Here is a 247,359-nt window from a genome sequence, read left to right on the forward strand (position 1 = left end):
AGTTTATGTATAAGTGAGTGAATAAATGATAGACGGACTGGAGGACAACTTTATGGGTAGTTAAACTGTTGAACGATATGTGTCGTTTTAACATGTGTTATTCGTAAAATGGAGGTAACCTTCCATAATTTGGATTCTCAAAACATGTGTTTATTTTGGTTGTTTATAGAAGCAATATTGAGCAGTACAAGTCACTAAATTAAGAATATCGCGTCTTCCTAGTTTCTGCCAATTTTAGAATTTCTTTGTGTTTTCATCGGGCCTAAATGTTCATACTAGTGACCTTTTTTGTTGGTCTAACTTGCAAATTCGCATAGGAATACGTAGTTATTGTGCGACAGCCTTAAGTGGTCTTTGATTGAAAGTTTGATTGTAATTGCTTCTTGTTCATAAAGTTCGATTTTACGTTTTAATCAGTTTTATTGGGACCAGTGAAACAGTCCCCCAGCGACACAGATATATGTCTGCAGACTTACAACGCTAGGATCTGACTTTCGATACCCGTAGCAAGCAGAGCACGGATAGCCCATTGTGTAGCTTTATGCTTAATTATAAATAAATATTCGTATTCAACCAGTAATTAACCTGCATTACTCTAAGGTCAAGTTTAGACAGTTTACTATAGTCAGTTAGAAATCAGCAAAAAAAAGTGACCTCAGTAGGATAATTTCTTGTGTTTTTTTTGTAAATTCTAGTTTCCATGACAATATTATGAGCATTCTGTGTATCATTTTTGCTTTTCTCACCAGAAAGTCGTCTCCCAACTAAATTATCAGAAATATCTTGTTGTTGTGTAGCTAACATCCCGGTAGGAATTCATTAATAAACAATAATACCACATTGGAGGCTAGAAAGTATTTCTGGTGGCATTGGCGGAATTTTATTATGTGAGTGAGAACTGACTTTTCAAAAACATTAGATGATATATCCTGTGTATTTCTTCTTCCCCTTAATTAAGGTATATCTTCAATATAGCTACAGACACGTTTGTTGCGGAAGGACAGATCCAGAAGGATTTTGTTCATGATCTGAAGAACTAAATCTGGTGAGGTAGACTTATCAGCTACACAGCGTGGAATATTCTTTTACATTGGGATGAATATTTGAAGGAGTAATTATCTCACTACATGTAGTAAGAGACCATCAGAGATTCCAGGAGCTCCTAACAAATTTGTTGGACCAGAATCAGTGCTTAGTTACGGAGTCCTAGGTGAAGAGAATTGTTTGCAGGCACCACAGTTCTATCTCTGTACAGAATGCAATGAAATAATTATAAAAGGTATGGAGAAAGAAAGACCCACATTTAATAACAGGAAATAAAACGACATGTCTCCGGATGGCCATCTTAACCGGCTGGAATGGTTGAGCGTCGCTGGTTCAGTTTGATGTGTCAAAAGTTACTGTAGAAGAAATCAAGAGGGTTTTGGCTGTGTGTGTTCCCACTGTCACCCTGCCTTTTAAATCCTCAATGTCTTGTTAAGATGACTGTTTTTTTCTTTGGTTTGGTTTGTTTTGAATTTCGCGCAAAGCTACCCGAGGGCTATTTGCGCTAGCCGTTCATAATTTAGCAGTGTAAGACTAGAGGGAAGACAGTTAGTCATTACCACCCACCGACAACTCTTAGACTACTCTTTTACCAATGAATAGTAGGATTGACTGTTACATTATAACGCCCCCATGGCTTAAAGGGCGAGCATGTATGGTGTGATGGGGATTGGAACCCGCAACCCTCGGATTACGAATCGAGTGCCTTAACCACCTGATCACGCTGGGCCTAAGATGGCTGTAAAGAATGTCAAGTACATGCTTACCAACTTTGTTAGGTTGGAGAGATAAAGTGAACCTAATGACCTTTTGGTAAGATATGGCTGATTAAGTTTACAGAACACCAGTCCCTGTTGTTCCCATAGTGAAATGTTACAATTCATTGTGACTGATATATACTGCTAACAGTAACTCTGCACTAACAAAAACTCATAACTATAGAATGGTGTTGAGGAATGCCAAATCAACCGTGAGTAATGGATGTGGTTACAGAACATTCCTGCTGCATGGCAGTCACTCAGGTCTCAGTAGATAATATGTTATTTTATCTTCCAACAGGTCAATATACTAATTTACAAGATTCAGGAACCCCATGGCAAATGGATACGAGTTACACAAGTGGCCATGTTGAAACAACACATTACTGAACAACTACCAATTTTCTTGCTAAATACACGAGAAGCAGTGAAGAAAGACAGAAAAAAAGCCATCTCTGCCAGCACAGCATGTCGGAACACGTCCTGACCATTAGCAGCAGCACAGCATGTCGGAACACGTCCTGACCATTAGCAGCAGCACAGCATGTCGGAACACGTCCTGACCATTAGCAGCAGCACAGCATGTCGGAACACGTCCTGACCATTAGCAGCAGCACAGCATGTCGGAACACGTCCTGACCATTAGCAGCAGCACAGCATGTCGGAACACGTCCTGACCATTAGCACCAGCACAACATTCTATGTGTTTCCAACGAACTAGCCAAAGATATATAAATATTCCCAAGTAAAATATGATAATCATGAACAAAATGCCACAATGTACAAATCTCTCATCTCTCAACAGCTGGAGTCAGTAGATAAAGTAGAAACGGCAGTTGCAAACCAGTATCTGAGGTCATAAGCTTCAACCCTATGTGTTGGTTTGTCAGATGTTACCTATTCTAGTTTCTAAACTTGCTATTGACTTTGGTTGATATTATACTTTTCTTTATGTACATATAAACTAGCATAATTTAAATTAATTTTGCATCATCTATTTTCATCATGCATTATTCCAGTTAACGCTGCGTCCAATCACTAAAATACAACCTATTTACTAACAGTATATAATTCTAATAATATACTCTTGTTGTAGCTACTTCTCTTCCATAAAGTAAATGTTCCTATGTTTGCAGAATATGTTACGTCCTTATGAATATAATTAAATTTACCACTTTCCTTTCCACAATTATTTAATTTTAACCTATTATTATATTTAAGATTAGCGTATAAAAATATTACAAATCATATTTACTTTCATGTTAAAATCCTCATTAATATTATATTTAATTGACTATTTTTTTATATTCATTGATATCAAGCAATGTGTTCATGTTGTACCTGCAAGTTCGTTTGAATTCTGAGTTAACGAATACGATAATATATTTGTAGTACCTGTAGTCGCATTCCCAAATCTATTAACTAAGGGCTACAAATACGATAATATGTTTGTACTACCTGCAATCGCATTCCCAAATCTATTATTCTTCATATACTGACATTATTGGTGTATAGCCCGAGAGAGGACGTGTAGTCACAAGTTAATTAATTAGAGTATACAGTCCAGGTAAACCTCATTTAATTACAGAGTAAAAAACTTTCACAACTTAAGAAATGGGGGGGGGGGAGAAGACCAGAGTCGTCTTCATAGTCAGAAGGTGGAGTGAATTTTTGTCATTCCGCTCGTCCATCCTTCTTCTTGGAACTTAAGAATCTGGCTCCCATTCTGCGAAGGATTTTTCACAGGTTTGAATAGACTGCCCTATTTGTGCAGTTCTCAGCTACCACGTCAGTGTAGTGGCTTTGTTACCAAACTAACTTTTTCTATCAGCCTGAATTTGCCAAAAGTATTTGTTTGGTGTCTTAAAACACTTTACGAAATACTAGGAAAACAGCTTTGTACTTTTCCCGGATAAAGGTGTATCAGGTATTAATAAACTACCAATTTCTGGAAGCAAAATAATGGAAATCCTTCTAGAAAAATCATATCAAGAAAACTAGTTTGTGTTTGTTGACCTTTAGTTTCACGAACAAACATTTGTTTAAAAGAAACTTGCACATTATTTACATAACCATTCTCAGTTTCTTATCAGTGTTTCACCAGCGATAACGTGTCCCCTCAGTGATACAGCGATATGGCTGCTGACTTACAACGCTAGAATCGGAGTTTCGATACCCGTGATGGGGAGAGCACAGATAGCCCATTATATAGCTTTGCTCTTAACTTCAAAACTAACAAACAACGACAAGTGAAGCTTTTAAAATGGAATGGTTAATAATAGATTTTAACTGTAGCAAGATTTAGAGTGTATATGCATGCTTTCTTATAGCAAAGCCACATCGGGCTATCTGCTGTGTCCACCGAGGGAAACTGTACTCCCGTGACTTAGAACAAAATTTCAGGGATTTTGTTTTTGTTCTTTATGCTCAGGATATTTTGGAGAAATATATCAAGTTTTGAAGCTAACTAGAAATTACGCTTTCCAGATTGCGCTTCAAATGCTACATTTAAAATACATAACATAAATTAACTATTTTGTTACCAACAAGTATTTTGCCATTTTTATTTCAATCAAGCACAACGGTCAAAGTCTTTTAATCGGTCCACTATTTTTTATTTCTAGTAGGAATATGCTTTTTTAATGTTAATTATTATACTCTGATTAATAATTGTTATTTAGTGTTGGTGTATGAAAAAAAATACGATACTTTTAATACATAATGTATCAGTTGATTATAGTTCTCTAAATATTCATGGATGATGTGCATTGTGTAATACTGAGTTTATCCAATTAAAAACGTTATTTGTTTGGAGTTTTTCATATTATAATCTAAACTATCTATATCTCGATTATAAGTTGCTGTCACTATTTTGATAATTTCTTACATTACCCTTTACTAAACGTTTTACAGTTTATTTATCCAATAAGCTTGAAGCAAATGAAAATGTTGCTATTAATTAAGCTAAAGGAAGAAATATATATATTTTTAATTCTAAGTCTATTTTTATATCGTAACCTCTTGTGTATTTTTTTTTTCAGAGTACGAATTAATCTCCGCTTTCACTAGATGATTAAAAGTCATCAAAAATTGAGTTATATTAGAGATTTCAGTGATCAAATCTCACATATTCTTTTCAGGCATGTTTTATTTGTTTACTTTTCAAAAAGTCGAGGGTGCAGTACTGCGCATCGGAGGGTTCATAGTACGTGTTCCTTACCACCAAAGAACAACCATTGTTTGGACTGTGGGTTGGTCATACGAATGACGGTTAAATCCCGTTATTCAGTATCTCAAGAGCTGGCGGTGGGTTCATTTGCTGTGTTTTTAGAACGAAACTATTTTTTTTTAATTTCGCGCAAAGCTACACGGGGGCTATCTGCGCTAGCCGTCCCTAATTTAGTAGTGTAAGACTAGAGGGAAGGTAGCTACTCATCACCACCTACCGCCAACTCTTGGGCTACTCTTTTACCAACGAATATTGGGATTAACCGTCACAGTATAACGTCTCCACGGCTGAAAGGGCGAGCATGTTTGGTGTGACGGCGATTCGAACTCGCGACCCTCAGATTACGAGTCGAGCGTCCTAACCACCTGGCCATGCCGGGCCTAGTGCAATACATCATAACTGGTTATTTACTCTCTGTTTATCGTGTAAAATCGAGATCCAGTTTTAAAATCTTAGGTTTGGAAACTCAACTCTGAACAATCGAGGTACTAGCGTTCCTTTTTCTGTCATTTGAACATCAGAGACAGGGCTAAAGTAGACAGCTCTTGTGTAGGTAGCCCTTATGCAAGATTCTGAACAATCTCATCATATGAAGAAAGTTTTAATTGTCTTTTACAAGTACTGGAATCCAGTTTTTTTCGCTGATGGTATAAACTAATTGAATATAGGTCATAGGTACGAGCACTGTGAACAAGAAATACACGTTATATTAAATACACAGTCACATAACTTAGACTTTGTACTATCACCTTTAAAAATAACTATTCTCTTTAACCATCCACAAGACACCTGTCACAGTTTCCGAACAATACATAGATTAGGAACATGGACTTTTTGGTTTTGTCCCTAGTTGTTAGCGTTACACACTTGCATGATAAATACTTTTAAAAAAATATGTTCGTAAGATATGTTTGTTTTTGCATTTCGTGTAAAGCTACACGATGGCTATCTGCGCTAGCAGTCCCTAATTTAGCAGCGTAAAACTAGTGAGAAGGCAGCTAGTCATCAACACTCACCACCAACTCTTGGGCTACTCTTTTACCAACTAATAGCGGGATTGACCATCACATTATAACGTCTCCACGGCTGAAAGGGTGAGCATGTTTGGTGTGACGGCGATTCGAAACTGTGACCTTCAGATTACGAGTCGAGTGCCTTAACCACCTGACCATGCCAGGCCTGGCAAAATATTATTAAAGTTTCTTTTTTGTGATTAAGGTGTTGAATATGAAAACGCGTGACGTCTCTAAGCACATTTTAACACGTTGATAATGACTGTCAATATTTGAATTAAATGTTTTATAACAACTTATTTTGATTGTATATCACATTTTCAGATTGTATATCACATTTGTTTGCTGTTAAGCACAATGTTACACAATGGGTTGTTTGTTATATACCCATCACAGGTATATAAAAACCAGGTTTTTAGTATTGCAGGCTATCAGACTGACCAATGAAGCACTGAGGGGGTAGATGGTTGAGATGGTTGAAAGGTGTTATTTGTTCTCTCACTTTCTATTGTTTTAACATGCGTAATACCAACATCAGAGAATTCTTTGAACTAATCATTTTATATATTTATTTAGAAACTGAACAGTTGAATTTTGTAGCAAAGCAGCGCTACGTAAAGCAGTACGAATTCGACAGTGAGACTAAAGTTAATTTCGAATTTATAGAAATGTGTTGCGAAAAGTGCTCTTTAATGTGAAGCATGATCCATGTATTTCATAACAGTATTTTTCACTTTCTACTTCAAAATGCATCTATGTAATAAGATTCAATATTTGTTTGTGCGTCACGTAAAGCAGATCACTTTAGAAGTCAGTAAACCGACTTCCAAATGATATTAAATCATTAGAGTCCCGTGGTAGGGACTTTTTCACATCACCATTTGGAGGATCCGAGAAGTTTCCGAAAACTCTTTTTTTTCACCATCTTCTGAATAATAGAAAACGAATCGTCTCGACCTGGAAGTTCGCACAAAGGTAAACCTCTTCACCTAACCCCTCAGGGGAATCCGGTATTTTGCGAAAGCACTTTTAGAGGGATTCCCCCAAGGCGAACCCTAAATAGACATTGGCTTACATAATAGCGCGTAAATAAGTAGGCCTACTAATTACCGTTCGTAACTTAGTTTAAGAAATTCAACTTGTATTATGGAGGCAATGATCGTTAAACTTAAAATGTGTAGAAGAGTGAATCAAACATTAAGTTTGCATTATACTGACCCTGTAAATGTGGGCCACAGGTCAACAGGTTCACTAGTAATATAATAGCATATACTTTCTGTTATTTCGAATTTTGTATGAAAACAGCTCAAACACTTGAAAAAAAAATGCAACGAGTAAAGTAATAACGATTATGAAGTAAAAATCTCGTGAAATTTAACAAGATAATTTTTTTCGTTCAGAAATCTCCAGCTAATAAATACTGAACATATTAAGAGCATAATAAATAAACTTGGTAGTCCAGAAATTGTTTGATTTCGAAGGCTAAGTTCAGTCAACACTTTGATAAACGTGTGTTATTGTGTTATATCAGTTTCGGAGAATTCCATTTCTCATCAGCACCTTTAAACACAAGTTAACCGAAGAGAGATAAGCTGTACCTATATCATAGTGAAAAGAGTCAAATATATCGCTGGTGTTAACATGCTTTATCTTCAATATGACGAAAAAAGCTTTGCACCAGTGTTCTTTCAAAACGCTTAAGTGCAGGAACTACCAGCCATTAATACATGGATACCACATGACTGTAACATGTAGATATTCAATGTTTTGTACACTATACAATCGATGTCTTTAGGGAGTTAACCCGTTTCTTTTGTATGAAGTGAAGAGGGAAAACAAACAAATACACACAATATCAAACTTTATTACCCGCAATCCTAGAATAATTACTTTAAAAGACACGAAGGATTTCTTCAGTCGATGGTTTAGATTTGCATGTTTTATTTGGAAAGGATACATTTCTACTCGTATTTTTTTTTCGCGATGTATTTGGTTATACTTTAATCTAGGTATATATTTGTCCATTTTTATGCACTATATAGAGATTAACTTAGTTACACAGAAACTATAAGTGCTCACTATATTTTCAAACAAGTCTCCTTGGCAATTTCCAGCAGCAGTTTAACATAATCTCGAACTAATGTGATCAAATAGTCAATAGTATATCATTTAGTAAATCAAATAGTATATCATCATAAACCACATCAACCAGCTACTAGCTATGCTTATTAGCATTACAACTTGGAAAGTTAGCTATCATATCAAGTAATCATTTCCCTATAGTTAAATATAATAAAATCAAGCAACTAGGTAATTAAAACAACAACAAATAAGATACTGGAAACATTATTTACTCAAACTACAAATCAATATTTTGATTCCACATAATGTAATTCTAGGTGACACTAAGTAACCAAAATAAGGGTTTGCAGTTTGAGTAAACTCCCAGTAGCACAGCGGTTTTTCTGTGGACTTATTACGTTAGAAATCGGGCATCGATACCCCTGGTGGACAGAACACAGGTAGTCCATTGTATAGCTTTGTGCTTAATTGCAAACAACAAAGACAATAGTTTCAGTAAATAATGTCTAAAGACAGCATCTCTGACCTTGTTTTTTTACGATCTCTATTTGCAGTTTTTTAAATTTCCAATTATTTTGTTTATCTTGTAGAACGCCCCCCAGTGGCTCAGCGCTATGTCTGTGGACTTACAACTCTAAAAACCGGGTTTTGATAGCCGTGGTGGGCAGAGCACAAATAGCCCATTGTGTAGCTTTGTGCTTAATTCAAAACAACAACAATAGTGTTGTAGAACAAATAACGCAAGTACTTATGATAGGCAATGAAAGAGTTAAAACGTTTACTGGATACAATAAGAACGAAATTAGTAGTCAAGATGTTCTAATTAATAAGTGAGATAAAAACTAAACGTATAATAAAATTTTCAAAAAATAACTAAAAACGCAAGTTTATTGGCTAGCTTAGTAAATACAATATAACTCCACGGTCAGGCGGTTAGGGCGCTCGACTCGCAAAATGCGGGTCATGAGCTGAAATCCCGTCCTACGAAAAATGATCGTCTTTAGAGGCGTTATATGTTACTGTCAATCTCACTGTTCGTTGATAAAAAAGTATCTCGAGAACTGGCGGTGGGTGTTCATGACTAGCTTCTTTCCTTTAGTCTTACACTGCTAAATTATAAATGGCTAGAGCAGATAGCCCTTGTGTAACTCTGAGCGAAATTCATAACAAACAAACAGACTACAATTCATCCTCATACTCGCCAGGGCCCGGCATAGCCAGGTGGTTGAGGCACTCGACTCGTAATCTGAGGGTCGCTGGTTCGAATCCTCATCACACCAAACATGCTGGCCCTTTCAACCATGGGGGCGTTATCATGTGACGACCAATCCCGCTATCCGTTGGTAAAAGAGTAGTCCAAGAGTTGGCGGTGGGTTGTGAAGACTAGCTGCCTTACCTCTAGTCTTACCATGGTAAATTAGGGACGACTAGCGCAGATAGCTCGTGTAGTTTTGCGCAAAATTAAAAAAACAAACAAATATGCTCGCTAAAAACAAAACCGGAATCAACCACATACATTCACAGCTTGGCTGCACGTACTCCGAGGTCTTGATAATTATATTATCTTTCCTTCTTGCTATGGCAAGTATGCGTGTATCAAAAGGACGAATAATTGCTTCTTACAAGTATCCCACATCATGGTTGAATAATTCTTGATTAATGAAGCCTTAAAATCTGCAGCCCAAAAGAAAGCTTTGAATATACCTGTAACAGAAACTCATGTTTCCATGGTGAAAACTTAAAAAGTAACGTCTTTTATGTAAGTTTGACATTTTAACGTTAGGGTAGCGAAGTCATGTTGTACATTATGTTGACTTTATGTCTTCCATGCTCAAAGAAGGGAGACGAAAAATATTAACGGACATTTTGCATAGAAAATGAAAATATGTCAATTGGGAAACCAATATACGAAAAAGAAATAAACGCAGGGGGGCTTCTACGGATCTTAGAAAAATATATATAAGGGGTGTTGTGAGGATGTAACCTCTGAGTTTTGTGCTTTAGTGATCCTGAACTTTATGAAAATAACGTTTAGTGGGTGATTTGTGATACGTCAAAACCACACAGTGGGTTATCCGAGCTCTCACCACCACGGGGAATCGAATCACGTATTTTGGGATTGGGAACCTGTAAACTTATGGCTGGCCCACCGGGAAACAGAAGTTTTTATCTTCTTTGATGTTTAAATGTTATTTTATTATTATTTGCAGCATTGAAGTATACGCTGATGGTGAGCACAGCATCTCTGTTGCGGGTCACTATTGTTGCTATAATTCAAATAATAGATGAGAAACAAAATAATATATACCTAGAACACCGTGTGCTTCTTGTCATTTTGCTGCAGTCACACCTGAGATGTTTTAAAATATTACAAAGTATGGCGAATTAGATAATTCACGAGCTCTCCCAACAGGGTGCAATCATTACCATCGACAGTCACGTGGCTTGTGTGGCTCATTGGTGATCTGGAGGTTCAAGGCACGATTTCAGTAAATTTATCAGAGTATTCAGCCTGATATATTCGACCAAGGTTCGAGACTGGGATATGAAGTGTCTCAGATTACTGCAGCTACTAGGCAGTTCTTTGAAACTCTTGTACTTTGGTGCTGCATGAGATGAACTACACAGAATTTCTGAGGTTAATATATTTGGAATACGATTCTTCACTTAGTGGTGTGTATATCTAACAGACTCAAGTGGTAATGCCATGAGCTATGTTTATCTTCCTTTTTAAGTGTTTTTATTGTTTTTTTTGTGAAAGCGTTCTGTAACTTAAAAATGTGTAACATTAACATGTAAAGCGCTTTTCTCTACCAATTTCAATTAAACTAGCGCCCTCTTAGTATTACGCATGTCTTTCTCACCAGTGACTCTTATTAACCTGCATTCAACCAATCACAAACACCAACTGCAGAGCGATATTTGAAGCGATTAACAACAAATCACAAACACCAACTGCAGAGCGACATTTGACGTGATTAACAACAAACCACAAACACCAACTGCAGAGCGACACTTGAAGTAATTAAACAAATTCCAAACCAGCTGTTCTTTTTCCATTTTAAGAAATAAGATAAGTTTTGTTCAAAGATATAAAGTTATTTGTTGACACCTCTAGACCTATGTCTCATGATTAACATTTAAATTCTGTGTCACGGGGTTAGAAATGTCTGCTGAATTATTTAGTTAAAAAAAAAGGAATCTCTCGGTTTGGAACGTCCCACTTCAGCAGATATCTTATACTGAACTAGTTTGTTTGTTTGTAATTAAGCACAAAGCCACACAATGAGCTATCTGTGTTATGCCTATCACAGGTATCGAAACCCGGTTTCTAGCGGTATAAGACACATCGCCCTTCCAGGAAGGTGACACAACTAGTTTTCTTGGAAGATTTAAATTCACGTTTACATATTTTTATCTAATAAAAGTAAATTTGCGAGACCTAATGTCATTTACACACTCACACACACATATAATCTATCATAAGTGAAATACGGTTTTTATTGAGCCTCAAAGTACAACTTAAAACTATTAGTGGAAAATCTATAAATCTGTTTTTCCTGATTCCTGAGATTTACATTTGATATAAAAGTGAAGAGAAAACTCACATAATAAAGTAGCATAATACAAAGTTTTAAAATCAGTTTGATTAAATACAATTAAAGTATGTTAGCAGCTGAGAGAGAAATTATTTTAATTATTCCTGCTGGAGGATTTGCTTACAATTACAACCAACATTTTGTATGTGATAAACAATTCGGTATTCATAGCGTAACATGATAAATATCCAGCAGAGATTTTTTTTTCCATGGTCTAACATAAATAAAAAAATCCAGTAAATATTTCTCACACCGTAACATGAATAAAAATTCAGCAAATATTTCCCATACCGTAACATGAATAAAAATTCAGCAAATATTTCCCATACCGTAACATGAATAAAAATTCACTAAATATTTCCCATACCGTAACATGAATAAAAATTCAGCAAATATTTCCCATACCGTAACATGAATACAAATTCACTAAATATTTCCCATACCGTAACATGAATAAAAATTCAGCAAATATTACCCATACCGTAACATGAATAAAAATTCAGCAAATATTTTCCATACCGTAACATGAATAAAAATTCACTAAATATTTCCCACACCATAACATGAATAAAAATTCAGTAGATATTTCCCATGGTGTATCATAAATGAAACTTCAGTAACAAGTTTTCATTCCGTAAAATGAATAAAAATTTCGTAGAGGTTTTTCAGCATTTACAAGACAATACTTTAACTTATCCCTTCATATATTTTCATAGGCAAACTGTAGAAGTGTTTTATCTACTTTCGTATTCCTTTCTACCACCGGTTGTATCACTCACCTGACAACAAAAACCAGTTGTTTCAAACATTCGCGAATTACTTGAGCTGTGCAGCATACAAGAGTGAAGTGCCTGCGCTGATGAGCGGAAAGCTAAGGCCTACTTCTGCCGTTTTACGGCAATTAACCGACGAGAAGTGCTTTACTGGTATTCAAATTACTTTCCATCGAGTAAAGAGCAACGTTTTGTTTGTAGTCAAGTTCAAAGGGCTATCTTTGCTCTGCCCACGACGGGTATTAGAACCCGGTTTCTGGCGGTGTAAGTCATCAGACAGATCGCTGTTCCACTTGGAAGTAAAGAAAGAAAAAGTTAGATAACTTACAAAATATTGATTTAATTATTTATGGAATGGCAACTTTATTAAATGCAAATCGTTAACCAACTATAGGGCCCGGCATGGCCAAGCGCGTTAAGGCGTGCGACTCGTAATTTGAGGGTCGCGGGTTCGCATCCGCGTCGCGCCAAACATGCTCGCCCTCCCAGCCGTGGGGGCGTTATAATATTAGGTCAATCCCACTATTCGTTGGTAAAAGAGTATCTCAAGAGTTGGTGGTGGGTGGTTATGACTAGCTGCCTTCCCTCTAGTCTTACACTGCAAAATTAGGGACGGCTAGCGCAGATAGCCCTCGAGTAGCTTTGCGTGAAATTCAAAAACGAACACAAACTATAGAACGAAATTCACTTACAAACTATGAAACTCATCAGCTATTTAGGTTAAATCTTGCCTGAGTGGTCTTGATCAACGACAACAAAAACGTGAAGTATCATCTTCTCGAATGTTCGTTTCTCAGTAGCTCAGCATGGCCAGGTGGTTAAGGTGCTCGACTCGGTATCCGAGGGTCACGGGTTCGAATCCCCGTCACACCAAACATGCTCGCCCTTTCAGCCGTGGGGTCGTTATAATGTCACGGTCAATCCCACTATCGGTTGGTAAAAGAGAAGCCCAAGAGTTGGCGGTGGGTAATGATGACTGGCTGCCGTCCCTCTAGTCTTACACTGCTAAATAAGGGACGGTTAGCCCTCGTGCAACTTTGCGCAAATTTCAAAACAAGCCAAACAATCGTTTCTCAGCAGCCAAAAGTGACAAAATGAAGCAGGTGACTTTGAAACATTTCATTAAGTACATATTTAAGTTGTTAACATTTCACTTCTGTCTATTTAATTTTGATATCAGTAATTTTGATATAAGAAACTTTCTTATAACGTATGTATACATGCTGCTAAAATATTAATTAAATATCACTAATATTCATTTACATTTTATTTCAGGGTGAAATAACAACTCTAAACATGTAACTATTGTTATTCGCGACGAAACAAATGCTGTAATTCTAATACCACAAACGGAAATGTTGTCGTTGAGGGATGGGTGTGTGTTTCCTTATAGCAAAACCATATCGTGCTATCTTCTGTGTCCACCGAGGGGAATCGAACCGCTGATTTTAGCGTTTTGTAACCATAGATTTACTGCTGTACCAGCGGAGAATTCTCTGAGGAAGATAAGTAACCGTAAAACACATTTATATATTTTATTAGCAGCGTAAAGTAAGAAGAACAAGTTCAAACTTTTAGCTCATAGCTGAGTCGTCTTTTAGCCGATTTAAGATCTAATTACAGTTGGACTCATGAGGCCAGACACTTTTGATTGGTGTATATGACCACACCCGAAGTCTCATAAATTCATTTACTCTAATCACGGCTAAAAGAATTTCAATTTGATAGTAGGGTAGTAGAGGCTGTCATGAGTAAAAAAATCGAATCGGGTGTACTAGCGCCCCACGCTGGTGCACAAAAAATATGATTAATAAAACAGAAAAATAAGAGCGTGTGTTTTTTCTTGTAGCAAAGCCACATCGAGCTATCTGCTTTGCCCATCAGGAAATCGAACCCTTGATTTAGCACCGTAAATCTAACGACTTACCGCTGTCCCAGCGGAAAACAAAAAAAAAAAGGAGAAAAGGTCATAGATTAATTTACTCTAAACTTGCCTAAAAAAAAATTCAAGTGTTGCGGCTATCGAGGATTCCCTCTTGTATATTGTAAAAGTTAACAAGTAAATATTTGTTACCTTGTTACAAGCTCAAAAACTGCTTGTTATTCTTGTTCTAAATATTTCACGAATTTTATAATCGTTTTGGTATTCTTTGCCTTAGCTCAAAGAAAAGTTATTAAACACGATCCAACTTTCATAAATTCTTACATAATTCACGGTTCCGTTTCCATTTCAAGTTTTAAACAAATAAACTCTTGGACAAGAACTGCAGAATATAAACAAATTTTCCACCTACGCTCTCCTACACATCCTGTTCAAGAAGGCTAAGTATTGAGTTGCCTAAAGTTGAAGGTTCACGAAAATAGCTTAATCTATAGAATCAACTCTTTTAAAACCATGGAATTCACGCAGTGGGATTGTGACCTTCCCCATTAAAATTAGAGTATAAAAAAACAGTAATTTAACATCCGATGATGCAAATAATATAACCGTAATTTTCTCTTTATAATCCAAAGTTCATGCTCGCAAGTGAATAACAACATGCACAGTTTCCACTTAAGGGAAGAAAGAAAAACACCTCCAGTGAATCGTCTTATCTATCAGCAGTCAGCACAGAATGATAAACAGATAACAAGGAAAGAAAGAACAGCAAACGTGCCACTCTTTATTCTACCTGTTTTTTCAATACCACCTCGTGCACACTGTATTGCACCAAGTGAAAGAGAATTAGGTCAGCTTACGCTTTCCTTCACACGAAGGTGCAGCACTGGTATTTAGCAGTTTAAACATTTAGATGTGGAGCAGAGCTGGGGTCGAGAGGTCAAAGTTTAGAGATCACATTCTGGTGGCAAAAAGACTCTTCTATTTCTACAATGTTTCTCAGGGTTAACAAATATGTGAATATGTTAACACGAGAAAGCTGGAAAATCATATGACATCACATAATTCGATGCAACGTTTTTAAACAACTAATTTAGAATTTCCAAGACCAGGACAAAGCGTGATCTTAATTATGATTCAGTTTTTCAATTCAGGACCTACTTGTGAGCTTCCTCCTTGTGTTGTTATTGTACTAAAGAATTTCAAGATGTGCATGCGTATACATATACACATACATATATTATTGTATAAAATCGACTAACAAGTCTCAATAATTTTTATATTTCTGGTCACATTTATTTATTCGTATGTAAATAAAACTATCAGTTAACATACAAGTTAATCAAGTGAATTATGCCTAACACACTAACTTTAAATACGTGACTGTTTGTAATTAAGCCCAAGCTGCACAATGGGCCACTGGGTGTGACACATACATGGATAAAGTGTCTTATTTCAGGATCATTGTCTTTGAAAGTTCTTATTTAAGAAACTATGGTTTGTTCTTCACTTCGCGCAAACATATACGACCCATTTTTAATTTAACAGTGATACACCAGAGGGCAGGTAACCAATGATCAACGCCCACAGCTAACACTTGGTATATTATTTTACCAAAGAATAGTGAGATTGACTGTCACACTATAACGTCCTCACGGCTGCAAAGATAAGTATATTTGGGTGGAAAAGGACTCGAAACCCTGACCCGCAGATTGCGAGTCAAGTGTTCTAACTACGTGGCTCTGCCTGACCCTTTCAATTAATTAAATATGACACTACCAACTATAGAAAGGGCACTACGTTATGACATAGCTCAAGATTTCTGCCAACGTTCCGTCCTTGACAAGTGAATAAAATATATAGGTGGATACATTCGAGATGCAGTTACTTAGATGAAGCCTCGCCCGTTTAGTGGAAAAGTGCATTCGTACTCCGAAATTTATTTTAATGTTTTTAGAATAGTACTGACCTCAATTTTTTTTTTGTGAATGAAGACATTTTGTTTACGTTTAACAACCACGAAATGGAAACAGAGCTGATACTTTGTTAAATATTGTTTATTTGTTTGTTTTTAATTTTGCACAAAACTAATCTAGGGCTGTCTGCGATATCTGTCTGTAATTTAGCAGTATAGCACGAGAGGGAAGGCAGCTAGTCATCAATCCCACTGTTCGTTGGTAAAAGAATATCCCAAGAACTAGCGGTGGGTGTTGATGACTAGCTGCCTTCCCTCTCGTGCTATACTGCTAAATTACAGACAGATATCGCATGTTTGGTGTGAATGAGATTCAAACCCGCAACCCTCAGATTACGAGTCGACTGCCCTAACCATCTGGCCAGTTTGGTAATGATGAAACTTCTATCAAGAGATAGTGCTAGCAGCAGGAAATACAAAATATAATAATATCTGGATAAACTTGAAGTTTCACTTGTCTGTGTTATATCGACATCTGTATATTAATGTGCCAAACCATCATCATCGATGAATGGGCTGAAATTGGACAAAACCATTCCCCTGTTTCTTGCCCTCTAGAAAATGGTGTTTGAACATTGGGGTCTTAGTAATCTGTTAATTAGTGTAGATTGTTTAATAGATTGCTTTATTCTGTATGCGAAGTATTTTGATCCATATATCTGAAAAGAAAGGACAGAGGAATGTTTAGCTTTATTTGATATCAGTATCAAAACTTTATATATTTTTAGAATGTCACTTGCAGTCAAGACCGATTCTGGTCATAGGAAGTGATATGTCCATCTAGTGATCTTTCTACCTATTTTAGTATGTTTTTTTTCACTGAAATAAGTCATGATTACCTGGACTTCGTTTTATCAAAGCTTTAACAAATACTTTAAAAGAACTAGATGAACTTGCTGATAATACATGTATAATTTGATATAACAGGAGAAACAGAAGTATTTGAAATGTACCCTACAATAACCGTTTGAAAATACAAAATCACTTTCCATGTCAACAGCAGTCTCTTTATCAAGACTTAGAAGCGGGACGTGTCACCATTTATACAATCGTTTAAGAGACGAGTTTGAAAGACTTGTAGGTCGCCTGTTTTTGGTTTTTTTCTCTTTGGGACTACAGAAAGCAATGTCAATTATACAATATTGTGGCCTTCAAATCTTAATTCACACTTCTTTTCGTTTGTTCTTGTTTAACCATGGGGACACGACAGATCGGTCCAGTACTCATAAACAGAATAGCGAGAAGGACATATCGATTATGTGTGTTATTCAGCTTAATTGATCAAACCACATCAGGAAACCTTATTTCATTGTCCAACAGGGGGATGAATAGAATAATTTTCTTATTGTCTTGGCAATTTCTCAAACGAAATAACGTAATTTGTGTTAAAGATGAAAAAGAAAACGTATTCCAGGGCCCGGCATGGCCAGGTGGGTTAAGGTAATTGACTCGTAATTTGAGAATCGCGGGTTCGAATCCCCGTCGCACCAAACATGTTCACCCTTTCAGCCGTGGGGGCGTTATATACGTGACGGTCAATCCCACTATTTGTTGGTAAAAGAGTAGCTCAAGAGTTGGCTGTGGGTGGTGATAACTAGGTGTCTTCCCTCTAGTCTTACACTACCAAATTACGGACGGCTAGCGCAGATAGCCCTCGCATAGCTTTGCGCGAAATTAAAAAACGAACGTAGACCAGATCATCCGTGTACGATTTTCGTAGAAACTCGTGCCAGAAATACACCATAAAAATATTACTTGTGGTAGTACGCCACATTCCCATGAACTTAAAACTATTAAGTAAAACTTAGTCTTTAGCAACATTCTAACTTTACTATTACAATTTTCTAAACATCATTACTTCTATTCTATAATAATGTACTAAACAGTTGCTTCCCCCATCACTGACCCAAATGAGAGTATTCATGTCTTATAAAATGCTAAGTTTTAAGGTTCAGTACTCGCACTTAGTACCGCACAGATATCCCATTTTGCGCTTAGATACAGCAAAATCGAAAGCAATATTAAATGGAAGTTTATATTTAGGGTGTCCTATAAATAAAATAAAGTTATAATTTTATATTTATCCGCATATTCCTTTTCCCCTTTCTGGAAAATGGCAAGTTTATTGACTCTCTACCCTAAAATTCGGGGTTGACTATCCACATAGTGGACATAGCAGATAGTTCAATGTGGCTTTGATCTAAACAAACAGATATATTCGTATAAGTATTCAAAAGTATGAATTAACGGAAGTTCATATCACTTAGAAACCTGGAATGAAGAAACCAAAAGGCATATTTCAAATATACAACACATAAACACCCACATGAGCATTATAAGGAATGTGTTATTTCTATATAATTAATCTCAACTTGTAAAACTATTTACGTATGTTAATGCGTTGGTGTGTCGCAGCAAATCGAGGTCGTGTTGTCACGGGTGATGAGCTTAGCACATATATATCTGGTCCACAGGGAATTCCAAACAATGTATCTAGGAATATAATGGTTGAAAAGTACGTCACGCCCGTTTCTAATGAAGTTTGATTCTCTTGCAAAATAACAGAAGAAATGCACAGAAACGTCCTTCTATAAACACTTGAATAACGTTACTACTGCAGATATTTTCAAACTTTTTGTCCAGGAAGAAACCTTTATTCAAAAATTAAGTTCCAAAGTCTCAATCAAATGCTGGCGACGTAATTCAAAAGAACTTTTTTGTGTCTGTGTAAAAACTCGTAAACTTTATGTGAAGAAACATTGATGAAAACCGTAGAGATCACTTGCTGTTGACCAAAGACCTTTCCAACATGATGCAAAAACTGAAAAGAACGTTCTTTATTGGACTTTATGGATGCTAAAAGTTTCTTGTGTAATCAAAATTTAAATTTCATAAACTTCTAAGTGAAGCCACAGTAAAATCCAATTACTATCGGGAGAAGGTATTGGCATAATTTATGCCAGATGAAACTTCTGTAGAGTATAGCCATAAGGCTAATGCCCCAGTAGTACATCAGTATATCTGCGCACTCACAACGGTAAAAACCAGGTTCGATAACCGTGGTGGGCAGAGCACAGAAATTCCACTGTGTAGTTTTGTGCTTAATTCAAAATAAACGAACGAACATACGACAAATAATATACAGTTAACATAAATGAAATCGTGTTCATGTTTAACTATTTTCCGATATACTGGTTAAATCTCTTCACTTCGCAACCATGTGCTTCTGTGTATTTGGTGCTATCGCTGTTGCTATAGTCTCGAAATATAGGTCTTGAAGACCTCGAAGGGTCAGGTTCTTAGTGACCTCTTGATGCTCTTCGCGTTCTTTGAAACCGAGTTATGCCCCAAGTGTAGAGTGTAACAAGATCTGCGAACCAAGACTGATAGAGACTTATTGCAATCTAGATTATGGTGTCGGCCAATAGTGAGTAACCATGGCCACCAGTACGATTACGATAACCAATGGAAGAAGCAATTCCAAAAGCAGCACGAGACCCATGACATCATTCTTGTATACCGAGGTATTAGTTGGCAGCAGTGCTTGTTGACAACCTTTCCAACCATTACTATATAGAACGAGTAACATAGAGAATGCTACATAAAGATGTCATTATAACTTGAATAATAAGGACATATCAAGTACACACGAAGACAATGTCAATATTATTAAATAAAGTATAGAACTGTGACCAACTGAAAGAGTATTTACCGAATATAAAAATGTTAGTCACCTGGGCCTTTTGGCTTCGACACTTATTTTTACTGTAGTCAGCCCCTGCTCTCTCTCAGTAGCTTAGCGGTACGTTCCAAGACTTCTAAAGTTACAAACGGGGCATCGCGCAGATATGCCATTGTGTAGCATAACAACAAACAATGTTAACTCGCCATAATGATGGAAAAATAATCTTTCGAAAATGATTGTGGCGTATTATTATTTGTAAATGTCCTACTTGAGTCATCTCACGTACTTGTTTGTTGAGTGCAAAGTCACATGGGGTATGTGTTGTGTCCACAGTGTAAAATCAAACCCAGGATTTTAGAGTTGTAAGTCCATAGACTCACTGTTAACACGCTGGGAAGCCACCAAATATAATAAACAAAGAATGAAAAAAAACAACATTTAAGATGTTAGCTTTGAATGAAGGAATAAAAATAATTAAAATGATGAAGAAAAAGCTAAGTATTGTACAGTGACATGGTAATCGTTAAAGTATTGTATAGTGACATGGTAATCGTTAAAGTATTGTATAGTGACATGGTAATCGTTAAGGTATTGTATAGTGACATGGTAATCGTTAAAGTATTGTATAGTGACATAGTAATCGTTAAAGTATTGTATAGTGACATGGTAATCGTTAAAGTATTGTATAGTGACATGGTAATCGTTAAAGTATTGTATAGTGACATGGTAATCGTTAAGGTATTGTATAGTGACATGGTAATCGTTAAAGTATTGTATAGTGACATGGTAATCGTTAAAGTATTGTACAGTGACATGGTAATCGTTAAAGTATTGTATAGTGACATGGTAATCGTTAAAGTATTGTATAGTGACATAGTAATCGTTAAAGTATTGTATAGTGACATGGTAATCGTTAAAGTATTGTATAGTGACATAGTAATCGTTAAAGTATTGTATAGTGACATGGTAATCGTTAAAGTATTGTATAGTGACATAGTAATCGTTAAAGTATTGTATAGTGACATAGTAATCGTTAAAGTATTGTATAGTGACATGGTAATCGTTAAGGTATTGTATAGTGACATGGTAATCGTTAAAGTATTGTATAGTGACATGGTAATCGTTAAAGTATTGTATAGTGACATGGTAATCGTTAAAGTATTGTATAGTGACATGGTAATCGTTAAAGTATTGTATAGTGACATGGTAATCGTTAAAGTATTGTATAGTGACATAGTAATCGTTAAAGTATTGTACAGTGACATGGTAATCGTTAAAGTATTGTATAGTGACATGGTAATCGTTAAAGTATTGTATAGTGACATGGTAATCGTTAAAGTATTGTATAGTGACATGGTAATCGTTAAAGTATTGTATAGTGACATAGTAATCGTTAAAGTATTGTATAGTGACATGGTAATCGTTAAAGTATTGTATAGTGACATAGTAATCGTTAAAGTATTGTATAGTGACATAGTAATCGTTAAAGTATTGTATAGTGACATGGTAATCGTTAAGGTATTGTATAGTGACATGGTAATCGTTAAAGTATTGTATAGTGACATGGTAATCGTTAAAGTATTGTATAGTGACATGGTAATCGTTAAAAGTATTGTATAGTGACATGGTAATCGTTAAAGTATTGTATAGTGACATGGTAATCGTTAAAGTATTGTACAGTGACATGGTAATCGTTAAAGTATTGTATAGTGACATGGTAATCGTTAAAGTATTGTATAGTGACATAGTAATCGTTAAAGTATTGTATAGTGACATGGTAATCGTTAAAGTATTGTATAGTGACATGGTAATCGTTAAAGTATTGTATAGTGACATGGTAATCGTTAAAGTATTGTATAGTGACATGGTAATCGTTAAAGTATTGTATAGTGACATGGTAATCGTTAAAGTATTGTACAGTGACATAGTAATCGTTAAAGTATTGTATAGTGACATGGTAATCGTTAAAGTATTGTATAGTGACATAGTAATCGTTAAAGTATTGTATAGTGACATAGTAATCGTTAAAGTATTGTATAGTGACATAGTAATCGTTAAAGTATTGTAGAGTGACATAGTAATCGTTAAAGTATTGTATAGTGACATAGTAATCGTTAAAGTATTGTATAGTGACATAGTAATCGTTAAAGTATTGTATAGTGACATAGTAATCGTTAAAGTATTGTATAGTGACATAGTAATCGTTAAAGTATTGTATAGTGACATAGTAATCGTTAAGGTATTGTATAGTGACATAGTAATTGTTAAAGTATTGTATAGTGACATAGTAATCGTTAAGGTATTGTACAGTGACATAGTAATCGTTAAAGTATTGTATAGTGACATCGTAATCGTTAAAGTATTGTATAGTGACATAGTAATCGTTAAAGTATTGTATAGTGACATAGTAATCGTTAAAGTATTGTATAGTGACATCGTAATCGTTAAAGTATTGTATAGTGACATAGTAATCGTTAAGGTATTGTATAGTGACATAGTAATTGTTAAAGTATTGTATAGTGACATAGTAATCGTTAAGGTATTGTACAGTGACATAGTAATCGTTAAAGTATTGTATAGTGACATAGTAATCGTTAAAGTATTGTATAGTGACATGGTAATCGTTAAAGTATTGTATAGTGACATCGTAATCGTTAAAGTATTGTATAGTGACATAGTAATCGTTAAAGTATTGTATAGTGACATAGTAATCGTTAAAGTATTGTATAGTGACATGGTAATCGTTAAAGTATTGTATAGTGACATCGTAATCGTTAAAGTATTGTATAGTGACATAGTAATCGTTAAGGTATTGTATAGTGACATAGTAATTGTTAAAGTATTGTATAGTGACATAGTAATCGTTAAGGTATTGTACAGTGACATAGTAATCGTTAAAGTATTGTATAGTGACATCGTAATCGTTAAAGTATTGTATAGTGACATAGTAATCGTTAAAGTATTGTATAGTGACATAGTAATCGTTAAAGTATTGTATAGTGACATCGTAATCGTTAAAGTATTGTATAGTGACATAGTAATCGTTAAGGTATTGTATAGTGACATAGTAATTGTTAAAGTATTGTATAGTGACATAGTAATCGTTAAGGTATTGTACAGTGACATAGTAATCGTTAAAGTATTGTATAGTGACATAGTAATCGTTAAAGTATTGTATAGTGACATGGTAATCGTTAAAGTATTGTATAGTGACATAGTAATCGTTAAAGTATTGTATAGTGACATAGTAATCGTTAAGGTATTGTATAGTGACATAGTAATTGTTAAAGTATTGTATAGTGACATAGTAATCGTTAAGGTATTGTACAGTGACATAGTAATCGTTAAAGTATTGTATAGTGACATAGTAATCGTTAAAGTATTGTATAGTGACATAGTAATCGTTAAAGTATTGTATAGTGACATGGTAATCGTTAAAGTATTGTATAGTGGCATAGTAATCGTTAAAGTATTGTATAGTGACATAGTAATCGTTAAAGTATTGTATAGTGACATAGTAATCGTTAAGGTATTGTACAGTGACATAGTAATCGTTAAAGTATTGTATAGTGACATAGTAATCGTTAAAGTATTGTATAGTGACATAGTAATCGTTAAAGTATTGTATAGTGACATAGTAATCGTTAAAGTATTGTATAGTGACATAGTAATCGTTAAAGTATTGTATAGTGACATAGTAATCGTTAAAGTATTGTATAGTGACATAGTAATCGTTAAAGATTTTGTAAAAATATTTGCACTCATATATTATGCTTCATTATATAATAACTACCTTCCAGTGGTTTCACTTTATCACTGAGTTGTTACAAAATGTAATATTAGGTAAAATCTCTTACCAGTTAATATATCTTACTTTTATTTTTCATATACACATATCATTTAGGACTATGCAAGCGCTCAATACTTCTAAATCAGATGCTACGTATTGCTAAAACTAAATGATTGCTTGCTCAGAACTTAAGTGCCTTTCACAACTAAACTCTGGCTGTTTATAATCTCCTGAGTTAACTGTTAGAGCTCACTCAAACTGACTAGCACACGTTCTGTCACTCTCCCTCAGGATCTGGTGTCAGGCACTGTGCACCCATTCCGGCTTAAGTGCGGGTACCAGAGATTCACATTAGTGAAATTTTGGTAATACGTCAGGTGACTATTACGAAACACAAATATTATCAAAAAGCTCTCAACACAATAAATTTTACTATTATAAAGTGTGTTTAAAGCGTAAACATTTCTAAAAGATATATTATTCACACAATGTACGACAGTTCCTCTTTTATTTAGTTATTCCGGTTCGAAGGATAGGAGGTACGTAAAATATTACATTATTTTTGTATTTGTTTTTGAATTTCGCGCAAAGCTACACGAGGGCTATCTGCGCTAGCCGTCCCTAATTTAGCAGCGTAAGACTAAAGGGAAGGCAGCTAGTCATCAACACCCATCGCCAACACTTGGGATACTCATTTACCAACGAATAGTGGGATTGACCGTCACATATAACACCCCTCAAGGCTTAAAGGGTACGCATGTTTGGTGTGACAGATATTCGAACCAACGACCCTCGGATTACGAGTCGAGCACCTTAACCACCAGGCCATGATGGGCCTGAAATATCACATAAACAAAAGCTCTTAATATTTTATTGCATTTAGAAACACAAGATTAATAATACATCCGTTTTAAAACTTGTTTCATGTTAATAATTTGAATAAGGTACCCAGTTGTTGACATTCTCCATTTTGTTGCTGCTTAATCTTCAAGAGGTTGGGTAATACATGAATATTAAGTTTAGTACTAATGTAAGCAGTCTCGAACAGTTAGTGCTGCATGTATTTTATATACCTACAATACAAAAATAGCTTTACCCTGATGGTAACGTCATACATCTGTCAAATTTTGGAAGAGGTGCGACACTTTCAGGCAGGCAGTATCACCGCCAAAATAAAGATGATTGGGGTTGTTCATCAAAATGGTACTTTAAATGTCTCCTCAATAGGTCATCAGAGCTTTACAAAACTATGCAGTGTTTTCATTTATAACAATATCTATGTAATGACTGAGTCACATGCTCTGGAAATGGCTGTAAATATTACAAAAAAAACATTTGAATTTCTAGTTCAACTTTGTTTTTTCTTCCTTTTTATTACTTAATAACTGATAAATCAAAACCAATTTTACTGAGGTGACATAGTTCCAACCGGAGTATCCGTTTTTATAAATATTATAAACTAATGGCGATAGAAAACAATCATAGTTTTAGTTTAAACGAGGTTATTATTCCTCCTTGAAGTTAGCTTTTTTACGTACATTTGTTGTTGTTTAAAAAAGTTTATTGAGTACACGGCGAAGTAGAAATTACCAGCCAATAATAAGTAAATAATAGATATTACAGTTCAACCCAAGCTCTAAAATATAACTTTCCTGTGTCTCTTGAAAGACTGTATTAAAAAAACAAGCAAACAACTAAAAATAGACTTAAAAAATGAATACAGGGAAAGCTAATTGAAGTCCTCCACAAACAATGCTAAGAAGTTAGTAGGGACGACAGTTGCATTATTCCTCCATATTAACACAAGCAAGAACTGACATATAGCAACGTATACAACTAACTATTCAATCACAACTGAGTTTAATTTATCACATTTTTGTACGTTAGCTTTCCACAACATTGTGTACCTGTACTATTATGTTGGGATCACGCAAATTACATCCTTACAATATTGTTTATGAAGGACTGATACTACACATCCTTACAATATTGTTTATGAAGGTCTAATACTATACATCTTTACAATATTGTTTATGAAGGACTAATACTAAACATCCTTACAATATTGTTTATGAAGGACTAATACTATACATCTTTACAATATTGTTTATGAAGAACTGATACTACACATCCTAACAATATTGTTTATGAAGGACTAATACTATATATCTTTACAATATTGTCTATGAAGGTCTGATACTACACATCCTTACAATATTGTTTATGAAGGACTAATACTATATATCTTTACAATATTGTCTATGAAGGTCTGATACTACACATCCTTACAATATTGTTTATGAAGGTCTGATACTACACATCCTTACAATATTGTTTATGAAGGACTAATACTATATATCTTTACAATATTGTCTATGAAGGTCTGATACTACACATCCTTACAATATTGTTTATGAAGGTCTGATACTACACATCCTTACAATATTGTTTATGAAGGACTAATACTATATATCTTTACAATATTGTCTATGAAGGTCTGATACTACACATCCTTACAATATTGTTTATGAAGGACTAATACTATATATCTTTACAATATTGTCTATGAAGGTCTGATACTACACATCCTTACAATATTGTTTATGAAGGTCTGATACTACACATCCTTACAATATTGTTTATGAAGGTCTGATACTACACATCCTTACAATATTGTTTATGAAGGTCTGATACTACACATCCTTACAATATTGTTTATGAAGGTCTGATACTACACATCCTTACAATATTGTTTATGAAGGACTAATACTATACATCTTTACAATATTGTTTATGAAGGACTAATACTATATATCTTTACAATATTGTCTATGAAGGTCTGATACTACACATCCTTACAATATTGTTTATGAAGGACTAATACTATATATCTTTACAATATTGTCTATGAAGGTCTGATACTACACATCCTTACAATATTGTTTATGAAGGTCTGATACTACACATCCTTACAATATTGTTTATGAAGGACTAATACTATACACCTTTACAATATTGTCTATGAAGGTCTAATACTACACATCCATAATATTATTTTCCTTTTTTGAAAATTGTTTTATTTATTTATAAAATTTAGCACAAAACCGCTGCTCGTTATTTTCCATCTGACATCGTAAATTGATTCTTGTAGCATTCTAGAAAGACATTATTAGCTTCTAGAAGATAATTCAGGTTAACTCAGTCAGGGTGGAAATCGAATTATATTTCTCACCAAGGAAAGAATTTCTTTATGCATGTTACACAAAGTTACACACTGGCATATCTAAGTTATGCTTTTTGCGGATATCGAGCCACAATTTTTAGCGTTTTAAGCACTAAAGCTGATCGTTAAACTACCAACGACTAGAGTTCAAATAATATTTTATTCCTAATGTGAATTATGTAATACTCAGATGTGATGCTCAGGATGACATTTTCCTGGTCATAGTTATAATATATCGTATTTTACACCATGCAATAACATTCTGCTGTATTGTAATCGATTTTATTTTGTAAATACAACATGCATAATATTTTTCTTCACTTCATAAATAATCAACTTAAATTCGAAATTTTATCAGCGCTTAAATATCTTTTTATAAATTTTATGAAATCGAATTCAAAGAATGATAATTAACATATTAAAATAAAAGCGTACGTTATTGTAACTGTATTTCGTATTTGCTGCCTTGTCTACAAATATTTTTTGAGATTTTGTTTTACTTTCTGTTAAGGAAATAACATCAAATTGTGTCTCTTTGCATATTGAACAAGAGGGAATTCTCTATAGTCGCGATGGCCCGGCATGGCCAAGCGCGTTAAGACGTGCGACTCGTAATCCGAGGTTCGCGGGTTCGCGGATCCCTGTCGCGCCAAACATGCTCACCCTTTCAGCCGTGGGGGCGTTATAATGTGTTCGGTCAATCCCACTATTCGTTGGTAAAAGAGTAGCCCAAGAGTTGGCGGTGGGTGGTGATGACTAGCTGCCTTCCCTCTAGTCTTACACTGCAAAATTAGGGACGGCTAGCACAGATAGCCCTCGAGTAGCTTTGTGCAAAATTCAAAAAACCAAAAAAACAATATAGTCGCGACTGCAGTTAAATCTCAAATTGGTCAAGAGATGGGGCTATGAACTAAAGCTCAACTTGTCTTTTTTTTTTTTTTAATTGGTTTGGTTTGTATTTCGCGCAAAGCTACTCGAGGGCTATCTGCGCTAGCCGTCCCTAATTTAGCAGTATAAGACTAGAGGGAAGGCAGCCAGTCATCACCACCCACCGCCAACTCTTGGGCTACTCTTTTACCAACGAATAGTGGGATTGACTGTCACATTATAACATTCTCACGACTGACAGGGCAAGCATAGTTGGTGCGACGGGCATTCGAACCCGCCACCCTCACTTAACTTAAAGAAAACAGAAAACTCAGAACCATTTTATGAGCCGATATGCTGCTGTTAAATATTGTCAACCGTCATCGATGACAATTAAATTAGTTTGAATTCTTTAAATATTATTCATGAGTTGTTAGGAAACTAAATTTCAGTATTTTTGTCAATATATTTTCATTTAATTTTTTCACCGGTTTAAAAAAACAACAAAAAGGCGTAGTAGACCGTGTTTGGCGTGACGTTAGGGCACTCAACTTGCAATCTAAAATTCCTGAGTTCGAATCCAGTAACCGAACATGCTCTTACTTTCAGCCGTGTGATCGTTATAAACTATGGTTAATCCCACTAATATTTGGTAAAAGAGTAGTCTGGCATGGCCAGGTGGGTTAAAGCGTTCGACTCGTAATCCGAGGGTCGCGGGTTCGAATCCCGGTCTCACCAAACTGCTCGCCCTTTCAGCCGTGAGGGCGTTATAAGGTAATGGTCAATCCCACTATTCGTTGGTAAAAGAGTAGCCCAAGAGTTGGCGGTGGGTGGTGATGACTAGCTGCCTTCCCTCTAGTCTTACACTGTTAAATTAGGGACGGCTAGCGCAGTTAACCCTCGAGTAGCTTTGCGCGAAATTAAAAAACAAACAAAAAAAACATAAAAGAATTAGCAATAGGTGGCGTTGACTAGCTACCTCCCTCTAGTTTATTATTTATAAACAAGGGACTGCTAACGCAGATATCTTTCGAGTAGCTTTGCGCAGATTTTCAAAAACAAACAATGTCTTAACATTTCTTTGAAATAAATTTTCTTGATAAACCTAAAAATAAAAATTAGTTCTAACAATTGACGGAAGATAATTTTTATCAAATTTCAATACAATGCTAGTTCACCAAATTAACACGCTTGTTAAGGTCTCTATTGTCCTGAAGTGATCTATTTTGGAAGTACTGATAAACCCCGACCTATTGTTTTACTTGGTACGACAAACATCAACCTTGGCCTTATTTTCACTTTCGACACAAAATTATAACGCGTCATTTTCCAATGCATGATTTGACAATTACACAGTTAATATGCCACGTACTGGAACTTACCTGCATACGAAGTTTATTCCTTTATCCGCCATGAAGAGCCAGTTAGAATTGTTGGATCTATAGAACAATATCAAAATGAAAAAAGCAAAGCGGATGTTTTCTGCTCACTGTGTAATCTTCCTGAATATCGTGTTGTTAGATTATTGTGTTTATCCAATTAAGTCTTTTCGACAAAATCCTGTTTGACCATTACGTGTATTTTAACAAGGACGAAAAATTTAACTAAGCTATTAGTTGAAAACTACAAGTCCCTAGCCTTAATATAGCCTAAAACCCCCTAAATGTTTAATTTAAAATATGAAACAGTAGTACTTAAACGATTTTTCAGGCCCAGTATGACCAGATGGTTGAGTTGTTAATTACCGATGTCTTAAAATGGTTAATATAAATTCATTAATGTAACGTCACAAAAGAATGACTTCTGTATGAGTCGCCAGGTGGTTAAGGCACTCGACCCGTAATCTGAGAGTCGCGGTTTCGAATCTCCGACACATCAAACGTGCTCGTCCTTTCATCTGTGGGGCGTTATAATATTACGGTGAATCCTACTATTCGTTGGTAAAAGAGTAGCCCACGAGTTGGCGGTGGATGGTGATGACTATCTGCCTTTTTTCTAGTCTTACACTGCTAAATTAGGGACGGCTAGCGCAGACAGCTCTCGTGTAGCTCTGCGCGAAATTCAAACCAAACCAAAGATCTCTTTTTATGCATAAGTTCTTTCACTTGTGTCCTCTAGCGAGAATTTTAATCATACTTTGATGTATGATTACCTCAAAATCACCAAGTGCGTGATTACGTACACCAACACTTATTATTCGTCACTAAATTTGAAAGTTTCTTTATGTGTTTCTAATCATTTAGTTATTGAATCTGTATACCTGCTAGTAGATCTAGGATATTTGGATTCATGTATCATTTTAACAGCTTCCTAATAACTTAGCGATAAATCATCTTTATATCTGAGTTCCATTTTATTTTCGCTTTTTATTATTGTCTATAATGTTAACTTAACAATTTTATATAGTTAATTATAATTTGTAATTGCTAGTCAGTTCAGTGAACTAGTTGTTTCTGAATTCGTTGCATTTTTATCATTTATTTTGTTGTACTTATGTGTAACTCAATTTAGGACCCGGTATGATCAAATGGTTAAGGCACTGAACTCGCAATTCGAGGGTCGGAGGTTCAAATCCCCCTAACAGCAAACATGCTTGCCCTTTCAGGTGTGGGGGCGTTATAATGTGACGGTCAATTCAGTGATAAAAGGGTACCCCAAGAGTTGGCGGTGAGTGGAGATGATTAGCTGTCTTCCCGTTAGTCTTACACTGTTAAATTAGGGATGGCTAGCGCAGATAGTCTTCGTGTAGTCTTTCGTGAAATTCAAAACAAACAAATAAAATCATTTTATATGATTTAGTTTCTTTTAATTTTGATTGGTTAAATTTATTTTATTTAGCTTGTTGTTGAAGCTTATATATTTGAAATAAAATTAGACATTATTCTCTAAGTGTAACTGTCGTTGTACTATGCACATTATAAAATAAAGTGAATAAAAAACGTTAAAATCTTGTTAGCTAATTCCGATTTGTCATTTGAAAGCCCTCTGGTGAGGAAAAGGTAAATGTTTCACCTTTCCATTCCATAATTTGTAAATAATTTATTTTAATTAGATATATTGTGTTAAAAATAATAATTTTTGTTGAGGTATTCTACACGTATTTAGTGACATCCTTGTAAATTGTCTGTGAAAATGTCGTAACCTTCAACTAATCCTCCAAGTGTGAGTTCATGTCGGTTTTAATAGTCGTTACAAACCTTTACAAGCTAGCATGAACTTGGGTTTACGTCACTGGCATATATGTAATGTTAATAGCTATAATCGTTGGCATTGGTAATTATAATTAACGATGGTGGAATACTTATGCCTGCATGAAAATTTGTTGTAACATGATTCTGATTAAAGTCGTCGTCTTGAATAGTCATACGTCTGACCTGCTTCAAAAAACCAGCTGCAGTCAGTACTGAAATTAGAAGCAGGTCAATATAAATAAAGGCACTAGAACTATTCATTGGATGAATAAATATTTGGTTTTATTTGTATGTTTTTGTGCTTTTTTTTTCCCTATTGTTGTGTTTGTTCGAAATCTGCTGAATAACTGATATCAATGATACCACTCAGCTTCGTGATTTTCTTTCTTGTAGAAGTCGGTTGAAGGATAAATGAAAACAAGTAAACATCTTTAATTAAATGGAAACAAATACTCTTTAACAATTTTACTTCCTGTAGAAATAACATTTAGATTGAAAAGGAACAATTGTTACTAGTCTTAGAGCAAAGCTAGGCTGAGCTATCTGTTATATTCACAGTAAACAATCGAACTCCGGATTTCAGCGTTATAAATCCATAAACTTACCTCTGGGACAGCGGTACAAACAGAAACGAACAGTCTCAATAATCGTATTACGTGTAGAAACGTAGCTCAGATTAAACAGAAAAGACTAGCTTCAACAAACTTACTTCTTGTGTAAATATCCTTTCGATTAAAGACAAACAAATAGCCTCAAAAACCGTGTTACGTGTAGAAATATCTTTTAGATTAAGCAGAAACGAGCAATTATATTTCGCATGATTTGAACACCTGGCAAGACGTGATGAAGGTCAGTTATGTCTGTCATAAAACAATAACATTAGTCGTACTGCAATTTTCAACATAAAGTTTGTTCCGTTTGCGTGTTTGTTTTTTGCAGAATGAAATCACATTGAGCTACCTACATGTATCTGATGTGTGTACCGTTGGGATTCGAATCCTAGATGTTAGCGTTGTATGCCCATAAACTTACTGCTCTCCCACCACGAGATTTTCAACATAAGTAATGTAGTGGCTGAAAAATAAAACATAATTTTACTTATTACAGAAAACCAATAATAATAACAATGTTACTTATCACAGAACTATCTTCCTGGTTCAACAGCAACTATCAGCAAAGATCATCTCTTTCTTGTAGAAACATATTAAATGAAAACAAAAACATTTTCAGCAAACTCCGTTCTTGTAAAACATTTATGGATTAAATAGAAACTAATAACCTTCACATTATATACTTTTTATATAGAAATGTGCCTTAATTAAAAACGAATATTCTCGACAGGTATAGCTTTTTTTATAGGAATATTTTTGGAAAAAAAACAAACACACAGTTTAAACAATCTTACACCTTGTACATAGAAAGATGTTTTAGGTTAAACATAAACAATCTTACACCTTGTACATAGAAAGGTGTTTTAGGTTAAACATAAACAATCTTACACCTTGTGCATAGGAAGATGTTTCAGGTTAAACATAAACAATCTAAACAATTTTACACCTTGTACATAGGAAAATATTTTAGGTTAAACATAAATAGTCTAAACAATCTTACACTTTGTCCATAGGAATATGTTTTAGGTTAAACATAAACAGTCTAAACAATCTTACACCTTGTACATAGGAAGATGTTTTATGTTAAACGTAAACAGGCTAAACAATCCTAATTTTTCTCAAACATTTTTCAGTTATTTATTAAAAGCATGCGTTTACCATAAAATAATTTTTTATCGAATTTTCTTCTTTTCCACTGATTTTAATAAATCAATCAAAATGAACTTAAATGTTCACACTGATAATTGAGGTAAGTGATAACTAAGCGTTTATACTGAGTTATCTACGTAGTTGTCTACATGCTAAAAGAAATGTAGTTTAAACTAAAAAAAAGGTTTTTCTTTACTTTAGAAAATCGCCGTTTACAAGCAAACTTTTTAAAGAGCATTATATTGCGAGCAATAAATGCTTAAGAACAGTTCTTTATAGAGTAAGTCTTCAGATAAGTTTGTAGCTTGAAGCACTATCCATGCAAATGTCATTATGAATAGCGTTTATGCATTCACTGCAAAAGTTAATAGCCTAATAAAAGTAAATATTTCATGAATTAGTCGTTTGAATATGAATACGAGCTGATACATAAATTTAAATTTGACAATTAGGAACGCTGGAAATTATCGCATAACATTCAGTTCTTCACGCATTTATAGAGAGAAAAAAGAACTGAAGTCAAACATACATACTTCCAACAGAGGTCAGCAGAATGTCAAGAGTGGTGGGCAAGTATTCTGAGTTCCGGACGTCATGACCTCCAAGACATTTCACCCTCTTGGTGCATCCCTAATGTTGGGGTTCTTCAGTTCTCTATTAATAAACTGATTTCGTTTTCACCGTATGCGTGACACGGATCGCTGTAGCTTAGGGCGAGGTGTTCTCAACAAGAAGAGTGCCCTTTACCGTAGATCCGTCCCCTTTGCCCCATAAGCCTTATTCGTGATGTCCTGCCTAGTGGAGACGGCCTTGTATAAACGCTTAAGTTCTTGCAAATTTTAAAACTGGGGCCTGTGCTTCAGGTCAAACAGGCCTATCTTGAATTAAAACGAGATAAAATCTTATAGTAGTCTGAGTTAAATGTTAAGTTGTCCTTCAACTATAACGGTAAGAAGAAGACAAAAAAAAAAGGAAGAGATTCTTTCATCGAATGTATACAGCAACTAACTTGATTTAAGAGACATATTTCCTATAAAACTCAATGGTGTTAACAGTTCTACAGCATGGAAATAATTTATACCAAGAGAATAAAGGCCTCTCCATGGTCATTAAGAAATGATGAACTGCAAAACTAGACAAGATTTACAAAAGACTTAGAAAACAAATCAATAAATATGTCGTTTACAAACGCAGTTAAGAGACTATTATTTTCGCAGAATCATCGTACGGTGATCTTCCTCCGTGTTCGAATAACAGCTAACTCGTAACTGAATAATTAATCAGTTAACTTAAAATTTACGAACTTAAGAATAGAGAAATTCAAAAATCTAACACTGAAGCAGGGCAGCATCTCCGCGTCATTGTATAAGGTGTCAGAAAAGCCTAAAACAATAGGTGGTTTTCTGGCTTTTCTTAGTATCTGATGCGTCACTGATTTTGGTTCTCTTGAAGTATAAGAAGGGCAAGTTAATCCTGCCGTTAATCCAAACTTATTTCAAATTACAAGAACAGAATGAAGAAACCATTCTATAAAATTATATGGTTCCAAACCTTTCGGACACCCTATGTATTTCTCAACCCCACCACCACCCCGTTGTGGAGCTTCGCGCTTAACAACAAATAAAATATTATCCAATCAGTTTCTCTGATTTCCTTACCCGCTTTTCCTGAAACTTCTGCGTGAATTTATTTCATAATTTTTTTTCTTTTTTCCCGCCCCTTTTTTGTTTTAGAAAAGGAGATATTTAGAATCGATTTGATGTTATTCGTTTCCAAGTGGCGCTATCTCTTTGTATGTTTGTTTATTTTGGTATTATGCACGAAGTAACACAAATAATACAGTTTTATATGTTCTTCCATATAAGTTTTACCAGCGGGAAAATATATTTCCTCCAACAATATTTTATCATATAAACATTGTTTGAAGTATAATACACTTCATATAATAATATGGCGAGTATTGAATTTTGTATTATTTGTAATTTTTTAAGATTAGTTCTCTCTCTGTCTGTGTTCTCCCCTGCACATGTTGTTGTTTACAGAACAATGTTATTTTGTTCACTACAAGATGATTAGAGCTAATTACACACATTTGTTGCGACCCCATTTCAAAGCCATCTACGCTAGTCATTTCTAATTTTGAGTGATGGTCATTAATGGAAGGAAGCTACTTACCACCACCCACCGCCATCTCTTCAGCTCATTTTTGTAGTTAAACACAAAGCTACACAAGGGGCTATCTGTGCTCTGCCCACCGCGGTATCGAAACCCGGTTTCTAGCAGTATACCACTGCGCCACAGAAAGAGTGGGAAGTTTCTGTGTTTTCTGTCTCCTTTTATTATTGTTTAAATTTCCAGTCCTAACAAAACGCTCTGATGTTTAATAACGTTCTAAACGTGAATTGTTCGAGCAACATACAATCAAAACGGAGCTTTTTTCACATTATATAATATAGTTCTCGTTTATCACCAGTTAACCCTTTTTTGATTACTTTTAATCATATCACAAAATGCAAGTCTTTGAACGATGTTAAAGTTTCACTACATTTAACTCAATTGGTTCAATTGGTATTTTATAAGAGGTTTGAAAAATAAATAAACTTATGTTAGTATTGACTCCTGACAAAAACATGTACTAGTGAATCAATCGTACCCAACCTTTATTTAGTGATGCTTAGTAGTATAAGTAGATAAACGTATGCTATTATTAGCTGCTGATCAAATCAATCTATTATTTTATGTTCTTGTCGTAATGAGACAGTTTTTAGATATAACGTATTGAAACACAAGAGGAATACCAACTTTTCTGTAATTTATGGTTCTCGTAACTTTTCAACTGCAGTTTTGACTGAAATATCGTCAACTTTAGCTATCTTTGCATTAATATCTGACAAATTCTGGTATTGAACCCTTCTAGTTTTAAATCGAAATAGATATATTTAGAAGAATATGTGAGGGGATGAAAATAGATGCAGTCAACATGAGTGTTTCATTGTTGGAATCAGATTTAGGCCTAGTACTGTGTGTGTATAGGAAGAAATATCATAAATCTTACATTAGGTGTGGAGTTTGGTCCAACCGCCAGTTGTGTGGGTTCTGTCATGACGAAGGTAAAAAACAACAACAGCACCAGTTTCGATTTACTGCCGCATCAAATGGGTGTGCAATATTTTCATCTCACAATGAAGATAAGGAAAAAAATAAATAAATGATGATAACGAAAATGCGAAAACACTTCTCATACACTGCTGGACAGAATCTTAAGGCCAATGAACATAAAGAAAAAATATGCATTTTGCGTTGTTAGACTCAACCACGTATTTGAGTAGAGCTCTGAAAGATGAAAATAAGAAAAGTGAAAATAAAAATAAAAACCTTTTTTAGCATTTAATAGGGAAAATGTGAACACATGAAATTAGCCTAAATACTAGCTAATCAAAAGTTTAAGACCATACTGAAATGAAGCGTTAATCTGTAAACACGTAACAAAATTTAGTCATTTGTGTTCAAGCATTAGTGTTGTCAACATCTCCCACTGGCATCTTCTGTGTTACATTGGGTAAAAAACATGGCAAAGGCTAAGACATTGACAGAGTTTGAACGTGGCAGATTTGTTGAGCTGCAAAATCAAGGTCTCTCTCAACATGCCATTGCTAGTGAGATTAGGCATAATAAAACTGCTGTTGAAATTTTGTTCCGATCCTCAGGATCTTTAAGAAATTTCAAGTGGTCATCCCAAGAAAATTTACCGCCATTGAGCAGGAAGATTCAACAGGTTGTCCTGCAAGACACCAGCTGATTGTCGAACCAGATTAAGGCACTTATGGACGCAGAATGCAGCTCAAGAACAATAAGACGGCATCTACGAGAGAAAGGCTTTAAAAACCGTAAACATCTTTAAAGGCCATGCCTCCTTCCACACAACGAAACACCTCGGTTAAACTTTTCTTAGAAGCACCAAACATGGGATGTAGAAAAGTGGAAGGTTTTTTCTCTGATGAGAAAAAGTTAACCTGGATGATCCACATGGCTTCCAACGTTAATGGAACGATAAGGATATCCCACTGGAGACCTTTTATACATGACACAGTGGAGGAGATTTCATCATGATCTGGGGTGCTTTCTCCTTCCATGGAACAATGGAGCTTCATGTCATACAGGGGCGTCAAACAGCAGCTGACTACATTGGCATGTTGGAGAGAGCATCTTTATTGACTGAAGGCCCTCGCTTGTGTGGAAATGATTGGATCTTTCAGCAGGACAACGCTGTAATCCACAATGCCCGCAGGAAAAAGGACTTTTCAGTGATTATTTTGGACCATCCAGCATGTTCGCCCGAATTGAACCCTATTGAAAATGTTTGGGGGTGGATGGCAAGGGAAGTCTATAGAAATGGAAATCAATTCCAAACAGTGCATGATCTTCGTAAAGCCATCTTCAACACTTGGAATAACATTCCAGCCAGCCTTCTGCAAACGCTTATATCAACCATGCCAAAGTGAATGTTTGTTATTCGAAATGACGGCCGTGCAACTCACTACTAAGACCTCTGGTTGGGCATTTCCTACCCTGTTTAGGACTTCTTTTTGGTATGGTCTTAAAATTTTGACCATTTAGGCTAGTTTCATAGTGTTCACATTTTTCCTATTACATGCTAAAAAAGTTTTTTACTTTTATTTTTTTTTCCTTTTCATCTTTCGAAGCTCTACTGAAATAAGTGGTTGAGTCTAATAACGCAAAATGCATATTTTTTTCTTTATGTTCATTGGCCTTATGATTTTGACCAGCAGAGTATATACGGTTTATGTTGGTAGCTATGAAGTCTTGTCTTTGTTTAACACGAAACTGCACAATGAGCAGGGATAGAGACCTGTATTTTAAAGCAGTAAACAAACATGAAGAAACCCCCAAAAGATGTTTGCTATCTTTGTAAAATGAGAAAAGGATAAAGATATAAAAGATGAAAAATATGATCAAAATTATTTTCAATTTATTATAAGTTGATCTAAACAATTGAATAATCTGAGATCTAAAGAAATTTTACCATTAGAACCTACTTACCGTGTTTCAGCTGCTGAGCCCCGTCTGCAGCTTAATTTGTTTGGTATAATTATTAATCTCCCGCATAATCGTCTGTTCAATATTATTTAATAAATGTTTATTGTCTGCTGGAATATCTAATTAAATTTCAATATCTTTATCAGTTTAGAATGTTCTAGAATATTTAACCCTGCTATTACAAAATGACACTAATAACCAGCAGCGAATGTATCTTAGCAATGTCAGGGCATGGTTTAAATGTCAATCCTTTCAGTTACAATTGATTCTCCAGTGACATTATATTTAAACTAAGGCGGGGGGGGAGGAGAGATTGTATTTATTAGTCTGAATATTGATAGAAATATTTGTTGTTTGATTTTAAATTTCAGAAGCACAACATGTTTCTGTTTCGTTTTGTTTATAGAAATCGCCATAAAAGAAACAGAACAACAAAAACTGGTAGCATTACTCATAAACACGTTCTTTCTTAAGAGCAACAACATTTTTTTTAAAAAAAGGAATAAAATATCTTTGTCATTTGTATCAGTCAACTAGACATTAATTGTTCTACACTTCACTTTGTTGGTTTTTTTTTACTTTCATTGGACATATTAGTAATTAAGTTTTGTTCATATCCTCCGGAAACAGCAATATTTATGAAGTAATGAACCAAATGACTGCAGATATATTAATAGATGGTTCTGAAGTAATAAGCCAAATAACTGCAGATATATTAACAGATGGTTCTGAAGTAATGAACCAAATAACTGCAGATATATTAATAGATGGTTCTGAAGTAATAAACTAAGTAATGAGCCAAATAATTTCAGATATATCAGCAGATAGTTCTCAAGTATTGAGCCAAGTAACTGCAGATATATTAATAGATGGTTCTGAAGTAATGAATCAAATGACTGCGGATATATTAATAGATGGTTCTCTGTTAACAATACCATGCTGTTTCTTGATATCAGGCAAAATATGTGTTGTTTTAAAATGGAATAAATTTAAGCCAGCTTATAAGCAGTTAAATAAGCTTTGAAGTCAATTCAACAATGATAAGATAAGATTGAAGTCCACTACACAGGGAGTATTTTTTTCTATTCATTGTTTATGTAAGCTTGTTAATAATGGCCAAATAAACCGATTTATTTCAATTAGAATAAAAACAAAAGATGAAAGCTACATTGTGGGAGGAAATATTGGAAAATCAGCTTTAGCGTTAAATGTTCAGGTAACCAATACCTGAATCTCTGTTAACTTACATCACTAGAAATCGGGCTTCGCTAACCGTGGTGGGCAGAACACAAATAGCCCACTGTGTAGCTTTGTGCTTAACTTCAAACAAATAAACAAAAGCTTTCGTCTTTATTGATTGAGTTGGTGTGTGTCGGGGTGACATCCTTACCCTCCTGCAAACTAAACTCTACAGAACTTAAATTATTCCATCAACATAACACAACTAAATCAACTGAAAGCAGAGAAAATATGGCCAATAATGAAACATTATTTGTAGTTATTTCTATTTCAAAGTGTTTTGTTTTCAACTTAGTTCTTACAATCTAGTGCTCTTAATGAACTTTGACCTTTCGGGAGCCATTTTGGACCGGTACGTATAAGGCAGTTTCACACTGTCTCTTTATAACGACAAGCTTTGAGTGTTAAAACTAATCGTGTTTGTTTTGTTTCATTATTATATCAATGTGATAGTAATGTTGTTCATTTCACATACTTTCCGCTCCTACTTTAAATGAATAGTAAAACTGTCGTATGCTCATATCAAACACGGTATGGCCGGGTAATTAGTGACGCTCGGTTCGCAGTCTGAGAGTAGCGTGTTCCAATCATGGCCCCAACAAAAATGTTCCTCCTTTCAATCTTGGAGGTGTTATAATGTTACCATCAATCACACTATTCGTTGGTAAAAGAGTAGCTCAATAGTTCGCTTAGATGATTATGACTAGCTGCCCTCCCTCTAGTCTTTCACTGCTAAGTTAGGGACGGGTAGCTCAGATAGCCCACGTGTAGCTTTGCGCGAAATTCGTACCTACCCATTATGTTTTCCTTCTCTAGTTAACGTGACATGATTTACTTCATAATATTGAGTATTTATTTATTTCTAAATATTTTAACTTAAATAATTACGAACTCGTCATATTTTTATAGCAACAGCTGTAGAAGAAAGAATTGCAGCATCTGGTAACAACACTAACAAATCTTACCAAAAAACTTTCTTGACATTAAGCCCAGCATGGCCAAGCGTGTTAAGGCGTGCGACTCGTAATCTGAGGGTCGCAGGTTCGAATCCCTGTCGCACCAAACATGCTCGTCCTTTCAGCCGTGAGGGCATTATAAAGTGACGGTCAATCCCACTATTCGTTGGTAAAAGAGTAGCCCAAGAGTTGGCGGTGGGTGGTGATGACTAGCGGCCTTCCCTCTAGTCTTACACTGCTAAATTAGGGACGGCTAGCACAGATAACCCTCGAGTAGCTCTGTGCGAAATTCAAAAAACAAACAAATTCTTGACATTTTATGTACTTATATTGCCATCTGTTGAGTTTTAGTAAAATTAATGGAATAAATTTATTTAAAACACGCCGTTAAAGCTTTTGGTTTAATTTGTTTTGAATTTCGTGCACAACTACACGAGAGCTAATCGTCCCTAATTTAGCAATGTAAGACTAGAGGGTTTGGTTTGTTTTGAAATTCTCGCAAAGCTAAACAAAGGCTATCTGCGCTAGCCGTCCCTAATTTAAGCAGTGTAAGACTAGAGAGAAAACGGCTATTCATCACCACCCACCGCTAACTCTTTTACCAACGAATAGAAGAATTGACCGTCACATTATAACGCCCAAACGGCTGAAAGGGCGAGCATGTTTGATGTGATTTGAACCCGTGACTCTCAGATTATTAAAACATTTAAAAATTTCAAATATTGAAATAAAGAAGTTTCCATAAAATGTTAAAAATACTTATCGCTATTTGTAAAAACAGTAAAAATTTATTATTTTTCGTCCTTTAATCAAGATAGATAGACGGGTCTCACAAACTGTGTGTAAGGGGTGGATAACAGCGTCCGGCACGTTTAGTTCAGAGGCCAGGTAGTAACTTATTAGATATTCCATACCTGTAGTTAAGGACACGTGAAGACGTCTTGGCTTCTCCGTTGTAGAAAAGTGTAACAAGATAATCTTCCCCCTGCTTCGCACAAATAAAAAGACAGAAGGGAGGCCAGGAGGATGAGGGAGGTGGAGTGAAACATTGAACATCTGATGTAGTTCATGACAGCAAAGGCGTACAAGATATATTCTACGACTGATATGTCGTGGCAGTTCAGGTTTGATGTTTATATATATCAAGAATGAGAAGGAAAGAATATTCACAGCGAGAGATGTTTTCATGTGTATTGAAGAGAATGAAACCAAGATGCTACGTTCAAGACCATATGAACCACATGTTTCATAAATCAATATCATTAAGTCGGTTCTTGTGTAGCATCAGATAAGAAAAGAGATGCATTTCACTTGTTATTTGCGGTTTTCGACAAAACTTGTGCCATTTCATCTGATACATAAAATATTAATGGTGCTGTTCACCGCTGGTACAGCGGTAATACTACGAACTTACAACGCAAAAATCAGCGGCTCGATTTCCCTCGGTGGACTCAGAAGATAGTTATAAGAAAATGTCCGATAAGAAAATCATACATACACACACATTAATAGTGCAAGTGTGCAACATTAAATGGTCATTCCTAAACTTGTGCATCTATGAGCAACTAGCATACAAAACACACAGAGCAAAGTACTAGTTATACTTTAATATATTTAAAGACGGACCGCCATCCTGTTTGGAAAGCGATAAATCTGTAGACATAGATTGTTAAAATCCGGGACTCGATTACTCGCAGTGGACACAACAGATAACCCAATGGGGTTTTCCTCTAAAAGAAGCAAAGAAATGTAGTATTGTATTTTTATTTATATTTATTTTGAAAAATGATACTTACCTGTTAAGTTGTTAATCACTGATGTCCTAAAATGGTTAATACAAATTCATTAATGTAATATCACAAAACAATGACTCGTGTATGAGTCGCCAGGTGGTTAAGGCACTCGACGCTTAATCTGAATGTCTCGGGTTCGCATCCCTGTCATACCAAACATACTCGCCTTTTCAGCCGTTGGGTGTTGTAATGTGACGATCAATCCAACTATTCTTTGGTAAAAGAGTAGCCGAAGAGTTAGCGGTAGGTGGTGTTGGCTAGCTGCCTTTCCTTTAGACGAGTGCTATCTGCGCTAGCCGTCCCTAATTTAGCAGTGTAAGACTAGAGGAAAGACAGCTAGTCATCATCACCCACCGCTAAATCTTGGGCTACTTTTACCACCGAATAGTGGGATTGACCATCACGTTATAACGCCCTCACGGCTGAAAGGTCGAGCATGTTTAGTGTGATAGGGATTCGAACCCGCGACCCTCAAATTACCAATCGAGTGCCGTAACCACGTGGCCATGCTGGGCACACAGACACAATGTATCCATACTACACCACATATGGCAATCAGTTCGAAACTTCTCTTGTTTGTCTTTTTTTACTCATTTGTTTATCAATTCAAGCTTCTGTTTGGAAAAAAAGAGACATTATCGTTTCTGCTCAGGTGAAGACAAGAAGAAAAAAGCCCCCCAGTGGTACAGTGGTATGTCTGCGGACTTATACACTAAAAACTGGGTTTCGATACCCGTGGTGGGCAGAGCACAGATAGCCCATTGTGTAGCTTTGTGCTTAATTCAAAACAAACAAACAAGAAAAAAAAATCGTGATATATATCCAATTAACAGACAATCGTATAAAAAAATAAAAGTGAAACTAAAGAAATGAAGTAAACTTAAAATTAGGTTTCAGAATAAAATATAACATGGCAAGAAGAAAATCAGCCTATTTATTTTTTAATTATACAAAATTGCTAATAATCATAGTTTGTTGTAAATTACATATGTTAAGAAAGATTGAAATATTTTTGCAATCCATATTTCTCCTTTTTCTGTCTATTTTTCACTCTCGTAGTCCATTTTCATACTTTCATTTTCCTATGTTTTCCTTCAGTATTGTCATTTTATTTTATTTTCTGTCATTTCTTTTCTATTTTTGCTCGTTACTCCCTTTACATTAAAGACCCTAGGTGGTGTCAATCCTAAAAATGGATGCCTTGTTACTAAATTAATGTATGCTTCTTCAAAAAAAAGTTATACTTTAATAGTTGAAATATACCGACTTGGGAACGTATAGACAGCAACATTAAAGTCGTACTATAATTTACAGTTAGTGTCCCACCTAACGCGTGTATAAAATAGTAAGATATAAACTTTCCCTAACTATTATTGAAGACAAGTAACAGTGAAGTTAATAAATAACTGGACGCAAAATGGCGTTTTTTTTGTTTTTCCAAAACCAGAAACAGCGGGTGGACGGCGCTCAATCTTTAAAAAGTGAGTAGGTGTCGCTCACTCTCGAGTTCAACGGTAGTAAAATTATTAATTAGTAAAAAAAAAACTGTATTATTTCGTTACGAACTAGTAGAATTGTTTAAAATAGACATGAAAATCTGATAAAGTTTATTAACAGTTTAAAATATGATAATTTAAAAGTAATAACTTATTTATGATTTTAATTTATTTTCACCGTCAAATATCAAAGTAGTAAAAGTAATAAAATCCATATATTTGTTTTCAGATCATCGTAATTCAAAAGTTTACAAAATAAACAAATTATTTATCTGCATAACATGGCAACGGGTTTCATCTTTGGGCTCTGTTTGTGTGTTTGAACTAATCTCAATAAGTAGTGCTTAGTTATAAACTTTGACTTTACCGTTGTGGGTTAAGGCTTTCGACTCGTAATCTGAGGGTCGCGAATTCGAATTCCTATCACACCATACATGCTCGCCTTTTCATCCGTGGGGGTGTTACACAGTGAAGGTCAATCCCTCTATTCGTTGGTAAAAGAGTAGCCCAAGAGTTGGCGGTGGGTGGTGATGACTAGCTGCCTTCATTCTAGTCTTACATTGCTCAATTAGGGACGGCTAGCGCAGATAGACCTTGAGTAGCTTTGGGCGATATTCAAAACAAACAAACAAACTTTATCATTCTTTTTGTTGTACACAAGCATAAAGTCACTGAGCTAGCTTTGACTGGGGACTAGTAAGTATCAAAGGTCTTTTATCCAAAAAAAACAACGTTTGTACCACCCACTAGTTATCATTTGTAACGCCCTCCCTTCATGATTCAATATTCGAAAACATACCAATAATTGCGTCTTCAGAAAGAGGCATATCGTGAGGTTTCCAGAGTCAAAGATCAACACACGAAACGTGAGACTGATCGATTGCTATTGAAAAAAGAAGGAGTTGAATCCGGCTTAGACGAAGCGTGTGAAAGGTTATTGATAAAAGATTAATTAGAAACTCGTGGAATTGATATGTGAAAATGTGTAAATGATTGTATCTTGATGGGAACGAAATGACTGGTTACTAGGATCTTCCTCGTCACGTGCCGGGTTATTAATTGTGAATATCCTTCAGCCCTAATAGGTGAGACTGAAGTTGAAGACATACCTTTCATGTCAATAAGCTACAGCACAATATTAGTTCGATAACTACATAAAACATATAATAAACTCAATAACGTTGAATGGATAATCCTTGATAGTAATTTGATATTTAATGTTGTTTGGTGATGTGCTTTTACTTCACAGTTTCATTCTGAAGATAACTAGGAAATGACTTCATCAATAAAGTGACATCTAGAGGATGGATGATAAACTATAATATTATGCACTTATATTAACAAATATCTAAAGGTTTGTTTTTATTCAGAACAAAACCACATTGGGCCATTTGCTGTGTCTTCCGCGGGAAACAAACTCCGGATTTTAGCGTTGTAAATCTGTAGAATTACCACTATACTAATGGGCGACAATTTATATAAATGTGCCAGAGTATAATATGATATATGGCGAACAATATTTGAAGTGTAAAGAAGGCTAAGAAATTTGATTTCTTAAGTAATGATACTTACTGCTTGGGAAACGCTATGCATGAAGGCCTGAATATAAAAAAAAGGTAAAAACGACCCGCACAAAAATAGTTTGTTTTGAATTTCGCGCAAAGCTACACGAGAGAAAACTGCGATAGCCGTCCCTAATGACCAAGCGTGTTAAGGCGTTCGACTCGTAATCCGAGGGTCGCGGGTTCGAATCCCGGTCGCACCAAACATGCTCGCCCTTTCAGCCGTGGGGCGTTATAATGTGACGGTCAATCCCACTATTCGTTGGTAAAAGAGCAGCCCAAGAGTTGGCGGTGGGTGGTGATGACTAGCCGCCTTCCCTCTAGTCTTACACTGCTAAATTAGGGACGGCTAGCGCAGATAGCCCTCGAGTAGCTTTGGGCGAAATTCAAAAAACACTTAAAATATATATCTTGAATACTTATTAAGAACTAAATAATAAAACTCAAACGATTTATGATAAAACTCTTTTTATCTAAAGACGTCACTCGATCTGAATTTCTTATATTTGAATTTCGCGCAAAATTGTTTTGTTTTAGAACTGACCGTCACATTATAACGCCCCCATGGCTAAAAGGGCGAGCATGTTTGGTGTCACGGGGATTCGAACCCGTGACTCTTGTATTAGGAGTCGAACGCCTTACCCACCTGGCCATATCCGGCCAGCAGCGAAGAACAAAAGCGAAGGCAGCTAGTCATCACTACCTATCGTTTGGACTATTCTTTCAGTCACGAATAGTGGGATTGACCGTCAAATTATTACGCTCCCACAGCTGAAAGGAAGAGCGTGTATGGTATGGGAATTCAAACCCTCGACCCTCAGTCCGATTGTACAAAAATCAGCAGTCCGGTAGCATATTTTGTTAACCCGCTCTTTGAGGTTTGCGATAGTTGAATAAATGTGTCGTGGAAGTAGTGTGTGTATGCGTGACTTGTGTCACTTTTCCAGGTGGAGATTCTGATTGATTATGTTGCATACCATTGAGTATGCTTGGACTGTTTTTCACATCGATCTTTGCGTTCACACCGATTCTCAACTGTTAAAAGACACTGTGCTTTGTTTACCACATTGAGATACGACTTCATGTTGGTCTCTTTCTGGATGGCCCTGGTATTGTAAGCTCTTCATATTCCTTTGTACTCCAAAATATTTTAACACACGTTTATGACCGAATTTTTTGTATAATTTGCATCGAAAAGAGCTTTATAAACCCTTCCCAAAAGAGATATATATTTTCCGTAGCTTCGCACTACATACAAAACGCTAAACAATGTTACAATGTAGTTGTTATACATTCCGTTCCACTGCAACTTTAAATTTGCTGTAGTTGACATATTATCGCGTGACTTGTTAATTTGGACATATATATAAAATCATCTTAATATAATTTACTCAACCTTATGTCTACTAAAGAAAACAGAACATTTGTCCAGCAAAATTCTCAACCTCCATAAACTCAACTTAGATAATTTGTTACACTTAGCCAGTGTTTAGTAACTTAGAAAATTTTCGCAAGTGTTATTCTACATTTAAATATTTTGACAAATGCTATTTAGTATGCGAAAATACGTGGTTCTAGTTTATTCAGAAAACAATAGTAATATATGTAGTCTTAAGCTTCGGAAGATAAATTACACTTTCTTGGCCACCTGGAAGCTGTGTGACACATGTATTGTGTTGAATACAGATAAAGTTCTACTGTTTTAGTGATTCAATAAAAAACGCATATTTTAGTATGTTTGAAAGAAGAAAATAAATATTGTGTCAAAACAGTCAAGAATTTGAAGCAGTTACGTTATATACTCTCAGCAGTTATGTTTACAAAATTATCCGTGTGATAGTGAAAACACTGAAAACACTTAATGAAGCCGAAAATCACGAAATATTTTTTGTTGTTGTCTTTTACCAGAAGATGGCAGTTTTGCTTGCCAACCAAACATCAACAAAATGTCAGTCGTGTGCAACACATTCGCGTAGTAAACAAACGAACACCGCAATCTGTGTTCTTTTTGCCGTGTTTAGAAAAACAACAGATGATTCAATATAAGAATTGTTATTTTTAATGTCAAGATTAATACTGTTTTGTCCAAGTAGTATCTAGCTGTAATATCGTATATTTCTCTAATTACAGTGTCAGTAAACAGCTATTAGAAATAGAATTAACGTACCATCTAAACCGCACTTATAATTCAAGTTAATAACATGTAGCCCGTTCCCCAGTGGTACAGCGATATCGTTGAGAACCTACAATGCTAGAATCTGGGTTTCGATACTTGTCGTGCTTTGTGCTTAATTGCAAAAGGATAACAGGTAAATTATACTATTTACACCAGAAATTTCCAGATTTGAATACTGTTAACGTTACTCGTGTTTTAAATAAGCACGAGACGTACGAAACATCGTTCCAGTCTGCTTCTATTAATCGAAATGAGCAACTACATATCAACACGAACTACTCATAAATAAAAATGAGCAACTATATATCAACACGAACTGCTCAAAAATAAAACTGAGCAACTATATATCAAATCGAACTACTCATAAATAAAACTGAGCAACTATATATCAAATCGAACTACTCATAAATAAAACTGAGCAACTATATATCAAATCGAACTACTCATAAATAAAACTGAGCAACTATATATCAACACGAACTACTCATAAATAAAACTAAGCAGCTATATATCAACACAAACTAATCATAAATAAAACTGAGCAGCTATATATCAACATGAACTACTCATAAATAAAAATGAGCAGCTATATATCAACACGAACTGCTCATAAATAAAAATGAGCAACTATATATCAACACCAACTACTTATAAATAAAAATGAGCAACTATATATCAACATGAACTGCTCATAAATAAAATTGAGCAACTATATATCAACACGAACTACTCATAAATAAAAATAAGCAACTATATATCAACACGAACTACTCATAAATAAAAATGAGCAACTATATATCAACACGAACTACTCATAAATAAAAATGAGCAGCTATATCAACACGAACTGCTCATAAATAAAACTGAGCAACTATATATCAAATCGAACTACTCATAAATAAAACTGAGCAACTATATATCAAATCGAACTACTCATAAATAAAACTGAGCAACTATATATCAACACGAACTACTCATAAATAAAACTAAGCAGCTATATATCAACACGAACTAATCATAAATAAAACTGAGCAGCTATATATCAACACGAACTACTGATAAATAAAAATGAGCAGCTATATATCAACACGAACTGCTCATAAATAAAAATGAGCAACTATATATCAACACGAACTACTGATAAATAAAAATGAGCAGCTATATATCAACACCAACTACTTATAAATAAAAATGAGCAACTATATATCAACATGAACTGCTCATAAATAAAATTGAGCAACTATATATCAACACGAACTACTCATAAATAAAAATAAGCAACTATATATCAACACGAACTACTCATAAATAAAATTGAGCAACTATATATCAACACAAACTACTCATAAATAAAACTGAGCAACTATATATCAACACGAACTACTCATAAATACAAATTAGCAACTATATATCAAAACGAACTACTCAGAAATAAAACTGAGCAACTATATATCAACACGAACTACTCATAAATACAAATTAGCAACTATATATCAAATCGAACTACTCAGAAATAAAAATGAGCAGCTATATATCAACACGAACTGCTCATAAATAAAAATGAGCAACTATATATTAACACGAACTACTGATAAATAAAAATGAGCAGCTATATATCAACACCAACTACTTATAAATAAAAATGAGCAACTATATATCAACATGAACTGCTCATAAATAAAATTGAGCAACTATATATCAACACGAACTACTCATAAATAAAAATAAGCAGCTATATATCAACACCAACTACTCATAAATAAAAATGAGCAGCTATATATCAACAAGAACTACTCATAAATAAAATTGAGCAACTATATATCAACACGAACTACTCATAAATAAAACTGAGCAGCTATATATCAACACGAACAACTCATAAATAAAAATGAGCAGGTATATATCAACACGAACAACTCATAAATAAAAATGAGCAGGTATATATCAACACGAACAACTCATAAATAAAAATGAGCAGGTATATATCAACACGAACTGCTCATAAATAAAAATGAACAACTATATATCAACACAAACTACTCATAAATAAAAATAAGCAACTATATATCAACACGAACTACTCATAAATAAAAATTAGCAACTATATATCAAAACGAACTACTCAAAAATAAAACTGAGCAACAATATATCAAATCGAACTACTCAGAAATAAAAATGAGCAAATATAAATGAACACGAACTGCTCAGAAATAAAAATGAGCAATTATATATCAACACGAACTGCTCATAAATAAAAATGAGCAACTATATATCAACACGAACTACTGATAAATAAAAATGAGCAGCTATATATCAACACCAACTACTTATAAATAAAAATGAGCAACTATATATCAACATGAACTGCTCATAAATAAAATTGAGCAACTATATATCAACACAAACTACTCATAAATAAAAATAAGCAACTATATATCAAAACGAACTACTCAGAAATAAAACTGAGCAACAATATATCAAATCGAACTACTCAGAAATAAAAATGAGCAAATATAAATGAACACGAACTGCTCAGAAATAAAAATGAGCAATTATATATCAACACGAACTACTCGTAAATGATAATAAGCAACTATAAATCAACATGAACTACTCATAAATAACAGTATGCAGCTGTAAATCAACATGAACTACTCATAAATAAAAGTGAGCAAACATAAATCAAAATTAACTGTATATGTGTATCATATTTCAATACGTTTGTTAACAAACTACGTATTTTCTCAGTCCGTAAACCACTTCCGTCACAAACATGAAACTTGTGATAAACGATCAGCGACTATGTTGTGTCAGAGTACAATTTATTTGAGTCATTAAATGCTTTACTGAGCTGTATATGAAAGACTTGTATGTAAATAATCAGAACTTTAATTTGATTTGTACTTGGACTACTTATATTTTATCATTGTTCTCTTTTAGATACTTTCTCCGACTTTATTTAGATTTATATTTTTATCAGTCGTGTCTTAATTTCTCTCTTATGTTAGATTTTTGAACATTTCTTTAAATTTACATTATGGTTTGAGACAACATCTTGTTTAGTTCTAAACAAGGAACTACCGTGTCAAATATGGTTATATAACTTATAAATATTCAACTTCACAAAGGTGTTGAGAATTTTGTCAAGAAAATAACTGTAAAAAATTTATTAATACATACACGGTCTCTAAAATTTAAAAAAAGTTTAAAAAAGACACTAAAATATTAAATTAATGTACGTTCATTTAATACGGAAATTCTATATGGATAGAGAAATCCACTGAGTATTACTCTATCTATTCATGTTGCAAAAAATAATATAGAGGATGTTAGAAAGGCAATAAAATCTGTTTAAAATTAAAATAATGCGCGATAAAAACAGCAAAATATTTTATTTATCCTAATGAACACAATGTGGCCAGGTGGTTTGGGCAGTCACTAGTAATCTGAGGGTCGCGGATTCGAATTCCTATCACACCATACATGCTCGCCTTTTCACCCGTGGGGGTGTTATAATGTGAAGGTCAATCCCTCTATTCGTTGGTAAAAGTGTAGCCCAAGAGTTTGCGGTGGGTAGCGATGACTAGCCGCCTTCTCTCTAGTCTTACACTAATAAGACAGCGAGCAGTTAGTCCTCGTGCAGCTCTGCGCGAAATTTACAAACAAACATTAACACGAAGGTTCTAATTACTGGCATTAGCTAATTTTATATTTAAATAACTTAGCCATGAAAGGTGTTTCTGGATACGTTGTTCGTCTTACAGTTTCTTAAATATTTCTATTACAAAAAAGGTGTTCAAAACTTTAATAACTATGCTTTTTTTAAACACAGAATTAAAAAGTTATGTCAGTGAAAACGAATGATCAAAGTTATTCTTTCGAAATATGTTCCCCTGGCGGGATAGGGGTAAGTCTTCCACTCTCCGCGAGTTCGATTCCATTTGGTGGACACAGCAGATAGCTCAATGCGGCTTTGTTGTAAAGAAAAACATACGCACTTTCAAAACACACAAAAGTTCTTAGAAAATTGATAAATAAATTGTACTACTAATAAAAAATATATATAGATATCAGTTTAATATCCTTAATAATTGATATGTCACACGTTATAGGAATCACGTTGTTGACTACATGCTGAAGGGATTCAACTTGACATCCGCGTTACATTACAAAGATTATGCTAACTTAGACAGATTGGTAAAAACAACAAACAACTTGTTATCCGCTATCAGATCTTGATACCCCGTACTTTACAAAACCGTACAACGAGTGTTAACATAATATAACCGGATATAAGAACTAAACGACAATGATCGCAATTATTTGAAGAAATTATACGTAAGATGCACAGTTTTCAATGTATTTAATTTGTGTCGTGATCAGCCATTTCCAACAATTTACTGTGTACTTTCCTCAGTTAATGTTACACGAGTGATGCCGATTGATTGTACGAACTACAATCCCTCTATTCGTTGGTAAAAGAGTAGCCCAAGAGTTTGCGGTGGGTAGCGATGACTAGCCGCCTTCTCTCTAGTCTTACACTAATAAGACAGCGAGCAGTTAGTCCTCGTGCAGCTCTGCGCGAAATTTACAAACAAACATTAACACGAAGGTTCTAATTACTGGCATTAGCTAATTTTATATTTAAATAACTTAGCCATGAAAGGTGTTTCTGGATACGTTGTTCGTCTTACAGTTTCTTAAATATTTCTATTACAAAAAAGGTGTTCAAAACTTTAATAACTATGCTTTTTTTAAACACAGAATTAAAAAGTTATGTCAGTGAAAACGAATGATCAAAGTTATTCTTTCGAAATATGTTCCCCTGGCGGGATAGGGGTAAGTCTTCCACTCTCCGCGAGTTCGATTCCATTTGGTGGACACAGCAGATAGCTCAATGCGGCTTTGTTGTAAAGAAAAACATACGCACTTTCAAAACACACAAAAGTTCTTAGAAAATTGATAAATAAATTGTACTACTAATAAAAAATATATATAGATATCAGTTTAATATCCTTAATAATTGATATGTCACACGTTATAGGAATCACGTTGTTGACTACATGCTGAAGGGATTCAACTTGACATCCGCGTTACATTACAAAGATTATGCTAACTTAGACAGATTGGTAAAAACAACAAACAACTTGTTATCCGCTATCAGATCTTGATACCCCGTACTTTACAAAACCGTACAACGAGTGTTAACATAATATAACCGGATATAAGAACTAAACGACAATGATCGCAATTATTTGAAGAAATTATACGTAAGATGCACAGTTTTCAATGTATTTAATTTGTGTCGTGATCAGCCATTTCCAACAATTTACTGTGTACTTTCCTCAGTTAATGTTACACGAGTGATGCCGATTGATTGTACGAACTACAATCCCTCTATTCGTTGGTAAAAGAGTAGCCCAAGAGTTTGCGGTGGGTAGCGATGACTAGCCGCCTTCTCTCTAGTCTTACACTAATAAGACAGCGAGCAGTTAGTCCTCGTGCAGCTCTGCGCGAAATTTACAAACAAACATTAACACGAAGGTTCTAATTACTGGCATTAGCTAATTTTATATTTAAATAACTTAGCCATGAAAGGTGTTTCTGGATACGTTGTTCGTCTTACAGTTTCTTAAATATTTCTATTACAAAAAAGGTGTTGAAAATTTTAATAACTATGCTTTTTTTAAACACAGAATTAAAAAGTTATGTCAGTGAAAACGAATGATTAAAGTTATTCTTTCGAAATATGTTCCTCTGGTGGGATAGGGGTAAGTCTTCCACTATCCGCGAGTTCGATTTCATTTGGTGGACACAGCAGATAGCTCAATGCGGCTTTGTTGTAAAGAAAAACATACGCACTTTCAAAACACACAAAAGTTCTTAGAAAATTGATAAATAAATTGTACTACTAATAAAAAATATATATAGATATCAGTTTAATATCCTTAATAATTGATATGTCACACGTTGTTGACTACATGCTGAAGGGATCCAACTTGACATCTGCGTTACGTTACAAAGATTATGCTAACTTAGACAGATTGGTAAAAACAACAAACAACTTGTTATCCGCCATCAGATCTTGATACCCCGTACTTTACAAAACCGTACAACGAGTGTTAACATAATATAACCAGATATAAGAACTAAACGACAATTATCACAATTATTTGAAGAAATTATACGTAAGATGCACAGTTTTCAATGTATTTAATTTGTGTCGTGATCAGCCATTTCCAACAATTTACTGTGTACTTTCCTCAGTTAATGTTACACGAGTGATGCCGATTGATTGTACGAACTACATTCAGATCTCGTACTGTCTCAACTAATAACAATGATAGTAATAGATATGGTAATGAAAGCCATGAATATATTTTTGTTTTTATATGGAAGAGCTTATAAGCTCAATGTTTATTGCCAGAGCACTTAATACTTTTTCATAATTATTATTTTCTGCGAAAATTATAAGAACGAGAAACATTTAAGCAAGATCAAACTTTTTTCAACGCCACAAAGAAAACATCCACTACAAAGCTGGAATAACTGTTTCTGTGTAACTGGGAAGATCACTGGCAGTAAGTGTTCTTAAGCCTCGCATGAAGGACTTGTTTGAATATACAATAAAAAAAAACATTCAAGGCCTAAAGACTACAGCAATATGTTTTTTTCTGACAACATATCCTTGCACTGCAAGCTTAAGTTCACGGCTAGTTTATACTTTCGGTCATTTATATTTAAAAAAGAATAATAACTTATTACCCAAGTTTTAAGGTTCTCTCGTCTCTAATTAAGCTGTCATCTTAAGCTTTTAATTGCTAATACCCAGGAAGAAAGTGCTAAATTTAAAGATCGTAAATTATATTTATTATAATAATCATGCTTTTCCACAGTGGGATGGATCTTTTTCCAGTAATCCTCTTTAATTTTCGAACAATCCGCCTTGGGGCGCTGTTGCAATTTTTATCCATCACTTCTTATGTCGTGGAATTTTTCATTAACGCACTGCATCTGTACAGTTCTCTAATAGCGTTTATTATTACTGTCGTTTCTAGCATTGATGTAACCTAGTCTGTAACTATTGTTTTTTTTTATTCTGAATGTATAGCATACTTGTCATTTTTTTATTATTACCCACAAACCGTTAGATTTAAACACGATTAAAACATCGCAAAATTAAAAATAAAATAGATTATTAAATTACCTAACTATGCATTTCTTTTACATAACTAAGAAGCTCTCCACTAGTCTAGCGTTAAGTCTACGGATTTACAACGTTATAATCAGGGACTCGATTCCCCTCGGTTGGCTCCGCACATAGCCCGATGTGGTTTTGCTATAATAAAACACACGCACACGCATAGCTAAGAAAGTAAAGGTTAGTTTATGCATATTCCAGTTGTTTTAATGACGACTGATTTGTGTACATTCAATATCTTTTGTTGAGTAGTAAACAAAAAGTGAGTCTTATGACCACATGGCAAAAATTGCAAAACAATAATGTTATTTCTTTAGAAGATCTAGGCCTATAATTATTGCGTTTATCTTTTTGTAACTTATATAAAATTTATAGAGCATATAAGAATCATTTAAAATAGTGTTTTTTTTATAAATCTAGGGTAATAAAATATGGCACACAGAAGTTGACGTTTTGTGGTAAAAAACTGGCGAAAATGGTGCTATACTAGTTAAAACAAAAAACTCGTAAATAGTAATAATTATAGCTTCAAAAAGAAATATTTCCGCTCTTAAAATTTGTTGACTAGTACGTAAATAGAGATTTTAGAGGTTTGATTCAAAATAACAGCCGAGCGTTCTGACTAAAACATACAATCCAATTTTTAATGAAAAATATATTTCAATTAAATAAACGTAACGAGCAGATTTTAATTACATTTTTTCACGAACATTCTCAAAAGTCTTGTCTTTCCAAATAATTGGAGAATAATGTATTATTTGATAGATTTTCTCCACAACAAGCAATTGCCGTCCATTCTACAAAGTTTCACCATGGATAATAATGATTTAGGCATCTCTTTTCCCATACCCCCCCTCCCAAGTACACGAAACAGGGCATGACAGATAGAGTTCACGACCACATATAACCCTCTCTCTTAGCTTCAAGAACTAGTTTCATGAAAGCATCTCTAAAGACCTGTTTTCCGATACAAACTCCACGTCGCACTCAATATTCCAATGCAAAGTTTTAACAAGTTTGTGACCGAGCTGGAAGTGAAAAAACACAACAAAAACTTAGCCGAATTTAAATATCTTATTTTCCCCATTTTGGTCTTATCCTCTTTTCATATCCCTCTTCTGTATGTCCTGGTTTGAAAAAGGTTAACAAGTTGTTCACAGGAGTTCTCTATCTGTGCTGAGCTCCGACGGTTTATATAAGTTTGATGTTCAAAAGGTTAGAGTCCATATATTTGTCATGTTACTTAAACACCTGCAGTTATTAATCATACTTTCAGTAAACACGATCGTTCAAAACTGGTTAGTGAATGGATAATATTCAGACAACAACTTACGATCTTTGAAATTGAACTTTAATAACAAGTAAAGTTTATTGGTTTCAAAGTTTAGCGAAGCAAATAAAGTTGTTCCGAAGTCATTGAAGGTATTAACGTGAAAACTTACAACAAATAATAAAATGAAAGACTATACACAGATGTCTTCCTTTCTCTTCTTTAGCCCTTAAATTATCGATTTGTTTATATACTGTTCACTACACAACGAATCGTATTCAGTGGTTATATATTTTTGCCTGTTGTATCTCCTTTTACAAATAAATGACTGAACAACAGAGATAAGTTACTCATTCTTATTGTAAAATAGGTGGGAGCCCCTGACACCAAATGCCACAACGGTATGCGGACTTACGACGCTAGAAACAGAATTTAGTCGAATAGCACAGATATCTCATTGTGTAGTTTTGTGCTTGACTTCAAACACACAAAATCGTCTGCTTGTTTAAAGGGAAAAGATATATATAAAATAAAAAGAAACACAAACCAAAATTTCGCTGCTATATATTAATTTGTACTGAAGTTTGAGAATTGTAGCACAATAATGTCTTTTATGAATATTTTTAAACAATTTTAACTGAGATTTGCTGTCCACAGCTGCTAGGTTAAAGCCGTTGGGATTGGGACACTTAGAAAATCTGAAATAAGTGGATGACGTAATAGTTGAAGAGGCTGTACGCCATATTAAAATGGATTGGATCCGTTATAGTTTAAGAATAATAAGTATTTATAAAAAGTAACAAAATCTTTGTTATTTTTGTCTTGTTCTTCTTTCAAAGTATCAAAACTGTGTTTAAGGTTTTAATCAAGATCAAAATAATATTCATTCATTTGAGAAAATAATTTTATTGTATATATATAAAACGGGCCCGGCATGGCCGGGTGGATTAAGGCGTTCGACTTCTAATCTGAGGGGCGCGGGTTCGAATCCCCGTCGCACCAAACATGCTTGCCCCTTCAGCCTTTGGGCGTTATAATGTGACGTTCAATCCCACTATTCGTTGTTAAAAGAGTAACCCAAGTGGGTGGTAATGACTAACTGTCTTTCCCCTAGTCTTGCATTGCTAAATTCAGGACGGCTAGCGCAGATAGCCCTTGTGTAGATTTGCGCGAAATTCAAGACAAATAAACATAAATTAACAAAAACCAAAATGCCCTGTCGCTTGCTTTCTCGATACTGAAAAGCCATTCGACACTATATGGCATAACGGTCTCCGGTTCCGAATGCAAGAAATGGGACTACCGCGGGGAACTATTCGCTGGCTGTCAAACTTTTTGGAAAACAGATCATGTAGAATAAATATTTAAGGGATATTCTCTGAGAGTCTCACTCCAGAAACTGGTGTCCCTCAAGGAGAGGTAGTTAGCCCTATCCTATTCATCATGTACGTGAACAATATGTCTCTAAAAGATTCAAATAGTGGATACCCATCACAGTTCGCAGACGATGTAGCAATCTGGAAAAGTGCACCAACACCAGCAATAGCAGTCACAAACATACAATCACAATTAAATAGAATAAACGAACATTGTCAAAATATAGAATCAAAATAAACACAACTAGTAATATTCACTAAGTTAACTAAACATAAAAAGCACAACAACAGATATATATGAATGGTGAACTACTCCTGATTGGTACATCAGCAAAGTTTTAAACTATTGCGTTTGACTCAAAACTTTCGTGGGTAAACCACATAAATAATATTAGAACAAAATTTGACGAAGAACAAACTATGCTGGGAGTTTAACTTTTGTCTGTTTGTTTTGGAATTTCGCACAAAGCTACTCGAGGGCTATCTGCGCGAGCCGTCCCTAATTTAGCAGTGTAAGACCAGAGGGAAGGCAGCTAGTCATCACCACCCACCGCCAACTCTTGGGCTACTCTTTTACCAACGAATAGTGGGATTGACCGTCACATTATAACGCCCCCACGGCTGAAAGGCCGAGCATGTTTGACGCGACTCGGGCGCGAACCCGCGACCCTCAGATTACGAAGCGCACGCCTTAACGCGCTAGGGCATGCCGGGAGTTTAACTGACAAAAACAGTGGAGCTACGGCAGACAACATCATAAAAATATATAAAACATACATTAGACCTGTCATTGACTATGCAGCCCCTGTATGGATAAATGTAAGCAAAAAATTACTTCAAACAATTCAAAATACATTACTTACAACAACTTATAAAGTTCTCAGAACAACATCATCTGAATTTATGCATAAATACGCACACATAAAAATAATAGCAGATAGACTCCTACATTGTACAATAAACTAATTTGACAAAAATTGGAGAAAAAATGAACTCGTAAGCGAATTCGACAGGTATTGTTTTCATGATGATGATAGACCTAAACACCTTTCCCCAGTGAATATATAATATACTTTACAAATAAAAATAAATAAATAAATAAAACGCCACCTATTAACTAGACTCCACATTGGTTTAGAGATTAATTACAAAACATTGAACGGGTTTTTTATGTAAACGTTTTCTAATTAATATCTGACTGATGAAAGTGCAAACAATTTATGGAACTATAAGAGAAATGTTTTATTTGCACCAAGTGTATGTGTAGATAATAAATGGACATTGCCCTGAAAGAGGCCTGAGTAAGTGCGGGCTACTCTGACCCTCGTGTACCATATATAAATACGTTTGGCAGTTGTAAAACCACAATTTGAAGGAATGAAGAAGAGGTTAACGAAACCTGACCCTCCTGGGTAGATAAACATTAATACCCAAATACCCATACAGAGAGAGAGAGCGAAAAACAAAATGAAGTAAAAGTGGAATGTATGTTTGTTTGTGTGTGTGTGTGTGAAATAAACAATAAATTGTCGTTATATTTAACTTTTCTGTTGTTAAAAATGTTAATAAAAACATTAGTGATATTTGTTTAAAATATTTTATACATACAAAACATCAAGTTCTAATAAAGGAACTAGTCATATAATGATATATTACAGAAAAAAATAAAATTTATACTTAAAGGTAGATAGCCTCGACAAAGATGTAACGTAAAACTGAGTAAGTTTAATTTTTTTATTGGAACTGGAACCTGTAATAACGCTAATATAAAGAAAATTTTGCCATGAGTACGTTATAAGAGTAACAATCAAATATCACTTTTCGATGAGACAAGAACAACTCATGACAACTGTCATTTTTTTTTCTCTTATTGATATGATATAGTGGTATCTTGTTTTATGTTACTTTGGTCTATGGCCAAATCCTTAGGACACTCGACTCGTAATCTTTGAGCCATGGGTCCGAATCCCAGTCCTACCAAATATCCTCATATTTACAGCCGTAGAGCATTATACTGAAACAGTAAATTCCACTATTAGTTGGTAATAAAAGTAGTCCAAGAGTTCGCGTTAGATAGTTAAACTTTAATATTTTCAGAGATCAAATTGCAAAAAGCATTTGTTTTGAATTTCGCGCAAAAGCACACGAGGGCTATCTGCTCTAGCCTTCACTAATTTCGTAGAGTAATACTAGGGGAAAGCAACTAGTCGTCACCACTCACCCCCAATTCTTAGGCTACTATTTTACCAACGAATAGTGGGATTGATCGTTACATATTAACGCCTCTAAGGCTGAGAGGGCAAGTATGTTTGATGTGACTGAGATTCGAACCCGTGACCCTCGAATTATGAGTCAAGTTCCCTGGCAGAGAAAATGTCAAAAAAACCAACAAATTCTGTTTCATTAAAGTAAATTATACATTTTATAATTATATGTATCTGTTATATGGTTTATATGATTACTGCAATTTTCTTTTCTTTATATATGTAGATATATATGTATATATATATAGAGAGTGTGTGTGTATCTAACTGAAGACAACAATTTTTGATAAAGAGACTTTGGAAAATAATAGTAATTATAGTTATTTATCATGGTTAATTCGTTTAAATGTGTAAATGAAAATTGTGTTGACGTAAAAATAAAACTTGAAGTATTCGAAGAAAAAGGTTTATAACGAAAAAACCATTCAGTTGTTTGTTAATTTTGATAAATGTTGGTGAAATTTATCAATATATTAATAAATCGCCTGGTTTTCATACGCGTCTTTCAAAACGGTTAATTTCTTTTCATTGAAATAATTGATGTTTGAAATATTATCTTCCTTTACTGCTAAAGCTTCTTTTATTAATAATTAGCAAGACAATTATGAAAAGAAAAAACAAACAAATGGCATGTTCACCAGTAATTTGTCTCAACTAAATTGCAGGCTTTGTCATATGAATTCAGCATTTGGATGTAAACAAGTACTACGAAAAAAAACAACAAAAGCAAAAGAGTTCAGTGAGACGAACATTCTCATTGAAGCTGTTATTTAGATCTCGCTGATAAAAAGAAATGTTATTAATGATCTATCTAAAATTAACTGCTTTTCTATTCAACAGGTGGTGCTTAAATTTAATAATTACAAGTTACTTATAAATAAACTTTGATAGATTTACTGTCATATGTTAATTTTAATGTCGATGTTTGCTGCAGTTAACTACATATTTAGAAATGAATCTGACTTATACTTTTAAATGTATATTGAGAAATTCTCGCCTATTTGCTAAATTTGTAGAAGATTCTCGAGTATAAGAGTCAATAATGTATGTTTTACGAAAGCACTAGCGTACCGTCATTACTGTTGGGCCAGCTGAAATTTCTAGAAATTCATCTAATGCTTATAAACCAACGCGATGCACCAAGAGACAGTATATACTGTTGGTTTGGTACAGCTAATGTGCAATAAACCTCGAAAGCTATAATTGTGATTAATGCGTATTACTTGGGAACTTCAGAGATTTGACAAAGAACATTACAAATCGTTTAACTTCAGCGGATTAACATCTGACATTAGTATTTTTACAAAGACATTATGTAACTCAACTGAATAGTGCCAGTATCAACTCAGATTTAATTTGCTCATTGTAAACCCTCTATAGGATATCAAGAAATTTCCAGATCAGATAGAGGACTTAGTACTGTGTATCAATTTGTAAAATAGAAATAATTATTTGTGGGGGTCATTGCATCATTTAAAAATGACTCCAGCAGCCTCTTTCTTAGCGCAATTTCTGAATTGGCTGGATGAGTGTTTGGGGCCATTATCTTCTTGGTAGTAGAATTCTTTATCAATTATACGCAAACCACCGGGTATACCATGACGGATAGATATCTGATAGTGCTTGCACTGGTCTATTATATCAGCTATTTTTCAAATATCTTCTGTCGCCTCAGAAGAAGAACACTCCCAAGCCGTAACAGAGTCTCCCCTAAGCTACATCGTAGGTGCTATGAAATTAGGGTATCTTTCACCTTACTTCCGCCGGAAGTACAACTTACGCTTTGGGCCAAATATTTTAAACTTGGAGTCATCCATCCACAACACCGTTTTCCAATGATCAAAAGCCCAGTTTTTGAACCTTTTACCAAATTTCAGTCTCTTGACAATATTTGGAGATTGAAGTAAAGCTGTTTTTTAACTGCTACATGACTAAATCTTCAATTCTGGTTGATTTTTCTCAGTACTGTGGATCTGGTCGTTTGGTCGCTTATCTCATACTTGAGATCAGTGGAAGTCTTTCTTCTATCCCGAAGGCTGTATAAACAAAGATATTTAACATTAGTTTGTTTTGAATTTCGCGCAAAGCTACTCGAGGGCTATCTGCGCTAGCCGTCCCTAATTTAGCAGTGTAAGACTAGAGGGAAGGCAGCTAGTCATCACCACCCATCGCCAACTCTTGGGCTACTCTTTTACCAACGAATAGTAAGATTGGCCGTCACATTATAATGCCCCCACGGCTGAAAGGGTGAGCATGTTTGGTGCGACCGGGATTCGAACCCGCGACTCTCGGATTACGAGTCGAACGCCTTAACACGCTTAGCCATGCCGGGCCATTTTATCATCAGTATCACTGAGTTTCGGTGTTCTATTTCTTCCTTTCCTATTTTCAAATTTACCTGTCTCGATCTAAGGCGTAGTTTAGTGTTTTGGAAACATATCAAGTCTGCAGCAGTTTCTCAGAGACTTCAACCAGCATCATGTAAAGCTTTTATGCGAACTCTCTCCTCTTCTGACAATTCTCTAAGCATTTCTGGCTGTGGCACGACAACAAAGCTTAATATATAGTGATAATCAATGTTTTTATCAAGTTTTATTTGTGGAGTGCTATTAAACTGATTTCTTCTAGCATACAGCGGTACCATATTCTTGTTTCTTTCTACATAGTTAAGACACTACAGTTATTTGAGACCCTAAATCTGATCAGTTTCTTTATTAAAGCAGTACCTTTACGACATGTCATTTGAGCAACTATATGGAAATTCTAAAGAATAATAACCATTTTCACATTGCTTCATTCAGTTGTCAGTAAAGATCCGTGAAACATTACCAAAGTGTTGAAATTGCGAACTATAATGAAATTGGAAAATTAGCCCTATAAAATGGAAAATAAAATACAACATATTCTCTTTTCCTAACACTTTTTCACAGCACTATAATAATTTCCAACATTGCATCAAATATTACACTACAATTGTACCAGAGTTATTGTATATTGTACATTGTTTTTCTTGACCAACGTATATAACAAAGCTTTGGAAATGAGTTTGAAATTTAGTATAACAAGTAAGTTCTTGATGACTTTCTACACTATGAACGGTTTCTAGAGTTTGCAAACAAGACATTTGGTATAAACGCAAAGAAAACTTCAGTAATATCAGAACCATAAGTTTGTTTACTAACTTTTAAATATAAATAATTAAAATTTGTCTGTTTAAAAAACGCTAACTAAAATAACAGCATCGTTACTATTAAATCGAATAGGATATAATATAATTATTCTGACTAAAACGGAATATTTAAGTAAAGTTGATAATTTCTGCATTGGTGCAATTAAACTTGTAAAACTTTATCAAAATTCCACTTACGTTGGAGAAGTAAATTTGAATATATATATATATATATATGGGGTAAATTTAAGGAAAAATAATGCATTAACCATCAGAGAGTTAACCAAGCATCCTCTGGGAGCGTCCTGAATTCCATGAGAAGAATGCCCTTCAGACTTATAGTTTCAAATATTAGAAGTTATAGTCATACTTTATCATGTTTGAAGTTGAATCTTTGACGAATTATGCCGTAAGAGAATATAGTTTGAAAGACATTTTTGAGTTTCTTATGAAATTCAAAACTTAAAATTCGATGGTAAGATTTATTACGTTAATACTGAATAATTGTAAACTAACATTCCTTCGGAAGCAACAATACATCTATATGCAGAATTAATTGTTAAGGACAATTCAAATGAGTTATGCATTCCAAAATCTGTACTTTTGAAGTTAATGAATTTTATGATTAGAAAATTTTACTTACTGTTAATGTTGATCGTTAGGGGTGTCTTTCATTTTCACAAAGAATGTTTGTTGAATGATTGTCCACACTATTTTAAACCATTATTTTATTGAAAGTACGTAAATGATTATTTTACTATTTTTAAGGTCCTAAATTATGTTCGTCAGTTTTGAACTATTTAAATAGCGAACAGAAAAAAAAAATTAAACGTACTCTGGAACTTACCTAGTAAGACCATAAACTTGTATCTTTGGGTGCATTAATGCATAATCGTGATGGGAACTTTAAGTGTGTAGTTTACCATAAGAAAACATTTAATGCCCTTATTTTAACTTTGATAAAAACTATTTGTGATTAAACAACATTTTTCTTCATCATGCGCACAAAACCTCGATTACTTATGAATGTTTTCACAGAGAACTTTGGAACATAAGAAATTTTCTTATGCTCGAATCTGTGTAACTGTGACAGCAATGATTATACTTCTTTTGTATAGACCTTCACTTTTGCAAGTTTTGCATTAATATGTTTTTGCGGCTTCTTCTTCCTATATATTTGCTCTACCATTTTGATACATATTAATATTTTATTAACTTCCAAATTCAAATTCAAATTTCCGGTTATTTGAAATAGTAATACGTTAACGTATGTAACATAATACATCGAGGGCTCGTGTCAGAAATCTGAATTAGAGACAAAATTCGAAATAAGTTAATTTTTAAATCATATTACTATTTATATATATCAGTGCTAACAATATTTGGTAATGTCTGATCATTAAAGTTTTTCTTCAATCACGCTTCCTCGAACAAGTAAAAAATATAACAATAATGAATTGCTTGAAATTGCCAAAATTTTAGAATTAGAGATTAAAAATCATTGAGAAAATGAGCTAAAAAGTGTATTTTTGAAATAATAGTCGATGATGATTTGTTAACTGAGGAAATAGAGAAATAATTTGGTGTCTCCACAAGCCAATCAGAGTTCAGTGATAAAGATAAGTTAGAAATCCCATAAAAACTCAAATAAATCGAGCTTGAACAAGCCCATTTTCAAGCCAAAATAAGATAAAGAGCAAGCCCGCAAGGAAGACCAGAAAAAGGAAGCTCATATTGATGCCAAGAAAGAGTAAGCCCGTGTTAAAGCCCAGAAAGGGCAAGCCGTATTGAAACCGAAAATGAGATAATGCTGAAATAAATGGGAATTAGACTGAACCCTGATCGAACAATGCAAAATGACAAGTTTGAACTCAATCAATCAAAAGAAAGTTGAAACACTCGAGAAATCAGCTACTCTTTTAAGTGATTACACTCTAACAAATAAAACCACTTTTCATAGAAAAAACTGTTACCACCTCAGCAAAAAACAGTTTTTGGCCAATTCACCAAAGTTGAGAATTCATCTAAAAATACAGCTCCTATGGCTCGATATCTTCAGACAGTTATGGTAACACTTTGTCAAAACCACTAAAGTCCGTTTGTTATTTTTGTAAAAAGCCTGGTCATGTTGTGTCCAATTGTTGGAATTTGAAAAAAAAAAAGGAGAAAACACCCAGTGCTTTTGTGTTCACATATGGACGTAGTTTTACCACATCACCAAATGTTGTTGATTTGGCCACCGATAAAAATGTTGATGTAGTTAGGAAGGAATTTAGATAGATCTGTTGTGTCTGTTGCTTCTGTATCTTTGACAAACGACATTGCTAATCTCATACCCATAGGCGTTTTACGTGATACTGTTATAATTGTGGTTAACGTCTATTAATCTGAAAACTGCAGAATCTGACCAGGAACGTTTATAGATTTCGAACATTACAAACCACTGAACTTCAGTAAATTACTTCGGACGTTAGTATTTCTAAGAAGACATTAAATATCTTCCAAAATTAAGGAGTTAACTTCTGAGCGGTGTGAGATCAATCATGTCTAACTAGCTTAAGCAAGGTGCAACAGTATAAACTCAGAATTCATTTGCTCTTCTGGAACTTGAATATTGAATAAAATATTTAGTTCAGGACCGGATGTAAAACCCAGTATCGTTTGTGAGTTTGTAAACTCTTGTATATAAACCATCATTTGTAATAACTATTAGTAATAACCGTTATTCTAAATTATATTGGTTTTATGTTTGTATATTAAAATATGTTTGTGTTAAAAAAGAAAGTTGTGTGTATGAATCTTGTTCGCAAATAACATAAATGTGATACATATTAACGTTTTATTAACTTCTAAATTAAAATTAAAATTTCCGATTTTTGATATAGTAATACGTTAACGTACCTAACGTAATAAGTTGGAGACTCGTCAGAAATAAAGTATAATACGTAACAATCGAGATATGTATGTAAACTTTTGATCAAAGTAGACAGAAGAATGAGCTTCCGTATTTTAGTGAAGTCAATCATAAGATTCATCGTAAAGATAATACACGAATAAAATTGTAAAAGTCTATTTTAAGTTTACCGCTTTCTTCAATCGTTAAAATAACGCTTCGTCTCACTTCAGAGGTATGGAGTAATTTATTTATAAATTACCTCTTTCAGTTGCACTTTATATATATTAAAGGTAGAGAATATATATTTTTCAAGTTACAACTCTTTCGATTGAGAGTTAGGTTTCTTCTGTTGTGTTTTGTCAATAAATACCAGTATTAGTATGTAATCAGTATTAAATTTGGATTAAGTTTCGATAGAAAGGTTTGAATATTGAGTTTTAGATTAAGTTTAAGTAGAAAGGTTTGAATATTGAGTTTTACACTACGTTTATGTATGAACATAATCATATTAGGCTTATCTACTAAAATACACAACACTGCTCTGCGCTGTTGCTAAGTTCAAGTTAGTATCAGACGAGTAGGCCTACTGTATGCTGCATATATCACGATTACTGATCATGTGGTTATGTAACATAAACTAATTGCTTATCAACATGAAGGAAATAATTATTAATTAGTAATCGCTATTTATTTAGTAGGTCTTCTTTCTTCAAGGCCGTTACCTTAGCTTCTAAAAACTATATAATATTTTACTTTCTGTATTATGGCTGCACGTAGGCTTAACATCATCCTCTATTAATTTAGAACCAATTTGCATCCAAGCATCGTGACAACTTCACCGTATTGAAACATACAAAAAAAAACTCGTTTAGAAAACAAAACAGACCGCCCAACAAATTATAGTAAATGTCACTGATTAGATCACGACTATTTATCTAAAAGTAAAAAAAGATCATCTGCGTTTTAAAGTTAGTACAGCATACTCAGCCCTCGCAAATAGACAATGGTACATTATCATAATAAACATTAACAGACTCAAGGCCTTTCACATTAGACGATTACGAATAACTTTAATTAGGCCGCAATAATTCTAAATACGTCCAAAAGTAAATTTAATTTAGATCGTGACCCAAGCCATCCCAACAGTTTTTGTACTGCAACAAAAATATGTTCATTTCTTTACATTTTATGTAAGTATAAGTGTCGTAAAATTCTGGCCCATCGTCACTAACAGTTTCATGTAGGTAGGTGTTCAACGAAATTGTGTTTCTTACGAATTTCGCGCAAAGCTACTCAAGGGCTATCTGCGCTAGCCGTCCCTAATTTAGCAGTGTCAGACTAGAGGGAAGGCAACTAGTCATCACCTTTTGGGCTACTCTTTTAGCAGACGTATTCGTGGGATTGAGCGAAACATTATAACGTCCCCACGGCTGAAAGGGTGAGCATGTTTGGTGCGACGGAGATTCGAACCTGCGACTTAACCTACCTGGCCATGCCGGGCCACGAAAGTGTAAAGAGACATTGCTTGTGACTTTCGTACATACTGTAAAGCTTGTTAGAAATAACTTTATTTTATCATATATAGAAACAGTATGATGTCAATTAATATTAGCCATTTTGAATATATGTATTTTCTTAAATTTCGAAAATATAACTTAATATAATCTTCAAACAAACGATTGAATAATCGACATTTAATCATTATTTCACACAGTTATTTTTTAGAATATTTTACGTTAAGGAGTGTGTGTTTGTCTTATAGCAAAGCCACATCGGGCCATCTGCTGAGCCCACCGAAGGGAATCGAATCCTGATTTTAGCGTTGTAAATCCAGAGACTTGCGTTAAGGAAAGATCGTGAACGTGATTGTAGTCTGAAGGCCACCGGTATGGGTGTCAGTTAAAATAGAGTTGTTTTTTGTTTGTTTGGAATTAAGCACAAAGCTACACAAGTTGATAGCTTTGCTGTGCCCACCACAGGTATCGTAACTCGGTTTCTAGAATCTGAGTCTGGAGACATACGGTTGTGCCACTGAGGGTCTAATATAAAGTATAGAAAATCGTTTCAACCTTCTTAGGACATCTTCAGGTCAACAAAGAGAGTTAGCAACTGACCGTTGTTGGGCGATTGTCTTTAGGACGAGAATGTGAACGAGTACGAGATTGTAGGGGGCGTTGCAGTTAGATGTTAGGTTATTGATTAATATAGACATAAAGACGTTCCTTTGTATTTTTACTTCAAGTGGATATTTCGTCATCATAATTACTTTACCACGTGAATGTTATTGCTTTACTTGTGCTATCAGAAATTTGGAAGGTAAAATCCAATGCTTTGAAAGTAATTTTTTTTTATATCTATATCTGCTAAGTTCGTCTCCGTTTCATGCCTAATTGTAACTTGAATTATTACTTTATAAATACAACGCTGTTTACTGTCATATATATCTTTCTGTTGGCGGTGAGAAATATCTATCAAATATTGTTAAAAAGAACAATATTATTTTGCGTGACGTTCGAAATTAACCGAAGTGAAAATAAAGTCTTTATAGAACAACTTACATATCAGTTTCACACGCGATTTTTTTTTACACTTTTAACTGTGACTGTCTCTAATGGAATTGTTTTAACATATCCCGTAAGGCCCTGGATTTCGGGGTGGCAACCCTTATTTTTCAGCTGTAGTGTTCGTTATAAACGTGAAAGTCAGTTTATTAGCGTAGACAGGAAAGAACTGCTGATTGGTTGCCTTCCATTTGATCACAAGTTTAAAATAAGGGATGACGGCAAGTAACATTTTTGAAAATTTATTATTAAGATATGGGTTAGTTTACACATTGCTTCCTGGTTTAGGTTCAAAGCTATCAAATGTTTTTGTTGTTGTTATTTTATTTACGAGATATATTATAGAAAAATGGGATCCTTTGACCTGTTGTCACGAGACCACGCTCTGCACTTTGGAGCCGTGGGTGTTTCATGAGAGTGACAGTTAAAACCCACATAATAAATATATTCTGAAATATCTTTCTATGCTGCCATCTTTCGTCAGTTGGGATAAACTCAACATGTTATTAACAATACTGGGAAATTTAAAGAAGGTTATCTGTAAATGATACACTGTAATAATTATAAAAGTATTTTCATTCAAATACCAAGTGTTATGAACGAAAAGGAAGACATGTGGAAGGGATGTACATCTAATGTCAGTTTTTGTTTGTCGTATTTGAAAGTCACACTTGGCTGTCTGTTATGTTCATCACGAGGAATGTGACGCCGAATTTTATCATTGTAAGTCCGTAAACTTACTGCTGTCCCACGGGGGGATCCTCATGTCGTACTTCGTCAAGTTGTATGATTATCCAGTCTGTTATTTCTATTTTATATATATTAATTATATTTTGTCTATATGTTTTCACACATACGTGTTTTAAGTTTTAAAACTAGTTAAGTCGTATTAATAATTTGTTTATTTTGAATTTCGCGTAAAGCTAGCCCTCCTTAATTTAAGAGTGTAAGACTACACTACACTATTACGAATAGTAGGGTTGACCGTCTCATTATAACGCCCCCACGGCTGAAATAGCGAGCATGTTTGGTGTGACGGGGATTCAAACCCGTGACCCTCAGAGTACGAGTCCAGTGCCTTAACCACCTGACCATGCCGGGGTATATTAAGAATTACAAAGATCAACTTGTCTTCTTACAATTTAAACTTTGAGGTGTTTTAGCCATACAAATATGAGAACGTTTTCCGATTGTTAATTATTATCGTACCTAGATTTTTTAAACTAAATCAAAAATAACAAAAAGTTATAGTTATGAAACAAGGACCAGTTCAGATTTACATATATCACTGCTTAAAAACTTGATGGATCAGCACTCGACATGTAGGAGTGGAAATACGAAGTGAAATATCTAATGACATGAGAAGGTCTTGAGTTATGTAAAGTTATGATTGTTTGTTTGTTTTGAATTTCGCGCAAAGCTACTCGAGGGCTATCTGCACTAGCCGTCCCTAATTTAGCAGTGTAAGACTAGAGGGAACGCAGCTATTCATCACCTTCCATCGCCAACTCTTGGGCTACTCTTTTACCAACGAATAGTGGGATTGACCGTCACATAATAATGCCCCGACAGCTGAAAGGGCGAGCATGTTTGGTGCGACCGGGATTCAAACCCGCGACCCTCGGATTATAAGTCGAACGCCTTAACACACTTGGCCATGCCGGGCCTATAAAGTTATGAAGTGGGGCTCAGTTTTACAGCTTTGAAAAGCGGGACGTGGGAGTCCGACAGAATATATTATTTCAGTTATTCGACGACGTCACAATGTATGCTGACACTGTAAAGTGACTCGAGTGTAAACGAACGACGCGTCGTGAATCAGGCCTACAATGAAATAGACCTGCATAAATGATATTAATTTGTAAGATATTGTGATAACTTGTTGTTAAACTTTACATATGTACTTGAACATTCTATAACAGGTATGTTTTTATAACAACTTTTGACAAAACGAACGTCGTTCCGGCTCGCCTGCCTTTAACTCAAGTCCTGTATGTAAGAGATAAAAATGAAATAAAGAAATGTGATACTTTAAAAATTATATACGAGATGCTTAGATATACATTCAAAATTATAACAAAAATCTTATTTTACACAAAATTAATTAGTAATCAGTGATGATGAGAAAACCCACTTGTAGAGAAAAATATATATGTAGAAACGGCTCGTTTAGGTTGAGAAAAATTTTTATGTAGAGGAGCGAACAACGTTTCGACCTCCTTCGGTCATCGTCAGGTTCACAAAGAAAAAAAAAGTGAACCTGACGATGACCGGAGAAGGTCGAAACGTTGTTTGCTTCTCTACATAAAACAATTTTCTCAAACCAAATCAGCTGTTTTTACATATATAAAATTAATTAGTAGTATTGATAATGGAAAGTCACTTGTCAGTTTATATGCTTCTCAATAGTGGTGTTCCAAGGGATACAGTCTCTATAACTAACTGCAGAGATGCCAACCATTACGATTTGAGCGTAATCATTACGATTTTGGTGTATACATTACGACTATACGCTCATACAGACAAATATTACGACTTGTTGCAACTCCCAAATTATTATATATTATATCGGTCTATACAATAAAGTGATAAGTTGTTCCCCCAGGGCTTGAAAGGAGTGAAAAGAAATTTTTAGGGAGATACAAATAAATTTTGATAATAAATAAAAGACATAGTCCAAATGGCTACTTGCGATAATCACGTTTGTGCTTGAAATAACAAAAAATATTTGTATCTCCGACGTCTACCAATGGTTTGAGTGCGGTGCTTCTTCATACTGGGTACGTGGGGAATCCGTAGTTACGTCATCAGTGCTTGTCAGCCAATCAGCGCTAGCGTAGATGGGTATTTCTCGTTTTCTAAGCGGCATGGAAACACCAATGCGATCGTTCACAAAGTGGAAAAAAAAGAGGCCGCGTTCACCAGATTGTCTTGTTTCTGGAAAATCTAAAAGGACTAAAACTGTGAATCAAAACTTTAGGAAAGAGTATAGTGCAAAATATCCGGTAATTGCATCAAAAGTCAATGACAGTCAATGCGTTTTGTACAGTTTGTCACATCGATTTTCCTGTGGCGCATGGCGGGATAAACGATTGTTCCAGACATACAAAATCGGCATCTCACCAACAAAAGGCTGAGGCGAAGACAAAAACGATGCAGATAACGACATTTACGAGTAAGAATTCAGAACATGAAACCATAAATGCAGAAGTTGTGTTCATGCAATTCTTCATTGCTCATAATTTACCCCTAACTGTAGCCGATCATGCAGGACATCTATTCAGAAAAATATTCCTAGACTCTGATATAGCGAAAACATATGGCTGTGCTAGAACCAAAATTACAGCCATTGTACAAGAGTTGGGTTGTGAAGATGACAAAATGATTTCAAGCATTCTTACTGACAGTGTTTACAGTTTAGTCACAGATGGATCCGCAGACATGGATGACTCAAAACTGTATCCAGTGGTTGTACGATATCTTGACCCTTTGCTTGGAAAAATTGTTTGTTCTCTTTTGACAATGGTGGAATGGAAAGAAGCTTCAACGGGAGAGAATATTTTCAAGCTTTTGGACCATGAACTGACAAAAAGGAAAATTACATGGGAAAACTGTCTTAGTTTTTCTTCAGACAATGCCTCAGTTATGTCTGGTATAGGTAAAGGTGTTATGGGACACATCTCAAGACAACAGCCTAGCATTTACTTCTTAGGCTGTGTCTCTCACCTCATGAATATTGCTGCCCAAAAAGCTTCCAGAGAACTGCCCTGCCCAGTTTCTGATATACTGTGCTAGCAGAAAACAACATTTCAAAGAGTTTCAAGGATTGTATGACAAATATTTGTTTTGAATTTCGCGCAAAGCTACTCGAGGGCTATTTGTATTTTGTTTGAGTTTATTTGTATTTCGTTGCAAATGATTTTTTTTTTAATATTAATATGGGAAGAGCATAACAAGTTCACTGTGAAGCCTTGTGATTAATAATAAACAAACATTTTAATAATAACCTAAATTTGCATTGTTACTTCAAAGAAAATGTGTATCAGATGATGCACTGTTTTTATAAGTAGTTGAAATAGCATAAGTCAGATAATTTAATTGCGATCTTTCGTTTCATCAAGGTTTAAAAGTGTTATCTAACGAGTGTGGTACGCTTGTGTTTGTTTGTTTATAATTAAGCAAAGAACTGCGCAATGAGCTATCTGTGCTCTGCCCTCCACAGGTGTAGAAACCCGATTTCTAACGGAATGAGTCCGCAGACAGTCCGCAGAACTAGCTGTGCCACTGGAGGGGCTTTCTAACGGAATGAGTCCGCAGAACTAGCTGTGCCACTATGGCTGAGACAAATGTAATTACAGTGGTTTGGTAAAGTAGGGATAAAATGTTAAATAACTGTTTATTTGAAGTTAAGCAGATAGCAACACAATGGGATGTTTGTGCTCTGCCCACCAGCGGTATTTTAAGTCGCTCAGTTTTTGTAGTTTTGACTTTTTTGTTTCAATACTTTTCGTAATGTAAAACTTTTTATATAAATAAATCAAGCTAGGTTTGCTATATGTATTGATTCCAGCTTGGCTTTGTACATTTAATTTATTTTTATTATATTTGTATAAATAGCGTCCAACAACCATTATGTTTGTCGTATCCTAGCCCGCTTGTTAACTGTTTATTTGTTTGTTTTGAATTTCGTGTAAAGCTACGCGAGGGTTATCTGCGCTTTCATTAATAAATTATTGAAATTGTTTAATTAAAGAGAATTGAAAAATTGGTTGAAACTAGCAGTCTTAAAATATTTGGAACTTGTGCTTATAAATATGAATTTGATTTTTTTTCAGAAAACACTTGATGAACATAGTATATTCACTGTGAATGTACCATATTTATCAAGCAATTGTGCTGAAGTAGAAATGATTAGGGTAAAGACCTTAGGTCGGATCATGTCTATTTGTAATACCATTTTGACAGACAGAGCCAAGTGTGTGGCATGTAACTTATTAATCTCTTCGTCTTACGTGAAAAATCGTCACATCGAATAAGAAAGAAAAATAAATACTTGATTCTGACCTTTGATTATGTTTCGATAAAGCTACTGCTATTTTCTGTATTATTGTTTTGTTTTTTGAATTTCGCGCAAAGCTACTCGAGGGCTATCTGTGCTAGCCGTCCCTAATTTAGCAGTGTAAGACTAGAGGGAAGGCAGCAAGTCATCACCACCCACCACCAACTCTTGGGCTACTCGTTTACCAATGAATAGTGGGATTGACTGTCACATTATAACGCCCAGACGGCTGAAAGGGTGAACATGTTTGGTATGACTGGGATTCGAATCCGTGTCCTCGGATTACGAGTCGAACGCCTTAACACACTTGGCCATGGCGGGCCCTTTTTGTATTATAAATGAGTTCATAATGTTACGTATTATAATTTATCTCAGACGAGTCTCCAGTTTATTATGTTACGTATTACTGGTTAAAATAACCGGAATTTTAATTTGAACTTAGTAGTTAATTAAGAGTTAATATATATTAAACTTATGTTATTTGCCAACAAGATTGATACACACAAAATTTTCTTTCTTAACACTAATATATTTTAATATACAAACAACAACACAATTTATAATAACGGTTTATATACAAGTTTTATAAACTTGCAAACAATACTGACTCTTGTATCTGGTCTGGAACTCAATATTTTCTCGACGGTTCACGAGGAGCGAATTCTGTATTAATATTGTTACATACTGTTAAGGAAAATTACTGTAGTGCTGGTAGATTCAATTTCACATAAAAACAGTGCAATAGGTTTTGCTGATTTATCAGCTTTATCAAAGTGGACATGTGACTTTATGGGAGGGGTTAATAATGATAAGGTGCACATTAAAGGTAGTTAGTGTTTCTAAGTGAGTCACGATCGGGTGCACATTAAAGGTAGTTAGTGTTTCTAAGTGAGTCACAGAACTCAAAGTCCTGCCATGAAAACGATATCCATACATACTGTATGTCTGGGGCGCCGACTCGTATTCTGAGGAGCGCGGGCTCGAATCCCCGTTACACCAAACACGTTCGCCTTTTCAGCTATGAGGGCGTTATAATTTTTATGGTCAATCCCACTGTTCGGTGGTACAAGAGTAGCTGAAGAGTTAACCGTGGGTGATGATGACTAGCTGCCTTCCCTCCAGTCTTACACTGGTAAATTACGGATGGCTAGCGCAGATAGCTCTGTGCGAAATTCAAAACAAACAAACAAGCCTACCAGGTGCTTGTTCTGTTCGAACAACCCAAACGTGGATTAGTTATAACATTATTTTAACTCTACTATCAAGTTATTACCAACACACGTTATTTAATTCTATTGATGGTATAAACCTTGTTTTACTGCATGAATCTAAAATAAAATGTTTTTGGATCTCTTGTTGACAGCTGAAGTTTTATTTATTTTTTAATATACTTCACACAGAGCTGTTGGAAGTTGTTGAAGTCTCATTTCTGTTGAATAGCTCAGTCAACTAGGAAACATACTGAGTGTCTTGCATTTGCAAGCCTCCAAACTTGCCTTCTATCAATTACCAGTGTTTGTCAACCACAATTTTATCAATATGTCAGACTATTTCCTTTTCATTTGCCGTTACTGATACTTAAAAATAACCAATCGACAAAATTGCCTATGATAACAAGGCTTCTACCAGATAGACATTGGAGATCTGCCCCTTTTTAAGTGAATTACAGGAAGAAGAAATATCAACTGTTCCAAAACATTCTAGTTTGGGGTCTTTTTTATTATTCGTTGGATCTTTTGTATGTGATACCGTGTGCTAACTCTTTTACCAGAATTGTCCCTGTTTAAAAATAGAGCTGATTATTATTTTTATCCATTTATAGGGTTTGTGCAGTCATCAAGATCTTTTATAATCAACCTATTTCGATATGTTAAAATGAATGGAATCTTCTGAATGTGTGTCTGGAAAGGTCCAGTGTACGGAACAATAATTTGATATTTTTATTACAAATGCACTTTCATACTTTGTTCTTTAACATTTTAGTCTAATTTTGAGTAATAAGGTATTTATCAGATTAAATAATTTGATATTTATATTTATGTTGATTTTGTTTGTTTATTTGTTAATAAACACAAAGCTACATAACGGTCTGTCTGTGGCGTGTCCATCACAAGTATCGAAACTCGGTTTCCGGAGGTGTGAGTCCGCTGAGCCTCTGAGAGACACACAGATTGAACTAAAGAAATCATGAACCGTTCTAACTAACCTTTATTGCCCTACTCGTGTAATGTCATGTCACTGACTTGAGATTTCTGTTTTGCAGTGTAATGTTTTTATATCAGGGTGAAAATAATATTCTTAACAAGGAATTTGTTGGTAATGCTTAATACAAATATAAATACATACATTTTTTCCATTCTGTATTTTCGTACAATTTTCTGTCTTTTTCTTTCGTGTATGTTTACATGCTTTATTAGATATTTATAAAAATTTACATAATTATTTTAATACGATTATGGATAGAATATCTTATGTCAAGTATCGTCAACTCCTTACGGATGTTCAAATGCGCTGCTTGGCGGATTTTATTCGAGAACGTGAAGATAAACATCAGGGTTCATATATTATTATGTATGAAGGAGCAAATACCGTACATCCTTCCGTACAATTTTGACAGCATCAACACAGGAGGGCGCTCCTATTTAGGTGTACACTATGGCATTCAGTTCATCTAAAAAACGTTTCCTATGTACGCCCACACCTCTAGTTTCGAACGTAACATTTAATTATCTTCACCGTTTGTGGCTTCGACTGATGAGTCCGTGAAATCGGCTTACTACATAGTTAAAATGCGTTATGAAGTGTAGGTTGAATTTTTAACAGGCGGCTAACCTTTCTCGTGCTTACTCATTTCCTAAAAGCACGAGCCACTCGACCTACAGGAAGACTAAACGGAATAACCTTAATTAATGTAACAAAGATCACGTGTTTTTAATTTACTGGAACAAAATGTAAGTATTTTAAGTGTTGTCGTACTTACAGATTTGGGGAACTGTTTTAGTTGAGTCAGAGCAGAAATTACTCTTTGATTTCAGATTTCCATCATACTTACGTTCTACTTTGATATTGGAATATTTTAATTCTGAGCTACTGGATTATTTATAGGTTGATGTAATGCATGTTTTTCAGCTGTAATATTAAAATGTTTTACTTCTAAATTACTGAATTATTTACAAAGGTTGAACATCATACATGTTTTTCAGCTGTGATATTAAACAATTCTGAGTACTACAATCGGCAACTAGCACCAGATAAAGTTTACTTCAAGCTTTTAGAATATAAATTTATTAAATGTATCAATATTTAAAGAAACATTTTTACTTCTACTTACTTGTTCACAAATTTCTGCTTGCAAAATTTATGTCATTAAAAGAAAATTGTACTTATGTATTTATTAGTGGCTCGGATGAGCTTACTTTTGTTCACAAAGTAGTTCAATATTTGGAGTTATGGTTGTTACCTACAAGCGCAAATCATTTTTAATATTTAACCTGTTTCTAAATTTGGTCTTTGTAGCTGTATACAGTGAAAATATTTGCTCACAAAGATATGTTGTTGGAAAACGTATCAACATTTTCAAAGCTCTGTTACTTATTTTAGGGTATTTCATGGCCATTTGAATCGAAAAGTTTGTAATTTCTTCCTGCTGAAATTTTGTTTTCAGGGTGTAATCAGTTGAAATTTCTATAAGCTGTTCTTTCTATTTCAAAGGAAAATCGTTGGTATTTGCAGAATCAACAAAGGGATTTTGAATCCATAGTAATTTTTTCTAAGTGAGGAGGGAAATACTCTCCAATAGTTCTAAACAAATCAGATATCTGCTGCAAGACTGAAACTTTTGCATCTTCATTTAAGAAAATTACATTTATAAGTAAAAAAAAACACTGAAACTTTCGAAGCAATCAAGTTCTTCCACAAGTATACATTCATCCTAAAGTTTTTGCTTATGTTGAAACATTTCCAATTCACTTTGAGCTTTGAAGTACGTTACCCTGCATTGTAACATGCACTTCATTTAGATAGGCAAATATGTCAGAAAAGTAAGTCACTTTTCTCTCGTACAGCATTTGTCCCTTAAATTTTATGCAAGATCAAAATGGTATTCAGAATGAAAGAAACCTATCTTCTCACGCAGTTCGTAAAACCGACCAAGCACTTTTCCCCGAGAAAGCCATCGGGCTTTAGTATGAAGCAGCAAATTTTTATGCAAACTTCCGATGTCCTCACACAGTAAACTGAAGATCCTCGCGTTGAGTGGTCTTGATTTTATAAAATTAACTATTTTTATGACATCACCCAACACCTTTTTTAACTCTTCTGACATTCGTTTCATTGCAAATGCATGACGATGAAGACAGCAGTGGGTACTCTCGATGTCCGGATTTTTCTTTTTTATGCGTGTTACTGCACCTGAAAATTTTCCAATTATAGCTGCAGCCCCATCAGTGCAAATACTTGAGCAAAGCTGCCATTGGATCGCGTGTTCTCCCATAAATAAATCGATCAATTTAAATATTTCTTTCGCCTGTTGTTTGAATAGGCAAAAGTTTGCAAATCAGCATGTCTTCTTCAAAACTAGCTTCGTGAATATAGCGAACAAACGCAAGCGACATCGCATAACCTGAGACATCTGTTGATTCATCCATCTGAAGTGAAAAAGTTGTACTCCCTTTAACTCGCCTTATTAAATCCGTTAAGCGACTTACTGACATTTCCTTGATTCTTCGAGAAACCGAGTTGTCAGAAAAAAGCACAGAGTTAATGCTTTAAAGAAATTGCTCATCAATAGTGCAATCTACCAAATCCTTTGCGTATGGTTTTATCAAATCTTCTGCAACTATATGAGCTTCACTTGCTTTTGCAATACGGTAACTAACACAATGTGAAGCAATAAGAGCACCTTTGTTGTCCTGATGGACAAACAAACGAAATGTATACTGTACCTTTTTTGCATTTAATTGCAAATATATCTTTTGAACTATTTGGAAATTAGATTTTTTAATTGGGCGTGTTTTGTTTCTAGATGCCGTTTTAACTTTGTTGGATGCAAACTACTGTTACTCGTCACTGTTCCAAATTCAACACACAATCCACTTTATCCATCTTCAGTACCTGTCCATGTAAAACCATATTTAATAAAACGTTCATCATACTTTCTCTTCTTTTTTGTTTCAGTACTTCTTGTATCATCCTACGTCGAAGTGCTTGCAAACGACGATAACACCGATGAATTTGTATTAGGCCTAGGCCTAGGAAGATTTTTACTCGTATCAGATTTATTACCAATATTCAGCCACTTATCCATATTAAAGGTGACAACTAATTATTAATTTGTCTAAAAACGTATTCTTATATCTTTGGCACTTCAAAAGTATTTTCACGGGCACAAAATAGCTTCTTAATAAAAACTCGTTCAAGAACTTGAGTTTTATCATCGCGCAATGACATGACCTAATATTAGTGTTGTCATAATGAAGTCAGAAATAAAGATTTGTAGAAAATAGGCTAAGCCGCTAGAATAATATATTTTTATAAAGGGAAAGGGAAACCTATTATTTTTACAATTTTTTAATATTTTTAACAGAAAGTTTTAAGCCATATAACAAAATATTAATCCAGATCTGACATGCGTCGAAATCTCGAACGAAATGAAACAAAATGAAACATGACGTTATGCGGGCGTATGACGTCATAGAGCTCATTAATACCAAAGTTTGCCTAATTAAAATGGCCCGGCATGGCCAAGTGGTTAAGGCACTCTACACGTAATCCGAGGGTCGTGGATTCGAGTCCCTGTCACGCCAAACATGCTCGCCCTTTCAGCCGTGAGGGCATTATAAAGTTACGGTCAGTCCCACTATTCGTTGTTAAAAGAGTAGCCCAAGAGTTGGCGGTGGGTGGTGGTGACTATCCGCCTTCCCTCTAGTCTTACACTGCTAAATAAGCGACGGTTAGCGCACATAGCCCTTGTGTAGCTTTGCGCGAAATTCAAAACGAACCAAACCAAGCCTAATTAAACTACAACTAATCTAACCTACCCTAACCTAACAGTTACCAATTATAATTGTTATAAATATAATTATACTTCATATAAATGTACTTTGAAATTGAAACAATTGATGCTGCATCTAATTACATCACAATGTTTCAAATGTTGACAAGTTTCAGCTATGACGTCATGTTTCATTTCGTTCGAGATTTAGCCGCTAATTCAGATCTGACTTTTATAAGACAGTTGACATCACAACCCATGGTTGACCGATGTTTCATACCAAAATTCTTAGGCTATTTTGCATCTCCAGTGACGCATGCGATCTTGAGATGGTGCCATATCTACTAGCAATCAGTGGAACCACTGTCGGAATTAATTCATATTGTATTAACATTTTCACCGCGAGAACTTCCCCTTAGTTAAATAAAATCGTCTGGCGTTAGGCAGAATAAAATATTAAAATGTTCAACACGCAATAAACGTGTTATATTAAAGATATATTTTACTTTTTTGTACAGCGTATTCTGATTCAATTTTATAGTTTTAGGAAAAAATATCAACATTCTAAAATTTCCTCGCGGAGCTCCAGATAACTATGGTAGATCCCTAGGTCTTCGGTTTGAAAAACCATGCACTGAACAGTCTTTTATATCGTGACAAGTTCAACAAATACAAACGAGTTGTCAAAGTAATTCAAGTAGCTGAGTATCACTGTGATACTACATGTTTTGCTTTTGTTATTTGCTTTAAAAAAAAACCTATCGTGGGCCATCTGCTGTGTCCATCTCGAGCTGATGCTGGAGCTACATTAGATTAGGTAACAAAGAATGCTTATACTTAGGCACTGTTTTAACACTCGTTTTATACAAACAGTTTTATGTACTATAATAAGTTAATGCATTTCTCTGGTGAAATTAAAAAGGTTTTAACCTGAAAATTTGTTGTAAAAGAACCAAGACGATTTTCCAAGAAAACAAAACATTAAAATTCGTAGAAGTCACCAGTTTGTGTTTGAATTATTGACCAACGGAGGAAAACAGTCTCTCTTTAGAATTGCTGTTTCATTTGCCATTTCGAGTTACGTAATTATCATATATTAGGTTCACTCTCTCTCTCTCATACTTATGTGGGTATTAGGGTTTATATACCCAGGAGGGTTAGGTTTAGTCGACCTCTTCTTTCTTCCTATATTAGGTTCTTAAAAATTGTTTGTTTTGAATTTCGCGCAAAGCTACACGAGGGCTATCTGCGCTAACCGTCCATAATTTAGCACTGTTAGACTAGAAGGAAAGCAGCTAGTCAAGCTGGTTATCACCACCCACTGCCAACTCTTGGACTGTTTTACTAACGAATAGTGGTATTGACCGTTGCATTATAACGTCTTTACGGTTGAAAGAGCGAGAATGTTTGGTGTGACGGGAATTCCAACCCGCAACCCTCGGATTACGAGTCGAACGCCTTTATCGCCTGGTCATGCCGGGCCACGCAAAGTAATACACACACGTAATGCAATGGAGGAAAATGTAATTGTTGATGAAGATTCAGTGTATATCGCTTTTTAACGTTCTTTCTTACTGTCTTAATCTATTAGTTTATAATTTATTAATTTTAAAATTTATCTTCTAGTCTTAATAGCATGTATAGTGTTATCTCTAAGCGTGGTCGGGCTCAGTATGTAGATATAGGTCGGGAAATAATTAAACTTTTACATATACAAACATGTTTATGGTGTTAAAAGTATTATTTTCAATCTTAGATTTATTTTTATTAGTTTGTGATCTGTGTAAGATGTTGAAATGGCATGAAATTTTTGCACTATAATAAATACATTGAGTGATTGAAAAGAAAGTTAAAACTTCAAAATAAAATTATAAACCACAAAGTGTCCCCAGAAGGTCAACAGTACGTTTACGTAGATGTAACGGTCTAGTATAGGGTTCAATTTTCACTGCAGTTGGCCCCCTAGTGGCACAGTAGTAAATGCGGACTTACACCGCTAGAAGCCGGGTTTCAATATTCGTGGTGAGACTCATGCACAACAGCAAACAAACAAACCCCATCTAGTGGGCAGAGCCAGACAGCCTGTTTATTATGTGGCTTTGTGCAGGAATTTACAAACTCGCATTTGCTCAAGCCAGCCATCTGTATTCTAAAACTGAAATTATAAATAATAGCTTCCATGAGTGTTCAAGTGCACAAATTAATATTCCAAAAGTACGAAAATTTTATTAGATACAATGAATATTTTTAAATATACATATATACTTCTAATTATATAAGGAGACAAATTGGCTTTTGATATAAAATTACTTTAAGGATGATTAACGATAACTATTTTGAGCGCCAGAAAACAAAAACCTATAAATATTTCACAATTATATCATATAGAATGCCACTTGTGTATAATTTATTCAAATTATTTTTAACTTATCTAATTTATTCCTCATGGATGCTTCGGCGGATCTGGCGAGAAAGAGTAAATTAAACCCACACCTGACAGATTATATTCAGATTGGAATAATCCTTTCTCAACCAGAGTCTACCATTAACACGAATCATATTTCTCTTGACGACAAGTAATATAAAAATAATAATAATCTCTTATTTACTAATAGATTTAGTGAAGCAATTTAAGAATTTTTAAACACAAAATGAATATGCAAAGCATTCTTTGAAATATGATTTTCAAGTAATATTTTTTACTAAAGATTTATTAACCTTTTTTATATTTCCTCCAAAACTATATAGTATATCATATGACATAAATTAATAATCATTTACATGATTAACCGAAATTTGTTTTTCTTAACGTAAAATTGCTATTTAAAGTCTTGTAAATTTCAGAAATATTAAAACATTGTATCATAGAGATTATTTCTCCTTTTTATAGTAACAAATCACTTCAGGATTAAATAAGTAATTTGTTATTAAAGGAATGATAAGTATTTATTAAAACTTGATAAAAATGAAGGTCTCTTGTTCTTTATGGAACTTTGTGCAAAACTCTCTCTTTCTCTGGTTATTTGGGAATATATATTTGTATATCCAACAGGGTCAGATACACTAGACTTCGTCCTCCTTCCATTACTTTGTTTGAATGGACTTATTAATACATTTAGAGTAAATACTTAGGGCTGGGTTAATAACATATCTTTAAATCTGGTCCTTTTCAGGACATTGTCCATATATATTGCTTTTCTTTTTTTTTTTTTTGTTAAGTCTAGAACGTAGGTGGCCTGTTTTATTTTAGCACTATTTTATTATTATTATTTTAAATTTGATTTTATCTTAAAGATCTGATGTACAAGTTTAGCGGGGAGAGGTGTTTAGGTCTCTCTTCATCATGTATGCAATATCTGTCTAGTTTGCATAACAACTCATTTTTTCGCCAATTTTTATCAAAATATTTTATTGTACTATGTAAAAGTCTATCTGGTATTTGAGTATTTGTGCAAAAGGAAGGGCATCAGACCATAAACGTTGGTTAAAAACAACAACATTAATCGTCTAATATGTCACTATAAAAGTTACGTAAAATCATTAATATGTTTGCAATATTTCAATGAATTTAAGCGTAATTACTATATATTCAGTTAACAAATATTAGAACGTCTGACAAAAATACAATATATGTATAAGAATAATTTTAAAATACAAATACAACTGCTTAGTATTTTTTATTGTTTATGTGATAAATTTCTCGTAGTTTCCTTTTTATGAAGAAATTCCAAAGATAGTTTGATTTTACAAATAGTATTGATATTTTTATTTTGAAGTTGTGATGCTGAGATTACATTCAACAAATGCTGAATTTCCTGATTATTTTACAATATTGCTTAGATTTGTCAGATTATTATTGCTCTTGTATTTTTATTTGTGGTGCACTTAAAATAAAACCAACGTGACTGCGAAAAACATTAAACAGACAAATTATTGAGTGTTTCACTTTATCCATGACTTTAATATGTTACATATCTCATATATTTAAAATTTTAAATTAATTAAAGATGTAACATATTGAAGTGATAATTTCAAATTATTAAGTGCAGTATATTTTCTACACGTTGTTCCAGATATCTAAGCTAAATACAAAGTGGTTCAAAATTGTCACATGTTTGGCTTTAGATTCTAAATTAGTCACCATTAACATGTATTTGAGATTTAACAAGTGCGTTTTTCATGCATGTACGTAAAGGTATATAAAGCATTTTCTTTCGAAACAAAAAAATAATCCAGTACGACTAATTTAGTATGATGTCGCCATTAAGTGAACAGGAGGCCCGGCATGGCCTAGCGCGTTAAGGCGTGCGCTTCGTAATCTGAGGGTCGCGGGTTCGCGCCCGAGTCGCACCAAACACGCTCGCGCTTTCACCCGGGGGGCGTTATAATTTGACGGTCAATCCCACTATTCGTTGGTAAAAGAGTAGCCCAGAGTTAGGGGTAGGTGGTGATGACTAGCTGCCTTCCCCTCTAGTCTTACACTGCTAATTAGGGACGGCTCGAGCAGATAGACATCGAGTAGCTTTGCGCGAAATTCAAAACAAACAAACAACAATGGTTTATGTGTAATTTTATGCGTAAATCTGGGAGAGTTTTGGGAAAGAGTGGCCTTGAAATTATACGAGTGTTTCCTTTTTGTTTCTTTACATTTTATTTTATAATCAAACTGACATTTTAATTATTAAGCTAATAATAAGTAGAAGATATAAGGTTTATCAATGTGTTTATCATAAATACATTTTATAAAAACCAATAATAGTTGTCTATATAAAATACGGAATCAGAAAGTAGAGATATGAATTATACAGGTCTGCAAATGTAAACTCCAGAAAAATAGTTTTGATTTTAATAACTGACATTCTATAATTCAACTACGCAGTTATAGAAAATAATACTCAATTTTTTTTCTATCACGTAAGGACTCTTGACAAATCGTAAAGTAAAAAATTCATACTAGATCAAATTTATAATAAATTTACCACAAATATAGCAGAATATGTTTGGGTCATTTACACAGTCTCTTGTTACAATAACGAGGAATAAATTATATTGAAAAGAAAAAATAATCTCAAAGTGCATGTACAAACAAATACTACCCAGAAATGACACGTCATGCGGCCTGTTAACCGTTTACATTCTAGCGGTGTATTTCTCGTGGGTTCTAGAACGATAGATAAGACTCTCACGCCGCAATTGGTCCAAAGAAATCTATAGTTAGTTCTTTTCGACAATTTTAATATAAAATGTGACTCGACTTCAACGAAAATGATTCGCTTATGTAAAAGTATGATACATACGTGATGAAGAAATATTCATTTTCGGATTCAGCGTACAGGAATTATTGTAGAACATGTAAACTTCCAAGACAATAAAACCATCACAGGTTCGTGTTATCACAAACTTTCAAGTACAACAATTTTTATTTTCAGAAGCTATACATTAGGTGTACAAACGAACAAGAAAACTAAGATTCTTGTAACCGAGACCCGGCATGACCAGGTGGTAAAAGCACTCGACTCGTAATCTGAGGGTCGCGGGTTCGAATACCCGTCACACCGAACATGCTCGCTCTTTCAGCCGTGGGGGCGTTATAATGTGACGGTCAATCCCACTATTCGTTGGTAAAAGAGTAGCTCAAGAGTTGGCGGTGGGTGGTGATGACTAGCGGCCTTCCCTCTAATCTTACACTGCTAAATTAGGGACGGCTAGCGCAGATAGCCCTCGTGTAGCTTTGCGCGAAATTCAAAATAAACCAAACCTTTTAATCGAAGATTGTCAAATAACGTTTTACTTAATCAATGTGTAGTTTAATTTTTTCTTCTGTTTAGCACGTTACATTGTCTGTGCAACTTACTTGATATTATCACAACACAAGTAAGAATGAAATTATTAAAAGTCACATGAAATGGGAAATGAATGCAGAGATGCCAACCATTACGATTTGAGCGTAATCATTACGATTTTGGTGTATACATTACCACTATACACTCATACAGACAAATATTACGACTTGTTGCAACTCCCAAAGTATTATATATTGTACAGGCCTATGCAATAAAGTGATAAATTGTTCCCCAGGGCTTGAAAGGAGTGAAAAGAAAATTTCTGGTGAGATACAAATAAATTTTGACAATAAATAAAAGACATAGTCCAAATGGCTACTTGCGATGATCATGTTTGTGCTTGAAATATTAAAAAATATTTGTATCTCCGACGTCTACCAATACTTTGAGTGCGGTGCTTCTTCATACTGTGTACGTGGGGGAATCCGTAGTTACGTCATGAGTGCTTGTCAGTCAATCAGCGCTTGCGTAGATGGGTATTTCTCGTTTTCTAAGCGGCATGGAAACACCAATGCGATCGTTCACAAAGTGGAAAAAAAAAGAGGCCGCGTTCACCAGATTGTCTTGTTTCTGGCAAATCTAAAAGGACTTAAACTGTGAATCAAAAATTTAGGAAAGAGTATAGTGCAAAGTATCCGGTCATTGCATCAAAAGTCAGTGACAGTCATGCGTTTTGTACAGTTTGTCACATCGATTTTCCTGTGGCGCATGGCGGGATAAACGATTGTTCCAGACATACAAATCTCACCAACAAAAAAGGCTGAGGCGAAGACAAAAACAGTGCAGATAACGACATTTACGAGTAAGAATTCAGAATATGAAAAAGAATTTCAAAATAATTTTTTTAAATTTATTTATTAAATACACAAAACACACTCATAAATGAGCAATCTTTAACAGTAATAAATAATAATAGTTATAATAATAATATAATAATAAATAGCTTAGAGACATTGGTCAGGCCTTGTAGCCGCAAATGATGAAGGGCTCTGTCTACAATCATTACGCTGAAATAGTTGGCATCTCTGAGAATGTTATAATTATTACTTATCTTTGCAAACTATTTTGTTTTCTGAAATTATAGATTACTTTATGAGACATATTTTAAAAAGTTCAAGTTCCAGGATTTAGAATAGTTTTTTTTTCTTTTTAGTACAGATCTCACACAATTTGCTGTCTGTCCACCCCAGAGAATCGAACCTCGGACTTTGGTATTGTATTTCTGGAACTTATTGCTGAGTAATTGGAGGACATATTAAACAGAACAATGAGACTCGATACAGATTGCAAAACAAAATACACAGTCTGTTTTTATGCGATGAAATACAGACACAGTGTGTGTACTTACTGTTCGTATTTATATCGAACTCTTGTTTTCACTGTTTTGGAAATCATGCTTCAGACTTTAACTTGTATCATACTCTTTAAATGCATGGTCTCTTAATTGGCAAGAAACCTCACATTTACTGACAGCAACGTGTACAATATGACTGGTTATTCTCATTACAATATAGATTTGGCAGTAACCTTTATGTATGTCATCTGAGCAATCGCTGAGGGATATCGCTGTCCACATTCTTATACAGTGTTGTATTAAGCGCCGTTCTCCCTCAGGCGGCAATAGGTGCTATTTACTTCGAGAAAACTAAAGAAAGAAAGGTAAACTGAAATAAGATCAAGTTAACGGTTTTCTTGACCATGTATTATATGAAATCTGCACATTATACGAATCAAGATTAAATTCAGACTAAATATCTAGTATTACAAGAAATGCAAAGTACATTCAAATACCATTAAACATTAACACCTAGTGCTATCTGTTTATCATCTATTCAGATAGCATAGCCTCATTATTAGTAGGCCATAGTTATTTTAAATGTATATATATAGCGAAAATGAAAAAGTAAACCCGTTTTTGATTCTTACTGTGAATGAAGAAATGAATAAAAATGCTTGGAAATTTTATATTTTATTAATCATAAAAAGGGAAAAGCTATATAAAAAATAACACTTGTTAAATGTGGTATTTTTAACGTAGTCTAAATGATGCTTTACGCAATACATGGACAAAGTGGGTAGATGAGAAACTTTAAAGGTTGAGAATGAGCTAACCCTAATTTATACCTGCTGACTAGAGAAAGAAAAACAGTCAGCGGCTACTCCCAATTATGCTCATATTCTAAACTAAGTAACCGAATTAACTATTATAATTCAAGTGCCTATATAAGTGAAGGTAAAGTGATTCAACAGGATACCTTAGCTTGAACCTTTGATCTGGGGCGAACCAGTATTACCATATTTTTAAATCTTGAAATTATTTTATTTGTTTATTGATAATAAATCTCCCATTCATACGTATTTGAGCATGATTTGTTACATAATAATGATTAGGCCGCCAGTTGTACTGTTCTGTATGGGATAAGAGGGCATTCAAAAGCAGTGACTTTTGAGTGTAAAATGTTTCAAGAATCTTGAATTACCCGGTAGATGTGCATTATTAAAAGTGTAAGTCAAGTTTGTTCTAGTATATCCAACCAGAAATTATAAATATGCGATAGTGTTGGAGAGTAAAAAAGGCACAGTATTTCAGAACAGAAAGCTGGTTTCAGTTTTTAGTGTCATGCTACTTTGTACAAATAAGTTGAGTTTTATTCACGTTGCATAGTACAATTAGTGTTGCTGTAAACTTAAGCCTTCAAGGTACAACAATGTTATGCTTTTGGTGATGTTAAAGCAGGAAATAATATAGTTTGTTGTTGTTAGCTGACTGGGAGTAAGTTATTTTCATCTGATAATTTATCTAAAGGAACTTACCAAAAGAAAAAAAAACAACGTTACAACATGTTTAGAAAACAAATACATGAACTTATAACGTTACTTTTTGCCTTTTATGCGCATTTTTATACTGAAAGAAACGCTAATTAAACTTGTCACTTTACGATATAACTTACGTAATCACCAATAATTTGGCAAGGTGTCCACTTGAAAGTAATAGACCATGCTACCTAAGGCTTAAAAAAAGGCAAAATGTATTTCCTTCTCTTAACAAAAAATATACGTCAATGTTCGTTGCAATGTTATAAAGGTCATACTCTTCATTTGCTGTATGAGGTGCACTTGTTACTTTTGTTATAAGCTGTATTTTTGTTTTAATTACGAGGTTCACTTGAGGGCGTATGAGGTTAAGATCGAAAAGCTTAATAATATAGTCCTAGAAAGGTTTTAAAAATAGACATAAAATTTTCTAGTAAATTGGAATAGTTTATTATAAGTATGGGTTAAGTAAAGTATAAATAAAAGACAGAATGATAGAATGAATCCGTCAGACAATCGTGTTTTTTTAAGTTAGCAGTAAATCATTCAGAGTTTTGTTTTGAGTTACTGGATTAATTTGCTGTGTTTATATTTGTTTTTTTTTTTTACTGTACCAGATTCAGCATAGCTGTAAATGTGGCCTACAAGGTACCACAGTGTCTAAGCTTATGGAAATGTTAAATAGGAATAAACTAATTTGTTATTACATAGACTAGATGTCGAATTGTTATCAGAAGATAATTTAAAATAACCCACCAACGAAAGATCAATGCTAGAACGTTGGTTTCAGAAGTGGGATTGCTTCAATGAAAGTTAAATGTAACTTTGATTGTCTTGCAGTTAGATTTCATTTGTTAAAGATAATGAGCACGAGATAAAAGTGAAATGTTACATGAAGTGATGAAATTGTAAGACAAGATTAAACGGAAGAAGGTATAGAATTAGAAAAAAAAAACATAAATGAAGATTAAAAGAAATTGCAGAAAAATTAAAAGAAGACCAGGAGGATAGAAATAGAAAAATGAAACAGATCAAGAAAAATTTACAGAAAATTAAAAGATGACTAAAAGGTAAGAGACGGGAGTTTAAAAACGGAGTTAAAAGGAAAATGAATATAAAAACTAAAAATGAATTTAAAACAATAACAAGTGTGATTAAATAAAACATCGATGAAAGGGGCCATACAAAACGGTTACAATAATACAGAATGGTTACAATAATACAGAATGGTTACAATAAAACAGAATGGTTACAATCATACTGAACGGTTACAATAATACAGAATGGTTACAATCATACAGAACGGTTACAATAATACAGAATGGTTACAATAAAACAGAATGGTTACAATCATACTGAACGGTTACAATCATGCAGAACGGTTGCAATCAAACAGAATGGTTACAATCATACTTAACGGTTACAATAATAAGTTTGAAGAAATGCTATGAAAATTATAGAAATTCAGCTAAGTTATAATGACAAGAAATACAAAAGATATTGTTCAAGTTAAAAGTGAAATAAATAAAGATATCAACAACATAGAAAGGAGCATCACTGAGGTAGAAAACAGTTTCAGTAACAAAATAAAAAATGAATTTTTAAGTGCAAAGATTAAACCAGCCATATCTTTTTCTGCATCGCTGAATAGATCCAACCCAAATTATCAACAACTACAAAATATAAGATAGGATAATTTATTTGTTCTACATCTATTACCACTACTGCTGTTACTGAGGGACCTTCTTTTACTACTCCAGTCATGATACTGTCATATTCAAGATCAGAATTTAGCTAGACAGTTAAATATCAACTAATCGAGAAACCTATTGACAATGATGGAAAGACATCAATACCAGGTTCAGTTTGAAATCATTTCCGGAGTGGACAACAAGCTACTTATCTTGCTGTTCATTAACATTAAGTAACCTCCTATCTCAGAGCTGTAAAAGCTAATAAGTCTTGATAGCATCCTCATCCAACAGGTTTGGAGTGTTGCACTTGAAAAATATGTCCAGAGCAAAGTTATGGAACAGAGTATGAAGGAAAGACGATGTCTTAGCTGAATTTATAGAAGATTTAGAAAGACTATATTATTTTCCCAGAACTCTTCATGAAATTATGGACTTCTTGACACGTGACCAAATTATAGATGCCATCGCAGACGATGATATGAGAATCACTCTGAAGTAATGTAGATCTTTTTCTTTAAAGGAGACTCTGCAGTTGACAGTGGAGCTAGAATCCATTAAGGTTGTATGTAGATAAACAACTAAAAAACAAGCATCTGCAAGTTATTGGATCATCAAATTGAATAGTACTGAAACAACAACTCACATTGTTGATAGTCTAAAGAACTGAAAATATTAGATAAACAACTAGTTATGTAAAATGGAGAATATAAACCACAAGACAATAGAAATTTCAAGTGCAACTTGAAAGGACAAATTGCCAGGAAGCATAGAAAACAACTGTAAGGAATAAGCGCTCCAAAAAGATACCAGAAAGAAGGAATTGTTATAAAGGGGGGAAACTTGAACATTACAGTTGAAAATGTGAGAAATCAGCACTTGTTAAGACATCAAGAAGACAATACCCTGAGGATGAGTCTTTAAACCAATCACATCAAAATTGTAAGCACTAGTTAACCAGATAGTCGGAAACAAGAATTAGCTGGACTGATGAGACAAACCTCAATCTGTTCCAAATGAGATAATAAATTTGGTTTGAATTACGCGCAAGGCTGCAAGAGGGCTATCTGCGCTGGTTGTCCCTAATTTAGCAGTGTAATACTAGAGGCAAGGCAGCTAGTCATCACCACCCACTGCCAACTCTTGGGTTACTCTTTTACCAACGAATAGTGGGACTGACCGTAACAGTATAACGTTCTCACGGCTAAAATGGCGAGATAATAGGTTCACTATTTATAGAAACCAGTCCTGGAGTTTATTAATGGGAAGACCTGCATTATGTTGATCAACTGGTTCTATGACTACAATAATTTGATCTGATTGGTAATGAAAGGTAAGAAAAACCCTCTAGATATGAACAAATGAGGGGAGTAGCGTAAACAGCAAATGGACATACGATTCCAGGGGAAGGAAAGTAAGAAGTTACCCTTACTATATGAAACCTCTCAATTTCTTATAATGTTAAGGTAATTAACCGTGAAAAGGAGTGAAATTTTTGAGGTCACTTTATATTGAGAGAAGAATGAAAGATTAAGCTGACTTCACATAAGTTCACAGTCTATAACCAGGTAATCCCTTTGCACTGCATCACAATTTCTACACCAGACATTGAACTTCTTTTGTGGAAAAAGGAGAAGAATTATCATACCTCTACAAGTGAAGTTCTTGTACCAAGACCTGTTAAAAACAAATACGTGTTAACAACTGGGATATTATAGAATTTGTTACGTATTATTATTTATTTCTGACAAGTGTCCGATTTATTATGTTACATGTGTTACGTATTACTAGTTTAAATAACCGGAATTTTAATTTGAACTTGGAGTTAATTAAATGTTAATGTGTATTTAATGTATGTTATTTGCCAACAAGATCGATACACATTTTTTTCTTCTAACAAAAATATATTTTGATATACAAAAAAGTAATAATAACACAATTTATAACTACGGTAATTATTAGTAGTTACTAGAAATAATGATTGTTATAGAACAGTTTTATAAAATTACAGACAATACTAAGCCTTATATCTGATCTAGAACTGAAAATTTTGTTGACGATCTGGGTCCACGACAAGCATATTAATTCTAAGTTGATATTGTCACACCTCGCTTAAGCTAGCTGATTCAGTTGGCCTAACGCCGCTTATAAGCCGACTTTTATCGATTAATATATTTAAAAATAATAACGTCGAAAGTAATTTACTGAAGTTAAAGGTTTGTAATGTTCGAAATCTATAAATATTCCTGGTCCAATTATGTAGTTTTTCTGATTAGTAGACGTTAATCAAAATTATAGCTTCTAAGGCCTAGAAAGCACTGCCCATAGTTGTCCAATAATAATAATACTCTTCCGTCTCTCGGTTAGCCGTTTTTTTTTTATAGGAATCACTCGAGTTTGTAGAAATTTCAACAATGTTCTAATGCATTTTCATAAAACAAGTATTGTTAATTCTTACTATCAAGAATTTTCTTCAAATTTCGAAGACATGCGGGAATTGCGAAATACACAGTCAATAGTATACGTCACATGCAAAAATAAAACTATAATGAAACAAGCGTAGATACTAAAATAAAAGTACAACGGTACATTTGTTACATCTTCCTCCTTAGAGAATTTAAAATTGTCTAACGCCAATTTTTTAACTAAGATATTACATACTCATATATACATACTGATAAAAATTTATCAAATACAATACATTGTCAAATAATTGTACAATTCCAAAAATCAGGACAATATATAACACAATTAATACAAATAAACTTATGATACTAAAATTACACAGCACATCAAAGTGGTTTGGTGGTGTTTTATAGCGAAAAGCAACTAGGCTATCTGCGCCATTAAAGTGCTTAAACACAAATGTTATTCTTTTGGCTTAACACAATCAATAATCACACAAGTGACGTGTTCTTTGAAAGGTGGGATATGTTTCAAAGAAGTAAGAAGAATTTTCTTATTCGGTTTTCTAGCCAGTTGACGTGTATTATAAAATTGAAAATCATCTTGTATAATTTTTTGGCCAAAAGAAATGTATCAGAATTTTGTCATATATGTTGTTAACATCTAGGTTACCTCCCACGGGAAGTTCACTGCAACATTCAATATTACCGATCGAAATGCTTTTGGAACAATGATTTGATAAATTATAATCCCTTCCTCTGAAGCTGGTACAATTTGTGGTGTCCATTTTCTTAAGAGCTCAACATTTTTGAAAAAGTAACCAATTGGAACTTTCTCCAGTTCATCGTCTGGGAGTGCATATTTAAATAGTGATGGGTCCTGCGGATCCTTTTCTTCTTCATGGATGTATTTACTTCTAGCAAATGGGACTTTACCAATAGAACTAGATCCCTTACGTACTTTATTGTTACTCAGCAATGAATTGTCAGTAGGATAATTATTCACAAGATCCTCGTTGGATACGAAAAATGTCTGAGACAAATCTTTTATATCGTCATCTGAAGAAATATCTAATTTCTTTTTGGCTTAATTTCTTAGCCTGAGCTCGAGTCACAGCACACGAGGGAAACACGTCTGGATTCTTCTCAACAACATCATTCTCAGATGAAACAGTGATTGGCTCACAAATATTTTGGGTTCGAGAACAACCCCCCAGCCAACTCGTTTCCAAACAATAATGATGCGCTCTTCATTGCCAGATTAGGTTTTACTCCAACCACAACTGGTCCCGAAACTAGGTCTGATGCTAAATAAACGTAATGAAGAGAAACATTAATTAATCCACCCTCAATACCCTGAGCAATAACAGAATAAACAGTGGCAGAAATCGAATCTAAAGGCAGTATACCTTCGAATAACAATGACTGAGCTGCCCTAGTATCACCTGAACTACACCTGGGTGTGGGATTAGCAGCGTCAGTTGTCAAAGACACAGAACCAACAGATAAAAAGGTCTAAATTTCTCCCTAACTATATCGGCCTTTTAATCAGTGGCCAGATCAACAACATCGGATTACCTGATGAAACTATGTCCGTATGTGGATACAAACGCACTAGGTCTTGCCTCCTTTTTTCAGACTCTAAAGATCAGTCACAACATGACCAGGTTTTTTACAAAAAATAATAGACAGGCTTTGATAGTTTTGATAAAGTTTTACCATGACTGCCTGAAGATTACGACCAATAAGAGATGGATTTTTAGAAGAGTCCTCAACTTTAGTCTATTGTAGAGATACTTATTGTTTTGTTTCTTAAATGGCAAGAATTTACTTTTATGAAAAGTGGTTTTATGTGTTAAAGTGTAATCATCAGATAGAGAAGCTGGTTCATGTAACGTTTCAACTTTCTTTTCATCCAAATAAGTTTTGAGGTATTCACTTGTACAACGTTTGAATTAATCAATTAAACTTAATTGTCTTAGTTTCTCGAAACTGTTGCCAGTATGCATAGAATTATACCATCGATCAAAATAAACCTTTTTTTTTAGTGGGCGAATTTCATATAAGTTTAGCTATCTTGCTTACAATAACCTCGAAACTTTTGTCAATAAGCCTCTGGTAATAACTTGTATGCTTTGAGGATAGCTCTTTAACCTTGTCATAATTGATGCAATCTTCTAAAGAGAGCGCATCATAAGCTTCTCGTGTTTTACCAGTTAGAACACATTGTAACAATAATAATTTTAATTTGAACTTCGTAGTTAATTGAATGTCGATATGTATTAAACTTACGTTATTTACCAACAAGATTTATATACCCAATTTTCCTGTCCTCCGCTGCTACAGCAGTAAATCTATGGATTTACAGCACTACAATTAGGGGTTTGATTCCCCTCGAGGTCTAGAAAGCACTGCTTGTAGCTGTCCAATACTAATACTCTTCTGTCTCTATGTTAGCCACTTTTTATAGGAATCACATGAGTTTGTATAAATTTCAACAATGTTCTAGCGCGTTTTCGTAAAATAAGTATTGTTAATTCTTGCTATCAAGAATTTTCTACAAGTTTCGAGGACATTGCGGGAGTTCCACAATACACAGTCAATAATATACGTCACGTGCAAAAAATAAAACTATGACGAAATAATCATAAGTACCAAAATAAATGTACAAAAGTAAATCTGTTACAAATCATGCACTCTAATGTCTTGAATGATTATTAGTTAGGATAATTTATGTAGATCTGAAGAATAAAAATGTCATTTTAGGGTTATGAACACAACAAACCATATGAGGCTATATTGGTAATACTTCCACATTAAAGAACATTAAGGGTTGTCAACTTTGAGTAAAGACGTAGAAAGTCTGGTGTCGAATCCTTATGTACGAACAACTTACCAGAACGCTTACAAGAGGTGAAAGACTAGAGATGTTGAGGTCTTGCAACTAATTAATATTTATGACTAAATAATTTGTTATTTAAATATAAATACACTTTCTTGTGGCTTAGGCTAAACAAATATAATATATCAGAAGATTGATATTGGAGATGTGTAGCTCAATACATCAGTTAGCCAGATGACTTCCATTTGTAAAAGAGGCTGAGGCTTTCAAATATATCGAAGCTATGTAGGATGTATGATAGAGCCGAGTACTGTTTCATGTACAACACTTATTGTAGTTGGGAAGAAAATGATAATCTACGTAATTCTGCATGGACTACCAAAAGATAAATGAAGGTCACAGCCCAGGATTGACTCTAATTTGAATGCTCTACCTGCCTTGAAATTGTTTTCAACTTTAGATCTTAAAAGTAAATATTGGTAAATGCAAGTTAACAGAGCAAGCAGGTAAAACAGTCTTTACTGAAGAAAATGGATTGCGGTATTTTGCTGTCTTACCACTTATACTTCTGCAACATTTCAGTTATTAGTGAAGTTTACTCTGCATGAATTACTTTGATGAAATGATTGCATATAGAAAGACTTTTAATTATGTGCATGATGAGCTAAGGAAAATTCCAGAAACTAAATCATAAGTGAATTACTTCATCAACAGCTGAGGCACATAGTAAATCGAAAATGAATGGATAAATATCCATTAAAAACTAACTGGCCAGAATAAGCTAACATCCTCTACACAATTTACTTGAAAATGAAAAATTATTTAGCTGCTAGTTGTGAATATACATTTAACAAACTAAAAAGAAATTGAAGAATACTCTTGTATTAGCATACCCAACTCACGAAGGTACACTCATTTAAGGTATGGATACCAGTAATATTGTAGTGGAGGCAGTTTTATCATAAGTACAACGTGGAAATGAGCATGTGCTTACCTGCTGTACCAAGGCAATGAATGGAAAGAGGTGTTGTAGAATTCGGAAGGAGTTACAAGTAGTTTTTAACCTGAAGTCGTTTTCATCATTATCTATACAAATAAAAGTTTAAATTTTGGAAAGATAATGCACCACTGAAGTGGTAGGTTAATATCCTTAATACAGAAGACTAAATTTCAAGACGGCTTTAGAAACTTCAGGAGTACAACTTTAACTTGTGCATTGACACAGATGGAACCATGGAAATGCTAAAACATTGTCCTGAACATCATGTGCTTAAAAATTAGTCTAAACACTGTGAAAAGAGAAAATCATGAGATAGTGTAGATGACCAAACTAAAATTAAATAGAGTATAGTTCAAGATGTGATTCATAAACTTTGAGGAGGAATTAATGTAGCCCAACACTTAATTGAAAGTTGTTTAGGCTAAAAATAAAAGTTTAAAACCAATCATTCCGTAGATCAAAAATAGTGCAGAAAACCCTCATGAGAAACAAACACTCCATACAGCTCTAAAACGAAAATGTATTGGACGTAATGGGATTCATTATGCTTGAATGAGGCCTTATGTTGTCATGAGACGATACCAATTGACAGAAACAACGACTATGGATAATACTTCCATGACTTTTTTATATTCTAAAGTACTCCATCATATCTACAAGTTTCAAATAGCTGAATACATAATTATTAATAAAATATTGTAATATACAAGATAATATTTGTACTGGGATGAATTCCAAGAGTCTGCAGAGAATTGGTATAAAACATGTGAACTCTACTATTCTAGAAGCAAAAATTCTAGCAAGGAAATTCTTCAACTAGCTTGTTTCAAACGCGTGAGGAACTTCATTTAGATCATGAAAGGAATCTTGAATCAGACTTGTTCACATAAATGTGTCAGATCCTTGGGGTAAAGAAAAGACCAGGAAACAGCCCTTCATCCATGTTTTGATTGCATAGTGGAGAGATACAACTGCATACTGTTAAATCATTTACCCACATATGTAGATAAACTTCAGAAAACATGAAATGAAGATCTTCCACTGTTATCATAATACAGTAAATTAAGCTACAGACAACATACCATCATTGATGATGTTTGAGGGAGAACTTAAAGTACCATTGGGCCTTCTGTACTTTTTTTTTTTATTTGGAGAATGGTCTCTCAGCAGAATCTTACAAAGAAAGATTTGAAAAGATTAAGAAAGACCATTGATGTCTTACATTACTTTATTTGAAAAAGATTAAAATCATGAAATGATAAAATGAAAGTAAATATGATTCTAATGCTGATAGTATTGGATTCCATCAATGTTACATGATATGACTGAAGATCACTGACAGAAGAAAGAATAAACTCCAAAGTTGCAAAAGTGTTGGGAGGGGCATATGTTGTATTGAGAAATATTAATGGTATAGTTTACAGAATACAGGAAGATAAGAACTCCAACCTAAAGTTAATCTATGGTGATTACCTTTGGAAATGCACCAGTGAGAAAACGGTCAATTGAGTAACTCCAGAGAAGAACTTGTCAGCAGAAACTCAGTCTATGGTTTGTTTGTTTGGAATTGAGTACAAAGCTACCCAGTGAGCTATCCGTGTTCTGCCCACCACGGGTATCGAAACCCAGTTTCTAGCGGTGTGAGTCCACAAATATACTGCCGTGTCACTGGGAGACAATTGAACCTATAGAGGTTACCAACATTTGGTGAGTGAACATTTTAGTGTAGTGTTTTAGTATTATACAAATGATTCACATTGCAGGAAGAAGGCGTGTAGTGTTATAAGATATAAAATGTAGTTCAGTAATGTAGACCTAGAAAGTTCTAAGAATGTTGACGCCCGATTTCTTAAAGTAAATTCGATAAGTAGATTGTACGAGCTCAGATACGCATTGTAGAAGATAGTGTTGCTTCTCGTTAGTAGAATCAATCAGTCAAAGTCTTTTTGTTTCAGCTAGGGGCTAACCAATCGCTGGAGCAATCAACTGCGAAACTGTACAATTAAGTTTATTTTTATTTACAGCCTTGTACGCTGTAAACGTACTAACCTAGTCAACAAAGTACCACAATTTTTAGGCTTGTAACAAACAAATTACAACATTGAAATATATATATATATAGCTTTCAATACAGACCCCTTCTTGGACTTAGAAGTCCCTTGAACAACCCTAATACAGAAAAATAAAACTACGCTAAATTATCAGTCACCAAGTCTTTCTTAGTGTTTTTTCTTCTGAGGTCCTCTGTACATGGAGAGAATAACATCTTGTCCCTCGTTGTCACTGGCGATCCTGTCGCTGGGGAAGTTTTCCTGTTTTACTCGTAAAATAAACCCACTGACAGCTCCAACCTTGAAGAATATATGAGAATTATCTCGATTAGAACTTTGGGCTCCTCGATAAGTCGAGTTTCTAATGATAAGTTCTTCTTTGAAGTTACGAAGTTGGTTTTTCTCTCACTGGTACATTTCCAAAAACAGTCATGTTTGATGATGTTAAGTTTAAATTACCTATCTTTTAGGATTATGTACACTACATAATTGATTTTATTCAGTACAGCATATGCTCTTTCCCAGCCCTTCATGTCCTTTCTTGTGGCAGAGATTGTACACATTGTCACCACAAAGGGATCCAGTCTTACCAGCAATAGCAGCATAGCAACGTTTCATTCTATCACTAGCTGAGTTAAATCTTTTTTTTTTATGTAGAGTTATGTGTGTAAACGGTAGTTTTCCTTAATCCTCTACATAAACTGTGTAAGTCTTTTCTGATTGACTGTTCTCTTGATAAGATTGCAAAAAGTTCAGTCTCCGGTGCCGTAGCTTTTATGTAGTGCAGAGGGATTTCCTGATCATACTCTATGAAGTTAACTGAAGCCAGCCTAACCAATGAAATGAAATAAAATCAGTTCCCAATATACATCCTTCCTAAATGTGACTTACCTACACATCATGAAGTATAGAGAAGTTTCCTACAGTAAATCTAGCTTCTAACTTTCCTCTTGCTAGAACCTTATATCCACTTGCTGTTTACATCACTCCCTTTTTTCTTTACATCTGGAGGCAGTTTTCTATCTTTCATTACCCAAGTTAGGTCAAACAGTTGTAGTCTTAGAACCAGTACCAAATAACTTACTACAATAATTTTCTTCATAGACTCATGGATTAATGGACTGATTTCTTCAACAATGATTTTTTTTCATTTGGAGTACATAAAGTATTCTGAGTTGAATAATGTTCCATAAGACCAGCTAATTTATGTTTCCTGATATCTGGTTAGATCTTTGTTGTTCTGTCGACTTGGTTTGGTTTAAAAACTCATCAACAGGATATTATCTCTGGTGTTTTAAAAACTGCTAAATTCTCACAGTATTAATTGCAATGACTAGGTTCTCCATGTATATCACAATTCCCTCTTTTTGATATCTTTTGGGAAAAGTCCTTACTCCGTAGAAACCTTTGTACACAATTCCTAGCAATATGTCATTTCAAGTCCACTTCAATCTATTGTTTTATTCCATTCTCTGTGTAACTAGTTCCCTATCTAATTCTTTTAAGCTATCATCATTCTGTGTTTATTTTCAATAATATTTAATTTGCTAATCCCATAGCTTACAGAGTATGACCTTTGTTGTTTATTTCCGACCTTAGTGAAGTGTAATTCCATTACCAACTTCGTAGTTTCCTTTAAAGAGATACATTTACTCTACTTCAGCCTAATTCTCATATATTTTTTCTGTTAAAATGTAAAAACGTTTGTCAAATGCCAAGGAATCTCCTGTCTTATCAAGAGCATCAGAATATGAGAGATGGGCAAACCTTTCTAAATATTTGCAACTTAAGCTAAGGTCTTTTCTTTCCTTTTTGCCCTGTTCCAGAACTCTCTGCTTAATATTTTTCTAGTGTTACACTCCAAACTTGTTAAACAAGGAAGTTATTAATCCTTAGCAGTTGTTAAGTCTCTTAAGTATGAAGGTTTTTAATGTTGTCAATGCTGTTACTTTTAAACAGGATGGCATGTGGATGACTTATTCATTATTCCATCTATTCACTATTGAAATGATTTTGAGGTAAGCCTGATATAACTCGTCAGGTATCTTCCCATCATAGACTTTTAGTTTCTTGACTGGACAATATTAAATTGACCAGTTAAATTCATGAATTGGTTTTAATAATATCATGGCTGGAGTAATCTAGGAAGATCCTTCAGTAATAGATGTCAGATTAGTGGTAGTAATAAATGTAGGCCAAGTTATTTCACATCTTTAAGTAGATGGGGTTTTAGGTTGGAATGTTTGAACTTATCTAGAAAGAAGTGTGACTGGTTTAGGCTTTCTATTTATTCTATCATCCATGTTCTTTTTTCGTCAATTGTATATTCCTTGACTTCATTCTTGATTTTTTATATTAATTTGTACTTCACTGAGGTTATTCTGCATTTAATCAAATTTGTTGTTGTCGTCCCTTTGCATGTTCCCTACAGCATCATCTGTCTTCTCTTCAATCAGATTTATTTTTACTTTAACTTTTCATTAAATAGTTGGTCGCTTTTTAACTCCTCTTTTAAATTATTTCATGTTCTTCTAATTTTATATCCCACTTTTCTTATTCTTTTTTAAATTTTTTTTTCTATCTTCTTTAAATGTTATTTCTATTTTTTGTTCTTTTTGTTTGCGTTATTTTATCACATCTACTAGATTTTCTTTTTCACTCTGTGGCATTGTAATTGTCTTTCAAGTTAAAGTTCAATTTCAAATATTCGAAACTTTATTTTATATTCAACAAATAAAAATAATGTCCCATTCTGACGGCAATGTTTTAACACCTTCTCATTGGTATGTTAAGCTATCCGGTAAAAAATAAATGTCCAGTCAATTTAATGAGACAATACCAGTTTATTTCCTCTTTAAACGTTTCTGCTAGCTTAAACCGCTTTTAAGCTATCCTAATTTTGCATGCTACCTTATCAAATGATGTTATGTATTTTTAATACTAGCGGAACAAGGTGGTTAGGACACTCGACTAGCAATCTGAGGGTCGCGAATTCCCGTCTTACCAAACATGCTCGCTCTTTCAGCCGTGGGGACGTTATAATGTTACAATCAATCCCTCTGTTTGTTGATAAAAGAGCAGCACAAGAGTTGACTGTTGGTTGGTGATGATGACTATCTGCCTTCCCTCTAATCTTAAATTGCGAAATTAAGGACGGTTAGTGCAAATAGCTTTCATGTAGGTTTGCGCGAAATTCAAATCAAACCAAACAGTAGTAGGACTAATCTTCAATAAATCCACTTACTTTTACCAAATTGTGCGCAATAACTTATTTTAAAACGAATACTTACTAAAAGAGCATTTTACCACAATTAACTCTCTGCTTCCTAGAACGTCGTGTTTACAATCTAAAATCGAAAATGCTGGATCAGAACTTAACCTAAAGCTAGAAGGTTGTAGTAGCGTGCCCTCTAGCTAAAAGCAGAATACAGTTTTATAAAATTATTTATATACCACCTGAAGTACCCGTCCATTAGACGGAAGTTATGTAAATGTATGGTTAATAAAAGGTTATCTTAGGACATAAAAAGTTATTTTCCTTAGATGTAACTGTAAAAAAACGTCTCAAAACATTACAAAATTGAAAATATGAAACCGTAAATTTGCATGTATCTCCACATAGTACCAACAAACCTTCATGCAAATTAGGTGAAGATCCATACATAAAACATAAGGTTGTGGAAGAAAACGCAAAAAAAAAGGCTGTAAGACCCACAAAACTGAAAATGTATGTACATTCCCATGGAACCAATGAGTCTTCATAGCAATTTTTATGAAGATCCATCCACACCCTGCGAAATGGCCCAATATGGCCATGTGGTTGGGGCGCTAGATTCACTATCTGAAGGTGGTGGATTCGAATCCCCGTCACACAAAACATGCTCTTTCAGCCGTAGGGGCGTTATAAAATTAGAGTCATTCCCACTATTCATTGGTAAACGAGTAGCCTAAGAGTTGGAGTTGGATGGTGATGACTAACTGTCTTCTGTCTAGTTTTATACTGTTAAATTATGGACGGCTAGCGCAGATAACCCTTGTGCAGCTTTTCGCTAAATTCAAAAACAAATCAAAACCCTGCGATAGTCACATGGACAGACAACAGAAAATAGTATTATATTTTTATAGATATTTAGCTTATAGCAATATGTAAAACGCTGAAGAAAACTAATGATATGTTGTTTTGCTTTGCGTAAATCACGAAAAAAAAATACAAAAATTTAAAATTATATTCTCATTAAGTTGACCACCTGGAAGTTTAGATCTTGATTTTAATGGAAGAGGGCGTGATTCCGTTTATTCTTTGGGCTTAGAATAAGAGTAAGAAAAATTGTACACGTGGTAAATCAATATAATGTCTTGAAGCATTGCGACATCGTATTTTATTGCAGTCAATTTACTCTGAACGTTGTTAACTTCAGAAATGATCTTGTCACTGAAAATTACATTTAACATACGAATTTATTTTCGTTAGTTGCAATAAGAAAGGTTTTTGATAATATAGGTTTTACAAAATAAAAAATTATAATATTAATGAAAGGTAGTATGGGGTAGGGGGCGACATAAAGCTATCATGTAGCCGGTTGTACTACTATTAGATGTAAGCGATAGTAGTACTAGTCGTGTTTCGTGAGGGTTGTTCACGTCCATGCAGCAGAATAAAATTACTAGTGAATTTAGTCAATAGTTATATGATTCGTCGTATCTAGGTAAATTTATTTCTTTTAAGTTAAAGGCCTATTATTATGTTTAAAACTGACTTTCAATTAGTTCATTGTAGAAAGGTGGAAAAGTTTGAGGCTTAGCCATATAAATTAAAATAATCGAGAGTTATGTGTTCTAAGACTAATATAGTTATCTTTGGCTTAGCACTACTTGTATTAATGTAAAACTGCAAGTGTTACATCATGAGATCAGGAAAGGCCTTTCTAGTGTAAGGTTATTATGATGTACGTATAGCTAAGCCTAAGTGCTAGGAGGTATTAGGTGTAATGTTTAACTTTTAATCTTCAGATTATTTTCAGTTGTAATCTGAATATACCATTAATACATTTTCTATTTCTTACTACTGATTTAATTTTATAGTTTAATTTATAGTTGTCTAGGCTAAAAGTAAAACATAGTAAACGTTAGCATACACTTATACATTACACTGGAGTTTAAAATGAAACCGACAATTTCCTCAAACTTTTGAAGATAGGGAATAGTGTAAGGACAGCTTTGAAGGATATTAAACTATGTTGCCTTACTTATATGTTATACTATACATTGTGTACTAGTACAAATATGTCTATTTAGCACTAATACTACTGAGTACCAGTGCAGTCTGTAGTATGGAAGTACTGTAATATGCAATACAGTATTTGGCATGACATTATTATAGTATAGCCTATTGATATATTACTTAGCAAAAAAATGTTACATTCACATTTCATTTCAGTGCATGTTAGCAAAAGACAGTAGACATTTTCTTCAACACATTAAAAGATTCTCTTTTAAATAAGGTAAATATTAAGCTATAGATATTGATAGTGTTAAGTATGGCAAATTTAACCATAATTAACTGAAGCAAAAAAAAAACAAAAGTTAGTGTCAATTTACCAACATTTTAGTCCATACATAAAAAAGGCTTAACTGATGTTGAGGTTATGAAAAGTGATCTTGCAGATTTTGTACATGTTAACATTTTGGTATTATTGTAGAAATTCTGTATTTAAAGAAATACTATTGTAATAAAATATTAACTTAATACTAATTTGTTTTTCAGTGCCAACTATTTTCTTGTAACATCCTTGTATTTAATTTGGTTTCTTAATTTATTATGCTTAACTATGTTTTTGCTTGTGCATTTTCTGTTGGGTAAGTGTTAAATTGGTTAGCTAACACTAGTATATTAAGTGGGCTAGCTCATTTAACCCTTTTGCTGTGTACTGTGTATGATACAAGTTTATTTACACATTTGTACATGTTAAGTATTTCCACTATAAGTTTGATACAGCATGTGCATCTTTACAAAATTTGGTAGACTTTTTAGTAAAGATTACAAGTTTTTCATATACAAAAAATCAGATTTTAATGAAATATCTTGACTATAGATTTGTGAAAATAGTGTTTTATTACTAGTCTGAGTGCAAAGTGATGTTATGTTATGAATAAGAAAAAGAATTGCCCCAAAAATCTATGTAGTCTATAAAACCTGTTAAGTTTTCAACCTTTGTTTTCTGTAAGACTTATTTTATTTTCTATACTCTGTGATGCTATATATTTAGTTTTTATTATTTTGATCTTCCTGTTCCGAGCTAACATTACGTATCTTGTGCTGATGTGGTGCACAAACATTTGTTACGTGTGCAATAATATAAAACTAGCCTTTAGTCTTCCTTGTCTTGGCTTTGTTTTGGTGGACTAGTATTTTGTAATAGTCACATTTCAATTATTATGCATTATATATGTATATAAATAATATTTATAAATTAAACTTTTTCTTAAAATATAAAACAAATCTAGAAGTAAAGCAAACAATTCACTTCTTTCCATGAACTTTGAATTTGATTAAGCCTTTTAAAATTTTGCATAGAGGATATCATTTTGGGGATATATATATACACAGTTGAATAACCAAAAAATCATAAACTACTGATACAATAAATTCCACTAATTTATTTAGCTTAATAACTAAGATGTATTTAGATTTTTAAAAAAATTAGACAGCAGACAAACTTTCATGATATCTTTGTTCAAAAGAATGTTGTTAGCTATTTTACATATTATAATGGCTGAAAAATTACTAGGGGGACATTCTAAGCTTTCATTTGGTTATTCATGTGGTATAATGAAGTAAGTGTACACAAGGCATTTTCAAAAATGGAAATAGGTTTACAGAGCTACCATGTTTGATTCAGAACATAAGCCATATCTCAGCAAAATAAAAAGATGGTCTTATTTTATATTCTAGTTTGATAATATTAGTAATTTCATGTCCTAAGTTTTATGAAACTTTATCCTTGGTATTTTGATATCACAAACATCTAATTTTAACCAGTGCTGCATTTGACATACCACGTGGCTCACTAAAATGTATAGTTTAATATTTATTTTTAAATTAACTCATATAATGAAGTTTGAATTATAATCTACAGTTTGTTTTGTGTTGGTAAAAGAGTAAAAGTGAGTGGTGATGACTAGCTGTCTTCCACACTACTAAATCAGGGACAGCAAGCACAGATAACCCTCGAGTAGCTTTGAATGAAATTCAAAACAAACCAAACTTATTAACATAAATTCATAAAATAGTTCAATAGCGTTTTGAATGAAAGTCAACAAGTGTGATGACATGGCTTTTGACCCATTGAAAGAGCATTAATGTATGTAAATTATGGTGATTTTTATGTTGTGAACTTAGTGTGATATGGAGAAAGCCTTGCCTTGCCTTTAGTTTTTGAATATATCTTTAAGAAGTTAGTATTTATTTAAATGAGGAAAAAGGTGTGTATTTGGTATATATGGATATTTAGAGTATTTAATGAAGTTTTACATAAAAGGCTTGTTAAAAGTTCACTTACTGGATAGAAAAATGGCTGGGTGGGAAAAGCAGAGGGTTTTTATAAATGGAGTGCATTCATTCTAGATTGTCTTATGTATAGTACCTTAGGACTCCGTATTAGGATGACCTTTGGAATGGCCAGTAAATTTGCACATGATATTAAGGTCTTGAGTGTTGCTGGTTTTGAGATGAAGGATGGTGTTTTATAAAAGGATATAAATCATTTAATGAATAGGACAAATAAATAACAGAATATTTTTTTATAATATTTGCATGTAGGTTATGATTTGAAGTATAATTTTGGTAGGAATAACATTAATGGTATAATAAATGAAAAGGACTGAGTTGTGCTTAATGAGGTTAGTACTTACAGAAATGTTGAGTACAAAAGAAAGATTATAAATTCAATGTATTTGTCACATTTAAAGAACTTTAGGGCTTCATATGGCTTCACATTATATGACTCTCTGAAATGAGTTGTATAACAAATAGCCCTTGTTGGACTTCGTGGTCATAACAGTTAAACTATTGGCAAGTATCTCAATTTAAAAAAATTAAATATTAGGGATGTTCAAAGATTGAGCATTCTTTCTTCTTACTCAAGGATTTGAAACTGATATGGTGTTGGTTGTGGAATTTACAAGCTAAAGTGAATATAATGTACAATATGCATTTGGCTGAGCACTAAACACAAATGAATGGGCAATCTTGGACACATGGGCAGCTTATTGAAGTCTTCACCTTTTATCGGTTACAAATATAGTACCCCTCGGTGTGGATTCCTGTTTGTGGTGAAGGGACCTCCCAGGGAAGGTTCTGTTCTTTCAGTTTACCTCCTCTGGGATCTAAACATCCACCCACGTGTTTGCTGTGAGTGGCAACCTGTGAAGGGGAGGAGAGGATCCTGGTGGTTGAGGGGTCCAACCCCAACACACCACTTTGGCCTTGAATTCCTGTAGACAGTCGGCCTTTGGGTGGCCCCCCTTGGGTCAATTGGCTGGTCCACTTGGGCTAGAGTCAACCAAGTACCAGTGTTGGAAGTTCTCAATGAGTGTTGTGGACATTGTGTCTGATGCTGGTGTTTGGGTATAGTGCTCACAAAACCCTGGCTTTGCTGCAGTGACATTGTAGTGCATCCCCTTGTAGGGCTCCATAGTGGGTGGGGTCAGTGGGTACCAAAATTTTCCTTTTTACCTATGGATCCTCCAATAAAAAATTTAAATAAAATAGTGAAAAAACAGTCAATAGGTAAACGGCCATGTCTTGAAGACTCTGAGCAGCAATCTTCAACACCTGTACCCCATTTTCTTATAGTACATTCTATTTCAGAAAAACCTTTAGGGCAAATTACCCCCTTTTTTATTCAGAAGGGATTAGAGGGACTTGCTGGCTCTCCAAAGTCAGTAAAGAAGCTTCGATCTGGAGACATATTGGTTGAAACATCCACATCCCAACACAGTGAACTCCTCTTGAATTCAAAGGCAATAGGGGATGTACCTATTAAGGTTACCCCTCATGCTACCTTGAATTCATCACAAGGAGTTATTGTTGAGAGGGACTTGAAGAACGTCCCTGACTTAGAGATTCTTGCTGGTCTCTCCACTCAAGGAGTTTCTGCAGTGATGTGCATCTTCACTCGCAAAGATGGAGTTACACTGCCGACAGATATCCTCGTTTTGACATTTACATCACCACGTGCACCTGCCACCATCACAGCAGGTTATCTAATTTGCAGGGTATGGCCGTACATTCCAAACCCTCTTCGATGTTTCCAATGTCAGAGGTTTGGCCACTCAAAGACGTTCTGTCGTGGTTCCCTGACATATGCTTGTTGTGGTAGCAAGGACCATGATGCATCACACGGACCCACATTGTGTCAACTGCAATGGTTTCCACCCTTCCTACTTTCGTTCTTGCCCAAAATGGTTGGAGGAAAAAGAGGTGCAGCAATTGAAAATGATCCATAACATTAGTTATCCTGAGGCTCGGAAATTGCTGTCCACTACTCAAGCACTTCGTTCCACAACTACAGTGGGAGTGCAGACAGATCTCTCTGTACCTCCAAGAGAATCATTTTCAAAACAAATGAAAAGCCTTTTGACCTTCACGGTTAAAAAGGTTGATGAATCGACTTCTACACCCATCTCTGTTCCTCCCATACAATCCAACAAATCTCAAGATTCACATCCTTTGGTTTCAAATACAGGCATTTCTTCTGATACATCTTTTTCTCCAACCCCATGATGCAAAACAATAATTCGTTCACATCATCAGTCACTGGAATCCCCTTCCAACAACAAAGACCTGCCCAATCGACCAAGGGCAGGATCCATGGAGGTTGATACACCTCCTCCGAATAAGGACAGTAAGAAAAAAGATGTGGTCGTAAACAAAAGGGTTCTCCAGCCACTTCGCCAACCCGTCATTAAAAATGGCCACCTTGATACAATGGAACTGTCGAGGTTTACGTTCTAATCTGGATGATATCAAAACACTGATTGCTTCCTACCATCCTGTATGTTTTTCCTTACAAGAAACATTTCTAAAACCTGCTGATACAGTCACCATTCGGCAGTTTTCTCTGTACAGAAATGACAGGCTGTGTGATGGACGAGTACATGGAGGGGTCCCACTATTGGTTGATCAGCATGTGCCCACTCTGTCTTTATCGTTCAACACATCCTTGGAGGCCGTAGCCATCCGTGTTTCCTTGGGTCATACTATCACTGTTTGTTCTCTCTACCTGTTCCCTGGAGAGACATATGATCAATCAGACCTTGATGCTCTTGTTAAACAGTTGCTGTCTCCATTTCTAAACCTGGGGGACTTTAATGGACATCATCCCCTCTGGGAAGTGCTGTTATTGATAGGAGGGGTCCCTCTGTAGAGCATATGCTCTCTGATCACAATCTTTCTCTTTTTAATACTGGTTCTTTTACTTATTTTCATGCACCTCGTCAGTCCATTACCACTATTGATCTCTCGGTTTGCTCCCCTCATTATTTTCCCATTTCTCATGGAGAGTTGACACTAATCCACCAGGCAGTGATCATTTTCCTATACTTTTGAGAGAGACTGGCCATGGTCGATGCTACCCTACCCGTATGCCCCAGTGGAAGCTGGATCAGGCAGACTGGTCCACTTTCACTGCTCTCGCAGAACTTGATCCTGCCATCGTGAATCAGCCATCAATGGACGACTGTGTGGCAGCAGTAACTGACTGTATTATACAAGCAGCTGCTCAGTGTATTCCTAAAACCTCGACACATTTTCCATGATATCCTTGTCCGTGGTGGAATCCTGCTTGCCACTTGGCATGGAAGGTTCAAAAACAGGCCTGGGATACTTTCTGTAGATATCCCACAATTTCAAACCGCATTGCTTTCCAACGGGCCTGTGCACATGCTAGGTGGGTAAGATGTCAAAGCCAGAAGGAATCTTGGATTAAGTTCACAACAAGCATATCTTTGAAAGGTCAGTGGACACTACAATTCTGTCCCCTTCTCCATCTTCCTCTTTGGCCAAGAGGTAGCTAATGTCCAGAGCATCACCAATACTCTAGGTCAGGGGTGTGCAACATTTTTCGTCGGTGGGCCATATAACCAACTTCATCAATCAAGCGGGGCCACTTAAAAAACAAGCTTATTCGTGTACATGCACAATAAATTAAAAAAAATTCTCAAAATGCAAGCAATAATATTTTATATTTTTGCATGAGTGATCATTTTAGTGCGACACTTGAAATTTAGAGTCCTTGCAGAGCTTGTCAATATCAGCTTTGACAGAAGTGGTTGCCACTCTTAACTGACTGGTCAAATGTTCATCAGTCAGCTGACTTCTACATTTGGTTTTGATGAGCTTCATTTTGGAGAAAAATTGCTCACAGCAGTAGGTGCTACCAAAAAGGGAGGCAATTCTTTGTGCATGACGGACAAATTGGGAAACTTTTCACGCATTACACAGAGTTTGTAAAAGTCTAGCAAACTGTTTTCAGAGAATTTCCTTTTAGTGTCCATGTCAGCCTGCAGTTCAATGAGTTCCATTTGGCAATCATCAGGACTGTCTTCCACTGCCAAATCAAAAGGTTGAGCAAACAATTTCAATCTAATTTCAGTTTGTCTGAAATCTGGAAATCTGTTTGCAAACTCATCACGCAGCTTTTGTACACTGGTTCCATATTTGGTGCAATCCAGATTAGGAAATTCCAGTTTCCTGGTTGCAAGACATGTAAAATGGGTCAATATGGCTCTTCTCAACTGAACCTGGAAAAGTTCTAATTTCTTCTCAAAAGCACAAATATGCTCAAACAACTTATTCACAAGTTGACTTTTCCCTTGTAGTTTTAAGTTTAAATCAGACAGATGCTGTGTAATGTCTGTGAGGAATGCTAAGTCATTCAGCCAGTTCTCATTGCTCAAGAAGTCCACATTCTGACGCTTGCTCTCCATGAAGAACTTAATCTCTCCTCGCAGATTCCAGAATCTCTTCAAAGTAGCAGCTCTACTAAGCCAACGCATGCAGCAGAGAAGTACAAAACATCTGAATACTCACTGTCCAGCTCATCTAAAAAAGTTTTAAATTGTTGATGATTTAATCCTCGTGTTCGAATATAATTTACGCATTGGACGACATTTTTCATGACTTCTGCAAAATCCAGAACTTTGGTGCACAAGCTCTCTTGGTGAATAATGCAATGGCTTACAACTACGTCTTGTGCTCCAATTGCAGTTAGAAATTTCTTGGTGAATCCATTTGTCCTACCTGTCATGGAAGGAGCACCATCTATTGTAACACCACATAATTTATAAGGATTCAGTTCAAACTTTTCTACAACCTTAAGCACTTGTTCACAAATATCCTGTCCTGTGGTTGTGGAGGAAAGGCTTGCCATATCTAAAAACTCTTGAAAACATCAAAGCCTGCAGTAACAGCTCTGATGAAAATGACAAGTTGGGATGTGTCATTGATATCAGTGCTTTCATCCAAAGCCAGACTGAAAGCTTCACACAATTCAATCTCTCTTTCAAAGTTTCTTTGATGTCCTCTGAAAGATCTTTTGTCCCATGAGACAGTAAAGCGGGAAAGGCTAGTTTGCTCCACCAAATATTTTTTCTCTGGACATGCATATTCTGTGAATATTGTTAAACAATTTTAATAAATTCTCCATCACTGAAAGGCTTTCCCTTTTCTGCCATACATTCTCAAAGCTTAAAACTCAGTTTTGTCACCAGTTCTGAATTTTTCTTGAAAGTGGTAAAACACCTTGTTGCTTTTCAATGGATGTTTTAAATGTTCAATTTTGTCCTTTCGTGCCTGACCAACAATTTCATCAAACTGGGAGGAGTGCTTAGTTGCGTAATGTCGCTTAATATTGTACTCTTTCATGACTGCAATTGTAGTTTGACAGACGAGGCAGACAACACCTTGATTATGTGGGACAACAAGATATTTTGTGCACCATTCACTGTTGAATAACCTTCCCTCATCATCAATTTTTCGTTTCTTAACTGCTGACATTTTACTAGCCCTGAAATCAAAACAAAAATTATTCTCACGAAAATAGCAAAGTAGAAAAAACATAGAATTTATTTACACATGGAACCTCTTATGGACAGAAACACATGTTTCTAAATTGGCATCCCGATCATAGCCTTCCGGTACTTAAATTAATTGAGAATAGCAAAATACAGTGTGACCTCGCCTATTCGCGGTTCGCCATTCAGCGGCCCCGCATATTCGCTGGTTATGTGCGAACTGCGTTTTGTAGGTCACAGAGACTGAAAGGGCTTTTCGAGGAGATTTCTGTTGTATTTACTCAATCAAGCCGTTTTTATCAATTGTCGCTTTCACCAAACAAGAATGGACTGCTATTGGCTGACTGCCTCAGCTTCCCCAACAACGCAAACGGCAAAGCACAGCCCGGTAACGACGGTACAATTTAGTGAAATACATAACAGTATGCAATATTGCTACATTATTACTGCATCAATGAGTATAAGTATCATTAGTGTTTGGGAAGCATTTCATATAGTATATAATCGCATACATATACGTTTTAAAACTGCGTCCAATATTCGCGGTTTTTCGCTATTCGGGAGGGTAAAGAACGTAACCCCGCGAATAACGAGGTCACACTGTACATAGAATCAGATGCATCTGAAAGCAAAAATTTTAATAAATTCAGTAAAGTCACAACAATATGCTAAATAATAATCAATTTACCTTCAATCTCTTGTAGTAACTGTAAAAGGTAATAAAATTTTCACCAATAATGAATGACGGACAGCAGAGGTTAGGGAAAATTGTCGCCAGCGGGCGAAGTCGAGGTTCAGGACATGACGTTGAGTCGTAGACAATAGTGCTAGTGCACATCACCTATTCATGCCCTAAGGAGGCCGACCAATCGAATTCGGCCTGCTCCTCTCTAGCAAAGATAATTTTAGAAGTTTGTCGAGTCGAAGCCTGGGAATCCCGTAGGATCGATGCTTTTAAAAATATTCCATTTGCGTTAGATTACAGATCAGGCCACATGGTTAGATTACAACAACTAGGGCCACACTAAATGGCTTGGCGGGCCGGGTTGTGGCCCGCGGGCCGCCTGTTGCACACCCCTGCTCTAGGTGAAAGCTTTTGCCGGGTATCTAGCACTTCTGCTTGTTCCTCCACCTTCTTGGCCATCATGACTCGGGCAAAGTGTTCACCTTTTTCCTTTCGAACTGACTGTCTTTTTTACTATAATTGTCCCTTTACACTGGTGGAACTGAAAATGGCCCTTCATCGGTCTGGAAGTACATCTGTTGGACCTGATGATGTACACTATGACATACTGCACCATCTATCTCCTGCTTCTCTTGATATTCTTCTACTTATTTTTAACCAGATCTGGCAGGAATGTTTTTGCTGATGCCTGGTGCCAGTCTATTATCTTACCCTTCTCTAAATCTGGGAAAGATCCCAAGATTCCTTCACACTACCGTCCAATTGCTTTGACGAGCTGTCTCTGTAAGACTTTAGAGAGGATGGTTAATGCTTGTCTTGTTTGGTTCCTCGAATCAAACAACCTCCTCTCGCTCATCCACTGTGGGTTCAAACAACAGCATTCCACCACGAACCACCTAATTCAACTTGAAACATCAATCAGAGAAGCCTTTCTCAAATGCCAACATCTTGTATCAATATTCTTTGACATTGAGAAGGCTTATGACACAACATGGAGGTATGGCATTTTGCAAGATCTCCATATATATGGGTTACGTGGCCATTTACATATGTTTATTAAAAAATTTTTAATGGGCAGGAGATTCCAAGTTCGTGTGGGTTCGACACTTTCCCATTCTTTTGTACAGGAACTTGGAGTCCCTCAGGGCTGTGTTTTGAGTGTCATACTTTTCAGTATAAAGATAATGCCATCACTGAACAACTTCCTCTCACTATTGCGAATGGGCCGTATGTTGACGACTTTCACATCTCATGTCAGTCGTCGAACATGAGATATATTGAGCGACAACTACAAACTGCCCTCAATAGTGTACTGAAGTGGACTATGGCAAATGGCTTTAATTTCTCCCTCTAAAACCGTTTGCATGCACTTTTGCCGCCAACGGGGTATTCACCCTGATCCTGAACTTCATGTCGGTGAAGTTTCGCTGCCAGTGGTCCTTGAGACCAAGTTCTTGGGGCTTATTTTTGACTGTAAGCTAACCTTTATACCACACTTAAAGCAGCTACAGGTCAAATGCACAAGAGCACTGAACATCCTCCATGTCCTCTCTACTACCAGTTGAGGAGCAGATTGATGTTCTATGTTAAAGGTATATCGAGCTCTTATTTGATCAAAACTGTACTATGGATCAATGGTTTATGGCTCTGCCAGACCCTCGGCCTTAAAGATGCTGGACCCCATTCATCACCAAGGACTTCGACTCTGCACCTCTCCAGTTCAAAGCTTATACATTTAATCCTTCTCTGCATCTTTGCCGTTTGCAACTATCTTTACTATATTATTCAATATAGTATATATGCTTACCAAAGCATCCCACCTGGGGATGTGTTTTCCTTCCTCAGTGGGCCGTACTTTTTCAGAACAGACGATCTGCCATTGCTCCGTTTGGCCTTCGCATCCAGGCGCAATTGGATGAATTGGGTCTGTCCTTGAATAACATTGCAGATTCCACAGGTCAGCCCATCCCACCATTACAGTCCCCAAATGTGACCTTTCTTTCAGTCATCTGAAAAAGGCAGATACTCCTGATTGGAAGTACAATCTTTTATTTACTGAACATCTTTCGTACACCCTTTGTATTCCAATTTATATGGATGGTTCAAAATCATATGACTCTGTGGGCTCCACGGTTTGTTGGGGTTTGGTGGTTGCGTGCAGAATCCCCTCTACAGCTTCTATCTTCACTGCTGAACTGTACGCTATATCTCTTACCCTGGATCATATTGAAGCTGAGCAGTACTCCGACTGCATTATTTATACTGACTCCCTTAGTTCTCTGCTGGCCTTGAAATCCCTTCACGTTGGCTCACACCCTGTTCTCGCTGATGTTCAAAATCAACCTGCCCATTTCTCGTTAACATCAACTTCTATCCAGTTTTCCTGGATACCAGGCCACGTTGGTATTCTCGGGAATGTGCTTGCAGACGTGGCGGCTAAATCTATCTGCTCTGGCACTATCACCACTGTGCCTATTCCGTACATGGACTATGGTCCTGTATTCAAGACTTGGCTCCATGCCAGCTGGCAATCCACTTGGAGTGAGCAACGTGACAACAAGCTTTTTTAAATTAAACCCTATATTGGGCTTTGGCCATCTAGCTTCCGTAAGGTTCGGAAGGAGGAAGTTGTTCTAACTAGACTACGCATTAGTCACAGTTTTTTAATTCATCGTTTTCTTTTATCTGGAACTGATGCACCAGTGAGTAGTTTGTGTAACACTCAAATCACTGTAAGCTACATTTTACTTTCTTGCCATCATTACGACTCTCAACGACAGCACTATTTTAAACATGTTCTGTTCCAGGGTTTCTCTGTGACATTGGACAATGTTATTGGTGATGGTGACACTGTCCACCTTGATAAAGTTTTCAGGTTTTTAATGGGCATTAATTTTTTTAACCTCATTTAAATTTTGTTATTTATTCATTACACCTTTTTAATTGTGGTTCCCTTTTCAGTCTCAATCTCTCTAGTTCAATTTGACATTGTAAGATGGCCAGAACATTAAATAACTCCACACCAGGACTGGAAAGGCCAACTTCAGGAATTTAACGCCACTGTTTGAACTACCTGTTAGTCCTCCTGGCGGGTTGTTATTACACTTTTACTGCATGTCATTTCACACTTTTATTACTTTACCTTTTAGCACTGGCCATAATGACACACAGCTCGGAACCAGGACTGGAAAGACCAACTTCAGGTGACTGATGGTTCTTGTACTTGTTAGTTTTCCTGGCGGGTATGATCATTACCATTCTGCTACAGGAAGTCCTTTACAACTTTGTAGACTGGATGTCAACATTGGTTTTATGCCATTTTATGTTTTGTTTATACCTTTGTTTCCTGTTGCAAATTTTACTACATTTACTTAACTTTTACCTTTTTACAGGACATTTGGCTAATTTTTATTACAATTTTGCTATGTGTCTTTTAACACTTTTCTTCTTTTACCTTTCGATAATGGCTGTTATGAAAACATAACCACGGAACCAGGACTGGAAAGGCCAACTTCAGGTGACTGACGATGGTTCTTGTACTTGCCTGTTAGTCTTCCTGGCAGGTTATAATCATTACCATTTTGCTAGAGAAAGTCCTTTACAACTTCTTTTACTCTGCTTTCTCTCTTAACATTGTAGACAAGGTGTCAACATTGATTTTATACTTTTTCTGTTTTTCAATAATGTTTTGTTTTACCTTCATTCCCTTTTATGTATTTTACTGCATTTAATTTATTTTTACCTTTTTACTGGACATTTGGCACAGATAGCCTAGCTGCTTTGTGCCAAAAAACACTGAATCAATCAATCAACAAATATAGTAGCAAACAATGTATGACATCTGTGATGTTCAGTGGAAGGAATAATGTTTGACCACTACTTTATTTTTGATACTTCTGTTAAAAATAAATCTTTTATTTATGTAAGTGTGCAAAGCTCCTGGGAAGTTGCAACATTTTAGAGGGCAGCAGAAAGTATTAAAATAATGTGGACTGGATAAGTGACATGCAGCACGGGGGTAACAAAAAAATTCACGTAAACAGGTGTACTAGTAATTTGAGTTCCTAATTTGTATGGAACTATAGGTTTCCTTGAACCTTTAAAGGTAGGGTATCCCTAGTGTAAGAATAGCTGTGAAGGACATTAGATTACATTGCCTTATCTTTGTTATATTATACACTGTAGTAGTAATACGAATAGTTCAGCTTGATAACATGTAAGTTTCAAGCTCTATGGGAAGTTGCAGTGTTTTAAAAGGTAGTGGAAGGTGTTGAAATAAATACTATGGACTGGATAAGTGACAGGCAGCATAGGAGCAATAAAAACTGTCATGAAGCCAGGTGTACTAGTAATTTGAGTTCCTGATTAGTACAAAACTGCAATTTCTTTACTATTTTAAAGGTAAGAACAGCTGTGAAGGATAAATTGTTGCCTTATTATTATTATATACTGTTGTACCAGTAGTGGTAGTACAAATAGTTTAGCTTGATGTAAGTGTGAAACTCCACAGATAGTTGCAATGCATTAGAGGGTAAAAGAAAATAATGAAATAATTGTTCATAACAGCACATGAAGTATGAATTTTAGGTATTTTGTTTTGCTGCTTCAGTTGTGATTTGTTTTGAAATACATATTTGAAAATTATGTAAATATGTTTTTTTACTACCTTCTCAGTGGAAAATTTGGAAAATAAATTGAAATTTGTTTTATAATTCAACATTGTAATCATTTTCTAAGTATAAGTCAGGGTGTTTAACTGCTTGGAGCTTGAGGCCAAGTTGTCAGTTGGTTTCAAAGCATTGGTGTCAAATGTTAAGAGAAGTTTGTACTTGATCATGTCATGAACTTAAAACAACTCTTGTCTCTTAACCCCTTGAAGTGGTGAGGGGATCTTCCAGAGAATATTCTGTACTTTCAATTTACCTTCTCATTGAGCAGTTACAATCTTTTTTTTTTTAAACCTGGAGGATTTTAATGGTTCTTTTAGTTATTTTCATGCACCTAGTTTGTCTTTTATTGCTATTAATCCCTCCATCTGTTCACCTTCACTTTTCTTTTATGTTTTTGGAGAGTTGACAGTAACCCATGGGGCAGTGATCATTTTGAGAGACTAGCCATGGTTGATGCCACTCAATCTGCATGTGTTGGTGATATCCCACATTTAAACTGCATTGCTTTTCACTGGGCTCGTGCACATGCTTGGCAGGTCAGATGGAATCTTGGATTAAATACATATCTAGCATCTATTCTGCCACCAGTTCAAAAGTCATATGAGACAAGATTCAAAATGTAAGTGGACAGTATACTTCTGCCCCTTTTAGTTTTGCTCTCTGATGGCCATTGAAGTTGCTGATGCTCAGAGCATTGCTAATACTCTTGGCAAAAAACTTCTCTTTGGTGAAGATTCCTGTACGTGGTGAGGGGACCTCCGAAGGAAGGTTCTGTTCTTTCAGTTTACCTTCTCTGGGATCTAAACATCCACCCACATGTTTGCCATGTGTGGCAACCTGTGAAGGGGAGGAGAGGATCCTGGTGGTTGAGGGGTCCAACCCTAACACACCACTTTGATCTTGAATTCCTATAGACAGGTGGCCTTGGGTCAATCGGCTGGTCCACTTGGGCTAGAGTCAACCAAGTGACAGTGTTGGATGTTTTCAACGGGTGTCATGGGTATTGTATCAGATCCTGGTGTTTGTGTATAGTATTCGCAAAATCCTGGCATTTCTGCAGTGTCCTTGCTTGACCTTGTAGTGCATCCCCTCATAGGACTCCAAAATTTCCTTTTTTTTTTTATAAATCCCTAAATAAAAACTTTAAAATAGTGAAAAAAAGCAGTCCATAGGTAAACATCCATGTCTAGAAGATTCTGAGCAGAAATCTTCAACATCCATAGCACTTGTTGTAACTCATTTTCTTATTCTACATTCTCTTTTAAGATTTTAAGACAAACCTATCAGGCAGTTGTCTTCCTTTTTCATTCAGAAGGGTCTAGAATGACTTTCTGGTTCTCCAAAGTCAGTAAAGAAGTTTCAGTCTGGTGACATAGTGGTGGAAACATTCACATCTCAACACAGTGAGTTCCTCATGCATTCAAAGGCAATTGGGGATATACTTATTGACGTTACACCTCATGCTACTTTGAATACATCACGAGGAGTTATTGTTGAGAGGGATTTGAAGAACATCCCCAGGTCAGATTCTTGCTGGTTTATCCACTCAAGCAGTTTCTGCAGTGAGGCATATCTCCACTTGCAAAGATGGAATTACGATGCTGACCAGTATGCCCATTTTGACATTTACATCACCATGTCCACCTGTAACCCATCAAGGCAGGTTATCTTAATTGCAGGGTATGGCCATACATTCCAAACCCTAAGATGTTTCCAGTGTCAGCAGTTCGGTCACTCGAAGACATCATTTCATGGTTTCTTGACATGTGCTCATTGTGGTGGGAAGTACCTCAATGCCTATGAGTGTGAAATTTGCTCTCGCCCATCCCAATTTCCTTTTTGCCCTAAATGGTTGGAAGAAAAAGAGGTACAGCATTTGAAAATGATTTATAACATTACTTATCCTGAGGCTTGAAAGTTGCTGTCCACCATTTCATTGGATGTATGCTGCTGCTGCACTTGGTTCCACTACTACAGTGGGAGTACAGATGAATCTTTCTGTGCCTCCAAAAGAATCATTCTCAAAACAAACAAGTCTTTTGACCTCTATGGTTAAAAACTTGAATCAACTTTAACTCCCATCTCTGTCCCTTACATACATTCCAAAAATCCCAAAATCCACTTCCTTCAGTTTTGGGTACTGACATTTCATCGTATACATCTTCTCCCACTCCAATATGCAAAACAGTCATTTGTTCACATCTTCATTTACTGGAATCCTCTTCCAACAGCAAAGACCTGCCCAATTGACCCAGGGCATGATCCATGGAGGTCAATAGACCTCTATCGAATAAAGACAGTAAAAAAAACCAAAAAACGTCATAAACAGAAGGGTTCTCCACCCACTTTGCCTACACATAAATAAAAATGGCCACCTTGATACAATGCAACTGTTGAGGTTTACATTGTAATCTGGATGACATTAAAACACTGATTGCTTCCTACCATCCTGTATGTCTTTCCTTACAGGAAACATTTTGAAACCTGCCAATACAATCACCTTTCAGTGGGTTTCTTTGTACAGAAATGACTGGCTGTGTGATGGATTTGTGCATGGAGGGGTGACACTGTTGGTTGATCAGCATGTATCCACCCTGTCTTTGCTACTCGGCACACCCTTGGAGGCCGTAGCCATCAATGTTTCCTTGGGTTGTACCATTGATGTTTGTTCTCTCTACCTGTTGCCTGGAGAGACACATTATCAATCAAATCTTGTTGTTTTCATTGAACATTTACTGTTTCCCTTTTTAATTCTGCAGAATTGTAATGGATATCATTCTCTCTGGGGGGGGGTACTGATATTGATGGGAAGGGTTGCTCAGTATAGTGTATGCTCTCAGATTGCAACCTTTCTCTTTTTAATACTGATTCTTATACTTTTCATGCACCTAGTCAGTCTTTTACTGTTATTTATCTCTCAATTTGCTCCCCTTCACTATTCTTCCACTTTTCATGGAAGGTTGACAATAATTCATGAGGCAGTGATCTTTTTTCTATAATTTTGAGAAACTGTTCATGGTCGATGCCACCTGACTCGCGTGCCCCAGTGTAAGCTGGATCGTGCAAACTGGCTCTCTTTCAATGCTCTTGCAGAACTTGATCCTGCCATTGTGTGTGAGCCATCAATATACAACTGTGTGGCAACAGTAACTGAATGTATTATGCATGCAGTTGCTCAATGTATTTTAAAAAACCTTGACACATTTCCCACAATATCCTCATCTGTGGTGGAATCCTGCCTGCTACATGGCACGGAAGGCTCATAAATGGTCCTGGGATACGTTTTGTAGGTATCCCACACTCTAGAACATCATTGCTTTTCAGCAGACCCATACACGTGCTTGGTGGGTAAGAGGTCAAAGCCAAAAGGAATCTTGGATTTAAGTTCACAACTAGCATATCTTCTACCACCAGTTCCAAAGTCATATGGGAAAAGATTCGAAAGGTCAGTGTGCAATATAATTCTTTTCCCTCTTGATCTTGCTCTCTGATGGCCAGGAAGTAGCTGATACCTGGAGCATTGCAGATACTCTAGGTGAAAGCTTCTGCCAGGTATCTGGCACTTCTGCCTCTTCCTCCACTTTCTTATCCATCACAAAGTGTGCAGAGGGATCACCCTTTTCCTTTTGAGCTGATTATCTCTACGATTATCATCATCCCTTTACACTGGTGGAACTCAAACTGGCCCTTCATCAGTCTGGCAGTATATCGGTTGGACCTGATGATGTATGCTATGGAGTGCTGTGCCATCTATCTCCTGCTTCTCTTGCTATTTGTCTGATTGTTTTTAACTGGATCTGGCAGGAGAATGTTTTTCCTGATGCCTGAAGCCAGCCTATTGTTCTACCTTTCTCTAAGCCTGGGAAAGATGCCAAGATTCCTTCAAACTACTGTCCAATTGCTTTGAGCTGTCTCTGTAAGACCTTAGAGACAATGGTTAATGCTCATCTCATTTGGTTCCTCAAATCAAATAATCTCCTCTCAACCACCCAGTGTGGGTTCTGACAGCACTCCACCAGGGACCATCTGATTTGATGTGAAACATCAATCAGAGAAGCCTTTCTCAAATGACATCTTGTATCAATATTCTTTGACATTGAGAAGGCTTATGATACAACATGGAGGTATGGAATTTTGTGAGACCTCCATATATATGGGTTATGTGGCCATTTGTCCATTTTTATTAACTTTTTAATGCACAGGAGATTCCAAGTTCATGTGGGTTTTATTTGACACTCCCATTTTTTTCTACAGGAACTTGGAGTCCCTCAGGGCTGTGTTTTGAGTATCAAACTTCTCAGTATAAAGATTAATGCCATCACTGAACAACTCTCTCTCACTGTTGCAAATAGGCTCTGTGTTGACGACTTTCACCTTTCGTGTCAGTTGTCAAACATGAGGTATATTGTGGGGCAGCTATAGACTGCCCTCAATTGTTTACTGAAGTGGACCACAGCAAATGGCTTTCACTTCTCTCTCTCTTTCTCTAAAACTGTTTGCATGCACTTTTTCCATCAATGGGGTATTCATCCTGATCCTGAACTCCATATTGGTGAAATTGTGCTGCCTGTGATTCCTGAGACAAAGTTCTTTGGGCTTATCTTTGCCTGTAAGCTGACCTTTGTACCATACATCAAGCAGCTACGGATTAAATGTACAAGAGCATTAAACATCCTCTGTGTCCTCTTTTCCACCACTTGGGGAGAAGATCGATGTTTTATGCTAAAGATATATTATGTTCTTATTCGATCGAAACTGGTCTATGGGTCTGCCAGAACCTCAGTCTTAAAGATGCTGGACCCCATTCATCATCAAGGACTTTGGCTCTGCACTGAGGCTTTCTGCACTTCCCCAGTTCAGAGCTTATACATAGTCTCATGAACCTTCTTTGCACCTCTGCTGTTTGCAGCTGTCTTTACTTTATACTTTGAAACTTTGTTCCCTACAAGCATACCCCCTGGGGTTGCGTTTTCCTTCCTCAGTGGGCCATACTTTTTGAAAATGGCCATAACGTCAAGTAACTCAGAACCAGGACTGGAAAGGCCAGCATCAGGTAACTGACAGTGGTTTTTGTACTTACGTGTTAGTCTTCCTGGTGAGTTATGATAATTACAGTTATGCTGCAGAAAGTCTTTTACACCTTGTATTACCTTTGTTTTTCTCTTAACATTGTAGACAAGATGTAAACATTGGTTTTATGCTGTTTTTTTAACTTTGTTTTGTTTTACCTTTATTTACTTTTATGAATTTTACAAAATTTAATTTTAACTTTTTACAGGATGTTTGGCACAGATAGCCTAGCTGCTTTGTGGTATAAAACACCAAATCAACCTACCAATACTCTTGGCAAAAACTTCTCATGAATGCTGCTTCATTCCCCATTTTCTTGGACATAGTTGTCACCTCTTTCTTTTCTGGTTGATTGTCTCCATAACTATAATTTCCCCATTATGCTGGTGGAACTCAAATGTGCTTTTCATCAATCTGGCAGTACATCAGTTGGACCTGAAGATATTCATTATGAAATGCTGCACCATCATCTCTCTCTCTCTTGCTATTCTTCTGCTATTCTTTTTAACTGGATCTGGCAGGAGAATGTTTTTCCTAATGCTTAGCACCATGCTATTGTCCTCTCTTAAAAAACATGGGAAGGATCCTAAAATTCCTTCAAACTACTATCCAGTTGCTTTGAGCTGTCAAAAATCTTTCAGAGAATGGTTAATTCTGGTCTTATTTGGCTCCTCAAATCAAATAATATCCTCTTACCCACCCAGTCTGAATTTTGATGACAGCAGTCCACCTTGGAGCACCTGATTCGACTTAAAATGTCAATCAGGGAAACCTCTTTCCAGTGACATCTTTCTGTATCTTTTTTAACCTTGAGAAAGTTTGATACTACATTGAGATATGACATCCTGTGAGACCACTCATGGGTTGCATGATCATTTGCCCATTTTTTATTAAACATTTTTTAGTGGACTGATGATTCCAAGTCCATGTGGGTTTGATACTTTCCTCTTCTTTTGCTACAGGAACTTGAGTTCCTCAGGGCTGTGTCTTGAGTGTTGCACAATTTATTATAAATATTGATGCTGTCAGTGAACAATTCTTCCTCCTGTTTCAAACAGTATGTCAGTGACTTTCAAATCTTGTGTCGTTTGTTGAGCATGAGGTTTATTGAATGGTGGCTAAGGCTGCCCTCAATCATTTATTGAAGTGGACCATAGCAAACAGTTTTTACCTTTTTCTTGCTCTTAAACCATTTGCATACACTTCTGCCAATGGGGTATTCACCCTGATCCCAAGCTCTGTTTCTTAGAAGTTGAGCTTTCCAGGGCACCTGAGGTAAAGTTTTAGGGGTTTGTCTTTAGTCATAAGCTGACATTTATTCCAGACATCAAGCAGCTATGCATCAAGTGTATGAGGGCACTGAACATCCTTCATGTCCTCTCTTCCACCTCTTGGGGAGCAGATCATTGTTCTGTGCTAAAAAATCTATTGTGCCTTCATGCAATTGAAACTGGACTATGGATACTTGGTCTATGGCCATGCAAGGACCTTGGGCTTGAAGATGTTGGACACTGTTCACCATAAGGGGCTTTAGCTCTACACAGGGGCCTTTTGCATTCCTTCAGTCCAGAGTTTGTACACTGAGTACATGAACCTCCTTTACACCTCTGCTGTTTGCAACTGTCTTTACTGTATGCTTCAAAACTTTGATCCTTACCACAGCATCCCACTTGGGGATGTTTTCCTTTCTCAGTGGTTCATGCTTTTTTAGAATAGACAGTCTGTCATTGTTCCTTTTGGCCTTCATGTCCAGACACAGTTAAATGAATTCGATCTCTCCATAGATAACATTGCTGTATTGACTGGTCACCTCATTCCACCATGACTTAACACCAACCCTAAATGTGTCCTTTCTTTGAGTCATCTGAAGAAGGTGGATACTCTTTATTGGAAGTACTGCCTTCTATTTGCCAAATGTCTTTTGAACCATCCTTACATTTCCATTTATATGGATGGTTTGAAATGAAATGACTCTTTGGGCTCTGCCATGGCTTGTTGTGGTACAGTGGTTGCACACAGAATCCCCTCTACAGTTTGTGTTCACTGCTGAATTGTATGCTGCTTCTATTATTGTGGATCACGTAGAAGCTATGTAGTATGTGGACTGCACTATTTATACCAACTTGCTTAGCTCTCTACTGGTCCTGGAATTGCTACATGTTAGTTCTCACCTTGTTCTCATCAATGTTTAAAACCAACAGATTCATTTCTCTATCTACTTCTATCCATTTCCTCTGGATACCAGGACATGTCGGTATTTGCAGGAATGAACTCTCTGATATTGCAGGTAAGTCTGTCTGTCTTGGTGGTATCAGACCATGCTTGTCCCAAACATTGTTTATGGTCTTGTATTCGAGGCTTGGCTCTGCACCAGTTGGCAGTTGAGATGGAGTGAGCAGTGGGATAACAAGCTATCCCAGATCAAACCTTCTAATGCTCTTTGGCCATCTTGCTTCTGTAAGGATCATGTTGTCCTAGCTAGGCTATGTGTTGGTCACGGTTTTTTAATTCATAGTTTTCTTTATATGGGACTAATACACCAATGTGTGGGCTGTGTGACACTCAAACATAATAGCTCTTGTTTTATTGTCATGCCATTTTTATTACCATGAACAGTGACACGATTTGAGATATATAAGTTTCACCCTTGACGTTGGTTCAATGATATTTTGTTTTACCTTCATTTTCTTTTATGTATTTTACTACATTTAATTTATTTTTACCTTTTTACTGGACGTTTGGTTCAGATAACCTAGCTGCTTTGTGCCATAAAACGTTAATGGTGACAATTTCCATCTCGCTTGTTTTTAAATTTTTAAGGGCAATTAGACTTTGTTTTAACATATTCCTTTTTACATATTTTAATAATTTTACTTTTTTACCAGTTGTTTTGTGCAGGTAGCCTTGTTGCTTTGTGGCAGTAAATGCCAAAAAACCAACCAACCCAACCTCTTAACATTCTTAGATTAGCACAGTTTTGCACACTGCTAGAATTTATGGTATATTTGAAAACCTATATTGTGTCTCCAAGAAAATTAACTTTGCAGCTGGAGTAGTAGAATTAGCATCATACATATTGAAAATACTATGGTGATAATTGGTAATTTAAATTAATGTTTTTGAAGAGAAGTATTTTTACATTTTTATTTTATCACTTTCATCTTGTTCATATAAAATTGAATACAAAGGTTTTATGTTACGACAAAACATTGCTGTAGTAGGCCTGTAGAACAATTGTATTTAAGAGAATCCAATTAGGTAAAAATAATAGGAAAATGTTGAGTAATAACTTTCCTTTTAATCTTGCTTAATTTATAAAAGGTCTGACAATTTTAAGTTTTGTTTTAATGTTTCAATTTGTCACTTCCATATATGAAATACTGAACTGCCTAGTATGACTATTTTTACAAAATCACATGCAACAACTTTTCTCAATATTGACTCATTTAACACACCAGTGTATGACATTGTAACTGAGCAGTTATGGGAATGTTAGTTAATCATTCAGTAGCCATATTTATCAGTTACATTCAATTACTTGGTTAGTACATTGATCAGGAAACTACTATACATACAAGTAAAAAAAAAAATAATAATAGTCAGCAGTTCAATAAAAACGTTTGGCAGTGGGTACTTCAAGTCTCATATTTCCTCTAGTCAGAAGTTCAAAGTTTGTGACACTAGAAGATAACCTAAGCACATTTTCTGTGAGAAAGATAAGGCAAATAAGTTTGGTTGCAACATTTCAGTTATTTGATTAGTTCAATCATTTTTCTCTCTATGTACATAAATAGAGGTTATTGTGAACGTCATGACTTTTGCAAGAGACTGAATTTTAAAATTTAAGCTACTTTACTATCAATTTGTCACAAAACTTGTTTTCAAAATGTTTATTGTTTCACTATTTAATACAAGTTTTGATTTCTTGTGAAACAAATACTTCAGCCTCAGTCTTCTGAAAATCACGTCTCTGAAATGAATTCTCCATAGTAGATTTTATTTTTTGTTATATGGGTTTTGTAATGCCCACCAGTTAAATACATTTAAGTATAGAAATTGACAGGCCAGAATTTTAAAAGAACCTCTCAGCATTATTTTCTGAGTTATGTCCACCTAGTGGCACAGCAGAACATTTGTGGATTTACACCACTACAAACCAGGTTTCCATACAGATATTGGGCAGTGCACAGATAGCCAGTTATGTAGCTTTGTGCATAATTCCAAACAAACAAGTTCTGATTAAGCACAATAAGTTTGTTACACCTACAACAGAAACTTCATAACTCTGTGCTTATTTATCATTCATACATGTTTACAATAATTTTGTGAACTATATAATTATGAAAGGTTTATCTATTTTTATAAAAGGATTCATTTGCTAAGCATATTTTGAATGACTTAAGTCTTTGCCCCAGTTAATAATTACATTTTTTAGATGTTTATATAAGTGAGCTAGAAAGCCTGGTATGTTCGTAGTTTTTTTAGGTAATTTCTTTTGCTGCTTCACTTATTTGTTTTAAAATAGTTAAGTTCGGTGTTAGATAACCAATCTTGGTGAAAATTTTAGTGTTAATGAAAAGGCCTCACTCTTGAATGTGTGTTTTTATTGTTTAACTACATAAATTGAAGATAAAAAGTTCGTAGCTCAGATTAACAAAAGACTTTTTACCTGGAAGAACAAATCAGGAACATACCAAGATGTGTGATGTGGCCTGAAACTGTTGATTTTAATATTTCTGCAGTTCCACTCACTTTGTGAATAATTTTTGTTCATGGTGGTTAGATGCAGTTCAGAAAGCTTTAAAACAATAAAATGAAAACACTGAAGTTGCTATGACCCTGAAGCTGTTTATGATGAATAATTTTTTGTTCCAATATATATTTCTGGAGAGAAAAAGGTGTAATTTAGATTTGGTACATTTTGTGGTGGTAATGAGGCTGGTCAAATAGTCTGTTTAATGTTACCGTAGAGAAAGTAGTAGTATATAGTTTTAATGAACAAATATTTCTGGTGTTCATTTAAGAAGTTAGAGGTTTATGCAAATGATATTTGAAATTTAAGATGAACAACTCTTTTTATTTCTTAAAAGAAAGTCACTTTGCATTCACTCTGATTAAAATAAAATCATAGATAAATCATTATTAGAAAATAAGACATTTTGCATGTGTATAATCTGTTTATAATGTTTACGAAAAATGTACATAATCTTGTAAAAAATACTAAGTCAATTTAGAATTATATTAAACAAGAATTCTTCAGTGTGAACTACTTTTGGTTGACCAACTCTTTGCACATGGGATTAATTTCAGGAAGAATGAAAAACATTGGTTTTAGTTAGGTGGTTATTTTTCAGGATTATTGATATAATTGGGATTTCAATCAGTTGATTGTTGAAATAATGAAACAGCAGAATTGATTAAACAGTTTATTCATAATTTTGAGTAATTTATGTAAATTTTCCTCAAGTAATAAGCTAAAATTGCCCAGTGCTATATGATATGCTAAAAGAATAAAAATTAAATGCATGATTCATTGTAAAATGTTGTAAGATGAGCTTAAAGTTGGTAGTTTAATAGAAAGGACACACTAATAATTTGAACTGAGCCTAATATAGTGAAAAAAATGCTTATGAATACTTTGACATTTTATGCATTTAACTTAGTGATCAGTTCAATACAGATTTGAGGAAAAAATTGTGTTGTTGGTCAGAGAAAGTTTGACAATCCCCAGATTGATTAGCATTGAATTTACTTATGGCTCACTTGCATACTAATGTACCATTTTAGTATTTGAGTAATATATCAGTGAGATTCTCAGAGAAACTTTTACAAGTTTCAGAAAATTTCTGATGATAAACTAGGAGATGTTTTTGTCCGACTTTGTAATAAAATTACAAAAGTTCTGCACGGGGAATATTGCTACTGCTGTAAAGGAATGAAGTGTGTGCAAAGTGGTCATAAACTTGTTTTTCTTCAAAATTTGAAATTGCTGAAAGTTGGCCCTAAAATATCTTTGCATCACAATATTCACTAGGCTTTTAGACTTATGAATATTCACAACTGAATCCTTCACTTTTTCCATATTACTACATACCAGGCACATACGTAGCTTTAGATGTCTGTTAGTATGATTCTAATTGTGTTTACCTTTATAAAAATAAGTGTTACCAACTTAAGCTCTATGAGTGTATGCTCATGATAAAATTCATTGGGAACTTGCTTGTTTTTATACAGGGAAAGTAAGCAATGCAAACTGAAGTACATTGATGTTTTGGTTTCACGAGAAAATACATCAGTATTCCTCTGTTCTAGAAAACAAACTAAACAGGTGTTATCTTTACAAAGGTTTTACAAATGATCATTGGATTTTTTTTTGTCTTGTACTGTTAATATGGTAAAATATTTTGTTTTAAGAAGCTAAGGTATAAAATTTGTGTTAGCATATTTAGGTCATCAGTGCTTTTTCCCAGAATAATACAGATTTGTTGCCTAAGTTTAAAGGTTATTCTTGTGTTAGTTTTGCATCAATAAAGGTATGTGTGAGCATTGCTACAATTGTTGAGAGTTCATTGACTTAGGTAAAATGTACTTTTAATTTGTTTCACTTTGACATTTGCTTTAGGTATCTAGATGAATTGACAAAAGTTTTTATTACTATATATTCTTTGTATTGAAACTTGGCAAAGTTGTGTATTTAATACTAGATCATACATTTTATTGAAGTTTACATATAATTATATTGTTCCAGTACAGTATATATTAATAAATACAATTTCTCAAATTTACACCAGATCTGAAAGACGAAATATCTTAACTTTACAAGTAACCGATAGGATTGTAGTTTGAAGGTTATGTCTTAACCAATAGCTAAAGAGAAGCAGTATTGATGACAAATATCCTTGGTATTTTGTATTACAGAACTATAAGTATCTTTTTTTTATTGTTTAATGAAATAAAGTAAATGGTAAACCTGATAGTTCACCCTCCCACTTTCTAAAGGAATTCTGAATCTGCAGTGATGCATGTAAATGACTTAAAAAGCTGTTTAATATGCTACTCTTCTGTTGCACTAAACATATTCTTTGATTCACTTAATTTTTGCTCTAATACCAACTTCTAGTTAATGCAATCTGTGTGTGTACTTAAAACAAGGCTGAAAACCAACAAGTGTTGCTAATTAAACAGGTGTATTCCTGCTTATATTTAGTTTTTAGCTTGAATCATATTGATCAGTATATTGACTCCTCTTTTTTTCTAGTTGTATTATCAAACTACATTTATTCTCATTGCATATTTTGTAATTACTGTTTACATTTTCTGAACCTTCCATGGTGTTGGCTGAATCTGCATCTAGCAGCCTTTGCAAAACCAGTGATGAATTTAGATGGAAGGTGTCCAGCTTCTTAAATTTGGTCTGCAAGTATATATCTCAATGTCATTAGAAAATGAAAGCTTTTAGCAGTGATGGGTACATATCTTTATTCAAGATTTTTGCATTCCACTTACCACTCATTTTTCAGTTATCCACGACCTTTTTCAAGGTCTCTAAAATCCAACTTTAGGAGTTGCATTGAGTGGCAAACAAAGGAGGATATTCTGATTATCAAGCCTCAAAGTAATTTTTGTGAAGTTGTTACATATGTTAAAGTAACCAAATGCTGCAAATGGCAGTATATTGTCTACAATAACTTTTTTTTTCTCCCTGGCACTACTTTCACATGAGATATAACAAACTTTGGGACCAGTATGTGAAACAAGCATCAAACCAGCCACTGACTCCCATTATATTGGGTTCCTCTAAGTTCTCCCTCAGTTCTCCATGTTTTCTACTTTATAAATCATGTAACTTATCATTTCACCTGCTTCAGATCTACAGTACATCACTGAAATGGATGGTTTAGAACTGTCAATTCTTTCAGCATATTTTACTTTCAATTTTTATCAAAGTCATCACACAGCTTTGTTTCATTAATTGAAGGTGTTTTGTGGGAGCACTTGCTGACTGCCATCCTTTATTGTCTTTTCTTGGTGTTTAAACTATTTCCTGAATTTTTCAGCAGTAGTGTGTGCCAATTATCTTTTAATGTTCTGACATATCCTACATGCAATTTCATTTTTATACCTGTCCATGAAAAACATTGCTCATTCAGGTGATGGGAAGTTGTTGCTTTATAATATGACCCTGTGCAGAACTTTAGATAATTCTTTGCCAGAATACTTCTATCAAATGTGTCAAATGGTAACTGCCAATATACCATAACTTTTATATGATCTAGAAAAGAAAAAGAAAAAAATTCTCCAATTTAGTGAGGACTTGAACGTCCTGCTCATTCCTCCATATATTTTGTTCAGCTTGTGACTTAACATTCAAAGGGAAATCTTGCAGTCTCTTGTAATAATGAGAGATCACAATTTATAGTGTCTGGCCACTTTTGAGAGATGTAATTTGTGTTGCTGAAAGTATATGATTACTGGTATGAAGCATATAAAGGTAGGTAACATCAAATTTAAAGTAACACCATATGAGGCATCCCTAAATATACAAAATTATAAAGTTTAGTTAACTGAACCTCAAACAATGTTACATAATAGTTTGTTGTTACTTTATAAACTGTTAAAATTAATGCCAGATAACCTATTTTCTACATCTAGTTCACACAATTCACTGCAGTATATAGTCATCCAACAAGCATGTTCAGTTTTCTCTCAATTTATAGGTGCATAGTATATTTTCCATTTCAGATAAATTTGGTGCCACACTTTCTTTTGATTGCCATGAAACCTGTGGTTGTGTTCATGATATCACATTTCAAAATTTACTGCTAATCAAATTTCTTTCTTTGAAATATTTTATCAAAATTCATTTATGAAATAATAAATATTTTAAGGCAATAAAAATTGTTTTAATACACTGGTTGGTTAAAATGATCAAAATATGTTTCACAAAATGTGTTCAAAGTAATGCCAGAAAATGATGGGTACCATTTAAGGTAGTCCACAACAAATCTTTTTGCATGATCATTTTAAAATACTATTCTGATCACCTACTGGTCTTTATATTAAGTGAAAGGCCATTTTATCACAAAAGTGGTACCCTAATTTTTTTTTTTTTTGGCAAGCTTATTGGACATCAAAGAACTAAAACTATTTTTCAGTTCTTTACAAAAAAAAATGTTACAAGTATTTCATTATATTAAAAAAGTGACAAATTTCTCTTAAATATGATTTTAACCTTTTTGTAGTTTTGACATCTGAAACTTATCTTCTTTGGATCGTCAACCCACATAAAGAAATTTTGTGCACTTATGCTGCATTTCCTCTGGTTATAAAAACAATTTAACCTATTATTTTGAACATTAAATAAAATATGGGTATTTTGCTGGGAAGCAATATCTATTGCACTGGCTTGCAATTCATTTTGTTTTGTCACCTAAAAAATAAAATAGTATTTACCAAGGTAGTAATATAGGGATGAGAGAATATGAAATATTTATGAATACTATTACATTTCTTTTAGACAGTAATCTTATAGTAGCACTTGGCTAAATACTACTTTGTAAACATTGTAATTAAAATTTAGTTTGGTAATAAAAATTTGTACAAAAAATCAAGTTTGAAAATTGTTTATAAAAAAAAAAATTTGTGAATTTATCAAACTGACAATTTTTAATACAAAATGAATTAAATTATTTTTCTGAACTCTAGTAATGTCTGTGTGAATGGAATTCTTGATAGTATTTATTTTGCAGTTTGTCACAAAATATGAGTTGTAAACTGGATAAGGTCAACTTATTCGAATGTTTGTTTGTCAGACATTTTGATACTTACAATTGCTTCACCTCTATAAAGCTAGTTCTTGCAACTTCATTGTGTTTTGCAGTATTTCATAACAAAGAGAAAAATGTACCCTAAGGTATATTAGTTCAATTTTTCATTAAGATCTATGTATATTTATCATATTGTGGGAAGTTTTAACTAGAAATATTTTGGCACATATCTGATTGCTGTTATGTCATGATCTTTACTAACATTAATATTTAAATTTAAGTACAAATGCTTTTTACAGCTGTAAATTTTATCTTGGTGTACTAAAATTTGTTTATTGACGTTTCTTCACCAGCTAGACACTCCAGCAACTCCATGACATCTGACTTTGGTGACAACAGAGAAGTGACTGTGGAGTTGAACAACACTGTAAGTGTATATTAACTTTTTGTGGGTTTTAAAGTACGTACATAAACATAAAAGCACTCATCCATTTGTAGGCTTAACACCAATGATATCAGGTGTAATGCTGGTTTTATCTGGAACTTTGGAATGAAGCCAGTAATCTCTCAGAATAAATATTAAAGTGAAAAATATCTTAAATGAGGATGAAGTTTAATAGCTTATTTAAAAGTACAAAATGTGCTACAATAATGAAAACTAGATTTATTGAGTATGATACTTACTAAGAGTAGCTGTGTATAGAGTTTATTATGGTTTATGTTGTGTATTTTAAAAATTTTCTCAAAGGAGTTAAATGGTGCAAGATGTACGTGTTTGTGGTGTTCTTTTATTGCTCACAGATGTGAAAATGACAAATATCTCAACACTACTAAATATCAACAAAATTCTTAGAGCATTTTGAATTAATAAACTTGACCCCTTTTTACATAAAACTTGATACAAAATCAGAAAATATGATCAGAGCAGAATATTTGCCTCCATGTTGGAACACAATCTTCCTGTGGCAATTTTGGAACATTCTTGAAAAATTACCAAAATGTTTGATTTAGAGATTGCTAAAAGATACAGAAGCTCTGAAAAAACCTCTGAGGTAGTTGGAGAAATGGCCAGCAGGGCTGTTAAGTTATAATTTTAATTACTGAGGATTAAATGAAGCAATTAATTGAGACTTCATTTAGATTTACATTTTTTGCAATTCTCCTATTGTCCCAGTATGAATAACTCTTTACAAAACTTAATATTGGCTGGTTTGATTTTATTCACCAAGTTTTTATATATCTAATTTGTACTAAAATTTTATTTACAAATTTTGATTTAGGGTTGGTTTCATGTGTTCCAAACAATTTCCATAATTGTGTACGTGTTTAATACAGAACTCGTAGCTCATTTTAGGAAAATCATAATTTTGAACAAAATGCTAATTCAAACCATGTACTTTCAGTAGAAATGTAGTTTAATTGGTTTCAGCTAATTGTTGTTTCTCAACCTTACTTTCATGCTATGGTGTAATTTTTTATATTTTATAAAACCTCAAGGCTAGTGATCTAAATGTGAAAATGTTTTTTCAATTATATAAGCTGATGCAGCTTTCAATTTCAGTGAAAGTTTTTGCATTGAAACAAAGTGAACTTCCACCAGTTTTAGTATTAATTTCTTTTGAAGTCTTACTTTAACATGTACTTTGTATGAATTACAATGTTGCAGTTTCAGATAAAGAATGAGATGTATGCATTTAGATCATTTTCCCGATGACTATTTTGTTCCCCTGAGAAGTCTATTAGATGTTTGCATGAAGCCTTATTGGTCTAGGTAACTGATTAGATGGGCAAAGAAAATCATTGAAAATAAACAAAAATATATTTATATAGTAATGGTCATAAATACTGAAATTGAATCTTTTTTCAACTGAAAAAAATTTACATGTTAAAAAATGTAACTTGCAAGAATTCTTGAAGAAAAAATATTACAATGAAATCTGTTTGTATTTTCAAAGCTGTTATTTCATACAAGTATTAAAATGAGTTATTTACAGAAACTATATAATCTGTATAAATTATTTTCAGTTACTATTTTATCTAGTCTTATTTTTTTAACTGCATGTTTCAATTTATTAATGAGAACTTTATCATTATATTTTCATGAGCAACAATTTTACAAAGTATCAACCTTTAACAGTTATTTATTTGTTTAATATAATTTGAAGCATGCATGATCAAAATAATACAAGATAACTAGCATTTTGCCTCATGAAACATTGTTAGGTGATGAATTTCATTGCAAAATATCTTTAATGTAAATGTACCTTTCATATCCCTGCTTTTGAATTTTATGAAGATTAATCATGGAGTTTTCCCTTCAAAACTATTTCTAGTAGTGAATTGGGAATTATGTAATTTGAGTTCATATTAACTTGTTAACTTTGTTGCCTACAGAATGTTTTTTGAAAAATGTTTTTATTTTATAGGTAATATTAATGTATCAAAAGAACAAAATTTATGATTTAAAAAGAGGTTTCTTGTACTATCACTGAAATTTTAGATGAAGTTCAATAATGTCAACATTACTGTGAAGCACAGAAAAGTGAATAACTTAGTCTTTATTTAGTTTAGTTAATTTGAAAATCATGATTTTATTAAGCTAAATATTAATAGGTTTCTGTCCAAAACATAATTGAAATGTGTAGTGTATAAGTTAATCTATGATAATACTATTAAGAGCTATTAAACATTAAGAAGGGGATTTGAGATGGTGAATGTAAACAAAATGCAGTTACTATTTTCCTAGTGTATTTTAATTAAATGTTTAGGTATCTGTGTTTTAGAAATAAGAACTAAAGTCTAACTGGTAAGGGAATATGCTGTAAAAAGGAAATGTATATTAACTCTTTCATGACAAGCTCAGTATAATATATGCAAGTGTGTCTACATGTCTGCATATGATTACAAGTATTTTGTAAAAAAAAAAAAATCAAGGTTTGTGATGAACTATTTTTTACAAGAGATTTGTTTGTGAAAATTGTTTTGTTACTAGTTTGAGTGCAAAGTGATTTCATGTTATGATTAAAAAAAACTATTTTTCCTCCCAAAAATCTCAAATGTTTGTTTTCAGTGAGACTGTTTTGTTATTTTCTATACTCTAAGATCTGTCACTTAACCAATCTCATAACCATCAAAAAGAAATTAGGAAAGAAATGTAAATTATGCTTTGTTGTACTAAAAATCATTACATATTATAACATGAAAATACAAATGTTTAGTCTAAGTAGCTTAAGTCTCAATGATATAGACCTTTCACACGTCTAGCTAACAAAACTAGCATTGGTGTGGTGCACATGCTCTCATTTATCCAACAATATAAAATTGACCTTTCGTCTTCCCTATCTTGGCTGTGTTTTAGTGGACTAGAATTTTTAATATTGTCAATTTCAGTTATTATACATCATATTTATGTATATAAATTATTACTGTTTAAAAATAAATTATTAAATTTGTTTTTCTTAAAATTTAGAATGATAATCACAAAGTAAAGCAGACAATTATCCTTTCTTATTACAACCTTTATACTGATGTTGCTGGACATAGGTTGCTATTTTGTATGTTTATAAATAATCCAGTAAAAAATGCCAGAATTATTTCAGAATTTTTTTGAGATGACTTGTACTAGAAGAGACATGGCATGTGAGTTGCAGTTTACAGTACAATTCATTAAAGCAAGAACTGACTTGCATTTCAATTTTAGCCCATGTGTATGTATGTAGTATAAATGTATGTAATCCCTTAGAAACTGAGAAACCAGCATATAGGGGTGGAGAGAAATTTTAAGATGCATAATTCTGGTAAAATATATTTATATATATTGAGAATTTATTGAAATACTTCCTTTTGAAGTTACAAAATTAAAACTTGTTTAGTATTGCAAATGGCCCTGGACCAGCTAAGGAGAATTTACTTTTTTCCTGGCTCCTTGCTTTCCAAGGTTGGCCTTGACAGAAGACAATTTTGATCAATCACCTCCAGCCCCTTTTATTTAGACGGTTAATTGAATCTGTGAGGTTTTAAGGTTTTCCATTGTTGCATTTGAGTCTAGTTCTTGATATTGCTGCTCATGGCATATGATATGCCACTCATATGATGAAATAGCTATGCCTTGTCTTCCATATATGCACACACTCAGTGCTGGCCAAAATCTTCAGGCCAATGAACATAAAGAAAACATATGCATTTTGCATTGTTACACTCAACCACTTATTTCAGTAGAGCTTCAAAAAATGAAAATAAGAGAAGGGCAAATAAAAATAAAACACTTTTTCAGCATTTAATAAGGAAAATTTGAACACTGAAATTATCCTAAATACTAGCTGGTTAAAAGTTTAAGACCATACTGAAACGAAGCGTTAATCGGTAAACATGTAACAAACTTTAGTAATTTTTTGTTCAAGCATTAGCATTGTCGACATCTCCTATTGGCACCTTCTGTGTTACATTGAGTAAAAACATGGCAAAGGCTAAAACATTGACAGAGTTTGAACGTGGCAGAATTGTTGAGCTGCAAAAACAAGGTCTCTCTCAACATGCCATTGCTAGTGAGATTAGGCATAATAAAACTGCTGTTGAAATTCTTGTTCCGTATCCCTCAGGATCTTTTAAGAAATTTGCAAGTGGTCACCCCATGAAAATATTACCGCCATTGAGCAGGAGGATTCAACAGGTTGTCCTGCAAGACACCAGCTGATTGTCGAACCAAATTAAGGCCCTTATGGATGCAGAATGCAGCTCAAGAACAATAAGACGGCATCTACGAGAGAAAGGCTTTAAAAACCGTAAACATCTTTAAAGGCCATGCCTCCTTCCACACAACGAAACAGCTCGGTTATACTTTGCTTAGAAGCACCAAACATGGGATGTAGAAAAGTGGAAGGTTTTTTTTCTCTGAGAGAAAAAGATAACCTGGATGATCCACATGGCTTCCAACGTTAATGGCACAATAAGGATATCCCACTGGAGACCTTTTCTACATGACACAATGGAGGAGGTTCCATCATGATCTGGGGTGCTTTCTCCTATGAAACAATGGAGCTTTAGATTATACAGGGGTGTCAAACAGCAGCTGGCTTCATTGGCATGTTGGAGAGACCATCCTTATTGACTGAAGGCCCTCACTTGTGTGGAAATGACTGGATCTCTCAGCAGGACAATGCTGCAATACATAATGCCCACAGGACAAAGGGCTTTTTCATGACAAATAACGTGATTCTTTTGGGACCATTTAGCGTGTTTGCCGGAACTGAATCCCCATTGAAAATGTTTGGGAATGGATGGTAAGGAAGTCTGTAGACATGGACGTCAATTCCAAACAGTGTGTGATCTTTGTGAAGCCATCTTCACCACTTGGAATAACATTCCAGCCAGCCTTCTGCAAATGCTTACATCAACCATGCCAAAGCGAATGTTTGTTATTTGCAATGACGGCCGTACAACTCGCTACTGAGACCTCTGGTTGGGCATTTCCTACCCTGTTAGGACTTCTTTTTGGTATGGTCTTAAACTTTTGACCAGCTAGTATTTAGGCTAATTTCATAGTGTTCACATTTTCCCTATTAAATGCTAAAAAAGTTTATTTTTATTTTCCCTTTTATTTTCATCTTTCGAAGCTCTACTCAAATAAGTGGTTGAGTCTAACAAGGCAAAATGCATATTTTTTCTTTATGTTCATTGGTTTTAAGAGTTTGGCCATCAGTGTGTGTGTGTGTTTGTATATAAACAGCATGCCTTGGATTATCACCACCAAGAAGGGGGTTATGTTAAGATTCCCAGTGGTGGGATGTCCTATTGGACCTGTGGGGTTCTAGATTGGAACGTGTGATCACTTTAAACAGATTATGATTCCTTGGAGTTTAGGAGTTCCAAGGTATTTAGATGGAAGATGAGGCTACCATCCACATCATTGTTTTTGAACTCAATGTACACTGGGTGATGTCTCTCTTTCTTGAATAGAAAAATTGTCATGATACATTTTGGCAATTCCACGGTGATATCTCATTCATCAAAGGGGCACACATTTTCAATCTTTATTTTCTTGCTGTGAATATTTTCTACAGGAGTCATTCTCATTTTACCAATCTTTCAGCATGAATGTAGTTATGGATCATTTTTCTCATCCTAACCAGATTTTTCTGATAGAATGGATGTTACATCACAAGTTTTTAAGTGACTTTGCTCTCATTTCAGGTTTCCAATGATTGGTGCTTTTGCAACTCATTGGAATTCTTAACTGCAATTACTTTGGTCTAATACTTCATCCTTAGGTGTTGGCAGAAGGTGTATTCAGGCAAAAAACATGCTTGTTCTGGATGTAGTGTGGTTCCCTTGCTTGTGTACTACTCTTATCTTGGTCACACCCCTGTCCTGTGCAGAAAATGCTTGCACTCTTGTCTCCACCTACTCGTTGTTGGATTCTATATATTGTTTAAGCAGAGAAAAGTGTTACTGGAAATACATTTTTCAGTTTAGGAAAATGTTAACTTTTATCTTATAAATAGTTAAACACTTCGAACTTCAAGCTATCTGATAAGTTTGTATGCAGGTAGATAAACTACTGTTGGTTCTTTGTCATGTTTGAATGTTTTTGAACTCAGTTTTGTACAATTTTATATATTTATATAAATATAAACATTTCCACCTGTTCTTCATGGGCTTTGCGTTTACTTTGGAGAAAATCAAATTTCTACATTTTATTAATACCATATAGAGTGAAACAGGATACAAGTAATTCAAGTTGCTGTTAATAGCACATTAAGTATAGAAAAAATGAATCAAAAACTAAGATTACTGGTTATGAAATTACAACATATTTACGAAGAGTGTTATAGATATTATTTGTTGAACATTGCTGTGTTGTAATTATTGGTTTCAACTACAATTTGCAGGTGAAGCAGTGCTTTTAATTTTTGATTAGTAACCAGATATGCAAGAGTTCAGTTCGTTGGCCCAACCTCATATTGGAGAAAGAATTTTAATTATAACTTCAAATCTGCTGTGCGTATGTCTTGTGTGAAATATGGCAAGGTCTGATTTAAAATAGAAGTTTGTTGTACATAAACAGTCATTTGTTACAAATGTATTTGTACTCGAGATACATCTAAATTGAACATCTCTTGGACTTTTAAGTCAAAGTGCAAGGTTATGTTCATGTGAAGAATAAAAAGCACTTTTATACACTTTGCATTAGCATGACCTCTGGAACCTCTGAAATACATCTACAGATTTTTGCTCAGTATATTGTGAAGTAACACTGATGTAAATATACATAGTATCTTACAGAATGTCATCTGTGCACATAGGACTAACTTGGTTTTTTATTATTATTTATTACAGGTTAAACCTGATGACCCCAGTCTAAACCCTCATGCAGAAATCTTTTCTAGTAACACATTAGAGACCAATTCTGTTAATTCCTCTACAGCTAAAGGATTTAATAATGGAAATTGTAAAGGTAAGGGAAGCTTGTGATGGACTTCTTTATTAGAAGCCTAGTGGTTTGAAGAACCAGAAAAAAGTTAAGATAATGTACAATCCAACAGTTTTTATTTGTATATTTATTGTTGCATTTTGTTTCCCAATATTTTTTAAACCAAATTATGGTACTTTTGAGGCTGGTTGTTCTGTTTTTTTTTTAGAAATATTTAATTACATTTGTGGTTTTTAACAGTTACTAGCAGGTGAAATATCTTAGTAAGGAGAGTACATTATAGTTTCCTGTTAAGTTCTGCACAAAACTGAAATGTAAGTGTGCCAAATGAAGTTTTAAGAAGCATTTGTAATTATTAATATTCATTGTGCAGATATAAAATAATTCCCACATCAGTTCAGAAATACTTGAATTATACAGTAATAAATACTCTTAATTTCCATGATGTGAATGTAAATTGAATTTAACAATAATTTAAAACAAACTTGTATTTTTGATTCTACAAATACAAACTATTCATACATTAAAGCATTGCCTGTAGATAATGTCTAAATATATCTTTCATTGTATCAAATTCTGAGGAAATAATTAAAAACTCTGAAACACCATTTGACTCAGAGTGGCTCTTAGTTTTGATTTTCATATTGGAAATCTGTTAGCAACTGTGGGATTGGTGAACGTAGTTAGAAGTTCCCAAAGGTATGCATGTTTACCTACATCTGTTGCAATTTTTTTTTTTTTTTTGCACATTATATCAACAACTTTAAAGGCAGTTATTAATTTTTGAACAACTCAATCTGAAGCTTCATCTAATTGTTTCTATCATAGGAATCTGACTTGAAGCAGAAGTTACTTTTTCAACATTTAAGTAGATCATTATTTTTCCTTATCCCTCAAATGTCTAATATTAGAAAAAGCTTGGAATTCTTTGAGATTGATAGTTCAAATAAATTCTCATTTATAAATATTCTTAATCTATTGTTGGACTAGATATTCCTTCTTATAGTAAATTTTGGGTCTTTTTATGGTTTTAGATTCATTTCTTTCGGTGATATTAAGGTTGATGTAAATCAACTGTTATGGTATTCTTTTAGGATTGTGACTTGCTGTTCTGTGTGAAGACCTGAGAACAAAAACTTGTTTATGATGCTTCTTAGAATTAACAGCACCTATGTAAAGATGCACATGAGCAAACAAAAGAAAAACAATGGTCTCTTGTTCTTCTGTGGAAAACCTTATTTTCCAGATAGTAGTACATTATAACATGTAGTTTCAAACAGCACCTATTCTGAGATGTATCTCTTCAGGGCGAATTGACTGTAAGTTGCTTTTAAGAATGTCTTTCCCATGACTACTGTGTCTTAAGAAACAGTCCAATATACAACCACATTTTAAAATGCATCTTTGATAGACCTGATAGTCTTGTCGACCTTGTTTGACATGTACTCGCAACCTACATAGTTTAAATGCTTCATGAGACGTGTGTGTAAATAGTTTTATTTTCATGCATTTGTTTTATCAGTAACATACAGTGTTGAAAATAACTAGAAATACTGTGAGAATAAAGATAGAAAATTACCATTAGAACTAAAGAAGGTTGGTATGGGTATTAAAACTTTAAAATAAAGCAATGTTTCAACTTTCTTAGGTCATCTTCAGGTTAACAAGGCACATCTTAGGGACAAGAGTATGAATGGGTACAAGATTGTAAGGGGCATTGCAGATGGATGTCAGGTTATTGATTAGTATAGGTATAAAGATGTTCCTTTATATTGGTTTAAATTTGGTTTTAGTTGCTGTATAAGCAGGGCTTCTTTGATTTTTCCTTTGTTTATATTTGTTTCTCTACTTAGTATCGAGGTGTTTTCTATGGTTCCATTGTATTTAGTTGAGTTGCAGTGTTCAAAAACGTGTGAGGGTGTTTTTTAGTGTTTTTTGAATCTAGTTTCCATTTTTCTGCTTGTTTCTCCAATGTAGAAGTTGAGACAGTTGTTGCATTGTATTTTATGAATTATGTTGGTGTTGTGTTTGTCAATATAGTTTCTACATGGTATGAATTTCAGTTTTGTACCTGGTTTATGAATGACTTTAGTGTTTGCTGGAATGTAGTGTTTTCCAGATGTTAGTTATTTCATTGCTAATATTAGGAATACATGGTAAAAAACAGTGTAAGGTTTTATAGTTTATTGTTTGTTGTTGACTGTTGTTGGTCTAGGTGTTGAGTGTATGTAATTTTTTGAAGCAAATTTGTTGATAGTGTTTTACCTGGTTGATTTCATCCTTAATTTTATCAGGTATGAATAGTTTTGTGGTTGTGCATATTTAGTTTCTTAATGAGTTTTTTCTTTCACATGTTTAATTCTAGGGAATGTATAATTCTGTGTTGTAGGTGATTTTTCTGTGGATTTCTGTTTTGTGTATCAGTCCTTGTAATCTTGAGATTGAGAAATGTTATTTGGTTAGTCTTATGTTCATAGGTGAACTTAATATTACAGTGTATGAAGTTAACTTGTTTGAAAAGAAGTGTGTTCTGTAGATGTGAATCCAGCAATTGATTAATAACCAGAGAAAACATACTAGGTAGGGACAAAAATGCAAAATAAAAGATTACAAGTAATTTGTATGCAAAAATCAAATTTGTTAATGAAATATTTTACTAAAGATTTGTTGATGAAAATGTTGAGTGTATCATTACTAGTCTGAGTGCAGTGATTTTGTTGTGATTAAAAAATGATTCTTCATCCTACAAAATCTTTCTATACTCTTAACTATGTGGGGCCTGTCACTTGACCACCCAAATAACCATAACAAAAAAAGAATATAAATTATGCTTTTTTCATGCTAGAATGACTACATATAGCACAAAGATATAAATTTTTGTCTAAGTCGCTTAAGTCTCATGACTGTATATTTGTATATATTTTTATTATATTGACCTTTCACTGATGTGTTGCATGTGCACTTGGGTCACATACCCAGTAATATAAAACTGACATTTAGTCTCCCTGTTATTTAGTGGACTAGTATTTTGTAATAGTCTCATTTCAGTTATTATACACTGTACATGTATGTAGATAATTACTATTTAGGAATAAATTATTAAACTTTTCTTAAAATATAGAATAATAAATCAAGAAGTAAAGCAAACAATTATTTCTCACTGAGACCTTTGAACTCAGTTGCTGCTGGGCATAGGTTGCTAAGCCTTTTAAAATTTTGCATAAGGAGGGCATCAAACTTTTTTAGATTTTATAATACAATTGAATAACCAAAAAATCCGTAAATAACTACACTGATACCATAGGATTTCATTTAATTTACTAAGCTTAACAACCAAGATGTATTTGTTTCAAAACAAATTTGAAACTTTGAGCAGACTAAAGACACAACCTACCTTGTTGAAAATCTGGTATGAAAAAATGTGAAATTTTTTCACACATTGATATAGGTGAAAACCACTAGGGGATATTCTAATATGTTGATTGGTTATTCACATCATGTAATGAAGAGTATATGAGGGACCGTTTCTGAAAATGGAAAGAGGTGAATGGTCCCATTGGGTTTGATTCAGTTCATTAGCCATACCTCAGTAAAATAAATTGGTTTTTATTTTATATTCTGGCTTGTTATATATTAATTTGAGTTAATAATTTGTACAAAACTATAGATTTAGTATGTTGACATCCCTTCTAATTTTAAACAATGCTGCATTCAACATACTCTGTGGCTCACTAAAATCTATATTTGGGTGTTTTTTGAATATTTGCTTTTAAATTATGAAATTAACTCGTATAATATTAAAGTTTGAATTATAACACTATGTAACACATTTTGTTCCTGGATAGTATGTGTTATTTCTTAATTGCTTATGTTTTTAAAGTATAGAAAATGGCTATTCCCTTCAAACCTTACTTTTGTGACCTGGGTAATGAAGTTCAGAAATTAGCCTATTTTCTATGTAAAAACAGGCAAATTTGCACATTATTTTCATAATGTCTGAATAAAACAACATATGAATCAAGATTTACATGTATTTATACTAAAGTTATACAAAAATAAACAAATGTTTAAAAGTGAGTAGTTTTCGATTTTTACAACTGTAATGTAAATCACTTTCTTGTATCAGCCCCCAAATATAGTCTCCCATCATGTTTTTTTTGCATGCTCCTAGGTCACAAAAGCAAAGTATGAAGAGAAAAATAGGTCTTTTCCATTTACTTTAGGCATAAGCAATTGGAAAATAACACTTTCTGTCAAGGAACAAGAAAAAGTAATTTTGTTATATAGTGTAATCTACAACTTGATTCCAAACTTGTTGACAAATTTGTAAAATAGTGGTTCAATAAAATGTTTAATGCAAGTTAACAAACATGATGTCATGGTCTTTGACTCCATGACCCATCACAGGGGGGTTAATCAAAGTTTTAATACCCATGATAGTCATCTTTAGAATACATTTTTACTTCAGGTGGGTTTGTCTTCATGAATTATTTCACTATGGTGATTATTCAAGATAAGTCCATACTGTTTCTTTGTGTGTTATGTATCTGTTGAAAACTCCATTACACTTGAACCTACTTACATAACCCCATTGTCAACCATACATGCTTGTGCAATTCTAACAAAAATAAGAAACTTAGATAAAAAATTGTCAACAGAAGAAATGGCATTTGTTTTGTTTTATCTCAGTGCTGAAATGGAAAACTAATCCCTAATTTTGTGAAAGTAAAAGTATCCAAGAATTTTAATCATTGTACAAACATTATCCATGACTAACAAAAAAACTGCTAAAAGCTGTGTTAAACTCAGAATACCAAGAATTGAATGGCTTGCACAAAAAATCTAGACCATCAACTGCCCTGTTGCATTCAGCTGGAAATTTATGGATTCATACAGTGCAACACAGTCTAATCAGCAATAAAAAGTACAAGGAAAAGAGAACCCTCCACAAGAAAAAAAACTGGATCAACTAAGGTGCCAACAAAAAAATTTTGATGAACAATCAATCAACCTTAATTAACATATTGGCCAACAATTAAGCACTATAGAGATCTGCTAAACAAGACTCAACTTTGCAGTAACATCAAGAAGTGTGCTGTCCATTGAAATGACAGCCAGAACACTACTGATCCAATCTACACAAACCAAAAACACCAGTGAAACAACAAAGCAACCACAAGAAAGAAGACAACTTTGATAGCAATTCCCTTTGTAACCATCTTTCCAGGTGGAACTGAAAACATCTATTTCACTGAAACTACCCAAAACAGTATCTTTTTCAAAATTCACACTAAACTTTCAATTTCAGAGGAAAGAAAGTTAAAACACAGACTTGCACAGAATATTAATTTTATAAACAATCTGAAACAAGACAACATATATTCTGAAAGCAGATAAAGGTAATACAATAGTAATAATGAACACAAATGAGTACATTCAGAAAATAACAGCTTCAGGTACAAATTTAAGCCAATACACAAATGCAACAAAAACCAACTAAAAATGCTAAAAGTGAAAAAACACAACAATCTCAAAAAATCTGTTCCTAACTACTTAAGACTGACTCGTGTACATTACAACCCATTAATATACATTCCCAGCAACCAGTTAGCAACTCATATAATTTACTACCATGAAAACTAACTTTATGTTCAATGATCAAAACTACAAACAAATAAGTGGTATAAGTGTGCGTAGTCCTGTGTCATCAGTTCTAGCTAACATTTTCATGAAACAGATTTAATTTCAAGCAATCAATTTAACCTTACACCCACCACTATATTGGTACAGATATGTTGATGATACAATTGCTGGATTTCCATCCACAGAACAATTATTTTCAACCATGTTAACTCCATACACCCTTCATTAAGTTCACCTGTGGACATAAAAAACTAAATATCATTTTTCAACCTCAGGATTACAAGAACTGATGCACAAAACGGAAATCCACAGAAAAATAATTCATACCGGACTCCATTCCTTGGAAACAAAACAAAAATTCAATGTATAAAGAAATCAAACTCAGCCACAAAACTATGCTCACCTGATTAAAATTAATGACAAAATCGGTAAAATAAAACCTCGACAAATTTCCTTCAAAATCTGATTAAAAAGTATGCCTGGGCGTGTGCACACATGCACGCACAACTAGACCAACAGCAGTCAACAACAAACAATACATTCAATGAAATGCCAAATAAAATAACCAACATTTTGAAAAACTACATTCCTGTTAACAATAAATTCATTCTTAAACTAAGTACAAAACTAAAATCTACATGGTGCAAAAACTACACTGACAAACATAACACCTCTATTATTTATAAAATACAATGTAACAACTACCACAACTTTTATATTGGAGAAACAAGCAGAAAAATAGAAACTGGATTTAAAGAACATGCACAAAAAAAATCTTTACATGTTTTTAAGCACTGCAAATCAAATAAGCACAACATATTCATAGAAAAACACCAACCTACTAAGTAGGGAAACAAATGCAAAATCAAAGAATTTCTACTTATACAAGAACTCAAACGAAAATTAAACCAGTATAAAGGAACACCTTCATACCTGTATTAATAACCTAACATCTGACTGCAATGCTACTTACAATCTTGTACCCAAAGATGCCTGGCAATGGCCAGTTGGAAACTCCTTGTTAACCTGAAGATGACCTAATAAGGTCAAAATATTGTTCTGTACTTTATTTTAAAGTTTTAATACCCATGCCAGCCATCTTTAGAACTCGTTGCTTCAAGTGGATTTCATGTCATTATTAACTGTTACTGTTTCCATTTGTTGTATGAAAACTGCATCCAAATAAAGGCATGTTAATACTGTGAGTTACAATCTAATCAGCCAAAGTGCCATACCAGTTCCAGTATAAAGTATTTTAAAGTACTGGACCAGAGCATGATTCAGTTATAACTTCCAGGACTGAAATATCACACAATAAGTCTATAGAAATTTAAGTCTTGGCTAAACGAAGATGCTACATGTGAAAAATTTCAGCAAGACTACATAACTCAGAAGGAACTGTGTGCAAGTTCCTGAGGAGACTATAGGAAACTCACTGGTAAATAATAAAAGTGGTAAAGTAAGAACTGGTGAAGTATCTGAAAGTTGTTTTTTTTTTGGGAGGGGGGGTAGACTATGGTCAGATTCTGGATTTGCTAATAACTTTGCTATAAATACAGGTATAAATGTTACCTTGAAAACAGGGTGGCATACATCAACATGAAGTGCTTTTTGTGGATGAGTAACTCCTTAAACTATTGCTGAGAAAGATAACCAAAGCATAAAGGAGAAATGAGCAAGTTCATGACTAGCACAGGAATCTGTATTGAAGCAAAAGTTAGAAATCTTTGTAAAGTTTAAGGAAAGAGTAGAATTAATGAAACATAAGATGTGCTTTTACAGATGAATTCATGTTAAAATTGTTCAGCAATGATTGTGACAGTTCAACAGTAGACAGGAAAATTGTATTGTTGTTGCAGGGTGGTCCGTACGTCCCTACCCATCCATATATCTTATGTATCCAGTGTATCTGTGTACTGTCCCTTATTCTCGCTGTGTAATATTATGCGATTCCATGTTTTGTGAGACAATTTCCTCAACGTTGTAGAGGTTATTCAGGGCTTACCCTGGACTAAATTTTTCTGTAGCCAAGCTATTAGCCAAATGATATTTTTGGTAACCAATTTTAGCCAGTGTTTTAGCCAGATAGGTTTGATCTGTATCCAACCCTCCAGCCAGTCACGTACGATAAGACAGTCAAAGAATAAATGACAACTAAGTTCTTATCATACATTTTATTTCAATGAATTTATCGTTTATCAAATGACCTAGCATGAATGCAGACGGGTAATTGAGTTTTATCTGCTTACCGCATACTTGCATTAAAAAAACGTTGATGTAATGAACCAGTCTAACATTTTGTAAACAAACAGTGTTTCACTGGTACATTCACCAATTACAATTTTTCTTTGCCAAAAAACAGAAATAATAGCCATTGGTGAATATGGAGAGCGACACCGTGAGCCCTGTTATTGTTCCAAATGCTTGCTGTGGTAACAGCTGCCTTCAACTTATTAGTATTATAATGTTTAAACACAGTGTGGATGGGTAGGGACTTACAGGCCACCCTGTACAGCGAGCAGGATGGAGGAACAGTACAATTTTATAGCTGTAAGTCACCCATTGAATTATACAAAATTAGTGGCATTCTAATTTGCTTGCAAATACAGCAAATTTTGATCTATGAAGTAGTTCCCTCAGGAAATACAACCCAGTAAACAGGGATTAATCTCCTAGCAAAATGTGTACAGCATATTTGCTAAAATATCTTGACAGTAAAAACGATTTATGTAACACAATCATTGCTTGTCTCTTATAGGATCAGTACAAACATTCTTGAAACTGTGTGAGCTTCTGTGAAAGCTGAGAAAAAGTGCCAAGATAATGAATAATGATCCATCTAAAGCAAAATGCTCAAATCCAATATATTACTGTATTGTATAACTTACTGGTCTTTAGAAGATACTGGTACTCAGTGTTGTTGAATCTAATTTTAAAAGAAGTATTCCTCCTTTCTGTCAAAAAAGATAGGGTATGTTTTCAAAAACTGTATATTGAATGAATAAATCGGGTATATTATTGTAAGATTATTCTGTATAAACTTTTATTACAATTCATAAATTGTATTCTCATTAATTTTACTAGTAATTTCATTCAATATATTTTCCACCTATTTCTTGCAAAGTGTATTGGTTATTAAGCTAATCGTAATAAATATAGTGCCCAATGCTTTTGAAATGTAGAATAGTTAGAAAAATCTAAGCATCAGAGCTCCATATTTTATGTTGACTTAGAAACTGTGAGAGGATTTGTATGTCAGTTTAGTTCATGAAACTAGTATAATAATTGTTGATAATAAACTAGTTTTTTTCCATGTAACAGCCTTCAACTTTACTAATATGCACATATATGTATAAAAGCAATTGGAATAATAAATTGTTTCATTGTATTTAAACAAGTAACTCCTTGCACCTGTAAATCTAAAATATTAAAGAATTGTAATTGGATGTATGCTCAGTTAAAGGACTGTAATTAAAGTTATCTTTATTGCAGTTGTCTGAACCACAGAAACTTGAATATTTTTATTCATATATCAGTATAGATTTTAGTAACAAAAAAGGTGCTTGATAATGGATACTTATTAATTAGTGGATGCTTACTACACCACAGGAAAGAAAAAAGGTAAAAAAATGTTTGGCCATAAATTTGGTTTTGAAATCTGGGCATTTCTTACCTGTCAAATAAACCTTATGATGATGACTAAATACCACCATGTGGTTGGCAGTATATTTGTTTTCAAAATAGGCAGTAACCCCACATTAATCTTTTCTAAGTCAGGTTGATAACACTATGTAACAAAATTTTTACTTATTTCCTGGGCAGAAACAGTTATTTCCCAATTGCTTATGCCTAAAGTAAATGGAAAAAGACCCATTTTTCTTTTCAAACTTTGCTTTTGTGACCTAGGTAATAACATTTTCAAATTTACCCATTTTCCAGAACATTCCAGGTAGATTTAATGCTGAGTAGCTGATAGAGAATTTTCAAGAACCTTCTAGAACATTGTAGAACTTACAAGAATTTTCAAGAATCTTTTTTGTAAATATATATATACAGCAGCTTGCCAGTTCAGTTTAGTTCTAGCTGCCTACATGAACACACAGACCTATCTGGTTTTATCAGAGATGGCATCTAGAAGCTGCAAGCATTCTCCAGATGCATTCTGCTATGTATGTGGCCAATTTATCAAGACAGCATCTGCTAAAATGTGTGAAGCCTACAAGACATATTTCGGCATGTTTTTCTGGGATTAAGACAAATCCTGAGCACCTCATTTTACCTGCGAGCACTTAAATAATACTGTAAGGTAAGATGGACAATTTTTGTTTGTTTGATTAGTAAGATATTATGCAAATTAAGATCTATGGACAATTTTTGTTGTTTGATTAGTAAGATATTATGCAAATTAAGATCTTTCAAATTCAATTTTTTTTTAATTTTCAATAGTATAGAAAAAATATCAATATTTTGCATGAATCTCTTACACTAGTTGTAGATGAAATTTATTTTTCACAATAACAATTTTATTTTGCTCTTTTGCAGGATGGTACAGAGGGGAAAAGAGAGCCATGAAGTGTGCTATTCCAAGAATTTGGCATGAACCCATTGACCACTCAAGCAATTGTTACTTCTGCATGGTGGATCCTTCCAAACATTGGGATGGCAAGAATGCATCTGCTATCATGTATCTGGACCTTCCATCATCCATCACCCCAGTGCTATGCTGTACCAACTCTGCCAGAGAGAAAGCGGCCATCCTCAGAAGAGAGCAGCAGATCGGAAGAAGAGGTAGACATTAAAGATTCAGATTACAATTTCAGAGATGCAGCTAGTGAGAGAAACCCATACTACCCCAACCAAAGAGACCTCAATGACTTGATCAGAGATCTTGATCTAACAAAGTTGAATGCTGAGCTTTTGACATCTAGGCTCAAGAAGTGGGATTTGTTTGATGAAAGTGTACAAGTCACAGGTCAGAGGAAGTGTTACCAACATTTTTCAAGCTTCTTCACTCATTAGAATGTGCTCTGCTTCTGTCACAACCTATCTGGTCTGTGCAAGGCAATTGGAATTGCCTGTAAACCAAACTACAGCAAAATGGGTTTGCAGGATGTCCCTGAAAGTCCATATCCTTGATGCTCATTTAGATAAATTCAAGAAGAACATAGGAGCATAGTCAGAGGAACAAGGCAAGCGCTTCCACCAAGATATACTGGACTTTGAACATGTATAACGAAAACATGATGGGAGACTATATTTGGGGGCTGATACATGAAAGTAATTTACATTATGGTTGCAAATCTCAAAAAACTACTCACTTTTAAACATTTTTGTATAACTTTAGTATAAATACATGTAAATCTTGATTCATATGTTGTTTTATTCAGATATTATGTAAATGAAAATGTACAAATTTGTCCACTTTTACATAGAAAATAGGTTAATTTCTAAATTTGATTATGCAGGTCACAGAAGCAAAGTTTGAAGGGAATAATGGCCATTTTCTGTACTTTTACAACATATGCAATTAAGAAATAACACATACTATCCAGGAACAAAATGTTACATAGTGTAGTTGAATAATAAGAATGTTTTTCCAAAACGTACCACTGGCTGACAACACAGCTATTTTTTAACAGCTCTGCCTGTCTAAACATTGGTTTGGCATGATCTTGTGTTTTATACCTTGCTTAACTGCCCTTGGCAATACTTATTTTGCAAATTTCTTCACCCTTATCAGTGCATCCTTTGTTCTGGTACTATATGTAAGCACTTCATTTAGGTAATGTTATAACTTTTTCTTAACAAAACAATGGTCAGTTTTCTCTGAGAGTCATATATTGTCCCATTATGGATTGCAATTTTTGCACTGCTTTGTCGATTTTGGTATAATTGTAATTTCAAAAACTATATATATATTAGACTTGATATTTGCAGGTATGAATTCCCATATTACTGTTATGAGCAAGGTGGCATCTAACCTCCTGCACTTCTTTGTAATCAAAGTATGTCTCCGAGGTAGGGGCACTTTCAGTTGAAGCTGTTCTTGTTTTTATCCATTGAGTGATTGAGACAATAACTTGGCCTGTCTGGTTTTCAGTCACTGAGATGGTAGACAGTGGTTCTTTTCCCTCATAGTGTGTTTCTCCACTCTTGTGGAAGAGGATGAAATTGGGTCTGTGTATGTTTCCCCCAGATATCAATAGGACTAGTATCAGCCTTCATGGAAGCATACTCATAATTCTTGTTCATATTTGACATTGCTGTCCAGTTGGTGTGTGCATGGCCCTTAATTTTGATCAATGTTGGTTTAGTATGTTGTTCATGGAAGGAGGTTCACTATCTTTTGTAATTTCAAATGTGAAGTGATCCCATCCTAGGTCCTTTGTTGAGCACAGATTCCACATCCACTCTGTAATTACAGGGGAAATGGAATACTTCTTTCCAACTTGGTTGGGATGTGAGAGAGATGTTCAAAATTCCAGAGCAGATGAGTCCTGTTCCTTTTGATGAGTATGGTATGGTATACACAATGTTGTTATTTGGTGGTGCTTACTTTGTCTTGATTTTGGTTGTATGAAATGAATCAAATCACTTTATGGCTACAGGTTGGAATTATTTAAAAGTACACATTTATATAAATCTGTTAACACTACAATCCAATACCTCTAACCACCAATGAGTGATATAGGGACCAAGATCCCTTAATTCCAACCCTGAAGTTGGGGCTGCCTTATTATGATGATTAATCATACTATTCTACCATTGGCACAGGAACTTAGTTCTGGACAAAGGGCATACCTCTTCTTGATGTAGTGGGGTTCCCCCAGTTGTGTATCACTGTTATTTTGGTGCACCACTGTTCTATGCAGACATTTTCTGTATGGATCATACCTGCACTCCTCCACCTTCTTAGTGTGGGATTCTACCTATAGTGTTGGTTGATGTGTGTTTGGAAGATAACATTTTCTTAAATTGAAAACTTATTTCCAGTAATACTTTACCTCCACTGATATTCTCCTGCCATACTTCACCACTGAGAACTGGTATCTCAACAAATGATCACATTATCTAAGTGAGGTCTATATAAACAGTACCAGGATAAAGGGTGGAGAAATTTGTAAATTAATATTGCCAAGGGCATTTAAGCATGGTTTAAAGGACTGTAACATGCAAGATTAATGCTCAGATTGGCAAAGATAGACAAAGAATAGCTATGATCATGGCAGAGTTAAGTATTATTGCTCAGTTTAGAGACTTGTAAACTCTAAAATTCAAGGGTTGGTTCTCCACATTGGACACAGCAGATAGCCTGTTGTGGCTTTGCTCTAAAAAAAAACACTGATAAGTGTAATGTTTTTTATTTAAATCCTATCATGATTATAATTGGGAGCAGTTAAGTACCCATTTAGTTAATCTGTGTATGCTGTCTATGTAGGATATACATAAAAATGTGACTCAATAAAGATTTGTTATCAAAATATTGTGCAATCACCATATTTGCCACCCCCATCAGTGGCTTAGAAAAAAATATAAAAGCTTGTAATTACAAAAACTGGATCTTGGAACCTCTGGTGGTCATGTCATTGACAGCCCATTTTGTAGCTTAGTGATTAACAACGAACCAACTTATACTTGCTTCTCAGTAGGCTACTTAAACTTGATAATAACAGAACTTTCTCCATATGTGGTATGATGTTTACTTATTCAACCCACCTTTAAACTCTAAGCTTTATCTTAAGTTATGTCTTTTCATTAAACAAAGTTTTTGTTCTTTTAAAACAGCACTAATAAAAAGAACTGAAAGGGGGGGGATATTTACAGAAACTATAAAAAAAACCTTAATTAGTACATTTACCTAATAATTTAATTTTTGATCTATCAAATTGTATTTAATCTTTCATTATATACGAGGGCTGTTCAAAAAATACGTGGACTGTTTGAATTGCGTGGCTCCAGTTGGTTCCAGAGGAATCCGCTTGGTGTCGCTAGGTCCGTACAGATCAGCTGATTACGACGCCATTTCCCGATTGCAGGTATCTTCATTTGTGTATTAGCTACGTGGTTTTAAGTGAAGTGCGATTTTTTCGTTTGGCGGATTTCAGAATGAATGACCTGAAGGAGCAACGACTTGCTGTGAAATTTTGTGTTAAACTTGGAAAATCTGTGACTGAAACTTTTGCTATGCTTAACACGGCTTACGGTGATGTTGCTATGAAGCGTACGGCATGTTTCAAGTGGCATGAACGTTTTAAGGATGGTCGACGGTCCATTGAAGATGATGAGCATCCTGGACGTCCTTCCATGTCAACTGACGACCCACACGTCGACAAAATCAACACCCTGGCGCGGGCAAGTCGACGTTTGACTGTCATGGAGCTTGCTGAAGAGTGTGGGATATCAGTTGGATCTTGTTACGAGATTTTGACCAAAACATTGAAGATGCACTGCGTTGTTGCAAAATTCAGCCCTCAGAACTCGTGAGTTTTTGGCCAAACACTCGATCACTGTTCTTCCCCACCCCCCTACTCACCTGACCTTGCTCCTTGCAATTTTTTCTTGTTCCCCAAACTCAAAAGACCCTTGAAAGGAAGAAGATTTGAGACGATTCTCAAGATTAAGGCAAATGCGACGAAAGAGCTGGAGGACATTACAAAAGAAGCGCATCAGGACTGTTTCAACAAGTGGAAACACCATTGGGATAAGTGTGTGCATTGGGGAGGAGAGTACTTTGAAGGGGTCCCAGTCCTGTAACTTCTAAATAAAGTACATTTTGTTTTATGACGTCAGTCCGCGTATTTTTTGAACAGACCTCGTATATTATATATTAGTAAGGATTCAGTCAATACTTATACAATAACCAATGTAAATTCTTGAAAATGAAAGAGATAGATAATATATTCTCTTGCAGTGATAAATTCTTAGAACAATAGTTATTCTGTGGGTGGGGTAGGTAGAAAAACTTAAGAAAATCAATAGGAATGAAAATATGAAGTGCTGTTAATCATTCTTTGTTGATTACACTCGTATGTTGGAAGATGACAAAATATTAATTCTGAAGCATCTTTTAAGTTACAATTGCTGAAATATAGTGAGAATTAACATGAAATTGATTGTAATATTTCTCTGAAAAATTTAAAGTAAAAAGAACATGAAAAGCCAGAGAAAAGTCTTCAGACTTTGGGCACAATAATCTTAAGTTTTTTGGTTTTTTTTTTGTTTTTTTTTAACCCTTAACTTCATAGATGAAAATGTATTATGTGCAACTCAACTGCAAACATACAAACTTATTTGCTTACCTGTCAACTGTTGCAGTAATACTATGTACATTTTTCCAGACTTAAAGTATTTATGGAATGTGTAAATTCTTTTATACTCACTATTTTGTAACACTAATTTAGGTATGTGAATAATATTGTGGCTTTTTGTCAAGTTTATTGTTTGGTAATATTCAGTAGATTGTTTTCTGTTCTCTAGATTACTAAATATTCATTTTAAATTGATGTAAAAAAAAAATCTAACCATATTATATGCACATCACCATTATAAGAAGGTTTTCTGTATTTCTTTGGTATGTCAACTTAAATGATGCTGATGAGGTTAGAATAGGCAAAACTGCTCTCCACATCAGTGTGTGTGGCAAACACGTAATGTAATACATCATTATGATACAAATTATATTTTTTATTTTACCTTTGGTGAAAAGAAAAATCTTTATCATTTACCAAACTCAATACTTCAGACATTTCAGTAATGTTTAACATGTTTATGGGCAAGGCCGGATGGTTTGGGTGCTTCACTTGCAATCTGTGGGTCATGGATTTGAATCCCTGTCACACCCAACATGTTTGTCCTTTCAGCTATGGGGATGTTAAAATGTTCTTGTTAATCCCACTATTTGTTTATAGAAGAGTAACCCAACAGTTTGTGATGGGTGGTGATAACTAGCTGCCTTCTCTCTTGTCTTGCACTGTTAAATTAGGGAGGGCTAGTGCAGATAGCCCTCATGTAGCTTTCCATGAACTTCAAAGCAAACTTGCGTTTTGATAAGGACATTAATAATTTAAACATTTGAAATTTATTGAGTGAAATTAAATGGTTATAATTATTTATGATCAGATTTATAAAGAAAATCATAATACTGGTAAAGATGTCAATTCAGCTTTGTTTTTTAATTTCTTATGCAGTTATATCACTTGTATTTTATTTTAGATACCAACTATAAAAAAAGTATCTTATAAGCATTTTAATTTTTAATCAATACAAAATTGGTTTTCTAACAAGTTATAAAACTGCAGGTTTTCTGAAAAATGCTAACTTTGAAGACAAGTTTTTAGTCTAAATGCATTTTTGAAGTATCTCAAAGAATGTATTTAAACTCACCATGACAGTGTATAGAATTTACATTTAATGTTTATTTTTGATATTAGTAGTATAAGGATATCTGGTTTTTATTAATTTCTTAGTGGGTGAAGAGATTTGGATCTTTAACTCCTTTTCTAGATTCAATATTACAATAAGAAATGGAGGTAGTTCAAAGCCTCTACAACCCCAAACTAATAATCAAATGCATACACTTATGTCCACTCCTGCTTATATGACATTATTGAGTATGGTTATTAATTTTCATTAAAAAAAAAAAAAGACCCTGGACTCCTCCTTCAGAGCTGTGCCTGCAGATACTACATCATAGAGCATAATTGTGCAATTAAATACATAACAAACATAATACAATGCAAAAACCAGTAAATTTACTTTTAACACTTAAGTTGCAAAAGAGTTGACAGTGAATGCTGCTAACCATTTCTCTTTCCTATAGTCAGAAGTTTAAAATTAGCATCAGTGGCAGGTGTCCTTAGTAGTTTTACAATAACATATACAGCGTGATTAGGTTTACGAACAACAGGTATCAGACCCAAGGCTGTCAAATCATGATACACTCTAACATGTATTTTTGTACTTAACAACAAATATAACTGAAATATTTTGATTACATTGACTGTTGAATTAATCAAACACAGTAGGTAATTGGAAACTAAGTTTGATTAGTTGATTATTTTTATGACAATTTATTATAACTTCCACTGTTGATTAGTTTATGAAACACTAGTTAGTATAATTGCTGCTCTTAGGTAATTGATTACTACACTCAGCTCTAATAAGAAACATGTTAATTTTGCAAGAAAATTTGTTCTTTTACAGTTAGGCAAAACTATTCAAATGCAGGCATTTTCATTTTAATTCGTTTTGAAGAACATAACATCTTTCATAAATCCTGTAACTGAAAGTATTAAACATTTTTGCAGTCACAAAAAGTTATTGTACATAGGCATGTCATAAAAAGAGGAGGCCAGGTGGGTTAAGGCGTTTGACTCGTAATCCGAGGGTTGGGTGTTCAAATCCCTGTTGCACCAAACATGCCCTCCCTTTCAGCCATGGGGGCGTTATAATATTACAGTCAATCTCACTATTTGTTGGTAAAAGAGTTGGCGGTGGGTGGTAATGACTAGCTGCCTTCCCTTTAGTCTTACACTGCTAAATTAGGGACAGCTAGCACAGATAGCCCTTGAGTAGCTTTGCACAAAATTCAAAACAAACATAAAACAAGGAACCTGATTATCTTGAAGAATAAGGACCTAAGTGCTCATTTAGTGAGTATAGTTTACCTGAAAAAAGAAATGTATATGTATATTTTGATATTACAAAGTAAACAACTCCAAGGCAGAATATTTGTTTTTCAAATAATATTATTACATGTACTTGTCTGTTATTCAGGATCTTCCAACTTTAGGTTAGCCTACAAAAAATATGAAAATTGAATACCCCATCAGTTAGAGTATTAATTAAATTTTACATTATATTCTAACATAATTTCCCAGTTTCCACTTTAGATACATACTGTTAACAAGTTCATTTAAACATCAACAACTACTTATGAGCTGTAAAAGCTATGAGAAGTTACAAGTCAAATAAATAAACTATTAAATTCAAAGCCCTTCATACAAAAGTCTTAATTTTAGTTATGTTTTTTAAACATTAAACTAAATTGAAATATGATAATATTGTACTGTACAGTGACTTTTAAGTTTCTATTAACTCTTTAAGCAAGGTGGTAAATGTACCTGGTCTTTAAATCGCAGTGTATAGAGTTTTGCGTGTGTACTTGGGTGTATGTCTCTAGTTATTAACACAATACAAATTCCTTTCTGTTGTATAACATCTCTCACTCATGATGAGAGTGGTGTTTAAGTTCATTTTCTTATTAATCCAGCTGATGAACAATTTACACCAAAAGTATCCACAAACTTATTTAGACAGTGACCACAAGCTGGATGCCCTAGAAATGCACATTCAAATCATTAAACAGAATACATACACAACACGTGTATTAATGGGAAAGGTTATAATCTTCTTTATAATAGATAATGTACAATAGAACCACAGAAATAATGCATGGTTCAACATGTAACTGGTATATAAAGATTCTTTGAAGAAATGGAAATGGAATTTTCAATCTAAGAATACTTTACGGAACATTTTGATATAGTTATCCTTAATTATCACTTGATATTGCATAAAGAGCATCTAGTTAGCAGCACTGCAAAGGCTTTGCTTGGCTCTTTCAACCAAGAAACAGAATTGACTGTCATTTTTGTTATGTGCACACAACTGAAAGTGTGGAGCATGTGTGGGCATTACATATTAAACCTTGAACAAGTCAATCCAAAACCCACTATACAAATCAGTAAGAAGAAAAGCTAGAAATTATATCAAATTTATAAAGCTAATGGTTTGGAGGAAAATAGCATTTGGCACTACAGTTTGGTACCTTTTTTGTTTTCATTTGAAGCACAAGTGCTCTGTTTATCCCTAAACAGATGAGAATTTTGATACGTTAAAATTCACGTGAGCTGCCTTTACACTGACTTTTTTATAACTGATTCAGGAATGAAATCTTAACATATACAAAGAATAAATTGAAACCCATATTTAACATGGAAAATGTTTTGATTTGCTGATAAAACTATATTGAGAAAACAAGATAGTAATGCTTAATAAAAATAAGTTCAACCATCTATTAAATGAGGGCAGCAAGTCTGTGAAAGTAAATACAGATCCAACAATTAAAGGAAAACAATCTTACAAAAATAGTTGTTACAATTGAATGTAAGATCAAATTATAGCTGCTATGTGCAAAGAAATAAGACTGGAAGGTTCTTGTGGTGTTATATATGTGGTGTGTCTAAACTTCCAAAGTTTGTTCCTGCAAGCTTAATTTCAAATGTTGGCACTTGCAGCCTTAAGTTGTTTACTTTTTTGGAGAATTTTCGTGTGTGTAAGCAGCAAATTTGATGTCAGAAATAGCTTTGAGTTTTCAAAGTCTCTTCAGAATTTGCAGTTTAATCAAAATTTTTGTATTACCAATTTTGACATATCTTTGTACTAACATTCAGTTGCAAGAGGTTATTGATTCATATTTAGAACTATTTTCCTCATCTTCTGTTGTACTAAATGATTTTCTAGGCATGCATTATGTAGGTTGCTGTTGATTGTAGATAAAAAATTACATTTTGTGGTTAACAGAATTTGTGATCAAACTAAATGTTAATATGGAATCTTAGTTTATATCTGTTATGGCTAATTCGATTTTGAGTTTCTGTTAAAATGATTGGTACAAGTGTCCTTCTGAATTTAAGCAACTGTACTACAGAAGTTATGTGAATGATACTTTTACCATTTTTCAGTTGATCAATTTTTGAAGTATATATGTAATAACATTTCAGTATAAAGTATTCAGTTGGGAATTAAACTAGCCATCTTTAGATACCTTAGTATATAACCAACAGGGTAGGTTGGAAGTGTTTATATTATAAACCAAAATTCCCAGGAATTTATTCCCATTTCAATTTCCAGTGCTGATAGTTAATCAGTAGTGTAAAGTAAAAGGGTCTGAATTAAAATATTTTGAATTTAAATATGACAATATCTGAAATGTTACCTGCACTAACTACTGAAATGTTGGAATTTGATGTACAGTTAATAATGGTATTATCATGTATAAAACAATAGTCATAGCATATGAGAATTTTTGTTTTAATGTTAGGCATTGTTTATCTACAGATAAATGAAATATAATTAAACATATAAATTAAATTATATATAGGTTCTTTTGTCATCAGGATGTTTGCAGGAGAATATATTCTTTCAAAAAAGTGTCCAAAAAGAATATTAGGAGGCTTGATTTAAAGCATTGGAAAAAGTGTTTTTTTTAATAAATATTTACCTTTTCTCACTTGTCATCCATAAATTTGTATACTCAACTTATGTAGGAGAATTGAGAGTTTCTGTAAAACAACATATTCTGGGAACCACTAGAGAATTTATCAAGTATTAAGCAGTATGTTTTAGTGGAGTATAATATTACTCTGACTGGTGGAAATTTTGTATTAATCCAGCTTAGAATAAAAGCCTATCGAGAGACTGCAAATTTTTGACATTTGTAAACCTGCAGCCATAAATTACTATGTTTCAGGAACAATGTTCCTTTGCAAGTGTAATCAGTGTATGTATATTTTTTATATTAGTATAAGCTCATATTGATTATTTAGACACTTGATTGCCATAAGTGTTTTATTTAATGTTTAATTTTTTGTCTTGCAAGTAATTGAAGTGTTAACTGATTTTGTGCATTAATACAATTAAATTGAAAGCTCTGTTTAGTTTTCTTCCAAATAGATCAAAGTAGTTGGTTTGTTCTAAAACCATTATATTATTGGAAGAAATATTACTGTCAGGTTTTTGTTTCCTATCAGACTGTATCTTATGATTTTAGTTGTTTTTGTGAGGTAGTATTTAGCCACAACTTCCTATTAGTGGAAACATTGTAGTTTTTAATGGAAGTATGGAATTTATAATAAAAAAAATATAAGGTTTTTTTTTATAATAATAATTTTTTCTGAAGTTTTTGTATAAAGAATAAGTTTGACTTGTTTAAAAATCAGAAAACAGGTGATACAGTGATACTGTTATGAAATTGTTATAATTTTGCCTTTTTATTTATGATATGCTACTAGCATAAGAACTTGTTACAGATCATCCATAAAGCAACTTGAAATATATCACTGTTATAGATGTAATTTTGATTGATATGTAATATTCATCATAAAAATGTAACAAAGATGGAAGGTTTACTGCAAGAAAAACATGCCTAAAATTGCTAGGTAGCTATAGTTGCATATATTTAAATATTTTTATATAAATTGACTATAATTTTATAATCACTTTAATGTCTGATACCAAGATTGTTTTGTTACAGACAGGGACTCTTCCAGCCATTGCCAAGATGCAGGATGTTATGTAAATCAGGAAAATGAACTAATTAAAAGCTGTATTCAGCAGTGCTCAGACAATATGAATAGTACATCATCTGTTACTAACACCTTAAGTGTCAGCAATATGAATCATCACCATCTTAATTCAGAGCAGACATTTGAAGCAACGTATACTACTTCTGGTAAGATTATATTCATATATCCTGTGAGACCCATGTATTATTTTTCAACCAGTATACTTAGTTATTGGACAGTTTTAAGTATGTTTATTCTAATAAGCTTTTAGTTCCAGTATCAGTACCATCATCATCTTAATATTTTACTTAAATTGTTGCAATAAAGTGGTGACAAACCTAATATGTGAGTGACAAGCTTCTGAAGCAAGCACACTCAACACTCTTCTTTATGTGTTCATCTTTGAGATAAAATGTAAAAGCTTCCATGGGTGCCTTCATCACCAAAGTTGTTGGGTTATGGATGTAACTTTGAACCCTATGGGTTTTAGAACTGGAATCTACAGAATAAAACCAATATACTTTCATGGATTATTTTACCAATGGCATTGTGCCTCAAAAGTCATGAGTCTACAAAATAATCTTTCAAGCTACATGGCTCAATTTTAGTTGTGATTCTTTCATTTAAAATACTAGTAGTATCAGGTGTGATAATGCCCTGACTGTTCCAGATGTGGATGTAGGTTGTGGTGGTATACTTGACAAAATGAAATAGAAAATGAGGTAAATTTTGGCCCAGCTATACAGAAGGAATATCTGCAAAAAATTGAAAAGAAATGTTGCTTCTCTTTAGACTCCATTTTTAATGTATTTTGTAAAATATTGCCCAAGCTGAGTGTAGTGTGTTATGTATGTTGTGATAAGTATTTTCATTAATTTATTTTTGTATTGTTTTGAAAGACATTAGTAGAAAAGTGAATGTCATATATTTTGGAAATGGGTTCAGTTTTTACCGTTAAAACACCTAATTTTCACTGTGCAATCTTACTTTTTATATGGACTCAACACTGAGCACCAATAAAAACCTAAATTGCTGATATAATTACTATAAGTAGTTCTTTAAGATGAGAAAATAGTTACTGATAACATCAAGAAATATTTAAAGTCCTAATAAGTTAATGTGTTTTAAAATCATATTCCTTAAGTTTGTATTGTAATAGTACTGGAAATTGAAAACTTTTAGTTTAAACACTGTTTTTGAAAATTGTATTAAATATGTTAGATATCAAACTAGGATTTACAGGTTAATTTTCAGTAGAATTTTTTTATTGTTAGTTATCATAGAAATGTTAGTGAACTTGACAGTTTTGCTGTGTCTAAAAAAAGGGGGGGTTGAGTGGTAGGGAAAAGATTATAAGTATTTTATGATTTTATTTTCCTACATAACAATTTATGGCTAAAGAATTAGCCCTACAAGATAAGATATAAAAAACCTGTGTGATAGGGAAAGGATTATAAGTATTTTATGATTTTATTTCCATACACAAAAAGTTATGGCTAAAGAATTAGTCCCACAAGATATAAAAATTTATGTGGTAGGGAAAAGATTATGAATATTTTGATTTTTTTCCTACATAAAATTTATGGCTAAAGAATTCGTGCTGCAGGATAAGATATAAAAATCCATGTTTTGTCACAGTATCATACTGATGTGTAGTGTAATAAGGTGCATTATACAAGTTCTTTATTTTGAAGGTTTTCAATCAGAAGAAGGTAACCCAGACTTGACAGAACTGAAGGCTATGCTGCAAAGACAGTTAGAATACTATTTCTCAAGGTAAGTTGATTTTTCTAGTGGAATGATTATCTTTAAATTTACAGTAACACTGCCATGTTGGATTGGTTCATTAATTGCATTACACTTTATAGAAATGATTTACATAAACAAATGCAGTAGCATTTCCCTAGGTGTTAGGTATTCCTCATTGGTTCACTTATCAACCATATATATATATATGTATTTATTTATTTATATTTGTATTTAATTTATGACACTAATGAAATAGCAGATTATGAAATCACTTTATAAACCAATCTGAAGTAGTGCCATCATAAGAAAAGTGAAAATCATGATAAAAAAAAAACTATTTTAATGAAACTTAGCTTATGTTTTTGTGGCAGATTTTACAAGATAATAAACAATGATCTGAAGTTTATGAAGGCCCACAAGTCAAACAATAAGTTTTTAGTTCAAAATAAATGATTGTTTGTCATGAGAAAGGTGATACCATAGCTTAGATTATGGCTATGGTATTAAACCACTTTTTGTTTAAGTCCTCTGATGTAGCTTCATTGGACTTGTATGACTTTGGTCCTCTTGAACACAGTTTTTTCTACATATTTCCATGACCAGTGGTGGTTGGTGATCTGTGAAAAGTTCAAATAGTCTAAATTAATATTAATGTTTGATTAGAGCAAGACTAAAATGAACCTGGTAATGAGTGTAGCTAATTCTTGCTTTTGAGATCTTAGATTTTTTTTTATCTTACTGATCTGAGATTAACCTTATTCTCTTTCATGAAAGTATGTAATCATTGCCCATCAAGCTGAGTACAATTAATAATGGAAGAAATAGTTCAAATGGAATTGTAAAGCCTGGTACATCATTCTTATAAGGTGGTTAATCCTTACTCTAGCTGGTACATCATTCTTATAAGGTGGATAATCCTTACTCTAGCTGCTTTGATGAACATGGCATCTCCTTTCATAATGTTTACCATAAAGATTCTTAAATTCTATGGTATTTCAAACTGCAAATAATTTTTAAATGAGGTTTCTCATGATACATTGTGTTTTTTTATGGTGAAACTGTTTCAGCAGCTGGCTTTCTAATTTATAGATACAGCTTGTATTGAGCTCTTAATATGCAAGCTATTATAATCTTGTTCTTAAAATTATATGGTTACAAACCCCAAATACTTGATACTTTGATTAGTCTGTAGAAGGGTTTGAAGGTATATTAGTTAGTCTTTGCTATTGTGCACAATGTACATTAATATGAGTTATTTTGTAATGGTAAGGCAGACTGTGGATAAATTAAACAATAACTTGAACACTGCTTTATATTCAGACATCACTAAATGTGTTTGGAAAAGATTTGGTTATTATGCATTTTGTTAATAAAGATGTGTTCCAACTTATTAATATTAAAATTGAAATGTAGTGCTGCAGAATATTCCCAGACATGTACTTCTAAAGTTTAAATATGCTAATCTAATAATTTTTCTTTGAAAGATAGTAAAAACTTTACTCTGAAAACAAAATGATACATTATTTTATACTTTATATGTATACATATGCACAAATATACAGAGGTTAGTTAGCTATGTTCTTATGAAATGATTTTTCTTAAGAATTTTTGTCAATTCATATAGATGATTTTTAAAATATTGTATGCATTTTTAAGTAATATTATACAAAGAAGTTATGGATGAGAGAATTTTTCAGGTCACATAGAAAACTTAGAGTTCTGTACAGAAATTAAATAATATAACTTTTTTCACTTTTATGTAAAATATTTATTGTCTTGCAATGACTTTATTCTTTCAGGGAGAATTTGTCTCATGATACCTTCCTTGTTTCTCAAATGGATGGTGATCAGTATGTCCCAATTATTACTGTTGCCAACTTTAACCAAGTGAGACGTCTTACTAAGGATTTGAAACTTATTGTAGAAGTTCTGAGAGGTAATTTAGTTTGTTTTTTTTTTTAAATAAATATAAGTGCCTATTTTGCAGTTTGACTGACTACCTTGTATTGTTTTTTATCTAATTTTCTGGACTCAGATGATGCGCAAAGTGCTAGTTGTTTGTAATTTACAAGAATGATGTTCCTTAAATTTATGTCTTTTACTATGGATCATGCTCAATCTCATAGCCATGATTGTTCATCATTACCTACAAACTTCTGTTGAGAATGGTGAGGTGAGTCTTAAAATCCATATCTTGACATTCTTTACACCATCTCTCCACTGTATATGGATGCCAGCTTCAGTGACCACTTTCAAGTAGATTAATTGCACAGAAGCCCATGGTTGTGCCCTAAGATTAATTAATATGTATGTTAGCAGATAGGATTGTTTGAACAGTAATTTAATTTCTTGGTTCATTGAAATGTTACTATAGGTTTAGATGTATGAGTTACCACTTGTCATATCTTCTTGACCTCTTACACAGTATAGTGCAGAAATTTCATTTTGCATAGTTATTATCATTACATTACTCCTGAAAACCCTGTAGCAGCCTTTAAGCATGATGCAAAATATTTTTCTGTATTGTTACCACATTGGAAAGGAAGTATCATTGTGTTTGTTACTAAATTGTTCATTTTTTTCATTTGAGTATGTGTAGGCTTTATCAAGTGTTGCAAGAAATTTCCCTCTCTTATGTCAGAATATTTTTTGTATAGTTTGTCTTGCTCTTACCAGTGTGTTTGTTGAGCAGATTTACGGACTTACGGTTTTTGTTGCTTTACTGGACAAGTAGTCTGCACACCTTGACAGTGATAGTAACAGTTCAGTGTGTAGTGTGGTGGTTCTATTATTGTCCCTTGCCAACTCGTGTTAAAAATAGTGGTATTTGAAATTGGTTTTCAAGTTTTGTATCTCTGTGCTGATTTTCTTGCAAATAATTCTTAAAATGTGTGATAAACCATCTGTAAACTTCACTAAAGGCTCGAAGGTGTTGTTGCTTCATTTTAGCACATTAATCTATATATTCATAAATATAGACAAAGCATTACAGTGGTGGATTTGTCATTCCAACTTACCCTAAAGCTAGTCAGTCTTGTTGAGATCCAGTAATTGTACTAACCCTAGAAGTCACATCATTCTTATGCTGCTTGAACCAATATCATACAGGTGAATAAGATGAATCGCTACATTACCATCATGGAAGAGATTATTTATTAGGTTGGAAATGGATAAACATATTTGCAAATTGCTCTGAATTTTAATTGCTATTTTGAAGGAGTTAGTGGGCTCGATGTTTACCTCAAGGGCAGTCCTCACATCATTACATCACTTTCAACAGCTTGCATAGTTGGAACAACAAAAGCAAAGTCAAGTGTTTCATGTAGCTTACTCCTTATTATTATTCCACAATTAGTGAAGAAATGTGTGAGATTGAGTTTCTATTAAACTATATTAGATATTTCTAGTTATTTCTCTAAGATCTATGAAACTGTACTTTTGTTTTTGCACTTGTTGGTAACCTGTGACAGTTTTTGTTAGTGTCATTTATATGCAGTTGAGATGATTATATCCTGACAGCTTTTGAAAGACTGTTTATCGGGAACAGTCTATCATCTGTTGCACTTTATAGGTCTATCCAGTCATGTTTCCTTAATAAGTCACCAGTAGTTGATGAACACTATCTCTTAGTAGCAAAAAACATATGTGATTGTAAATAATTTCTCAAAATACATTACAGCAAACCAAAGAAAAATATAAGTATCAAATAAAAATGTATACACTGTAGTTTTTATTTGCTTATTGTTTTATTTCAGAGTTTTACTGTCACTCGTTCGGAACAAATGTACACTTATAAAAAAGTCCAAGATGTTTAAATACTTGTGTGTTTATATATATATTAGATATGCCAATTTTAACAAGTTTGATTTTCATATTAATAATGTATTTTGTTTGATCATGTTTTTTTCAGGACTGTCATCTTGGAATCATTACAAAAAAACTACCATGTGACGTTTTTAACAAATCAGATTTTCAGACAATTACTATTTTTGTCTTTCCAGTTTAAAAAAAAGGTCTTTCATATCAGAGAATTATAATTTTTGTGTGGCAACAACTGTATGTGTTATGTTAACTTTGTTACATTACTCTCTCTACATTCATTCAGATCAAAAGAATTCACATAAAATGTAGCAATAAATATTTTTTTTCAAATTAAGATGTGTACACCACAGACTGACACATTTTTAAACAGTCAGCCAGAAAACGTTTTGATGATAATGCTGCTAATTGATGGATATCCACTATTTATTTATATTTTTTTACAAGACTCATTTAATCTGTCACTTTAAAAAATATCACACAGTCAGTTTTGTATGTGAAAGTAAGTGGAATGTATGTGTAGAGATTCAAATAATTTAGCCTGTATGTGTTTGTATGTGTGTGTGTGTATATATATGGTAAAATGAAAACTAAATAACATAGAAATGTAGTTAATTTTTCTATTTGTCCTTTTACTGAATTGAATATCATAAGAATTTGACATCATAACTTACCTGTTAGGTTTATAGTTATTTTAACTTGTTTTTGTATTACTGTTCTGGTATATTCATGGCATTAAGTTTAAAAATTAAACAGAACTTTTATCCTATAACTAGAATCACCAAATGTGGAAGTTGATGAAGCTGGAGAGAAGGTTCGTCCAAACTGTAAGTGCTGTGTCTTGATTCTTCGAGAAATTCCAGAAACAACAGCAGTTAAGGTATGAATGAAGTCTGAAAAGCACCAGTTTGTGTATATATTAATTACTATGAATATATATGTCCAAATGAGAAATTAAACATATATATATTTAAATATGATCTTTATATGCAACTTCATCTGCATTATTGTTTTTTGTTTTTAATTAATACAAGTTGTAAACGTTCACATTTACTATATTAACTCTTTTATAGTAAGCTTGGTCTCAGGGATTGACCTTGTAACCATTTTGTCTCATTATAGTTTTCATACTATAACTTTTAAGCTGTAAGCACATCTTCACAAAAGTTTACAGGTTATCAGTAAACATTAAAAGTCCTTTGTGCACAAAATATCAATTTTTTATTATTAAGTTTTTAAGTAATTATTTGCTTGTGAATTTTGATTTTAATATTAAGAATACTTTCATCCATCAGAAAGTTGTCAAATTTTACATGGAAAACTTTTATGATCTCCAATTAATTATCAAGTGTTTTCTTAGGAAAAACTGTATATTTTAACTGTTATTTTCACTGCTATATCTCTATGGATTTGACCAATTTGACTGACCTCATGACCAACATAAAAATTAGGAAATAGATATAAATTACACTTTTTTATATTCTAGAATGTCTACAGTTCATAAAAAGAAACCATAAGTGTTTAGTCTAAACAGCTTAAATCTCATAACATTATATGTATCTATATATGTTATTTATTATTTTATTGATGTTTTAGCCATGTCTAACATTACAGAAGTTCCAATGAAGCAGTACACATACACTCTTGTTACTGCATCCAATTGTATAAAGTTGGCCTTTACCAAGTGACTTGTCTTCAGTTTGTTGTTGTGAACTAGTATTTTGTAAAATGCAGTCACCTTTCAGTTTACACATTACATGTATGTGTATGTATATACATATATATATATATATATATATTTTTTTTTTTTTTAGCAGAAATAAATACATTTTCATGAAGTTAAATAGTAAAATAAGTAAAATCACATGGAAGGACTGTGTTAAAAACAGCAAATCCAAACCTCTGACTAATTATATTAGTTTGTTTTAACTCAAAAAACAAGCTAAAACAAATTAAACAAAAAATGCTGCACTAATTTAAAAGATTCCAGGGTACAAGCTACAATGTGGGATTATAAAATGCACCCTAGGTTTTGGAGGAAACTGTGGAAGTAGGACCCACATTGGTATGGAGATACATCATCTATCAGTCTTAACCTCCATTCACCAGTCACCTCCAAAACCTAGAGTGACTTTTATATCCAAAAACGGCCCGTTTGGGTTGAGAAAATATTTTACAACGAGCCGTTTTTGCATATAAATTTCTCAACAAGTGGGTTTCTTGACATCACTAGAGTGACTTTTATATCCCATAGTATATCCTGTATGCAGGGAGTCCTTTTTATGTAGAGTTTTTGTTTATTAGAAAGTAACATTAGTCAGAGATTTGGATTTGCCATTTTTAACATGGTTCTTCCTTTTGATTTTATTTTACGTGACTGTACATGTATTAATACTATTTACAAATAAGTTTTTAAATTTCAGTTACTTTTATCAAAACAATAAACAAAAATACAAGACGATATTTTTTCTACTTACAAAATTTGTTTTCTTTTGTTTGCTTTCTGTAATTTGCTAAAACCTTGTCCAACTTTTCATTTGGAGGATGTGCACCAAAACAATTTGTTTTAGGTTTTATGTGTGTGTTTTGAAATAACAAATATTATAAATTACTCTATTAATATCACAAAATTCTTCTGTAATTTATCAGACTTACTAACCAAACTGTATTTAGGTTAAAAAAAACAACAGTAAAATGTGTTTTTTGAACATTTTCATTTACCCCTTCCTTCTAATATTCAAGACAAAGAAATAATCTTGGGATCTTACCACTTTTTAGAGAGTGAGAAAACCAAGTGGGTTACATTCTGAGTTTTAAGTTTTTTATTCACACATATAGATGTGTATCTTAGCAAATACTTCCAAAAATGAAAGAGACAGGTTGGGCCCACTGTGTTTGATTCAATAAATGCAGCAATATCTCAGTAAATAGAAAAAAATAGAGGGTTCTTTTTTTATATTCTAGCTTGTCATTATTGGTAGTTTGAGTTTCTATTTCATAAGAAACTGTAGACTTTGTACTTGGATACCACAAACATCTAACTTGAACTAAAGCTACTTTCAACATACTGTATGGCATGCAAAAATTGATATTTAGGAATTTTGTTTTAATATTGACTTTTAAATCAAGAAATTAACTAATGTACAGTATTAACAATTTGGATTATGGTACCAAGCTTAGTTGCATACATTTTTGAAATAAGTAATGAATAAACTTTTGAATTTAATTCTGCAAATGTGATGGCATGCCACTTGACCCCTTACTGTAGGAAGAACCATAGTGAATGTTAATCGTCCAGATACACATTGGTGAAAATGCACATCATAACATATTTAGAGATCCATTCAAAATTTAAACTGCTTTGTTATTGATGTAAGTTAGTAAACTTGGCATCAAAACGTATTTAATAAATCAAATGTTAATATTGTATAAGTCTTAATGTCTAAAGGAAATATTTAAATAAACAGTTTTATTTTTTATCACATGATTCTTGTTCACACTCACAGAATTCTTATAATCCTTCCACCATATTTAAGTTTGTATATCAAAATGCAAATTACACTTCTGAGATACAATATAACTTTATAACCTCCAATCATCTAATTTTACTTAGCTATAAGTCAAAAAACCAAATGCTAGTGCTATGCCTTCCTGTTATATAATGTCTTTCAAAAATATCAGTAATTCTATGTGATGTTTGCTATTATAATTTATGTAACTGATATAAACATAAAATTGTAATTTATTGATTGTTGTATAACACTCATTTTCGTGACAGCTTATGAATTATTTATTACTTAAATTTAAGGTTATCACTAAATGTGCCTTGACCAGGTAAGATATTTATTTTAACACCCTCATAGCTTTGTCAGAAACTACTTAAATTGTAACAGTTATTAGGCATCAATTGCATTTTGCATGTTGTTATTTTGAGTTATAAATTGAGTATTTGAAATAAATAAAAATTAATGAGCAGCAACCAGGAAAAATCAGGGTTAACTTTCATCTATGTTTCATGTATTCAATTCCAAAACCTGCACATAAATGCTAAATTTCTAATTTTATATCATATATTTTTGTATAGAAATAACTAAAATGAAATAATTAAAACTTATTAAGCTGGATAACAAAATATAAATCAAGAAAACTACTAATTTCTCTGCAAGATGTGCATTCAAGAGAGTTCCTATGTTACATAATTCAATACTGTGACCTGAGTTATGCATTTACCATATAATTTCTAGGTTGTTATGTAGGTTTAGTAATTATATATAGTTTAAAATGCAATAAAATAATAGAATTTGAGATTATTTAAGATAAATAATTCTGATTTTCTATTGCTATCTGTATTTGTTTTAGAAAGAAAAATAGGAAAGCATGCATTTATTTCATATTCTTCAGTGTTTAGTACAAAATGAAAGAAATTGATCAAATTTGTATGTATTGTCATGGTAGAAACAATAACAGGTAATGTATAAAGTTTGTGAAAAACTGTTGATACTTATTTAAGAGGTTCTAGAGGTTTTGCAAATGAAATATGGAAAGTGTAAGTTTCAAATAAAGTAAAAATTAATTTGGATTCAGACTTGCTAAGAGTCTGAGTCGTATTCTGACTGTAAATTCACAGACAAATCTTTAGTAAAAATAATTTTAAATTTTGTTTTCTTACATACAAAAGACTTGTAATGTTTACTACAAGCTTGTCAAACTTTATGTGATTGCAGGGTTGGCCAGAATAATTAATTAAGCCCATGTAGAAAGGGTTAAAGAAAAAAAACAAAGTTATTTGTGACTAAATAACCATGTAAAACAGCATTACTCTTAATTATGTTACAGTTTGTTGGAGATAGCATAGTTAGATGTATTGTGATTGCAAGGAAATTATTTCATGTGTATTATATTAATTGTGTTATATAATAATATTAAACAAAATGTTTACATGTTTAAGATGTTTTACATTTATTCTCGTTGCATGTTATACTTAGTCTTGAAACTGAAAATTGCTTTTCCAGTGGAGAAGAATACACGAGTAAAGTAAATGTCAAAAATAATGTAATTTAAGTATAACTCACATCATTACCTTGAATATGTGAAAATGGTCAGTTAATATCATGTTCCATGGTGTTTATTACTTTTAGACTGCTAATTCATAACAGACATGAATCATGTTTATCATATCCATGCTGAGCTTTACGAGGTGACTATATAACTATTTTCAAGTGTATGATCATTGTATTTCAAAAAAACATGTCAATTTAAAGCATAGATAAACTAAACCAAATACATATTATCTTGTGAATATAAAGCACAATGTTTCACACATACGTAGTGTATTTTAAGTTATACAGATCTCTTCTGATACAAATAATGTATTGCACATGCTATTTCTAGAATAACATAAAGAACAAGCAAAGTATAATCACTGTTTATTGAAGAAATCTTATGGTTGTTTTAAGTGGCTATTTTAATGGTTCCAAATAATGTGTACTACAGCATATATAGTGTATATGAATTTGTACTTCATATGAGAAAGAACATTGGTAATTGCAATTACTATTACTAATGTTTGACAGAATTTCTGTTTCAATAAAAAAAATGTGCTATTTCTTTTTGGATAAATATTTTAGTCTAACTTTACCTCTTAGAGTGGTTTTAATTTAGTCTGTTTTTTTAATTCTTTTTGCTTTAAAATATTTTTCAATGTATCATTCATTTTAAGGATATTGAAGCTTTATTCAGTGGAGAAGAGTGTCCAAAGTCTGCTAAATGTGAGTTTGCCCACAATGACACCTGGTATGTGACTTTTGAATCTGATGACGATGTGCAGAAGGCATATCGCTATCTCCGGGAAGAAGTTCGCACTTTTCAAGGGAAACCAATCATGGTTAGTTTTATAAAAATCATTATAACTGGTGGATTCCTTCTAGACAAGTGAAAATCTACATTTCACATTTCAAAACTTAAGTAAAAGTAATGATTATATTTGAACAATTTTTAACTCATAAACATTTAAATTCTGAATTTTGTTATTTTATAATACTTATTTAATGTAATTCACACTTTTCATACTTTTTCAGTCCACCTTAGAGATAACTTTATAATTGTTTAGAAACTCATATTGATTTATGTGTGGTTTCTTACATGGTTTTCTGTCAATGTTAATTGTATTATTCCTACATCTCTTTGTTGCCATCATAATTACTAATAAAACTTATATGTAACCAAAGTTTCAATACAGTTGGACAGAGCACATTATAAACTGTTTGCATGAACTTAGAGTAAATAAAGTTGTTTAGGCAGTAATCTTTTTTTGACATTTTGACTGCTTGAAGTCTTTCAGAGCAAATAAAAATTATCTAGTGGTTTATACCTGAAAACTTTTTTCTGCTAATTTGTGTGTCTCACAGCTATAGAAATTTTGTGTTAAAACGAGAAATAAGTTAACTTAGACTTAGGAGATATGGTGAGTGACTAAAACATTCTGATCACCCATATCATTAAGTATTGGATATAGCTGCTCAGTTAATCATGTTTAAACAATGCACTGAAACCAAAAAAATTGAAATTCAAATAGATTTCAGTCAAGAATATAGTTAGCAAATGATACATGGCCTGATGAAGGTAGTGGGTGATGCTGTTTTGAAGGTCATAGGTTACTGAAAAACTTTTGTCATTTATTTGTGATTATTGCAATTAGCAAAATAAGGTTTGGAAAGAAATTTTGACTTCAATGAAGATGAAACTGGATTTATAAAATTAAATGATCTGGTCAATGGTGGGAAAAAAACTGAAGTTCTAAGACAGAAGGAAATATTTTTAATATTTATTTCAAAACTGGTTGATAAAATTTTAGACAACTTTTAAAAATCATAAAAATACTGAATAATGTATGCATTTTTTAAAGTTGAAACTATATAATATTTAATACATTTGTACTAGGTTTCATGTAATTTGATTAACTGTTTTTTGTTTGTTTTTTTCTGGGAAGAAATGTACTAAAAACTTTGTTTCAATTAAACTTAACCCAGAAAGAGTTTCCATTCTTAATATTTCACTAATGTGATAAAGCATAATTTAAGTATTTTTCTCATGGGATTTATTTAGTCAGTTTTTATTTCTGAGCTGTCAAAACTTTTATTTATTTATTTAAAGGCACGAATTAAAGTCAAACCTGTCACACGGGCACCCTTCATTCCCAACTATAAAAATGGATTGAGGTACCAAGGTCCAATGGTTTCTCCAGTCAGTGGTCAGCAAGATTCCAGCCCTCCCATTCAACAACAGCAGTGGAGAGAACAAGCACAGAATGGATTATCATATGCTAGTGAACCTTCAGTTTCATACAGCAACCAACAAGTTAGTTTTTATTTTTATTAACAGACTTCATACATTTGTTTTGTTGAAATTATTTTTAGAAAAAAATAACATATTTGCAAAGCTCGGTAAAATAAATTTGGGTGCCGCTTAAAATAACCGTAGTATATTATTTGTGAAAGATTGTATAGTGTAACTGGGAGAGTAACTGGATTAAACAATATAATCAATTATCTACAAGCATTGATTACAACAGTTAGTGACATATAAAGTAATTGATTAACCTAAATTTTGATTGTTGTCACGAGACAATAATCTGTAAGTTCCTATAATTACTGTTTATGGTTGTTCCAACTATCAAAGTAATTAAACTATTGTCATTATGATTTCACATTATTATTTTCTCTAATTTGTTATTGTTCAGCTTAATCAAGTAGTGTTACAACTCATCAAACTAATCAACAAATCACATTTAGAGTTTCTAATTTTTACTATTTACAGTTATTTCAACCATCCAAGTCTCAAGAGAATAATCAATTTGTGAGTCCAATTGATTGATTATCGGTCACCTAAGTAACTCATAAAAAATGTCAAATGCTAATGTGTTAGATTAATTACACAAATTATTTTTGAAAAGCATACATATCATTATATCACTTTAGGTAATAAAAAGTTTAATACTTTGGAACTTATAGAATTGTTAGTATTCAGAAAAGTTTAATATAAGTAATTTTTGTATACAACTTATTTGTGTTCTTTATTGTGACATAATTTGATAATAATATTATTAACAAACTAATAACCCTATAAGGTATTGCTGTGTAAATTTAAAACTTCTTGATGTATAATAGTATCAACAGTTTTTACTGACACACCAGACAAAATTAAAACTATAAACACAAAAGGTTAAAGTAACTTTGTTGAAACCATATGATTAAAAAACTGCCATAAACAAAATGTAGTTTCTTTTTTAACTGCTACTATTTTTAACTTATTTTATCTGGTTTTTAAGTAAAAAGTGTAGTTAATAAAGCATTACTATTTTAAAACTTGTTTTTTAACCCTCTTGCTATGGATAGGTCAAAGTGCTCATGACATGACATGTTTAGAGAGTTACATTCCTAAGTTAGTTAAACTACTTTATTATAATGTATACAAATAAAACAACATCAAATTAGAATTAAAAATTAAATTTTGATATGTTTAAGTTTTTAATTTTATATAAAAATATTTTAAAGGATTACCAACCCTCTCTTTGTATGAGAACTGTAACATTTCTGTCTTAACTCTGTTAATTTATTTTTCATTCCTCTTAGATGTATGGAATTTAACAAATTACTCATTATATTATGGATATGACTAAGTCAAAGATTTATTCTTGTAGTCTTTAATCTTATTTATTTACAAAGTATAAAATAGAAAAACAGAACCACTTTCTATGCCCATCTCTCACATATTTTTTCTTTCTCAAATTGCCTCTAGATCTCTCTGATGTTTTATACTGTATTATTTATAACCAAAGGTTTAATATATCAGTGTATATATTATATTGCATTATTTTCTGTACTGAGTATTGTTTGTTTTGCCTCCAGTTTGAAAGTTTCTCTCATGGTATTGACATCAGCAAGCTTAACCAAAGATTTATAGGATCTTATCTCATAATTTGAAAGCTAGAATGCAATACTGATTTTTATAGGATGTTATTTTGTGAGCATTAGTATTCTGTGTTCTAAGTTGCATTATTAAGGAAATACAAATTTTGTGTACTGGTACATTAAGTACAAAAAATAGCTTTACTCTCATAGTCATTTGACAGCAAAATAAAACCTGACAAATACCATATTTCCTGTTTTTCTCATATATTTTTTATTTATTATTATAAACTAACCAAAATGTAATAATTATGAACTTCTTGTATTAGAAAATGGAAAATTTAATAAAAATTCTTCACAAGGTATGCTTGCAAACAGCTTGTTTACTGTGTAATTCAGTATGGTAACTTGAGCTACACATTTGCCAAGTAATTTATAACTTGTGTGGCAGGATTATTAATTAACATGGATCAATAGACAATAAAACTAAAATTTAAATATAAATAGATGTATATTGTTACAAGCTTTAAGCTATTTAGGATAAACAGTTGTAGTTCCTCTTGAAAGTTAGAGTAATTCCAGGAAGAAGGGAAAGAGTATTTTAAATTTTTCGTAAATTTCTACAGCAGTTATGAGGTCAGTCAGATTAAATGAATGCATGTGGAGTTAAGGTAGGGAAAATAACAGATGAAATAAAAAGTTTTGCTGAAAACAAATAGCAGAAATGTGTTTAGAAGGTTTTATAGATTACACAAATGAGATTTTTAAGATGAATGAAAGTATTTTAAATCTTAACATGAAAGTCACTTTGCATGTGGATTATTCAAAAATAAATATTGTAGGACAAATATTATTTTAGTTTATTATATTATATTAAAATACTTCAATAAAAAATACAATATTTGTATGTGAAAGGCTTGTGATATTTACTTAACTTCTGCCAAGTTTTGTCAAGAAGTGTACACTATATCAAAAGTTTGTAATATCAAATACATAAAGACTGTATAGGAGTACAAAAAGGTCACATGGGTGGTCAAATTCACCAAGCCTTTGTGGAGAGAGTTAATATTTCTTTTAAAGTGTGAATTATATGTTTTGTGTAGGTTTTGTACTAATTTTATGACAACCTGGGTTTGCCGATTTAGTTAAATAATAATCTTCCTATACGTTTAGTAAAGTTAAAATATATGACTACAGATGTAACTCATTATATGATAAGGCTGTTGGATTTCTAAGTGACAGATCTGGGCCACATGTGGATAAAATGTGTTTTTTATCACTTCTGTGAGAATTATGGGGCTTATAAAAGAAAGTTTTGTATAGTGAACTATTTTTAACTTTTTGGAGTCTGACCTTGAGCAGTAATAGTGTGCTACTATTTCTCAAAGATAAAATAATGTGTGGTTAACATTTTTAATACAGTTGGTGCAGTGAACAGTACTGTCAAAAGAACCCTCATAGACATAAGTAGGATCTTTTAAACTACAGAGACTATATGATACTCTTGTATTTAAAGTCAGAATAGTTTCTTAACATTAATTTATTAGAGTCAAATGTGTGTATCTTATCAATTGGGAAACTGATATGACAGTCTTTTTCCTTGCACTTACAGAGCCTTCACATTCACTCCACATTTGTATTTGTAAAAATCAAGAATGCCAATCAGACAGTTTGTATATATTTTTGTTTTTACTTGTATACTTGTTTTAAGTACCTTTGTTTTGCAGTCTGTATCTTTGTTTAATTTTTGAAATCTAAAAGGAAGTGAAGAAAGTGTCTTTAGTTTAAAGAAGCAAGCTGGATTGACATCAGTTCAATGAGTTTTGATATAAATTTTGTACAGTAAAAGAAGTTATCAGTATCTTATTTTTCAATGTTATTTTCCAGGTCTTCCCTCCTTTCTACCCGCCTACAATGCTTCAAGCTTGTGCTCCTGCAAGTCCATCGGCTTTTGAATTTGGCACAGTAAGTAATAGCAAGTGTGAACTGATATGATTGGGTATTAAACATAATCAAGTAGCTTAATTACAATTTTCCAACCAATTTCTTTACAATTAAAGTGGTTATTTTAAATTAAAAGCAGTACATCCATCCTGGAAAGTGTTTAAATGTAACATTTATAAGTATCATAATCCTCAAGTAAAAATGTGCTCTGGGTATGGATAAAGAATTCAACAAGGACTGTATATCAGTGAAATGTGGTTATTATAATCAGCTATATGTCATGACATATAACTATTAACCTATTATGTATTGCACTAAAGAAGACAGTAAGTAGCATACATGAGTGAATTTTTGAAGTTCTCAGGTTTTCTTGTGTATTTTGTGGCCATATGGTTGATATTCCTGGCTGTGTATCAAATGGTTAAAATGTGAAACTGCTGAAAAAGCTCTTTAGTTTCAACTGTGCTTATATTATGAAAGATGTATTCCCATTACTAATATAAAAAAGAGTATGTATAACTGCAGTAAAAATAATATGATGTTAAAAAATGAATCATGCATATGAAATAGGTAAAAAATAAATTCCTTACAAAGTTTATGACTTTAAAACCCTGAATACACATATTGTAGAACCGTATATTATAATGCTATGTTTTTGTAGAAAAAAAGGAACCAGTAAGGAATTTATACAAAGAATGAAGGGGAATATTATCCAACAATGTCCTTTATAGAATTTTGTTTTCTTAATTGGCATCATCAGCTGGTATCAATAAAAATGTTTTGGACATTTGCTACTTTCATTCTGTAATTGTGTAAGATAAATGGAAGGTAATTATTATGTATACCTTTAGTTTAGTCATTAATAACCTTCCATTTATCTTACAGAATTTTACAATTACAGAATAAAAGTAGCAAATGTCCAAAACATTTTTATTGATACCAGCTGATGATACCAATTAAGAAAACAAAATTCTATAAAGGACATTGTTGGATGATATTCCTCTTCATTCTTTGTATTAAGTCTGTAATGACCACATTAGTTGCTAATTGCATAACTTGCTTTGTGGGTAATAATTGACTCATTTAACTGATTAAGTACATGTATCTTAAATTCAAAATCAAAAGTCTGTTGCTAAAAAAAATAGAAATGTGCTCTATATCAGGGTCTTTTTTTGTCCTCCTTTATGGGCAAAATTCTTAAATCAAAAAAACCCTTGTGCATTTTCTAGTTACTATACTAAAATATAACTAATCAAAACAGCAAACTCTGCAAAGTAAAACTGTATAAAAATTGTAAATGTGCCCTGTTTCAGGGGTTTTATTTTTATCCATGTTCTTGAACAAAAACCTTAAAACAAAATAGACCCATATACCTTGTCAATTTCCATTGATCATATAAAAACATGTGTTAATGTGTTAATTGAGACAGTTCACTCTGAGTAATGGATGTGAACACTTTCATAATGAATCATTTTTATAATAAAAAATTAAACTTTGAAGGTAAGAATATACAGCATATAACTGTGTTGTATGCATCCATATATGTTGCATCTTTTATAATACTGTTGAAGTCACATTAGCTTTTTAATGTTGTAAACTATATTTTCCATGTCATAATTTACTTTTTTATTAGAGTTTACTGCTAATCATGATAGTAACGCTTCAATTAGAAAGCTTATAAAAGTAGAACTAGAAAGTTTAGGATGATGTAACGATCTAGAAATGTTTTAGAATTTGGAGAGTCAAGCACATTATAAGTACAAATAATCAGTTTGTGAAGATTCAGTGAAACCTATTAAGTATTCATTAATCTGATTGTTAATGCAAAATAAGTTCAATGTCAGAAAAACTATTCAGTGTTAATTATTGCATCTGTTCAACTATTCATTTAAATATAATTAAGTTAAATACATATCTTACAGTTTTTAATTGAAATTTGTACTTGAAGTGAGGCCCACAACTTGTTATCAAAGTGAAGGTAGCATGTGCCAAACATTATGGAAGAAAGAAAATTCATTATTGTTATGAGGACTGGAGTTTGTATTATTTTCATCAAATAATTGACAAAAAAATTCACCAATGGTAGAACATGTTACAGCATTATTCTTTTATAATTTTTTTTAAATTATCACTTTAAGTTATCTTCAGGTTTGTTGTATTAATTTATTTTTTGTAAATCTGTTCAGTGCATTGGCTTAATATCATTATATACTGACCACTTTTAATAATGTTAAAATGTATGTTACTGTGTAATCTTTACTGTTACAAGTTTGTGTCTGTGGAACTCTTCCAATTTACATGATCCACTATGTAAGGACAGATTTTGAAAGGTTTGTTTGTAAAAGAATATATTTGGATGTATTTGTCAACCTTTAAGTTAAAAAAATGTATTGATTGGAATTTTTTGTTTTATTTGTTTTTTCTTTCAGATTTTTGTGATGAATGGATTACCTCCTCAAGCAGTTTTTAAGTCACTAAATGGAACTGGCCGACATGGGCTTCATGTTTCATCAGCAAGGTTAGAAAATATGTTCTGATGTTTATTATATTATAAGAAACATTTGAAAAACCAAAGAAGGCTATTTAGTATTTATGGTTGATAAAAATAACAGTATGTAACAAAATTTTTACTTGATCCTGGGCAGAAAGTGTTATTTCCCAGTTGCTTATGCCTAAAGTAAGTGGAAAACTCCTATTTTTCTCTTCAAACTTTGCTTTTGTGATCTGAGAGTGTATGATGGCAGACTATATTTGAGGGCTGATAAGTGAAAGTGATCTACTTTACAGTCAAAAATCTCGAAAATCTACTCACTTCTAAACATTTTTGTACAACTTTAGTATAAATACATGTAAATCTTGATTCATATGTTGTTTTATTCAGACCTTATGTAAATGAAAATGTGCAAATTTGTCCACTTTTACATAGAAAATAGGTTAATTTCTAAATTTGATTATGCAGGACATAAAACAAAGTTTGAAGGGAATAATGGCTATGTACTTTTACAACATAAGCAATTAAGAAATAACACATACTATCCAGGAACAAAATTTGTGTTACATAGTGTAATGTAACTAAACTGACAAGGTCTGGTTGTAACTAACTTGTTAACATTGATTAACCAGCCTTCATCAAACAGAAAGTTAATCCCCTAGTGTGCCAGCAGAAGCATGGTCCTGGTGTGTGTAATATGACACTGACTTTAAAATATTTATTACTGTGGAGGTTTCATTGAAGATACTCCTCCCTGTTATTAAAAGATGTACAGAGAAAGGGATTTGGGGAACTTTTAATGACTTAAGTGATGTTTAAATCAGTCTTCAAGGGTACTCCAGAGGGTTTTTGAGTCACCTCCAAATTTTCATAACACTATTTTAAAAATTTTGATTGTGGAGATTAAATTTATTTTTTTTTAAATCACATATATATGAAATAAAGCAATTGATTTTGTAATACAGCTTTTTATTGAGGTTGAAGATAGCTATTGTAGATAATTAATTGTTGAATAATTACTTAAAGAATGTAATTCAAAAACTTGACCAGTCTTAAGCTCTTGATTTCCAAAATGCCATGGTTCATGTAGTTTAGCAAACATTTTACTATCTGCAATTTTTCATGTGTTGTTTACAGTTTCAGTCGATTATTTTGTCTTTGTTGTTTTAAGCAAATAAACAAAACAAATTGAGCTTGGTTTTTTTTTCATAGAGCATCTTATTTAGCTTGCCCATTACATACAAAATGTTCTAAAATTTTGTAAATAATTTTGTGATGTTAAATTTGATCAAAATTATATTTCTTAATGATATTACCAATTGCTGCACCAAATCATGCTCCTAACTACGTTTTGTTTTTGAGTCAACCCTGACCTTTCCATATAAAGGCATATTAGTTTTGTAGAAAAATATTAGTGTTTTTCTCCATAGCTAATTCAGGTATTTATGTGTAAAAATATCTACTTTGAAACCAGAGAGGACTGTCATCTTCTTTCACTTTAAATTGTGTACTAATTATCATTTGATAATGTTAGGAATTCATAAACTGTGGTAATTGTTTCTCTGCTATTGAAGCTGTGCATTCTTATGTTATTTTCTTTTTTTATGAAGTGTGTTATCAAATTTTTTTTGTAGGCTACATAAAAACCTGAAGAAAAAATGTTAAAGGTCTCTTTATGGACTTTCTTATTCTAAGAACCATGCTATTGCTTCTTGTGTGTACTTAGATTATATGTACAAACAAAAAGACTAAAAAAAAAATTTATGTGCATATTTCTTTGTCAGATAAGCATTAAGCACTATTTTATTTCTTTTAGGGCTCATAAACCTCATGTGTATCGAAATCAACACAAGCACAACTCTTTAGGCTTAGAACAGAAAGAAACCTTGCCATTTGTGCCAAGTCCTCCACATGGGGCTGCACCCATGCTAAATCGTGGGATTGGTGGATTTGGCTACCTGCCATACCCATATGCCAATCCATATAGACTAGGAATGGACTTGCAAGATTTCTTTCCCTATACAAAGAGATACTCGCATCAATACAAACAAGGACAAGGAAATTCACACTCTTCGAGCCATGGTCAAAAGTCAGCTCCCATCTCTTCAAGTGGAACCAAAGAATCCATGGATAACAAATTACCAAATCAAACAAAGTCTACAAATGAATTACAAGGAAGAGATCCATCAAAGCAGCAAAGGTTTAATTAATATCCTCTTGTTTTCTTCCAGTTATTCAATTATTACACTAGCCTGCATCTGAAAACTTTTTTCCTGCTGATTTAGTTTTAAGACCTGATTATAGCTAATTCGATGGCCTTGAATTTGGAAATGACATTCTTTTTTCTCTGTCAGGTCTGAGTATTTCACAATCAAGGTACTCAGTTAAGGATTTTGTTTTGCCTTTGACTCCAGTTAAGTTAGCAATACAAAAGTAGTAATCATTGGTATGATTTTGGCGTTCTCTACAGATCATAGGGATTCCAAAACTAGCTTTTTTCTTCAACCTTTTGTCCATTGTCTTAACACAAGAATGGCAAACAATATGAAGAGCCCAATCCTTGTCTTGATCATCCATCTTCACTCCAAAATATGCATATTAGATGCTTTTCACAAAGTCATTAATTTTACTTCTTTGATTTTCAGTTGCAAAACTGCCACAGATATAACAGAATATATTTGGACTATATCTGCACTTTCTATGATCCATTATACCACTATACATATTGCAGTTAAGTTTCCAAATTCAATCTGGAAAAAAGAAACTGGTTATTACTTAAAGTATAATTAATGTGAAAGTAGAATTAATATTAAAAATATAAGTAATGTATTGAGAGTATGGATGTAGTATAATTAATTGTAAAAAAATAAATTTAATTTGTAATTTTGTTTTCCAGCTTTTATAGGAAAACCTGACCTGACACTAAAAAACTAAAGTCATTTTTGAATTCAGTGTAGTTTTTTTTCCTATATAAACAACTATTACTTTCAAGTCAACGAAAACTATGCAGGGCGGTGTTACATACCCATTTTTTCATTTGAACACGAATTTTTTCTTGCCTTTAGTTCATTTTTTAAAACTAGACTCTTGACCATTGACTTTAATCGTAACATGAAAATCACTTTACACTTGGACAAGTAATGAAACAGAATAATTTCACAAACAAGTCTTTATTGAAAAACATAATTAAAAAATCTGATTTTTTATTATTATTATTTACAAATGACTTGCAGTTCTTACTAACAGTCTACCAAGTTTTATGAAGATACACATACTGCATCAAAAGTGATAAGTATTTGTGTATGATATACCAATCTCATTGCAAAAGGGATAATGAATTTCTAAACTGTGAAAGGATATTGCCTTTTAAAAGATATTGAATGGAAGTATTCTTTTTAATGTTTAACTTGCCATTTTCTTTTTAAAATGTGATACAGTTTCTATGTTTTGTCCAATAACTGCACAATTTCAGGACACTTGTGTAGTTCAGTATAAGTAAAAGGGACTTAAATAATGCATTTAGGTTTTATTTACCTTCTGGTTTGAAAACAAGAGTGGTGGTTTTATTTTGGTAATAATTTTACTATAAAATATTCATAAAAGAACAAGATTATTTGTTCTGTATATTGTGGAATGGAAATATTTACTGTCCTGATAAACAGTAAAATGAATTAAAATGGGTATTCTCCTCAGCATATTCAGAATATGTTTTATGTTTGTTTGTTTTTTTCTTATTAAAATAATCTTTATCTGATCATTCTTATTTAAAGTTTCCATTAGAATGATGGAGTGTTTATTCTTTGACATTGTGTCTCATTTTCTTTCTTTTTTTTTAGAAGATTCACCTTTGTTTTGAATATTTAAAGTATGCTGAAATACGGTTTTATTTAATAATTTTTTTCAGAATCCGGCCTAGAAAGAAAAAGAAAGATGAAGGCAATACAAAAGCCGTAGGTTTTCAGTATCTGTTTTGATTCTGCCATTAGATGTAATGTGTTTATTGAAATTTTTTTGAAATTCATGCTTTATCAATTAGATATCCAAAGTAAAATGGTAAATTTTAAAAGCCTATTTTATGTACAAGCCTATCCCATATGTATAAACTGTTTCCACACTATAGAGTGTGTTTTTGAACATGATTAAAATGTTTTATAATATGTTGAACTTAAAATTATTCAAACAAAAACTTTAGATTATACCAGATGGTGTATATTTTTGATTGATATTATTAACAGAATTATTTTTGAATAATATAAAATTACTTAACAGTTAATATTACTTCTATTTAGCTGCAGTATACTAAAATTACTATTTTCCTAATTTGATTTTTAATAAATGCATACTTAATACGGAACAGAAGTTTACTTGACATGCATATATTGAATTTTTTGTATGTGTGTATAATAGATAAAATCATACTTTCTTGTATTCCATTTATATTAAATATCTATTGTTTATCTAAACACTATAAAATTCATTACTTTACCCTGTTACTTGTAGTTCTTTATAACATGTGATGTATTAAAACTTCAGGGAATTCATTTATCTTTCCCTATAAAATATCAGGATGTAGGAAATAGCATGAAAGATTCTGACAGTAAAGATACCAAGTGTGATTCAGCCAAATTTGATCTGGAACCTGCTTCTTTTCCCCCTCTCCCAGGCTCCCAAGTAAGATAATAAATGCCATATATATCTTTAGTGAATATATATATATATATATCAAGAAGAGGAAACATTGTTGTGCTGAACTACTAAGACCAAATACGTATAGTTAAGATGAATATTATTGATATTTATTCCATTGTATGTATTCATCACTTTATCATTTGTGTAATTTTTAGTGGCTTGTTAGCTTCTTTCTAAATAAGCATAAATGTAAGACTACTGCCTCAGTGCCTGTGGATGTCATTTATCATTTGAAATAGATAAACTTTCAGTCCTGTTTCAAACTATAAAGTAAATATATTATTTTATTTTAAAATATTTAGGATGTTGCTGCATCAGATTCTGACCTTTTTGAAAATCGACATTCAGACGTTGTCAAAGGTACATCCAAGCCTTCTGGAAATGATGCTGTATCCCAGGTTGAAGGACATTCTGATCATTTATTTTCAGCAATAAATGACAATCATATCCTGGCAAATGGAGATCTTATTAGCCAAACCTTACTAACACCACCAGATTCTCCTGTTATGTAAATATAACATTTTATTAGTTACTTGAGTGTTACAGATGCTGGACTTGAAATATCAAGAATGAGAACAGATCTATTGGTGATAATTTGAAATTTATTGATACCTGGTGAATTGTTTATAATTTTTGTATTGGTCATCAGTCAGATTTTTAATTTACCTATCTCATCTTTGACATGTAAAAAATGTGTATTGTAAATGTATATGTTGCTGTGGGAATAAGTTTGATATTCGTAGTTATCTGTAATATGAATTTATTTTATTATTCTGTACTGTTAACAAAATATTTGTTATTAAATGATTTAAAAATAAATTTGTATTGTGAAAGGTTACAAAAAGAAAAGAAAAAATCCAATGAAAATTGAAAATAAGTGTTGGCATGATAAGTGCTTACATTAATTAGTGTTTTAAAATAAATCTTAGCAATGTTTAGGTTTGAATAATCCATTTCTGTGTTTTCAGGGATAAAAGGGTTCATAAACATAATAACTCTGCTGAAGATGCATGTTCCTCTCACAGTGAACCAGAACAACAGTTAACATCAGAATCAGTTAGCATTGGAGTTGAAACAGAAACTAAAACTCAGCCTGTGACTGTCCACAGTAGTGTTAGTACAAGCAGGATAGGTGCTGTAGTGTCAACACCTGGGAGTGTTACGACTGCAATAAACATAGACCATGCTGTTGTATCAAACCGTGTTGGAAGCCTTACTGGCTCATCTCCAACCACTTGTTTCTCTCTACAACTTTCTGCTGTTCTCACATCTACCCAGCAGTGTCCAGTTTCTAAAAATTCACAGACTGATAGTGGAAGCCTTCTGGTTAATGGAAACGTTGAAACAATGAGCACCACAAGTGTAAGCACATACTTACTTTTATTACTCTTAAAAAATATTGAAGAAAGGAGAAAAAGAATTCAATAGAAATAAAACCTGCTGTTTTGAAACTGATTTTTTTTCTTCTAATTATTATGTGTATGACAGTTTCATACGCTTGTCATTGTTAAATATATTTTTGGAAACAGATATTGCATAATCTTGCTATGCATTTGTATTTTGGATAGTAGATGAAATTCTGAAAAGTTTGAAGTATACAGGTTTGATTGCAGTAAAGATTCACTGGTCTAGCTACAGTTAAAACTGTTGTGTTAGTTGTAATAATTTTTGTATTTTATTTTTTTGTGTTATCTTTAGTTTTGATGGCAGTAGTGTGTAGTCTGTATTATGCCTGTATTTAATGTTTTAAAAACAAGTTTTCATGTGAAGAAGATTCAAATAATATGAGCCCAGTATGCTGCTTTAACACTTTTTATCTTCTGTTCTCTAAACTGCATGATAACATTTCTTTCTACAGATTATCTTGTTTGTGCAATTTAAATTGTTGTGAAATTGAATATTGTTTTGAACACAAGTTTTTTTTTTAAGAAACCTTTCTATATTGGATTGAACAGAAATCATTTTAATTTGCTATTGAATTGCAATATGATTATTTCTCTAACGATGAGTGTTTGGTGGTTTTACTTCTGTGTTTCAAGTTTCCAGTAACTATGTAAAAGGTGCATGTTTGATTGGATTCCAAGGGTACAGGTGGTTTGTGCAAAAGCTTTTAATCAAATGATAGCATTTTGTATTTAACATCTGATTTCTTTAACTCTGTCAACCCCCTTAGTGTGGATTCTTGTTCGTGGTGAGGGGACCTCCCAGGAAAGGTTCTGTTCTTTCAGTATACCTCCTCTGGGATCTAAATGTCCACCCATGAGTTTGCCATGCATGGTCATTGGTGAAGGGAATGAGAGGATCCTAGTGGTTGAGGAGTCCAACCCTAACACACCACTTTAGCCTTGGGGTGACCCCCTAGGGTCAATCAGCTGCTCCACTTGGGCTAGGGTCAACCAAGTTCCAGTGTTGGATGTGTTCAACAGGTGTTGTGGACATTGTATCTGATGCTGGTGTTTGGGTATAGTGCTCACGAAACCCTGTTGTTACTTCAGTGTCCTTGTTTGGCATTGTAGTGCATTCTCTCGTAGGGCTCCATGGTGGAGGTGGGGTCAGTAGGCACCAAAACATTCTTCTTTTTTTATTATAAATTCCACAAATATAAACTTAAATAATGAAAAAACAGTCCACAGGTAAATGACTACGTCTTGAAAATTTGAGCAGCAATCTTTCAGACAAACCTTTAGCAAAATGCAAAACGCAAACTGACGTGGCAGGGGTTTAGTTTAGAGAGAGAGAAATCATAAGAATTCTCTCTCCAACTGGGGTGTTCAGGAACGTTGTGGTTCCTCTTCGTCCCCTTTCGTGGAAGGTTATTGAATTTAGCTTTTATATATATATATATATATGTAGTTTTTAAACCCTTTTTGGGTGAAGGTGGTCATACTTAATATTATCCATGACCGAGGCAAAGGCAGCACCAGAGAAAACAGTCAGGTCCCGTCCCGAAAGGCAGATGTCAAAGTAAATATCAAAACACAAACGACCTGATTCAGGGCCTGGCAATGAGTTGCCTGGGCTAGAATCTAAAGATCCAATGCCTAAGTTTTTTGCTGTGGGGGGGAAATGGGAGCGCCCCGAGAAAAACCCACTTTCACAGGACAGGCCCCGAAAGTTTTACCTGTCCTATGCCCGAGACCTAAAAAAGAAAATACATAGTATTAACGTGAGTTTTGTCCTATAAGTACTTTGTTGTGTACCTTGTGATTCTTGAAATATGTTGTAAGGTGAAATGTATTTTGTTGGTGCACTAGTTAATTTGTGGAGTGATGCCGTTAGTTTGTTTCTGTTTTCTGCTTTTAAATAGTATTTGTGTGATATTTCCGTTAGTCTATTTCTTAGTGTTGGTAAGTTGCTGATTTGGTGTACGTAATTTACTGGAGTGAATGATGGTAGACTGAATGCAGATCTTAGTATTTTGTTTTGTTGAACTTGGATTTTCTGGAGTGTGTTGTTTGACATATTATATGTGACTTGACATCCATACTCTTATTAGTGGACGGATGTAAGCCTTGTATATTTGGATAATGGTGTTTGGTGAGCATTTCGAGTCTTTACTGGTTAGTCATTAAGTGTGAAATCCGTTTTCTACTTGATGAGTGTATATTGTTAACATGTTTTTTCCATGTTAATTTTGTGTTGAAAGTGATGCCAAGGAATGTGATGTTTTTGCTCATGTTAATGGGTGTATTTCCGAGTGATAATTTTATTTTTTCTAAATTTTTTTCTTTGTTTTTTTAATTTCCTATAGAAGGTGGTTGCTTGTGTTTTGGTTGGATTTAAAACTACTCTCCACTTGTTACTCCAGGTCGAGACGTTGTTCAGTGGTTCTTGCACGCAAGACATGGCCATCACTGGGTTTCTGGAGGTGCTCCAGATAGCGATGTCATCTGCGTATTGTGAATTATGCGTGTATGTTAAATTGGGGAAAGGTATGTCACTGACGAAAATAAAATATAGAAGTGGAGAAAGGACTGATCCTTGGGGCACTCCTGCAGTTATATTGAATATTTTCGATATAGTTTTGTTGACTTTTACTTGTGCTGTTCTATCTGTTAGAAAATTTGATACCCATTTAACTATGGTAGGGTTTATCTTTAGGTGGTTTAGTTTGTATTTGATTGCATTGTGCCAAACGCTGTCAAATGCTTTTTTGACATCTAGGAATACACCAATGGTTACTTGGTTGTTTTTAAAAGCTTTATAGACTGAGTCGTGTGAGGTGATCTGTTGTTTGCCTGCTTTTCCTGGAGGCATTTTGGGATTCTGGGAGGATGTTATTTGTTTCATAAAAGTGGAGAAGACGGTTGGAGATAACCCTCTCCATCAGTTTGCCAAGGCAGCTTAACAGACTGATGGGACGGAAATTATCCGGATTGGTTCTGTTGGTTTGTTTCTTTGGAATTGTGGTTATGATGGCTTTTTTCCAAGTGTCAGGGTAATATCCAGTTATTAGTGAAATGTTCATGATGTTTGTGAGGTGTTGTAATAGGAAAGTAGTTTTTTTTCAGAATAATGTTTGGAATTTGGTCATGTCCGGGGGAAGTATTTTTCAAGTTGTTAATATTAATTTTTAGTTCAGTTATGGTTATTTTCCTATTAATTGAACTTGAGTATGCTTCCAGTGTCTCGCCAGGGAACCGTGGTGAGAATGAAGCTTGGATTGTATTTATGAAGTTGTTGACATGATGTTGGTGTTGTGTGTCAAAGTCGACTGAATTTAAGTTGCTGAAGGAGGATTCGTAGTAGTCAGCTAATAGGTCGGCTTTCTCTACGTCCGTCTTTGCAATTTTATTGTTGTGTGTGATATGTTGTAGCATGTGATTTGTGTTTTTGTCTGAAGAAATACTCTTGAATTTTTTCCAAAATTCTTTTGGATTGTTCTTGATTTTTTCTAAGTTTTTACAGAAGTTTTGCCAATTAGTTTCTTTTGCTATTTTAATTTCTTGTTTAATTTTTGCATTTGTTCTATTGATCTGTGTTTTGATAGATGGATCACGTGTAATGTGGTGTGTTCGTCTTAATTGCCTGCGTTTGATTATCAGTGCATGAATTTCCGGTGTTAAAGTCCATTGATTATGTGATTGCTTTCTCCTTGTTTTAGGGATTGTGTTTTTTATGGCTTTATGTATGGCTTCTGTAACTTGATTTACATAGTTGTCTAGTTCTGTTTTGTTGTTAGCATTTTCAATTGGGTGGGGTAGATATGAGTCTAGTGTAGCATTGAAAATGAGCCAATCTGTTTTGGTATAAGTGTATGCTGAGGGAGTCACGTACTCCACGGCAAGGTGGCGTGAGTGAATCATACAGGAAATGGGGAAGTGGTCACTCGTGATTTCATCATGTACTCTGAAGTTAGAGATTCTGTTTACTGTGTCCTTGGGTGCTATGATGAAATCAAATATGTCATATGAGCCGTTGGCGGCTGAAAAGTGTGTAGGTGTTTGGTCGTTCATTAGGTGCATTTTGTTACTAGAAAGAAAATTTTTTATACACAACTCTCTGCATGTGTTTCTGTTTCTCCTTAGTTCTGTATGTGGGGAATTAAAATCCCCAGTAATAATTGGTTTGGGTTTACGGTTAACAAACCTTTAGGGGAAATGTCTTCCTTTTTTATTCAGAAGGGACTAGAGGGACTTGTTGTCTCTCCAGAGTCAGTCAAAAAGCTTTGCTCTGGTGACATATTGGTGGAAACATCCACATCTAAACAGTGAACTCTTACATTCAAAGACGATTGGGGATATACCCAATGAGGTTACGCCCCATGCCACGTTGAGTTCGCCACGAGGAGTTATTCTTGAGAGGGATTTGAAGAACATCCCAGAGTCAGAGATTCTTGTTGGTTTTCCCACTCAAGGAGTTTCTGCAGTGAGGTGTATTTCCACTCACAAAGACAGAATTATGATGTTGACCATTGTCCTCATTTACATCACCACGTCCACCTGCCACCATCAAGGCAAGTTATCTTAATTGCAAGGTACGGCCATACATTTCAAACCCTCTCAGATGTTTCCAGTGTCAACAGTTCAGTCACTCGAAGACATCATGTCACGGTTCCTTGATGTGTGCTCATTGCGGTGGCAAGGACCACAATGCCTGTGAGTGTGAAATGGACCCTCGTTACGTTAACTGCAGTAGCTCTCACCCATTCTACTTTCGTTCTTGCCCTAAGTTGTTGGAAGTAAAAGAGGTATAGTGGTTGAAGACAATTCAAAACATTACTTACCCTGAAGCTTGAAAGTTACTGTTTACCACTTCTTCTTCAGATGGATCTCTTTGTGCCTCCAAAAGAATCATTCTCAAACCATATGAAAAGTCTTTTGACCTCCATGGTTAAAAAAGTTGATGAATCAAAGTAAACACCCATCTATGTCCCTAACATTCATTCTAGTAAATTCCAAGATCTACTACCTTTGGTTCCAGGTACGGGCATTTCCTTGGGTACATCTTCTCCCACCCCAAGATGCAAAATGATCATTGTTTTCGTCTTCAGTTGCCAGAATCTTTTTCCAACGACAAAGACCTGCCCAAATGACCCAGGTTAGGATCCATGGAGGTCTACAGACCTCCCTCAAATAAAGAAAATACATGTGATTGAAAACAGAAGGGCTCTCGACCCAATTCACATACACATAAATAAAAATGACCACCTTCATAAAATGGAATTGTTGAGGTTTACATTTTAATCTGGAAGACATCAAAGCACTGATTGCTTCCTACCATCCTGTATGTCTTTCCTTTCAGGAAACATTTCTGAAACATGCTGATACAATCACCTTTTGGCAGTTTTCTTTGTACAAAAAATGACAGGTTGTGTGATGGATGAGTGCATGGAGGGATGGCACTGTAAGTTGATCAGCATGTGCCCACCCTGTCTTTGCCACTCGACACACCCTTGGAGACCGTAGCCTCTGTGTTTTTGCCTGAAGAGTCATATGATCAATCAGACCTTGAGGTTCTCGTTGAACAGTTACTATTTCCCTTTTTATTCCTTGGGGACTTTAATGGGGAAGTGCTGATAGTGAAGGAAGGGGCTGCTCCATAGAGTGTATACTCTCTGATTACAACCTTTCTCTTTTCAATACTGATTCTTATACTTATTTTCATGCACCCAGTTAGTCCTTTACTGCTATTGATCTCTCAATTTGTTCCATTCACTATTCTTCCACTTTTCATGGAGGGTTGACAGTGATCATTTTCTTATAATTTTGAGAGAGACTAGACATGGTTGACACCACCAGACCTGCATGCCCTGGTGGAAGCTGGATAAAACCAACTGGCACTCTCTCACTACTCTCACAGAACTTGATCCTGCCATTGTCTGTAAACCATCAATAGACAACTGCGTGGCTGCAGTGACTGATTGTATTGTAGGGGCAGCTGCTCAGTGTATTCCTAAAACCTCTACACGTTTTCAACGATCTCCTCATCCGTGGTGGAATTCTACCTGCCACATGGCACAGAAGGCTCAAAAACGGGTCTGGGAAACTTTTCGTAAGTATCCCACACTTTCGGAACCACATCGCTTTCCAGCAGGCCCATGCTCATGCTTGGCGGGTAAGACGTCAAAGCCAAAAGGAGTCTTGGATTAAGTTCTCAACCAGCATATCTTCTACCACCAGTTCCAAAATCATAAGGGACAAGATTCGAAAAGGTCATTGGGCAGTATAATTCTGTTCCCCTCTTCATCTTGCTCTCTGATGGTCAGGAAGTAGCTGATACTCGTTGCATCGCCAATACTCTAGGTAAAAGCTTTTGCCAGGTATCTAGCACTTCTGCTTCATCCTCCACCTTCTTAGCCATCAAGATTCAGGCAAAGCGATTACCTCTTGTAGTCTCTATGACTACAATCACCCTTTAACACTGGTGGAACTCAAACTGGTCCTTTATTGGTCGGGCAGTACCTTGGTCATACCTGATGATATACACTATGAGATGCTGCACAGTCTATCTCCTGCTTTTCTTGCTATTCTTGATTGTTTTTAACTGGATCTGACAGGAGAATGTTTTTCCTGATGCATGGTGCCATGCTGTTGACCTACCTTTCTCTAAGCCTGGGAAGGATCCCAAGATTCCTTCAAACTTCCTCCCAGTTGGTTTGATGAGCTGTATCTGTAAGACCTTAGAGACAGTGATTAATGCTCATCTTGTTTGGTTCCTTGATTCAAACAACCTCCTCTTGCCCACCCAGTGTGGGTTCTGAAGACAGAGCTCTACTGTAGACCACCTGATTCGACTTGAAATGTCAATCAGAAATGCCTTTCTCAAACAATGATATCTTGTATCAGTATTTTTTTTTTACCTTGAGAAGGCTTATGATACTTCATGGATGTATGTCATTTTGCAAAACCTCCATATATATGGGTTACATGGTCATTTGCACATTTTTATTAAAATGTTTTAATAGACAGGCAATTCCAAGTTTGTGTGGGTTCGACACTTTTCCGTTCTTTTCTACAGGAAGTTAGAGTCCCTCAGAGCTGTATTTTAAGTGCCACACTTTCCAGTATAAAGATTAATGCCATCACTGAAGAACTTCCTCTTACTGTTGCAAATGGACTCTATGGCGACAACTTTCACATCTTGTGTCAGTTGTTGAACATGAGGTATATTTAGCAGCAGTTTCAGACTGCCCTCAATCATTTACTGAAGTAAACAACAGCAAACAGTTTTAACTTCTTTCTAAAACTGTTTCCATGCACTTCTGCTGCCAACAAGGTATTGACCTTGATCCTGAACTCCATATTGGTGAAATTGTGTTACCTATTAACCCTGATGGGGGCTTATCTTTGATTGTGAGCTGACGTTTATACCGCACATCAAGTAGCTATGAGTCGAATGTACAAGAGCACTGAACACTCTATGTGTCCTCTCTTCCACCACTTGGGGAGGGGATCGACGTTCTATGCTAAAGATATATTGTGCTCTTATTCGATCAAAACTGGACTATGGATCACTGATCTATGGCTCTGCCAGACCATCGGCCTGAAAGTTGCTGGACCATATTCATCGTGAAGGACTTCAGCTCTGCACTGGGGCTTTCTACACTTCTCAAGTTCAGAGCTTATACACATAGTCTCATGAACCTCTTTTCCACCTCTGCCGTTTGCAACTTTCTTTACTATATGCTTCGAAACTTCATTTTTTACCAAAACATCCCACCTAGGGTTGTGTTTTCCTTCCTTGGTGGGATCATATTTTTTCATAAGAGATGATCTGCCATTGCTCCTTTTGGCCATTGGTATCCAGGCCTAGTTGGATGAATTGGGTCTGTCCTTAGATAACATTGCTCTATCCACTGGTCAGCCCATCCCACCATGGCTTATTACAATCCCTAAATGTAACCTTTCTTTAAGTTATCTGAGAAAAGTAGATACTCCTGATTGGAAGTATCATCTATGGTTTGCAGAACATCTTTCAAACCATCCTTCCATTCTTATTTAAACAGATGGTTCAAAATCAGGTGACTTTGTGGGCTCTGCCATGGTTTGTTGTGATTCAATGGTTACTCAGAATCCCTTCTACAGTTTCTGTGTTCACTGCTAAACTGTATGCCATTTCTTTTGCCCTGGATCACATAAAAGCTATGCAGTACTCAAATTGCACTATTTATACTGACTCGCTTAGTTCTTTACTGGCCCTGGAATTGCTTCACATAAGTTCACACCCTGTTCTCACCAATATTCAAAACTGACTGACCCATTTCTCTCTAACATGTACCTCTATCCACTTTTTCTGGATATTGGGTCACGCTGGCATTTGCAGGAACGAGCTCACCCACACTGCAACTAAATATATCTTCTCTGGCTCTATCACTGCTGTGTCTGTTCTATGCATGGATTGTGGTTCTGTATTCAAGGCTCGGCTCCATGTCAGTTGGCAGTCGACTTGGAGTGAGCAAATTAAACCATATATTGGACTTTGGCCATCTTGCTTCTGCAATGATCGGAAAGAGGAAGTTGTCCTAACTAGACTATGCATTGGTTACAGTTTTTTAACTCATCATTTTCTTTTATCTGGGACTGATGCACCAATGTGTTGTCTGTGTGACATGCAGGTCACAATAAGCCACATTTTATTGTCTTGCTGTTGTTATGACTCTCAATGATGGCACCATTTTAAACATGTTCTGTCCCAAGGTTTATCCATAATGTTAGACAGTGTTATTAGTAATGGTGACACTGTCCACTTTACAAATATTTTTAGTTTTTTAAAGGCCACTAATCTTTTTAATGCTATTTAAGGTTTTAATTTATAAGCTACACTTTTTTTTAATGTGATTCCTTTTCAAGAATTAAAGTACAACTACTTTGATTTGAAATTAGAAAATGGCCATAATGTCAAATAACTCAAAACCAGGACTGGAAAGGCCAACTTCAGGTGTCTAATGCTGGTGTTTTAACTTACCCGTTAGCCATCCTGAAAAGTTATGATAATTAAAATTATGCTACAGAAATTCCTTTACAACTTGTATTATTGTAGTTCCTCTCTTACTGCTGTAAACTAGATATAAAAATTAGTTTTAATGCTATTTGTGTTTTTAATTCAAAAATTAAACTGTTTTGTTTTGCCTTGATTCCTTTTTTATGAATTTTAATAACATTACTTTAATTTTAACTTTATACTGGATATTTGGTGCAGATAGCCTAGTTGCTTTGTGCCATAAAAAGTAAAACTAATCAACCAACTCTGTCAGCACTGGTTCAGTCAAGTTTACTGACATCTTTGTATTGGTTAAAATCATTATATTGTTTTAATATATTGTATACATCTTCACAAAATTTGACATTTTGCATTTAACACCTAAGTCTTTCAGCGTACAAAAAATCGTTTTTGGTGAAGTATTTTTAATAAACTGAAAGAAATATTTGTCTATTAATATAATTAGTGTTTTGAATAGTCTGTGTGAAAAGTAATTCTCATGTTAAGATTAAAAATATTTTCTTATCTCACAACTCTCAGATTATTTTTGTGTAATTCCAAAAACCTCCTAAATGCATTTCAAACATTTTTTTTTCAGTAGTATTTTATAATTTATTTATTTTCTTTACACCAACTCAAAATGTGATCAGTCAATTTGACCGACCTCGTAACTTACAACTACAACACAAAATTGAAATAAATACATTTTCTTCCTTTCTGGTAAGATTTCAAATTCTAACGTGAAACTACATGTGTTTCTTTCAAATAATTTTAAGCTCATAACAGCATACATTTTATTTTATGATTGCTTTAAGCATTTTTATTATGTTATTATTACTATTTATTTTATGTAACATAACCTTAACTAACCTAAAGGAGATCCCTATTTTTACATTTTAGTTACTTTGATGATAATAAAAAATAAACAAGAAATAAATTACTTACTCAATCTTCTTTCTTCCTGCTGTCAGTTGTTGAGAACATATAAGCCTACTTTTTTATACTAATGGTAGTAAGGTACTAAATAATTTTAATTTAAATAAATAATGCACCAAAGAACATGTAATAATAACATGCATAAAGTAGACAATTTCCCCTACCACTCAGAATTTTTCTGGCTTTCTAATTTTGTGACTAGAGCTGTTACAAATTCATCCAAGCTAGAAAAAATTGTAGAGACAAGGTGCTAAAGAAAATGTCACGCGTATTGTAATATGGAAAATTCAAGATTTTGTAAAATATTTCCTGCTAGAATCAAGAACTTAAAACTTGTATACTATTAAAATATGGATTGTTAGCAAAGGATTTATACTGTACTGATTGGTATAACATAAAAAAGTAGGTAAACAAATGTTTAAATTTAAGCCATTACATTTTTCTGTCATGAATTGTGAAGGATACCTGGGTTGAAAGAGTTAAATTTTAGTTATATCTGAATTATTTTTTGCACCTGTTTGAACTGTCCCGTGAAACTTTATGTAAAATGTTGAGTTAGGCTTTAATTCCATGAGAAAAACTGCTTAGGAATGTATTTAGTTGTATTAGAATTAAAACTGCATTAATTCCATTTTATGTTTGCAGTATCATACAGTTAGGTAATTATTATTATTAATGACTATTCTTTCAAGTACTGTTAAGGTTATTATTTTGAGGTTTACAGCTGTTAATGCAGGATTAGTGTACATTAATACAATATGTTTGAAACTAGATTTGCTCCGAAGATAAAGGACGAAAGCTCACTTACTCAGAAGTGGCACAACGAGCAAAAGAATCTGTAGAAAAACTAGCATCAGAGCTTAAAGAAAAAGAGCGACAAGAGGCAGTGGCAAGACAACAACGTCATATGGAATGTCCTCTGAATAAGCACCATGCTACTGTCCAAAGTAAGTCATGTAATGTTTCTCTTATTATTAATTTTAAAGTCTGGTATAATGATGTGCTGTGATCTGCATAAAAGTTGTTTTGGTTCAATAAAAGATTTTCCATAAAGCAACTACTTACATTTTGAAAATTATATTACTTTTTCTTCAATCGTTTTACCATCCTTTATTTCATATTTAACAAAAAATAAAAACCTGAAGAAAAGGGAAGAACATTGATGTCAAATGAATGTGCATCCTTACTCATCCTGTTTTTTTTGTGTGTGTGTGTGTGTGAAATCTACATTTTTTGGTCTCAAAACTGTGGGTTTGAGGTCTTTCTTTTGTGTATTGGATCTGGAGTATCTCATTTTAATCAGCAGCAACAATCAACCATCATGCTGATGTTCCACCTTCTCCATTTCCCTGATGTTTTGATGAAATCTTTCCTGACATTTCTGTTGATATCATATTCAAAATCAGATGAAACTGTATCAAGAATCTCTAGGAGAGTAGGTATATGTACGTTAGGTCCATGAGCAACAGGTCTTATAGCAAATTAAAATGTTCAGATAAGAAATTTCATTTTTATTTCAAGTGTTGTATCCTTGCACGTTACATGAGCAAAAATAAGTCATCTCCATGATTTCTAGGGTCGTGTCAGACCATTGGACCATCAGCAAAACTTTTTCTTATTTTTTGTTCATTGTTTCAACTCTTTGATGCAAACACTACAAAGTTTGTGCAGAGTTTATGACTTGTCTTGATCTCTAAGTTTTATTCCGAAATATCCTTTTTTGATAAATTGTGTTATACTTTCTCTTTTTTGCTTTGCAACAGATTTACCACAGATATAACAGAATATGTTTGGGTCATTTACACATCCTTCTGTTGCCATAGCAATGAATAAGTAATACTGAAAAAAAGCATGTCAAGTGCATACACAAACAAACGCTGTCCAGAAATGACATCATGTGTCCTGTTAACTGTTTATATACTAGTGATGGGTTTTAGAATAATCAATACGATTCTCACACCATGATTGGTCTAGAAAAATCTAGCTGGTGGTTGTGAACAGTTTAAGCATAAGAAAAGGTGCCCTGATTTCAGTGGAAATGATCCACTTGTGTAAAAATGCATATGACGTTTTGTGAGCAGTTTGTACTTCATAGAGAAAAATCTGTATCATGTTCAGATTCAGTGAACAAGAATTATTATAGAGGCATGTAAAAAGTTCAAGATGATAAAGCCATTGCAGGCCTATGTAGTTAGCAGTTTCAGTTCCAGATACGAACCTGACATAAAGCTTTCAGCAGAAAATAATAATAAATTTGTAGAAAACAAAAACTAAGTTAGAAAGATGATAATTATTTACTTTTTTGAATACATACTTGTCAATAATTTTTAAATAATTAGCTCATTAAAGAAACATTTTATAAAGGAGTGAGTGTTACTTCTTAACCAGTTTTAATTCAGAACTTATCAGAAGCAGCAAAGAAAGTTAAACTGCTTGTTGGATGTAACTCAGGAACACCGTTTATTGTGGTTGAAGTCAGAATCTTCCTTGGTTCTATGCACAAGATATTTCCAACAAATTTTGATTTAAAACAGTTATACAAGAACTTTGTAATATACAGAACTGATATTATATTTTGGAGATACGATAAAAGACGATATACTATCCTTCTGGTATAAGTTCATCACAAAGACATTTTAATGTTAGAGAACATTATGTCTACATTTTGCAGCACTTGTGGACACTTCTATTCATTAATTTTATTCTAGGGGAGAAAACTGTTATACGTTTGTTTAAGAAACCATTGGCTCTAACAAGTTTACATTTGCAGTCTCACATTTTTCTTGTAGTTAAAAAAAGCCATAAAGATTTTTGTGATTTCCTTTAGATAGTAAAGCATTGCCAATAAAAGCAGCCCATGTCTTACTGTTAAACTCTAATTACTTTAAAATAAGATTTTGTGAATAAAAATTATTTTTTTAGTAAGGTTACAACTTTAAACAGTTGCCTTCATTTAAAAAAAGTTGTTTTTCTGTTGTTATCTTTCTTAGTGAGGATGGCTGCATTATATATTTTAAGGCTTTCCCCATTGAAAATCTTAGATGTGTTATATCAAGATGCAAGTGGTCTGAAATAAGTGTGGATAGCATTGAAAGATACAAATTTTATATTTAAAAGGTGATAATATTTAATGTGTTTTGTAAATTCATTTTTCAGAGACATTTCCTAGAGACTATGCTAAACAAAAGGCTACTGAACAGTCGTGCAACTTTAAAGATAACGAACGCAAAACTGGGAACGGATCAGGACCCTCACATCGAACATCTTCAAGATTACCTCGTGAGGAAAATAAAGAACATGCTTCCTCTGGTGGCAAAATAAGCAAATAAGAAATATGAAACAGGACAGCTATTAAAGAATTCAGGATTAGTGGCTGTACATGTTTGTTGATGCAAAACATGTGCTTAAAGTATGTTTCTCAGCCTTAGCAGTGAATTATGTATGTGTGTGTGTGCATGTGTGTGTTGTGTGTACTTTCAATACTGTTGAAAGAAACAACTTATAAAGTGATCGTCACTGAAACCAAAAACAAACTAAAAAGTATTTACACATCAAAGATACTGTTTTACGAAATAATGTCTCTGTCAGTCAAGCATACCTTCTGTTTATTGCTGCATAAGGTTTGTTTACTCTTTGTGTGATTGAAGTTGGCTGTTTTTTTTTTTTTTCCTTTTTTGGAGTCAAATATTTTTGTTTGTGTGTAAATAATATTAAAATGTATTCAGTACAATATCATTATGAAACTAAAGAATGGTGCTTAGTAACAAAGTGGTATTATAGCTGTTTTTCTTCTTGTCCATACAGTTACTGCTGTTGTCAGCTTTACTACGTGTTATTTTCTGTTGTTTTTGTCCAGAATACCACTTGTGCATTGGTTTTGTATAGGTGTATTTGTTTCTTGATATTCCATGCAGATTTCCATCTAAACTTTTCGTTTTTCTTTGTCAAAATTCATAATGCCTGTGTTTTAGCAGCAGTTTGCTTGTGATGTGTCTTATTGTGCAAGATAAAGATAGATGTAATGAGATGAAAATGGTTGATAAATTTTGTTATTTATAGTCTGATGCACCTAAGTTTTATAAATTGGTTTCTAGAGGGCGTTTATGTAGAAAACTACTTTCTGACTTGCTTATTTCACCCATGAGGGAAATGGAAAGAATGTTTTCTAAACAGCAGCTTGTCATAATTAAGGGTGAAATGTTTATTGTGATATCTCCCCTTAAAGCTTTTTATAATAACTGTTAAATCTATATGTGATGATTGGCTATTCTTTGACTTTGTTACCACAATTTCATTTTTAAGAGCTTGTGTATCAGATCATAACAAGTAGAATTCATCGTCATTGCTAGCCAATGTCACAAATGAAAATTGAAACCTTATAAAAAGTTTTGACATCTCACAAAATCATTGCTGTTACTTCTGTTGTACAGCCATTCCTTATCTTTTATTGTATTTTTGGTGAATTGCTTTAAGAAATGCACAGGTTATGCAGACTTTGAAGTAACTTAGCTGTTCATTATTTTGTCTTGAGGAAATCTTTGTCAATGTGTTTTTTTTCTTTTGTTAAGATACAGTAAAATATTGAAACTTTTATTGGATTATAGTAAATAACGTTAGATCATTTCATTCACAATATCTTATATAAGAGATTTTTGTGATTTGATAATGAAAATAAAAAATTCATTAAGGAAACATTCATTCACTATTTCTGCTTGTGAAAGGATGTTTAAAAACTTTATTTTAAAAGATTTTGAATTTTATAATTTACTTATTGTGTTTTTAGCAACATAGAAAAGTTAAGTTCTAAAACAGCTTTTATTTGAAAAAGTGCACGACATGCACACAGGAAGGTAGTTGTTTTTGTTTTCTGGGGACACTCAAAACTCCTGCCAGAAGTGCTTATATATATATCAGCTTGTTATGATGTTTGAGAGAATTTTAGTTTTCTTACTATTAAAAAGCAGTGTAAAGGATTCATTGAAATAATTAAATGGTGAACCTGTACAAACAGTGGTCTGTACTTGGAAGGTTCCTTCTCTATGGTTTGCACACCATCTACAATCACAAATCAATATAGATATGTAATCCCATCAAGGTTGTATTCATCACTTGAGGTTTAAGTGTTAGTTAAGTAGGTTATATATTTTCTTTAATATTGTATGGTTTTGTGTGGCTTGAGGGAAAGCAGTTTTAGAAGACTAAGCTTATATATGTATGTGTGGAAAAAATGTGAATGTAAATTTATAGGCCCAAAGTGAGAATAGATTGAGGGTTTATTTTAGAAACATAATAAAATGACTCCAAGTGATATAATGTCAAGTGCTGTACATTTCAGAAAATAGTAGTATTACCATTAGCTAAGTAAATAATACATAATGTGTGTTCACATCAAGTTGGGTTTTGAGATAGACAGAATAAACACAGCTGAATGCTGAAAGTAACTTCATGTAGGAGCATCTTAAGTTTGTTTCACACTTTGTTTTCAGCGATTGAAAAAATGATAAATATATATACCCATGTATGTATATATATAAAATTGTGATGGAGATATTTGCTCTTAAAAATACCATATATGTACCTTAGTTATTATATTCCAATATCTTTCTTGAAGCATATCTGTTCATTTTTCAAAGTTCAAATTTTTTTTAAAAAAAGCTCCAAAGAAGGCCACAGTTAAACATGTTCCTAACTTAAGTATTTGTGTATCATAAGTCCAAAAATATTTAATTTTAATCAAAATTGTGTGTATAGTTGTGACTTGGAATAAACCAAAGTTTCTAAGGTTACAGGTAACGTGGAGACGTGACAAGATAAGAACAGTTATTAAGCAAATTGGTGACTAGTCTACAAATACCAGCTCAGCATAAAATAAACCACTTCTGTGGAAAGATTTTTAATACAAGTGAATTATGTACTTACTATTGTCTTTTATTCTATTGTGTATTTTATCAAATAGACTTCAATTGGTGGGAGTGTATCATTTAGGTGAACCGTTTACAACATGTGCATAAAAGGTACAGAGTGGTACAAAAAATACTAAAAATGCCATTTTATGTTTACAGTTTTACTTAGATCTTTCAGTAATTAACATTATAAGAACATCCAAATGAACTTAATATCCTTGGCCTTGTTATACTGTTTAGGTTAAACAAAATTGTTAAGTAAAACTATTTTGGCATTTGAAGAGTGTCTCTTGTGGTTTATTTCCCAACACAGTTAACTATTTAATGAAAAAATATATATAAACATAAATGATGAATTAATCTGGATTTCTTTTACTTGTATAAAAGTGTTGCAGGTGGTAGTTTTTGACACAGTAATGTGTGCAGGGTTGTTATATGAGATTGTGGAATTCATCAATTCCTTCCAGTCTATGAATATAATTGCTCTTATATGCTGCAAAGAATTTGTTCATAACTTCTAACATAAGACTTAACCTAAGTTTCAACTTTTGTTACTAAATTTAACATTGTATATGGGTGATTTATATTTCCAAAAAGAAGTGTGTGATTCATATTTTTATTGTTAAAGAACACCAAATGTTCATTATACACACACACACACACACACACTACTTACATTTTTTATGCTTTTACAGTAAATTCAGTTTGACATTTTTTAAATCTTTTTTACAGATTACACTGTTATGGTAAGTTGATAAAAATTCACGTACTAGTTTACAAAATAGTAATTTGTATAAAACAGTTTACAGTTATTGTTTTATGTCATTTCTACGTACCTACAAAACTTACATGAATTTTGTTGTTGTTTTTATGAAATACATTCTAAACAGTTTGTTAATATACTGGAGGATACTGAGATTTAAATACAACATGGTATGTATGTCTTCCTGGTGTACCAGTAATAGAAGTTGTTCTTTGTTACATTGTTTAGGCTGATTATTCTGGAATGGATGACAGCTGCCTTTTATAAAAATCACCAGTGTAGGGTATGACTAATTCAAAAGACATTGGTCTGAAAAAGAAAGAAGGACGACAATTTCAAAACATAGTCCTCTCCACTCCTGTTTGTTTTTTGCAGTCCTTTCTAGTATACTATTATGCTACATGTGTTTTTATTGTTTGTCCAAAGAATTTGAAAGTTATCAAAGACTTAATAATAGTGAAAAAACGTACACATAAAAATATCTTAGGATAATAATATAATAAAAATACCATAGTCTGTTGAAACTGCAGTTTTTATCAGTTTCAGTTCTCACCAGCTCCTGCTAGAGGATGTGAGCTAGTATTTTAAGATCCAGTTCACTAGATAATGTTACACTTAACAGACCTAAACTTTGAAACCTTTCCAGTTTGTATATATCTGTCTTACACTCCATTATCAAAACATATAGAATTACTAGTATTGTTGAATATGTACATAAGATGATGGTTGTCTCATGTTCTGTTTTAACATGACTACCTTCTTTATAACGATCTGCCTCTCACAGGAAGACATGAAACATTGTCATATTGGTAAATGGAAGAATAAAGTTGGATGCTCCTATAAATATCTCACTCTCAACAACAAGATGAAAAGAAATCAACAACACGTAGACACTTGTCCACCACTAGTGTCATGTTATAAGATATATTTCACAGCAGTCTTATATCTCGTTCCATTTCACACCATGTAATCTGACTGGACAGGAGGATACACTCTTTCACATGTTGGTTGAAACAAACGAACAACATCCATACGGCCTAAAGTCAACAAAGCTTGAATAAGGGCCTCCACAGTTGCACCTTCAAAGTGGCCCCAATCTAATAATAGTTGATGGGCTGGCCCATGTTTAACTTTTCCTAAGTGTTCGAATGCAGAAATGTTGGAGTTGGAATAACCTGAAAGATATTTGCCTTTGATTACAAAAATTAATTTGAGAAAATGTGGCACGTTGTATTAGCATGCAGTTATTAAATAACAGAATCTTTATTACTTCTAAAATAATGAATCTTCGTAAAACGGTTTATATTTCAGTGGTTTGTAGTTCAAAATTGTTCATATAAAATCTAAGGTTTTTCAAGTACACATATCATAAGATTTTATTTTAAAATTAGCGTATTTGAGTATTTTTACATACAAATGGAAAGTAAACTTGTTTTGGACAAATTGTAGTTTTAAGAAATAATAAATACTAACAAATTGGTAGTAGAAATGGCGCTGTCAGTTATTTTCAATGTAAGAAAGATAAGTACATTTGTGAAAAGTAGATGATTTAATTAGTGACTTACCTAACTGACGAGCTAAACCTCTCCAGTCTTGGCCATCTTGTCTCTTAGTGTTTAGTGCTTCCTCCAGGTCCCGCTGCTTTGTTAAAGGAAGTTCTTTAAGTTTCATTTGCATTATTGCTGTTGAAATCAAAGTAACGAACATGTTAAGTTACATAACTTGATTCATTTTAAATTAATTTGGTTTTATAGATCTTGTTTATTACCTCATTGTATGCCTAGTAAATTAAAGCTGGCCAGTTAATGGAACTTGTTAATCGAGGTCATTAATCAGTTACATTCAAATAATCAAATATTCTATTCTAAAATTACAAATATTCTCACAGGGTAGCTAAAAAATAAACAAACGCTCAGATCATCTATCTCAATGGCTGAGGATGCTAAATATGATAATAACAAAACTTGATTTTCCGATTGTTATACAAAATTCAAATTCCATCCATTTGTTCATGTTGAAATCTACAGAAAATAAAATAGTTATGATTACTTTATTCAAACCTTCGCAAATCTAATGAAATTACTCGTGATCTAAGGGTCGCGGGTTCGAATCCCCGTCACACCAAACATGCTTGCCCTTGTTGCCGTGGGGGCGTTATAATGTGTCGGTTAATCTCACTATTTGTTGGTAAAGAAGTAGCCCAAGAGTTGGTGATGACTAGTTGCCTTCCCTCTAGTCTTACACTGCTGCTAAATTAGGGCGCAGATAGCCCTCGTGTAGCTTTGCGCGAAATGAAAAAAGAAATAAAAACTTCATAGGACAGTTTTATATTCATTCTTGAAAGAAGAGGTTTATCAGATGTTTTTTTTTTCCTCGCCACTGACTAAGTTTCTCTTTGAAACTATTTATGCACTGAAGTTTACAGCAAAAACGATCTGTATTCAGCTACTAAATAAACTACGACGAATGTTGTAACGCTGTTTTATTTAGCAAAGTTGTTTCTTGACAGTTGATATTTCCACCCTATAAAAGTTTCGAGGTTCTTTCTTCTTCGATACCACCATAAGCTCTTTGAAGCTACTTAAAGCACCGCTGTACTAGTCGGAAATGTTCTGTTTTATAAGAGTAAACTGTGTATTTTTAACGGTATCTTCAGCCGTATCATTATTTTATAAGCTGCAACACAAAAAAACGGCAACAAATATTATACTAAAACCGAGACAGTATTAATGAATGTAGTAATAAATTTGTCATAAGATAGCTTAGAATTAACTTAAGCGTCTCTCTTCTTTTTTTTTCTTTCGCCCTTAGGAATTTCTGTAAATCCTTCACTTTCCTTTAGTGAAAAAAGTCCGGTGGCACGCATTCAAAAAATAATTTATGTAACTTGTAGCGTATTGTTTGGAAGCTGCCACGTTGTGAATTCATCATTTCTCGAGTTTGCTGTTGTAATTTATCTCTACGTGGATTTCCTGTGATTATTTCAGTGAACGATTACCATAGTAGATTTCGCGACTCTTGTGAGTGGTAGTTTATTCTACTGATTTTCGTACTTCGTGAAATTGTGACTGTGTATTTTATTATTATTTATAGTAATATTTTTGTTTTTATAACCTAGAGCACAATGTGTACACATGAGAAATCCTTACGAATGCCTATGACCTACTTAAAAAAGTCGATTTGTGTGACTAGAAATACATATGTGCGATATTGCTGTGAGCGGCTTCCTTTGTACTCAATGCTTGTTAAACGCGTGTTTTCACGAGACCTCGGGCACAAAACAACCTGGCTCAGCAAATAATAATTGAAAAGAACAGAAATAAATGCAGCAAGTAGACTACTGAAGAACGTGTAACATTCAACTGAGTACATATTCACTTACGAAGCTTAAAATGTATTCACCATAAATAGATATAAAAAACACTTTAAAACAAGTTAATTAAAAATTGGCCAAGCGTGTTAAGGCGTGTGACTCATAATCTGAAGGTCGCGGGTTCGCATCCCCGTCGCGCCAAACATGTTCGTCCTTTCAGCCGTGAGGACGTTATAAAGTTATGATCAATCCCACTATTCACTGGTACAAAAAGTAGCTCAAGAGTTGGCAGTGGGTGGTGATGACTAGCTGCCTTCCCTCTAGTCTTACACTGGTAAATTAAGGGGCAGCTAGTGCAGGTTGCCCTCGTGTAGCTTTGCGCGAAATTCAAAACAAACCAAAACCAAATACAATGAGTGTTCTAATCCAACACTCTATTAGCTTTAGTTTGAGACCCTGTATGATCATTAGATTCCACACAGTTAAAGAACCTATTCGAACAATGAGATGCTCAGGAAAATTGTGGTTTTGGGTTTGTTTATAAAATGAAATAATCTACTACATTTTATAGTGGGACAGCTTCGTATATACTGGATTCCGTATAGTGAGTGAACCTACATAATACCTGTGTACGTTGAAATAATGTACCTGCTCTGTAGATTCATTAGAATGAGAGAATATACATAGTCCTTGGAATCTAAGTAGTGAAATCCCAAATTTAGTTCGTTGAATAAGCCTGTTAGTCTTTAAACTTGGAATAACGAAAAGACTTGTGTTGTCTTGCGAAAACCTAATTGTTCATTGGGTTTAATACAGTATCTAACTATTAGTTAGTTAAGAAAAAATAAGTTATTTCCCTTTTGAGAAAGAAAACAACTATTTTCCTTCATTGTTAGTCCATTGATAAAAATTATGTGCACTTAATGTAGCCTGGAGGCTGTTATCTTTGAATTATAGTTTCTTCTAAGATGAAGTTAGTACTGACACCACACTTGAAAGTCTGTATAAAAGTTATTTGTGCTTATTGAAACATACCTGTATGAGAAAGAAACATATCGTTGATTAATTTCATGGACTGGTCAGACTTGTCCAAAAGCATTCTTTTGCTACACTCTGATGTCCCATCAGGGTCGGGTCCAGGGTCTCCTTCTTCACAGTGGGTTGTCTTGGTATAATGATGTTGCTGTAGTCTCCATCTGAGCACCAGAAACACTAGGACCCCCAAAAGTATTGCTACCAGTATGGTACAGTAGACGGGTATCACATTACGTTGGGTATAATTCTCCACTTCGTTGGGTACTGGTTCAGATTCAGTTGTGGGCAGATGACTTCTTTGATAAAGATCTTTATCTGTCGTAAAATGAATTAATGTTAAAAAGACTAATCTCTCAGCATCACTATACAGTATTCTGTCATGTTATGAAAACACTTCGACGAGTTTTGGACAAACGCAGCAATTAGATGTAAGCATTCCTGAAGAACCTTTAATATTTACGAACATTTCCCTTGAAATGAACATGTAAAAACAAATCAATAGCTTATTCTTTCAATAAAAATCATTAAAATATAAAATAAATAAATAAAAATACGACTACTAACTTACAATGAGTGTAATAGTTTATGTTTAAGCGCGGAACTCCATAATGAGTTAATCTACACTTTCCACTGCAGGAATCGGACCCCAAATCACAACTTCATTGATCTGGTGGCTGGGCAGTAAGGCAGCATGCAGGTATACGATGCTAAAAACTGGGTTCCAATATCCGTGGTGGGCTGAGCACATTGTGTAACTTTCTACTTAACAGCAACTAAATCACTATTCATTTGTTGTGAGGCAATACTACTCGGTGAAGAAGAGAAAGAAGTCACTCATATTCTACATAAAATATTATATATGAAAGTTTAAAGAATCGCTAGCATTCTTGTGGACCCCCATCGGTATTTCTCAAGTTAAAGAATTGGTGCTTGTTTAAGACAAACTAAATAACGAACTTTGCCTTTTATAACAGATGGCTATCACCTGACCAATTAGCTTAATAATTAATTTAATAAACAGAAATCAAACAATTTCTGGTTTCATTAGTGGGTGAACGTATCTTTTTTTTTTTTTTTTTAATTTCGCACAAAGCTACTCGAGGACTATCTGTGCTAGCCGTCCCGAATTTAGCAGTGTAAGACTAGAAGGAAGGCAGTTAGTCATCACCACTCACCGCCAAGTCTTGGGCTACTCTTTTACCATCGAATAGTGGGACTGACCGTCACATTATAACGCCCCCACGGCTGAAAGGGCGAGCATGTTTGGCGCGACGGGGATGCGAACCCGCAACCCTCAGATTACGAGTCCCACGCCTTAACACGCTTGGCCATGCCGGGCCGGGGTGAACGTATCTGTTGGGTTCAATGTGTTTATTAAAATAATCCACTTCTATCATGGGTTCTGAAAAGTGGAAATGCATTAAAGGTTTGAGTTCTGTGTATGCCTATTTTATAATTCACAATTCTCTAAAATTAAAAATGTGTTATGTGATAATTTTATTTTTAAAAATCTTTTTTACATCATGTTTTGTCACAAATAAGTCAACTTTCGTTTACGAAGTAAACGCGGTAATATTTCCTGTTGCATTTCATTTATTTTCTTTGTTAAGATTTCTGGTGTTTATTAGGAAAACAGATATATGCTTGAACGTTTAAAAGTCACAGTTTAGAAGACCCCTGGTGGGACAGCGACAAATTTTCAGACTTACAATGCTGAAATTGAGGTTTGATTTCTCTCGCTGGGCACAACAGATAGCCCCACATAGCTTTGCTATGCTATAAGAAAACACACACATAATTTAGAAATGTTCATAACCTACGCTCTCCAGTTACAGTTAAAACAAGCAAACACAAACTATTGCAGGATCGAAATAAGAAATCGCAACAACTACTAGAAGTATTGATAAAATAGTTCGTTTCAAGATAAGAATAAGTGCGCCATTTTTGTAAGGAACTCCATTCACTTACACGGCTGCTGTGGTAATCAGGAACATGAGTTGTTCTAGTATATTTCCACAGGTTATTTTCACGCATTGCTAAAGTTATTGCAACTAACATTGAAAGGAAACGCTGTAACAATATTTTCTTTCAAATTTATTTTTTTTTCGTGACTGTACGGCCATTATCGCTCGAAACATAGTCTCGCCTGCAGGGCTCTACGTGCCATTAAGGCTTAGCTGTAGCAATGCTGATGATGATGACATAAAAAAAAAATATTAATAAGCATCTATATATATTCCCCATGTGAACTCTATAATAAGAGAACGAGTATTATCTTGCTGGAATGGGGGGAGAAGGTTTTGTATTGTCGGAAAATAAATCAAACTAAAGACATACCTAGCCTGAAGCTCTAGCGTAGCAATGGACTTCGTTCAGTTTTGCGAGATCTGCTAACACTACGATTGTGTCGCTTTGATTCGCCCGACAGCTAATGTCGTTGATAACCAAAAAGTATGCGAGCCCTGTCGGTAGTAACAGATCAACTCAGTAATTCTTCAACGATTCCTTTTGTTGTCTTTTTGCTTAACTTTTTTTTTTCCTTTTTTTATGTATTAATTGCCCTTTGAGGAACAGGCTCCCCGTTCTTTTATCTCTCGCGTCATCATGTCCTTTGATAGTCATTAAAACGTGAGAGTTCCTTTCAAAATAACGCTGGAAAACGTTAGTTAACTAATGCAGAGTATTTTCCGACTAGTTACTGCACATGTTAAAGACAGTTGTGGTTTGGTACGTATTTGTTTCTCTTTTCAACATGTGATTTACACTTTAAGAAATATCGTATTGATTTTGCTAATATATATGAAACTTTTTAAATCACTCCATGAACAAAGCTGTGATGTATACTAACATTTTAAGCCAACAGAAAGTGGTTGTTAAAAATATTTCATTAACAGAAGAAAACGTGCGTAAGAGTTAAAAATAAACATAGCGATATACATTTTCTCTGAACAATGTTAGCCGTAGAGGGAAAAATGATTTTTTTTACCAGCCAAGTTTACAATTATTATAAAGTGGCATGACTTTATTCGGTGCTTTGCTAGCCAAGTTTAAAATTACTCTTAAGTGGCATGACTTTATACTGTGCTTTGCTAGCCAAGTTTAAAATTACTCTCAAGTGGCATGACTTTATACTGTGCTTTGCTAGCCAAGTTTACAATTATTCTAAAGTGGCATGGCTTTATTCGGTGCTTTGCTAGCCAAGTTTAAAATTACTCTTAAGTGGCATGACTTTATACGGTGCTTTGCTAGCCAAGTTTACAATTATTCTAAAGAGGCATGACTTTATACGGTGTTTTGCCAATCAAGTTTAAAACCACTCTCTAAGGGGCATGACTTTATATGGTGTTTTGCCAGCCAAGTTTAAAATTACTCTTAAGTAGCATGGGTGTGTTTTTCAGATCCCTTTTTCGGCCTTGGGTGAACTTGTTTTTGACAGTAATACCAGTGCTAGACTCATGCTCGTCAAGAATAGGATAATAAAACTACCCTGTCTTAAAGTATGCGTATGTACTGATTTGGCCAAGTGGTTAAGGCACTCGACTCGTAATCTAAGGGTCGCGGGTTCGATTCTCCATCTCACCAAACATATTCGCCCTTTCAGCCATGGGGAGGTTACAATGTGATGATCAATCCTGCTATTCTTTAGTAAAAGTAGCCCAAGAGTTGGCGATGGGTGGTGATGACTAGCTGCCTTCCCTATAGTCTTATACTGCTAAATTATGGACGGCTAGCGCAGATAGCCCTCGAGTAGCTTTGCATGAAATTCAAAACAAATGTAGTAATTGTTGTGTTTGTATATGAAACTGAGAATCAATATGGATAATTTTTTTTTATTATTATTATCAACTTGTAAAGCTTAGAATGTATCATTTCATCAGTCTGACCATCTTTCCGGCTCGCAATATTTTCGGCCGTAATTCTAGCCAGCTTGGGAGATTTACGTTAGTCACAAATATATATAAAGTTAACACTACCAAACCATCTTTATAATATACTGCAATAATAAAATAAAATAAAAAAATTTCATTCCACATATTCGCTTGTATAACTCGGGCCGCATTTAGGGGGGGGGGGCAAGGCCCGCGGCACAGAGCCCTGCGCGATCTAATGAAAATACATTTTTATTATAAAAAATGAATAAAAACCTTTTATTTATTTAAAATGAGTAGGGCAGTTTAACATTAACTGACATTTACATTCACGCAAGCAAAACAATAAATAATACGTAGAGAAGAAAGTTAGTTTGTTTTTTGAATTTCGTGCAAAGCTACTCGAGGGCTATCTGCGCTAGCCGTCCCTAATTTAGCAGTGTAAGACTAGAGGGAAGGCAGCTTGTTATTACCACTCACCGCCAACTCTTGGGCTACACTTTTACCAACAAATAGTGGGATTGACCGTCATGTTATAACGCCCCCACGGCTGAAAGGGCAAGCGTGTTCGGTGCCACCGGGATTCGAACCTGTGATCCTCAACTTACGCCTTAACCCACCTGGCTATGCAGGGCACGAAAGTTCGTAAACAGCCATTTAGAAATGCGTAACACCACATGTTTATGTATTGTTCGCATAAAGTGTGATTTTAATGGATAGTTAAAATGTGAAACGTGATCTTGTTTTGAGTAAAAACTGGAATATTTTATAATAGTTTTAATCTTTAACTGGTTGGAAAATGCAACCACAAAAATTGCACAACGCGTTCCACAACTTCATCCAACCTGGGGCCTAACATACCCCAAATGCGCCCCTGGGTATAACCAATATTGTTAATGAAAGCAACAATATAGTACACCTCGTTTAGGGACCAGATAAACACTAGATATTGTCTTCGACCATCGTTGTAAAAGGATATTTCTTTAGAATTTATTTTCACGATCCCCATAGCACACCATTTTTTTATCAAATGAAACTCATTAAGTCACCCCTTGTGTATAACATTAGGGGTGGCTTAATATTTATGACAATTCTAGATATATATTTCAGTTAAAAGTGTGTCGAATCAACAGGATGAGGCCCGCTGGTTAAGACCCTCGACTCGTAATCTGAGAGTCGCGGGTTCGAATCCCGATCGCACCGGTCACTCTCATTATTTGTTGGTAAAAGAGTAGCCCAAGAGTTTGGGGGGTGATGACAAGTTGCTTTCCCTCTGGTTTTAAACTGCTAAATTAGGAATGGCTAGCGCAGACAGTTCTCGTATAGCTTTGCGCGAAATTCATAAAAAAAATAATACGTGAACTGACCATTATAATATAACAATATTAAGTGTAGTAGGAACTAGATATATGTAATTTGTGTGAAAACGTTTACTATGAGTATAATTTAATACCCTTGAACAAATGTCTAGAGCCTGGCTACATGAAGTAATAAATAATATTTAATCTTGTGTAAAAGCCGAAAAGGAAACACGATAAGTCTTTAGACAGTCCCTACTCTCAGTGGCAAAACGGTATGTCTGCGGATTTAGGTTGCTAAAAACCGCCTTTCAATACCCATGGCGGAGAAAGCACAGCAGATAATTGTGTCGCTTCCTTCTCAGATTCAAAGCTAAGAAACCTGTAGACTAGCAGAAGTTCTACAAAAATAATGGTAATACACATCAAAATCAAAAGTAAGAGATGTTAATGTTATAAGGAAAGTACCTAATGATGAAATATGAAACTATCTACAGAACTGTCATATAGGTAATGTTGGGCCCGGCATGGCCAGGTGGCCAGGGTATTCAACTCGTAATCTGAGGGTCGAGTTTCGAATCCTCGTCACACTAAAGATGCTCGCCCTTCAGCCGTTGGGGCGTCATAAAGTTACGGTCAGTTCCACTATTCATTAGTAAAAGAAAAGCCCAAGCGTTGGCGGTGGGTGGTGATGACTAGCTACTTTCCCTCTAGTCTTACGCCGCAAAATTATAGTCCAGATAGTCCGTGTAGCTTTGCGCAAAAATTCAAAAATAAAATAAACTATGTCATCATATCTTAAGCTAACGGTAGATAAAACCAATGGTAGTAACTACTTCATATTCCATGGAATCAGTGATAGAAAACTTCAAATCCACAAATAATCTGTTACAAGAATAGTGTTAGATTTTCCTTATAATTTAATTAATTTTGCATTTATATTTGGTAATGAAAAGCCTCATTTACGAAACGTGCGTTTACGAGCTCTATCTATAAAATCTTGTTACAAAATTGACCGTATCTTATTGGCTGAGAGCAGTAAACGTTGTAGCTTAACTTATTTGGAATACTCGTGTTTGGGGTTGGAAAGTTTATAACTTCAAATTTGAGAACTGGTGAAATTATAAACTTTAATGTGCGATTAATAATGCTGATATATAACTCTAGAGGGAGCCACATACAGTATTTTGTTTTTCACTACTCGACTTAGATTGGCAAATTAAACATAATTAGATTAGATATTTCTCAGAACGAATTATACGAGATACATATTGGTTTTAAATGTATGCCGAGTACACTGGAACTGTATTTAGAAATAACGAGCAATAACTAGAGTATACAACACCTAAACCTCAAGCTTCACAACTGGCACATAATGATCACAAGCAGTGTCTTAATTTTAAAATATTGTAATTGAAAATAACGTAATATTAAAAATATATCATATCAATAACACACAGAACAGGAAATATGCCGCGGTAATGCTTCATGCTCATATTTCTGCTACCTTTATTAACGGCTTTTGTTCAGAATGTGTAAGATATCTAGTTGAACCGTTTCCAATTCCGTGTTACAGAGCGTTTTGTATTGTTAATTTATTATATCGAATTAAAAGTTAGAATTAACCTAAATTTCTTAAACCAGTTGAACCCTGTGAGTTTATTTGTTAGTTTTAGAGCAACGTCTCAGTGAATTATCTGTTACATCTACCTTGTGAAACCAAAACCCTTATTTTAACGTTTTAAGTTCGTAAATCTACGGCGGTCCCAACGAGAATGTTCCTTTGGAGATATTATTGGAATTACGACCGAAAATATAGTTAGCAGCAAGGGTGCATAACAGACAAAGCATATATGTAATAGAGGTATATTTAATAGATTATGCTTTCACTTATTGTTATTTAACCAGAGTGCGAAGAAGTGAACCCTTGAAAGAAACACAGTTTATATTTTGGAAGGTGTTGTTGTCACCTCCAAATACATAGTGATAACTGTGTTTTAGAATGTCTCCAAATTTAACTTCTATAAGTTTGGAAGATGTTTGATTACTGAAATGATCTGAACAAATTTTTAGACTTTCTTTTGGTGGTAACGTTCAGCTTTACTTCAAAAACAAGGAAGCAAAGGGTACATTATTTTGTATTGAATTCGCTGTACGTATTACATAATCATGGATTTTACAAATACAAGATTTTGCCTCTCAAAAACGAAAAATATTCTTCTTTAAGACTAAGTTAAATAAATCTCAAAGCTGTATTTTTATTTTTCAATGCATGTGTAAACGTGTATTCATACGTAGTATAATTATTTGTAATTCTTTAGATATAGTAGCACAGAGTAGTTCATTAGTTTGTAAAAGCGAAATCATCCGCGTTTTTTTAATGTTGTATTCAAAATTATGAAATCTCTGTTATTGCAGTTTCGAGTTATAAAAACATCCGTTTATGTTTGTACTGGAACATAAAATATATTCGGAGTCGGACCACTAATAATTTCCCCAATTTATTACCACCCGCCTTTGTAGACTTAAAAACTTCTACACATCTGTAACGAGCAACAGTTCTAGCACTGCTATCAAAAGATACTTATTACTTAGCATTTTAAGGCCATTTCAGCAACTTTGCTGTTCTTAAGATGGAACGAACGTGCTCACTGGGAATACGAGGGTCTATGGTTCGTGTCCTGCACTTTGTTGGCTGTGGATACTTTTATAAGAGAGGCAGTCAAATTCCATAATTTTATTCAAGTAGCCCAAGAGAGTTGGCAGTGAGTGCTACTAACCAGCTTTATTCCTATTAGATTTTTCTGCTCAAAATCAGGGCTAGCTTTGCATGAATATTTGAAAACGATACTTAAAACTATAGTCAGAACGCCACACATACAGTTACAAAACACAGGTTTAAATGCAGCAAAACTGATGTTGATGTGATTACAAATAAAGTCATCGATAATTCAAAGGCTCCTCCATTGTTTTGACTCGTTGTGTGACAACCTGTTTCACTTGTACTTCTCTACTTAGCGATATCCAAACATACAATAAACAGTTGAAAAGTTCCACTTGATGTATATTTAACGTGGAAGACGCATAGTTGATCTTAAGATAAGTAATGCTAAAACCTGTTCAGTTAAACGAATGAATAATGTTATCGTATTGGTTGTTTATACTTTGTTAAGCTTATATATACTATTCGATGTACTTCCGTAGGGTCCCTGAAAGTGTTGTTTTAAGAGTAAATACAACTAAAATTACGGGTAATTAATATTTTTACTTTTTGCTCGTGATTCTTGTCATCCGCTCGTTTTGTCACATTGGACTACCCTTATATGTCCAACGAGGTGAATTGAACCCCTGATTTTAGTGTTGTAGATCCATAGACTTACCGCTGACCCAGAGGGGGGATCTCGTTTTATCACGACAGTACAAATTGCAACATTAAATGTCCCTCATGCGACATCTTTTGGTGTATACTCACTCAATGACTGACATACAATAACACACTACTGTACACTTGTCCGGGTGGTTAAAACAGACAACTTGTAGAAGAAATTAAGAGCTATACGACTTCTAGGAGACTTACGTATAAACAAATTAAATTATAGACTTTGTTTTAATCGCGGCAGAGTAGTTCATAGAATGGCTTCTCGCTGTTTTGTTTCTTTTTTTTCATCTACAAGCTTTTAGCTTATAGCTCCATCTCTTGACCGACTTCAGATGTAATTATAGCCGCGGCTGTTGAGGATCCCCTCTTATTTGAATACGTTACTTTTTTTAACTTAGGGGAATATTTATTAAATATTAATATGGGGTCGCTAGCCCATAAATCAAGAAATAAGGTATAGGGTGGCCCAACAGTTAACGAGTCTTGCTGTGAATCAAATGATCCGTGGTTTGAACGCGCTCTGCACTTTTAACTGTGAATGCACCATGAAAAAAAGAGAGTCAGTTCTGTTATTCAGTGCAAAAATGACTGAACATAAGCCTTGTGAGGCTTAGCCTTCGATAAGTCTTCAAAAGGAGAGTCGACTGAATCATAACCGTTTTTACTAAATGCTTGTTTTTTCTTCTCATGAACATTTAAACCCAATTTTATTTTATAATCACGGTGCTAACTCATTCGAAAAAAATATTCTGAACTTTCACTTATATTCAAAAATTAAGCACAAATACTTGTATGCCGTAGAAACTTGATAAACAACAAAATAAATCTTTGAACCTGGAGCTTAAAATAAAACGGAAAATGAAGGAGTTTTTTAAAGCAATTTCATATTTATGTTTGCACAAGTAAAATCTCCAAGAGTTACAAATACTTTTAAGGCTAAATTAAAGAAAAAAAACCCAACAAAACTACACCTCTACCCTGGTCAGATGGAATGGCAGCAGTTGAGGAATGGAATGTTGCTGGTTCGAACAGAGACTGTAATTATTTGGTAAGGAGTCGTGGAGTGGAGGCTGCCAGGTGCGAAATGGGCAGACCCCAGCCATACCTAATTGCGACCTTGAGCCTGAACGTGCACATCCCGTGGGTAGCAAAATATGCATCAACTTTGGTCTTCTACGCTGCACATATATGTGTTATAATTGATATAGACACTGTAGGTGCAGAGCAAAACAGAAAAGAAAAAAAAAAGAGAGATCAATAGGTATAATACAAGACACTATTCGTATAATTAAGCCACATTTAAACAGGCGATTTCAGACTGAATTGTCCTTTCAGGCTTATGATGATTCATTTCTTTAATAACTCAGAATTCGTCTTACGATGTTAATGTCCCGCGCGATAATAACGCGCCTGATAAAGAATCGTGGACGACTTAAGTGCAACAGAAACATCGCAGTATAACACTTCCACGTGTTCTAAAACTGACATACGTAAAGGCAAAGAAGTTGGAACATATTATTAGATAAAATCTAAAGATGGTTTCATATAATAATAAACCTTGTCTAGATGGAGCAGGTGAAATATTCTTAGTTTTACTTCACCCCTTAAGACCCCTTGATTTAGGCCAGGTGGTTGAGGCGCTCTAATCGTCATCTAAGAGTCGCGGGTTCGAATCCCCGTTACACCAAACATGCTTGCCCTTTCAGCCATGGGGGTGTTATAATTTAACGGCCAATCCCACTATTCGTTAGTAAAAGACCAGCCCAACAGTTAGTGGCGGGTGGTGATAACTAGCTGCTTTCTCTCTAGTCTTACACTGTTAAATTAGAGACGGCTAGCTTTGCGCGAAATTCAAAACAAACAAACAAGCCCCTTGATTTTCTTTTTTTGAAACTATTTCATAACTCTCTACTCGAAATAAACCTGTTTGTAGTATTACCGACTTCAATACTTGAGTTAGTTGTCACGTCATGACATTTCTACGCAGTAAGTGAGTTTTATCATAACTCTTAAATTATTGAAATTCTTAAGAAGAGACTTTTTGTGTCACTTGGAGGCGCTATAAAGCAAGGAGTGCGTGTGTTTTTTTTATAGCAAAGCCACATCGGAATATCTATTAAGCCCACCGGAGGGAATCGAACCCCTGATTTTAGCGTTATAAATCCGTGGACATACCGCTGTACTAGCGGGGGTCGTAAAGCAAGGAATACCTGGATGATTTTCAATAATGTTTTGTTGTTGTTTCTTTCCAGGTACTGAAGTCTTACATAAAGTATTAAAAGAAAGAATTATACGACCATAGAAAATATAATAAACAGTCTTGCGAGTTTTGTCAAATTTCATTCAACTTCCTGGAATCTGATTAAATGTTATCTATATAAAGTGAACAAAACGACAAGTCTCTCGTGTTTGTACAAGACCAAAACAAAAACTGTATACGCAATGCTCGAACAGGGAGAGCAGGACGAAAATAACGCAATGCTCGAACTGGGAGAGCAGGACAAAAATAAGCCGCTCCCATTACTAGAATAAATATTTCATCCCTCCCCTGCTAATTAACAGCATCAAATGAACTGGAGAACATTTATAGACAGATACTTTACTGTTTTTCAATAGAGGCACCAGTATACGTCTACATTCCTAGTGGTTCTCCTATATTAAACATTGCATCTGTTACTGTAGGGTCTTTGCCAATCCAATTAATGATATGAAAGACGATTTATTTTTCCCTCTATAACTTCTTCCCTTAGCTTAACTGAGGGGTCTCCAAAGTACGGCCCGCGACTTCGGTTTTTAACAGTTTATTAAAGTCATAAAACGATATAATGATATCATTTTCATTTTTAATTATATAAAAATAAAACGTAATTGAGCAAAAGCCAATATAGGTGCGATACACTTTTCTGTTTGCTGAAAAACGACGTTACTTATTCTTGCGCCATATCACTCATTGATCCCACTACCCTGAAGCAGCGTGTTTCTTCCCACGCCTGCTACGTGTACTTCAATGTGGCAGTGGATGATGCTATTTACTTCATGTTAGGGTTCATAGCCATTTCTAGTTATTATGTCAGGACAAGGGAAGAAGAGAAAGGTTTTCTCTGAATGTCGTGCTTTTAAATAACAGTGGAGTGTGGACTACTCATTATTGAATCACGTAACAAAGCGTTGTGCTTAATATGCAACTAGACTGTCGTAGCACTGACAGAATAAACCATTCATAGACATTATAAAACAAAGCGCTCATCAAATTATTCTCAGTTTACGGGAAAGCTAAGTTCAAACAAATTCGAAACCTTGAAACATAACTTATCGTCACAACAGTTTGTATTTAAGAGGGTGAAAGCCGAGAATGAAGCTGCAACAAGAACATGTTTTTGAGTGGCACCACCTGTTAGCCAAGCGAAGAAAACCATTTACCGATGATGAGCTAATGAAATTATGTATAATTGAAGAAGCCGGAGAAATGTGCTCAGAAAAAGTAGACTTATTTAAGACTATTAGCCTTTTGGCGAATACAGTTGCTCGTAGAGTCGAGGACATTGGAAGAAATATTGTGTCTCAGTTGAAAGACAAGGCCAAAGAGCTCGAGTGCTTTTCCATCGCGCTTGACGACCCAGCAGATGTGTCCGACACTTCACAGTTATGTTGTTTATTTGCGGAGTCAATATTAATTTTGAAGTGACTGAAGAATTAGCTTCTGTGCATAGTATGCATGGAACAACCACAGATGAGGACATTTTCAAAGATGTCGAAAAATCAATAAGTCAGTACAACCTGGAATGGAAACTGCTTAAGTACATTACAACAGATGGTGGTACAAGTATGTGTGGTTAGGGAAAAGTTTTAGTTGAGCATATTTACAAAACTGTTGAAAGTGCGGGTTGCTCCAAGCTTATAATTCTTCACTGCATTATTCATCAGCAGGCAATGAGCGGAAAATATCTGAATCTATCACTTGTCATGGAACGTGTAATCTCAACAGTGTACTTCATTCGCTCTCGTGGGCTCAACCATCTTCAATTCCATAAAATTTTTGGCGGAAATAGAAGCAACATATCCCGACTTGCACTACGACACTTCAGTTCCATGGCTTAGCTGTGGGAAGGTTATGTCGCATTTTTTTTAGCTTGGAAATGAGATTGAAATTTTCTTAAATGAAAAGAACCGTCCTCAACCATTACTCACAAACAGTGAATGGCTTTGAAAATTAGCTTTTTCTGTGGACTTGACCATGAACCTGAATGAATTCAATCTTAGATTACAAGGCAAAATCACACTTATCTGTGAATATGTACATCGAGGTGAAAACATTTCGGCAATACTTGTTTTTAAGTCCCAGTTAATGAGGAGTTGCTTCACCCGCTTTCCATGTTGTGAAAAGCGGGATCCTCATTCACACACAGGTTTGCACAAAAGCGGGATCCCCATTCACACACAGGTTTGCACAAGACATCTTTTCTGACCTGAACCTACAGTTCAAGGAACGTTTTTCTGATTTTGATGCAAATAAAACAGAAATAAGGATCTACGAAAACCCATTAATTGCGTCATCGATGAACTGCCACCTGAAGTTCAAATGAAAATTATTGATCTGCAACTTAACGACATGTTGAAGGGCAAATACAATTGGTAGAGTTCTATAAATGCCTACCAAGTCATCAATGTGTGAAGTTAAAATCTTTACTCGTGGATTCATTTCAGTTTTTTTACCTATTTCTGTGAAGACAATTTCAAAGATGAAATACGTGAAATCTAGTTACAGATCAACCTTATCTGAAGAACATTTGTAATCACTTTTGATGATAGGGAACACTAACTTTGAACCTCAGTTAACTGTAATTTTGTCAGAAAATCACCAGTTTTATACTGAAAAAAAAGACGATTGTATATCTTAAATATTTTCAGCATGTGCTGTTATGAGAAATAAATTAGTGATGTTTACTGATCATGCATGTATCCCTACTTAATTTCATTACGATCCCTCCTGCCCGCGAAGCCTAAAATGACCTACCTCCCGGCCCTTGTCCAAAACAGTTTGGAGACTCCTGGATTAACTAATCCTCACTTAAATACCTAGGCTAAGTGCGCAGTAGTACACTAACACAATAACTTCACTTAAACGTGTCGTACTTCTTAAAGTTTTTGTTTCTTCCTTGAAGTGCAAGCATAATATTCACAAATTTAAATTAATAAATTGGCTGACATAAAAATTAACATACTCATAAACTGAATAATCAATTACTGTAACAACATCACAAAAATCATCACGTCTCATACTATTTAAATTGTTTCCTGAACTTTCAAGCATATTGTAGTAACTAAGTCATGGCCTGGCATAGCCAGGTGGTCATAACGCTCTATCACAATCTGAGGGGCACGGATTCGAATTCCCTGTCCCACCAATCATGCTAACTATTTTAGGCGTAGGGGCGTTATAATGTAACGGTTAATCCCACTATTCGTTGGTAAAAGAGTAACCCAAGAGTTAGCACTGGGTGGTGATGAATAACTGCCTTCCCTCTAGTCTCGCACTATTAAATTAAGGAGGGCTAGCGCAGATAGTCCTCGTGTAGCTTTGCGCGAAATTAAAAACCAAACAAAACAAATTCTCTTTTTAAGACAACTGGACAAGCATTTCCACATCTTCAACAAGTTTGACCAATGTATCATTCTTCCTCCTCCCTATGCTCCTGAACTTTTGCAATTTCCTTCTGATATGACATTTCAAAATCTGTTTACCTGGTAATTGTTAGGATCCTCTTTTGAAATACTGCCTAATTTTATTGAAACGGATCCTCTGAAATGTCTAATCAATAGCTTGCCATTCATTATTCCATCCATTCGTCTTGGAATTTATTCCAAACTGTACCCACTGGTTTCTCAGTTCTCTTAACTTACGGCTTGAGTAGTCCGTGAAGATCGTACAGACGTAGATGACAAAACAAAAGTGGTAACAAGTTCTCCTAACCCATACTGCATAATTAATGATGCTTGAGAATGAAATGTTTGAGTGGATAAAGAGGTGGTGTGGCTAGTTTTATCCTCACATTTACTACTACGATTTCTAAGCATTTCATCCTTCTGTACATTTATAATAGTTGCTTTAGCCTTGATAATATTACACTTCTGTACTTCTTCAATCTGGTTAGTGTTAGCTTTCTGAACACTTGTTTTATTAAAATATTTCTATCTGTACACTTTCTTGATCTGGATTTGCAATTGTTTTGTAAACCTAAGATCTTGTACTTATAAAATTCCATCTTAATTTTTTCTATCTTCTCATTTTATATATTTCAGTTCGTCTTGTAATTTTTCGTAACTTTCTTCCTGATCTATAAATTCATCTCCTTCTTCTCAATGCTGTTTCCAATTATTTATTTTATTTCCATTAAATTTTCAATAGTTTCAAAAACGTGCTGCCATCTTGAAGTTTTGTGTAGATTCTATTTTATTTTTACCAGTATAATTCTATATCATCATTCTTGTAACTACTTCAATTGTTGTATGAATTCTGTTGTATTACACTAACACAAATTTTGTTCCTGGATAGTATGTGTCATTTCTTAATTGTTTATGTTGTAAAAGTACAGAAAATGGCCATTATTCCCTTCAAACTTTGCTTTTGTGACCTGTATTTATAGTAAAGTTACACAAAAATTAACAAAAATGTTTAGAAGTGAGTAGTTTTTCGAGATTTGCGACTGTAATGTAAATCACTTTCACGTATCAGTCCCCAAATATAGTCTCCCATCATGTTTTCGTTATACGGTCTCAGATCACAAAAGCAAATGTTGAAGAGAAAAATATGTCTTTTCCGTTTACTTTAGGCGTAAGCAATTGTTACATAGTCTTATCGGCCTACAAAATGGTATAAAATGTTTTATTTTTCTACTGCTTTGATTAACTTGATCATTGTTCACTAATAGAACAGGGTTAAGGTAAAAGTAAATATTAACACAACAAAGCTCCAGTGGCTCAGTGGTTAACACCACTAAGTCTCAAGTTTACGACGCTAACCATCTGGTTAATTAACACCCTTACTAAGTAGACAATAGATAGCCTTAAGTAGCCTTATGCTTAATAGAAATCAAATCAATATTTGCTCATTACTTGAGCGCTAAAACTATCGACGTATTTGCTATTGCTTCTTCAAGAATACAAACTTAATATTTACAGCAATGAAGTAACTGGTTGAAAGTAATAGATGGTACTGAAACGTCACGGGCTATTGAATATTAGTACTTTTCCGTTTAAATTATACAGTAAAATAATTCAAGTAAGTGCTATTATATTTTAAAATTACAATGTTTTGTTTTTCAGCCACCTTGTAGCCGATATTTGGGAATCGCTTCTCTAGCCTAACTCACGTTATATTTCCTAAATTTACAAACCGATCGTCTTTGGTCATAAAACTACGCCCAGGACGTGGTATTAAACTCCCTTCGGCAACAAATGTCTAGATTAAAAACAAAAAGTATTTAACCTACAACACCTCCATAATACACTTATAAAATTGGTTTGTAATTGCTCTTTTTTCTTTCTTTCATACAATTATTGCTAAATCATAATTGATTGCTAAATGAGGTAATTAAATTCGCGGTATACTCGTATGTATAGACTATAACCTCATCAGGAAAGTTTAAACTTAGTTAATTATATATACAAGAAGGTTCGCGTGTTTCTACTTGCGTAATAAAAGTACATAACGTTTGTTTTGGGTTCAAAACCTCCACATTCTTTGTCACGGCGAATTAAGTAATCGTAATGATGTTTCTATTTAGTTTAAAGTTATTTTTTGGAAGATCGGTTGTACTATTTCGTAAGTAGAGATTGTTTTTTAATTACCGGTGGTGCTAGTGTATTAAATCCGTGTGTGGCGCCTCAAGACGTCATATAATAAAGTTTTTCGTGACGGGAAACTCGTGACCCCTGTTGAAAATTTACTTGTACTCAGGATAAAAAATTCGCGAAATTGAAGGTTGTACATCGCGTAATAAAAAAGTTTTTCCGGTATCAAATAAGCAAAGTTCCATTATAGCATGATACGGATTTTGCCTTATTGTTATGATTTGAACACTGCTTTTATGTTGGCAACAAAGGTTGCTATTTTGAAATTTAAATTCTGCATTCTCTCCAGTGGAACAGCGGTAAATCTGTAAGATTACAAAATTAAAATCCGGGATTCGATCCCACGTAGCAGACATAGAAGATACCCAAAAGTGTTTTTCCTAAAACAAACAATAAATGCTACAAGTCAACTTGTTAAAAAATTTGTAAACGAGTTTTAATTTCCTAGTAATAGAAACGTATGCAGTTCTCGATAAACTGTTACTCGGTTATAAACGCATTTAACCAATTATCTAAGGAGACCCGAGTATCACGTAAAACTTTAAATTGCGTTAAGTACAACAACATAATATTATTTGACGAATCTACTTACCTATACAAATAGTGTCTTGTATGGGTGTGCATTCTTGTAGCATGGCTTGGTTAGCACGGCACGTAGTGCATAATTCACAACCCAGAGTGCCACTCAAGAGTCCAGAGTAGGTGCCAGGGGGGCATTTTCGGCAGACAGTGTTTCTTGTAGGAGAACATTGCCTTGCTACCCCCCAGCCGTGTGAGCACAGTTCACATGAAACACACTGATTGGTTTTGTTGTCCAGATAAAACCCTTTCTCGCAAACACACTCCGTGTCATGTGTAACATTACATTCCTTTAGTAGAAGTGCATGCAATGGGCATTCACTACAGTTCATACACGTGGCTACGTCGCTATAAGTCGTTGAAAACGTCTCTCCAGGGCGACAGGAAGCACATCGCGTTTCTTCATTATCCAAGCACTGGTGTTCGACTCCAAACCCTGGTGGGCAAGTCATACAACCTGTCATGTTAGCATGCTGCAAGTCGGTCGATGGGATTTCACTCGCAATATCCCTCACCTGTGGTGTTATAAGAATGTCAGTTACAAATATGTAAACATAGTAGAATATTTCTGTTTACTTGGAGATGCGTCACGTTTTATTTTTATTAATACGCCACTTTCATGAGTCCTTTGGCGCTGTTCAGATTTTTAAAAACAAAATAAGAGGACCTAACCAAGTGACAGTGAGATAAATGTTTTATGCCGTATCTGTTTTGAAAATGCTCATTAAAAATTGAGTTACATATACATGACTGACGAGTATACGAATTAGAAACAGAAAAAATATAATTTTACTTAGTCATAGTTAAGATTCATTTTCAAATGATTATAGAACTGACTTGAATTTTTCTAACTTAAAAACATCACACGTTTAAAATATTAAAACACAATTGTGTATTGCTTCCGAACATACACACACAGAGAATTTAGCTAAGTTTGTTTGTTTGTTTTTGAATTTCGTACAATGCTACTCGAGGGCTATATGCGCTAGCCGTCCCTAATTTAGCAGTGCAAGACTAGAGGGAAGGCAGCTAGTCATCACCACCCACCGCCAACTCTTGGTCTACTCTTTTACCAACAAATAGTGGGATTGACCGTCACATAATAACGCCCCCATGGCTGAAAGGGTGAGCATGTTTGGTGCTACCTGGATTCGAACCCGTGACCCTCAAGTTACGAGTCGAACGCTTTAACACACTTGGCCATGCCGGACCTCTGATGTAATAAATGAAGACGTAATAATAAAAGAATATATTATAATATCATTCATATTATACTGTTCTTACATTGTGGGTATTCATTTTCTTTAATTCTAGGCCTTTTTTTCTTAAATAAGTAAAACTACCACCAAATCAAATCAAAGAAAGAATGGTTATTTTACTTGGAAAACAAACACTTCAAATTAACAAATTCATGACAGAATACCAACATGTTTAACTGAACCATTTCTCCATTATTTATCACAGTGATGATAATTTTGAAAATTACATTCATCTACAAAAGCGCCCTCTGTTTTAAATAGTTCTCATGAAACCAGATGTAACGACGGAAACATCAAAGTGAACCAACAAGAAATGAACCTAATTTCAAAGGTAATTCAACCCGCAAATGATGACGTGGTACTTACTGACAGGATGCAGGCATAGGCCTATATTACACGATCACCCATGCATACAGTTAAATAAAATAAGTAAGTAACTGAATTTAAATAATAGCGATTATTTCCTCCAAGTCTGACTTTATTGTCCATTGTGTATGATGTCATAAAGAATCAAGAACGTAAGAATATTTTGTGTAAGCTATTAAAAAAAAAAAAAAAGACATTATGCTATTTCTGCTGTCACAAGATTTGAATATGAAGACTTTTATGACCTGAATAATTTCGGTTCTTGCTTTCACTGAGAGCCATAGTTATACAGTAAAGTCTCATCAACACACTGTAAGAATGTAATATTCTGTTTGTAATAACTTGAATGGATTGTCCGAAGAGTTCCTTCAAGATTTTAAAGTGTACAGCATCTCGAAATAAATTACTGAACTTGTAATAATCGTTAAAATTTCAAGCGCGCGTTAATAAATTCAGTATTTTTTCATTACTTTGGTATTGTCCTAACGACTGTGGAAAGTTGTCTGTATGATCAAATAAGCACTTGGAACTATTAATAACGATTCAACAGATTATTTTAAAGCGACTTTTAAATACGTTTGAAAGATGTTAGTAAAAGCAATTATACGAAATGTAATTTAATATTAAAAAAAACTGTAAAATCAATCTCTGATCACATTATGTTGTATTCAGTTGTTGTTGTTTTGAATTAAGCACAAAGCTACACAATGGGCTATCTGTGCGCTTTGCCCACCACGGGTATCGAAATCCCGTTTTTAGCGTTGTAAGTCCGTAGACATACCGCTGAGTCACTGGGTGGAATGTTGAATTAAATCATAAAAAGACGGAAATGAATACCCAAATATCTAATTATTATCACCAGATTTGTGTATATGTTTGGTTTGAATTGTACAAACCTATTGGAGAGTTAGTTGTGCAAGCCATTCCTAATTTTCAGTAGTGATAGGCCAGAAGGAAGACAACTCGTCAACAGTACCCACCACCAACTCTAAAACTACACTTTTGCCAATGAATAGTGGAACTGACAGCACATTATAACGTCTTCACAGCTGAAAGGGTATATTCGGTGACCCACGACCTGGAGATTGCTAGTTAAGTCCTTTAACCCAGATGTATATGAAAAAATAAGCCAAAATAAATCTCCACTCAAAAATTATTTGCACAACAACAATGCGGCATAAATGATGATAAGAGAAGTTATTTAAGGACAAAAATCAATCTATCCATAATTTCCACACTCGCACAGATTTTGTTTAAAGATCTACAAAACGAAATTTACTTCGAAATGTCATATATTATTTTAATTCGCTGGTTTTGTACATAGTAGTAAAAAACGGGAGCCATATGCATTTTCCTCACGGTTTTTATTATTATTATTATTTATAATTTCACACAAAGTTGTCCGTGCATAGCAGTCTTTAATTTTGACCTGATGTACTGAATGGGAAGCACCTAGTTAAGAGCACCCACTACAAGCTTATGGGCAACATTTGTATAACCGAATAAGAGGATTTGACGGTTAATCTTTATAACAGACTCTCGGCTCTGCACGTTTTTACCGAAAAATGTCGCAGGTCGTTTCATCAAGCCAACTATACGGACCACGCCTCGGCTCAAACTAAGAATACCATTTTAACATAGCACAGTTAGTCCTAATAACATGCGGGCCAGGCATAGTCAGGTGGTTAAGGCACTCCACTCGTAATTCGCGGATTCGAATCCCCATCACACCAAGCATGCTCGCCTTTTCAGCCATGGGGGCGTTATAAAAGCTCATTTTTGCTCAAAAATACAATTTTGTATGTTCTTCCATATACGTTTTACCAGCTGGAAAATACATTTCCTCCAACAATATTTTATCATATAAACATTGTTTGAAGTATAATACACTTCATATAATAATATGGCGAGTGTTGAATTTTGTATTATTTGTAATTTCTTAAGATTAGTTTTCTCTCTGTCTCCCCTGCACATGTTGTTGTTTACAGAACAATGTTATTTTGTTTACCATAAGATGATTAGAGCTAATTACACACATTTGTTGTGACCTCTTTCAAAACGGTCTGCGCTCGTCATTTCTAATTTTGATGGTTATTAAGGGAAGGAAGCTGATCAACGCCAACCACCGCCAACTTTTAAGTTCGTTTTTTGTAGTTAAGCACAAAGCTACACAACGGACTATCTGTGCTCTGCCCACCACGAGTATCGAAGGTCAGTTTCTAGAGTTGTTAACTCTGCAGATATACTGCTGTGTAACTGGGGTATCGTAGGTCAGTTTCTAGAGTTGTTAACTCTGCAGATATACCGCTGTGCAACTGGGGTATCGAAGGTCAGTTTCTAGAGTTGTTAACTCTACAGATAGGGCCTGTATATTTATATTAATAACTAAAGAGACATTCCATCTTATGATCACAAAGGTATAGGGTGTCAACATTCTGTTAAATTCTAGCATATTAAATATCAAGTTAAAAAAAAAAAGATTTAGAATAAACAAGTTTAATATTTTTGTTTTTATAGTTAACATGTTTCCCCAAATCATAATAAACAAAGTAATATTTGCTGAGAAGAAAACATGCCGAGGATGAACTGAAATTATTGTGTTGGAGGAAATGTGTTAGCCTGTTAACAGCGTTTGTGTGGGAAAATATTATTACTATTATTTTATGAAACGTGTTATATTATACGTAGTTTGTTTGTTTTGGAATTTCTCACAAAGCTATTCGCGGGCTATCTGTGCTAGCCGTCCCTAATTTAGTAGTGTAAGACTAGAGGGAAAGCAGCTAGTCATCACCACCCACTGCCAACTCTTGAGCTACTTTTTTACCAACGAAAAGTGGGATTGACCGTCACATTATAACGCCCCCATGGCTGAAAGGGTGAGCATGTTTAGCGCGACGCGGGCGCAAACCCGCGACCCTCGGATTACGAGTCGCGCGCCTTACGCGCTTGGCCATGCCGAGCCCGTTATACGTAGTAAACTTGTGATAAAACAATATCGGTGAAGGAAATGTATCTGTTCAGTGATAGTGTTTGTATGGAAGAAAAAATGATACAAACATCTATCCTTGCCTCTGACTAAAAACCACACTCGACATTTTAATATTATACAAACAAAACCTATCTCCTCAACATTTTAATATTATACAAACCAAAACTATCTCAACTTAAAAAACACATTGTTCGTTCCGCTACTTTAATAAAAATTTATACCAAAATGATTTGATAACAGAAATAATATCATACACGATATTAGTAGGGCTAAGTTCCATTTACCGTTAAATTTATACCTTAGATATAAGACCACCTGCACCAGACGTTAAAATTATTTGACAAAAAGTTAGATGTCATCGTTGTATTAAAAAGAGTATTTTATATATAAATGCGTGCTAGTGAATACCTCTTGTAAACAACTGTAATTTGGTTTCGGAACTGTTTGTGATCTTACACAACCACATGAAACAATGTCCTTCGGTACAAAACGTTTGTGACCAAATAAAGAGAAAACTTTTAAATTATACTAAATGTAATTAGCACTATGTTCAAGAACACTGCCGTGAAAAGTCGAAGAAGTCAGTGTTTACAATCCTACCAGTAACATCTGACAGGTATCAAATCACTAATTCAGGAGAGAGGAAAAAAATCGAAAATGTATCTGGCCCTCCCGGGTCCTCAAAGGCCTCAAAACCCGGTGCCAGACGAGCGAATAATTAATCGTATTCAGTTTATAATACACAAAAGTTGTATTTGATTAGGTTATTCATTACAACTATTGTATTATTCCTGGGTATACCTAGGTAAGATATAAAATACACGTAAACTCGGTGAGAAAGACACTGACAGAAAAAAGGTCTTAAACATTATCTTAAAAGTCCCTCGTCTAGTTTAACCTGAAAAAGTAGTTAATGCATCTGTAATTTTATCTAAGATAAAAATAAAACAAAATGTTTTTTTTTTTTTTTTCTACTCATAAGAAATCACATTAGTGCAACTGATATTCACTTCTTGTTTGTTTATGTTACCCATGGTGGGGTGTATATTTGTCTTTGACATCTATAACATGTTTAGTCTGGCATACGTAAGTAAAAACCGAACGTTCTCTTATGTTATTGCATCGTTCCAGAGAACGTCGCCGGCCAAGAAATCTCGACAACAGCGCATTGTCTTATCTGATGACGTCGTACATGTGTTTCCCGAGGAGCTGTTCCACATTGTGATAGCAAACCGCTGGTGCCTCTTGCACGTGGCAACTTGCGATCTACTGACAGACGGCAAGTCACCCTGATTTGAAACGTCTGAGTCCACTACTACAGCCAGAACACCCTAGGCAAAGAACTTATGTAAAGAAAAAAGTGTTAGATCCATTTCTTGTATAAATATGTACAAAAAGCCTCATCTGTGGAATTTCATCCTACGATGTGACTTGTTCCATGAACCTTTATTTTAAAATGCAGTTCACGTGCACGGGCTGCGTGTGTATTCATTACATGTGTTTACGATAACATTGCAATGTCTGAATTATCGGAAGAACTTCCGTTTCGTTAAAGCTAAATTTAAAACTGTATACTTAAAAAAACAGAGGCTTCAACGAAAAATATCAGTTTCATAGTAAGAATAATTAGTTAAAGTTACAGTAAAACAAGACAAACACTACACATCACAGTAAAACGAGACAAACATTACACATCACAGTAAAACAAGACAAACATTACACATCACAGTAAAACAAGACAAACATTACACATCACAGTAAAACAAGAGAAACGTTACACATCACAGTAAAACAAGACAAACACTACACATCACAGTAAAACAAGAGAAACGTTACACATCACAGTAAAACAAGACAAACATTACACATCACAGTAAAACAAGACAAACACTACACATCACAGTAAAACAAGACAAACACTATACATCACAGTAAAACAAGACAAACACTATACATCACGGTAAAACAAGACAAACACTATACATCACAGTAAAACAAGACAAACATTACACATCACAGTAAAACAAGAGAAACGTTACACATCACAGTAAAACAAGAGAAACGTTACACATCACAGTAAAACAAGAGAAACATTACACATCACAGTGAAACAAGAGAAACGTTACACATCACAGTAAAACAAGAGAAACATTACACATCACAGTGAAACAAGAGAAACGTTACACATCACAGTAAAACAAGAGAAACGTTACACATCACAGTAAAACAAGAGAAACGTTACACATCACAGTAAAACAAGACAAACACTACACATCACAGTAAAAAAAGACAAACACTATACATCACAGTAAAACAAGACAAACAGTATACATCACAGTAAAACAAGACAAACACTACACATCACAGTAAAAAAAGACAAACACTATACATCACAGTAAAACAAGACAAACACTATACATCACAGTAAAACAAGACAAACACTATACATCACAGTAAAACAAGACAAACATTACACATCACAGTAAAACAAGAGAAACGTTACACATCACAGTAAAACAAGAGAAACGTTACACATCACAGTAAAACAAGAAACGAGTAAAACAAGAGAAACGTTACACATCACAGTAAAACAAGAGAAACGTTACACATCACAGTAAAACAAGAGAAACATTACACATCAAAGTGAAACAAGAGAAACGTTACACATCACAGTAAAACAAGACAAAAACTATACATCACAGTAAAACAAGAGACACATCACAGTTACACATCACAGTAAAACAAGAGAACACATTACACATCACAGTAAAACAAGACAAACACTATACATCACAACGTTACACATCACAGTAAAACAAGACAAACACTATCACAGTAAAACAAGACAAACACTATACACAGTAAAACAAGAGAAACATTACACATCACAGTAAAACAAGAGAAACATTACACATCACAGTAAAACAAGAGAAACATTACACATCACAGTAAAACAAGAGAAACGTTATACATCACAGTAAAACAAGAGAAACATTACACATCACAGTCAAACAAGACAAACATTACAAAACTCAGACTTCAATAATGCTGAGATTTTATGTTTCTGAATTAACATACATTTGCACAATTTGTGCTCTCTCTATTTTTCCCGCCAAAAAAGTGGGTATAGATTATTTGTTCCCATACTTTGTATCGATGAAGCAAATTTCGTGCGTCAATATAATTTACGTCTTGCCTTTTTCGAAACGTCATATAAAATAAAACGTTCATTTGTTGTTATTGAAATGTATAGTATTATTTGCATCAGGTATTAACTATCTTAGGTAGACGCTGCATGTTAGGTTATTTGAGCATTAACAGTGAAAGTGCATGTTTTCGGTGACCTAAGGCCAGTCACCTTTCTTAACTGGTTTGGTTTGGTGTTTCATAGCGCAAAGCAACTGGGCTATCTGACATTGTTAGTTTTGGGCGAGATTACTTCTAGCAAAAAACATTTTAAAATTAACGAAAAAAATAGTACGGATATATAGAATCTAGTTCAGTACACAAGGAATCAAGTACAGTAATCTATGAACAGCATATGATCGAAAGTGACTTGTTGTCAACATCGATTGATCAATTTTATGTCCACAATCTAATCATTCGTCAAATTAATAACGTTTTCGTTACATTGATATTTCTAACTGTAACACTGTAAACCATTGATGTTTCTAACTGTAACACTGTAAACATTGATATATTTAACTGTAACACTGTAAACCATTGATATTTCTAATTGTAACACTGTAAACCGTTGATATTTCTAATTGAAACACTGTAAACCGTTGATGTTTCTAATTGTAACACTGTAAACCGTTGATATTTCTAATTGTAACACTGTAAACCATTGATATTTCTAACTGCAACACTGTAAACCGTTGATATTTCTAACTGTAACACTGTAAACCATTGATATTTCTAACTGCAACACTGTAAACCGTTGATATTTCAAACTGTAACACTGTAAACCATTGATATTTCTAATTGTAACACTGTAAACCACTGATATTTCTAATTGTAACACTGTAAACCATTGATATTTCTAACTGTAACACTCTAAACCATTAATATTTCTAATTGTAACACTGTAAACTATTGATATTTTAACTGCAACACTCTAAACCATTGATATTTCTAATTGTAACACTGTAAACCATTGATATTTCTAATGGTAACACTGTAAACCATTAATATTTCTAATTGTAACACTGTAAACAAACATGTGAACACAATTAATGCACGAATTTTCATTAAAGATGTGTTGTTGTTTTTACCTTTTTCTTCACCAAAATTATGAATTTCAGCCGTAAAGAAACGCGACATCTAGCGAGCGATACAATATATTATTTTATATTAAAGAACATCATGCAATTCATAATTTCGAAAAATCATATTTTCCTTTTGATGGTTTTGTTTTGTTTATTTTTCTACAGTATAAGAATATTTATAAAACGTCGATAACATATGTATCGTTCTAAAACTAGAAAGGTCAACTTTTTAAAAGTTCCCTAACTTTTGTTGTCCAGTTCTTCTTTAGTGGTCAAAGTTTGCTTCATTTTCATTTTTCCTCTTTCACACATTTAGCTCGAGGATTAACTGGGAGAATTCTAAAAACCATGTTGCTACAGAAAAGTACATTAAAAACTAGGACGGCAACGGTAAAAATGTAGTAATTTTATTTATAAGAAAGTGTTTGATCCAACCTAGCATCAACTATAATAAAAAAGATAATAACCGCTAGGATGGAGTGACTAACGAAGATTAAGTAATATTCACTAGTAATCCCTGTGCTAACCGGTTTGTGTGCGCGTGGAGGTCCTGAAACATGGTGGGGAATCCCATGACTTTTCTACTTGTAGAAAAAAAATTCAAACTTTCACAAACTTTTATTCTCTTTCTTCAAGTTTTCTAACTTTTCCAGGTTCAGTGTCACCCAACATAATCAAGTTGTATGAAAGGAATTTCATTTGTAAATCGTCGGGACGGCTGATTTTGGTGGCATTACATTTATTACAATGCAAATAAAAAGGTGACGACGTTTCGACCAGTTTACCACGACATCACCCTAACCTAAACGTTTTAATTAAGAGTTTCCAATTTCTTATACAGCTGTATCCCCATATGGTAGTTCATCGGTAAGCTTGAGGGTTAAATTCAGAGGTTTGATCCATGAGGTGAGCACAGCACACATAATTCATTATACAGTTTGTGCTTAATTATAAACTAATATATTGGAGAGAAGTAATTTCTAAAGTTAGTACAGGGAAGTCAGCTATTCATCACCACCCACCGCCAACTCTTGGGCTACTCTTTTTACTAACGAATAGTGGATTGTTGTTGTTTTGAATTAAGCATAAAGCTTCTCAATGGGCTATCTGTGCTCTGCCCACGGGTAGCGAAACCCGGTTTTTAGCGTTTAAGTCCGCAGACATACCGCTGAGCCACTGGGAGGCACGAATAGTGGGACTGACCTTAACTTATCAGTGACGTCGAGAAAACCCACTTATAGAGAAAAATATATATGTAAAAACGGCTCGTTTGGGTTGAGAAAAATTTTTATGTAGAGGAGCGAACAACGTTTCGACCTTCTTCGGTCATCGTCAGGTTCACAAAGAAAAAAAAAGTGAAAAAAACATAAAAAAATTTTCTCAAACCAAACCAGCTGTTTTTACATATATAAAATTAATTAGTAGTATTGATAATGGAAAGTCACTTGTCAGTTTATATGCTTCTCAATAGTGGTGTTCCAAGGGATACAGTCTCTATAACTAACTGCAGAGATGCCAACCATTACGATTTGAGCGTAATCATTACGATTTTGGTGTATACATTACGACTATACGCTCATACAGACAAATATTACGACATAAACACTTTATTCCTACCTACGCAAAACCGACTCACGCACACCACAAATATACAGCATCCCCAAACCTCAGAAACCAGATTGCCCATTAAGACCAATAATGTCCACATATGAATCGTTTAATTACAATCTTGGTAAATACATAGCATGGGCATTCTCCAAATATGTAACATCAGCCAGCTCATTCATCAAAGACTCTTTTAATTTCAAGTCTAATCTTAATCAACTTAATCATAAAGCCTTAATGGCTAGTTTCGATGTTATATCCCTCTTTACAGAAGTTCCAACTGCTGAAGCCTGCGAGATAGCCTTAGAACTCTATATCCGAGACCCTAACCCATCTATAGACATTCCCAGCAATCAATTAGCAAGCCTCATAGAATTCACCACGATGAAGACAAACCATGTTGAACAACCACAACTATATACAAACAATGGCCTTAGCATGGGCAACCCAGTATCACCAGTTCTAGCCAATATTTTTATGACACAAGTTGAAACACAAGCAATTAACACATCATTACATCCACCACTATACTGGTACAGATATGTAGACGACACGATTGCGGGATTCACATCTACAGAACACACACTTAATTTTTTCAATCACATTAACTCTATACATCCCAACATTAACTTCACATGTGAACAAGAAGAAAGCAATCAAATATTTCTTAACCTCAAAATTACAAGAACCGATAAACAATTCAAAACAGAAATCCACCGAAAAATCACCCATACTGGGCTTTACGTTCCTTGGGACTCAGCACATGAAACAAAACAAAAACTCAACATACTAAGAAACCAAATTAACATAGCCATAAAACAATGCTTACCAGATAAAATTAACGATGAATTTGACAAAATAAAACAATACTTCATCAACATCAATAAGTTTCCTCCACAAACCGTAGAAAACATTATACGCACACACCTAGACATAAAGCAAAATCAACCAACAAAAGTAAATATATCTCACGAATCAAAAAAATCACGAAACCATATACTGCTGTATACCATATATTCCCAACATCAGCAAACAAATAACCAACATTTGGCAAAAACTATTAACAAAATATGACATTCCAATTAATACCAAATTTATTCAAAAACCAGGCACAAAACTGAGGTCTATACTATGTAAAAACTACACTGACAAACACCACACCAACATTATTTATAAAATACAATGTGATAACTGCCACGACTTCTATATTGGAGAAACAAGTAGAAAAGTGGAAACCAGATTTAAAAAAACATAAAAAGTCACCTTCACACGTTTTCGAACACTGCAAGTCAAATAAACACAACATAACCATAAAAAACACTCAAATACTAAATAAAGAAACAAACATAAACAAACGCAAAATTAAAGAAGTCTTACTTATACAACAACTTAACCCAAAATAAACCAATACAAAGAAACACCTTTATATCTATATTAAAATATAATATAATAAATAATAATAAAAAATAAATAATATAAAATTATATTCAAACATCTAAGTCCGCCCTCTACATTCTGACACTCATTACACAACCCCTTTCAAACATGTGGTCAGTTTCCGGTCAGTTACCTCTCTCTTTCTTTGTGAACCTGACGATGACCGAAGAAGATCGAAACGTTGTTCACTCCTCTACGTAAAAAAAATTTCTCAACCCAAACGAGCCGTTTTTACATATATATGACCTTAACTTAACAACGTCTTCAGGGCTAAAACGGCGTGCATGTTTGGTGAGACGGGGATTCAAACCCGCGACCCTCAGATTGCTAGTCGAGCACCCTTCTCCACCAGGTCACAACATGCAGTGCGTTTACTTAAAATGATAATAACATTTCTAATAAGAATTATAATAATTATTGTAATTTTAAACAAACAGAAAATGAGAATAAAACGTATTAATTTTTGCAGTGGTTACATCAACCTGTTAAAAATCTAAAAAGGATTTTGAAAAATAGCGTTTAAATTTGATCGGTAACAGACAAGGTTGTGCGTGACATATAAATGCGCCCTCGCTTTAGCAAATGTTATATATTTTATACAGGCTAATTCTCGTCTTACACAGGTACAATAAGTGTAATACAATCGTCTGTTTAAAGTCGCGCCCGCGTTGTCGTATATTTACGAGATATTTAGCATGTAATACATATTTCAGTGAAAGAACAACTTAGGTCCGGCCTGGCCACGTGGTTAAGGCACTCGACTCGTAATCTGAGGGTCGCGGGTTCAAGTACACACCAAACATGCTCGCTCTTTCAGCCGTGGGAGCGTTATAACTTTACCGTTAATCCCACTATTCGTTGATAGAAGAGTAGCCCAAGAGTTGACGGTGGATGGTGATGAATACCTGCCTTCCCTCTAGTCTTACACTGCTAACTTAGGGACGGGTAGCGCAGATAAGCCTTGGGTAGCTTTGCGCGAAATACAAAGACAAACTTCTGTCACCTGAATGGTTTTATATAAGTACTCAGAAATTCAACAAAGAAAGACTGGGAACAGAACTCAGATTCTTATACACATATATGCATGTCTGTTACCACTCACCAACAAGAACACCGTCCAGGTGAATATTTTCATAACTGCAACAAATGCTTTTTACCGAACCACGGTTCACTTGTGCGGGAGAGTTCCTGACTGCTCTTGTCAGTTAGTAAGCGAAAAAGGATGTGATAAAACTTCGATGTCTAGTTTCAGCGACGAGGCCAGTAGACTTGCGGCTCCAGCGTTCAACCGGAGTCGGCGATTGGTCCTTAAGCAGGTTTTATGGTTGCGCACCTACTAGGCAATTAGCCCTACAGTTTTCAATAGAAACCCCCTAATTGCTGGTTCAGGGAAGGTGGTATGTGTTTACTACACATGCCGCGAGAGCACGTGGTCCAGCCTCGAGGCATTGACTGTATGGATTTGAATAACAATCACTTTTTCAGTCAGCGACACACAAGTAATTATCTCAAGTCTGCCGTCCTAGGCTAGCTAACGTAAACCATACAGTTTTATTTAAAGTTTAGGTTTTGTTCGTCTCATGCTTGACGTAAATAAAGGCTGATCGGAACATCAGCATAGCTGTTTCTACAGAAAGAATAAAACAGAAAGAAAAAATCTTCTTTATGCTAAACAAAACCTGAATAGCTAGCTTATATTATGAAATACGTCAGTACAGTTCTCTTTGTTAGTGTTTAGGTGATATGTAATATCGATTTCTAGACCATACTTTTTAGTAACCCGGTGGGACAGGGGTAAGTTCAAGGACTTGCGATGCTAAAATCCGAGGTTTGATCCTCCGCGGTGGTGCGATCGGATATCCTAACGTGGTTTTGCTATAACAAACACACACAAGTTCTTGAAAGAGAGAAAACACACCATATTCCACTATTGCCATACATATATGGAAACAGAACTATCCTGTTCATAATACAAAACAAGAGGCGATAATTACTGCAATTATGTTCTACTAAGGTACATCCATTCTACTCAGCAATACGTTCGTTCCGAGTAAAATTCTTAGAAATAAATAACAACTAACTGTGTATTTTGTGTTTTGGAAACATTTCAGTTCTTACATCCGCTCGCAGTGACCCGTAAAGATATAAATTCACGTACATCGTTCAACATAACTGCTCTATGAAAACGTTCTACTGTGTCCTCTATAATTAAAAAACACCCGATAGCCCGAATCCTGTCTGTCGGAAGTATCCAGTCATTATTCAAACACGGTTGGCGGGTTTTTTTCGCTGTTCTACACACCTGTAGCTCCGCGACTTTACAACCTCTGTAACATGTGGATCATCTACCGTATAACATGTTGTATATAAACTGTTGGTCCTTTTCTGGACATGTTGGTCTTTGTAACTTGCGGTCTTCATTCTTTGTACCTCCTGAACCTTGTGTTGTATAACGTTGGGCCCTGATTTGTGCACTTTCTTACGAAGAGTGTATGAATCCCATATAACTTGTGAGCTCCAGTGTCCATAACCCGTAAAGAATGGTTGTTATAGTCTATAAACTGGACTGTAGAATTTATGTACTTTGTGATGTATAACTTGTGAGCTTTTTTCTTTACGATTAAGTTAAATCAAAGGAGAAACTTGTAACACGAAAATTCAATCTTTATTTATGGGTAAACCGAGCAATATATTTTAAAAACGTATTTCAGTCTTAAAAGAATAATACATTTCATTTTGTTAGCTTCATCAAACATCACTTGTTTGTTTTTTTGAATTTCGTACAAAGCTACTCCAGGCCTATCTGCGCTAGCCGTCCCTAATTTTGCAGTGTAAGACTAGAGGTAAGGCAGCTCGTCATCACCACCCACCGCCAACTCTTGGGCTACTCTTTTACCAACGAATAGTGGGATTGACCGTCACATTATAACGCCCACACGGCTGGGAGGGCAAGCATGTTTGGCGCGACGGGGATGCGAACCCGCGACCCTCAGATTACGAGTCGCACGCCTTAACACGCTTGGCCATGCTGGGCCTCAAATACAGTTGAATGATGGAATGGATCTATTACGTTCCATAGGGTGTAAATCAAAGCTATGTCGCTACGCAACAAAGTAAAAGTAAATCAAACACAACTGTTAAGTAGGGTAAGAATAAATATAATTTCACACTCATACTGGTTAATTCTAGGCTTTTATACATTAATAAAGAGAGAGAACATTTTACTTTGTTTCTAGTTATGTTAATTTCTCTCCTTGTGATTTTAACATAGGAAAAAAACAAAGGAGTGTTTATTTTGAACCGTGTGCTCAAACATATGGGAAAGGGTTTTGAAATGTTCATTTAGTTTTGTAGATACTTGCCAACCGGTTTCTCCAATGTAAGAATTACTACAGTCTTTAGATGTAACTTGATACAAGGGCCCTGAAGTGGCCTTGTCAACAAATCTATGTGATACAGTTTAACCTAGTTTTCTTACTGTTGTGAAGGAAAGTTTCGCATCGAAATCCATATTGTACCATGTAGTCATTTTAACCGGTTTTGTAGCATGTGAGAACCTGGGGATATGTGGTATAATGCAATAAAAAGGTGTTTTTTTCTTTATCGTTTATTGTATCTTCAGGTTGCAATTCATCTTCTATGGGTGTGAAATATTTAAGACTTTGATAGGGCACTTGATTTTGCAATTTAAATACAGTTTTAACATACCTATGTATTTTTTTTTGTTGTTTTTTGTATGCTACCAAATCTGTTTTATATAACATATGGACGATTATTGCGAAACGTTTTGTTTTTTAAGTTTTTACCCTATTCTTTAAAATCAGTGCTTCGTCTATATAATGCTCCGGAATATTCAAACTGAATATGTGTTCCTTCCTTATCTGAACCAGAAGTTTCATTGGATTAAACAGTTTAATTCAGTAAACTATATTTCAATAAATGACCAGTTTGTATTTGTTTTTATAACAAAACCACATAAGGCTATCTGCTGAGTCCACTAAGGGGAATCGAACTCCTGATTTTAGCGTTGTAAATCCGTAAACTTACCGCTGTACCAGCGGGAGACAAATGACTTGTCATAAGTATTCCAAGATTCAGTGGAAATAAAATCAGTTCGTATAGGTGCGTTTTACAACATCGTTTTACGAAACATCTGTTGCATCATGAGAGAAACACCTGTATAGACGAAGCTTGATCATTAAATGACGGGCCTTTAGTGGCACAGAGGTATGTCCGCGAATACACAGCGCTAAAAACCGGGTTTCGATATCCGTGGTGAACAGAGCACAGACAGGCTATTGTGTAGCTTTGTGCTTAATTCTAAACAAACAAACACAAAGTAACGAATTTTTTAAAATAGGATCGACGTTACTTACTATTTATCTTTCTGGTTATTTCTTTCTTTTGTTCTAACTAATATTCCGTTTTAGGAAGAAATTTCATTTTATTTAGTCTTCGTTATCAGGATCCGGTCCATGTTCTGGATCCGGGAAAGTCAGGTCCAGTATTGATCTCTTCCTCCCTCTCAGGAATTGCAATTTTATCTGCAATGTTACTGAATCCTAAGTAATATCCCTTCTTACGTTATCACTCACAGTGTGTAAATTTTGTCCACTATCTGCAGCTTTTTAAAATTAAAATACCCACTTCGTGCTATGTATAAGGGGTAATATTAACTGTAATATGGCTCAGCATGGCCAGGTGGAGACACTCGACTTGTAATTCGAGGGTCGCGGGTTTGAATCCTTGTCACACCAACCATGTTCACCCTTTCAACCGTGGGGGTGCTATAATGTGACGATCAATCCCACTATTCTTTGGTAAAATAGTAGTCCAAGAGTTGGCGGTGGATGATGATGACTAGTTGTGTTCCATCCAGTCTTACACTGCTAAATTAGGGACGGATAGCGCAGATAGCCCTCGTGTAGCTTTGTGCGAAATTCAAATCAAACGAAACCGTAAATATTTCCACTACTTTCTCTTATGTATGTTCGCACTATTAATCAGAGTTCACAATATAATTCCGCTTACCTGTCGCTGGGAACACCATGACCATGAAAGAGTTATTGTTGGTTTTTGATGGGTTTTTTTTAAGTTCGCGCAAAGCTACTCGAGGGCTATTTGCGCTAGCCGTCCCTAATTTTGCAGTGTAAGACTAGAGGGAAGGTAGCTAGTCATCACCACCCACCGCTAACTCTTGGGCTACTCTTTTACCAACGAATAGTGGGATTGACCGTAACATTATAACGCCCCCACGGCAGAAAGGGCGAGCATGTTTGGCGCGACGGGGATGCAAACCCACGACTCTCGGATTACGAGTCGCTTTTTCAACAGGAACATTTGAACCTTGGCGCCACCAGAGACTTCATGACCTGCGATTTACAACATCTTTCTCTTTGCAGGTAAACATTTTACTAAAAAGCTGTTGTTATGACGAACTCGAACAATCGTTGACTGCTTTTATTACACCCATAGCCATCAAGTCGTTCTCATAAACTTTACCATCCTCCTCGAGCGACGATCGGGTCGTTATGACACTGAACCTCACCGATGAATGGCTATCCTAAGTGACATTTTCTCGCACATTATACATGCGCTAGTATTTGATAAAAGTCATTTGAACTTAGGAAATGACAAAATATTTCCTTAAACTTTGTTTCTTTGTTGTAGAGCACAAAGCTGCTCAATGGGCTACCTATGCTAGGACTACCGCGGGTTTCGAAAATTAGTTTAGTTGCATTATAAGCCAAATGACTTACCTTACCGCTCAGCTGCGTTTTGTTTGTTTGGTTTTAATTGCAAATCTATACACTGAGTTGTTTTTAGCGTTATAATCCATTAACATCAAACTTATGGTTGAGTCACTGGGGAGAATGGAGGTATGACAGAGGACAGGACTTCAGAATGAGAACCAATGAATTTCTTAGAATGTTATTGTGTTCTGTCTTTATTATCCTTGGCGATGTAAATATTGACCGTCAGTGAAAATACAACATGTTTTTATCCTTCATTTAACGAAGTACTTTTATTACTAACGTATTATTAGTTCTCTGAAAACTTGTATTAAATGTTCCCCGATTGGTCAACAGATAATATGGACTAACAACGTTCAAATTCGGAGTTTGATTCCCTGTGGTGAACGTAGCAAATAACCTAATGTGGCTTTGCTCTAAAACAAGCAAACTTGTACACAATAAAAACTACTCAAAATACATAGCATCACATACATGCACACGTCAAGATATGCCAGCATATTATAATGTATAGAATGAACTTCGTATCTCTCAAACTATTATATTTTATTAAGACAGTTCTTCTGATCGCCCTCTATATAACCAAGTTACTTGCAGAGATTCTGTCTTGTCAGCTAATTAGTTTACAGCCTCATAGCCTGGGGCGAATACATTTCATGGATAATGCTGGATCCCAGCCGCCACTTCCTCTTCCCAAACGCAGTAACTTGTTTCCACTTTAACTGATTATACAGGCTTGAAATCTCTCACCTCCGAGCCTTCTACAATCAACCAATCAGGCTCTATTGTTATTGTATATTTCACGACAGGTCTGTCTGGATTTTTAGTTTTGTTTTAAGTTGTTCTACACAAAAAATATCCAAAGACAACACAACATTGCTCAGTAGAATAATCACATTGCTATACAGTTTGTCCTGACCTCTGTTGTCTAAATATCAAAATATATTAGTATCAGCCACACGAGCCTTTTTTTTTCTCTCATAGAATTCGAAATTTTCTCTATAATGAGTATACGATTCGTATAAATAATGTAAGTTTTATTGGGTGATTTACTTTGTTTTTCTCTTGAATTTTATCTCGTGTTTCAAGTAAATATTGTAGTGATGATGAGAAATTGTGTATAAGTGTTATCAGAATTGTTTTTTCAACTGCACAATTATATTTAATCATTTTTAATACACAACGCCTTATTGTACCTCATACACAAAGGTTTAGTAACAAATAATATAAAAAATAAGGAATATTCTAGTAAATACATTTATTTATCACCTCTGTAATTGAATTTTATAATCTTAAATGTGTTTTTATTATATATACCTTTCCACTTGAACTTACTTATATAGGTAAATTTTAAACTTTTCGCTAAGAAAACCTTTGATTGATATAAGAATGAAATGTATGAATTTACACTAATAAAGACACGTCTAATTATAAAATCGATTATCAATAAATTTTTTGTAATTCAACAAGTGAGTTTAACGCTCAATCAACATAATTCAAAAATCACTGACACACCCTAGTTATTCAAAATTTTATTAAATTACAAAAGGTCGGCCTGAAGTTACTGTTCTTTGATTTGACAGAAGTTACATCTGGTAGTCAGTTCTATGTATTGTCGTTGCAAACAGTATTTATGTTATACATGAAAGATTCAAAACCTCTGAGAACTTCAGAAATATTTTCTTAGTCAATATTTAATCCATTATGTCCCATATATGGAAAAATAATGAACGGGTCAGTTAAGGTGAGCGCCTACTTGACACTATTAATGACTAAATTATTAATGAAACTTAACATACAATAATTTTATTGTAGTAATATATATATATATATACATACATGCATATATATACACAATATATCATATTGTTGACTTCCTCTTCTTCTTAGTCCATTATTGTTTCATAGGGCTGAATTTTATCACCTATGCATGGCTAATCTATTTAATAGCATTATATATACGTATTATAGCTGCATGAGTACAATATTCATTATGAAAGATATCCCGGTGAACCAGCGGTAAGCTGTGGAATGCTTCATACTAAAGTCCTCGGTTCGATTCCCCGCAATAGAAGGACCTCAAACAGCCCATTGATTAGCTTTGCAATAGAACACAAACATTAGAAAAAAACTACAACACTAAACGCAGTATCAAAGAAACTTAATCTGTATTTTTCACACAACAAATCAAAGATTAATACACAAAATATTTAGACAACGCTTCTAGAAAGTTCTTTGATAATTATTGTTTTCTTAAGAGATACTGACAATATTTTGTTCTAGACTGAAGAGAATGACATTATATGTAAAACGTTAGCGCAGATAGCCCTCGAGTAGCTTTGCGCGAAATTCAAAAAAATAAAAATATATAAATAAATTTAAAAAGTTAGTATTGCCATCTGTCGCAGAGTGCAGACACTACAATGCCATTGATTGTCCCAGGTGAAAGTAAGGATATTTTAACATTCAGACATTTATCAACTTTAACGTTGCAACATTTTCAGAGAAAGTAGATTTACAATATCAGTATGTAAATATCTCTCAATATTACCCATAAGAAACGTCAAAAATTATCAAAGTGGGACACATGCCTTGACTGTCTGTAACTAGGTTATAAAATAAGTACTGAACAAGGTACGTTTTCTGTAAGTGCTGTAAAAGCGTGTAGACACTGTGGGAGAAATGGATATTTTCATAAACTAAACAGCTGCTTTTCTAAAGTAAGGGGTTAGTTGATTTGGTTTGTTCGAAATTTCGTGCAAAGTCACTCAAAGGCTATTTGCGCGAGCCATCCGTAATTTAGAAGCAAGTTACCACCGCCAATCGCCGTCTCTTCGGTCACTCTTTTACAAACTAATAACGGAAATGATTGTCACTTTTATAATGCACTTACGTCTTAAAGAGCGAGTATGCTTAATGACAGAGATTCGAGCCCGCGACACACAGATTGTGAGTGATGCGCCCCCCCCAGGCCATGCTAAAGTAAAACGTGGTACTTTTCTTATCACCACATCTCACTCTTCTTTATTTTCAGGTCGTCCCTAATTTTAGAAGTTAACTGAAAATAATTCTAGTAAAAAATAATTTATTGCCAATCAGCTAATCTTCTTTCAGTGCCTTATTTCTTCCACTTAAACAACGTGAGTAACAAGTAAAACCATGTAACAAAGAAGAGTATTTTGCTCACCGTCAACACAGTCTAAGCTCTGTCAACCGCATGGTTTGGTTTGTTTTGAATTTTGCGCAAAGCTACACGAGGGCTATCTGCGCTGACCTTCTTTAATTTAACAGTGTAAGACTAGAGGCAAGGCAGCTAGTCATTACCACCCACCACCAGCTCTTGGGCTACTTTTTTATCAACGAATAGTAGGATTGAGTGTCACATTATAACGCCTTCACGACTGAAAGGGCGAGCATGTTTGGTGTGACGGGTATTCGAAACCGCGACCCTCGGATTATGAGTCGAGTATTTTAAACACCTGGGCATGCCATGCCAAAATGTGTGTGTTATTGCAAAGCCACATCGGGCTAATTACTGAGTCCACCGAGGGGAACAACCACAGGAAATAAAACTCCGAATTTTAGCATTAGAAATCCGTAAAATTACCGTTGATTCTTTGGTGAGAGGACAAGAAAAACTGAAGTCATAAAATCAAAGTTACAAGTTAAAACATAATGCGGAGCAAGGTGATAGAATGGATACACAGAATACGATACGGTGCAAGGTGATAAATACATATATCGTATATACATGTAGTATAGGTATGAGCCCTTTAAGAACAACGAATAAAATCAATGAAATACAAAATAGGCCATTTAAACAGAATCAAATCAACAAATCTTAAGACAATACAAAATCCAACAATAAGTTTAAATATTGAATGTACAATACAAAGCAATAATAAATTAATGAATTCTTTTGACACGAATATCACATGATTAATCAGAATACAGACTGTTTAAAAAGAAAGTTCCTATCTCAGACACAAGTCTCCCTTTACCCTAATTCATAGGCACAACTATACATAATATATAAGCAATGGTATTAAATTTAATTAATATCAAAGGAGGACACAAACTATTTAGTGTGATTATAGTTAAGTTATCTAGAAAACTCTTATCCAAATCTGCAGAACCAACTCAAACACCCTATACAGCAACCAAAAACGTCCACACAAATACAGTTGAAAAAAAAAAAAAACCCTTCAAAGACTACATACTAATATTCATAGTTTCCTGAAATACAAATTTCCTAACTTTCAATAAAGTTTACAAAAAGAAGAACAATATATATGTATCTCACGTAACAGTCACAAACAAGTATACATGTATCTCACGTAACAGTCACAAACAATATACATGTATCTCACGTAACAGTCACAAACAAATATACATGTATCTCACGTATCAGTCACAAACAAATATATATGTATCTCACGTAACAGTCACAAACAATATACACGTATTTCACGTAACAGTCACAAACAAATATACATGTATCTCACGTATCAGCCACAAACAAATATACATGTATCTCACGTAACAGTCACAAACAAATAAACATGTATCTCACGTAACAGTCACAAAGTATAACACAGAAATAGAAATAAGATGTAATGCGTTTTGTTTATATATCCAAGCTAGAGTACAAAATTACAAACTGTTTAAAAGTCCCCCAGTGACATGGCGATATGTCTGCGGACTTACAACGCTAGAAACTGGGGCTCGATACCGTGGTAGGCAGAGAATAGATAACCCATTGTGTAGCTTTGTGCTTAATTAGAAACAGTTTCGGCTCAGCATGGCCAGGTGGGTTAAGGAGTTCGACTCGTAATCTGAGGGTCGCGGGTTCGAATGCCGGTCGCACTAAACATGCTCGCTCTTTCAGCCGTTAGGGCGTTATAATGTGACGTTCAATCCCACTATTCGTTGGGAAAAGAGTAACCCAAGAGTTGGCGGTGGGTTGTGATGACTAGCTGCCTTCCCTCTAGTCTTACACTGCTAAATTAGGGACAGCTAGTACAGATAGCCCTCGAGTAGCTTTGCGCGAAATTCAAAAAGAACAAACAGAAAGAATTTAAATACAACAGTAATCAACTGTATAAAATAAATAAAACACATATTTGCTGGATGAAGTACATGAGACTGTTCGTTTAATCCAGCCACATCCTTCAATTCAGTTTTTGACTTCATTTTACTGGGAATTTTGCATTTTTTAATGTTATTAGAGGTTTCTGAATGGATTTATTGTTGTATACTCACATAACGATCCACGCACAATTTTTTGTTTTTATCTGATTACTTTTGCTACCGCTGGGATGTTTGTGTGACGTGATTTTATTATTCGATAACCTTCCTAATATCACGTTTAACACCGCGTCTCTGGAGCTATTTATTATTTTAAATATTTTGTGTTGCCGAAACCCAAGATACAGATTAACTTACATTTATCCCTCTTTTAATATCTAACAGAATTTTCTATTTCGACATTTGCAGAATTTCCTCTGAAGAATTAAGCAAATAAACAACACAGTAATGATGTATTTGTATGCAGACTGATACGATGTTATAAAATAATTTAATGTACAGCTTAACTGTGATAACTTAGAAACATCAAATTTTGGAGTTATATACTTTATGTGTTTCCATTATTTTATCAATAGTGTGTGTATTTTTCTTATAGTAAAGTCACATGAGGCTATCTGCTGAATCCACCAAGGGGAATAGAACCGCTGAGTTTACATTATAAATACGTAGACTTACCGCTGTACCAGTGGGGTCTATTTTGCTAACTTTGGTAAGACCAAAATAACTATATATAGACTTGCATGTTTACCTGTAGATACAAGAAATAGAAGCCTGATCAATGACATTCAATTTAAAATAACTCTATGAAATATAAAGAAAATTAAAGTATATTTAAAATTAAATTGTTTACCAATTTAAAGGAGAGAGTAAAGTTTCAGCATAATACCTAATACCTCAAAATAATAACACTATGTAACACAAATTTTGTTCGTGGATAGTATGTGTTATTTCTTAATTGCTTATGTTGTAAAAGTACAGAAAATGGCCATTATTCCCTTCAAACGTTGCTTTTGTGACCAGGATAATGAAATTTAGAAACTAACCTATGTTCTGTGTAAACACGGGCAAATTTGTACATTTTCATTTACATAATATTTGAATAAAACATATGAATCTAGATTTACATGTATTTATACTAAAGTTATACAAAAATATTTAGAAGTGAGTAATTTTTCGAGATTTGCTACCGTAATTAAATCACTTTCATGTATCAGCCCTCAAGTATAGTCTCCCATCATGTTTTCGTTATACGCTCCTTGGTAGTGGCGTTCAAAGTCCAGTATATCTTGGTGGAAGCGCTCGCCTTGCTCCTTTGAGTATGCTTTCATGTTCTACTTGAATTTATCAAAATGAGCGTCAAGGATATGGACTTTCAGGGACATTCTGCAGCCCATTTTGCTGTAGTTATTCACCAGAGCCTCAACCAGTTCCACATAAGTTTCGGCGTTGTGATTGCCCAAGAAGCCCCGAACCACTGCGACAAAGCTGCCCCAAGCTTTTTTTTCCCTCCTACTGAGCTTCTTGGGGAATTCTCTGCACTCCAGGATCTTCTTTATTTGTGGTCCAACGAATACACCAGCTTTGACCTTTGCCTCAGACAGCTTAGGGAAGAAGTCTCGAAGGTACTTGTAGGCTGCCAACTCCCTATCAAGAGCTGTGACAAATTGTTTCATAAGACCCAATTTTACGTGCACTGGTAGAAACAATACCTTCTAGAGGTCCACTAGTGACTCACACTTGACATTGTGCCTACACACAGAAAACTCGGTCCGTTGTGGCTAGTGCTTCCTGTTGTAGTGCGCTGAGGTGTCTCTGCTGTCCCAAAGGCAAAGATAACATGGAAACTTGGTAAAGCCTCCTTGGAGACCCATCAGGAGTGCCACCATTTTTAAGTCTCCGATAACCTCCAAGCCATACTCATCATACTTCAAGACTTCTAGCAGGTCTTGATGGTGTTGTATTCTTCTTTGAGGTGCACCAAAAGATATTTAAATTTTAAAAGGTCTAAAATTTGTATAATATAAAATCTTACTATTCAAGCAAGCAAAAATTGTCCGTCTTACATTCTAGTGTTTTTTTGCAGTGCTCGCAGGTAAAACGAGGTGCCCAGGGTTTGTCTTGATCCCCGACAGGCATGTTGAAATATGTCTTGTAGGCTTCACACATTTTAGCAGATGCTGTCACAGAGTACTTTTTCGCTCTTGTCTTGATAAATTGGCCACATACATAGTAGAATACATCTGGAAAATTCTTGCAGCTTCTTGATGCCATCTCTGATAAAATCAGATAGGTCTAGGTGTTCACTTAGGCAACTAGAACTAAACTGAAGTGGTGAGCCCCTGTATATATGTTACTATGAAAAGTTCTAGAAAATGCTAAAA

At 34.1% G+C, this 247,359-nt stretch overlaps 3 protein-coding genes and 1 long non-coding RNA gene across 10 annotated transcripts; 3 read left to right on the forward strand and 1 right to left on the reverse strand.

Annotated features, from left to right (window-relative positions):
* Positions 1–102,132: 102,132 nt before the first annotated feature.
* On the forward strand, positions 102,133–200,407 carry LOC143255988 (uncharacterized). Of its 6 annotated transcripts, XM_076512500.1 has the most exons (20): positions 102,195–102,288; positions 103,020–103,083; positions 131,202–131,275; positions 138,184–138,301; positions 159,237–159,434; positions 160,962–161,043; positions 162,816–162,952; positions 165,612–165,715; positions 170,555–170,719; positions 171,988–172,191; positions 172,651–172,689; positions 175,629–175,706; positions 178,115–178,203; positions 179,993–180,376; positions 182,081–182,126; positions 182,743–182,847; positions 183,168–183,373; positions 183,834–184,227; positions 194,996–195,170; positions 197,380–200,407. In XM_076512500.1, the coding sequence occupies exons 3-20, from the start codon at positions 131,222–131,224 to the stop codon at positions 197,550–197,552; spliced, it is 2,751 nt and encodes a 916-aa protein (XP_076368615.1). In that variant the 5' UTR covers positions 102,195–102,288; positions 103,020–103,083; positions 131,202–131,221; the 3' UTR covers positions 197,553–200,407. The 6 variants fall into 6 exon arrangements, with proteins under 6 accessions (XP_076368614.1, XP_076368617.1, XP_076368616.1 ...); XM_076512499.1 differs by lacking the exon at positions 103,020–103,083 and having other exon boundaries at positions 102,133–102,288; XM_076512502.1 differs by lacking the exon at positions 103,020–103,083 and having other exon boundaries at positions 102,133–102,288; positions 183,891–184,227.
* On the forward strand, positions 148,092–149,068 carry LOC143255990 (uncharacterized). The gene is made up of 2 exons (XM_076512506.1): positions 148,092–148,226; positions 148,463–149,068. The coding sequence occupies exon 2, from the start codon at positions 148,517–148,519 to the stop codon at positions 148,937–148,939; it is 423 nt and encodes a 140-aa protein (XP_076368621.1). The 5' UTR covers positions 148,092–148,226; positions 148,463–148,516; the 3' UTR covers positions 148,940–149,068.
* Positions 200,408–200,728: 321 nt separating the features above from the next.
* On the reverse strand, positions 200,729–235,394 carry LOC143255989 (tumor necrosis factor receptor superfamily member 16-like). The gene is made up of 5 exons (XM_076512505.1): positions 235,240–235,394; positions 222,227–222,728; positions 205,238–205,552; positions 202,455–202,571; positions 200,729–202,064 (listed from the first exon to the last, which is right to left on the reverse strand). Exons 1-5 carry the CDS (start codon positions 235,270–235,272, stop codon positions 201,847–201,849), a joined length of 1,185 nt encoding a protein of 394 aa, XP_076368620.1. The 5' UTR covers positions 235,273–235,394; the 3' UTR covers positions 200,729–201,846.
* On the forward strand, positions 207,802–228,228 carry LOC143255991 (uncharacterized). 2 transcript variants are annotated; one of them, XR_013030954.1, is made up of 2 exons: positions 207,802–207,964; positions 227,959–228,228. It is a non-coding gene; the product is annotated as an uncharacterized LOC143255991 (long non-coding RNA). The 2 variants fall into 2 exon arrangements; XR_013030955.1 differs by lacking the exon at positions 207,802–207,964 and adding an exon at positions 223,767–223,901 and having other exon boundaries at positions 227,959–228,076.
* Positions 235,395–247,359: the final 11,965 nt, after the last annotated feature.

This window comes from Tachypleus tridentatus, chromosome 7, assembly GCF_004210375.1.
Source record: "Tachypleus tridentatus isolate NWPU-2018 chromosome 7, ASM421037v1, whole genome shotgun sequence".
Lineage (NCBI taxonomy): Eukaryota > Metazoa > Arthropoda > Merostomata > Xiphosura > Limulidae > Tachypleus > Tachypleus tridentatus.

Coding starts and splice junctions, on each gene's coding strand:
- LOC143255988 (XM_076512499.1), top strand. CDS start 131,222: ATGACATCTGACTTTGGTGACAACAGAGAAGTGACTGTGGAGTTGAAC. Junction 138,302..159,236: donor TAATAATGGAAATTGTAAAG/GTAAGGGAAGCT, acceptor GTTTTGTTACAG/ACAGGGACTCTTCCAGCCAT. Junction 162,953..165,611: donor TATTGTAGAAGTTCTGAGAG/GTAATTTAGTTT, acceptor TCCTATAACTAG/AATCACCAAATGTGGAAGTT.
- LOC143255990 (XM_076512506.1), top strand. CDS start 148,517: ATGAACCCATTGACCACTCAAGCAATTGTTACTTCTGCATGGTGGATC.
- LOC143255989 (XM_076512505.1), bottom strand. CDS start 235,272: ATGAAAATATTCACCTGGACGGTGTTCTTGTTG. Junction 222,729..235,239: donor CCTGGACGGTGTTCTTGTTG/GTGAGTGGTAAC, acceptor ATAACACCACAG/GTGAGGGATATTGCGAGTGA. Junction 202,572..205,237: donor TATGTTTCTTTCTCATACAG/GTATGTTTCAAT, acceptor TGATTTCAACAG/CAATAATGCAAATGAAACTT.